This window comes from Schistocerca piceifrons, chromosome 2 (genome assembly GCF_021461385.2).
Source record: "Schistocerca piceifrons isolate TAMUIC-IGC-003096 chromosome 2, iqSchPice1.1, whole genome shotgun sequence".
NCBI classification, from domain to species: Eukaryota; Metazoa; Arthropoda; class Insecta; order Orthoptera; family Acrididae; genus Schistocerca; species Schistocerca piceifrons.
In genome coordinates, this window is record NC_060139.1 from 739,364,710 (window position 1) to 739,653,067 (window position 288,358).

At 42.2% G+C, this 288,358-nt stretch overlaps 1 protein-coding gene, 1 non-coding gene and 2 pseudogenes across 2 annotated transcripts; 2 read left to right on the top strand and 2 right to left on the bottom strand.

Annotated features, from left to right (window-relative positions):
• Positions 1-72,750: 72,750 nt before the first annotated feature.
• LOC124775812 (regulating synaptic membrane exocytosis protein 2-like) lies at positions 72,751-209,845 on the top strand. The gene is made up of 4 exons (XM_047250642.1): positions 72,751-73,729; positions 201,747-201,951; positions 209,310-209,508; positions 209,817-209,845. Exons 1-4 carry the CDS (start codon positions 73,620-73,622, stop codon positions 209,843-209,845), a joined length of 543 nt encoding a protein of 180 aa, XP_047106598.1. The 5' UTR covers positions 72,751-73,619.
• LOC124778291 lies at positions 206,344-206,461 on the bottom strand (annotated as a pseudogene).
• Trnat-ugu lies at positions 207,012-207,086 on the bottom strand. The gene has a single exon. It is a non-coding gene; the product is annotated as a tRNA-Thr (tRNA).
• A 19,395-nt stretch (positions 209,846-229,240) lies between the features above and the next one.
• Positions 229,241-229,999, top strand: LOC124776404 (annotated as a pseudogene).
• The last annotated feature ends 58,359 nt before the right edge of the window (positions 230,000-288,358 follow it).

The following is a 288,358-nucleotide window of genomic DNA, read 5'->3' on the forward strand; positions in this document are numbered from 1 at the left end:
ATACAAGGCCTGCAAGGCAGATCAGATCTGCAACAAGTTTCTTGCCATTGCGCAAATAGATATTGGACCAACCTTTGTAAAACTATTCAGATCTGCTGAGACAAAGGAGACTATAGTGGCATGTGTCAAGGCATCAAAAATGCCATTGGACCAACAAGCAGGAAGTTCGCTGCAATAAAAGATCTAAATGGAGACCCAATCAACAATAAAAACCAGCAGCTAGATAGATGGGTGCAGCTCTATGCAAAACTATATTCAGAAGAGGTCAACATTTCTTCAGAAGCTTTGGGTACTTTACTGACTAACCCAGTTATGTCTGAGTTTGATGATCCTCCCACTGTTGACGAATTAAAACTCACACTTAAAAGGCTAAAGCTAGGCAAGAGTACAGGCCATGATAACTTACCAGCAGAAATCATCAAACTTGACTGTGTTTTGCCATTCTTTTATCAAATCCTACTGCAGTACTGGGAAGAAGGCACAGTACCTCAAGACATGTGAGATGCAAATATAGTAACAATCTATAAGGGAGAAGGAGACAGAGTTAATTGTAACAACTATAGAGGAATATCTCTCTTGAGCATTGCTGGAAAGGTGTATGCAAGGATAATCCTGAAGAGACTGGAAACCTTGGCTGCTCAAATCTACCCTGAGTCACAGTGTGAATTTCGAACTGGCAGATCCACAAGTGACATGATATTCACCTTGCGCCAACTACAAGAGAAGTGTTGCAAACACAGAGTGCCATTATATGTGGCTTTTGCTGACCTCAACAAAGCCTTTGACACCATCAGTAGGGAGGGACTCTACAGCATATTGGAAAAAATTGGATGTCCCCCAACTTTGCTGTCTTTAATAAGATCTTTTCATGACAATATGTATCGCTCTGTAATCTTCGATGGCAGTACATCTAAACCGTTCAGCATGAACTGTGGCATAAGACAAGGCTGTGTGTTGGCACCTACACTTTTTGGAATTTTCCTCTTGGGTTTGCTCCAAGTGGCTTTCGAGAATTGCAATGTTGGAGTACATCTGCATACTAGGAAATATGGAAGGCTTTTCAATGTCAGTCTTCTGAAGAGTAAGACAAATAGCTACGAGATAGTCACTCATGAACTCCTGTATGCTGATGATGCTGCAATTGTTGCGAACTCCACAGAAGAGCTGCAAGAGCTAGTATCACGATTTAGTCACACATGCCAACTATTCTCAATGAGTGTAAACAGCAGTAACACTGTAATTATGGTTCAGGGTGCTAACACAAAGCCAAATATCACACTAGATGGCACTACTCTGCAAGTTGTAGATAACTTCTGCTATCTTGGATCTACTATAGAATCAAACATATCTGTTGACAAGGAAATTGATGCTCGCATTGGAAGAGCTGCAACAACTATTGGCAAACTCTCTACACATGTTTGGAAAAACAACAAACTCTCTTTGACCACCAAAATTCTTGTATATCAAACTTGCATCCTCAGCATCCTTTTGTATGCACTGGAAACATGGATACCTATGTCAAACAAGAACGTCGCCTTAATGCTTTCCACATGTGGTGCCTGAGATCCATCCTCGGCGTAATGTGGAAGGACTGAGTGACCAACGAAGCAGTGCTGTCTAAAACTAACTGCAACAATATTTCAGCTATCTTGAAGCATAGACGACTTCGCTGGCTGGGACACGTCCACCATATGGATCCTGACAGATTACCACATGAGGTGATGCTTGGAGAGTTCTCTATAGCCAAAAGACCTGTAGGACAGTCTGTATTGAGGTTCAAGGACTCCTGTAAATGAGATATGGAGAGCTTTGGAATCAACACAAACAGATGGGAGGCACGGGCTAGCGTGAGACCAGAGTGGCATGATGATAAATCATCTGGAATGTCGAAGCACGATGAAGGATTCTTAGACAGGTTAAGGCAGAAAAAGCTTTGCAATGCTACCACTGCTCCTGTCTCAGCAGCCAGATACACTTGTGGCAATTGCGGCAAGAGATGCCATGCTGCCATTGGCTTGACAAGTCATATGAAAAAATGCACCCATAAAGACACAGACACTGTAACAATCATCTACCAAGATGTTGTGGCCAATATATATAGCAGTATTAGTAGTAGCAGTAGCAGTAAGGACAAACAAGGTTGGACAGTACCCTACACAATCTTACATTAAAAACTGTACACAATACTTTGATTAATTACATAAAAGGTATTTTTCATGGATCAATTAGTTAAAAAAAATAAAAAATAAATAAAAAAAATAAAAAAATACCTTTTAGTTGTAACATAGTCTCATAAACTGACTTACGGACAGGAGAGTGGTGTGCTGGCCACATGCCCAGCCAAATCAGCATCCAGTAATGCCTGTGGGCTGAGGATGACAAGGCAGCCGGTCAGTACAATTGGGCCTTCATGGCCTGTTCGAGTGCAGTTCAGTAGAAGTTGTAACACTTCTGTTCAAAATATTGATTCGGATCATGGCAAACATTTGACTGTAGGTACTATTGGCATTGACTATGGCATATAATACCAACATAGTACATGATTATAATTATAAATGCAGACAATTTTTTCATTTCTTTTACTTGCACAAGAAGTTTGTTACACAATTTTGTACCTTGAACAGTTGTTTATTTCTGTGCAATAGCCTTATTTACTCTTTTTACATTGATACTATGGCATATTCTTGTATTATATTACTGCAGATCTGAATTAGTTTTGAAATTTTCAATGCACCTTTTTGTATTAGTTACACTTCTTTGCATGTAGTGGCATGTTTTTAAAGGTAAAATATATATCTGTTGAAATAGCTGCTTCAAGGTTGTTAGCCTTGAACTGTTAGTAATTTTTCTAACAGCTTGTTTTTGTAGCGTGAAGATGGTTGTTAGATTGGTCATTTGTAATATTATGACTCCACAAAGTGAGGCCACAGGTAACAGCTGTGTGAATGTAAGCAAAGTAAACAGTTCTGCTCACTGTTTACTAGACAGATTACTAATTACACATAGTGCAAAGCAAGCAGAACATAACTTGCTAGCAAGCTAGTGGAAGTGGACTTTCTTGTCTAAATTTTTATCTATGTGGACACCAAAAAATTTTTTGAGAGCTACTCCCTTAACTTCTTTATTTTGTATCCTGAGGTCCAGATCATTTTGTGAATTTGTTTTCCTGTAACAGATGTAATTAGTTTTTTAAATATTTAAAGTTAACTTGTTCATTTCAAACCAATTTTGTAAATATTCCAAAACTTTGGTTGCAGATGTTGGCAATACATGGTTTCCATCAGTTACAGCAAAATTTGTATCATCTGCGAGCAGGGTTATATGAGTACCACTGATTGAAATTTTGGCATCATTTATATAAATTAGAAATAAGAGAGGTCCTAAAACACTTCCCTGTAGTACCCCAATTGGTGCAGTCCTAAAATCAGATCTGTATGCAATACTTTGGTTTTTAACATTGGCTGATGTAATTTCCACTATCTGTCTTCTATTATGGAGATAAGACTGCAATCATTTCTTTTGCAACCCCTCATGTACCAATAGCTTCTAATTTGTCTATCAAGATATCCTGTTGAACAGTATGAAATGCCTTGATAAGTGCAAGTTTATTCCTTTTATAATGTTGTGTCTGATATTTTCAATGAAAATATTTATGATGTACGAGAGCAGTTCTGATATAACACTGTTGTTGTTGTGGTCTCCAGTCCACAACAACAACAGTGTTATATCAGAACTGCTCTCATACATCATAAATATTTTCATTGAAAATATCAGACACAACATTATAAAAGGAATAAACTTGCACTTATCAAGGCATTTCATACTGTTCAACAGGATATCTTGGTAGACAAATTAGAAGCTATTGGTACATGAAGGGTTGCAAAAGAAATGATTGCAGTTCTGATATAACACTAGCACATTTTATTATGACTTTAGGTACTTTGTCAATCCCCAAAGCAGAGAATCCCCTATTCCTAAGGCAATTTTCACTCAGGTTGACTGCAGTATTTGTGAAGTACCAGTATACCAGTAGTTATTTATGTAATTTTCAAAGGTAGGTTTTCTGAGTAACACACCATGATCATCTTCTAAAACAATATCATTTTGACTTTTAACATTTCTGCTTTTTTTTTTTCTTTTTTTCTTTTTTTTTTTTTAAAAAAACTGTGTTTCATATAACTTTTTATGTGTTTGCTGTTCCTAAGATGACTTTGTTGATAGCAGGTGATATCCGCTGTATGTTGTTCCTTGGCATAATATTAATTTTTGTAAGCTTTTTGGAAAACACATCTCAAATAGGGACGTGGAAGTACTAGAAAAAGCTGTTGAGACACGTTTTTATGGAATGTAGTCAGATGGTTCGGAATAAGAATATTAGTAGTGATTGGATGGGAAAAGAGGAAGATGAATGTGATGTTAATAACAGGACCTTATGATAAGATCCATAAAATTCCCAAGGAATGGGATAATTTAAAATTTAAAGTGGGAATGAAGATTGAGGATTTAGGAATCAACAAGATATACAGTGAAGGTTAAGGATTTGTTTCAGGAAGATACAGACAGAGAATATGGGGAAATGTATAAGAGTGTTCACATAATGGATAGCAGACCTGTTGGAAGAGAATTAAAGATATTAATTACTGGAAAATTTCAACCAATTATTAATGTGAAAGTGATCAATGTAGAAAGTAATGCATTACTAGATTCTGGATCTATTGTGTCAGCTGTATCTGAATCATCTGGAAACAGACGAGAAGTAGAGATTTGGTGGAGCTGACTGAAACTAGGGTTAAAGTAAAGACTGCAACTGTGGGATATAGCAACCAAACAAAGATGGAGATTCTATTAGATTTTAAGATTGAGGATCAGTATTTTAATATAGAGTACTTTGTGGTGCCTGGCTTTGCTATTAATATTATTCTTGGGATGAATTTTCTTAGTAACTCTGGTTGCAGTATTATTGTAACAGACAGGTTTCTGGAATTTAATGATGGAGGTAGCAGAAAACGAGTTAAATTTAGAAATAAATGGACAAGAGGTAAAGTGATGGCTCACCTAAAAAAGGAGAATGAGCATAGTGAGGAGGCATGTCTCTAGAACAAATAAATGATAACATAGAAGAGATCAAACATTTGTCAAAGGATCAAAGCTCAGAGCTCAAGGAACTACTGAGTGAACATAAAGATGTGGTTTCAGTTAAGCCTGGGGAAGTTATTGATTTTAAACATCATTTAAAGATAATGCCCCATGAAGTAATTAGAGACAAAACTTTCACAATTGCTGCAGCAGACAAGGAATCAGGAAATGCTAGATTTGACGGTTATTGAGTTGGGCAGAAGTGAGTATAGTAACCCAGTTTTTATAGTCAAGAAGAAAGATCGCTCTGTGAGGACTGCATTAGATGGAAGGAGACTGAATAAAATAATTGTAAAAGAGATTGACCAACCAGAAAACATGAATGAATTTTTGCAAAATTTAACAAAATACAGCTCATGTCGAGTGTTGATTTAACTTATGGTTGCTGGCAGGTGAGGTTAACCAGAGATAGTAAGAAGTTTACTTTCTTCTTATTTGAAGGGAGTATATATATGTTTAGAGTGGTTCCATTTGGATTACGTATATGAGTCGCTGTGTTTGTCAGTGCATTTAATCATATTATTGGATATGAGTTGTTGAGAAAACTTACTGTACATGATGATGATTTATTGATAACCAGCAGCTCATGGTAGGAGGTGTTCACAGCTATACATAAAGGAGGGATGACTCTTCAACTGAATAAATGTGAATTTGTACAGGCTGAATTGCCATTCTTAGATCAACTGTTAACTTCTGAGGGCAAGAGACCAAGGACTAGGAAGCAACTGAAGTCATTTATTGGGATGTGTACATTTTACTGAAAATTCATCAGTGATGACAGTATGAATTCACTAAATCTACGTAGGTTGTTAAAAAAAAGAGTGTTACCTGGAGTGGTCTGCTGAGTGTGATAAGTAATTTGAAGCTATCAAGAGTAGCTTAATTAATAGTGAAGTATTTCACAAGCTGTATGCTATCTATGCATGAACTAATGTATGGGATATCAGAAAAGGATAGTTTGGCTGTGGTATTTGGCTTCCAAAACTTTAAAATTTGCCTGGAAGTCATGTGCACAAACCTTTGAGCTACCTCCTAGAATGTAAACTGTTGAACAGTCAGTTAATGAGAGAGGTCATGTTTCTGCAGCAATTTAGATATTGTATTAAGTGTATAAAAGTGACAGAGAACAATGTGGCAGATGCCTTGTCCCAGCTACCAATCATTGAGGAAGAGTGTGAGGAAGAAATGGAGTCTAAGAAAGAGTCACAAATAATGTATATAAAAGGTGTAGAGGAAGAGAAGGGGAGGAAAGCAATACGCAAATATACGCACAGGCCCCAAACTGAGGATCCAACATTGAAATATCACATGTAAATATGGAAGTAAGACCAAGCTGGTACAGCAATTGACAAAGAAAATAAGAAACATTAAAATACAGGAATTAGTAATGAAGTAAAACAAAACAGTTAACATATCAGTGAGGGTTTATTATAATCTACAATAAAAATATAAACACATAAACTAGCAGCAGTAAGGGTTGATATGTTCTTAGCTTCTAAAGCACAGACTTTCAAGTTCATTTGCATTGCAAGCTGATATTTTTCCATTTTTGGTTTTCACCACTATCATGCCATCATTCGCCCATGTTTTGTACAACAGATCTCGAAACTGTTTTTTCTTTCAAAATGTTTAATGATTCAGAAGTGACATCCTCTTATTTTATTAGCCCTGACTCCTTGAGTTTCTTCCTTGTTCAGAAGATTTCAGATCTTTTCCTGTATGAGATGTTTTCACTATTACTGGTCTAGGTTTTGTAGATCCTGGCAGCCTATGTCCCACTCTATGCCTTCTGTCAATGATATTCACAGTCATTCAACATCACACAGGCCTGGCTCCCTGTGGACAAGATTCACAAGTAATTCATCTCTATTCTCTCTGTTTTTCTTCAGAATTCTGAACAGTCTGAGACTATCATTTTGCATCTCTGATATTGTTCAAGTTTGACAGATTTGTCTCTCAGTTTCTGTTCAAGCAGTTGTGCCCTATCCTCAGTTTCTTTTAATGATTTGTTGACAGTACAGACCTCACTCACATTCATTTCTAAGGTCTGCTGTATTTTGCCCATAACTACTGCAGTGACTGCACTGGTGGTGGCCTGGGCAACAAGCCCAAGCATGTTCTGTGCTTGTAATGTGGCACCGACCTCAGCCTTTATGAATGCAGCAACATCAGTGATGCTGGGTGATGAGTGTTGGCTCAACCATAGCATTATCAGCAGTGTGGTCATTGGTGATGATTTGATGTTCAGTAAGTATCCATTTTAAGAGCAAATTTACGTGGCACATATTCAAATGAAATGGTAATGTGACACTAGGCACTCATCACATGAATCTTGACTGTATAGAAGTGCCAGACTGCTTAATAATGCCTCCAAAGAATGGAAATATGAACTTACGACCAAAACGACCTTCAAGAATGAACCAGGATTTTTTCTACCCCAGAACAGGAAAAGTTGCAGTATAGAACTTTCAACAAATGTGCAGACAACCAACTTCTCTATGATCAGTTCGATAAAACAAACTGTAAGTGTAACTAAATCTAGGCTCCCATCAAATTATTTTCAAGTTATGAATCTAAATATTCAGTCTCTAAGAAATAAATACACTACTGACCATTAAAATTGCTACACCATGAAGATGACGTGCTACAGATGCGAAATTTAACCGACAGGAATAAGATGCTGTGATATGCAAATGATTAGCTTTTCAGAGCATTCACACAAGGTTGGCGCTGGTGGCGACACCTTCAACATGCTGACATGAGGAAAGTTTCCAACCGATTTCTCAAACACAAACAGTAATTGACCGGTGTTGCCTGGTGAAACATTGTTGTGATGCCTCTTGTAAGGAGGAAAAATGCGTACCATCACATTTCCGACTTTGATAAAGGTTGGATTGTAGCCTATCGTGATTGCGGTTTATCGTATCGCGACATTGCTGCTTGCGTTGGTCGAGATCCAATGACTGTTAGCAGAATATGGAATCAGTGGGTTCAGGAGGGTAATACGAAATGCTGTGCTGGATCCCAACGGCCTCGTATCACTAGCAGTTGAGATGACAGGCATCTTATCCACATGGCTGTAACAGATCGTGCAGCCACGTCTCAATCGCTAAGTCAACAGATGGGGACGTTTGCAAGACAACAACCATCTGCACAAACAGTTCGATGACATTTGCAGCAGCATGGACTATCAGCTCGGAGACCATGGCTGCAGTTAGCCTTGATGCTAAATCACACACAGGAGCGCATTGCGATGGTATACTCAACAACGAATCTGGGTGCTCGAATGGCAAAACGTCATTTCTTCCAATGAATCCAGGTTCTGTTTACAGCATCATGATGGTCGTAATTGTGTTTGGCGACATTGTGGTGAATGCACATTGTAAGCGTGTATTCGTCATCACCATACTGGCATATCACCTGGGGTGATGGTATGGGGTGCCATTGGTTTCATGGCTTGGTCACCTCTTGTTCGCATTGACAGCACTTCGAACAGTGGACATTACATTTCAGATGTGTTATGACCCGTGCCTCTATCCTTCATTCGATCCCTGCGAAACCCTACATTTCCACAGGATAATGCACTACCGCATGTTATAGGTCCTGTACGGGCCTTTCTGGATACAGAAAATGTTCAATTGCTGCCCTGGCCAGCATATTCTCCAGATCTCTCACCAATTGAAAACGTCTGGTCAATGGTGGCCAAGCAACTGGCTCATCACAATATGCCAGTCACTACTCTTGATGAACTGTGGAATTGTGTTGAAGCTGCATGGGCAGTTGTACCTGTACATGCCATCCAAGCTCTGTTTGATTCAATGCCCAGGCATATCAAGGCCATTATTACAGCCAGAGGTGGTTGTTCTGGGTATTAATTTCTCAGGATCTATGCACCCATATAGCGTGAAAATGTAATCACATGTCAGTTCAAGTATAATATATTTGTCCAATGAATACCCATGTATCATCTGCATTTCTTCTTGATGTAGCAATTTTAATGGCCAGTAGTGTACCTTGAACTGGATGTTGCTTTAGATGAGTTTAACATTGAGTTCTGGTGTCTTTCAGAACATTGCTGTAGGGAATATGAGTTAAACAACATCATTATACACCCTTTTAGACTAGCTAGCTCTTACTGTAGGGAAAATGTCACAAGTGGTGGTGTCTGTATTTATACAAAAACAGGGATAAAATTCAAAAGGAGATGTGATATTGAAAAGTTAATTGTATAAAATCATTTTGAAGCAGCTGCTATTGAGTTGTATGGTAAGCAAAGCAAAATGAAAGTAATGATTGTGTACAGGTCACCATGTGGAGATGAAGATAAATTTTTTTCAAAACTAGAAATTATGTTAAACACTGGGTACAATGAAAAAGCTACTGTGCTTCTTTGTGGGGATTTTAACATAAATCTTATGTGCAATAATACGGTTAAAGATAAATTTCTGAATGTTTTACAGTGTTTTAACATGTTACCCCATGTAATAGGTCCTACCTGAATAAAACACACATCACAGACCCTCATAGATAATCTATTCTCAAATATAGATTCCAATGAAGTGGAGGTAAATAACACTGACCTTGGGTTATCTGATCACAATGCTCTTGTGCTTACCATTCCTCCAATGGATGTGAAAAAAACATCTTGCCACACTTATAAAAGAATTTTTTCTAAAGAAAACTGCACACATTTTGTTAACTGTCTAACCAATGAAAGCTGGACAGATGTGAGATCAGAATCAATAATGCATATAATACCTTTTCTTCTATATTCATGTCACTATTTGAAATGTGTTTCCCTAAGAAGTTAGTGAGGTCCAAGTCTTCAGAACAAAAAGCACACAAACCTTAGATAACTACAGGCATTAGGATTTCTAATGTAACCATGAAAAGACTGAACCAAGAAATTAAAACTTGCTCAGATCCACAGTTTGTAGAATATGTAAAAACATACAGAAAAGTATACCGAAAGGCAATAGCAAAGGCAAAGTTGCTATATAACGACAATTTAATCAGTCACTCAGACAACAAACCACAAACTATATGGGACATTGTGAGGAATGAAACAACTACCTAGGGAGAAGAGGAAGAAATAATACTCAAAACCACTGAAAATTGCAATATAGAAAAGAAGGGGATGGCAAACTATATTAATAACTATTTTTTAAATGTACCACATTCACTAAACTTAAACTTCACAACAAAAAATAATACATGCTCCAAGGGTTGCCTGCAGCACGAATATTCCTTCAACAAATGAACAGGAAGTAATTAGAGTGATTACAAGCTTAAAACCAAAAATGGCAGAAGGTGTTGATGAAGTACCAGTTTCAATCATAATAAGGACTACAGTGCAGATTACAAAACCTTTAGCACATATTGCAAATTTATCCTTTAGTGCAGATGTGTTTCCTCAGCGACTGAAGATCTCAAAAGTGAAGCCACTATTTAAAAATGGAGATGGACATAAAATAGAAAACTACTGTCCCATATCGCTTCTTCCTGCTTCCTCCAAAATATTAGAGAAACTGATGAAATTGAGTCACTAGTTACCTAGACAATAATAAACAATAATAAACTCTACATGTTTTTTTGTGCGAAACAAAGCACAGAAACTGCAGTCATAGACTACACCCAAGAAATAATTAAAAATTTGGAGAAAACAAATGTGCAGTAGGAATCAATTTAGGTCTACCTAAAGCCTTCTATAGGGTCTGCCATGAAATCCTCCTTGATAAGATGGAAGCAGTAGCTATTAGAGGAAGAGTTAAAATGTGGTTTGAGTCATATCTCAAAAACAGATCTCAGAGTGTAGAGCTTACCACTGTAAATTCAAATCAAAAAATAAGGTTAGTTTCAGGAGCAAAATAAGTTCCTTTAGGAGTTCCCCAGGGCAGCATCTTAGGGCCACTACTCTTTCTCATATATGTCAATGATTTACAGTTACAATATGATACAGCCAAAACTGTACTATATCAGATGACACTAGTCTGATAGTGAGCGACTTTAAAAACTCATAACAGTCAACTACCAACAAAATCCTAAAAAGTATTGAGACTTGGTTCAGTGCGAGTAAACTAACACTCAAATCAAGGATAACAAATTACATACAGTTTGCTAAAATGATTCAGGATAAAACCTTAATCTAGAACTGGTTGACAGACCAATAGAGAGAGTGCATTTTGAAAAAGTGTTAGGAATGCATATAGATGAAGCTATGAATTGGAAACACCATGTAAAATTTCTCACACACAGACTTAACTCAGCCTGCTTTGCACTGAGAGTTATTGCAAATGTTTGCACTTATAATATAATAAAGTAATGGAATAGATGATAATAAAATGCTGAAATGCGTGGCTTTTTAAAATGTATTGAATTAATGAGATTAATTTTTCAGCATGAATGACAAGCACAATAAGCTGAGCTATGGCTGGAAATAAGTTCGTATTAGTTCATATTATTTTGCAGGGCGAAGTAATTTCTTTCTCCGCCGTAGATTTGTGCTTACCATTCTTTATAATGCTACGTTTGGTCGCCGTGTTCACCTTTGAAGTCTTGACCGTGTTCCCATTAAGCTTATCGGATCTTCGTAATTTTCCAAAGTACACAGGTGTGCTTCAGTTCTTGTAATTATTGTACTATTTGAAATAACAACTCACACGACCTTTCTGTTAATAAAACAATACTGTATTTTTCTAAACGGTGCACATAGGAAATACATACTCCTCACTTATTCATAGCGACCCCAAAATGGCGGTCTACAATTACTAGCTAAAAGTGGCGTGCTTCTCACTCATTCATTAGCTGAGCGCGAATCCTTTCTTCCTCCTACTGATACCAGAAAAAATCCTGTTTTTTAACAACTGAAAGTCAAAAATACATGACGGTAGGCGTAGGCTGTATGATGGACTACCGCTTCATATTCTCTCTTTGCCTTTAAAGAAGACGAAAACATAAAGGAAATGCAAAAGGTTTGTCACACACTCTAGAAGGCATCAGAATGGCATACTTTGCATACTTTCATTTTGTTGCCTCATTTGGAATAGTGGTCTGGACCAGCTCAAAATCTATTTTGAAAGACATTTTTATTTCCAAAAACGGACTGTTTGAATAATTACCAACAGTCTGACACAAGCTCACTGCAGACCTCTTTTCAAAAAGTTAGGAATACTTACTATGCCATCAGTCTATATACCTAAATGTGTACTCTTAAGCAAAGCTAATCTAAGCAATCTCCACACAAATGCAGACTGTCACAACAATAACACAAGGAACAAGAATGATCTCCACATAGAACAAGTAAGAAGAACACAAACTCTGAAGCTTGTAAGCCACATGGGCATTAAGCTCTATAATGCACTGCCTCACTACATTAAACATTTAAAGGAAAACACAAATTTTAAATTGGAACTTAGAAAATTCTTAATTGATAAGGGTTGCTACTCAATAAATGAATATCTTGAAAACCAAGAAAATGACTTTACAAACTAACCTCCAAAATTTTCTATCTTCATTTGTTTGAGCTTTTGTTATGCTCTACCATCTATAGTACTAGTCAGATGTTGTTACTGATGAACAAATTACTATAAACCATTTATGTGGAAAGAAACTGTAAGTTTGCTGTCATTTATTATAGACAATTTCATTTTGAACATTCTTTATTTTAATTTCTTTGTATGACAAATTCAGTTGTATAAAATTTCATTTTGTATATTCTATATCATTTGTACGATGACACCGATGCTAAATAAATAAATAAAATAAATAAATAAGCTGAGCTAGTGCACATCACTCACTCACCTCCATCTTGTCTCAACTGTTTCTCTTGATGACTGAGGATGGTGTACTTAACAACATTACATCATTATTTGCTACATTTGCAAACGAATAATTATAACTGTTACTAGTAGTATGTTTCTGAGTTATTTACTACCTGTAACACAAGCAAGCTATTAGTGTTCAGTTTTCCATGGGCAGCAGGTGAGATACTGAACTGTGGACACGTTGAGGCTAAACAGATAGTCTATATTGACAGGCATAGTCCACTTAATGCTGCAGTTACAATTCTGCAGAAAATGTCAGGTAGTAAAATATGTGATGTTTCTGCAGGAAGACTGTTAGATGCATAAAAAAATAACACACTGTACAGGGAACCTATTAAAGTAACAGTTATCAAAATATCTGTACCTATACTCATAACATCCTGTATATTTCTAACTCCTTTTCTATTTTGTTCAGGTGAAACAGAACCATCACAGCTACCTAAAGTGAAAATTATGCTGTGTAATTTGAGCTGTAGTTTAAATAGCAGTGACCACAACAGCATCAGTGTGGGAATGTCATCAAATCGTGTGTTCTACCTGAAAGTGACTTTCAAATATCATTGATATAGTGACACACAAGTCACATTATACTTGGATGACTGGTTATGACTATGTGGAACTCCAGCGAAAATTGCTGCTATATTCCATGGAAGTGCTCAAGCTGCCTCAGTGATATTAGGTAACCATACAATCTTCACAGTGGACTTCCCCTAAATTTTTAAACTTTTTAATGAGAGTGAAAGAGCACTCATCTACAGCAGCAAACAAAGGATGTTGCTGACAGTCAAGAACAGGAAGCTAAATTGGATAGAAGAGGCAACTCAAGGTTTTATTCTGGGGAAAATAGGAAAGGACAGAAGAAGTACTAGAAGTTGGATGCCGTCAGAAGACTGCAGAGAGGATACCACACAATGAAGATCAAAGCACAGGGCAGAGAAGAAAGGAGGCTACAAAGCCTAAACTTGCTGCAAGCCAGATAACCAAATGATTATGTGTCCTTCTATATGTAAGAATTTGTAAACGTGTAAGAACCACATGTATGTGTTATTTTTTTCTCCATAAAATGCTCTGCCTGCTAATGTAGACATATAGTCATCACCATGGCTCAGTGGAAAAACTAGTAGAAGCTAACCTCGGGGAAGATCAGTTTGGATTCCGTAGAAACACTGGAACAAGTGAGGCAATACTGACCTTACGACTTATCTTAGAAGAAAGATTAAGGAAAGGCAAACCTACGTTTCTAGCATTTGTAGGCTTAGAGAAAGCTTTTGACAATGTTGACTGGAATACTCTCTTTCAAATTCTAAAGGTGGCAGGGGTAAAATACAGGGAGCGAAAGGCTATTTACAATTTGTACAGAAACCAGATGGCAGTTATAAGAGTCGAGGGACATGAAAGGGAATCAGTGGTTGGGAAGGGAGTAAGACAGGGTTGTAGCCTCTCCCCGATGTTGTTCAATCTGTGTATTGAGCAAGCAGTAAAGGAAACAAAAGAAAAATTCGGGGTAGGTATTAAAATTCATGGAGAAGAAATAACTTTGAGGTTCGCCGATGACATTGTAATTCTGTCAGAGACAGCAAAGGACTTGGAAGAGCAGTTGAATGGAATCGACAGTGTCTTGAAAGGGGGATATAAGATGAACATCAACAAAAGCAAAACAAGGATAATGGAATGTAGTCTAATTAAGTCGGGTGATGCTGAGGGAATTAGATTAGGAAATGAGGCACTTAAAGTAGTAAAGGAGTTTTGCTATTTGGGGAGCAAAATAACTGATGATGGTCGAAGTAGAGAGGATATAAAATGTAGGCTGGCAATGGCAAGGAAAGCGTTTCTGAAGAAGAGAAATTTGTTAACATCCAGTATTGATTTAAGTGTCAGGAAGTCATTTCTGAAAGTATTCGTATGGAGTGTAGCCATGTATGGAAGTGAAACATGGACGATAAATAGTTTGGACAAGAAGAGAATAGAAGCTTTCGAAATGTGGTGCTACAGAAGAATGCTGAAGATTAGATGGGTAGATCACATAACTAATGAGGAGGTATCAAATAGGATTGGGGAGGAGAGAAGTTTGTGGCACAACTTGACCAGAAGAAGGGATCGGTTGGTAGGACATGTTCTGAGGCATCAAGGGATCACCAATTTAGTATTGGAGGGCAGCGTGGAGGGTAAAAATCGTAGAGGGAGACCAAGAGATGAATACACTAAGCAGATTCAGAAGGATGTAGGTTGCAGTAGGTACTGGGAGATGAAAAAGCTTGCACAGGATAGAGTAGCATGGAGAGCTGCATCAAACCAGTCTCAGGACTGAAGACCACAACAACAACAACAATGGCTCAGTGCACAAAATACTCTCATCACAAGGACTTCATATTAATTGACTAGTTCTGTAATGATATTGAAAACCAGAAGAAGAGTGCATCACACCCTCCCAACAATATATGAGTGATAATCATTCGCTCATTAGACTGTGGCAAGATGAATGACATTTTGTCATTGGTAACACATCCTGATGGAATTCACTTAGAGCATGTGCACATTTTCTCAGAAATCTTATTTCAGCCCAAATGTCAAGTATTACAGGAGATATTGTCTAGTGGTGTATCATGCAGAATATTCAGAGAATGCAGAGATAGCCCACCACTGGAAAGAGTAAAGCTGTGCACCATGTTTATAGTTGATGATGCTGCTGTGGAAAACCATGATCAAATGTGGAAATATTTCTATTTTGTTCATGATATGCAGTTGATGCCTTTTATTTGAGCCAAACATAGTTCATAATTTTGAACCAGTGGATACAGGATAATGCAAGCCTTATTATAGCTTGCAGTTTAAAAAACATTTATCAAGCACACGTAGAAATGACACAACATTCAATGAATTTATAACCATATGCAGGTATTGCTGGAATCTTACACAGTATGAGTTTCTGGTTATTGATAAAACATGAAAACTGAATGACTGATGATATAACTGAAATTTTCAGAAGTTTCCCTTAAGCCACATCTGGTGCACATGTACATAGTGGGAAGGAGTGGAGACTGCCTCTGAGGAAGGCGTCAAGCGAATTTTCATCTGCTTTTTAAATACATATGTTCCTGCTTGCTCTACCTGCTCAGGATTATTTGTTTGTCAGAGGTCAAGTATTTTTTCGAAACAGTTTACACATTAAGTGGACTCCTGAACTAATTGCTCAACATAATTTTCAAAGAAAGCATTCAGTACGATTTCTGACACTGTTTTATACTTACCAGAAACTCTGAACCTGTATTTTTGCCAGCGTATCAAGAATAGAATGAAGTCCCCACTAACTATAATTGAATGAGTAGCGTACCTGTTTGGTATGATACTCAAGTTTTCTTTGCACTGTCCAGCAACTGAATCACTGACTCAGAGAGTCCATAAAAGGAACCAATTATTAATTTATTCTGCTTGTCAAGTATAAAATCTACACATTATAGCTCACAGGAACTACAGTATCTACTTCAATTTCGCCACAAGATAAACTAGTTCTAACAGCAACAAACACACCAACACTAAATGTAGGCTATTTAATCTATCCTTTATGACCAGTGTTAGGTTCTTTATAAAAATTTCGGCCTAACTTGCCACCAGCTTTAGGCAGCTTTCAGTGTTGACGTTTGGAACACTTGCTCTTTCACAACACAGCTAAGACCATTTACAACTGTACTAGTGGCTGTTACCATGTCTACCATCTTCATGTGTTCATCCTGCACCATTTGCGACAGAAACCCTTTGTGTGCTTTTCTGAGACCTTCTAATTTAAAAAATCACCTGCTCCATTCCACACAACCCCTGCTACCCATGTAGCTGCCTGCTGTGTATGGTGACCCAAAACTTCACTACCCCACTATGGAAGTCGCGAAATCTGCTACCTACATGCCCACAGAACCATCTGAGCCTCCGGTTACTGCAGATTGTGAGCTCTGCCTTCTTCCGACAATTAAGACTGGCAGTCTTTATCATTTCATGTAGACATGCGAAATCAGATAGAATCTCTTCTGATCCAAATGCAGTACAGAACCCTATTAAAATGGTGTATTCATTCAAGCAGAAATTTAATGTAGGCGATTTAGTACGTGTGTCAAAATAAAAGACAGATTTGAGAAATCCTATCTATCAATTTGGTCTAGAGAGATAATTACAGTTTATGAACTGTAACAAACAGACCCACGAACTTGCGTTGTAAAGGGTGACAGTGATAGTGAAATAGAAACCAGTTTTTCACAGAAGAATTACAGGGAAGCAGTGTACCAAACCAGTTGCTGATAAAGCATATCATTAGGTAACAGGAGAATAAGGTATTGCTTAAATGACTTGGATTCCCTTCATTACACAACACCTGAGTGGGTCCTAAAGAAGTTGTGATAATGTGGCATGAACATTCTCCAACCAGTCAGTAGCATAATGTGTATGTCCGAAAGCTCTCATACATACATACAAGGGAACCTCCCAATCGCACCCCCCTCAGATTTAGTTATAAGTTGGCACAGTGGATAGGCCTTGAAAAACTGAACACAAATCAATCGAGAAAACAGGAAGAAGTTGTGTGGAACTATGAAAAAAATAAGCAAAATATACACACTGTGTAGTCCATACGCAACATATACCATATCCAGGCCTCTAGAAGCTGAGGATTGTTATGGTCCCGTGGTTAGCGTGAGTAGCTGCCGAGCGAGAGATCCATGGTTCGAGTCTTCACTGAAACGATAATTTTAATTTTTTATTTTAAGACTGTTATCAAAGTTCAGGCACTCACACATAATCAACTTCGCTCTCAAAAATTCCAGGACATGTTCAGATTTGCTTGGACATATGCCGGATTTGGCGGTCTACACACGGAAAAATTTGAAAACGTTAAAAACATATGTTTTGACAGAGCACAGGGAAAACTGTGCGACTGTGAAACTGTTGCATTCATTTGTTGCAGTTTACGTGACAAACTCTTATGTTTTCATCACTTTTTTGGGAGTCATTATCACATCCACAATAAAACCTAAATTGGGCAAGGTAGAAGAATCTTTTTGCCCATTCGACAACTGTACAAGTTAGGTGGGTCGACAACATATTCCTGTCATGTGACGCACATGCCGTCACCAGTGTCGTATAGAATATAACAGACGTGTTTTCCTGTGGAGGAATCGGTTGACCTATGACCTTGAGATCAAATGTTTTCGGTTCCCATTGGAGAGGCACGTCCCTTTGTCCACTAATCGCACGGTTTTGCGGTGCGGTCGCAAAACACAGACACTAAACTTATTACAGTGAACAGAGACGTCAATGAACGAACGGACAGATCATAACTTTGCGAAAATAAAGAATGAAAACTTTTCACTCGCGGGAAGACTTGAACCAAGGACCTGCCGTTCCGCAGCTGCTCACGCTAACCACGGGACCACGGCGCTCCTGCGCTCGCATTTTCCTTGTTGTTACCTATGTTGCACATGGACTACTCAGTTTGTAAATGTTGCTTATTTTTTCATAGTTCCACACAACTTCTTCCTGTTTTCTCGACTGATCTGTGTTCAGTTTTTCAAGGCTTATCCACTGTGCCAACTTATAACTAAATCTGAGGGGGGTGCGATGGGTAGGTTCCCTTGTTAGCAGTGGGGCAAAGCCAGTTGTAGCACTGCTTGTAAGTACATGTTGCATACATTCAGGGACAGACTTCATTGATTTAGGATCCTCTTCCACACCACTTAAGCTATTGTTCTGTTAATTGGTTTATGACCCATTGGGAGTTGATCCTTCTGAGACAACCCCTCCCCCACAACATCTCCCACCCATCTGTAAACCTCCAACACTCCTCCATCCTCCTCACCGATTCAAGCACACTTTCACGTCTGAGTTATTTGAATAGCTGCCTCACAGTCTATCAATTTGATTGACTAATTAATTAAATTGATCAATTAATAAACCCTGCCTCTCCCCAACTTCTTCTCACTTTCCCCAACTGGAAATTTGCGGGAGGAAGATTGAGTTGATTGGCTATTTGGTGAGAAATTGACTGTAGTGTATGAAATATTGTTTAAAAAATTTTTGGTACACAAGGCACTGTCTGAAATATTGTTTATTTAAACAATTTATTGGATATAAGGCAGTGTGTGGAATATAGTTTATTTAGTATACAATTTATGAGATCCATGTCAGTGTTTGGAACATAGTTTACGTACTTCTTTGAAGAATTAGTCAGGAAATTGACTACAGTGTATCGAATACTGCTTATTTAAGTAATTTGTGGATGACAAGACAGTATGGAATATCTAGACAGTTCATGTGCTTTTTTTTTAATCGAACAGGGAATACCATCACGAAATCGACGTCAACATAACTCATAGTGCATAATTACACCCTTAAAAATGTTTCACACTGACCAAAGGGCATCGTGTGCCCACACCCCGACCACTTCACAGGGCTGTCACTTTGCATATTCCTGCTTATGCCCGCTCAGGTCCTGAAAATGCTGTAGGCCGCACCACACACAAGCTGCCTTGTGCAGACCAGAAGTAGTACTAATCCAGAAACAAAGTGACAACCCTTTGTTATTGATAACTGATAAATTATTGTTAAAACACATGCTCTCCCTCTCTCTCAAGTGAGTATGTCCAGTCCACATGCCATTGCTGGGCCTGCACGCCTTGTCGGTAGCAGTTGGAACGAACCACACACAAAGCGGCGTTTACATGGGAAACCGGCAAGCCCTCTCATGTGGGATTCCGGCCCATGCAAGAACTCCTTCCAACGCAAAAGTCTGACTAGGAAATGATCCAGAAATACTTCTGAAGTCAATAAATTCATTGACTAATTAATTAAATCGTCACCCTTCATGTGCAAACAGTTTTTCCTTGCATTATATTGGAGGATACAAGGACTCGTATATTTGGCAGGATTTGATCCCAATACTGACTAGTTTCCAAACCTTTGTGGTCTTTTTCCCCTTGCTTCCCACTGGTGGACACTGGCACAGTTAGGACATGTTGGTAGGAAATTTCAACTCATTTACATACAATGCCCTTAAAAAATTTGCGGGAGAGTCTGGACAGGTGCGTATCGCAATTCCACAATCGAAAACAATAAATGATCACTCAGGAATTTCACAATGCAACTGGGTTTTTAAACCGCTATGTAATGATATGTTGGTTCTCTCAGCTACACCAAGATGAAGAATGAGTAGCAGAAGGAGGAGGAGAAGCAGGAGGAGGAGGTTCTAACAAGTGATAGGACAGTAACAATAACAAATACCAACTGCAAGCCAGAGTCCACTGAACTGGATTGAGAAGCAATAAACACCACACTCTTGAACCAATATACAATCTGTAGTAGTAAGAATTGTCGTGGCTAGATGTCAGAGATAGCTGAAACATGTGTATATCCCAGACACTCAAGTCCTGCCATCAACACACAGTTCCCCAGGCCGAGTAAGTGACGCCAGAAACCATTTCCAGAAAGTTAAGTGATTTAGACAGGAATATAATTTAGTTTAACGCCGACAACAAATTAAATACGTGCATTAGTGTATCGTTTAGTCTTGCCGTTAAAGGTTTGACTTCTCTTTGCGTATTTTTTCAGAAAACACGAAAAGATCGTAACTTCGCGGAGTCGCGCTTAGGCTTAAATTTTGTAAACGTGTTTGTTTCTTGTTTCACGGTAATTTAACTAGTTTCTCGGTAACAAATAAGTAAACTACCGTAAATAGCGTATAACTTCATTGTTTTAATACAGATTTCAGAAAAACAGCGTAACTTTATATCAGAAACTTGCTTATATACATTTGTTTATAGGCCTAATTCTCGTAACGTTTTTGGAGAATCAAAGTTAAAGTATCTCGTTTAATTGTCCTTTTTTTCATTCCATCGAGTGAAATATATAATAAATAGCGTATACCTTCGTTGTTTTAATACAGATCTCAGAAAAACAGCGGAATTTTAAATCAGAAACTTGCTTATATACATTTGTGAATAGGCTTAATTCTTGTAACGTCTTTTTTGATTTTCGGTAATTTAATTGATTTATTCTAGCTAAAGTATTATTTTTGCCATGAGTGAGAAGTGCCTGACTTGCCGTAGAATTGTTAGTTCCGGGGTTTGGTGTGATGGATGCAGTAGTTTTTTTCACTGGGGGGACTGCAGTGGCGTGGGTGTTTGGAAAGTGGATCAGGCTCATCAGTGGTTATGTAGGATTTGCAGCAGAGATAGGAAGATAGTGGAACAGGAGGGGAAAATTGCTGCCCTTCAGGCTGAGCTAGATCAGGCTAGGGAAGATCTGGACAGGTTAAGGAGGGAGAAGGGCAAAGAGAGGTGGGAAGTGGCAACAGGTAGCAGAAGGAACAGGCCTAGAACTAAGTCTGACAGTTTTGTGGTGAATGTCAAAAATAAGTTTGACCTGTTGCTTCAGTTAGAAACTGATGAGCCTCAAGCAGAGGTAGGTGTAGACAGGACACAACAAACTTTCAATAGGAAATTGAAAAAGAATGTAGGAAAGTCATCGAAAAGGAAGAAAGTTTTGTTGTTAGGCAGTTCTCATGCCAGAGGTGTAGGCCAACTTCTGCGGCCTCATTTGAACTCTTCTGTTGGGAGAGTTAATTTGGAGTTGGAACGGCTGCTTGGGTCGGGTGCGGGGGCTCATATTGGTGTGGTTCCTGTTGATTATCTCAGTAGGTGGGACTATACCAGGCACGGCCTACATCTCAACGGGAAAGGGAAGGGGAAACTGGCTGGGGTAATAGCAGGAAATTTAAGGGGGGAGGCACTGCCATGAATGGTAAAATACCAGTGGTTACAGGTGTTGGAGCAGCACCTTTTTTAGGATAGGTAAGACAGAAAGATGTCAAGTTCTACGAGATGTCAGGATTGAAACAAATCTTCAGTTTAGGAAAGAAATTGAACAGCACAATTCTAGCACATTGGATCACCAATCACAGCTACCAATTATAAATTTTCACCAATCACCAGAAATTTTATCTCCACCAAGTTGTATCTCAGTCCTAGGTCATTGCATTGATGAATTAAAGTCACCCAACCCAGTCGACATAATCTGCCTCTCTGAACACCATGTGACCACTGGTATAGGAACTAGGCCTAAGCACAATGAGAAACTCAGACAGGAGAGTACTGCAAATGTTAGAATAAGGAAAGGTTCTCATAAAAGTATAATTAAAAATAATGTAAGTATATTCCATCAAAATATTGGGAGTTTAAAGAATAAAGTAGATGAGCTTCTGGTTTGTTTAGAAGCTGAGAATGAAATAGATATACTATGCCTGTCTGAGCATCACATTGTTACTGATATGGATAAGGTAAATGTAAGTGGTTATAAGCTCTCTGCACATGTAATGAGAGAAAATATGGAGAAAGGAGGAGTTGCCATATATGTCAAAAGTTATCATTGTGCAAAAAGTATAGAAACAAAAAAGTTTTGTGTAGAGAAACATATAGAAGCATGTGCCTGTGAGCTTAAATTAAATAAAGGCACATTTATAATTGTAACTGTATATAGGTCCCCATCAGGAAATTTTCATCTATTTCTGAAAAATTTGGACTCCTTGTTGTGCTATCTGTCAGACAAGGAGAAGCAAATTATTATTTGTGGGGACTTCAATGTAGATTCTTTGAAAGAGGGTAATAGGAATAATGACCTTGAAGTATTACTCGGTTCTTTCAATTTGACACCCGTTATTGATTTTCCTACTCGGGTGGTAAAGGATAGCAGCTCACTGATAGATAACTTCTTTATAGACCAAGATAAGTTTAACCAGATAAATGCTCAGCCTGTTGAGAATGGTCTTTCTGATCATGGTGCACAGCTAGTTACAATATATGACATAGCTCCATTCAGCAATACTAAACAGTCCTCCAAAGTAGTACGTTCAGTCAACGATTTAACAATTGCAAATTTCAGGGAAAGCCTACAGCAGTTAGACTGGGGTGAGGTGTACCGTGAACCTGATGCCAATTTAAAATATAATTTATTTCATGACATTTTTGTAAATGCATTTGAAAACTGCTTCCCCAAGAAAATAGTTAAATATACTCGTAAGAAACCTTGTAACAAACCATGGCTTACTAAGGGTATAAAAATATCTTGTAACCGGAAAAGGGAAATGTATCTGACAGCAAGAAAGAGTAGTGACCCAGAAACTATCAAAAATTATAAAAACTACTGTGTTATATTAAGAAAAGTTATTAAAAAATCCAGGAGTATGTGTATCATGTCTGAAATCAGCAACTCTGATAATAAAATTAAAACAATTTGGAATATTATTAAAAGAGAAACAGGTCAACGAAGAGCAGAGGAAGACAGTATTACCATCAAATTGAATGAAAGCTTTACGAACAAAAAGTCAGAAGTAGAAAATATTTTTAATAATCATTTTCTAAATGTTGTGGATATAGTAGGATCCAGGTGTTCATTAGAAGATGCTGGGCTGTTAATGGAAGAGGCCATACCTATGCAATTTGATACAATTGAAATCTCACCCACTTCTCCCTCTGAAATTAGGAAAATAATAAACTTGCTTAAAAGCAAAAACTCACATGAAATTGATGGCATTTCCAGCAAAATACTAAAAGCTTGTTCTCAACAGATAAGTAAGATTCTCAGCCACCTGTGTAATAGCTCTCTGGAACAGGGCATTTTCCCTGATAGACTGAAATATGCTATTATTATACCTTTGCATAAAAAGGGGGATAGATCTGATGTCAACAATTACCGTCCAATCTCCCTTCTAACAGCTTTATCCAAAATTTTTGAGAAAGTAATGTATTCAAGAGTAGCTTCACATATCTGTAAAAATGAAGTACTAACAAAATGTCAGTTTGGTTTCCAGAAAGGTTTTTCAACAGAAAATGCCATATATGCTTTCACCAGTCAAATTTTGAATGATCTGAATAACCGAACACCACCCATTGGGATTTTTTGTGATCTCTCAAAGGCTTTTGATTGTGTAAATCATGAAATTCTGCTAGACAAGCTCAAGTATTGTGGCATGAGTGGGACAGTGCACCAATGGTTTAATTCATACCTAACTAGAAGAGCGCAGAAAGTTGAAATAAGCAGTTCTCATAATATGCAAAGACCAGCATATTCCTTAAACTGGGGAACTATCAAGAATGGGGTTCCACAAGGGTCGGTCTTGGGTCCTTTGTTGTTCTTAATATTAATTGACTTGCCATTCTATATTCATGAAGAGGCAAAGTTAGTTCTCTTTGCTGATGATACAAGTATAGTAATCACACCTGACAAACAAGAATTAACTGATGAAATTGTCAATAATGTCTTTCAGAAAATTACTAAGTGGTTCCTTGTAAGCGGACTCTCACTGAATTTTGATAAGACACAGTACATACAGTTCCGTACAGTGAATGGTATGACGCCATTAATAAATATAGACCTCAATCAGAAGCATATAGCTAAGGTAGAATATTCCAAATTTTTAGGTATGTCCATTGATGAGAGATTAAATTGGAAGAAACACATTGATGATCTGCTGAAACGTTTGAGTTCAGCTACTTATGCAATAAGGGTCATTGCAAATTTTGGTGATAAACAACTTAGTAAATTAGCTTACTACGCCTATTTTCACTCATTGCTTTCATATGGCATCATATTTTGGGGTAATTCATCACTGAGGAATAAAGTATTTATTGCACAAAAGCGTGTAATCAGAATAATAGCTAGAGTCCACCCAAGATCATCCTGCAGACATTTATTTAAGGATCTAGGGATATTCACAGTAGCTTCTCAGTATATCTACTCTCTTATGAAATTTGTTATGAACAACCAAACCCAATTCAAAAGTAATAGCAGTGTGCATAACTACAATACTAGGAGAAAGGACGATCTTCACTGTTGTTGTTGTGGTCTTCAGTCCTGAGACTGGTTTGATGCAGCTCTCCATGCTACTCTATCCTGTGCAAGCTTTTTCATCTCGATCTTCACTATTCAAGATTAAATCTAACTTTGGCACAGAAAGGGGTGAATTATACTGGCACTAAAGTCTTTGGTCACTTACCAAATAGTATCAAAAGTCTGACAGATAACCAACAAGTATTTAAGAAGAAATTAAAAGAATTTCTGAATGACAACTCCTTCTACTCCATAGAGGAATTTTTAGATATAAATTAAGAAAAAAAAGAAAAAAACAAAACAAAAATATTAAAAAAATAAAAAAAATAAAAATAAAAAATAAAGAAAAACAAAAAACACACAAAAAAATAAAGTTGTTATATTAACTTAAGTATGTTGTTAAATTAACCTAATTATGTCATGTATTGGAAAATTCGACTCGTTCCACATCATTACGAAACATCGTATTCATGATCCATGGAACTAGTATTAATCTAATCTAATCTAATCTAATCTGTCATCATGGACATGCAGATCAGTGATTGCACCCAGTCTGGTGCTGTACTCAGCCCAGTGGACAGGACTGTCCAGATGTGGAGGGTGTCCAGAATGATTGAAGTAGTATGAATTCAGATGTTATGACTACATCCCACACCAACACTTGTCCACCTATTGATACTGAATCTTCTCAAATATTCACATAACAATAAGAGAATAATCACAACACGTTTGATCGTGTAGACAGCTCAACACACACTGAGTATTAAATCGCTATGCACCGGACCACAGGGTGACACGATTGCATCCCATCTGCCCGGCTGGGGAAGCTCAGGGACATCTCCCGCCTTAGGCCAGAAATGGCAATTCGTTCCAGTCACCAGCTGCCTCTGCCATGCACCAAGATGCCACGCAGAATCGTCCTAGGAAACCAGGTATATATTTATTTGTGTAATAACAAATGAATGTTACGATCATAGCTTAAATCTGGTGACAATAAGCAAAGTATCAGAAATACCTCTTCCTAATAACTGTGGCTCTGTAAATATCAATATCTATACCATTCCGAAAATTTGACATAATTTCCCACGTTCCTCTTATGATATCGATCCACTGAAATCACAATTCTCCATGTCAAATCTGTACCTCTCTTATGAGCAGATATATTCACATTCTTTTCACTTATTGTAACACTGACCACATTAACTTCACACTGCAAGTTATACCCATGTGAGACATGCACAGCAATTATCGTTTACATGTGTATAGCACCCAAAATTATTTGGTATGTTCACACTCATACTGGCTAAGTGTCTCGATTCTCCATAATTCTAGGAAATTATTTGACATTTAAGTAATCACGTCAGCACTTCTGGAAGGTGCTCCAGCCCACCAAGACTTCCTAAAACAAGAGTTGTAAAGCACAGGCGTCCGGCACTGTGTGATAATAAACAGCGCTGACAAAAGGGTTGGAAAGACATCACCAGTATGGGTTGGTGTACTGTAATAAACTCGCAGTCGATAGCGCTACAAAGCACACATGAGGATCTGCTTAGGGGATCCAGTGAGAGGACATTCTGTATAACCATTTTGTTACAGTTGTAAAGCCCATCCTGTTTGTACACTATAGTAGATCCAGTTGAACTCTTGCATTTACAGACTGAATCTATCACCCCTTACGTTTGGATATACTTCTCAATGTGTTGAAATAGCAATTACGCATGTCTCTCCTTCCCTTATGACTGGATATACGTAACTTTTTTAAATGAGTAGTTGTCTCATCACTTCCCTCAAACGTCTGATAATATGGCGGAACGTAAGCCATGCTTTTATGTTCAAGCAGCATAACATTTATGACTATCATTTGTAGGTGTATAGCGTCCAAAACAATTATGATATGTCCACACTCGCACCACTTAGGTGTCATTTCGCATTGCCCACTTGCAATTCCTCCACCCCCCCCCCCCCCCCCTTCCCCACTCACTCACATACACACACACACACACACACACACACACACACACACACACACACACACACCGTCGTTATCACATATTTGTCGAGGAATAAAGGGTGTAATTACAATTTAAAAAACCCTTGCGGTTTCTTTGTCCATTTCGCCACTTCCACAAAGCCCTTTCGTAGTTTTGATATTTGTAAATGCAGCCAACAGTGTGGTGTCTTATATATTTGAACCTCGAAGTTGGAGTTTGTGTTAGTGCATTTGAGCCTTATACCGGTACCATGTTTAAACATGTAACACTCAGATCACGCAAATTTCTCGCCTAAGACATCACTGCGAGTGCAACATACTGGAGTTTATCCACTGGGGGTTAATTTTCAAGGCCAAAGCAAACGGGCAGAGAAATGTTTGCATACCATATTGTTACCGCAAAACTGTTCTGTATCGAGTATAAGCGCATTTTAAGTTCTTCTTGCTAAGCACCACACACGTTTAACACTTTGGAGGAGGAATATCCCAAGACAGATTTGGTGCAGCTGTAAAAAATGAACTTTCTACGAAAAAAAGGGAACCACCTGTTACAGAACCGTAGAATATTTTTTTGTGACAAGTGCGAGAACAGGATGACTTCGATCAATAGTGAAATTAAATGATGCATACTAGACACCCAGAGAATTCCACGGCCTGCGACAGCGGACGCAAGCTACATTTTTTTGCGATTGTCTGGCAGCGGCGGTATGCTTTGTTCGCGAGTGTCCTTTGCCATCATAGGAAGCAACTTCCTGGCAAGTGCCACTGTTTGGGCGAATATCGACCTACCTGTCCAAACCAGCAGACCAAAATGTCCCAAAATACTACACTCCTATCGGCTAATGGTGAGTCAGGTGTTCCATAATACTGTGTTTCTGATCGCTGACGCTGAACCAGTGAAGATACACTCCTGGAAATTGAAATAAGAACACCGTGAATTCATTGTCCCAGGAAGGGGAAACTTTATTGACACATTCCTGGGGTCAGATACATCACATGATCACACTGACAGAACCACAGGCACATAGACACAGGCAACAGAGCATGCACAATGTCGGCACTAGTACAGTGTATATCCACCTTTCGCAGCAATGCAGGCTGCTATTCTCCCATGGAGACGATCGTAGAGATGCTGGATGTAGTCCTGTGGAACGGCTTGCCATGCCATTTCCACCTGGCGCCTCAGTTGGACCAGCGTTCGTGCTGGACGTGCAGACCGCGTGAGACGACGCTTCATCCAGTCCCAAACATGCTCAATGGGGGACAGATCCGGGGATCTTGCTGGCCAGGGTAGTTGACTTACACCTTCTAGAGCACGTTGGGTGGCACGGGATACAAGCGGACGTGCATTGTCCTGTTGGAACAGCAAGTTCCCTTGCCGGTCTAGGAATGGTAGAACGATGGGTTCTATGACGGTTTGGATGTACCGTGCACTATTCAGTGTCCCCTCGACGATCACCAGTGGTGTACGGCCAGTGTAGGAGATCGCTCCCCACACCATGATGCCGGGTGTTGGCCCTGTGTGCCTCGGTCGTATGCAGTCCTGATTGTGGCGCTCACCTGCACGGCGCCAAACACGCATACGACCATCATTGGCACCAAGGCAGAAGCGACTCTCATCGCTGAAGACGACACGTCTCCATTCGTCCCTCCATTCACGCCTGTCGCGACACCACTGGAGGCGGGCTGCACGATGTTGGGGCGTGAGCGGACGACGGCCTAACGGTGTGCGGGACCGTAGCCCAGCTTCATGGAGACGTTGCGAATGGTCCTCGCCGATACCCGAGGAGCAACAGTGTCCCTAATTTGCTGGGAAGTGGCGGTGCGGTCCCCTACGGCACTGCGTAGGATCCTACGGTCTTGGCGTGCATCCGTGCGTCGCTGCGGTCCGGTCCCAGGTCGACGGGCACGTGCACCTTCCGCCGACCACTGGCGACAACATCGATGTACTGTGGAGACCTCACGCCCCACGTGTTGAGCAATTCGGCGGTACGTCCACCCGGCCTCCCGCATGCCCACTATACGCCCTCGCTCAAAGTCCGTCAACTGCACATACGGTTCACGTCCACGCTGTCGCGGCATGCTACCAGTGTTAAAGACTGCGATGGAGCTCCGTATGCCACGGCAAACTGGCTGACACTGACGGCGGCGGTGCACAAATGCTGCGCAGCTAGCGCCATTCGACGGCCAACACCGCGGTTCCTGGTGTGTCCGCTGTGCCGTGCGTGTGATCATTGCTTGTACAGCCCTCTCGCAGTGTCCGGAGCAAGTATGGTGGGTCTGACACACCGGTGTCAATGTGTTCTTTTTTCCATTTCCAGGAGTGTATATAAACCCTTCCCCTTCCACTCCCAGTCTCATTCTGACTTCATTCGTCGCCGTTGTGTGAGGTCGATTGCTTTGGTCTTGCTCATGTACAGGGAATCATTAATTTGGTCTGTCCCTGATCCAATATGAAGTGTTCAGTGGCATCAGGTAGCAGCACTGTCAGTTGTGGCTAGTGGCAGAGAACGTTAGAGGAGAATGGAGGATAACCTGGTAAGTACAGATTCAAATCGAAAACTGCAACTTTTTTTCACTAAGAATTTCGTAGTATTGAATACGTGCCGTTTTATTGTTTCAAAGTGTATCCACATAATCGCCCATGAACATAGTACTGAGCTGCATTAGCGCCAGCATCAGCGGCGGCAGATGCATCAGAGGCAGCAACAGTGGCAACTGGCACTAAACAAAGAAAAGTGCGAGGTCATCCACATGGGTACTAAAAGAAATCCGATAAATTTTGGGTACACGATAAATTGCACAAATCTAAGGGCTGTCAATTCGACTAAATACCTAGGAATTAAAATTACGAGCAACTTAAATTGCAAAGACCACATAGATAATATCGTCGGGAAGGCGAAACAAACAATGTGTTTTGTTGGCAGAAGACTTAGAAGATGCGACAAACCCACTAAAGAGACAGCCTACATTACACTTGTCCGTCCTCTGCTGGAATATTGCTGCGCGGTATGGGATCCTTACCAGGTAGGATTGACGGAGGACATTGAAAAAGTGCAAAGAAGGGCAGCTCGTATCGTGTTATTGCGCAATAGGGGTGAGAATGTGACTGATATGATACGCGAGTTGGGGTGGCAGTCACTGAAACAAAGGCGGTTTTCTTTGCGGCGAGATCTATTTACGAAATTTCAATCAACAAATTTCTCTTGCGAATGCGAAAAATTTTGTTGACACCCACTTACGCAGGGAGAAATGATCATCATAATAAAATAAGAGAAATCAGAGTTCGAACGGAAAGATTTAGATGTTCCCTTTTCCCACGCGCCATTCGAGAGTGGAATGGTAGAGAAGTAGTACGAAAATGGTTCGATTAACCCTCTGCCAGGCACTTAGGCGTGAACTGCAGAATAACCATGTAGATGTAGATGTAGAAGCACTTATATTGTCGCAAGTATATATTTTCTTTTTCCTCTTCGTATTATACGTAATATCTTGTGACCAACGGATCTGAGCTTGCTGTAGGTGATTTCGAAGGACCAAAATCGATAAATGTAACATTTGTCCAGCGGATAACTGACGGTCTGGGTGCAAAGAAGCAACTGTAGCAATATCGTCGTAACAATACATACAATTTTTCTTTCTCTTCATAATACATCTAATTACTTTCTAAAAAAATATCGTCATATACATAATATGCTGCATATTTTTGCTCTTGTAGATACTTCCAAGGGGCCAAAATCGATAACTGTAACTTCTCGTTCCACTAAGAATTTTGTAGTAGTATTGAATATATATCGTCTTATCGCTTCAACATTTGTCCAGCGAATATCTGATGAGCTGGATGCTGAAAAACAGTAGCAGCAACAGTGTCGTAAATAATATATATTTTTCTTCGTAACGTAACAAGCTTGTGTTATTTAGTGGTTAGTCAGTGAGTCTTTGCTGTTATACGTGATTTCGAAAATCAAAATCGATAACTGTAACTTTTTTCACTAAAAATTTCGTAGCATTGAATGTATGTCATCTTATCTTTTTAGTATTTGTCCAGCCGATAATTTTTTTTCTTCTTTGTATTACTGTGTATACATAGTATGCTGCTGTCTGACAAAAATTTCATCGTGTATGTAATATGTAGCATATTCTTTCTTGTTGTCATAGACGATTTCCTGGTAGATAAAAATAAATAGGGAGGGGTATGTTTTGGGGATAAGCAGGAGCCATTGCAGATCTCCCGTAAGTGCATATTAAAAAAAAAATCCCATAGTATTTTGCGTGTCTATATGTGTTTATTATTAAAAGAATAATATGTGGTCTTTGGTGATATCAGTGAGATGGACAGATGGCTCTTCCCCAGTTCCAGAAAGGACGAAATGACACAGTGGGTGGGGGAGACGTAGAAAGACTTTCATCGGTGTGAGAAGGTGTTGGATGACGTGAGGGGTATGCCAAGGAGGCAGAGTGAAATAGGTAATACATACTCATTCTACTTACAAATAACCAGTATTCCTTCCTTCGTTGCGACAGTAGCAGCAGCTGGCGACGTCTGGAACATTGTACTTAATTGTGTTCATTAGTGTTTCTCTACAGCACCACCATCCATGCACTACACCATGGTGCAGGTACCGGGGGTGCCTAAGCCTGCTTCCCCAAAGTGGAGGAGCCCGGTGAGGCATGCCTCGCTGGCAAGGGCACTGCTAGTCACCAGGCGAGAAGCCATTGCAGCCGCCACTGCAGCTCTGGTACCACTCCTGCCACTGCCCCCACACCAGCTCCTCTCTGGCATCCAAGGACCACCCTCCTTCTGGTAAGCGGGTTAGGGCTGCAGCAACCAGGCTGCTAGCACTGGCCTCATACCGCAGCATCTCCTCGTCCTCCTCCACCATCTCACAAGGTACGGCACACACCCCTCAACACTTCGCTACAAGCAGCTTCGTTGTCTAATTGTAGTTATAGTATTAGTAATAGAGATAATCCTGTGGATAGCGGCAGTTCCCTCTCCCATCCTTTTAGTGAATGACATCAGGTCAGTGACACCATACTGCAGTTAGAATACTTGGTCATTGACCGAGCGAGGTGGCGCAGTGGTTAGCACAATTTATTCGCATTCGGGAGGACGGCGGTTCAACCCCGCGTCCGGCCATATTGATTTAGATTTTCCGTGATTTCCCTAAATGACTCCAGGCAAATGCCGGGATTGTTCCTTTGAAAGGGCACGGCCGACTTCCCTCTCCTTCCTTCCCTAATCCGATGAGACCGACGACTTCGCTGTCTCGTCTCCTCCCCCAAAACAACCCAACCCATCTTGGTGATTGCAGACGCTTTTGAGAAGCGAATCTCATTCACTAGAATCGAGAAGCCGGTAGCAGGGTACCCCAGCCCTGTTGGGTTTTTAAGAGCATGCCTTCCTGTCGGGGAAACGGAGCTCCTCAAGGTCGTTAATGATCCGCAGTTTCCCGCCATTAAATGCGATGCAGTGCTGTGTATTTAACTTTCCCCCCCCCCCCCCCCTCCAAAATTGCCTCCGGCGATGAAGAGACAAGTCTTCGTTATCTTTGGGAGACAATGGCGTGATAACGTGGAGGACATTAGTCACCGAGTGGTTTCGTGATTCCACGTTGATTACTATAATAGACTGGTTTTCTCAGATGGAAGTTAAGGGTCAGCTGAGGTACTCAGCTGAGTGGTAAACCTGGACATTCATACACATGTCAGTGATACAGTAGATGAAGGGTTCAGCTATATCAAGCTTCTGTAGGATACAGCAGATAAAAAGGCATGTGTTAATGTCGAAAATAAAACCGTCTAAGCTTCTTTTGCATGGTCAATACTTGCTCGTGAAAGAAATTGTGAGAAAAATCCGCAGCATACGTCTCGATATACATTCGTAAGTGTTATAACATTGATGGTATCCAATTCCCCATTACGATTCAGGGCATACCTAAATTTGAGGCGCAGGATATTAGAATATCAGTTCATGTTTATGACCAGGGGAAGAAATGCAATTCAGATAAGCAGAACAAGCATATAGCCGTCAGCCCCCTCCAGTTCTCAAAATTTTCTGGTGAGCGTAAGGAGATGTCAACATGCTCTTATTACCTGATCAGAAAAATAAGGAGAAAGGCAGTTATCATTATGTTTGAATCAAAGACATGTCCTGCCTTCTCCCCTCCCAGATGAGTAAACATGAACACAAACAGTATGTTTGCTTAGGGTGCCTCAAAGCCTTTTCCTCAGGCAAGTTACTAGCAAACCATCTAGTACATTGTACTTCCAAGGAACCAGTACGTGTTATTAAGTCTACTGAAGAAAAGAAGTTCGTAAAATTTAAAAATGCTCACCATCAGGACCAATGTCCCTTCGTGTTATATGCCGACTTTGAATGCCTCCTCGCTCCCCTGATGTATAGCCTCACTTTTACAGGAAAACACGTCCCATATGTGACAGTATACCCAACTGTATCATCCTATGATTCAAGTATTAACTGCTACGAATCTTATGTCGGGGAAAATCCTACGGTTTGGCTACTCACTGAGCTATGTATTATTCTTGGTGCTCGCATCCACATTGAGGTGGCAAAGTAAAGTACTCCCACTCATCACATTATAAGCACCAAGTGCAGTAGTCTGATTAATAACATGTGCATGAACAATACAGGATGTAAATTTTAAGTTGACAAACCAGAATAACTCGAAAAATAAGCTTCACACGAAAAAATGTGTAAAATCCAAAGTTGATTATTTTCGAGGCGGACATCTGCTGGTGCTAAAATTAGCCTACATCTGCGGAAAAAATTAATATGTGGGTCAACATTTGTAAAACTCTAATTCTTCTCTCTCAAACCCCATCCTATGGGGAGAGAGGGAGGGTTTTAATTTTAGCGAATCAAAATTTACGAAGTAAATAAGTATTTTTTATTTATCCATAACCAATTTCCACGCAAAAATGAGAACATAGATTTTCTTGAATTACAGTGCCAACTACCAAGAATCAAAACAAATGTTAAAGACAAAATGTACGTAATTTTTATGTAGAATCTGATTCTGCAATAAAAAATGGGTGTTCCCGTTTGAAATTTTGAAGTTGCCTGCCGCCCCACCCGAGGGGGCTGGGCTGGTGGGCTAATTTTAGCACCAGCAGATGTCCCCCTCGAAAATAATCAACTTTGGATTATACACATTTTTTCGTGGAAGCATATTGTTCGAGTTATTCTGGTTTGTCAACTTAAAATTGACATTCTGCATGTAATTACAGTGGTTTCGTTCGATAGATAAAATAAGTCGGGTAACTTTATTAGCTCCTATAGAGTGATGCACACTATTAACCCCCAGACTGTGTATTAATTCAATATGTTAAGCCAGATGTGGGCGACATCTTTATAAACATGTTGGTTCCATACAGTACTCTAAAAATATTTGATTTATGGGTCCATTGTAGAGATAAAAGAAATGTGATAAATCTATTACTTCCTATGGAGTGATGTGCTCTATCAGTTCTCCAAGACATTGCATTCATGCAATACATTAAGGCAGAAGTGTAAAATGGTTCAAATGGTTCTGAGCACTATGGGACTTAACATCTGAGGTCATCAGACCCCTAGATGACTTAAACTTACTTAAACCTGGCTAACCTAAGGACATCTCACATACCCATGCCCGAGGCAGGATTCGAACCCGCGACCGTAGCAGCAACGCGGTTCCGAACTGAAGCGCCTAGAACCACTCGGCCACAACGGCCGGCGCAGAAGTGTACCACACTTTTATGAATAGACCACATGTACATAATGGACTGTATAACAATAGTTGCTCGAAAGTGTGGTGGGAAATTACTCCATTGGCTGGATGGATTTGATGTACACAAATACACACAGAAGCTAGTTCGTCCAGCCTCCCCCGCCCCCACGACACCACTTGACTATAAACAAGACACATTGAGGGGCCACAATGTCTTATTTAAATTTCCAACAGCAGCAGCAGGAGTTGTGAAGTGCCAGCCCGCCAGATATGCTAATGAAGAGGCGAGCTACGCCCTCACTTGGGTTGTGACAAGACTGCAGGTACATGTATATGGAAAACAATTTGTGTGTCAGCGCTTGTTGGATGTTTCGCCACAATCTGATGACTTTTTTCCTTTAATGTTACAGATAGCATTGTACCATCAGCATCAATGGGAAGTGATACATAGTATCTTCTAATCTTTGGTTCTCTGGAGGAGGGAGTCGGCTGGTTCAAAATTACAGAACCAACACAGTTACAAACCGAATATTGTGAATGTGAGTACAAATCTTTGTGTGTGTGTGTGTGTGTGTGTGTGTGTGTGTGAATAATATGGTTATCTAATGTAACGCTTTTTTCCCTCACAGGAATTTTCAGCACTGTTGTGAAACAGGTATGGATGCAGTCGAGCACAGTCCTCTGATTGCGTGGTTTCACATAGATTCCTGTGCAGAACTAACGAAATGCTAAGAACCATTATACTAATGTATGCCCGAATGAAATATGTATTTAGCAGTATGGACAATAACGAATTTATATGCAAATACTAACGAAATTATTGTAGTTTTCATATGACTGTTGTTTCAGGATCTTCACAAACACTCACGATAATTATCACTGTGGGGAAATTGGGAAGTCTGGAGGTGGGGTTGTAGCAACATCATTGACACTACATCCCACTCTTTCAACAATGCTGTTATATATTGTGTATTACCAACAAAACACTGGATATATTTTCTCACAGCTTTATTTTGACGTCTCAAGTGAAAGATATTATACACACTTCAAAAAAGTTTTGCATCACCTCGGTTCCGATAGTTCCGGAACCTGCACATTTCTACCCTTTTTATTGCTCATGAAAACCACACATTGCATGTTGTACCACCATATAGCGAGACCTTCAGAGTTGGTGGTCCACGTTGCTGTACACACCGGCACCTCTAATACGCAGTAACACGTCCTCTTGCATTGATGCATGCCTGTATTCGTCGTGGCATACTGCCCACAAGTTCACCAAGGCACTGTTGGTCCATATTGTCCCACTCCTCAACGGCGATTCGTCGTAGATCCCTCAGAGTGGTTGGTGGATCAAGTCGTCCATAAACAGCACTTTTCAATCTATCACAGGCATGTTCGACAGGATTCATGTCTTGAGAACATGCTGGCCACTAGCCGAGCGATGTCGTTATTCTGAAAGAAGTCATTCACAAAATGTGCACGATGGGGGCGTGAATTGTCGTCCATGAAGACGAATGCCTCGTCAATATGCTGCTGATATGGTTGCACTATTGGTCGGACGATGGCATTCAGGTATTGTACAGCCGTAACGGCGCCTTCCAAGATCACCAGCGGCGCACGTCGGCCGCACATCATGCTACCCCAAAACAGCAGGGAACCTCCACCTTCCTGCACTGCTGGACAGCGTGTCTAAGGCGTTCAGCCTGACCGGGTTGCCTCTAAACATGTTTCCGACGATTGTATGATTGAAGGCATATGCGACACTCATTGGTGAAGAGAACGTGATGCCAATTCTGAGCGGTCCATTCGGCATGTTGTTCTGTACCGCGCTGCATGGTGTCGCGGTTGCAAAGATGGACCTCGCCATGGACGTCGGGAGTGAAGTTACGCATCATGCAGCCTATTACTTACAGTTTGAGTTGTAACACGACGTCCTGTGGCTGCACTAAAATCATTACTGGACATGGTGGCGTTGCTGTCAGGGTTCCTCCGAGCCATAATCCGTAGGTAGCGGTCATCCACTGCAGTAGTAGCCCTTGAGCGGCCTGACCGAAGCATGTCATGGGCAGTTCCTGTTTATCTTTATCTCTTCCACGTCCGCACAACATCGCTTTGGTTCACTCCGAGACGCCTGGACACTTCCCTTGTAGAGAGCCCTTCCTGACACAAAGTAACAATGCGGACGCAATCGAACGGCGATATTGACCGTCTAGGCATGGTAGAGCTATAGACAACACGAGCTGCGTACTTCCTTCCTGGTGGAATGACTGGAACTGATCGGCTGTCGGACCCCTCCGTCTCATAGGTTCAAATCGTTCAAATGGCTCTGAGTACTATGGGACTCAACATCTGAGGTCATCAGTGCTCTAGAACTTAAAACTACTTAAACCTAACTAACCTAAGGACATCACACACACCCATGCCCGAGGCAGGATTCGATCCTGCGACCGTAGGGGTCGCGCGGTTCCAGACTGAAGCGCCTAGAACCGCTCGGTCACACTGGCCGGCCGTCTAATAGGCGCTGCTCACGCGTGGTTGTTTACATCTTTGGGCGGGTTTAGTGACATCTCTGAACAATTCAAATGGTTCAAATGGCTCTGAGCACTATGGGACTTAACATCTGAGGTCATCAGTCCCCTAGAACTTAGAACTACTTAAACCTAACTAACCTAAGGACATCACACACGTCCATGCCCGAGGCAGGATTCGACCCTGCGACCGTAGCAGTCGCGCGGATCCAGACTGAAGCGCCTAGAACCGCTCTGCCACAACGGCCGGCCGCTGAACAGTCAAATGGACTCTGTCTGTGATACAATATCCACAGTCAACGTCTTCCTCTAGGAGTTCTGGGAACTGGGGTGACGCAAAACTTGATTTGATGTGTGTATATTACACTGATGACTAGCAAACGGAGTATTCATTTAATCTTCAGCATCCTTTCTACTCTAGTCAGTCCCAAGTGGGATGAACAGTTGCACTCGCCAAGTAATGTTTTTTTTTTTCATAAAGTGTTTGTAGAATTAAGACTTGCACTATTCCATCTCTTCCTGTTATCCTTTCAATGATGCAGGCTCTTTTCCACATGTGCCTCGGCTGCGTATCTTCCTGTGAGAGGATAATATCTCCCGCTCAACACTTCATAAGTTTACTGTTAGAACACTGAACTTCATAGTAGTTTGTAAGATCACGTCGATATTTTTCTTCCATCTCTTTATGAAGTCAATTTCTAGCTTTTCTCTTTGTTTCGCCTCTCTTTGAACATTCTTCAGTATACAAATCACGGCTCGTGGGTAATGTAATCTGACGTTCTCCATGTAAGAAATGGCTTGGTGTTAGTATTTCCGAGTCACCCTGTGCGACTGATCGTGGTTACATGGCGACTTCTATTTCCACGAATGCAATGCTAAGAGCTTCCTCATCTGCTAACGATTTTCGCAAAACCGTTCTTATCGAGCGTTTTATTGTTCCTACTATATGCTGCCAACAGCCTCCATACCAAGCCATCTGTAGTACAATGAAGTTACATCAAAACCTTGGTGAGCCATGTACTGGCTGATATTTGTGCCCTCAAAGAAATTACAGAGAACTTTATGTTCCGTGTTCACAGCTAGAGATGTTTTGGCCGTGCTGTAGCAGTAGGTCTTCTGAATGCCGTCACAGATTTGTCTGTGCTCAAAGTTCACATGAGTTTGAGATGAAGAACTCTTGTTGAAGGACATGTCAGACCTCCATCTACTCAAAACCCACCCAAATCTCGAAGGAATGAGAACAACAGAATCAGCAAAGCTTATTGGTGTGTCATCCTTTATTTCTTCCACTACTGGTCTCCACGCCGCGCGGGATTAGCCGAGGCGCTGCAGTCATGGACTGTGCGGCTGATCCCGGCGGAGGTTCGAGTCCTCCCTTGGGCATGGGTGTGTGTGTGTGTGTGTGTGTGTGTGTGTGTGTGTGTGTTTGTCCTTAGGATGATTTAGGTTAAGTAGTGTGTAAGTTTGGGACTGATGACCTTAGCAGTTAAGTCCCATAAGATTTCACACACATTTGAACATTTTTTGAACTGGTCTCCACCTACAACAATCTCAATCCTTGGAATCAACTAGTCGTAGCGTCCGGATGGCTCGCGGGACTGTTCCCACTTTCAGAGACAGAGAAAGTCAGAATGTGATTTGTCCAAACTGCTATTAATCTGAAGTGAACAACTCTGCGATTTATGAACGTGGCACATGGTGACACAAATCCTGTAACAACTAACGGTCGATGGATGATGACCTGCAATTTTAAACTGTTAACTAATTTCGATTTGACGAAGCTACATTGGCTTCCAGCATCGAACAAACAGTATATGAGTTTCTTTAGCCCTGACAGACCTGTGATCCAAACGGAAGCATTCTGAAGATGCTTGAAGACAGGCGGTTGAACAGCAATCTTTCCCACTGAGATTGCTGTTCTTCATTGCAGACAGACACACCATGTGATCTAAAGTATCCTGGACACCTGGCTGGAAATGACTTGCAAGTTCGTGGCGCCCTCCATCGGTAATGCTGGAATTCAGTATGGTGTTGGCCCATCCTTAGCCTTTATGACAGATTCCGCTCTCGCAGGCATACTTTCAATCAGGTGCTGGAAGGTTTCTTGGGGAATGGCAGCCCATTCTTCACGGAGTGCTGCACTGAGGAGAGGTATCGTTGTCGGTCGGTGAGGCCTGGCACGAAGTCGGCGTTCCAAAACATCCCAAAGTTGTTCTATTTGATTCAGGTCAGGACTCTGTGCAGGCCAGTCCATTACAGGGATGTTATTGTCGTGTAACCACTCCGTCACAGCCGTGCATTGTGAACAGTTATTCGATCGTGTTGAAAGATGCAGTCGCCATCCCCGTATTGCCGTTCAACAATGGGAAGCAAGAAGGTGCTTAAAACATCAATGTAGGCCTGTGCTGTGACAGTGCCACGCAAAACAGCAAGGGGTGCAAGCCCCCTCCACGAAAAACACCACCACACCATAACACCACCGCCTTCGAATTTTACTGTTGGCACTACACACTCTGGCAGATGACGTTCATCGGGCATTCGCTATACCCACACCCTGCCATCGTCTCGCTACATTGTGTACCGTGATTTGTCACTCCACACAACGTTTTTCCAATGTTCAATCGACCAATGTTTACGCTTCTTACACAAAGCGAGGCGTCGTTTGGCGTTTACCAGCGTGATGTGTGGCTTTTGAGCAGCCGCTCGACCATGAAATCCAAGTTTTCTCACCTTCTGCCTAACTGCCATAGTACTTGGAATGGATCCTGATGCAGTTTGGAACTCCTGTGTGATGATCTGGAAACATGTCTGCCTATTACACATTATGACACTCTTCAACTGTTGGCGGTCTCCGTCAGTGAATAGACGAGGTCGGCCTGTACGCTTTTGTGCTATACATTTCCCTTCATGTTTCCACTTCACTATCACATCGGAAACAGCGAACATAGGGATGCTTAGGAATGTGGAAATCTCACGTACAGACGTATGACACAAGTGACAATCACATGACCACTTTCTAAGTCCGTGAGTTCGGTGGAGCGCCCCATTCTGCTCTCTAACGATGTCTAATGACTACTGAGGTCACTGATATGGAGTACCTGGCAGTAGGTGGCAGCACAATGCACCTGATACGAAAAACGTATGTTTTGGTGGTGTCCAGATACTTTTGATCACATAGAGTATGTTATGGGATTTCTTACATTTAGAACAGGTTATTACTGTTCTTGCAGCATTCCATGATGTTGTGACCCCTTTTTAAACAAAAAGAAACGCCGGCATGAGTCTTTCAACTTCTCGATTCCATCTCTGATGTTCCATATCTTCATACAATCTTGTGCCCAATGAAGACATGAGTCACAAACCACGCAATGCTGTTATTACTCTCTTTTCACTTCTCTGCCGCATATCTCCCCCATTGCATTCAGTTTTAGTGTGGCAGCTGTGGATGCGAATATGTCTGAAACGTTAGTACCACTAACTTTGTGGATGATAATGGCTCCCTCAACATCATCATCAAAATATTCTCTTAGCTTTGTGGCTTGGCTTTCAGCGATCCTTTCTCTTCTGCGTAAATAATCCAGCATCGAATTATATCGTAGGAGACGCACGCATAATTTTGGGTACCAGCATTCGGTAGTAATCGTTCACATTTTCCCTTATGCAACGTAAGGCCTGTATTCGTTTATTACATTTGATATAAAGGCGTCGAAAAAACAGAAGGAAGCTCCGAAAGAAATGCATGCCAGAACATAAATGCAGATTATAGCCAAGCCAGGAGGTTGTGGTACTGTATTTATCTAGGAACGCCAGATGTGCAATGTCCTCAATATGTTGCAAGTGTTGGTCGTGGTCAGAACAGAGTTCTGTGTAGTTGCGAGTTCATTGTATGAGAGCTAAGTGAAATCGAACATGGGAAAGTTGTTAGTGGCCAATTGATGGATGTTTCCGTAACCAAGGGAGCCGAAGCGTTTGGTGTTACGAAAGGCGTAATATCGAAGATAAATATCACGTACAGGGTAAGCGGAAAAACATTATCCGCTAAGCCACAACGTCAACGAAAGTGTGTGTTGAGTGATAGTGACGAGTAGTCATTGAAGAGGATTATGACGTAAAACAAGAGGACGACTGCTGTAAAAGTTACTGCAGAACTGAATGTCGCACTCGCGAACCTTTTCAGCACCGTAACAACACAATGAGAATTTCATAAGCAGGGAATTGCACAGGGTGCTGGAACTGCAAAATCACTCATTAGTGGTGCAAATGCCTGTAAACAGTAAAACGTGGTGCCGGGGCCATAAAATCTGGATTATGGATGAGTCTTGTTTCACATTATTACCACCCTCCGGCCGAGCGTACGTCCCAAGAGAGAAACATGCAGATTTTTTAACCTCAGTGACATCGATTTCCCAATAAACTTCAGGACGTACGTAACTTTGTGAGGCAGAATCCTTATGTATGGTTCACGTTTACAGCCTGTAAAAGGAAAATAAGTCAGAAGAAGAGCATAATGTGCAGAAAAAAGACGTAAAATATAAAGTTGTCATGCCACCCTACTTTTCCACACTAGGCAGTAAGCGTAAGAAACCTGTAGATTTGCTGCTTTCTGACAGAAGGACAAACAACACTATGTATGGGTCAAGAATATGTACCGCCCCTACTTTCCTCCCAATTAGGTAAAAACGGACATAAGTGGCATATTTTCCTAGGTGTCTCTACTCGTTTACTTCTAGCGAGCAATTAGCAAAGGATGTCATAGCTGCCAGGAACCAGTCAATGAGGAATTCCCCAAAAAGGAAAAAAAGTTCTTGGTATTTCAGAATACCCATTACCAGGAGCGTCGCCCTTTTGTAGAATATTCTGACTTCGAGTTCTCCTTTCTCCTGTGAGGATGATCCCGATGCCTCCCATACAACCTTCACAGAACGACACATACCAGATTGTATGCGCATATGATTCAAACCGTAATCGTTTTTAATCTTACATTGATTGCTATCTGAACAAGTCGCAAGAGATGGCCGGCCGAGGTGGCCGAGCGGTTCTAGGCGCTACTGTCTGAAATCGCGCGACCGTTACGGTCGCAGGTTCGAATCCTGCCTCGGGCATGGATGTGTGTGATGTCCTTAGGTTAGTTAGGTTTAAGTAATTCTAAGTTCTAGGGGACTGATGACCTCAGAAGTTAATTCCCATAGTGCTCAGAACCATTTGAACCATTTACAAGAGATGTTGATGAGATTTAGCATACCAAAATTGCCACAAACAAGTCGCAGGAAAATGATGGATTATACGATAATCCAATTGATTGTCATATTTGTCGGTTGCCATTAGATAAAAAGTGGAAATTCCAAGTAGAGACCACTGCCATCTAACGAGGAAGTTCTATAGAGCAGCAAACAACGCAATGAAATACCAGCTATCACGACACATACCAGTTTCCTTCCATCGTGAGCGGGCATATTGCTCATTTCATCGTTGAGCACTTCGCTGATTTTGGCTTCTACAATGATAAGGTTAACATCCTCCCTCATACCACCGAAAAATACATTTCATTCTCCAAGAAAATGACCATGTACACTACCCGCAGTTCCAGGACTCACTTCGATTTATACGTGCACCACTCCAGAAACTTGCTGAAACCGTGGACAAAGACATATTCTTACTTGCGGATATTTTCTAGATATTCCAAGTTGCATGTATGACCAGATACACACTGGATTCTACTTTCTATTGGACCATGCCAGGGCTTTCGATGGATGCAGTGTTGAAGAAGGCAGGTGGCAACATCGAAATATAGACCGATGTCGACATGTTGTTCTTTTCCGAATACGGGATTGTGGGTGGACTTTGGCAATGTGTCCACAGGGACACCATCGCAAAAAACCTATGAATGGGTGAAGCCTTCAACGCATCTGATGACCTAAATTACATGCACTACCAGGGTGTATACAACTTATATGTGCACACCATGCACCAATCTCTACCAATTAGAGACTTCAGATGGCTGTCCGATCTAGAAATCGTCGTATTAGGTAAAATGAGGAATGTGGCAGTGGACTCTGATGTAAGATATGTCGTCGACACAGAGTTAGCGTAGGCTAATAGTTTGCATGATGCACACAATGAGTTGCCCCTTCGTCCAGAGCGACTAGTTCCACACAATGGTTCTCTCCCCAAGCTGATGACGATGATGGGGAGGTGGCGGGGGGTATAGAAAGAACCCCCAGCAGTGTCTCAGTCTGGGAATGGACCTGATAATAATCACCTGTGCTATCTCCTTCAAGCAGTAACGCTGGTTGGGGATTATATTGATTTTAAGTACCGAAAAATGTGCTCTCGTGACATAAGACTTTGAAAAACTTTTTTAAACTAATCAGTGATGCAATTTTCAGAAAAAACATTGAAGAATCTAGAAACTACCGCAAAATTCAATTATTTAAGCGCTGGGAGAGGCGTTATGGCACACTGAAGTATATCGCTAGGCCAAATTTTATACAGGCTACTAGTTTCAATCAAGAAATCGTTTTTCTGGAAATGGCTAAATATGTTTATGTCAGTAAGTGTGTAAGGACATTTCCCAACACCATATGTACCAGTTCCATGTTGGGTTTACGAAAATATTTTTTAGATTTAAAGTTGCTTTATATGGATACTGACAGCTTTACCTATTTGATGAAGGATTCTGATCCATATGAAGTAATAAGATGCCATCCTGATGTATTCAACATATCAGGATATGCGACCGATAATCCTTATGATGTAACACTTGCAAATAAAAAGGTTATCAACCTAATGAGAGACGGGAATGGATCTGCATGCAAAAGCACAACACACATTGAAATTAGTAGCTGAAAGCTTCTCTGAAAAGTTCTGGTGGATGAACTTTGTAAGCACATATCACACAAATCCATAAAATCCATACACATATTTCCATCAGAGACGGTGATTCACAGCACACTTAATGGCTGAACCAGAACACATCATGTTTCCGAATGTTTCATCCCGAAAATGAGTACACTGTGCGGTATTCTCGTTGTGTAGTTTAATTTTTCTTAGATAGTCCCAAATACATACTGTACGGCAGACCAATAACACATGAGCCGTTTGAGCGTTAAACAGTGCAGTTCTCTTACCAAATTCTGACATAATTCATATCATTCATAGTATGGATGCACCATTTTAATGTTGTTAAATTGGAGATTTTCAAAGATTATTGTCACATTGAAATCAGCATTAGAGTGAATTCCCAAAACCACACATTTTATCCACCTCACGTTTAGATTGTATGTTTCAGAGAATAGATAATAGACGAAGTATGTTATCATAACCATCAGACAAGTGGTGCCAATGATGATGATATCAAGAGCTCAGTCGAGGAAGAAGAGTTCTTGTATGTCGTGCTGCAATATATTGCCGGTGCACTGGTGCTGTTGCTGCTGCTAATGCTATGTGCAGACTCAAATTTGGATGATAAATCAGGTGGGTGCTCCTACTGCAGTAGTGGAATCCCAAAGTCTGGGAAAGATTGATAGAATGTATCAGGTACGGTGTTGGTGTATTGCTGCTGTTTTGGTGCAAACATCAGAAGCTCAAATGGCTGCGTCTCCTGATCCCATATATCTGGTAGGCCAACTGCGAGGTGCTGCCATGGTGGTGTAGACAATGATAATTCAAATGGCTGTGTGTCCTGATCCATTAAGTCTGGTAGGTGGACTGTGTCGTGCTACTGCTGCTCCAATGCATCATAGGGGCCCGTTCCACAATAATAAATGAAAGTGTGCATAAAATGAATAGGGATGAGTGAGAAGGAAGGATTAATAATGATTATATTCTAATGAGACTGACTTCTTCTTTTTATCCTGCCTGGAGGCAGTGACTGATCTTTACTCCTGATGCTGCTGCTGCTGTTGCTGCTGATGCTTTATGCTGATCGACCAATGTATGGAGCACGGATGATGAGACCATCCCATGATGGTGGCTACCATACCCTAACGAGTGGTGGTGGGGGAGGAGGGAGGCTGATAATGGGGTAAAATCCCACAAACAGGATAAAGCAACTTCTGTTTGCTGCAGAATCCTTGAACATATTCTCAGTTCGAATATAATAAACTTTCTCGAGACGGTGAAGCTTATGTCAACGAATCAGCATAGTTTTAAAAAGCATCGCTAGTGCAAAACTCAGATTGCCCTTTTCTCACATGACATATTGAGAACTACGGCTGAAGGGCAACAGGCAGACCCCATATTTCTAGATTTATGGATAGCATTTGACACGATGTCCCACTGCAGGCTGTTAACGAAGGTACAAGTAAATGGAATAATTTCACAGATGTGTGAGTGGTTCGAAGACTTCTTAAATAATAGAACGCAGTATGTTCTCCTCGACGGCGAATGTTCATTAGAGGCAATGGGATCGTCAGAAATGCCCCAGGGAAGTGTAATGGGACCGCTGCCTTTCTCTACACACATGGTGGGCAATAATATGCAGTTGTTTGCTGATGATGTCGTGGTGTACAGTAAGGTGTCGAAGTTGAGTGAACGTACGAAGATACAGGACGATTTAGACAGAATTTCCGGTTGGTATGATGAATGGCAGCTAGCCCTAAATGTGGAAAAATGTAAGTTAATGTGGATGAATAGAAAGATCAGATCTACAGTATGATGTTCGGAAACAGTGTTAGCAATGTCCTGCTCGACACAGTCAAGTCGTTTAAATATCTGGGCGTAAAGTTGCAAAACGATATGAGGTGGAACAAGCATGTGAGAGCTGTGATAGCCAACGCGAATGGTCGACTTCAGTTTATTGCGAGAATTTTAGAAAAATAGTAGTTCACCTGTAAAGGAGACCGCATATATGGTGCTGGTGCGATACATTCTTGAGTACTACTCGAGTATTTGGGATCCGTACCGGATCGGACTGAAGGAAGACATCGAAATTCAGAGGTGGGCTGCTAGATTTGTTACCGTTAAGTTCGAACAATACGTAAGTATTTCGGAGATGCTACGGGACCTCAAACGGGAATCCCTTGACGGAAGGTGACGTTCTTTTCGAGAAATGCTACTGAGAAAATTTAGAGAACCAGCATCTGAAGCTGACTGCCGAACGATTCTACTGCCGCTAACATACGTTGCGTGTAAGGACCATGAAGATAAGACACAGAAATTAGGGCTCATACGGATGTAAGTAGACAATTCTTTTTCCTTCGCTCTATTTGCGAGTGGGACAGGAAGGGAACTAACAGGTAATGGTAAATGGTAACCTCGGCCACGCACCGCACGCTGGCTTGCGGAGTATCTATGTAGATGTAGATTTTGATGTAGAAGTCCCCCTCTCCTGAATTAGAGGAGCAAGACAGGGGAGGCGGCCAGAATGGAAAACAACAAGATGGAAATGGCTAGAACCATTTGTTTATGAGTAGGCGCATGGGTTGTTAGAAATCCATACGGACCAGCAGTTGTCAAAATTGTAGCGACCGAGTTGGAGGAATATAAAGTTGATCTCACAGCGGTTCAAGAAACTTCGAGTAGATCATGTGAAGGACGGATTTCACGTGAAAATTAATCACTAATCGTTTATAGAGGGCGTGAAGAAAACAGAAGGCATGAACAAGGAACAGGATTTGTGGTGAATGGCCGCTTCGTAATGCAAGCGAAGAATTTCAGTGCAGACAACAAGATGACGTCTTCTAACCTTCATCTTATATAACCTCTTTTCAAGACACTGTCTGTTCCAATCAACTGCTCTTCCAAAACGTTTGCTGTCTCTGATAGAGTTAGGCTACAATGTCACTCGCAAATCTCTTTTTTATTTGTTCTTCTTGAACTTTAATTCCCTGTGAGTATCACGTAAAGTCTAGTTCCGTATGTCTTCAGTGCAGTAATGTGATTTTTCCCTTTGATGATGCTTGGCTATAGTAGCCTAAAAATTATCATATTGACGTTAGTATATTCCACATTTACACGTTTTGTGATAACTTTCTTATTTCCTTTCGAATGAAAATATATTTAAGATGTTTTGACTTATTGTTCATCCATAAGTACCGTGTCACTCAGGTAGAATGTGTGAGAGGTACATAAGCATGCTGTATTTCTTTCCTAATCTAATCCAGGGCCAATAAGGTTGGACTGTGGATTAATGTGAAGATGACAGAAATGGCAGAAAAATCCAGAGAAGGCAGGAATGTGGGACATAGCTAGAGTGGGAAATTTTAATTACCTTGGCACTGGGTTCAACAGGCGGAATAACTTAAAACACGGGATTAATCAACGTATTGCCAATGGTTCTGAAACTTATTTCAATCTGAAGCAGAAAATGTTATCAAAAGTTTGATAAGTAAAACCAAACTTGAAACCTGTAATGTAGTGGCAATACCAGTGTTGTTGTATGGGACAGAAACCTTCAGCACTACAGAAAAAGATGAAGAAAATTTGTTGATCTTTGAACGGAAAATCGTGAAAGAGATCTTTGTACAGTTCTGCAAAGTGAACGGCTGGAGTCGTAGAAAGAACCAAGAACTGTATGTTCTAATGATACAACCGAACATGATGCAGAAAATGAAAGCGAGGAGACGAAGCCTAGCAGGACATCTAGCCAGGAGGGCGGATACTAGGCGGCCAAAACTGCGCTTACGCGAAAAACAGATGGTATCCATCATTGGAAGACCAAGGAAGTAATGAGAGCATAAACAGCGGAAGGACTTTCAGGAACTGGATCTCCATGAGAACTGGATTCAAAGTGCATGCGATTGCTTTCTATGGAAGCACGCTGTATATCGGTGCATGATATCCAGGGTCTGATATCGCCGACATATATGTACATACCAACCTACTTACATGAGTAAAACCACACGGAGTGGCCGCGCGGTTTGAGTCGTCATGTCACGGATTGCGCGGCCCTCTCGCCGGTGATTCTAATCTTCCCTCGGGCAGGGATGTCTGTGTTGTTCTTATCATAAGTTAGTTTAAGTAGTGTGTAAGTCTAGGGACCGATGACCTCAGCAGTTTTGACATTTGAACACGATTAAGGCATCCAAAATTCCACAATCTGTCTAGTAGTAAGGCAGAGTTATTTTTTCTAATGAAAACATCTTTCTGATTACTCTCCGTCTAAAGATGCGTATGGTATTTTCCACTGAAATGTGGCATCGTCATGAAACTGTGCAATAAAGTCAACGCGTCTCTTTTTGGAAACTATGTCATTTTCTCCCACTGTGACGCTAAAATTCTAAATTTGGCCCGAAGCTGCTTACAACCTTTCTCAATAATGATGCAAAAGCGTGGTGGCACCCTGCGACGTCACCGTAGGGCTCGGCGACACTTCAAATAGTAAGGCGTCGACGTGTACAAAAAAAAAAAAAAAAAAAAAGGAGAAAGAAAACCCAGAGCTCAGAAGTTCATGTGAGGTGGGTATTCCAACGGTATGTGATACCCTCTGGAAAACTCGACTGTACTGAAATACTATGAGGTTGCCGGCGTTGGTGTCGCCACAGTACGACAGGTGGTGATAAACACTGGATTGCCGGAAGACTGCGCGTCACCTGCCGGTAAACGCAATTATTCACCGTCAGATCTACAGGGAGCACCGCGCCACCCCAGGCGGTGCCACAAGCACAGAACTGCTTTCCTACATCAGTCACGTGCCGCTTGGAATCCGATCGTGTAAGCCTCCGCCAAGTGTATATAACCAGCAACCCGGCGAGTAATCGGGACTTCTGCAGGGGGGTTCCACCAGGAGCCATGGCTCACCACATCCAGCGAAGTCCGAGCGCACATCAGGAAGTTACGTAACTACAAAAAATGATTCAAATGGCTCTATGCACTATGGGACTTAACATCTGAAGCCATCAGTCCCCTAGACTTGGAACTACTTAAACCTAACTAACCTAAGTTCATCACACACACATCCATGCCCGAGGCAGAATTCGAACCTGCGACCGCAGCAGCAGCGCGGTTCCGGACTGAAGCGCCCAGAACCGCTCGGTCACGGCGGCGGGCTACGTAGCAACAGTAAAGTACCAGGTCCTGACAAGATTACCAGTGAGCAACTGAAACGAATGCACCGTAATGCCATTGTCCTGTTCACACGGATTTACAACGTCTGTTACTGACTTGCTTATTTTCCCTACAAACGGAAAGAAGCGCAAGTGCTGCCCATCCCCTAACCAAGAAAGGATCTGACTGTACCGGAAAATCACCACCCGATAAATCTTCTTAGCCTATGACAAGGTCTGGAAGGCAAATCTTCTGCGCAAAATATGAGAAGATACCACGATCCACGATTGTTATGTCAAGCTGATAGTGAGCTTTTTGGATAACAGACGAATGAAGGGGTTAGGTCGGATGTGGTACCAGCCACGGCGGGAATACCATACTCTCGCCCTTATTGTTTACCATATGCGTTAATGACATGCCAACTGTAGCTCCAGTACAATTTGCCAACGCTACAGCGTTTTTCACGAGCGGACGGCACCATGACACAAATATTCGGAGGCTGCAGGCACAACTTGATGCCACCGTAGAATGGTTCATAAGAAATAAGGTCAAAATCAACCCAGCCAAGACTGAAGCAATATATTTTAGCAAAAATCGTCCCCAGTTACGACAGTCACTTACCTAAAGGAGGAACACAATTAGAAACCAGTAGTCAAATATTTGATGGTAACTTTCGACACAGTTTTACGTCCATCGATAAGTATACCATCTCTGGCAATAGTAGGTTTATGGTACGTCCTGGGAACTGATGCAGTTCTGCCTTATTATCTCGCCAAAAGTCAGAGTCTACAAAGCTACTGTCCTTGCAAAAGTCCTCTATGGTATCACGTCCTGGGGCCTTGCCAGCAAGACTCAACTGCACAATCTAATCATCCAGAACAGAGTCTCGAGTTAGATACTTTGCGCATCATGATATAAGCGTGTTACTACATTGCATGAAGAAGAAAATGTCCATTCGCTAGCCAGACTCATCAAACTGGATCAACTGCACCCAACAATTAGGCACATGTGCGAAATAGGCATCACTAAAGTAGAACGCTGGCGTCTGTTTAAAGTCCCTAAGGCCATACTACAATAGGGACCCAATGCGCACACAAGTGAACAAATAAATGACCTACATATCCACGGAGAGTCTTATGGGCTGTAATCTGGATCTTACAAGTCCTCTCCACCTGAATTAACACTGAGATGCACCTTCAAACATTTACCTGTTATCGAGAAGCGGGGTTCAAGAGCACTGATGGATCTTCTTTGAAGAAAACAAGAAAATAAAAAAGTATCAGCTGTCTCAACAAGCAGTCAAGCCATCACTGGACTCAGTCAGCGCCGCCGACCACAGCCTCGTAGAACTTGGGATGCAGTGCTAGTGTTAGTGTTAAAGTGAACTTGTCAAGCACTGATTTTTATTTTCTTGTGTGGCCAGATTTCCACTGTACCTGTTGTTCACTGTTATGATCAGTGCATTGTTCATAGTTACAGGAGGATTCTCATTTAAGTGTCTTGTTTCCTTGCAGTCGCAGATAGTGGTTTAATTACGTCACATTGACACCACATATCACCACAAGTATTCCCAACGCCACCGTGGACATGTCACACCACGTGAAGGTTATCACCCACATCTCACCCCTTCTCCTGACGCCTCTGAAATGGCTCGGAGCACTATGAGACTTAACTGCTGAGGTCATCAGTCCCCTAGAACTTAGAACTACTTAAACCTAACTAACCTAAGGACATCACACACATCCATGCCCGAGGCAGGATTCGAACCTGCGACCGTAGCGGTTGCGCGGTTCCAGATTGTAGCGTCTAGAACCGCTCGGCCACTCCGGCCGGCGACGCCTCTGAGGCGAAGGTCAGAACCACGATGCCCAATGTTGAAATCACGTGCTTTTCTTAGGTGTGTCCAAGGGAAAAATTTCGGACACACCGTTGCTCAGAATCGATATGGAGAAGACTCAGGAGGCTTGAATGAAACAACCCATTTGCTTGGAACTTTCATTTACAAGCATTTTACACTCTAAAACGACAGTTTTCGGTGCACATTTACCAGGCCGGGGTTCTCTGCAACCTTTGTCCCCGATGACACCTCTGAACGATTCTTCCTTTCTCCAAGGACATCGTGGGGCTGCAACCCCAGTGTACGTGATCTCACCACTTTGCAGCAACCATTCAAAACCATTCAACGAAAACTTAGTTCAAATGAAGAAAGGATTTTTATGCTTTTCGTCTCTCCTACTTCACGTTCTCCTGTGGCGCGTGCACAGAGGAGGTTGGGGGTGACATTGACACACACGTGAATAAAATGGCAAAGGGTGCCTCTAACACTGCCAGTTCAGTAACACCCTCAGTGTCAACCACTGACCTTTGTTGGACACTTTAAAAGTCTTAAAAAGACACACATGTTCACAAACTCCTAGGCGCCAACAGATAGGCAACCCTTTCGACACACCTCACATTTTGCACGTGGTCCCAAGAGATAATGCAGTAGCACAGCACGATTCAGCTGTTTTGTTTCGATGCACAGTCAAATAATTCTGCAGGCAGCTCTCACATGGTGTGATTTTTTTCTCATGTTATCGTCATTTTAACGGCGCATAATAAGGATTCTGTGGACAATGACATGTGCTAAAAGCTCTGGCTCATTCAGCAAAGAAAAATTAGAATGTTAGTTTTGTTTTACAGTATTATCATACAGAGAGACGATTCTTCTCCTGAGTCAAGTCACTGCTCTGCCTATGGATGGCAGGTCACAGCGATAATTTTCGAATGTGCTAGGCACCACGCAGAGTGCGATAAAAAAGGTGCTGTAACAACGTCGCGAGGCAGGCCTTACTATATGATTTAAATCTCCCTGGTGGACACCACCTCGAAGTAGCACTGTCCCTGTGCGTGGGGAGGCTTGTGTGTTCACGTGAAGCTGAGAGCTGTGCCGGATGTGGGAACCTATGGTCAGTAAGATCTTGGCCGATGGACCAGACTAAGTGTGTCACACAACGATCTGTCATCCCACATCCATTCCTTGTCCTTTCCCAATCCTCAATACCCAACCCAAGGTGCGATGTGATTTGTGCTGAGGGGTGCGTTGCATATGGGAAGATGTGTCGTGAACGGAGCCTCAAGGATACTGGGCGACCTCCCTGAGTAATTAGCCTTGCCCCACATGGAGTTTCCCCTCTTCTAGGCCCAAAAATGGAAAGGAAAGAAAATAGCAATATTGAGGGGCAAGTTGAGAAATCAAACACCCAAACATCGGTGCTGGAACCGATGGAAAACGTTCCCTCAGCTGAACAGGGGGACAGACCTGTTCAAGACGTGGGAATGGTTACTAAGAAGTTGGACCAGATCCAGATTAAAACCTTTTCTGGGGTTCAGAGCAGGAAACTTCCCAGAGAACAAAAGCTAAAGGAATGAAAAGAGTGGCTTCCTAAACAAAACTGAGGGTATCTAAAAGGGCTAGAGCCCAAGACCTCCAAGAACAGACTGTCCCAGGGTGAATGGTGTGTATGAACCCCTTTTACATCCAGAGCAGGCAGTAAGAGAATAAGGGAGGAAGCTAAGACTCCCACTTCTCAGGATAAGCGTATCCAGAAAAATCTGAGGCAAGAAATACATAATACTGCAGTCTCAGTTTTTAGGATGGCAGTTATTCAGCAAGGCTATCCACTGGTCAAGATCACCTCACAGCAGGAGGAGCTCATGCAGATGGCCTTCTTTGAGAAGATTGGGAGTGGGGAGGGGAATGCTGGTCCAGGACCCAAATTCAGGAGGGTCTATCTGTATCATGATGCTCTTACCTTTGTCTGTCAGGGATGAGTATAGTGGACTGGCTTAATGAAAAGTGCCCCTAATATCACCATGGGAGGATGCGAAGCTGCTGGTAAAAACAGCAGCTAGGCTCTTCAACACCGCAGAGATATTAATCTGGGTGCCAAAACTCCTTAAGGATACCTCTTCAGAGACTGAGAAAATATTGTCTCAAAACCTGAAAGTCTCGACAGAGAATTGTAAGATGATCAACTGGAAGGTTGCACCAAATGGCCAAACCCTTGTGGTGGAAGTCGGAGAGAAGTCCCTGAAGGCAATGCGGGAACAGGATCTCAGACTATTCTTGGGGTTCTTGGAGGTTGCCACCAGGGTAATCAAAGACATCAGAAGCGACACCGACGGCGAGATTGAGACTGAATGTGCGGCAGGTAAATCTGCAACACAGTAAACGGGCCACTGCTGCCCTGTGTCGTCTTCTGGGGAGACGAGAAGTGGACATTGTCCAGAATCAGGTACACTATCTATATAAAAGGGGTCTACCGGGCATTGGTGGCAATGGAGGTAAGCTGGTTTATGCTAGAAATATAAGAAACCCCAGAGTGTGCATTTACATAAAAAGTGGAATCCCTTTCATGCTGATGGCGGACTTTTGTTCTAGGGACTTAGTGACCATCAGGATGCGGCAACGTGAGGAAGGTATCACGAGGGAGTTTGTAATGGCCTCGGCATACCTTCCTTAAGAGGACTGTGCTCCTCCTTTCTCAGGAGGCGAGGAGACTGACGGAAGCCTGTGCACAACAGGGCGACCAACTATTGGTTGGATGCGATGCTAAAGCCCACAACTTAGTGTGGACAGCACTGACACCAACAGTAGAGGTGAGAATCTTCTAGAATTTCTTCTAGTTAATAATTTAAAGAGCCTCAATAGTGACAAGGAATCTACATTTAGGAACACAAAAAGGGAAGAGGTAATTGACATAATCTCCAGTTCCATTTTGATGGGTAGGTATGTCAAGCAATGGCATGTGGGTTTAGAGCCATCCTCATCAGACCACTTGTATATGAAGTTCGAGGTTGAAATGGGCATTAGACAGACCAAGTCCTAAAGGAATCCCAGGTAAATGGACTGGAAGGCATATAGGAGGAACGTCGACTCAAGCCGATCGGAAGTCAGTACTTCAGTAATCCAGTAGAGTTTCAGGAGGTAGCAGAGGCTGTGACCTCTGCCGTCATGACCTCATCCCATGACAACGGCCCAATCACCAAAAATTGCACGAATAGTGGAAGAACAACCTGAGATCACAGAGGAAACAGGTACAAAGACTGTTTAACCTTGCGAGAAGGAAAGGACAATGGGCGGAATATCGGGATGCCATTGTTAAATACAATCTTGCAGTTAAGCAAGCAAAGCAGGTGTCGTGGAAGGTATTCAGTGAGGAGGTACAGCGTAGACTTCACAAAGTCCTCACTAGGATACCAACTAATCCAGGAGGAACTTTAAGGAAAGAGGATGGGGATTATACAAGGATGGTACATGTAACTCTGGAACTACTCTTCAAGACTCATTTTCCTCAATTTTCTCTCACAGACAACATAGACCAGCACGATATCCCTGTGAGATATCGGTTTTCAGGTATTCGGAGGGAGGACTGGGAATCTGCTAGAGAATGTGTTGACTGTAGTAAAATCCAATGGGCAGTAGGAACATTCCAACCGTTCAAGACACCTGGCCCAGATGGAATTTTTCTAGCGCTCCTGTAACAAGCAGGGGTGAACTTAATAAGATTCCTATGCAGGTTATTTAGGGTTAACCTAGCAGCAGGAATCATTCCTAACGTCTGGAGGGCAGTGAAGGTTGTCTTCATTCCAACGCCAGAGGGTGGAGAAAGCACTACACTTTCAGGAAATAGCCATCTGCATCTTCTTGGACATCGAAGGGGCTTTTAGCAACACGACCTCCGAATCCATGGTTAAGGCAACAGAGGTGCATGGCTTGGAACCACCATTTTCAGGTATATTAGAGCCATGCTTAGTGGTAGAAAGGTAGAACCCACCATGATGCAAGAAAAAATGGTAATCAACACCACAAGAGACTTCCACAAGGAGGGGTCCTTTCCCCTCTACTGTGGGACCTTATGGTGAATGAACTCATTGTAGAATTAAACTCTAGACAGTACTTTTGTCAGAGATATGCAGACGACCTTGTCATACTAGTACTTGGCAAATTATCAAGTACAGTCAGAGCTATGACACAAGGGGAATTGAACATTGTGCAAAATTGGTGCAGGAAACAGGACCTAAGGGTTAGTCCTAAAGAGTCAGTTGTAGTACCATTTACAAAGTAGCAGATCCAAAACACATATTGGAATCCCAAGCTTCTCTATGAAACTCTACCAGTGAAGGGGATAGTGAAATATCTAGGGGTAGCCATGGATGAGAAACTATCATGGACCCCTCACATAAGGAGCACCTGTGCCAAGGCGAAAGGTGCTCTAATGAGTACCAGGAGAGCTTGTGGTAAAAAAATGAGGCCAAGAGCATGTACTGGATGTACACCACGGTAGCAATACCTATGACCATTTATGGGGCTACAGTGTGGTGGATAAAGGTAGAAAAGCAGGTGGCTGCTAAGGAGCTTGCTAAGGTGCAGAGATTGGCTTACTTAGCCATTAGAGGCGGAATTAGCTACACATCCACTTCTGGGATGAGAACCATGCTGGACATGACCCCATTACACCTGTGGGTACAGATGGAGGCAGCAGCTGGAGCACACAGTTTAAAGACTGGCAAAAAATAGAACTCACTGGAGTATCCAGGCTCTCACACTAAAATACTGAGTGAGGTAGACATAGGTATGGTTGAGGAAATGCGGGCCGACTATATACTAACTCCCAGCTGTTTCAGCAAACCTTTCAATGTATGCAGAGTGCAGCCAAGGCTGGAGAGTGCAATCTCTCTAAGCGAAGATGGTCACTGTGTTTCAAGCAAAAATATCTGCTATCAGGGTATGCATGGAAGAGAATTTACAGAGGTGCTACAAAGTTTGTAGCATTTTCATTTATTGAGACAGCCAAGCAGCCCTGAAAGCACTGGCAGACGTTGCAAAAAGATCAAAGATCGTGGTAGAATGCCACAAAGTTCTTGTGAAGCTAGGGGAAAGCAACAGGTTAAACCTATTGTGGGTCCCAGGTCGCTCAGAGATTAGTGGTAATTAGCAAGCCGATAGGTTGGCTAGGATAGGGGCGATGATACCATTTACTGGCCCGAAACTTGTCCTGACAATCACCAAGACGATGATCAAAATAAAACTACGAGACTGGACAAGGAGACAGCATGTAGAATATTGGGCTAAGGTCCAAAAGCAAAAACATGGCAAAGTACTGATGCCGAAGCCATGTTCTAAGAGAAGTCTCTCAATCCTGGGCTTGAACAGGTGAGAAATGAAACTTATGGTTGGACTATTGACGGGCCATGGGAATTTCAAAAAACACCTTCATACAATGGGGATAACAGTAGAAGACCTCAAATCTAGGACGTGTGGTGTGGGCGAGAAACCGCATCACGTTTGATCTTCGAATGCGAGGCATTGGAGATTAAAAGACAAGAATATTCGGATCATCCAGAACTGAAGAATCTGTTTCTAGCAAAACACTGATAAAGGGTGTTATTGCACTGTTCAAGGCCATTGGTTGGCGTTATTAGAGACACAGGGAACGATATCGAGCAATAAACTCTGTTTCGGTGCGGCCAGCAGCGGGTTTGACAATTGTTGTTTTTGCTTTCCTGATAAAATCAAATAAATCAATGTGATTTACAGGTCAGGGCCATCGCTATTGCAGTACAGCACATAGAGATCTCATAATTTGGTGGCGGGCCGTCCGGTACTGATGAGTGACAATAGTGACTAGCTGATTTTCATACTGCTGCTACTGGTCAGGTGGTGTCAGCGAAAACAGTTTAACGGTGGCCGCTGGAACTCTGCAGTCATTCCCGAAGCCAATGTAGGTGCCCAACTTCACATATGCACATGCTGTGACCAGTCTGCAGTTTTCCAGACATCAAATGCAATGAGATATGGAGCGTTCGTGTTGTGTTCACTTCACAGATGAGTCATGCTTCTCCAAGGAGGACGAATCTACACTCCTGGAAATGGAAAAAAGAACACATTGACACCGGTGTGTCAGACCCACCATACTTGCTCCGGACACTGCGAGAGGGCTGTACAAGCAATGATCACACGCACGGCACAGCGGACACACCAGGAACCGCGGTGTTGGCCGTCGAATGGCGCTAGCTGCGCAGCATTTGTGCACCGCCGCCGTCAGTGTCAGCCAGTTTGCCGTGGCATACGGAGCTCCATCGCAGTCTTTAACACTGGTAGCATGCCGCGACAGCGTGGACGTGAACCGTATGTGCAGTTGACGGACTTTGAGCGAGGGCATATAGTGGGCATGCGGGAGGCCGGGTGGACGTACCGCCGAATTGCTCAACACGTGGGGCGTGAGGTCTCCACAGTACATCGATGTTGTCGCCAGTGGTCGGCGGAAGGTGCACGTGCCCGTCGACCTGGGACCGGACCGCAGCGACGCACGGATGCACGCCAAGACCGTAGGATCCTACGCAGTGCCGTAGGGGACCGCACCGCCACTTCCCAGCAAATTAGGGACACTGTTGCTCCGGGGGTATCGGCGAGGACCATACGCAACCGTCTCCATGAGGCTGGGCTACGGTCCCGCACACCGTTAGGCCGTCTTCCGCTCACGCCCCAACATCGTGCAACCCGCCTCCAGTGGTGTCGCGACAGGCGTGAATGGAGGGACGAATGGAGACGTGTCGTCTTCAGCGATGAGAGTCGCTTCTGCCTTGGTGCCAATGATGGTCGTATGCGTGTTTGGCGCCGTGCAGGTGAGCGCCACAATCAGGACTGCATACGACCGAGGCACACAGGGCCAACACCCGGCATCATGGTGTGGTGAGCGATCTCCTACACTGGCCGTACACCACTGGTGATCGTCGAGGGGACACTGAATAGTGCACGGTACATCAAACCGTCATCGAACCCATCGTTCTACCATTCCTAGACCGGCAAGGGAACTTGCTGTTCCAACAGGACAATGCACGTCCGCATGTATCCCGTGCCACCCAACGTGCTCTAGAAGGTGTAAGTCAACTACCCTGGCCAGCAAGATCTCCGGATCTGTCCCCCATTGAGCATGTTTGGGACTGGATGAAGCGTCGTCTCACGCGGTCTGCACGTCCAGCACGAACGCTGGTCCAACTGAGGCGCCAGGTGGAAATGGCATCTCTACGATCGTCTCCATGGGAGAATAGCAGCCTGCATTGCTGCGAAAGGTGGATATACACTGTACTAGTGCCGACATTGTGCATGCTCTGTTGCCTGTGTCTATGTGCCTGTGGTTCTGTCAGTGTGATCATGTGATGTATCTGACCCCAGGAATGTGTCAATAAAGTTTCCCCTTCCTGGGACAATGAATTCACGGTGTTCTTATTTCAATTTCCAGGAGTGTATGTTTGACATCAGGATGTGGATGTGAGGATTCATCCAGATGTTATTTCTCCACAGATCACATTCGGTAGTGGATCTGTAGTGTTTCGGGGATCCATCAGGTTCAACAAGAAAACATCCCTTGTCATTGTGTCACCATCAGCACTGAACACCCAGCACTACTGGGATGACACGGTGTAGACACGTCATTCCACAATTGGTAGTATTTGGGTCGCACTTCACACTTACGCTAGACAACACTTGGACTCACATTACCCAGATCATCTCAATACAGTGGACATCCCAGTGATGATTAGGCTGCCAACAGCCCTGAATATGTGTGGGATTTTAGGGGTCGAAGGCTAAGGTGCATAAATCCCCAGCCAGGAGCAGTCGAGGAATTGGCCGACGCATTACAAAATATATGAAACAACATCCCCAGGGCCAACATAATTCCTTGTGCACAGCTGTAGTTACCGATGTTAGGCTGTCATTAACGCTAGAGTTAGTGGCATATATCATTGAAAATTCATTTTAATCATTAACAAACTATTAAAAACCAGGATCTCTACCCCTGTTTGCCCTGAAAATGATTTGATTGTGCATCAAAACAAAAAGTTAGGTTGCTGCGCCACTACACTAACGCTCGCTGGTTGCATGCTGCATGGGGTGTCTGAAGATTGGCAAAAGGGTTGCCTATCCTGTTGGCGCTAAAGAATTGGTGAATGGGTGTGCCTATACACAGACAGTTTTAAAGTACGGTTCTGATCTCCTTAAGCTTGCTCAAAAGAGAACAGGTGAGATGGGGGTAACGGAAGGTAAGATGACCTCTCCGTGGTGTGACACGTCCACAGCGGCCTTGGGCAGAATTGTGAATTGTGGTGAAATGTAGTGGCAACGTGACAAAATTAATTTTCTTTTTACATGTCCTCAGGAAACATAGAAACTGTAGTTTCCCATTGCTTTCAGTCTGCAGTACCAACATAGGCCGGTTGACTAATGCTACGAGAGGACTTCAAAAAGTTGATTACACATTAGTATGCGGACTAAGTAACTGTTATTGAATGCAGTTACACAGAAGCATGACACTATTTCCAAAGTAGTCAGCAAGTCTCTGTAAAAAAAAAAATTAAAAAAACGGTCGGAGATTTCTACCAGTTGTTCGTTTTTTTGACGATAGAGACCCAGCACTAGGTCACGGAGCTATTGGAGAACCACTGTGTGAACACCCTTATATTTGGAAAATCTTTTTCCCTCCAAATGTTCTTTCGGCCTGCCTAAAAGATGGAAAATGAATGTTGCAAAAACTGAACTTCCCGATTAACGTCACCTTCGTCTGCGTGACCTTGATCGAACTGTTTCAGTACAGCTGGACGCGACACTGCGCTTCATCCACATATCGCATGAATTCCACGGTGAATCTGTGTGCACTTTAGATGTTTTTCCCACAAGAATCGTACTGTCCTGAGTACTTCAGCTTTGGAGTACGTTTCCATTTCACTCCTAAATTGTAATGCATCTGTTATCCTTACCACAGCAGAACATTGTTTTGCAGAAAAGCCGTGTGAAATGCACTTTCTGAAGTCCCTACATACAAGGCCTTATCAGCCATTCACCCAGATTTCTTTCCCTTCAACCACCGAAAAGTCTCCCGTTACATGTCTGTCAGACCTCTCCGGTGAAACCTCTCTGCACCTAAGGCATTGCTTTCTCTGTCATTGACACATGCAAGCCATCCCACTGCGACAAGTTCCATGCTTTTCGGGAGGCTGTGATATATATTATCAAGATATTAGAGGTGATCTCGTTTCGATAAATGTTCAACTAATATCAATTCTAACTGCGATAGCCTCTCATGTCAGTGAAATCCATACTCCTATAAAATGCCAGAAAATATAATCCTACTGCGCTACTGAAGTAGATGAACGAAAGGATTATGAAAATACATTAGATAAAATTACATCTAAAAGAAATCAAGCATTTTATGTTGTACCATCCTTACGAATGTTTCTGACAGTGTTATGAAACAGGAATTATTTGCATTAAAACGCTCGAGCTGTTCCTGAATGACAGCACGGCAGGCCGAATCACACCAGGTTGACGTGGAGATTTGCAGTCAGGGTGCTTGAGGTAACCACGAGAGTGCTACTGTGTCATCCACAATCGCACCCGAACACTGTAACTTCAGGTGTAGCTGCGGCGTATCTAGCACACAGGCATGTTCGTTACAGGCCCTCAACTGGTCTTCTTCTAACAAGCACACAGCCATTACTGGCACAGAGGAGGAACTAGCTTTCATCATGAAACACAACAGACCTCCACCCTGCCCTCCAATGAACTCTCGCTTGACACGATTAAAGTCGCAAATCGTGGTGGCTTCGGGTCAGCGGAATGCACGCTACAGGGCGTCTGACTCGGAGCTGTATTGGAAGTTACCGATTTGTAACGGTCCGTTGTGTCACTATCTTGACAACTGCAGCTTTAATTGTTGCTGCAGATGCAGTGCGATGCGCTATAGCCATACGCCAAACACGACGGTCTTCCCTTTCGGTAGCGCCACATGACGATCCAATCCCGGTCGTCCTGCGAGCGTACATTGTCGTGACCACCACTGCCAGCAATCGTGTACAGTGGTTACATTCCTGCAAAGTCTTCCCGCTGTATCGCAAAAGAAACATTCAACTTCTCGTAGCACTATTACACGACCTCCTTCAAACTCAGTGACGTGTTGATTATGGCGTCTTTGTCGCGTTAAAGACATTCTTAACTAACATCAACTCAGCACGTCCAGTCTCAAGGGTAACTAATGCTCACAACAGTTACAGCGAGTATTTAAAGTAAACTTGATTTGCATAGTGCCGCTGCTAGAGCCGCTGTTACGTGACTGTATAGATTTCATCTTTCAGAAGTAGAAACAGGCCTACCAACTTTTGTTCACGTCACGCAACTCCTTGGTGCTGCGATTTTTTCCCTTCAGTGTATTGTGGAAGGTTCGGCTACACAAACAAAGTATTAATAATTATCTGATCACTCTGATACTTGATCTTTATTATTGTGCAATGTGTACAAATGTAACAAAAATTAATTTTCATTGAAAGCAAAGCGATTTATCAGTCAAGGTGAAAAGAATTTCTCTTTATTTTAATATTTTGGAAAAAAGGAACTCATCTGTTCAGTTTCTCATAACTAAATGCATATTCTGAAATACCAACAGTCTACATTCCATGTTTCTGCACGTCTAAACAAAATATGCAAGTTGTTTTACGGATAAGGCACTACAGAAAAAACACAAAACTGATGGTTACGAAGAACTTGGTTTTTTTTTTTTTACACAGCTAAATACCAGTACCCATCATCAAACCCAGTACCATCGTGCGAAGATACTTATAAACAGTTTTAGAGGCAAGCTTTGAGATACGCCAGTGGTTTAAAACGGTTCAATAAGATCGATTTAAAGCAAAATTTGGCTTGAAACCGTTTGATAATAGGTTTAAGTGGTCCACCTGGATGAGATGGCGCAATTTCAATATCGCAAAAGAAAAATATTTCCAGAGCTTATATTCCATATTTTACTCTCTGAGTGTGCTATACAGGGTGTATCAAAAATAATCATCCGATTTTTTAAAAAAACATAACTATTATGTGCGAGGACAACATACCGTTGAAAAGAGAAAACTCTCGAGTTTTACATGGTTCCTGCTAGGTAGCAGCAGTGTGCGCCCACTTAGGTTCTATCATAAATGGTGTCGGGCAGCAGAAAGCGTTTTGTGTTTTGCGCAGTGCGGGTCAGTAATAACTGTTCAGCGTGACTTTCGTACTAGGTATGGTGTGGATCCTCCTACAGCACAGAGCATTGGACGATGGCATGAACAATTCCGAGAAACAGGTTGTTTGTGTAAAGGCAAATCGCCGGGCCGTCCCCGAATGTCTGACACAGACGTCGAACGCATCCGCCATACTTTCACAAGGAGTCCGTAGAAATCCATTCGCCGTAAAGCTCTATAGCTCAACGTGCCCCCGATGTCCGTCTGGCCTGTGATGCGTCGACGTTTACAAATGAAGCCATACAAAATTCAGCTACTGCAAGCTTTTCGTGAAGGTGACAAATAACAAAAAGTGGAGTTCTGTAATTTTGTTCTTGGCAAGATAGAGGATGACCATTTTCTTCCACGCTTTATGTTTAGTGACGAGGCAAAATTCTATTTAAATGGAAAGGTGAACTGTCATAATGTAAGAACATGGGGCACGAAAGAAACACATGAAGTTGTATAACATGAGAGGGACTCTTCAAAATTTAATGTGTTTTGTTCAGTTTCATGGGAAAAGATGTACGGTCCGTTTTTCTTTGCCGAGAACACTGTTGCAGGAAGCACATGCCTCAAGATGCTTGAGAACTGTCTTTTTCCACAGTTGGAGACTGATTCGAACGATTTCATTTACCAACAGGATGGGGCACCGCCACACTGGCATCTGGAAGTGCGGGTATTTTTAAATCAAAAAATTGCTGAACGGTGGATTGGTCGCACTGGACCAAAGGATTCAACCTTACATTAGTGGCACTGGACCTGACTGTTTGTGATTATTTCTTGTGGGGGTTTATAAGATTCTGTTTATGTTCCTCCGTTACCAACAACAATGAATGAACTGAGACATCGTATAACAGCAGCTGTGGAAGCTGTAACTCAAGATGTGGTGTCACCGCCAGACAACACACTTGCTAGGTGGTAGGTTTAAATCGGCCGCGGTCCATTAGTACATGTCGGACCCGCGTGTCGCCACTTTCAGTGATAGCAGACCGAGCGCCACCACACGGCAGGTCTAGAGAGACGTACCAGCACTCGCCCCAGTTGTACGGACGACTTTGCTAGCGACTACTCTGACGAAGCCTCGCTCCTTTGCAGAGCAGATAGTTAGAATAGCCTTCAGCTAAGTCAATGGCTACGACCTAGCAAGGCGCCATTAGCAGTATATTGTCTGAAACTATAGAGTCTAACTTGTATCGTCAATAGCGATGTACCAAGGATGGATTAAAGTTAAGTATTCCAGAAGCTACGTACTTTTCTTTATAGCATTCATTACGTATCCTGTTTCAGACCTCACGCCATCCTGCGTGAGCTTATAGCGTGTATTTCGGTCTCCTCAAACCACACTGTGTCGGCACTTCTGTCGACACATCACAAGACATGCTCGCTGCAGTGTGGGAACAATTGTAATACCCCACTGACATATGCCGTGTATCTTAAGTGGAGCATAATGAACACCCCTGAAAAGGTATGAAAAAAAAACTTTTTGAGTTTCTTGTTTGTCAAAAAACAAAATTCTTTGTATATGTTTATTGGTTTCAGAAATGTAGAGGTGCCAAATCGGATGATTGTTTTTGATACACGCTGTGTTTTACCGTCCTTTGACAGTGCCTCTGCGTTAGCTGAGGTGACATTGAAAAGCTCATCTACTTCCGATCAAACAGTATTGTCTGCTTCTCCTCGCGCTATGGCGTCACGCATAGGTAACAGTAACCAAGCACACTCTTCCAGTGGCAGGCGTTTCTTATCTTCCAACGCGGTGGCTTTAATGGGCTTGCAGAATGAGTCACCGGGAAAAACAACTGCTTCCAGTACAAAAAATGGTTCAAATGGCTCTGAGCACTATGGGACTCAACTTCTGAGGTCATTAGTCCCATAGAACTTAGAACTAGTTAAACCTAACTAACCTAAGGACATCACACACATCCATGCCCGAGGCTTGATTCGAACCAGCGACCGTAGCGGTCTCACGGTTCCAGACTGCAGCGCCTAGAACCGCACGGCCACTTCGGCCGGCGTTTCCAATACAGCTTCTCTGTTTTTAACAAGCTATCAAAACACATTGCTACAGCAACCCATCATGTTGGAGTTGGAAGTTAAAGTGTGACAGATGAAGTACTGTATTTCTCTTTGCTCTTAGTCTCCTATATTGCATTTGGAACATGGCTGTACTTTGAAGATTTAATTATCGTTTTGGACACATGCGTAAGTTCGTGAAGTACGTCTAGAGACATGACTTTTATCAGCAGGGTGGGGTATGCAACGCGGTGCGCAGCGCATGCTGGCGGCATGCGGATACCATTGGCATAAAATGTTGGCTGCAGCCAGCATATTTCGAACATTGTCAGTTATTACAACAGCGAACTTCTCTTTGTCTGTCTCATCGATAACGTAGCTGATAGTATCCATGCAGTATTTGGCAGTTTCGTGCCGCTCTGGAGTATGAATTCTTATGTAAAATACTGGATCTGAGTAGTTGTTATAAAATTAACCGCAATGACGCCCACAATCTCCGTCCAGCCATCCACAATTAACGCGAGCGAATGTGACTTGCGAGTTGAACACTACCTCTTTCAACTTCTGTAGAACTTTTCATAACTACGATGGCTACTTTTTTCTTTGTTGTTATTTCACCCCCCAAGTCCCATATTCGTAGAGGGTGGGCCATAAACCGCCAACAATCTTGCTCTTCCACCGAAAGATTTCAGAAATATAATCAAAGACGAAACAAATATTGCTATAAGCAGAACAGCTTAAAAACACTTTTAAGAACTATAAACTGAATGAATTTGCGTGGCGTTTACATAAAACAATAAAAAATGTTGATTTTCTTTGTTGCTCAAAATCGAAGAGCTAAAGGAATATATAAAGACCCAAAGAAACAAGTCTGTTAATTCCCGTCGTACGGACGTAATGATGCCGGAAACCCTTTCGCATGAATCATCCGGGTACAAATGACAGCTCCCCCAATGCACTGCCTTTTTATACTTTGTGTACGCGATACTGCCACCATCTGTACATGTGGATATCGCTGTCCCATGACTTTTATCACCTTAGTGTAATAGACGTGTGTCATACTCGTTACACTAATGACCCCAAAACAGTACGACCACCTACTTTATAGCATACTAGCCCACTTTTGGAACGCAAAGCAGCAGCGATTCGACGACTCCTTGTTGGATTTCTGGAGACATGTGGCATAAGACATCTACACACATGGCACGCAGTTCCCGTGAATTACGAGCCGCTGATTGGTGGGCATGGAGTTTTCATTCAATATCGTCCCAGGTAGGTTTCACAGGATTCAGATAAGACAAATTTCGTGGCCAAGATGTCGCCGTGAGTTTCCTATCACGCTCCTACAATCACTGTAGGACGATTGTGGCCTTGTGAGATGGACAGTAACCCTTCTGGAAGATACCATCGCCACCGGGTAAGAGAGCAAGCGTGAAGGGATGCAGATGGTCCGTAGAAACGGTCATGTAGTCCACAGCTGTCGTGGTGCCTTTGATTCCTACCGCAGATCCCTTGGAAGTCCAGTTGAATGTCCCCAATAGTACAATACTTCCCCGACCGGCCTGCATCCCATACGGGGAGCATATTTCGAGGAACCGTTTTTCTGTATGACGTTGTAGGGGACACGATTTTCTACATGGTGTAAAAAGTAACGTTTTTTATTTGAGCAGGCGATAACCTTCCGTAGTTCCACCGTCCAATCTCGATAACACTCCTACCCTCTGAAATGGAAACATGATATCGTTGGGCCAACGTGGGATCGCGTAGGCGTCGTTTGTTCGGAGGCCCATGTTCAGAAGTGCGTGCCGAAAGACAAACTACGAAAAAGGTATGCCTGCACCTGTGTTGCATTCTGTCGTCAGATCTGCCGCAGAGGGCCGTCTGTCCCACTTTACAGAGCAGGTGAGTTTCCGACCTCCACCTTCTCTGATGAGCGTGGCCGTCCAAAGAGGACGTCACCTGCTCATAGTTTCATCGTCCTTCAGCCGCTTTTTGTTATGCCGGAGCCGAGGTGGCCCCTGAGAGCCGGCAGCCCACATTACACCAGAGAGGACGGGTTTGTCTACGTCCAAGGTGTACCAAAAGCAGCATGGTAAACACTATCTATTTACATACAAGATAATGGAAACAGACATTCCGAGCACTACTTCCTGCAGGGGGAGCTCGAGCCACGGCCTGCAGGAAGTATCACTACCCCAAAACCTGACTGGTTGGAGACAGCTATTCAGGGGCTAGAATCAGCCCCGAAGTTCAGTGCTCTCCTGATCCTGACCTCGTGGACTTCGACCGCTGAAGATTGCGTCTTCGTCTCTGAATTGGACTTTTACAAGTGTGTGTGTCTTACCACGAACCTTTGTGGAAAATTAGAAGTGAACTTTTGTTTGCCTCAACTAGAAGACTTTTACTGGCATCGTTATGGTTACCTTTCTCTTGTTGTTCAGTCATCAACCTTGTAAACGTACATATCTAAAAGTTGTGTTTGTGAAAAATTGCGAATTGTCAGTCACTACACTTTCCATAGATGCTCACGACAACAGCACCGAACATCCGATCAGCAGCACCGTTTCCGAAATGCTGGTTCTCAGGCGCCCTTTGACAAAGCCTCTTATGTCAGCACCCATCTGCGGGCCGTGTTGCACACTAAGGTAAAAACCTTAGTGTATTGTGTATAGCGCTGCAGACAATTAGTGAAGTTTTCACAGTTCATTTGAAACTCTGTGTAAAACGTGTTAAATGTATTTAATGCTCGTTGTATGGATGAAGCAACGTAATGTCCTATAAAATGGCTCTGAGCACTATGGGACTTAACAGCTGAGGTCATCAGTCCCCTAGAACTTAGAACTACTTAAACCTAACTAACCTACGGACATCACACACTTCCCCGAGGCAGGATTCGAACCTGCGACCGTAGCGGTCGCGCGGTTCCAGACTGAAGCGCCTGAACCGCTCGGTCACTGTGGCCGGCTGTCCTATAAACAAAATGAAGAGACATATCTACGTAATTTACAACAAAGTAACAAATATAGGGTTAAAATGTATCATATGCTAATAGGAAATCAGAAAAATTAACCCAAAAGTAGCTATTTTAGAAGTGCAACATAAAGAGACTAACAAGAGACTGGACAGATTCGAACAAAAGAAGACAAACGAGAGAAGTCACGAAAGATGCTGAAGAATTAAATCTGTCGGAAAACTTTGTGTTAGAGGAGAGTCTGCAATTATTTTGGAGTGTTGGCCTCTCTCAAATAGTGTACAGATCTTCACTTAACTCCAGAGCAGCGTTTGCCTTATTGAGAACCCTTTGTCCCGAGAAACATTCATGTTTTCTGCGGTGCATGAGCAATTTTCCTAAATCCATAAACGGAGCTGAACTAAAATCCTCTAAAAGAACATTATTACTCGCAAACTCATGTTTTCCACCCTAAGGTACCGTAACCAAACAAATCGCTATTTCGAATTCAGTCTTTTACACTAATCTGAGCCACGATTAAGGAAAAATCTGCGAGCTACTTAATTTAATCTACCTAATCACTTGAAGTACCAAAATTGGCCATTGTGTATCTGTTCCCTAAGCTGAAAGCTGTTACTCACCTATTGGTGCAACGTTTCTCGTACCTGAATTATTTAGTATCTTTCTTATTGGATCTGCTAATGTAAATATGATCCAAATGAGACTAGGTAATATTTGTTAGCTCCCAGACCACAGATATGCAGACAGTAGACAGTATTTAGAACCAGTCCCAAACGATGCTGAAAGGTCTTTGAGAGAGGAAATCATCTGGTCTGAAGCTTTTAATGAGTAACACGATTGCCTGCAGCATTGAATTCGGTAACACCTCATCCGGGAAAAGAAAAGTAGGAAATGCTGAGACTACTCAGATGTCTCTCCGTTGCAAGGGTGAGTGACGCAGTGGTCAGAGCTAACACCACTGAGAAGCACATGAAGGTGCTAAGACTCAGCAGGGGTCCAGGGCCCGACGGTGTCTGTGTCAGATTCTACACCAAATTTACGAGTAAATTATTTGCACTCAATCTATCGAAGATACCTTGGGCATTGACCGGTAAACAGCAACGGCCACAAGCATACTTACTCGCATATATTACTCATATCTATTTCTAGCATAATTCTATGAAATATTCGGAGTACACACATGGTAACATACCGAGGAAAGTCAGGAGTTTATTATGGGAACAACATTTATTCCGAAAGAATTATTAATATGAAACCGACCTCACTTTCTTCATACACGAATTTGCAAATGTGATACTTAAAAATATCAAGCTGATTGCATGTTCCTGGATTTTCAGAGAATATTTAATTCAGTACCGCATTGACGGATGGTAAAGAAACTACGTTTCTAAAGAATATCTAATACGTGTATGGTTACATTCAAAATATCTCGCTAGATAGAGCGTTACCGAGTAATCCTAGAAGGAGAGTCATGTAGGGTGGATAAATAATATCTTTTGTGCCTCAGGAAAGGGACCATTGCCGTTTTCGTTATACTTCGTTTCACCCGTGGAAAATGAAGTATTATCCAGCCAGATATTGATAGTCTCGAAGACTATCGACTACCTCTATATGGCCGGCCGGAATGGCCGAGCAGTTCTAGGCGCTACAATCTGGAATCGCGCGACCGCTTCGGTCGCAGGTTCGAATCCTGCCTCGGGCATGGCTGTGTGTGATGTCCTTGGGTTAGTTAGGTTTAAGTAGTTCTAAGTCTAAGGGACTGATGACCTCAGCAGTTAAGTCCCATAGTGCTCAGAACCATTTGAACCATTTTTGAACCTCTATATGCAGAGTAATGTAAAGTCGTACGCACCACGAAATGAAATATGTTGTAGCCTTTGGCTACGGGACTCACTTGTGAATTATTACTTTAGTCAGATCTCTCATCCAAACTGTCTACTTGGAAAAAAGAAAGGAAAGTAAGTGTTTAATGTCGCATCGACGAGGTTATTAGACACGAAACACAAACTCGGACTGGACTGTGATGGAGAAAGAAGTTGGCTGTGTCCTCTTCAAAGGATCGTTTTAAAGAAACCACGAAAAATCTAAAACCAATAGCACTGCAAATACCATGAACTAACAATTTTTGAAGAAAAGAATTGGTATATCTCATCAACCCTGTTTTATGTGAAGCAAATGGTAGATTCAGATTCATATTGGATATTGTGAAAATCAATTTACCAATGAAAAGGAATTGCACATAAAATATTCGTACACACTGCGCTGAAATACTGCGAGAGTATGTAGAATGTGTACCATATTGAACTAACACGGAATATATGTTACATTCTAGAAGCCTACCACGAATGAACACAGGCTCAGTGACTGGCTACAGCGCGTAACAGAGAAGAAAGTTAACTAATAGACACTAAGAAAACTGCGTACATTTCACGAAAAACTGAAAATTTCACTAATCACCTTCGAGGACGACACGTTCATCTACGACGATAGTGAAGATAAAATTATAGTCTAATATCGACTCGCACAGATGCGCAAAGGCAATTATTTTCCCTATGCATTGTCGGTGAATGGGGGAGGGATATCTTAATAAAGCGAATTCCCGATTAGTCGCGTTAAAGGGGCCCCGAGGCTGCAAGTATAACCGAAAAAACTCGGATAGTCCAAAATACACCTATTTACCGAAAATTGCCGAACCATCAGTTATAGATGTCTGTATCCAAACTTCTTCCTTATGAAGGCTTGAATTCTGCAGGGGACGCATCCTTTGTGTCTCCGTTTGTCTATCAGGGGACAGCAGACGTCTGCAGGTTAAGTAATTGTCAATGTCAATAAAATTCACCAACAGCCGTGTAACTTAAGGTACTATTTTTATTGTGAAGGCTACCAGTTTCAGCGTTTCATTATGACATCTTAGGGGTCCCGTACGCATCTATCCAAATAAACGAACATGTCGTATAGCTCCATAAATCTCTGGATATGGTGAATTCAATCATCACACTACTGTTTCGAGCCTGAAGATGGCATAATGAAATGCTGGTAGCCTTCACAATAAAATAAAATAATATCTTAAGTTACACGGCTGTTGCTGAATTTCATTGACATCGACAGCTGAGTATCTGTTGAGGAATGCCAACCCAATCTTTCTCAGGAACGGGAACCGCTGAAGATAGCGATATTGGGAGCTGAGTCCAAAACGAAGTCGACGTTCTGACTCATCTCAGATGTATCCTATTGAGTTTGGTTGGGAATCTGAGCAGGCCACCCCATTTCAGGAATGTTGTTATCCACAACCCACTGCCTCACAGATGCTGCTTTATGACAAGGTGCATTGCAATGCTGATACAAACAATCACTCTCTCCGAACTGTTCCTGTACTGTACACAGAACACATTTCTGTAAAATGCCTTCATATCCTTCCCTATTTAGCGCTTTCCTATGCGTAATAAGGGGACCACACCCTAACCACGGAAAACACCCCCCCCCCCCATACCGTAATACCACCTCCTCCATACTTCACTGTTGGCACGACACATGGCCAAACCCACACCCATCCATCGGACTGCCACAGGGTATATTGTGATGACCACTCCAAATCATAGGTTTCTAGTCCTCCAATGTGCAGCGGAGTCACTCTTTCCACCACCTCAAACCCTGTTCGTCACTGACTGTAGGAATGTGTGGTTTATGAGGAGCTGCTCGAGCACTGTCCCTCACTCTTTTTTAAGTCCCTGTTCAAGGTCATTGTGCTACCCGACCTCTGGTAGCACTTTGGAACTGACGAATGACTTCCTCCGCTGATTTCATGTAATTTTTTTCTTCGTCTTCCGCAGTGCTCGGCGTACCCTGTCCGTCAGTACATTAAGTCTTCGTTTAACTGTGATTGTTCCTTCGTATTTTCACTTCACATTCACATCACCAACAGTGTACCTGGGCAGCTTCAGAAGGGTGAAGTTTCCCTGGTGTATTTTTTACCCAGGAGGCATCAAGTGAGTAAACAAAGTTCGAAGTCACTGAGCTCTCCTGAAGGACCTCTTCCGCTACTATCTATATTGCCAACTTAATATTTCCCATCTTTTCTTTATACTGACATTGTGCAGTGATATGTAACAAACGAAATGGGAAACTACATAAAAATATTTCAGGGTTGTCCGGCAGTGGGACTGGGACCCCATAGCTGTGTTTGCAACATTCTGTTGTCACCTGAAGATGGTCTGAGAAGCCGAAAGCCGGTTCGTGATCAAACAGATATAATTTTGCAGAAAATTAGGAAGTGTTTTCTTTGTAACATTATTATCATGTTCTTACAAGCGACGACAGAAAATTCAGTTAATGATTCTTACAGACTTTGTTTATTATTTTCTCAAAAATTGCCGAATTACGCACGGATAATCCGCCAACTGAATACTCTGCCCGATAAATGGAAGCTTGCTGTATATGAAACAATTGACGGTGTCTTCTGTGACATTACGAGTATGCGTAGTGATTCGAAGAAAATTGTGTCTGTTGACATAGAATACGAGAAACCGGTTTTAATGGTTCAAATGGCTCTGAGCACTATGCGACTTAACTTCTGAGGTCATCAGTCACGTAGAACTTAGAACTAATTAAACCTAACTAACCTAAGGACATCACACGCATCCATGCCCGAGGCAGGATTCGACCTGCGATCGTCAAAGAAGAATAGTAGTCCCTTCCCTGGTTAGGATCAGATAGTGAAAACTGGTACCCAAAAGTTCAATATAAAAGCTAAAGAATAACGAAAACTGAATATTTTAAATGTTCTAGTGGCCGTGCTGGTTTTTGCTCCCCAGGAACGGCGGTATAACGGCTCGATGCGCTACTCCAGCAAAGGAGGCCACGTATCACAGATCGCTGGCACCGTCCCCAGGACAATGGGCCCCAGAAGCGCTCTGTACGGTTTCCAAATCAATAGAAAAATCTTTATCCGGAGCGTAGGGCACTGCGGGCGTGCAAGCCAGTACGTGAGCGGCGCCGACAGGGCCTGTCGAGTCGCGCACACACAGCCAGCACCGGCAGCAGTTACACCTGTGCGGCCTTGAATGATTCCCGTATATGAGAGTGTACGTGTGTGAGCGCACCTGGTCGCAGGCCGGGCGCAGGCGGTTCCGCCCTCCCACGCACCGGTCACGTGAGCGACGGCGCATGCGCACTGCGCCCGCCCGATGCCTTCATTCAAAACCGACCCCCGTTGCACGGCGCGGAGGGGATCAATACCGCCGCCATGACGTCATCGCTGTTCCACACACCATTGGTTTAGATTTAACGCACCTAGTTACTTATTAACCGTGCATGAATGAGCGATTTTAGCAGTGATCCTCTGCGCCTCGAGCTTTTTCGAAAAAGTTTGTTCGGCGGACGTCTGCGCGTTCGTTATCAGTGCTCTACCCCTCCGTTACCCCCTCCACCGAATTTCCCCGGTCTTATCTGGCGCTGTGTCTCTTTTAGCATTTTGATGATGATAATGGAGAGGGCGGGAGGGTCGTGGGCGCGGGGAGGGGAGGCGAGCGAGTAGGAGGGGAGGGGGAAGGAGGGAGGGAGGGGCGCGCTCCCCACCAGCGCCCAGAATAGCGAGCGGCTGCCTCGGTCAGACTGCGTATGTGTTGCGGCTCGCTCATCGCCGAAACTGGTACGCTGGTGAACGACTCACGTGCGGAGGGCTACCAGGGCGACTCGGCAGCACTGACCGGCAGCTAGCAGCAGCGCGCTTCAGCCAGGGTGAAGGCGGACACTTGCACCGCGCCTGCTGGTCCTTCCGAGAACCATGGCCGCAGAACCGCGATCGGGGGCGTACGGCGGAGGCTGCAGCGGAGGCGGCGAGCCCGTGGCCTAGTGCGTCGCGCCGGCCGGCGATGTAACACAGTATGGGGCGGCAGCGACTGCGCTCCGAGGAATGCTGGTGCCCCCTTCGTGGCTACTCTTCGGACACCAACCCCACGTAACGTCCGACCAAGATGCCGTAGCTCTTGCTCTGTTCCATGGGACAGACTTTATGTGAAAATCAAGTGACTCTTAGGTATTAACGAACGTTACGAACTTCATTTACGAAAAAGAAACGAACCGAAAGTTTCTTAGAAAAGCTTAGAAAATACGCTATAGGATGATACTACAATACCACTTAGGAAATTGATAATTTTTTTTTTTTTCAAACGATCTCTCGCTTTAGAATTTTCTAGTGTGCACTGCTTTCCCTGTGCCATTCGCAACCGGCGCAGAGCCGCAGGGCTAAAGTTTAAATATATTATAATCCCGCAATTGCTCGAGTGAAAACTGAAATTGAGGTGCTTCTGCACGATTTATGAGACTCGGGGGTATGTTCGGCGGAGATTTCTGATCGGTGCCGAGTCGGATTAGTTGTGGCGCTCGCCGCTAGGAGGTCGGCTCGGGCTGGTCAAGATGGCGGCCGGCGGGTGTACCGGCAGAGGCGACTGGCGAAATGGTGAGCTGGCATGGTGGCTGCTCTGAACCGCCTGCAGCAGCAACACCATGGCCGACCTGCCCGACCTCTCGCACCTCACGCCCGAGGAGCGGCGCATCATCGAGTCGGTGATGATGCGCCAGAAGCAAGAGGAGGAGCGCGAGAACGAGATCATGAGGTGAGCCACCGTGTCTCTCACTGCCCCTCTTTGTTAGCCTTACTCGCCATTACGAGCGAAGATTCCTTGACAAACGCAGTTCTCTGCCAAGATTCAGCATTAACATGCCTTGATATGTGCCTTATTTGATTTTCAAATATCTGTTTGGTCTGCAAACAAAAATTCTATATTTAAAACATATCACCATACAGATGACGTACTGTGTGTTTCATTTCTGTAATCACAATGCTGTCTGCTATAATGAGAATTATTTGTACAATTTCACTAGAAAAATTATGTTCTATAGCACTGGTGCGAGAGACCTGGTTCCAAATATTGTGACCCATGATCCACTTTCCTGGTAAGTCGATACAGACTACGAAAAAATTAGTGAGTAAATAAATCCCCTTCCCTAGCACAAATGTCTCTCCTGATGCAGAAGTCCAAGGTAATCTTATTGATGTGAGTCTTCTCTGTCGCATAAGTACTACTCAGCAGTGAACGAGGTAAGAAACTACTTTTCCTGCTTGTGGTTACCGTACCCCTTACTGGCTCTCACAGTTAAAACTACTGGATGTGAGAAGTACCACCAATTTCTGTTCGGAATTGAATGTGAGGCCTGCAAGTTCCACAGCAGTTTATTCAATTAAGGAATCAGTTGACGTAACAAACAGAACCGAAACTCAACCTAGAGAACTTACTTTTGTATCTACAGTGGTTCTTTCACATCTCTGACTGTTACTTTATCCATTTTTTAAGATAACCTCTCAAACAGTTCTCATTAACTTGGTATTTGGTTGATATATGGCATTAATTGGCGCTAAAGATAACGCAGTATTGTGTCGAATCTCCCGCCAGGCATGTACCACAGATAAAGGGCCTCCAACAGTTACTTGTATAACTGCTTTTCCTTATACATAGCGGTAACGTACCAATGACATCGATCGTTGTGAAATTCTGATCATCGGTGATGTGATTTCATTGTCAATTTTGATAAATTAACTAATTATTTAAAAGTGTATGATGACTTGAAATTTCGGTCCTAGAGATTTCTAAATGGTAGTTTATAAAATATTAATGCTAAAGAACAATGTACTTAATCACTGTAGGACAGAGAACCAACTGATAGGCTGAAATCTGTCAACAAAGCTACAGCAAAATATTAGTTTTCTTACTGTGAAGAATCGTTAGGATTATCAGTTACCTATTTATTTTTCCTTCTCTCTTGCATTTATTAGGAACAAACAACTCAACTTGCTATAAATTATTATATTGCATTAGTAAGATTATTTGTTACTGATGAGCGTGACACATGAATGACTATATTAATTCTGATGTTAGTCGGTACAGTTGTATCAGACGGAAGTACAGTATTCTTTACAATTTATTTCTACTTTGTACTGCTTACATCTATTTACAGCTACCGATAACTTACTAAAAAGTGCTTCATGCTTTCAATATACTATATTCATTCAGACATATAAGAGAGAAAATGCTGCAATGCCATTGCATAAGGTTTAAGTCCTAGGCAAGAAGCCAAACAATTAATTGTCGCAGGGACGTCGAATCGTGGAGACAGGTATGTATTCGCAACACTATCTTATAAATAAATACAAATCGTGTACGGAAATATGTACCAGACATTGTAACAGCTCCGAATGTGAACCTGGTCATCGAAGCCGTACGTTAATTTAGTTTTATTTTCTTACATTTGCTCCAAATACTTCCGTAGCAGGAAGAGCACACATACAACTGGAATGACACTAGAATCCTGCCTGAAGATTTTATGTTCGTGCATTATTATACTCACTGTACCATAATGCACATAGTGATCCGAGCATGTAGGCCTATGCTTTCGGCCACCATCTGCGAAAACAACGCTGGCCGAACACCAGTTTTTGATGAAAACGTTAGAAACTTAGTATGTGAGTGTTCTTAGGATATGTTTCAAAATATAGCGGGGTAATTATACCTTAACAATTCTCGTTCCGGCGGCATACAGATTTATTAAAAACGTAGCCTTGTATTGTAGCAACTAAAAGAAGGGGACAATATTTGAAAACATGTGGTCAGTTACATCAACAGGCAGATTGTCAACAAAAGTCAGTCAGAACACTAATTCTTGCCTAAAAATTTTTATACTGAGCGCCTCGACATAGTAAATGTAGAATAAACTTTCATATGGCTCATAAATTTGATTTGTTGCAGAACATCTTCAAGCTAACTGTTACAAGTTTTTATGAAACATTTATAGAATATCATTTCAGTCAGGTATATTTCCGTCTTCCACGACAGAACACTACAGATAGTTACTGAAAGAATTAATCTTTGGAATTAGTGGCGGTAAAAGTAATTCAGGGAAAGCAAGTAAAAGTTATTATATTACCATCAAAGGCTTATCCATGATTATTTTTACTGATGTTTACCTTTCAAGTAATAAAAGGATAAGGTGCCGTTATACCAATAGTAAAACAAATATATGCTGAAATTAAATAAACTTTTGTACGAAAAATTAAAAAATGGCTAAAAAGAAACTCCTTTTTTCTGTGCTGTTTTTTAACTCTGCTCACAGGGAGCCATTCGTCAAGGAACAAGGCACTATTAATAAGAAACAACTCGAAAATTAGACTCAGCTCTGTGTTTAATACTGGAAAAGGGGACAGTCTAAGGCACAACGCACTTTTTTTTTATCTTCTCAAGCAGTTAGGAATGGGTGATGTGAGGAAAGGGCAGGCAAGGTAAATGAAGAGCTCAAACTTACCACAGCGAGCAAAGTGACACTGTGAATATTTTTGCATTCGAGAAGAGGGGGACTCGAATCCACGGCGACCATCTCATTTTAGTTTTCCTGTGGTTCACCTGCACCAAGTATGACGAATACCGGAATGGTTCCCTTGAAAGCATACTGCCTCTTTCCTTCTCCACCGCTGCCCAACGCGGGCGTACGAGTGTAATGACCTCGAAGTCAACATTACGTTAAACCCCAATCACCCTGCATCTGACTTCTCACAGGATGCGTCTGACGGTGTTGGCAGGGATTACAACCATCTCATTAAATTAATGCTCGTAGTCTTATTATCTTTTGTGCATGTATGCCATTTCGCATATCAAAGTTAGAGCAATTTTTCTCTGTTCCCAAAAGCAGATCACATCTCTACAGACGCTGCTCTGAACCAGATAAGAGGGCGAAAACTAATACTGGCAAAACTGACCTGACATCTCAGTATGTAGCTCCTTTCGAGAGTTATTTTTAGGGACAATGCTGACAGCTACTAAAAGATATTTTGTGAGTATTACTTGTTTCTTGCTGCTAGCAATTCTGCTGCAAACTTATACACATCAGCGTCACAGAAAATGCTTCAAGATTTCGTAGATAAATTTATAAATTAGAAACGGTGTGAGGCTATATACGGTAATGAATAGTAGACAACAATTTTCTGGTTTTATAGTATACGACACACCATGTATGTTGGAACAGAGAAATCGAATCAAGCGAAAGTGGTGATTATTGGAGAGATAGAAAGAGAACATGGGTAAAAAGACGACTCAGACCAAGACTGTTTTCCATTACAGGAGAGGTAATTACCAAGCTTGCATCATGACCGCCATGTTGAAACGTAACTCCGATAAAAGTTCCGTATATGACTCCTTAGACATATCGTCCTGTTTTATTCTCTGAGATCGGCGGAAATCAAGATAGTACGATAGACAAAATAATATATTATAAAATATGAGCATAGAGACTATTTATTATGAGGACGACACATGACACTGACGTAATAAAATATACGAGTTATCAATGTCAACGTAATTCATTGAACATTGTCCCTGTTTGTGGCCTGGGTGAGTTGAAGCGTGTTATTCGGATTCTGCGGAACACAATTAGCTGTGACTATGAAGTTCAGTTTTCATTATTGTCCTCTAAGCAGAATTGTGAAACGAGTGACACACAAAATATCAAAGAAAAGTCGAGTAACCCTTTAGCTCGGAAGATTAGGATTCTATTATAGCTGAGCAGCCATAATTATTTTTCTTAGAATTAGTTCCACAATTTCATCTCCGTGTTATGGTTAATTACGAAGAAACGATGTAATGACGTAATTGGGAATGACGCAGGCAGAGTTTTCGCTTAAAATCTCAGTTCTACGCACATATTTTATCCGTTTAAAATGTCGATTTTGGCATTAATTCTGCTCACAACAAGAACTCCATTATGCATTCTGAGATTCCGAATACAGATTGCGATTTTATCTGCAAACTCAGTGATTGTCATCGACCGGCATGATTACGCCACACGTCACGTGCACAAATGGTGCCATCCAGTGTGAAACTTCGACTTTCTTTTATGGGCTACCAAATACGGAAACGATTTCAGTAGTATATGCGTCAAAAGTGCTGTTATTGACTACAGAATTTGTACAAACAGCTTGCTTTGCTACGTTTCAGAGCGCTGATACAGGAACAGCATCCGCATAGGTGTTCCCTACATTGTTATAATTAACGACTGAGATCATGAATTTTTTACCATTTTCAGTTTCTGATTGACTATGTAGCCCACTTTTTAGTTGACTTTTTCCCTTTCTTCATGGAGAAAACTGGAATTTTTAGAGTTTTGTTTTCCGCTGGTATCAAGATCATTAGAGGAGATGAAGCAGTTGCTCGTTTTCTAACGAATCGTGCAGACAGTCTGCAGCGTCCCTGTAGAAAGCAGCATCAGGATAATCGCCTGGAACGATTTACAAAACCTACATATGTATAGGTGGGCCAGGACTCGCCTCTCGTTCCTCTACAATAAAAGTCCGTTGGTTTCGCCACTGTGCCATCTCGCGGGTATTTTTAAGCAAAATCAGAGATAAATTCAGTGACCAGCGCGTCGTATACCCAGTTTCCCACATTTCATTCTATCATCGTCTGGTCTTTTCTTACCGCTAGGAACGCAGTGAAGATTGGAATCCCCTACACTGAGGTACATAGTTGTCAGTACAGTAACATGGGTTAACAGGAGGAAGTAAGAGCCGAGGTACAGGCGGAAGTGTAGTTGTGAGGACGGCTGTGAGTCGTGTTCGGATAGGTCAGTCGGTGCCGGAACGGTAGCTCGGAGTGTACGCTTTCGGACAGAGGGTCAACTGCCCTCTGAAATAAAAATAATAAAAAAAACTTAATTGGTCGATCAACGATGAACTTGAACAAGCGTCATCATCGGTAGAGTTCCTTTCCTCGAAAGGCAAAGGTCGAGTCTCGGTCTGGCACACACTTTTAATCTGCCAGGAAGTTTCATAGGTTAGTACTTTCTCAGAGTCTATAAATAGTCCAGTAAGAGGTATCGCTCACGACTCTTTTCCATAATTTCGTTAACGGGCTGTAAATGGTCCTTTGTACTGCACCCACTTTTACAACCAGATTATTCCTTCGTTTGCTGTAAGTACGGTGATTCTTTCTGTTTGGTTGACGACAAAAAGTTAAAACATTAAGTGAGCTGCAAGAAGTATTGAACGAGGCGTAGTGAAAAAAACTTTTCGCTCTCACTTACCGCCACAGACCTACAGCTTAAAATTCGTCTAAAGAAGGAAAAGTAAAATTTAGGGACATGTATTACTAATTTTTTATGACATGGATGTTCTACTAATAGAGACATAAGAACAGTCCTGTTAGCTTTACGAGAGTTATATCACTCACAAATCCATTGCCTGCATGTCCATTAACAGTCAGCATGCGCTGGACGACGCGTTGATTCCTCAGTTCGCACCGAACGTGGTCAGAAAGTTAAAGGCGTTATTATACAGATAACATAATCTCACTTTAATTTTTATGACGTGATTTAATGTCGACTCTGCCAAGTATTCCAGCTCCATCCTCTACCAGGCAACGGTGTAATATCACAACATTTCTGCCAGTATCTGCTCTTAGCACGTTTCCATTTTTATGAATCTGGAATCTGTACCAAGATCTTGTAATTTATGCTCCTACTTAATCACTTTGGTTTCACGTGTATGAAATCAGCTTGCTCAAATCGCATAAAATTTCAGCCTTCAATTGCCGTTTAGTATGGATTTGAGCTTGTAAGTTTACAAGTTTTAGAACATATACTGTATTTGAAAATTATGAAGTACCTCGAAGAAAGCGATTTATTGACATATAGTCGGCACGGATTCAGAAAATATCGTTCTTGTGAAACACAAATAGCTTTTTATACTCATGAAGTAATAAGTGCTATCGACAGGGGATGTCAAATTGATTCCATATTTTTAGATTTCCAGAAGGCTTTCGACACCCGTTCCTCACAAGCGTCTTCTAACAAAACTGCGTACCTACGAAGCATCGCCCCAGGTGTGCGACTGGATTCGTGATTTCCTCTCAGAAAGGTCATAGTTCGTAGTAATAGACGGAAAGTCATCGAGTAAAACAGAAGTAATATCCGGCGTTCCCCAAGGAAGTGTTATAGGCCCTCTATTGTTCCTGGTCTATATTAACGACATGGGAGACAATCTGAGTAGCCGTCTTAGATTGTTTGCAGATGATGCTGTCATTTACCGTCTTGTAAAGTCATCACATGATCAAAACGACTTCAAAAATGATTTAGATAAGATATCTGTATGGTGCGAAAAATGACAATTGATCCTGAATAAAGAAAAGTGTGAATTTATTCACATGATTTCTAAAACAAATCAGCTAAATTTTGATTACGCGATAAGTCACACAAATCTGAGGGCTGTAAATTCAACTAAATACTTAGGGATTACAATTACAAATAACATGAATTGGAACGATCACATAGATAATATTGTGGGTAGAGCAAACCAAAGACTGCTATTCATTGGCAGAACACTTAGAAGGTTCAACAGGTCTACCAAAGAGACTGCTTACACTACGCTTGTCCGCCCTATTCTGGAATATTTCTGTGCTGTGTGGGATCCGCATCAAGTGGGAGTGACGGATGACATCGAAAAAGTACAAAGAAGGGAAGCTCGTTTTGTATTATCGCGAAACAGGGGAGATACTGTCACAGACATGATACGTGAATTGGAGTGACAATCGTTAAAACAAAGGCGTTTTTCGTTGCGATGGAATCTTCTCATGAAATTTCAATCGCCAATTTTCTCCTCCGACTGCGAAAACATTTTGTTGGCACTCACCTACATAGGGAGAAATGATCATCACGATAAAATAAGAGAAATCAGGGTTCTCACAGAGAAATTTAAGTGCTCGTTTTTCCCGCGTTCCGTTCGAGAGTGGAACGGTAGAGAGACAGCATGAAGGTGGTTCATTGAACCTCTGCCAGGCACTTTATTGTGAATAGGAGAGTAATCACATAGATGTAGATGTAGATGAAGCATTAATTTGCTGTCAACTCCACATCTGCATTACTAATCCGCTAACCTGGGGCACTGTTTCATTGAGGGTTGCCTATGTAATAGCTTCCAGGGGCAACAATAATTTTATTTTCAATATCTCATTCATTTATTGATCAAATTTAAAAATTTAAATTGCTGTCATAATCCATTCATTAAGAGATATAGTCTTATGTTGAAGGTTCAACACAACAAGTTAAGTACTACAGTCAGCAACTGTGTGTCTGTCTTGGGACAGCATAAGTCACGGCTCGCGAATTACCCAGACTAAGTTCATCCAGTATTTGAGAATAAGAGCACATGGTGACTCCCAGCGAACTTTTCAAACCATTGCAACATTTCTTGTCGTTGATATGCTCCTCCATCCTCACAAAATGATGAAAGGAAAAACGTTTATCGCTTACCACATTTTAGCTGTTCTTGCAGTAAAGGTAGAGCATCAGGCATGACGTTTTAGTTTATTACTTCTTTCCTAATAACTCTATTCGCAACACGTTTTCAAACCGTATCCACATATACCACTGAATGCACCTGCAAAATTATATCACTGGGTGACACAGTTTTAAACATAGGTGATCGATTCCTTAACGAATCGGCGGTGGGGTTTACTGGTCTTTTACTGAAGTCACAATGACAAACTGTCAGCCTCGTACAGAGAGTAGCAATTATTTGTTACTGTAGACAGATCTGAAACTCTGTGCACGACCAAATGTGACAATATAGAACCCGCTTTTAGCCGTAAGATAAATGACAAACTCGTGATATACCTCGTGTAGCACGAATACGTGGAACGAATATATTGCGTCAACTACAGGTAAATCAGAAGGCAGGCTTTGATTTACTGGTGCAATAGCGGAAAACGTAATTTTCCTACCAAAGACATTGATTACACATCATTTGTAAGACGTGTACCGATTTTCTGTTTCTGTGTGGACCCGACATAAGGTTGTGGTTACTGCAAACATCAAGTGTATACAAAGAATTACAATTCGAACGGTAGAAGGCTTTTTTGACTATAGAGAGAATTTATAAGAAATGCCACAAAATCTGAAGTGAGGTACACATTAAGAAAGGCTGTTGGTGTAATTGTACTCAAACAGAAAATTACAAGCACACGTTCTCAGGGAGCAATCTGTGCATATTCTGCAGTCCCCTATATGCAGGATAGTACAAAACGATACCGACAGACTTCGATGGGTTGTAGGAGATGTCTTGAGAAACAAATTGAGTATAGGAACCAGAATCCGGAAACGTCATTCAACGACACTACAGAGCGTCGAAGGTACAAACTCCGGCGCCTTGAGCCAGGCCACCCCTTTGGCAGCAAACGTGACTTTGTGGGCTGACGGAGGGTAGGAGGCACGTGTCGTAATCTTGCTTGTTACCCAGTGATGACGACTATTGCCACAATCGCCAGTGCAGAAGTGGAGCTAGCCGCTGTGTAGATTGGTCTTGTCGCCTATGAATGTGATGCTCTATTGTCTTGGTGGAAAACAGTTTTGGACATGAGTTTCTACCTGCAGTTCATTTTTTTCCCTGTGTACCGAAAAAAATTGGAGACTTTAGGGGGTGCCAGGAGAAAGATAAACTGTGGATATAAACCCATGCTAGAAACTGTCATGTATTGAGACATTGGAGCATCACATTCATAGGAGACAAGACCAATCTACACAGCGGCTAGCTCCACTTCTGCACTGGCGATTGTGGCAATAGTCGCGATCACTGAGTAACAAACAAGATTGCGACACGTTCCGCCTACGCTCCGTCAGCCCACAAAGTTTGCTGCCAAAGGGGTGGCCTAATGGCAGGTGCCAGCATCTTTAACTTCGACGCTCTGTAGCGTCACTGGATGAAATTTCTGGACACAAGTTCCTATCCTCCGTTGATTTCTCAAGACACCCAGCTTCTCGAATTTTGTTGGTATCGTTTAGCAACACCCTGTATATTGTGGCTATAGAAACAAAATTAGATTAACAGCACTTGCAATATCGCATGTCTTATGATCCAGACGAACGTTTTACATTCCAAAGAGCATCAGTATAGTTATTATAGTCAGTATTTTCATCTCCTGCTATGGACAAAGCTGCATGGGTGCCTCGGTAGTGAGGCCTGAACTGTGGGGCCCAGACTACACTTCACTTCCTACTTATTCATACCGTCAAAAGGCTATGCCTTCTGTATAGAAACTAGAAAACTCCCAGCCAGCAGTGCTGGGGTTCGCACTGTCTTGTTCTCGGCGTCAGAGGGCTACTTAGCGGGCACAGCTCTGCCTCGCTTTCTCTGCTGCCCTGGCAATCACCTTAAACTATACCTGCACATCAAATACGATAAGAAGTGGAGCCATTACGCTTTCTTACGTTGCAGCAAATAGAGAAAACAGTGATGATTAATTTCACGACTGGAACTGAAAAATAATTTAAATGGCGGTCAAAATTAACACACTATAGCTGTTGAGTAAGCAGCAAAGGAAACTCATTAGAAATTTGAAATTCGGAGAGGGCACTGAAGTTCAGATATAAGAAATAAAAGTTTTGAGGTTTGTCGACACATCGTAATTCTGTCAGAGACGCCAAGCAGCTGAACGGAATGAGCAGTGACTTGAAAGTAGAATATAAGATGAACATCAACAAAAGCAAAACAAGGGTAATGGAATGCAGTCTATTTAAATCAGGCAACGTCGAGGAAATTAGTAGGAAATTACGCTCCGAAGGTAATAGATAAGTTTTGCCATTTGGACAGCAAAAAACCGGTGATGCCTGAAATGAAGGGGGTGTAAAATGAAGATTGGCTATAGTACGGAAAGCATTTTTGAAAAAAGGAACTAGTTAATACCTAATATAAATTTAAGTTTCTTTATTGTGAGAGCTACAGGTTTTATTGTGTCACAGTAGGAAATTATGCAGAGAATTGAAGGACAGGAGACTGATATTTTGTTACTATATAACCTTATTCATGTTTTATTGCCTTCATGAATACATGTCCTGACGTTGTAGATGGACATGTGTCTACTGTGAGTTAACCATTATTTCTGTCAATAGTTGTCAGATGTAATATATTTTTCAGCAACGTTTTAAGGTTGTTCGATAATTTGCTTTTCCCCGTATATTATAACACGTCTTTCATTACCTGACGGATGTAGAAATTGAAGTTTGACAGCTAGATGTTTATTAAAAGATTTTTTTTCTTTGAGTAAACAGCTAGCTGTCAAACTCGAATTTCTACACCTGTCAGATAGTAAAAAATGTATAATATATCTGCAAAAGCAAATTATCGAGCAACTTTAAAATGTTGCTGAAAAATATATTGCGTCAACAACTACAAACAGAAGTAATAGTTTACTCAAAGTCCATCTATAACGTCAGGACATGTACTGATGAAGGCAATAAAACCGAAATAATCTTATATACGAAAATAAAATACCAAGCAGTATATTGACTTCGGATTCTCTACATAAATTTGAGTGTTAGGAAGTCTTTACACATAAGTGAAACGAGAAGGATAGACAGTTTAGACAATGAGAAAATAGAAGCTTTTGAATTGTGATGCTACAGAATAATGGTAAAGATGAGATTGGCAGATCACTTAACTAATGAGTAGGTACTGGAAAGAATTACGGAGAAAAGAAATGTGTTGCTTGGCTTGGCTAAAAGAAGGGATCGGTGGGTAGGACACATTCCATGAAGGAATCGTCCGTTTAGTATTGGCGGGCAATGTGTGTATTTGGGACGGGGGGGGGGGGGGGGGGAGTGAAGGGGGAGGGGGGTAAAAATTGTAGAGGAAGACCAACAGATGAATAAAGTAAACAGTTTCAAATTCATGTAGGTTGCAGTAGTTATTCGGAGATGAAGAGGCTTGAACAGGATAGAGTAGCGTGGAGAGCTGCATCAAATCAGCCTTCGCACAGAAGAAAACATCGATATTCATTCAGTTTTTTAACGGGAAATTTAGTTGAATCTACTGTTTGTCCAAAAGACGTAACATTTGCTGAAATTAGTTTTTGAAGAATAATTAAGATCCCTTAGTAATAGAGTAATAAACTAGCCCATGCAACATCAGAATTAAGCACGTTACATTTTCCGAATGAATTCTAGTATGTGTAAACATCGCTCGAAAGATATCGATGAGGCACACAACTAATGCTTACTTAATTAGTAAATGTGTTTGGACATCAAGTTGACATTTATCCTGTATAAAGTGTGTGGACGGGAAAGATAAACTCTTGATACAAACAAGCGTCTGCACATAATATCAGAGATATTGTATGGCAGAAATGTTGCAGTTGTGGAATCTCCTGAGGATAATTTCACTTGATACCTGTAAATTTTAATAACATTGGTTTCGGGATATTTTTTCGTAGCAGCTGTTGTATGAACACTAAGACGAGCTCAGTTTTGATAAAATTATGGCCGAGCGGTTCTAGGCGCTACAGTCTGGAACCGCGCGACCGCTATGGTAGCAGGTTCGAATCCAGCCTCGGGCATGGATGTGTGTGATGTCCTTAGGTTAGTTAGGTTTAAGTAGTTCTAAGTTCTAGGGGACTGATGACCTCAGATGTTAAGTCCCATAGTGCTCAGAGCCATTTGAACCATTTTGATAAAATTAATTGTACCGCTTTTGAATATTTGTTCTCTCATATAAGAACTGTCTGTTAATATTTATGACCACGTAAATGTTAATTTTTCTTTTCTTTTCGTAACAGTTTTAATTTTGTGTCATGTAATCTGACTGTAAAAGGAAAATGTTAATGGAAGAGTCTGTCACATGCAATATTTGTACTTGAGCACTGACTCCTACAGTCCTTATGTTAAAGGTCTGGCGTACTCGGTCTTCTACGCTTGAAAATATGGTTCCTGGGGCACGACAATAATGTGCTCTGTTTTACTTTTACTACAGCACCGAATCCTTGTTGAGTGTATCGCTCCTTGCATGGTGACGTTTCGTGGGAAAATTATTAAATGAAAGAAGAAGCCCAGAGTTATGCGTTTAGAGTTTTAAATTATTATCTTCCAGCAACTTTTAATATGCAAAATGAGTACCTACTGAACCACTTTGGTTAAGCATCTCAGACACTTTGCCAAATATAATTATTATTTTACTTACAATACTCGCTTCTTTCTTGCACCCTCGATATCCCGTCCAAAATCTTACTTTCATCAGTTTTTTTTGCATACTTTCACGTCATCCGTCGTCATTTCCTTTACTGCTATCGTCCGACCCACAGTGAGCTGACGCAGCTTCTCTCGGGCTCGTGCAGCTGCAAGGGTTGACTACAACAGAGCAACAAAATAAGTGCTCTTCACGGGATCGTCAGAGGAGTGCAATGCTTTTCTGCGCAATTTCTTTCCTTTACAGTCATTTTATAATCAAATAGCTCCATCAAATGGGGGGTGAGTACAGGGGCCAATTTAGATATTATTTTACATATAAAAAATTTCAGTCATATGTGCATAAATAAAAATGTGAGATGACATCTGATATCTGATATCTTGAAGATATAGCCACCCCACGAATTCCTCCCGGCGCCCCCCCCCCCCCCCCTCCGCCCCTCTTACAACAAAAGGAAATTTTCTTTAAATCTGTATATTCGTTACAACTATTTCTGATAACTGTAATTTAAAGAAAAGGAAATTTTGTGTTCTGGACTTCATGCAGTATGACAAAAGAATGTGAAATCTGAATCAAATTAACTGGAAAAAATACGTAAAACATAAATATTACACACGCAAACACACATGTCACTGACTCAAACCAAACAGAGGCAGCTCCAAGAACCCTAACTGACCTAAACAGTTGGTGCCCAAACAAATAATACCTTTACAGCTGCAAACACAAAGTATAATATTTGAGGCTGGCTGACTTAACAAGTATCAAAAATAAAAGTTTTAATATAAAGTTAACATTTAGAAAAGCTTTATGTAAATGCAGTTGGCTGATGAGGTGTTGATACTTTTGAATTACCCAACCTGGTAGTAATGTTAAGATTTCAAGACATTTCGTTCAGTAACTCCTCATATTAGATGTTTATATGTGCACGAATGGCCTTTGCCGGTGCATCCATTGCATTTAAAGCAAAAAAAAAAAAAAAAAAAAAAAATGGAATTAGCGAACACTCAACTTTGCAAAGTGGAATATATACTATAACACGACTCTAAATTGTTATAAAGATTCAAATATGACTAACATATAAATCACATGTAGTGACAGTTTTTAATAAAAGAAATCATTCCTACAAATAGTGTTAAAAACTCTTAGAACAATCGCAAACACGGTAAGATTTCCACCAAAAAGCAAACACCAAAATTTAATGTTCATAATTATATATATACGAGGATTGGAACTTAAATAGTGGCAACTATTTATTCACAACCGATAGAAAAGAGATAAATGTTTGCACCTGTTACTGTCCTTCAAAGTAGTCACCAGCGTTGTGTAGAACCCGTTGCCAGCGATGTGGAAGGCGTAGTATACCGTTGGCAGAGTCTGTTCTGTCGATGGCGCGAATGGAGCGGTCTCAAGTTATGGTGATTCTCGTGTACTACTGTGATGGTGTTATCCTAACGCATTACGTTCCTCCACGGCAGACCGTCAATGCACAGTATTACTGTTCGTTTTTGGAGCATCACCTGCGACCAGCTTTGCGAAAGAAGCGGTGACACTTTCTGCGCAAACAATCCATCATTTTGCACAACAATGTGCGGGCACATACTACAGCGCAAGCTGTGGCTGCTCTGTTCGGTCGATGGGACTGGGAAGTACTCTACCATCCACCATCCTCTCCGGACTTAAGTCCTCGTGACTTTTATTTGATTCCGAAGATGTAGGAATCACTTTGTAGCATTTGCTTCAGAACTCTTCCAGTGATTCGACAGGCAGTAGACAGTTCCATTCGCACCATCAACAAAACATGCTCTGCCAACGGTATACTATGCCTTCCACATCACTGGTGATTACTTTGAAGGACAGTAACAGGTGCAAACACGTAACTCTTTTGTATCGGTTGTTAATAAATAGTTGCCACTATTTAAGTTCCAAAACCCTCGTATATATATAAATTTGCGTGTGTGTGTGTGTGTGTGTGTGTGTGTGTGTGTGTGTGTGTGTGTGCGCGCGCGCGCAGTTCCAAGTTCCGAGATAACTGCGTCTTTAGGTCGTAGTCATTAACGAACAAAACTTATACTCACAGGGAGGTCCTTTCAATTACTTCCTGAAATGGAATGACATGAGAACTATGTTATTTTCATTGTGTCTTACATGTAGGTACGTTCCTACTTCCACAACATTTGTAGAGAGAATACTTCGTATTCGTAAAGGATCTCAAAATACTCTAGAGAACTCCTTACATTAATTCTTCAGCGTTTTGGAAAGGTAGTGCGTTCCCACTAAAACATTTCCTTTCTCCTCTTGATAACTCTTGTACGTCCAGTCACAGTGTCAACATAGGGGTAATATTCCCCGAAGTAGCCTCGCAACGCTGTTTTAGCAAGTTTCAAGTATGAACATTTCCTTTCTTCCAATCCTCTATCGTCATCCTAGTAGTTCACAGTTCCCATTCCAGGGCAAAAAATTTCAAGCATTAATTTCCTTTATTTAAGTTTTCACATTCCACCCTTTCCCTTTCGGACTTCTCCAGCATAAAACGTATATCCTGAAGTTTTGAGACTTCTTTTGGATCACTGTAGACGCATAGCCCATTTTCTGTTACTACTGCTTTGATTTCCACTTTCTCTCAGTTACGTGCAACTGATGCCCTCTTCAAACATATCGATGATTTCCAAATTAACTTCTTGCCCATGTAATTTTTTTTTCTGAATCCAAAATACCTCTTTTTTGCGTAAAACTTCAAGGTTTTCTCCCAGAAATCTCATAAATGACGATTTCAGTTTTCTTTTCCGGTTTTCTTCAAACCATAATATTATTTTTTGACCGTCGAACTATAACTCCACACTTCCATTGCTCGAATCTACTCTTCCTTTAATCCGCTTTAACTAACAACGCCTAATATTATATCAGCGTTAACGTCTTCACTCATTAATAACATTAATTCCAGTTCTTTCCGTGATACCTAACGGCTGCTTCGACATGATCAGTTACTTCACCTTCGTAATGAGTACTATCTTACATCACTTGATAGCTTTACATTTCTTCAAAGCACCTCTTGAAATCACCGTGGCGTCACTTGTAGTGTCTACAATCATTACCATTGTAATATTCCCGAAGTTTGCAAATATTTCAGGACAAATTGCAGATTTCATTGAAGGCTGATTTTCTGTCAACAAGTCTTCTGTAAGACTATCACTATCCAGTATAATTATAAAGAGGTATCCTTCTCTTTCAACTATATTAATCGAAACTCCATGAGTGCTGAGTAAACGCTTTTCGTTTGGTCCAAGATTTTCTTTCTATCTATTATTTTTAGAAGTTGTTATTAGTCAGCTCTTGACACAAGACATCAGCGTCAAGGGCTCCAAGTCAGAGGGAATTAATTACAACACTTTTCTGTGACTGACCGTCTACACTCTCATTTTCGTGTCTCTGTAAATTTTTAATCCTTTTTAATATTTCTATTACAAGGACGATTCGAAGTGGCTCGACTACAAGGGTTGCTGTTCACGTGCTTGAATCGATTACAGAAATTTGATCATTCGACTTTATCTGAGCTTGGGGCAGGAGGCCACATTTCTTTATTACTGCTGTGACGATCTCTTCTTGTCCACTATTGAGGCCTATTGTCGTGGTAAGATAGCCGATAACCATTTCCACTGCTCGTCCAATCGTTCTTAAATCTGTTCCGCTCGTTGAATGACCCTGTTACGTTGATTCAGTAGCTGGAAATTCTGTTGTGACAGTTCAGAACGTGTCTCTGGCTGAAAGCGGTCCCTGTTACCATTATAATTAGTACCAGTTCGGCTATGATTATCCAAATCCTCCAATATAGAAATGAACTGTTCCATGCTATCATTTCTGCTTGTGACAGCAGTAGCGTGTTCGTGCTGTGCCAACTTAGGAATCAATATACGAATAAAATCCTCGAGTAGCAGTGGCTGGGCAGAAATCAAAACGTTTCGGTAGCAATAGTTAAAAATTCAGCCATTATTTTATATTTGCCACCATCCGGATGATTACGACCCCTGAATATTTCAGCCTTCTCTTTAGATTCTCGGCTTTGTGATAAGACTCTTTCTATAAAATTCAGCTCGAATTTTTCTGCAGTATAGCAATTTAGAGCCATGCACATCGTGTGGATCTTCGTGTGCCCATATAGATAATTGCGGATAAACTCAGTCTTCCAGTCTTCTACCAACTTTGATGTAAGAACACTGGTGAATTGATTTGCTGACATTACTGAATGAACTCTTTCATCACTTCTTTGTATGAGAAATCATGAATGTTTTCGACATTTGTACCCGTCATAGTGCCTATCACCTACCACTGGATTGTCGCATTAGAGTATATATTTTTCCAGTGATAGTTTGTAGAAGACTCCCTGTTCTGCGCTCATAGGTAGCACACTGCGCCTAGCACACGTCCACCGCGGCGCTCGGGGGCCACAGCACAGTTGCGACACCCGAGGACGGGCTTATGAGAGCCCGAAACCGCTCGTGATAATAAAAGATATTTACAACTGAAGCAGTATTTTCAACCTCTGGTATAATGCTCAGTTGCGGATGTTCTTCCAACAGGGTTGTTTGTAGTATTTAAAAGATTACTTTCTCTGCGAACGGCATCCATGTCAGGGTCTTGTCTCAACGCCATATCTCAAATCACCGGTCCCATTTCCACTACATAATTCGGTCTCGATTTTTCCAAACCATGTTCCATTTGTTGAGTCTGCGGCACACTCACATTGGTACTAGGTGGCATTCTCTTCATTGTTGTTGTAGACTCACTCTGGCCATGGGCAACATTACTGCCTTCTTGAGTGTGGAACCGATCGAGGTTGGGCAGTGGTTAGCACCATCGACTCGTATTCTGGAGGAAGACGATTCAAATCAGCGTCTGACCACCTTAATTCAGGTTTTATGTAATTTCCCTAACCCACTCAAGGCAAATGCCGGGATGGTTCCTTGGAAAAGGGCACTGCCGATTTCCTCCCACATACTTGAAACAATCCGAGCTTCAGCTCCGTTTCTAATGACCTGGATGTCGACGAGACACTAAACCCTTATCTTCCTTTCATGAGTGTGGAGCTAAAATACTGTACTGCCTGCTGTGTTCGCAGTGAGTTTTCAACAACGACAATCTATACGGTCAAACATGTTTTTCCTTCTAGTGGGCGTACATATATGAAGTCTAAGGAATCATTTCCTGCAATTTGTCCCCATTTAGCAAAATCACCCTGTATTCTTTTTCCTACCGCTGCTGTTCTTAATTCACGCGTTAACGTGGCCACGAGATGGCGCCATAACATGTGGTGTGCACGTTTGCGCAAAGACTCAGTTCTCTTTCCTCATGCTACTGCTAGAGCGTCATTGTTACCATTGTGATTTCATTCAATAGTAAGTGTATTACCTGCGCACCAATAGCAATGACATCTAGCACAATTTGTTCAGCTTTTAAACGCGAAATTACAGAGCTCAGAAAACCCACATGGCGGTACCTTTTCCCCAGTTGTCTGTCTCTACATCTACGTGGGTACTCTGCAAATCACATTTAAGTGCCTGGCAGAGGGTTCATCGAACCACCTTGACAGTTCTCTATTATTCCAATCTCGTTTAGCGCGCGGAAAGAACGAACACCTATATCTTTCCGTACGAGCCCTGATTTTCCTTATTTTATCATGGTGATCGTTTCTCTCTATGTCGGTCGGCTTCAACAAAATATTTTCGCATTTTTGAGGAGAAAGTACGTGATTAGAAATTTCGTTAGAAGATTCCGCCGCAACGAAAAACGCTTTGTCCACCCCAAATCCTATACCATTTCAGACACCGTCTCCCCTACTCCGTGATAAAACAAAACGTGCTGCCCTTCTTTGAACTTTTTCGATTCCACACCGGGCAGCAGTATTCTAAAAGAGGACGGACAAGCGTAGTGCAGGCAGTCTCTTTAGTACATCTGTTACATTTTCTTAGCGTCCTGCCAATAAAACTCAGTGTTTGGTTAGCCTTGCCCACATTTTCTATGTGTTCCTTTTAGTTTAAGTTGTTCGTAATTGTAATTCCTAGGTATTTAGTCGAATTTACGGCCTATATATTTGACTGAAGTTTAACAGATTCCTTTTAGCATTCATGTGGATGACTTCGTTATTTATTGTCAATTGCCAATTTTCGCACCATACAGATATCTTTCCTAAATCGTTTTGCAAATTTTTGATCTTATGCTGATTTTATTAGTCGAGAAATGACACAATCATTTGCAAATAACCTAAGAGGGCTGCTCAGATTGTCTCCCAAATCGTTTGTATAGGTAAGGAACAGCAAAGGGCCTATAACACTACCTTGGGGAACACCAGAAATCACTTCTGTTTTACTTGGTGACTTTCCGTCAATTACTACGAAATGTGAACTCTCTGACAGGAACTCACAAATCCAGTCACATAACTCAGATAACATTCCATAAGCACGCAATTTCACTACAAGCCGATTGTGTCCTATGCATAGCTAGAACGCACCATTAGACCCAGAAGAAAGCCGCTGCAATCGTGGCCGAAACGTTGGCTTTTCTATAGCAGCAGTAGTTTTTACATTATGACGCGGTACCAAACCCAGAAAACTTTTATGTCAATGTTACATAAGTATTTACTTCATTTGAAAACTAATAATTACAGCTGTTAGGAGCAGTATTTTTTTGGTTGCTTAGAATCTTCAAGTACATGTGGCAAGAGCAACCCATCAATGGCTATTTTCCCCTGGGCAGCAGGTCAGGTGTTGATGTGTGGGCGAGTGAACACAAAACGGTTAGACCATAATGATAGGCGTAGCCCTCTTAATGGCGCAGTTACGACCGTGCAGAAAGTATCAGGTAGTAAACTATGTGACGTGTTTGCGGGAAGACTGTTAGCTACAGAGAGAAAGCAATTAATGCACTGAAGTGGGTACATATTAAGGTGCCGGGTGGCTATAATTAAAGCACAGCTACTTACAGACGTGCAGTGTGGGCTGTAATTATTGTAAGCGGAAGCGATTCACGGTGCAAAAAAAAAATAGTTCTAATTTTGACCATCAAGTGAAAGTCTGGCGCTGTGACTAGCACAGAACGATAGAAATGTTTCAACACAAGAAAAATTTTTTGCAGTCACATAACTGAGATAACATTCCACAAGCACGCAATTTCACTACAAGCCGATTGTGTCCTATGCATAGCTAGAACGCACCATTACACCCAGAAGAAAGCCGCTGCAATCGTGGCCGAAACGTTGGCTTTTCTATAGCAGCAGTAGTTTTTACATTATGACGCGGTACCAAACCCAGAAAACTTTTATGTCAACGTTACATAAGTATTTACTTCATTTGAAAACTAATAATTACAGCTGTTAGGAGCAGTATTTTTTTGGTTGCTTAGAATCTTCAAGCACATGTGGCAAGAGCAACCCATCAATGGCTATTTTCCTCTGGGCAGCAGGTCAGGTGTTGATGTGTGGGCGAGTGAACACAAAACGGTTAGACCATAACGATAGGCGTAGCCCTCTTAATGGTGCAGTTACGACCGCGCAGAAAGTATCAGTTAGTAAATTATGTGACGTGTTTGCGGGAAGACTGTTAGCTACAGAGAGAAAGCAATTAATGCACTGAAGTGGGTACATATTAAGGTGCCGGGTGGCTATAATTAAAGTACAGCTACTTACAGACGTGCAGTGTGGGCTGTAATTATTGTAAGCGGAAGCGATTCACGGTGCAAAAAAAATAGTTCTAATTTTGACCACCAAGTGAAAGTCTGGCGCTGTGACTAGCACAGAACGATAGAAATGTTTCAACACAAGAAAATTTTTTTGCAGAGAATAAATGGAAAAATTCATTTCGTTGTTTTCAGTGAATGCTGGGTTTTTTATATTTTTGAAGTAGTTAATATTCTTGATTAACCTCCTATGTTTGATGGCCGCGTTTGCTGGGGTGATAATACTTCAGTGCACAGTCGTAACGAGCAGCCGCGCATTTTGCGCCGACACCGGTGATTAACACATCGGTTCGTGCCAGTGATTGCACAGCTGCGCGTCGGAACAGACGCAGGTGGACCCCCTGCGCTTATCTGGCGGGCCTCGCGCCTAGCCAGCTGCCGCACCGCACACCGCCTGCCTCTCCCCGCTTCATGTTTTACGTGGCCATTATTACTTGCAGCCACACTGCAGCATTATTTTAGCTCTCTTCTTCTTGGTACAATTTTGCAGTTACTCAAAATCATGTGCCTCTGTGTCTAAATGGTTCAAATGGCTCTGAGCACTATGGGACTTAACATCTGCGGTCATCAGTCATCTAGAACTTAGAACTACTTAAACCTAACTAACCTAAGGACATTACACACATCCATGCTCGAGGCAGGATTCGAACCTGCTGCAGTAGCGGTGGCGCGGTTCCAGACTCAAGCGCCTAGAAGCACTCGGCCGCACCGGCCAGCCTCTGTGTCTACAAAAAGTTATTTCATCCTCGGACATGACTGTACTAACATCACTTTTAAAAAAATTCCCTCCTTACTTTTAACATTTTGATAAACAACAGCGAAATAAAAGAAAATAATTATGTCTACGGTCTTCAATTTTCACTCAGAGAAACGTACCCGTTTCTTTTAATTTGAGGCTCAGTACTTGCGTAACTTGTTAGGGTATAGGTTTTTGAAATTCTGGTTTTAATAACACTTGTACAGTCTCCTGTGAAGTCTAAAATTTACTACGCCCTCTCACTCTACGAATAACCAATGTAAAATTATGACAGTTCATCTTAAATTTTTCCTGTGTTCTCGCCTAGATTAATTATGCCATGTTACGTAATGAATAACTTGCTTGCTTGGAAAAGACACTGGTTTCCACTACGTCACCTAAAAAATTTACATTTTTTAAAAATTCGAATGAAATCTTCAAGGCCAAATATTTGTAAAATATATCCTTAACATCGCTGGAATAAACTTCTCTGTATTATCGATGTAAAACACGAACAGAAAGACTCTGCTCATCCAGCTCCAAACCATAACGTACATCATAAATGAAAATAGTATATCATGCACTGAAACAATTCAAAAATACTGTGTTTATTGCTTTCTACATTCGTCCTACTCTATCCGAGAAGTTTCATCACTGCTTACCGCCGTTAGACGGTGATAATTAGCAGTTATTCTAAAGAACCTGACCAAATGTGACATTGGAGAGGTCATGGCCCCTATCAGCTTAGGATCTCATTTGTCACCACATGCGCGGATTACATATATGTTAGATAAATAATTCCACTAGTGGGATCTAAAGTACATTTCTGTTCTCGTCTCTAACATGAAATATTCTCGAGACGATTTTCTGCTAAATATGTCACCTCTGCCTGTTAATGTGCAGGTGCCAGCTAGTTCCAAATAAAATAAAGCTAGCTCTATACGTTCCATTCTATCATTTCTTGTGCTTCTGCACTACTGTCATCAGTAGTCGGGATCGGTCACTGGTGCCATTGCGTCTACAGTCAACTGGGATGTAACTGGGACGAATTCATTCCATATAATGGGCAACAAAGCGAACAGAAGGAAACGTACAGAATCTTACTACCAGTCTGTGAACGTGTCCTCAATTAAATCCCAAATTTCTTCTCAGTGACTGATGGAGTGAGAGACCTACATCTACAACTATACTCTGCAAGCCACCTTACGGTGTATGGCGAAGAGCACTTGTAGTACAACTATATTTTCCCCATCCTCTGTCTCACTCATGAATGGTGTATGGGAAGAATGATTGCCAGTAAACGTCCATAGTTGCTCTAATTTCTCTGATTCTCTCGCAAAACATATTTGAGAGAAAGTAATATGTTGCCAGAGTCTTCCCGCAACATGCTCTCTCGGAATTTCAGTAGCAAACCTCTTCGTGATGCACTACCCCTCTCTTGTGACGTCTGCCACTGGACTTTGTTGAGCATTTCCGTAATTCTCTCACGCCGACTAAACAATCCAGTGACAAAATGCGCAACTGTTCGTGGGATATTGTCTTCTATCGGTCCAAGCTGGCTCACCAGCTCGTGCCCTTCTGCTTAGCGTTGATGACTCTTGATCACGGTACCCCGGGTTCGATTCCATGACGGGTTGGAGATTTTCTCTGCACGGAACTGGGGCGTATGTGTTGTCTTCATCATCACTTCATCATCAATGAAGTCGCCGAAGTAGCATCAAATAAAAAGACTTGTACTAGGTGGCCGAATATCCCATGTAGGGTCTCCTGACTAAAAATGACCCCCCACACAATACTATCTCGTTATGGTGCCCGACCGGAGAGCAATACTCAAGAATAGATCACACAACAGTTTTAGTAGAGGTGGCTTCTTTCGAGAATGAGTTATATTTTCTTAAGGTTCTTCCAATGAATCTCAGCCGGGCATCTGATCTTCCCACTATTAGACTGAAATGATTAGATCGTTCCAGATATTTATTCCTAAGCATTTTATGATAGTTACTGTTTACAGTGATTTGTCATCGATAGTGTAATCGTACAGTAGCGGATCTCTGCGCTTATTTATACACAATACCTTACACTGAAAGCCTTCATATTCATTTTGAAACTTAACCAGTGTGTTCCCTATGCAATTATGAATCCGGTTTCTGTCCTGAAATATATACCTGAACATTGAACGTGGCCCATTAATAACGTAGTCTGACAACTAACATGAAGTTCTGGAGATGGTAATACTTTAACGAAAAACAACGGAAAAAGGCGTATTACTCAGAAGTAGAGCAGCTGAGATTTGAGTTAAGATATTGACGGCAAACACCATACCACACTGCCAAAAGTGTAATAAATTTTGCATTATCGGTTCAATTTGACCTCTTAGCACGGTCAATGACCGGCTGAATAGATGATTTCGATCCACTAACTGACCTCTTACGGATTTTAGTCAGATCGGTTGCCAAAATTGTACTTTCACATTTCTCGAATGTTTCTCTCATTGTTCTCCGACGGTCATTTACGCTTCTTTCACCTTTTCTTTGTCAACTAGGCTTTTACTTCGTTTAAATCTTCGTCATAACTTTGCAACAATGCTATTGAAACATGGTGGGTATTTTCCTCCCCTAAAAACGTTGTAGGCACATATTTGTCTGAGGCATATTGAACGATGCTTTTGAATTTTATCCATTTTTGATCCACATTTTCGTCCTGAAACCGGAAAATTATGTTGGATGGTCAGATGTTCTGCACTGTGCATCCTCTCACTATTTTTAAGCAAAAAAGTTTTCTTTCCTTTCCTAACATACTTTCTGAAGTCACTGATGGTCTCCTCTACGTTGATTGATTCGAAAAATACATCCTGTTAATTGCTAAGAGATCTAAGATGTTATCATGGTGAGCTGGTTCTCTAACTTTGTGCTCTAAGTAAATTTCGGACAATATATTCCGAATAATCTAATTCTGCTCCAAGTAATTTTCGGGCAAGACATTCCGAATAATCTAACACGAATCCCTGTCTCCGAAACCAGTTTTTATCGCATGACTCTCCACTCTCCCATTCTATAGCTGAAGTGTCCCCCTGTTACAATAGCTTGATCAGGAAACTTATTCAACATATTCTGCTAGTTCCCCCGAAAGCACTCTGGCACTACAGCTCCTGAAGCAGGCGGCCTACAGAAAGTCATCCGATTGCCATTTTTGACAGACCTTTGATTCCCAATTTGACGCAGATTATTTGGCATTTGGTATCAGCGTTAACATCACTAGATAGCATCGAATTCTTTACAACAATAAACATACCACCACAACTAGCGTTTAACCAATCTTTGCAATATACACTCTAACACAAAGAAAAAACATCGTAGCACAAAAGATTTGTCTAAATGGGACGGAAATCGGCAGATGTGATGTACATGTAGAGAGAAGCAAATGATTACTATTTCAGAAAAAAACTAGATGATTTATTCAAAAGAAAGAGCTTCACCGGCAGATGTGATGTACATGTAGAGAGAAGCAAATGATTACTATTTCAGAAAAAAAAACTAGATGATTTATTCAAAAGAAAGAGCTTCACAAATCGAGCAAGTCAATAACGCGGTGGTCCACATCCGACACTTACGCAACCACTTAATCGGCTCGGCACTGATTGGTACAGTTATTGGATGTCCCCCTGAGGGATATCGTGCCAGACTCTGTCCGACTGGTGCGTTAAATCGTAATGCCCATAGTACTTCAACCGTTCACAGTAGGTGTGAGATCGAGTGACCTTGCTGGCGAAGGTAGGGTTTCGCAACCACGAAGACAAGCAGTAGAAACTCTAGCCGTGTGCGGGACGGCATTCCTTTGTTAAAATGTAAGCCCAGGGCGGCTTGCGATGAAGGACGACAAAACGGGGCGTGGAATATCGTCGACGTACTGCAGACCTTTACTCTTAGCTGTGGGGCCTTATGGCGGGTGACAACCAGGTTTGTATCCCACCGCTGCCAGGGGAGCCTCCAGACACGTCTTCTGCCTAGAATCTCATTGCCTGGAACAGAATTGTCTTCAGTAGTGTGTGCCGCTTCGAAATGAGATCCGACAACCAGCGAAGACGCGTCTCGATACGCCCTGGACAGTGGTGGGATATCAACCTCACTGTCGCCCGTCATATGAACCGACAACCAGGAGTCATGGTCTGGGGTGCCATGCCTTTTCATAGTGGGACACCTTTGGTTGTCATCCGCGGCACCATTACTGCACAGTGGTACGTCGACGACATTCTAGACCCCGTTTTGGTGCCCTTCATGGCAATCTTTCCTGGGCTTACACTTCAGCAAGTTAATGGCCACTCGCACACGGTGAGAGTTTCTATTGCTGGTCTTCGTTGTTGCCAAACCCTACCTTGGCCGACAGGGTCACTGGATCTCTTCCCAATTACGAACGTTTGAAACATTACGGACATTACGATTTAACGCGCCAATGGGACAGAATCTCAGGAGGATATCCAACAACTCTACTAATCAATGCCAAACCGATTAAATGCTTACATAAGGGCCAGAGGTTGTCCACCGCGTTACTGACTTGCTCAATTTTTGAAGCCCTTTCTCTCGAATAAATCATCCAATTTTTCTGAAACAGTAATCATTTTCTTGTGTTCTGTAAATGAACATGACATCGGCCTGCCCTACTGAGGGTGGTCCTACGACTCTCTATCCGACAGCGGTGGTGGAGAAATTCGCATCTGATATCGTTGCAGAGTCGTCTGAGCGTCTGGTGTATATCTTCCAACAGGTTCCTAATCAGACGACTGCGTTCCAACAGGTTCCTAATCAGACGACTGCGATAGTATCTGGGCACAATACTGCAACTGGAGAGTCGTGCTTGCACTCCATGTGCGATGATAGCAGCCAGCCAACCGTCTAAAGAAACAGAGGGTGTCCTCAGAACAAGGCGGCAAGCGCCATTAGTGCAGACATCGGCTAGTATTTGCTGTAGTTGCATCAGGTGCTTTTGTTAGTCCGTGTCTCGGACGAGAACTTCCAGCAAACGTACAGTGTGCTCACTGGCATTCTTTATCCGAACTTGCTTCCTATTCCCCTAACGGGTTCCATTAGCTGCATAACGTTGGAGCACCCAATGATCACGCGTGTGAAATCTTATGGGAGTTAACTGCTAAGGTCATCAGTCCACAAGCTTACACATTACCTAACCTAAATTATCAGAAGGACAAACACACACACCCATGCCCGAGGCAGGACTGGAACCTCCGCCGGGACCAGCTGCACAGTCCATGACTGCAGCTCCTAAGACCGCTCGGCTAATCCCGCGCGGCCCAATGATCACCACGCCCAACTTCCGCACTGGTCTGGGCTTGACAGGAAAGTCGTCCACGGACGACTAACAGACGAGGCACCCGGTGCTGGCTTAGACGTGTTATGAATGCTGGGCAGCATCTCGAGTCTTTTGCTAAAGCGTAAGCGGGCAGCCATACGGCCATTTCCCACTTTCGCCATACGCCCACAGATACCCGAATCCATAACTGTCCGCATGAAGACAGACAAATCAGATGTCGCGCATCGGAAGAAGCTGTGACAATCTGGTTTCCGGGGAATTCTATCGGCACCAATAGTGTTACAGCTTTCGCTACTGCTTCTCCAAGGTCACAACAGCTTAGAGGAGTAGCTTGAAGCGTGCCAACCACGACCAACGCAGCTTGTAGCTGTTTCCCAACAGCGGCTAACTCTCTTGTCCGTACACAACAAGAACAGTCCCTACCCACTTCGCACTGTGTAAAACCTACATACAATTAGAAAAAAAATAACAGAAAAAGCAGTGAGGAGAAACTGAGAAGGAACAAAGAGGCCGCAGCAAGAGTTAAAATTATCCAACTGTGGGGCTACTGAAGTTGCAATACACACAAAATATAAACAAGAATTAGGCCGAGGTGGCCGAGCGGTTATAGGCGCTTCAGTCCGGAACCGCGCGACTGCTACGGTCGCAGGTTCGAATCCTGCCGCGGGCATGGATGTGTGTGATGTCCTTAGGTTAGTTAGGTTTAAGTAGTTCTAAGTTCTAGGGGACTGATGACCTCAGATGTTAAGTCCCATAGTGCTCAGAGCCATTTGAACCATTTTTTTTTATAAACAAGAAAATAAAAACCAACCCAAAAAAGTAGGCTACAAAATGTTCACTATACACTACAGATTGCAAAATCCGCGAACTCTTAAAATAACAATAAATAACACTGCTGAAAACATATACACAAACAGTTACTGCTCCCTACAAAGTTAGATCACGCAAAAGCTAATGCTTTAAATGCGTAAGCACAGAGAAAATGTCATTAAACACTAGTCATCCCAAATAAATAGACAGCTGTCAGTCACTTCTTCACGGGAGCACGTGATAAAAATTCTAAACTATACTCTGTCTACAAACAGAAACTACTGCTGCTGCTGGCTGATCTCGCCCCGTCTGCTGGAATAACAGTGTTATTGATGATGCTAAGCTCGTAGGTCTTGTAGGTGCAATTCTGGAGAAAAAAGTGACACTATGGCTCCTGCTTCCTCTTGATTCTACAGGGTGTCACATAATGAATAGAAACTTCTGCATCTTCCTGAGTTCTTAATTAGAAAAAAAGTCTTAGAAATAAATAACGATGCTGCTACGGGTAGTCAATAAGTTTTAATCATCATCATGAAAAAATGAAGTTAGATAATTAGTTTTTTGTTTATTTGTAGTAACATGCCTGCAGTCCTGGTGACACTGCCACATTGATAAGGGCGGAGATGGACTGCGCGATTTTGTTTTGGACGCTCTGGCAGTACTTTCGGTATTGGCGCGCGAATTTCAGTGCAGACATGTACCTGCAGAGAAGCAAAGATTAATTATGTACTTTATTTTTTTCGAGGTGATAACTGAAACTTTGACAGCTCCTCGAATTTCGTGGAAGTGGTCGTAGGTGTAAAGGAAACATGTTATTTCCATGAGATCATCTTTTATTTTAGTCGTACGGAACATACGCCACTCGTCGCGGAATAAGTACTGCAACGGCGATGCGTTGACTACCTTACTCTCCCTAATATTCCAGGTGCATCACGAATCATATCAGGGCCATGAATAACCAGATGTCACAGATTGTTCGCACTGTTCACTTGAGTGGTATAAACACAACACTGGGCAAGCGCAGAAGAAATAGTTCAGTGAATCTAGGTCCGGCGAGCAGAGTTTCTATGCAAATACCCATCAGACATTGTAAACATGTGTTCCGATGAATATTACTGAAGAATTATCCCATAAAGCTATCACTCTGCCTCTGTCAGTACTATAATGACAAGCCTCTTTCTGCCTTAGGCTGGTGGAGTGGTAACGATAAAAATCTGCTCATAGCCATCAGTTTCCAAAACAGTAGTCGCTTGCCGGCCGCGGTGGTCTCGCGGTTAAGGCGCTCAGTCCGGAACCGCGCGACTGCTACGGTCGCAGGTTCGAATCCTGCCTCGGGCATGGATGTGTGTGCTGTCCTTAGGTTAGTTAGGTTTAAGTAGTTCTAAGTTCTAGGGGACTGATGACCACAGATGTTAAGTCCCATAGTGCTCAGAGCCATTTGAAGTAGTCGCTTCTTGGCTTCACATCTGGAAGCACCCATCTTGACAAAATACAGGGTGATTCAAAAAGTATACCACAACTTTAAAAATGTGTATTTAATGAAAGAAACATAATATAACCTTCTGTTATACATCATTACAAAGAGTATTTAAAAAGGTTTTTTTTCACTCAAAAATAAGTTCAGAGATGTTCAATATGGCCCCCTCCAGACACTCGAGCAATATCAACCCGATACTCCAACTCGTTCCACACTCTCTGGAGATGTTAGAGAATTGGCTGTTCCCTCAGCTCGAACAAGTAGCACAACAATTCATATTTCAGCAGGATGGAGCGCCACCACATTGGCACTTATCTGTCCGTAACTACCTGAACGTCAACTACTCGAGGCGATGGATCGGCCGCCAGGCACCCATTGACAGAGCACTTCATCACTGGCCTCCAAAAAGCCCTGATCTTATCCCCTGCGATTTTTTCTTATGGGGGTATGTTAAGGATATGGTGTTTCGGCCACCTCGCCCAGCCACCATTGATGATTTGAAACGAGAAATAACAGCAGCTATTCAAACTGTTACGCCTGATATGCTACAGAGAGTGTGGAACGAGTTGGAGTATCGGGTTGATATTGCTCGAGTGTCTGGAGGGGGCCACTTGTTTTTGAGTGAAAAAAAACCTTTTTAAATACTCTTTGTAATGATGTATAACAGAAGGTTATATTATGTTTCTTTCATTAAATACACATTTTTAAAGTTGTGGTATTCTTTTTGAATCACCCTGTATTTTTGTATGTCCATCTTTGTGATTGGAGGTTTGAGGGTCTTCGGTCGTTCACTTATATAATTAAATGTAACACCTACAACCGTCCTTACGATATTATTTATTATGTGGCTACTAGTTTCGGTGCTTCAGTGCACCATCTTCAGGCCTTAACGACGTCTAGGGGGTTAACTCCAATCGTATACACGATTAATCAGTGTCCAACATCTAAGAACTGGTTTTCGCAGACTACCTGTAACAACGATGTTGTGTCTCCAACCATCTGCTACCAACCCAAGTTTTCTAAGAGAAACGTTAAAGTATTGGGAGAAAAACTGGCAAGACATTTTAAAGGGGACAGACCAGCATTCTTCTCGAGTGGAATCACGGAAAGCCTAAATCATACTGCATTAGTGCAGTGTCTATATTTGACAGTGTCTGTATACCTCGATGCAATATTCCTTCGAACTGTACATACACAGTCAAATACAGACTCCGCACTAATGTATTTCGTGCCAAAGACTGGGCAACATAACGAGAAAAATAATAAGTCTCTCTCTGTGCAAGAATCACATAACTGTGCTATCACTGTTGGAAACATAGACTGGGACATTTGGAGATGTGGGTAGGTCCTGGAAGTGTGCTAGGATAGTCGGGGTTATTAAGGCGACCGCTCACGACACGCGGGATATCGGGATTCGAGTCAAGGTCCGACACAAATTTTAAAATTTTTAAAGTAAATTTATAGCTGTAGTGGTGCCGTATTCTCAATTTGCGAATAAATTTCATAAACCAAGATGACCGGAGAAGAATCGGAGGTCCACTCCACCCAACTGTCAGTACAGTGTCAATCCCACTGTGTCGCCAGCCACTTACAACTCTATCGGTTCTTTTACAGTATTAATCCTAATAACTCTTACTCCAGTCTAACGGGGCACTGATTCTAACCACGTGAGGAGCAGTCAAACAGAAATAAATTCACGCTTCTTTAAAGATGCCCTAAATTCAACAAAAATTCTCACAAAAAATCGAAGTCTTATATTCCTTCCCTTTAAAAATAATTTTATGTATTCTAACTACATGACCAGGTTTGTAGTATTACCATACTTCAGTATTTTCAGCGACACTAATTGAGTGCATAGTCTTTCACTGATGATTTAATCGCAAGCATCTGCATTTTTTTAAACCCTCGTGTTGTGGAGCTGTTCTATATTGTCTTGTTGTTGTTGTTGTTGTTGTTGTTGTGGTCTTCAGTCCTGAGACTGGTTTGATGCAGCTCTCCATGCTACTCTATCCTGTGCAAGCTTTTTCATCTCCCAGTACCTACTGCAACCTACATCCTTCTGAATCTGCTTAGTGTATTCATCTCTTGGTCTCCCTCTACGATTTTTACCCTCCACGCTGCCCTCCAATACTAAATTTGTGATCCCTTGATGCCTCAGAACATGTCCTACCAACCGATCCCTTCTTCTGGTCAAGTTGTGCCACAAACTTCTCTTCTCCCCAATCCTATTCAATACTTCCTCATTAGTTATGTGATCTACCCATCTAATCTTCAGCATTCTTCTGTAGCACCACATTTCAAAAGCTTCCATTCTCTTCTTGTCCGAACTATTTATCGTCCACGTTTCACTTCCATACATGGCTACACTCCATACGAATACTTTCAGAAATGACTTCCTGACACTTAAATCAATACTGGATGTTAACAAATTTCTCTTCTTCAGAAACGCTTTCCTTGCCATTGCCAGCCTACATTTTATATCCTCTCTACTTCGACCATCATCAGTTATTTTGCTCCCCAAATAGCAAAACTCCTTTACTACTTTAAGTGCCTCATTTCCTAATCTAATTTCCTCAGCATCACCCGACTTAATTAGACTACATTCCATTATCCTTGTTTTGCTTTTGTTGATGTTCATCTTATATCCTCCTTTCAAGACACTGTCCATTCCATTCAACTGCTCTTCCAAGTCCTTTGCTGTCTCTGACAGAATTACAATGTCATCGGCGAACCTCAAAGTTTTTATTTCTTCTCCATGAATTTTAATACCTACTCCGAATTTTTCTTTTGTTTCCTTTACTGCTTGCTCAATATACAGATTGAACAACATCGGGGAGAGGCTACAACCCTGTCTTACTCCCTTCCCAACCACTGCTTCCCTTTAATGTCCCTCGACTCTTATAACTGCCATCTGGTTTCTGTACAAATTGTAAATAGCCTTTCGCTCCCTGTATTTTACCCCTGCCACCTTTAGAATTTGAAAGAGAGTATTCCAGTCTACAAATGCTAGAAACGTAGGTTTGCCTTTCCTTAATCTTTCTTCTAAGATAAGTCGTAAGGTCAGTATTGCCTCACGTGTTCCAGTGTTTCTACGGAATCCAAACTGATCTTCCCCGAGGTTGGCTTCTACTAGTTTTTCCATTCGTCTGTAAAGAATTCGTGTTAGTATTTTGCAGCTGTGACTTATTAAGCTGATAGTTCGGTAATTTTCACATCTGTCAACACCTGCTTTCTTTGGGATTGGAATTATTATATTCTTCTTGAAGTCTGAGGGTATTTCGCCTGTTTCATACATCTTGCTCACCAGATGGTAGAGTTTTGTCAGGACTGGCTCTCCCACAGCCGTCAGTAGTTCCAATGGAATATTGTCTACTCCGGGGGCCTTGTTTCGACTCAGGTCTTTCAGTGCTCTGTCAAACTCTTCACGCAGTATCATATCTCCCACTTCATCTTCATCTACATCCTCTTCCATTTCCATAATATTGTCCTCAAGTGCATCGCCCTTGTATAGACCCTCTATATACTCCTTCCACCTTTCTGCTTTCCCTTCTTTGCTTAGAACTGGGTTTCCATCTGAGCTCTTGATATTCATACAAGTCGTTCTCTTATCTCCAAAGGTCTCTTTAATTTTCCTGTAGGCGATATCTATCTTACCCCTAGTGAGATAGGCCTCTACATCCTTACATTTGTCCTCTAGCCATCCCTGCTTAGCCATTTTGCACTTCCTGTCGATCTCATTTTTGAGACGTTTGTATTCCTTTTTGCCTGTTTCACTTACTGCATTTTTATATTTTCTCCTTTCATCAATTAAATTCAGTATTTCTTCTGTTACCCAAGGATTTCTACTAGCCCTCGTCTTTTTACCTGCTTGATCCTCTGCTGCCTTCACTACTTCATCCCTCAAAGCTACCCATTCTTCTTCTACTGTATTTCTCTCCCCCATTACTGTCAATTGCTCCCTTATGCTCTCCCTGAATCTCTGTACAACCTCTGGTTCTTTTAGTTTATCCAAGTCCCATCTCCTTAAATTCCCACCTTTTTGCAGTTTCTTCAGTTTTAATCTACAGGTCATAACCAATAGATTGTGGTCAGAGTGCACATCTGCCCCTGGAAATGTCTTACAATTTAAAACCTGGTTCCTAAATCTCTGTCTTACCATTATATAATCTATCTGATACCTTTTAGTATCTCCAGGGTTCTTCCATGTATACAACCTTCTTTCATGATTCTTAAACCAAGTGTTAGTTATGATTATGTTGTGCTCTGTGCAAAATTCTACAAGGCGGCTTCCTCTTTCATTTCTGTCCCCCAATCCATATTCACCTACTATGTTTCCTTCTCTCCCTTTTCCTACACTCGAATTCCAGTCACCCATGACTATTAAATTTTCGTCTCCCTTCACTATCTGAATAATTTCTTTTATTTCATCATACATTTCTTCAATTTCTTCGTCATATGCAGAGCTAGTTGGCATATAAACTTGTACTACTGTAGTAGGTGTGGGCTTCGTATCTATTTTGGCCACAATAATGCGTTCACTATGCTGTTTGTAGTGGCTTACCCGCATTCCTATTTTCCTATTCATTATTAAACCTACTCCTGCATTACCCCTATTTGATTTTGTGTTTATAACCCTGTAGTCACCTGACCAGAAGTCTTGTTCCTCCTGCCACCGAACTTCACTAATTCCCACTATATCTAACTTCAACCTATCCATTTCCCTTTTTAAATTTTCTAACCTACCTGCCCGATTAAGGGATCTGACATTCCACGCTCCGATCCGTAGAACGCCAGTTTTCTTTCTCCTGATAACGACATCCTCTTGAGTAGTCCCCGCCCGGGGATCCGAATGAGGGACTATTTTACCTCCGGAATATTTTACCCAAGAGGACGCCATCATCATGTAATCATACAGTAAAGCTGCATGCCCTCGGGAAAAATTACGGCTGTAGTTTCCCCTTGCTTTCAGCCGTTCGCAGTACCAGCACAGCAAGGCCGTTTTGGTTATTGTTACAAGGCCAGACCAGTCAATCATCCAGACTGTTGCCCTTGCAACTACTGAAAAGGCTGCTGCCCCTCTTCAGGAACCACACGTTTGTCTGGCCTCTCAACAGATACCCCTCCGTTGTGGTTGCACCTACGGTACGGCTATCTGTATCGCTGAGGCACGCAAGCCTCCCCACCAACGGCAAGGTCCATGGTTCATGGGGGGTCTTATCGACACTATATTCGTCAATGCACCCACTATAACTGGCACTCGCTTTTTATGACCATTCGTATTGTGGAGGTACATCCTGAGAGTCGTCAGCTGCCTTGTTTCAGGTGTTTCAGAAGATATTTTCAATTTCATACTGGTAATGTACATGAGCAACTGATAGTGACGCACTTGAGCTCTGGAGAAATGAATTCTTAAAAGATAACCTAAAGGAAGAGCTCATACATTTACACCATTAGTAAGCTGAGAAAACGGTTTTGTCTGTGTTGACTGAATAACATTGTTTCACATTCTGAAGTTATCATGCGGAAAGTAAAGGGAACGAAGCGTTATCTACAACGCGCCATACTGCCATTCTAGGAATCGAACGAAATGAACGGGAGACAATTTGAGAAAGCAACGAGACAGGACTGTAGCCTACACCCTCTATTATTCAGTCTGTACGTAGAGCAAGTAGTAACGTAAATCGGGAAAAAATTTGGAAAAATAACTTTAAGGGAAAAACTGAAAACGTGAAGGTTTGCCTTTGACATTGTAATTTTGTCTCAGTGGAGTGGGCAGCGTACTGAAGAGAAATTGTATGATGTATGTCGATATCGAAATCAGGTGATGCTGGAGGTGGAGGAATTTGGCTAGGAAATGAAATGCTAAAAGTTGTAGATGAGTTCTGCTATTTGTGCCGTAAGCTACAAATAACGGCAGAAGTATAGAGCAAATAAGATAATGTTGGGCAACAACAAGAGAATATTTTATTAAAAAGAGAAATATCTATTATAAATTTATGTGTCAATAATTCCTTTCTGAAAGTATTTAGCTGGAGTGTAAACTTACACACTGAAGTGCCAAAGAAACTGGTACAACTGCCTAATATCGTGTAGACCCGCCGCGAGCACGCAAAAGTGCCGCAACACGACGTGGCATGGACTCGAGTAATGTCTGAAGTAGTGTTGGAGTGAACAGACACCATGAATCCTGCAGGGCTGTCCATAAATCCGTAGGAGTATGAGGGGGGGGGGGGGGAGATCTCTTCTGAACGGCACGTTGCAAGGCATCCCAGATATGCTTAATAATGTTCATATCTCTGGGGTATGGTGGCCAGCGGATGTGTTTAAACCCAGAAGAGTGTTCCTCGGGCCACTCTGTGGCAATACTTGGCGTGTGGGGTGTCGCATTGTTCTGCTGGAATGTACAATAGACAAGAATGAATGAAGGTGATCAGACAGGATGCTTGCGTACGTGTCACTTGTTAGAGTCGTATCTAGGCGTATCAATGCTTCCATATTACTTCAACTGCACACACCCCACACCATTATAGAGCCTCCATCTGCTGACATGCAGTGTCTATGGATTCACGAGGTTGTCTCCATACCCGTACACGTCCATCCACTCGATACAATTTGAAACGAGACTCGTCCGACCAGGCAACATGTTTGAAGTCATCAACAATCTAATTTCCGTGTTGACGGGCCCAGACGAGACGTAAAGCTTTGTGTCGTGCAGTCATCAAGGGTACATGAGAGGGCCTTCGGCTCCGAAAGTCCATATCGATGATGTTTCGTTGAATGATTCACACGCTGACACTCATTGACACCCCATTATTGAAATCGGCAGCAATTTGAGAAAGGGTTTCACCCCTCTTACGCTGAACGATTCTCTTCAGTCGTCGTTTGTCGCGTTCTTGCAGGATATTTTTCCAGCGGCAGCGATGTCGCAGATTTTATGTTTTACCGGTTCTTTGATATTCACGGTACATTTGTGAAATGGTCGTAAGGGGAAAATTCCCACTTCATCGCTACCTCGGAGATGCTGTGTCCCATCACTCGTGCGCCGACTATAACGCCACGCTCAGATTCACATAAGTCTTTATAACCTGCCATTGTAGCAGCAGTAACCGATCTAACAACTGCACCAGACACTTGTTGTTTTATATATGCGTTGCCGACCTCAGCGCCGTATTCTGCCTGTTTACATATCTCTGTATTTGATTAGGCATGCCTATACCAGTTTCTTTGGCGCTTCGATGTATGTAGATAAACGTGAGCGATAAAGAGTAGCCGGCCGGGGTGGCCGAGCGGTTCTAGGCGATACAGTCTGGAACCGCGCGATCGCTACGGTCGCAGGTTCGAATCCTGCCTCGGGCATGGGTGTGTGTGATGGCCTTAGGTTAGTTAGGTTTATGTAGTTCTAAGTCCCATAGTGCTCAGAGCCATTTGAACCATTTGATAAAGAGTACAAACAACAAGACAATGAATGTTGTTGGTACCTTTTGTGATACAGAAGAAAGTTGAAGATTACACGAGTAGACAGCGTAACTAATGAAGAGGAATTGAGTCGAATCTGACATTGCATATCGTTATGGCAAAACTTGGCTAAAACAAATATGATGTTCCCAGAATAAATTTTCTTTCTGTAGCAGTGTGTGCGCTGATCTGCAACTTCCTGGTAGATGAAGACTGTGTACAGAACCGAGACTCGAACCTGATAAATGGTTCAAATGGCTCTGAGCACTATGGGACTCAACTGCTGTGGTCATCAGTCCCCTAGAACTTAGAACTACTTAAACCTAACTAACCTAAGGACATCACATACACCCATGCCCGAGGCAGGATTCGAACCTGCGACCGTAGCAACAGCGCGGCTCCGGACTGGAGCGCCTAGAACCGCAAGGCCACCGCGGCCGGCTCGAACCTGATACCTTGCCTTCAGTGGTTGTGGGTTCTGCCGAATGAGCTGTACAAGCGCGACCCACAACCGTCTCTCACAGCTTTGAGGGAGGGTTACGCATTGTCTTTGTATTGCTCAGTTGACAGAGCACAGCCGCAAAAGGTAAAGGTCACAGTTTTGAGAGCTGGTCCGGCATAAAGTTTAACTTTCCAGGAAGTTTCAGTGGAGACACTGATAAGAAATATCCTGAAACATCGAACAATAATTACTTTGATAATGAGGGAAATGTGGTTTTGGGAGACGGGGAGGGGAAGCTCTGAAGTAAAACACGTAGAAGCAGACGATAGCTTTAATACAGTATACAGAGCCAACTCAATGTTATCTTCGGTAGTTATGAATAGATAATGCTGGCACAGGATACACTAGTGTAAAGAGCAGCATCCAACTAGTTTTTCAACTGAAAACTATAATAGTGATGTCGGTCCAAACAAAGGATATCTTCGGACGTTTATGCGATGAATAGTGTTAGTGTACAATGTCGTTTTAATTCCGATACTAATAACTTATTTAAAAAAGAATGTAGTGTGTAATGTACCCAGCCGATTGAATGGCTTGGCATTAGCCTGATGTGGCACCCAGTTCAAGGGAACAACAAGACACGGAATAACACTCGGTATTTCCGATAGCGGTGGCGGCTGTGTAGCGTGATCCGCTCCGTACTGTCTGCAGTCACGCCACCCAACAGCCACACTCGGTCGCTGCTGGAAATACTGATTATTATTCATATTTTGCTGTCACTGTGAATATACGTCCTTGGCCTAAACTTCGTAACATACAAATTGTTACCAGTCAATCCATTCCGGTCTGAACCACATTTTCTTTGAATGGAGAATCGAAACAATGTTCTCCGATGACATTTGCAGTCGCATTAAACATCTGATAGACATCATCCTTTTGGACTGCCTCCATAAACAAACTAAACAAAAAAACTTGAAAATCTGTTTCGAATCAGCAGAGGAAAGACGCCTGAAGACTCTTAGAAGAGGGAATATTCTGAAAATATAAAGATCTATCACGTTTCCTCAACACGTTACCTTCATTTGTGATAACCACTGGTAACCCAAATTAACGTAGTGTGACTTGTACGACAATATTTCTTTGATTCGGTCTTGTACTTGTGAAGGTGTTCCGTGTGGTCACTAATATGCATCAGTCAAGTGGAAAAGGATCCCAAGAAGCGTGAAGAACTAAAGATGAGCCAAGTTACGTGCACTGTGTTCATCTGGGAAATTGGGGAGATGACATGTCTAGTCGACAAGAAATATCGTAATTAACGAGCTACTCGCCCAGGCCGAGAAGGCCTAAGGGATCTCTACCGACCGCCGTGTCATCCTCTGCCTTGCGGCGTCATGCGGATGCGGTGTGGAGAGACGTGTGGTCAGCACACCGCTCTCCCGGCCGTTTTGCAGGCTTTCCAGACCTTGGAGCCGCTACTACTGCATCGGTCTCTGTCTCTCACGTTGCAGTCACACATGGCCTGCCTTGACTACTGGATCAAGCTCCTCAGTCTGTATCACGAGGCTGAGTGCACCCCGTATCAGTCCTCTCACCACTGTAAAATCCTTGGCAGTGCCGGTAATCGAGCCAGGGTCCTCCGCAAGGCTCAGCTACGGAGCATTAATAATTACAATACAAAAATAATGCTCTGTTGTGAATTTACAAGACATCTCCGCCCGAGACGCTGACGGAGCGCGAAACGTGAGATAATTGTAAACAACCGGACACACCGATTGTTGTACCGATTGCCACTGCCTTTTGCGTGTCCTTGGTTTCCTTAGTCATTCAATGCAACGCTTATATGAAGCCCCTTACGAGACTGCGATCAGCTCCCACCACGATTCTCACCATTCTGCGCCAGTGTTCATTTACAATACTGAGCTATCAAAGTCGTGTCATACTACATCTAAACATCACATACGAGATAACGAGGTTTATTTTTGTTTGGATATAACGCCCGCCCTTCGTCGGCAATGTCAGCGTTGACAGTTCACTACATCATTCCTGAAAGGCCTGGGGAAGAGAGTTACAGTGTTAATGGAATCTGTTACATGTAGCTAAGGTGTACTTTTAAACCTTCAAAACAAAGTTTTCAGTGTGGACTCTACATATAATTTTCAGGTCTTCATACAGCACTGCCTGAGTACCCGGCGTTGCTCAGATATATATTCATACGAATTCTATTAGTACATCTCCTCCTTATCCTCTCTCATCATGTCTCCGTTCCTTCCCCCCTCTCTCTGTCCTTTTCTATTGTCTGTCCACATCCTCCACCCCCCATTCTCTGTCCACCTCCTCTTACGCCTCTCCCTATACATCTGCTCCTCCCATCTCTCTGTCCAACTCCCCCTCTATCTATCCATCTCCGCCCCTTCCATTTCTCTGTCCATTTCCTCGTTTCCTCTCCCTGTCCATCTCCTCCTCCAGCCTCTGTCATTCCATGTCCTCCACCCCATGTCTCTGTCCCTCTCCTCCTCTTTCCTTACTCTGTCCATTTTCTCTTAACCCCTATCTCTCTCCATATCATCTTCCCTTTCTCTATCCATTTCCTCCTCCTCCTGTCACTATGTCCTCCTCCCCACTATCTGTGTCCATCTCCTCTTCCCCCTTCTCTCTCCTCATTCTAATAGGAGGCTTCTGGTTCTTACCCTCACAGTATTTCTTTCCACATAGTAATTAATACGTGTACCAAGTTCGGTTGAAATCGATCTAGGCGCCTAAGACGAGCGTTTTACCTGCGGCTTTGCCAATGTCCACAAATGTCTCATATATCTAAGATTTTTACTCTTATTTGTGCTCATATTTCACCTGTATCTCTAGTGAATTTCGCCCTGCAGTCTCGTTTTCAGGCAGCTCATTGTTTATGGCGTCAAATCTCTTGAGCTATGTGTAGTACAAAGATACAATTTTGCAAGTACATCCAGTGGTATATTTGGATACTAACTGCGAAATGTGTTGGTAACTGAATTAGTAGTAAAGAAGTAATAAATTAAAATGTAATGTCGGATGCGGCAGTTTTACTAAATTAACTGCGAAAATGTAGTAAGTGAGAAATTTCTCGTCCTTCATCATTTTGTGGGGAGGAGAGGGTGCCAGAGAGCTAAAGTCTCGTAAAGGTTTGAAATTATGTGTAAAGTTTGAAAGTTTGTTGCAAGTGACTAAGTGCTCTCTTTCTCAAATACTGGCTCTTCGCACGTCGTGAACTACGCTCCTTTTTGTCCCCAATCCCACCCCTTTGACAGGTAGGTAGTTCTTACCCCCACAGTCGTGCTTTCCAGACAGCCAGTGGTATGTGCACCAAGTTCGGATGAAGTAGATCCAGTGGTTTACGAGGAGATGTTGAACATGAGTACATACATTTATTTTTATAATGTGTGTGGATTCTCGTAGAGATCAAGATTATAAAATATGCCTAATTACAGCACAGCTCAGCTCACAAAGAGGTAGACAGATATCTAGGTAAATTTAAAACAAAGGCTGCTGTAAGAAGCTTAAATATAGATCAATTTTGTCGTAAATACATTCACACTTTCCTCTCTTAAGGCGATTGACTTCCTCCAAACTGTCGTATGTCTTGATACTGCTATCAACAAAAGCTTCCCCGCTTGTCATTACCTTTATTCTTGACCTCCTGTCAGAAATGGAAATCAGCATCTTCTTCTTCTGCTGCTGCTGCTGCTGCTGTGGAAAAAAAGAACATTTACAGCAAAAGCTACACTTCAGATCTAGAATATACCTCCAAGAACTTCATTTCAGTACAGAACTTACAATGAAACCTCTGCATTTTGTAGAGTTCAGAATTGAATAATAAGTGTTCTAGCACTGGGCTGAAAGTGCCCACTTATCTCAACCCTCATCAAAAATCATCTTCGCCTCCATCGCACCTGGCATGGAAAATTGAAAATTCTTCTTTCTTCAGCTCACCACACAGGACACCTCGAGTGCTGCTTCAGAAGACGACGCTTTTTCGGGGAACGAATACCCAAACACAACTTCTACTGACACCATAAAATATTCTGTGATTGATATGTCCACGTGTCAACGCTTGTACGAGCCTTCAGGCCACTCAAGAGAAGAACACAGGCACATTAACGGCTGAGCAGTCCCGCTGTAAGAAACCACACACCCTGAGCTGATCAGCCCGCAGAAACAACGGAAAATTTCCTGCTATATGCAAACGATACATTTACGAGTATATGTCCTTCCAGCCAGTACTTCCGGTGCTCAGTGGGTCTGTAAAGTTTCTTCCTACAATTAATCCGTGAATGATATGGGAGAAACAATATGGTACAGTGAAAAGTCCGCTAAAAAATACACATTATTGATTCCAACATTCGATACACTGACTGAAGAAAGCCACAGTGAACGTAGTTTACCAACAATGTCAGCGTCCAATATGTCGAGATATGTGTCTGATGACATTTTGTCTTAACAAGTGCTTTTCCAGTCAGGAAATTCTAATCATGGGTCTACGGTTCGTATACACGGTTTAGGTGACAAGCATTGAAAAGCATAGTACGACGCGAGAATAAAACAGGAAGCAGAGCGTGAAGTTATTGCAGAAGTTGCCAGATTTCCCATAACTGTGGAAACTTTACGTTGTTACAGTTAAGACGATGTTATCCAACTTTGATTGTCAAGTTGCAACCAGCATAAAATTTGTAGAAACGTACAAAAAAAATTGCAGCGAAACTACGTGACTGGAAATTCAAGCATTGCTCTTTAACTGCAGGTTTTTCGAAGTTCTATGGTCCCGCGTGACGACTTATGTGTGGATTTGAATGATAGCTACATCGATACCTCACTGCTATGACGTATTTTTCTATTGAAAGACAACATCACCTACAGATAGAGGGACAGCTTTGTAGTTGGCATAACCCAGCGACATGTTCGTGAATTGCGTACATATATTGTGTGTTTATTGCGTGTATTAAGCCGGGGACCTAGAAAAGACGGAGAGGCTACGTCCCGCCGTAGCCCTCAGTGGTTCACAGCCCCACACCAGGCCACAGCAGTTCACCCACCCCATCGCCGCCCCACACCGGAAAAAATGGTTCAAATGGCTCTGAGCACTATGGGACTTAACAGCTATGGTCATCAGTCCCCTAGAACTTAGAACTACTTAAACCTAACTAACCTAAAGACATCACACACCACCCAGTTATCACGAGGCAGAGAAAATCCCTGACCCCGTCGGGAATCGAACCCGGGAACCTGGTTGCGGGAAGCGAGAACGCTACCGCACGACCAAGAGCTGCGGACGCCCCACACCGAACCCAGGGTTATTGTGCGGTTCGTTCCCCAGTGGACCCCCTCCCCCCCCTCAACCCCACCCCCCCCCCCCTCTCGGGAATGTCTCACAACAGATGAGTGTAACCACAAATATCTGCGCGGTAAAGTAATTGTTGTGTACGCGTACGTGGAGATAGTGTTTGCGAAGCAATCGCCGACAAAGTGTAAATGAGGCGGAATAAGGGGAACCAGTCCGCATTTGTCGACGTAGATGGAAAACCGCCTTAAAAACAATCCACAGGCTGGCCGGCATACCGGACCTCGACACTAATCCGCCGGGCGGATTCGTATCGGAACCGGCACGCCTTTCCGCTCCGGAAGCAGCGCGTTAGACCGCGCGGCTAGCCGGGCAGGCCTGCGTACATACACTCCTGGAAATTGAAATAAGAACACCGTGAATTCATTGTCGTAGGGAGGGGAAACTTTATTGACACATTCCTGGGGTCAGATACATCACATGATCACACTGACAGAACCACAGGCACATAGACACAGGCAACAGAGCATGCACAATGTCGGCACTAGTACAGTGTATATCCACCTTTCGCAGCAATGCAGGCTGCTATTCTCCCATGGAGACGATCGTAGAGATGCTGGATGTAGTCCTGTGGAACGGCTTGCCATGCCATTTCCACCTGGCGCCTCAGTTGGACCAGCGTTCGTGCTGGACGTGCAGACCGCGTGAGACGACGCTTCATCCAGTCCCAAACATGCTCAATGGGGGACATATCCGGAGATCTTGCTGATCAGGGTAGTTGACTTACACCTTCTAGAGCACGTTGGGTGGCACGGGATACATGCGGACGTGCATTGTCCTGTTGGAACAGCAAGTTCCCTTGCCGGTCTAGGAATGGTAGAACGATGGGTTCGATGACGGTTTGGATGTACCGTGCACTATTCAGTGTCCCCTCGACGATCACCAGTGGTGTACGGCCAGTGTAGGAGATCGCTCCCCACACCATGATGCCGGGTGTTGGCCCTATGTGCCTCGGTCGTATGCAGTCCTGATTGTGGCGCCCACCTGCACGGCGCCAAACACGCATACGACGATCATTGGCACCCAGGCAGAAGCGACTCTCATCGCTGAAGACGACACGTCTCCATTCGTCCCTCCATTCACGCCTGTCGCGACACCACTGGAGGCGGGCTGCACGATGTTGGGGCGTGAGCGGAAGACGGCCTAACGGTGTGCGGGACCGTAGCCCAGCTTCATGGAGACGGTTGCGAATGGTCGTCGCCGATACCCCAGGAGCAACAGTGTCCCTAATTTGCTGGGAAGTGGCGGTGCGGTCCCCTACGGCACTGCGTAGGATCCTACGGTCTTGGCGTGCATCCGTGCGTCGCTGCGGTCCGGTCCCAGGTCGACGGGCACGTGCACCTTCCGCCGACCACTGGCGACAACATCGATGTACTGTGGAGACCTCACGCCCCACGTGTTGAGCAATTCGGCGGTGCGTCCACCCGGCCTCCCGCATGCCCACTATACGCCCTCGCTCAAAGTCCGTCAGCTGCACATACGGTTCACGTCCACGCTGTCGCAGCGTGCTACCAGTGTTAAAGACTGCGATGGAGCTCCGTATGCCACGGCAAACTGGCTGACACTGACGGCGGCGGTGCACAAATGCTGCGCAGCTAGCGCCATTCGACGGCCAACACCGCGGTTCCTGGTGTGTCCGCTGTGCCGTGCGTGTGATCATTGCTTGTACAGCCCTCTCGCAGTGTCCGGAGCAAGTATGGTGGGTCTGACACGCCGGTGTCAATGTGTTCTTTTTTCCATTTCCAGGAGTGTATATACTTACCATATATATTCCGAATGTTTGAACAATAAACAACGGTAGAGCAGTTGCACATATGGATACAAAAATTAAAAGTAAAATGGAGGCTGAATTGCTATGTGTTTGCTTTATGAAATGCATATCTCGAGATGCTCTACAAAGATAAAAGAGCTCTCGGTATTAGCAGTATAATGAATGATTTCTCTTCCCCTCGATAGAACAAAGCGTACTAAGTTTTCTAGTTATCGGGGAAACGTCTTGTAACTATGTAGGATTGTGGCACAGCAATTAGCAGATATAATAAATGTCATTTGAAGGTGCTTACCACTAAGACAGTCAAGATAAGAAATGGCGTGTATTTTTGTAGATGCGGTGATGAAGAGATCAGTAAAGTAAAACTCATAGATAATTATGCTAAAAATAAGCTTCACAGATCTCTTGTTTTGGTGTGTGTGATATACTCATTATGCATCGTTATCGTTTTGCTATTTAGGGAGTAAAATAACTGATGATGGTCGAAGTAGAGAGGATATAAAATGTAGATTGGCAATGGCAAGGAAATCGTTTCTGAAGAAGAGAAATTTGTTAACATCGAGTATAGATTTAAGTGTGAGGAAGTCGTTTCTGAAAGTATTTGTATGGAGTGTAGCCATGTATGGAAGTGAAACATGGACGATAACCAGTTTGGACAAGAAGAGAATAGAAGCTTTCGAAATGTGGTGCTACAGAAGAATGCTGAAGATAAGGTGGGTAGATCACGTAACTAATGAGGAGGTATTGAATAGGATTGGGGAGAAGAGAAGTTTGTGGCACAACTTGACTAGAAGAAGGGGTCGGTTGGTAGGACATGTTTTGAGGCATCAAGGGATCACAAATTTAGCATTGGAGGGCAGCGTGGAGGGTAAAAATCGTAGAGGGAGACCAAGAGATCAATACACTAAGCAGATTCAGAAGGATGTAGGTTGCAGTAGGTACTGGGAGATGAAGAAGCTTGCACAGGATAGAGTAGCATGGAGAGCTGCATCAAACCAGTCTCAGGTCTGAAGACCACAACAACATGATCTTTCTGTCGATTCGTTATCGCTAAAAGCCTTTTGTTTCGTACTTTTGTACATACTGCAACGGAAGCTGACGTGGGATCTGGCCAGTATTCGCCCATACATACATATTTTGAGAATTTATGCATCCAGATAAATGAAAGCACAACTAATCTCTGAACGACATTCTGATGGAGCGCCACCATTACACGGAATCAGAGTTCCCGTCGTGTAACATATGAGCTACATCATGTGTGACAGTGAGAAAATCCTATGCGTTCCGATATGAGTCGTCCATGGAATGTGAATGTCATTGAGAATATCCGCTAAATGCCCTACGGTGTCATACTACTTAATTCTCATAGGCGTTCGAAAACAGGCACACTTCACTCACACAAAAAACAGCAATATTAATATAATGCTGTGAGCTGCCAATAATTTGGCATAGGCCTATGACGCAAGCATGTTAGTGGCTTAATGCTGTTATTTCTCTTCATTGAATGGCACCAGAAAACGTATCATAGACGTTCAGTAATACTCAGGTAAAATAACTGAGTTAGCGGAAGAAGGTGTCGAAGTCGAACTGCACAATGATCCAACTTCAAACAACTTTATTATGTTCGGGGTGACACGCGCGATAGAGAGTAAGTTCTCTAATATTATGCACTTCATTCATACAAAACTTTCACACAGTCCTTAGCCGTAATTTGCCCGTGAAAAATCACAATGTTATTCTTGTTGTGGTCTTCAGTCCGAAGACTGATCTGATGCGGCTCTCAACGCTACTCTAACCTGTACAAGTCTCTTCATCTCCGAATAACTACTGAAACCTACATTCTTCTGCTTACTGTATCCACCGCTTGGTCTCCCTCTACAATTTTTACGCCCCACACTTCCCAAAATACAAAATTGGTGATCACTTGATGTGTCAGAATGGGTCCTATCACCCGATCCCTTCTTCTAGTCAGGTTGTGCCACAAACTTATTTTCTCCCCAGTTCTGTTCAGTGCCTCCTCATCGGTTATGTGATCTACCCATCCGATCTTCAGCATTCTTCTGTAGCACCACGTTTCAAAAGCTTCTATTCTCTTCTTGTCTAAACTGTTTATTGTACATGCTTCACGTCCATACTTGGCTACACTCCTAACAAGTACTTACAGAAAAGACTTCCTGATACCTAAATCTATATTCGCTGTTAAAAAATTTCTCTTCTTCGGAGACACTTTTCTTACCATTACCAGTACATATTTTATATCCTCTTTACTTCGGTCATCGTCAGTTATTTTGCTGCCCAAATAGCAAATCTCATCTATTACTTTCAGTGTCTCGTTTCCTAATCCAACTCCCTCACTACCACCTGATTTAATCTGACTGCTTTCCATTATCCTTGTTTTGCTTTTGTTGATGTTCACGTTATTCGCTCCTTTCAAGACATTATCCATTCCGTTCAACTGCTGTTCCAAGTCCTTTACTGTCTCTGACAGAATCACAGTGTCATTGGCAAACCTCAACGTTTTTATTTCTTCTCACTGGACTTTAATACGTACTCCAAATTTTTCTTTGGTTTCCTTTACTGCTTGCTCAATGTACAGATTGAATAACATCGGGGATAGACTACAACCCTGTCTCACTCCCTCCTCAACAACTGCTTTCCTTTCATGCCCTTCAATTCTTACAACTGACATCTAGTTTCTGTACAATCAGTAAACAGCATTCGGCTCTCTGTATTTTACCTTCAGAATTTCAAAGACAGTATTCTAGTCAATACTGTTAAAAGCTTTCATGGAGAATCATAGTAGGAGCAACAAAATACCATAACACTATATCATAACACTCCTTTCCACACACCTCAGTGGCACCTACATGTTTGACAGTAGTCCGTATTGATCGTAGGCCGTGAAGAGTCTCAACTTGTTAATGAGAAATAGGCAACGACTGTCGCCTTGGTTCACAGTACTCCATCAAAAATATAGTGAATTTTTGTTGCTTGGTGATGGCTCTATTTCAGATTAAGACTCTTCGCATGACAGCTCTTTTGAGATTCCTACATGTGTTCGGCGAGTTTTCAGCGCTGAACATAGAGTGCCTCGGTGTTCGTTGACTTTCAAATGGAAATGTGGTTAGGGTCTACCTCCCGCCAAAGTCGAATCCATTAATTAGATACGGGTCGTAGAAATGGCTCGGTTTTTAGGCAGACAACCGCTGTGCAGATTGTTAGAAAAACTGTTGACTCTGATTGAAATATCTTTCTCGTGTGGTATACTTGTAAGTCACTAACACCAATGCGTTGTTCGACAATAATTATTAGTACAATAGAATGATGTATACACTCTTAGATCCTGAAATAAATGTTATTGATTTAACAGACATTAGTTCTAATTAGTCATACGGAAGCCTACCTGTCGTATATACAAAGTATAATAGCGTTGGTCAAAAAGGAATTCTCGCAGTCGCCTCACCCCCTCCCCCATATGCCACCCATCCTCTCACAGAAAATCTGCATTAGGCGTATCTGAGAATGTTCAATTTTCAGAACACGGACAGAACTGTTGCTGAGAAACAAATTTGCTGGAAATACCGATTGAATACTAACTTCACTAGTGATTTTATGAGACAATAATGTTCAATGTTTGCCGCTCCTGTTCATTCGGGACTACCTTTCACTAAAGATGGCATCAGACGGTTCAGGAACGCTAACCACACGACGAACAGCACTCACATATCATACTCAAAATCTTACATTATTTGATGGAACTCCGGGCGCTCCTGTAACTTGCCTCCGTTGCAAGTGAGAAGTCCCTTTCCTGTTCAGAACTTAGATCAGGCCGGTACGGCCAACTAACGAAAAACTGATCAACTTCTTAAATAAGGATAACGCCGCTTCCTAGCTGCCAATGTTCTAAATTCAACATTTTGCAGTCGAAGAGGTGTTTGCCCTCATCAGACATTAGAATTACGACTGGAACGTCCTCGAACTCTTCGTGTCACTGGCCAGTGTTTTCTTCTTTGCTAAATCGGTCTCTATTATATCTCCTACGTGTTTTAAACGTCATTAATTTCTAAAGCTTTTCACCTGCGCATATGCTTATGGGAGAAAACATTAGAAGCACTGCCCAGCGCAAGAATGAATGCCGCTTTCTGGCGCTGTAGGCGCATAATACGGTAAGGAAAACACGAGAGCATCAAATAGAAAACCAAAGACCCGCCACGACGGTGCCATGACACTGTTCCATTCAAAAGCAATCACGACACGCTTTACGACATGTATCCCGCTGTGAAGCCAGACGATCAATTCCTCCTTCGTAGTACACGGTCTGCCGTTGACGGATCCACAACCGTACCCACTCTTACACTTCCTTGTCCGACTGAAACCGACGTCCACGAATTTTTTTCTTCAGTAAATAAAATCAAATTAATAAATGTCTCATCCCTGTGAAACTGAAGTTGAGCCCATCATCAGAATTCAATGCGACGCATATAATCCGTACCGGTTAATCATTGGTGGAGATTGATATGCTAAGGATGATATTTCTGTTTGAAGCGAATTACACAAGAATCTCGAAACACAGTGGCAAGAGTACCGGTTATCTTTTCCTCGTTGTTAACTTTCCTTTGCCGTATGTCTTTCCGATACGTTAAAGATCCAGTTGTTCTCAGTTTATCATACACATATTTAAATGTACGACGTGTAGGGTGAGTATGTTGATATCTTTCACTGTATAAGTCTCTAGCTGTCACTGAATTTCGTTGGCATTCACAGTAAATGAGAAGCACATCGATTTGTTCTTCGAAGGAATACATCATTCACATTCGCTTCATTCGACGATACTAGGCTTACCGTTCCTATTAGTGTCGTATTGCGCAACCGTCGGATGGTGTTTACATGTCAATTGCACGTTAGATGGATACGCCGTATTCAACGAATATTTGCTATTTTCGCGACATACGAGAGACAATTGTCAGAGCATGCGCTTCGATAAGAGCCGAAGTGATAAGGAATGCCACTCAATCCATGATAAGAAGATTGCAGCACTGCATTGATACTAATGGTCATCACTTCGAACATCTTCAGTAAATGGATGTTCATACCACCTTTGTGACCTTCGTTGACCTTAAAAGACCTTACTGTTACACATCATTGGATTTGTCTAGATAGCTGCTATCAGAAAATAAGTACCAAACTATAGCATCCCATTTAAAAAAACAAAGTTGACCTTCACATCTCTGACGCGACTCCACATAGCAACAAAAAAAACCAACGTCATATTTTGGCCCCCGTTGTCCCATGCAATATTTGTCCCACAAACTTTTCAGCTACTATCATACTTTCGGAGTTATTCTAGGCGGCAATGGTTAGTGACTCACCCTGTATACTGATGGGCAAAGTTTAAAGGGATTGTAAATCATGTTCTGGAGATGTATGTGCCGAGTAAGTGGAGTTTGGATAGAAAAGACCTACCGTGGTTTAAAAACAAAATTCGGAAAATGCTGAGGAAGCAAAGACTGTTGCATTTTCGGTTCAAACGAGGAGGCGCAAATGGTATAAGATATATCTTAGTAGAAATTAGTGCGTCCGTCAAATGGTAGGTGCACGAAGCATACGTCAACTACTACCGTCGTACCATAGCAAAGGATCTAGCCAAGAACCCCAGAAACTTCTTGTCGTACGTAAAACTGCTAAGCAGGTCGAAGGCTTCTCTCCAGTAATTTGTTGATCAATCTGGTGTGGCAGTAGACGTTAGCAAAAGAAAACACGAGGTTTTAAATTTCGCTTTCAAGAAAGCGTTCACACAAGAGGATCGTAGAAACGTCTCGTCTTTGAACATAGCACAGACTCCCGTAAGGAGGACATAGTAATAGACATCCATGGCGTAAAGAAGCAACTGGAAGAAGGGTAAATAACTGACCCGCAAAATTCAGACCAATATTCTTAATATCGTTTTGCAGTAGAAGTCTTGAAAGGACTCTCAGTTCAAATGTAATAAATTTCTTTGACAGTGAAAAGTTTCTGTCCACAAATCAGCACGCTTTTAGTGCGAAACTCAGCTTTCCCTTTTCTGACATCATATCCCGAGAACTGTGGGTGAAGGGCAAGAGGCAGATTCCATATTCCCATATTCCTACAATTCCGAAAAGCGTTTGACACCGTGCTCATCCGCAGACTGTTAACGAAGGTACGATCATACGCAATAAGTTCCCATATAGTGGCTTGAAGACTTCTGAAGTAATAGGATGCAGTACGTAGTCCTCGATTGCAAGTGCTCAACAGAGACAAGGCCATCGTCAGGAGAGCCACAGGGAAGTTTGATACCGCCGCCATTATTCTCTATGTACATAAATGATTTGGCGAATACAGTGGACAGCAATTTGCGGCTGTTTTCTGACGATGCCGTGGTGTACGGGAACGTGCCTTCGTTGAGTGACCGAGCGAGGTGGCGCAGTGGTTAGCACACTGGACTCGCATTCGGGAGGACGACGGTTCAATCCCGTCTCCGGCCATCCTGATTTAGGTTTTCCGTGATTTCCCTAAATCGCTTCAGGCAAATGCCGGGATGGTTCCTTTGAAAGGGCACGGCCGATTTCCTTCCCCCTTCCTTCCCTCACCCGAGCTTGCGCTCCGTCTCTAATGACCTCGTTGTCGACGGGACGTTAAACACTAATCTCCTCCTCCTCCTCCGTTGAGTGACTGTAGCAGAACACAAGATGACTTATACAAAATTTCGAGTTGGTGCGATGAATGGGAGCTAGCTGTAAATGCACAAAACTGTGAGTTAACACAGACGAGCAGGAAAACAATGCCCTAATGTTGAAACACACCATTAGTACTGTGCTACTTGACACAGTCAAGTCGTTCAGATATCTAGGTGTAGCGTTGCAGCCGGCCGTTGTGGCCGAGCGGTTCTAGATGCTTCAGTCCGGAACCGGGCTGCTTCTACTGTCGCAGGTTCGAATCCTGCCTCAGGCATGGATGTGTATGATGTCCTTAGGTTAGTTAGGTTCAAGTAGTTCTAAGTCTAGGGAAATGATGACCTCAGATGTTAAGTCCCATAGTGCTTAGGGACATTTGAACCATTTTTCGTAACGTTGCAAGGCGACATGAAATGTAAGGAGCATGTAAGGATTGTAGTGGGGAAGGCGGACGGTCGACTTCGGTTTACTAAGAGCTTTTTAGTAACCGTGGTTCGTCTGCAGATCGGATATAGAACGCTAGTGCGACCCATTCCTGAGTATCGTTCGAGTTTTAGGATCCGCATCAGGTCAGATTAAAGGAAGACATCGAAGCAATTCAGAAGCGAGCTGCTAGATTTCTTAGCGTAAAGTTTGATCGACACGCAAATATTAGGTTGATGCTTCGGGAATTCAAATGGGAGACGTTCTTTTCGAGGAACGCTATTAAAAAAATTTAGAGAAGCAGCATTAGAAACTGACTGTAGAACGAACCAACTGCCACCAACGTACGTTTCGCTAAGCGCCAAGAAAATAAGAGAAGAGGATTTACGGGTTGTACCGAAGCTTATAGACAGTCGTTTCCCCTCGTTCTATTTGCGAGTGGAGCAGGAAGGGAAATTACTAGTAGTGGTATAACGTATGCTCTGCGACGCACCCTACGGTGGCTTGCGGAGTGTGTATGTAGATGTAGATGTAAGTGACTTTGACAGAGGGCAGATTGTTATGGCCCGGTGCCTGGGAACAAGCATCTCGGAAACGGGTCATTCCATATCAAATCACCCAATAAAAAATAAATTTTACACCCACCTCCTTAGATTTTCATGAAATTTGGCTCAAATGGTTCTAATACCATCCTGACAACATCTGCAATTTTTTTTGCTGTATCTCTTACTGGTTTTTTTATAAATTTTTAAAGTTTTTATGTTTTGCGTTTTCTGAACCTTCGGAAATGGTCAATTTAATTTGTATTCAAAACTTTAAATTTGCTTATCTTAATAACTCTTTTAGATAACATCATGAATTTTTGCAGCAAGTTTATTTATTATACATATTTGAAGATAAAATGATGCTATTAAAATATATTAATATTTTCTATGAAAAAATATGTATATGTATTTTTTCTTTTTTTTAACGGATGTTTTGTTTTATAAGAATTGCGATATATAGAGTCTCGGACCTGATAGAATGCTCAAATTTGTTTTAATTTACTCTTAAACATATAGGCTACTTGATAAAACAAAAATAATGATGGCTTTTTAACACGTTTATTAATTATAGTAGATTACATTAGAATTATGTACAAAGATAGTTTACTTACGACACTTATGTATAACCCAACTGATTGCTTGAAACATTGAATTTTTTGAGTAATTTTGTCTTTTTAATAAACATTGATGCTGATTCAAACTTTTTCCACTTCATCCAAGAGCTTTCAGTTCTTTTGATACAGTCTTTTTTGAAGTAATACATTCTCCCAGTGCCGCTTGATTGAGGTGCGTCTACTACACAGACTATGTGCTCCAAAGGCACTATGCAGGAATCTTCTCTTTCAGGCCAATAAAATGATGCAGCGGGTCCTGAAGGATGTAGAAACAGAATTTCTGCATCTTCTTCATCATTGAATATTGTTTTTACCAGTCCAAAGTACCAGTTACCATCATAATTTGCAGCAACATAGCTATTTATGGATGGTTCAACACGAACCCAATCAGAAGAAGAATGGAAAGAAAAGACTAAGGAGGGTTTTACATTATCTGTAGTCCTTCTAATTTCAAGATTGTTTGTTGGAAGTGGTTTGAAGTTATGAAAATTCTTGTTCCAGGAATGGTTCGGGTTGCTGAAAAACGTTTTTCTAGTTTTAACCGTAGCAAATCAGCTTCTTTTTTGTCAATAAAGTGAAAATGAATGTTTTCAATATTTTTTTCACAAAACTTATACACATCGATTGCTGTCATTATTTGTTCTTTGTCTGAAAGCTGTAGACTGGCTTTCCTTAAAATTCTTTTAATAGTTCCTCCTAGGCCATCACAAATTGACTTCCCATGACTTGTTGCAAAAAAAGAGTGTTGGGCCTTCAAATTAAAGTCTCTCAAGTGTTCAGTCAAATTTTTAAAACTGTTTCTATTTTTGTACTGCCCAGCACAACCATCTGTAAAAGTAGTAAACTGAGTCAATGTCAATATGATGTAATGACAGCCACTTTGTAATTTCTTTTTGTACAAAGTTAACAAAACCAGTGTCATGTTCTTGGTCATCACTAATAAAACAGTGGTTGGAAACAAAAACATTGTTTTCCTCATTTCTTAGATAAACTCCAACTGGGTGTAGAGTACAACCATCTCTATTCCAGTGGTAACTTTGGATCTCATTTTGTATAACAAAGGAATAATTTTCACTGAAATCCATCACAATAATTGCTGTTTTGGGTGGTGGGTCTTCTTTCAATCTTTTAAAGGCTGCTGATTGGGATTTTGCTATAAACGAGTGCGGGGTGAGCTTTTCCAATGACCTAACCAATAAAGAAATGTAGTCTTCAACACTGATAGACTGTTTGATCATTTCTGCCCTGTCTGTGTTAAACCACTGACTGATTACAATTTCTTCTTCTAAATCATAATATTCACTTAGTTTTTCAGTTAAGCACTCTGTTAGTGCAGTATTTGCAGGACAGCTGTTGCAATGATGTAGCATGCAGTTTTGGTTTTCTGTGTTGCACACAAGCATCTTAATTAGATCTTTATAAGATTCTTCAATTTTCACAGCATCCAGTAATAGTTTAACATTCTGGGGGATACTGCATACATATACAGTGTGTGTGCCTGCAGCACCAGCAAGGATACACCGTTTAGGTCTCAAGAAACAAAATTTTGAAAAACCTACTTCTACCTCGGGATTCTCCCATTTGAAAGAATAATAGAGTTCTCTCAAGTTACACAAAATGAGTCTTTTTTGCATGTACACATTTTTTTGAACACTTACTTTGTCTTTTGTTCCAGGTAACACTCTGGAACTTTCATCCTTTTCATAAAAATCTGTTACAAGTCTTACTGTATTTTCAGAAAGAGTTTTACCTTTTTTTGGACCAGAAGTTTCCAAAATACCTTTTTCAGATTTTAGCTTTCTAGCTTGTCGCACCATGTACTCACTTACATTAAATTCTTTCATCACTTTATTTCGACTCCAAGAATCTGGAGCCAAGGTCAGAATCTAGATTTTTATAGACCTCCCAACAGATGAAATCTTCTCTTTCATAAGAGAAATCATTACATCAAAATCCTTTGCTTTCTCAACCACACTTTTATCTTCTTCGTCATCATCAGAACTTGGTGCATCATATTTTAATGCTTTTGAAACCGCCTTTTTTGCAGTCTTTTCAATACTGCTAACCTTTCTTTTAAAATAAGACCCTTTACTTTGTCCTGACAAGCCATGAAGCTTTATTGGTGTTAAACCTAAATTATCAAGAGCAATGTTTGTTTGTACAAGGGATTCATTTCTGGATTCCAATGACTCTAATTCAACCATGACTTCATCATCTATTTCACTTTCATTGACTTCAACTCTTAATTTTTCCTCACAAAAGTTACGGCATGTTGAGCAAAGCTTTTGTTCAGGTTTTATGCTAATATTTTTTGTCAGTAATTGTTTAGAAAGATCCAAGCCTACACTTCTCAGTGATTTTTTGATGGGCTTTTTGTGTTTTTTTAGTGGGTCTACACATGTTTTTTGATACTTTTCAAAAACATTTAAAATGTAGTAGCTGTGGTGTGAACATATATTCTTAAATTCACAAGATTAATTCCTGATCGTAAGTGGATCAAATCTTTTTCTTCGTCACTCAATTCTGATACCGGTTGTAACTTTTTTGAAGGTGTGTAGGTTATTTGGAAACAGTCAGATTTTTTAAATAACCCTACACTACCGGTTTGAATATCTGACATACTGATTCCACTTTTGGTCTGATTACTGTTCTGGTTACTTTTGTAGGATATTGGAAAATAATTTCTGTAAACTAAGTAACAGTACTTACTGAGAGTTCGAATAAACTTAATAAAATACTATCCAAGCACTATTTAACACTGTAATAATTTTTTTACTTCAAAACACAGGAGTAACAAAACAAAATCCAAGTGTACATTGTTACTCCAAGAAGACAAAAACTTATTTTCGGTGTCTAAGTCACTTGGTAGTTTTTATTTTTAAAATATAATTAATATTATTTTAAAAATTAGATAACTATTAAACAGGTTAAAAAGCCAACATAATTTTTCTTTTATCTAATAGCCTATTCAATTAAGAGTATTTTAAAACAAATTTGAGCTTTCTATCAGGTCTGAGACTCTAGATATTGCAGTTTTTGTAAAACTAAACATCCGTTAGCTAAAAAGAAAAAGAAAAAACTTGTATTTTTTTTTCATTTGGAAGATTTTAATATATCTTTACGGTAATTTTTTTTAACATTTATATATAATACACAAACTTATTCAAAAATTTCATACTGATATCTTGAGTATTCTTTAATATACAAATTTTTTTAGTTGTGAGGACACGTTTAAGTTAAATTTCCGACTGCTGAAACAACGTCAAATCTAAAAACTTTAAAAATTTATAAAAAAAAACTATAAGAGATAGAGCAAAAAACTTTTACAAGTGCTTTCAGGATGATAAAAGAAGTAATTGTACCAAGTTTCATCAAAATCTGACATGGTTGGTGTCAAGGCCTGGGTGACTTGACATGGAATGACCCGAACAGCAGAGTTGGTCGGCTGCTCACGTGTTATTGTCTCGAGCATCTATGGAAAGTGTGTGAAGGACGATGAAACTATGACTAGGCGACAAGGTGTTTCACGTTCATGCACATCACAGAACATATAGGTAGGAGGTGAGCACGGTCTGTAAGTAGAATAGGGGGCGATATGTGGCAGATCTGACGATGCAGTACAATTATAGTGCAAACACAAGTGTTTCCGAGCACATGGCTCAACGCTCATTATATCCTATCGCTAGCCAGGAATACTGAAGCTTAGGCTGATACACCGGGACAGCTGGTTATGAATAACAGAATGAATTTTCATTGTAGAATTCCTATTTCCTAATATAGTATCGAAATCACTGCACGGAGGCCTTATAGACTGTTATCTCTCTTGCATATATTTTATATTTCTGCAAGAAATATACATCCAAAGATTGTACGTTTTTGTTGTTTTTGGCAGAATGATCATGCACTCGATGTATTTAACCGCAAATGAATAATTTACTATTGTTGTATCTTTGTGAGCACTCCAAGAATCATGAAGTAGTATATACTTCTGGTTACTCGTGACATTGTCATTTAACAACATTCATGCAAAAGGATTTGAAAATGTCTTTTGACATTTTTCCACTTGTGTTGGCCTCCAACTGTATGTTTGGTGAAATACTATCTTCAATATCCTTTTTAACTTTCGGGCCGAAATTTTTTTGCTGAAACTTTTTGTTCGGTGTCCACTCTTTGAAAGTCCAACATCTATAATATGTCTCTGAGTTGTATTGTGTGCAGAATGGACCAAGGAAACATGATTTTTCCACCTTTTTTAGACAGTGTCGCACCAGAAGTTAGTTCATAATTAAATCCATTTTGATGAGTGTTTGAAATGCAGTATGGCTGTATCTGGAAACTTGCAGTTTTCTGGTTTACTTCTTCAACAAAAAAGGCCCCAGACTGGTGAATAACTTGGTCTTCTTCTACACATCTGGCTGTCATGAAGACAGCGATTTGTCTGTGGCACATTCTACATCCTTTCTTGAGCGCCCAATTTCTCTTGCTTTTTGTAGTGCCCAAAATTTCAGGTGCCAACATTACACTTAGTTTCATTCATTCATTGTTGCGTCAAATTGGGATAGAGTGTGTTGTTTTGTCTCCACTTCTTTGATTGCAATGTTTCCTTGAAATGGATGTCCATTATGTCTTATTTCCTCCTCATAATCAAATATTACTTTGATGTTCAATGTACTTTTTAAAGACGAATGTCTCTTCAGTAACTAGCTCGAGGTCGCAACTTTACATATAGTTGTTGACAATCGCCATAAATACGCTGAAGACGTTCTTCCGAAAATTATGATAAAATACAGACAGCACTGGATTCATTTTGGGGTGAAGGCTGCAAGTCACCAGAACTGTTAGCTCCTCTTTGTGAAGTACTGTTGCCGCCACTGCCGTAGCACCACAATCATGGACACTATTAATCGTATTATCGTTTATAAAGCCGTGTTCTTCGTCCACTATCGTATCCAAAGTAACTTCATTTGAGCAACCAAACGAATATTCAGGGAAGTCTTTCGATTTGACGCCACTTCGGCAACTTGCGCGTCGATGGGGATGAAATGATGATGAATAGGGCAACACAACACCCAGTCCCTGAGCGGAGAAAATCTCCGACCCAGCATCCCGGCATTCCGGCATTAGGAGACAAATCCTTTTTCCCCAGAAAAATTCCTCAGACTATGGCGTAGGGCTCATGTAATAAAAAACAACAAGGATACAAATACCGATCGTAAAAACTGGTCTTGTATAATCACTATGAATTTCGAGATCTCAAGTTCCTTCTGTATCGCTTGGAGTCCAACCCACGACCCGTTGCCGTTTTCACCAGGGCGACAAAGGACGTTACACGCTAATAGTTAAGTGCCGCTCTAATTCATTCGTTGTAAACAATTACGTCGCCTGTCTAAGTACTCTTCTTTTTTACCCTCCTGAATGGCCTCATACATACAGTGACAAATGAAAATGATAATTTTGAACGTCCAACTTTTTTTCTCTTGGCAGGCTCCTAGTGAAAATGTACCTTTACATTTCACCTCCAGTCAGGAGCGGGAAAGGGGGAGGGGGGTGATGGTTCAAATGGCTCTGAGCACTATGGGACTTAACTGCTGAGATCATCAGTCCCCTAGAACTTAGAACTACTTAAACCTAACTAACCTAATTTTTTTTTTTTGGATAAGGTTCTTTATTAACAATGATAATATACAGTAATATCACCTTGTACTTTTATGTAATTGGTCAACACACCATTAATCTTAGACCAAATATTTACTCTCTCATTAGCATTAACACGTCTTCTGTTCCTCGTATATAGTGAAAACGGTTTATCTGTGTGAACAACAGCAGTGCCATAATTCTTATCTCCTTGCACACCAATGGCGAAAGTACGATAAGCAATAATATCTCTGTCATAATATGACTCTAGTCCTGGTAATGGTTTATCACTCCCTCGTACTATGGCTAAAGCCAACCATGAATTACCAGTTACAACCTCTGTAGTCGTGCAAGAAAAATTAACCTTGCATCCTACAAAAGTAATCGGACCAGTAAGAAGTTCTTCTTGGACAAACTTGTTTGGTGTAAAACTGAAGCTGTCAACTGTCTTGTATACTGCCAATCTGGGTCTCCTACTATATCTTCTCCTCCTGTAGGGCATGGCTGTGTGTATCGTGCGGCTGCCTCGTGTCGAATGAGTATGCTGTTGCCTCACGTCCCAGTCTAGAGTCCCAGCGGAAGTCGCCCTGATAAGCGCGGCTGACGGCGCGCGCCCGAGCAACCGGATGGGCGTAACCGGAAACGGGCTTTTTAGCAGCGGATCGCGCTTAGTTACAACTGAGCGCGATCCTCCCAGCTCTGGCGGCAGCCAGGCGAAGCTCGTTCAAGGTCACCCGCCTTATAAAGCGTTTAGCAACAGCTAAGCCCAGCCATGCAGTTAAACCCACCCACCTCCCCAGGAGGGCAGGATTCGAACCTGCGACCGTAGCGGTCGCGCGGTTCCAGACTGTAACGCCTAGAACCGCTCGGCCACTCGGCCGGTGGTGGGGGGGGGGGGGGGGGGAGGATTAAATTCCGCTCCGCACCATAGTCTGACGTGGAATAAAGACATGCGACACTGCTGATGGAGATGTTGAGTGCAGCAGGGCCTCTTGGTGCTCTTCGAGATGAGTAGGGCATGTGTCGACGCCGGGTTTCACCTTCCCCTCATTCTCTCATCGCCGTCACCAACAAAAGTATCACACTGAACTCTGCACGTACGGATCTCAGTCACCTACACTGGATAGATAAACTTGAGATGAAACGTTCTCACTTCGTGAAGAAAAGACGCCATTATGCGTGAGTAAAGAAAGCTTTTCCAATTACGCGCGACTCAGTTATTCCTCTGGTGCCTCTCAGCGATGAATGCTATAGGACCTCCCTTTTAGTAGAAAGAACCCTCAAAACTATTCCTTCTGCTCATTCCATGAAACAATGACTCGAGAGCAGGAATTTTAAACACGACATGGGTGTTGTGTTTAGGGACAAGACACTGTTCGCCACCCGTTCTCCTTCCCTTGTCTCTACGATGTAGTTCTTGAAACTTGATTCTACTACCAGGTTTTGAATATGGTACATTCGGGTTGATGACGACGCTAGTAGGTTATTTAGTATTCCCAATTTCAGAGGCGACCTATACTTTTCCATTACTCAAGAATAATTCGATTCTTCATAAACATGTGTACCATAAAGTACATACTTCTCAAAGCGAAATGAACTGGAAATCGTCTCCATTAAGACCTTCTAAAAGCAGCAGTGTTAGGACTCATATAGGTGTCAGATTCTTAAAGACTGATTATAAGGCCATGCCCAGACAGCATCAGTGTTCACGTGCAAAGAAATTTGATCGTAACTAATCCAGCTACTTCCCTACAGGCTTTTACGAAAGGGGCAATTTTAGGTAATAAATCGAAAATAGAAAGGATAGTATGGGTCTTAAGGAGGTCAAAAGCTTCTGATAAAAACTCCACCTTCATATTCCTGAAACAAACATGCGTATTTGGGAATCTTGTCGCGATTTATTCACGTTACGAATACGTTCGCAGCTAAAAGCCGCCAATAGGTAACGTTAATTAACAGTGTTTATCACACTTTGCCTCTCTGCGAGCTGGAAATCATACTGACACGTGAGTAAACTACAACATACCATCTTCAGATGTTATTTAGGAATACCAACAGAGGCTTGTAATGAAACCAAAGCGTTCTTTCCAAACTATTACTAAAAATAGGGAAACAATATAATTGTTTTGGCGATCCTATTTTGAAGTAAAATTTAAGCAAAAGGAAATAAAAAGAAGGAAGATTACAGTTTAGCGTCCCGTCGACAGAGACGTCATTAGAGAAACAGTAAAAGCTCAGATTACGAAAGGATGGAGAAAGAAATCGCCCTGCTCTTTTCAAAGGAACCATCCCGGCATTTGCCTGCAGCGATTAGAAACATTACGAACGAGGATTTGAACCATCGTACCGTGGAATGCGTGGCGAGTGTGCTGACCACTTGCGCCATCTCGCACGGTAAGAAAAATAAAAGCTTTCGTGGCACCATCTGCAATACTGACGGTTACAAAACCAGTATTTCAATATCACTAGGTTTATGATAGTTAAAATTCCTATAAATTGCCACTCGCATGTGTGTAAAGGTATGATGAACTTACATCTTAAGTATTTTACCTGTGTCAAAAGACAGACGGTCACGGATGCTTTTTGTTTTATAACCCGTAGTGAATTAGAAGCTCAACAATTTCAAATTTGTTGCAACTATCGTGTAAAGAAACGAACTGCCAGTTCGAAACCATTTGATAAAACGTAGTGGTCCTTTTAAACTGGTTATAGTGTAATTAAGTTCTGACAACACTTCTGACTAGTTGACACGATCGGTAAAGTTATTTTGGTTATACAGAAAAATCTAGAAGAATAAATCTTCAGGACTGACAGAAACATATTTTCACCGGACAAGTACGTGCCAACATACTGATGAATTTTCCAAAACGATCAGCAGATCAGACAAGAGAGAGAATATCAACTAAGGAGAAGAGCATAACAAGAATACAAATAAGCTATAGATCCATCACACTTTCCCAGGATTATTTTAGAAGTATTGTTAGCTCGGCGAGTGCTCGATCTGTTGTTCTAAGAATGGGCAGCCGCCTTCAGTTATTCGCCTCTCGTCTATAGCAAATATAGCGCTACCTCAAGACAATATACGATCGCTAGCCCATTCAAACGACTTTCAATGAAAGGACAGCCTCGACTTTCGTGTATCAGTAACGTCAGACGACATGCATTGTGTATCACATCACTAACAATGCAAATCGAAAGACGTGATTCATAAAGACAAGGCGGTTTGACGTCTCTGCTGATAAAATTCAAAGGAGCAAGGCCGACTGAAAACCGTGGCGGCCAACAGAACGTAAGCGACTGCGGAAAATTTGCAGTGTATGTAGAAGATATCAGACACAGTCGATTAATGATAGCCGACTATATCGAACAGAATTACCGGCTTCTGAGACTTTCCATATGTGATTAATTAGTCGAAATCTTGCTACTAACATACAACGCCAGAAATTCGCACATGGTAACTGTCAATATTTGTACCACCATATTTTGGAGTAGCTGCTCATAAAAGTGACATTAATGGTTTATTTCAAATTCCTAAAGTAGTATCAACCAAAACAATATTTAATACCACGAAAGGTATGTAAGAGATAAATGAACACTACCTGACAACAAAGTGAAGCACCCAGAAGGAATGGTCAGGAGTTAATGTAGCTTCGTACGCGCAGACACCATCGACGGATATATACGAGTAAATGATTAGAGCTGCAATTTTCTCTGACTGGTAAAACGGCCACCAGAGTGCATTAGCTTTGTTCATGTTTAGAGTTGTCACCGGGCCTGGTAGGATATACGAGTGCGCACCCAAAAACACCGGAATTATTTTTTAAAAGTTATATATTTTCAGACTTTTACAAAATAATCTTATCCCCTTCAAAATACTGCGTCCCACCGGTGCTTCCACCGTAGTCATCTCCACCCTCGTTTTTTTCTTTACTTCTTCAGTGTTGTCAAATAGATATCCTTTCATACCACTTCCCATGCGTAGAAATAGGAAAGAGTCGCACGGAAACAAGTCAGTCGAGTAAGGTGCGTAGGCAGCGGAAGCATGCCATTTTTAGCCAAAAACTGTCTAACAGAGATGGCTGTTTGTGCAGGTGCATTGTCGTTGTGTAAGAACCAGTCTTCTGTTTGACGATCACTATTGCGCAATATTCTTAAAACTTCCAAATGAAAGGTTTGATTAACGGTCTGACGTGGGAAAACAACGCCCTTGGCATCAAAAAAGCAAAGTAGCATTGTTCTGATGTTTGATTTGACTTGAAATTCTTGCCTGGTCGCAACCATCACCAGTAATCATTATCCTCGTACTTTGCATTATCTCAATTTGTAAAATAATATAAAATAAATCCTCATCACTTATCTATTCAAAATGTACTTAATACCTGTTATCAACATACAAGATGCTCGTGCTCATCGCAAAAATTTATGTTGGCGACCCATCCAGGCATAATCCGAGAAACTATATCAGACCAAGCGACATAAAACCAGGAGTGTACTAATTAGAGAAAGCGCACTAAATAATGACCTTGACTTTAATGCTCTGTTGTATTAAACGATGGTGCACTTGTTTCACAGTAGTTAGCAATATGATACAATCTCCGTTGTTTCCTCAGCCCGAAACCTGGTTTGAACAACACAGTGCTTCACTAGTTATTGACCCCACAGTGCTTTATTAGGTGTTGCCCTACTAGAAATGATATATACTTGCCCCCTTCCGATTTATTTGAAATAACTTTAAATGCGAACATTTTTAGGTTAGGCTTTACCGTGACTGTTACTGACATTAAATGAATCAACAAGTTTACTGTTACCAGTCACCGTTTTATTTTTTCCACGACGCGTTTCGAAGGTTTAAACCTCCATCATCGGGTGGATTTACATTAGTTAATCATTGCGACCTTTTCTGCACTGTTCTTATATTCGAAAATAGCCTTGATTGCCTGACTGGGCAGATTAACTTTAAATGCGAACATTTTTAGGTTAGGCTTTACCGTGACTGTTACTGACATTAAATGAAACAACAAGTTTACTGTTACCAGTCACCGTGATGGAGGTTTAAACCTTCGAAACGCGTCGTGGAAAAAATAAAACGGTGACTGGTAACAGTAAACTTGTTGTTTCATTTAATGTCAGTAACAGTCACGGTAAAGCCTAACCTAAAAATGTTCGCATTTAAAGTTAATCTGCCCAGTCAGGCAATCAAGGCTATTTTCGAATATAAGAACAGTATTTGAAATAACTTTTGTAAGAGGACATACAGTTTAACGTAGATTTCCAAGTACGGTGCCACTTTTCGTTTTACGCATTACCAAATCGCTGCCAGAGGTGAAAGAAGCCACTGAATCAGAAACAAAGCCTAAGACAGATTAGGATCAACCGCTGTACCACTGACTGTGTAATGCGGCAACCTCCCAGCCACCCAGAGACACTTGGTTCCCTATAGGTTAGTGCGAAATGATGCGCTTCACTCGTTCGTTTTCGTTTCCATAGTGCCTTCTCGACCGAACCGCTTCTGTTCCTACCGCTACTCCCCTATTTCGCTGCTATGGCCTGATTGTTCCATCCAACAGAGCAATCGTTCCACCAATCAACATGACATAAACTAATACCAGTGGAGCAGCTATTACAGCTACATGGAAAAAACAAAGGGCGCAAGTAAGTGGATCGTTTGATTTTGAAGACCTGGCAATGTTATCGGAAGGCTCAAATGGTTCAAATGGCTCTGAGTACTATGGGACTTAACTTCTGAGGTCATCAGTCCCCTAGAACTTAGAACTACTTAAACCGAACTAACCTAAGGACATCACACACATCCATGCCCGAGGCACGATTCGAACCTGCGACCGTAGCGGTCGCGCGGTTCCAGACTGAAGCGCCTAGAACCGCTCGGCCACTCCGGCCGGCGTTATCGGAAGGGAAGAAGCAATAGATGAAGATGAGATGAAAGGCATGATAACTAAGTTACGAGAGGCAATTGATCTTGTGCAGTATTCTGCTGCATCCGTTTTCAATAAGCTACTACAAGTTTTAAAATCTCTTAACAGTAATCCACGCAGATTGAAGTCGAAATTGAAAGGTTTCCACGTAACTTAGTGCTTAGATTCTGTCAGGAAGTTCCTGGAAAAATTAAGTTAATTCCTGTATTATATTATTGATTACGCTAATATTAACTTGTAGCATGTCGTCTGCATAGGATTCTCATACACTTCATTTCACGTATTATTACTTTTCCTATGTTAATTTCATGCACTGACTCGTTCCATGACTATGCAGATTTTCTCCTCAATTTTGTCCCATGGAACTAGACGTGAAAAAAATGAAAGTCTTTTAAAATTCCTGATGGTCGAAAAAAAAGACGAATCAAACTTTTGTGTTTGCTTTCCACTTATTATTTGGCGGAACATTGTCGTATGATCAGAATAACATCATCAGACATGTCGTTTGTGAGGTTGTCGGTTTCAAAAATCCACGCGAATAATATATAAGTCATTACTGCCGTAACGCTGTCAATTCCCCTCGTGCCTCTGGCTTCTTACTGAACGCTTTGCACCAGAAAATACAGAGTAAAGTACAGGGTGAGTAGAATAAAACCACCGTGGAAAATATTTATTGTACCTTAATATAGGCAATCCAACTTACAGCATCTGTCCTGGGTTCACAAATGTAAGTTGGATTGCCTATCTATTTATTTAAATTTGATCAATAGTTAAATAAGATATTGAAAATAAAATATTTGTTGCCCCTGGAAGCTATTACATAGGCAACCCTCAATCGCGGCCGTGTCCAGGTTAGCCGATTAGTAATTCAGATATTGAATTCCTTGCAAACTAATGCTTGTAGGCCCACAAAAGCAAGCACATACTAAACAGCAGTTTAAGAGCTGGGAATTTATGCGATTTTAGCAAGCAGAGTTAACACACAGTAACACCAAACTGATTAAGTAAGAACTGAAATTATGAAATGTTGGTACGGATTTCAGATTCATAAACACGCTAATTTGCTAGGAAGACATAGCGGCAGAAGTATTGAGATATGACACCTTTGCCTGATAGAGGGTGGAGCTGGAGTAGATGGCAGAGCCGACATGAACTGACGTAATAAAAACTAACCTCGTCTGTTGACTGTCAGAGACCACCGACAGTTAAAGAGGGTCGTAATGTGTACTAGGCAGACATCTATCCAGACCAACACACAGGAATTACAAACTGCATTAGGAGCCACTGCAAGTACTATGACAGTTGGGCGGTAGGTGGGAAAACTTGGATTTCATAGTCGAGCAGCTGCTCGCAAGCGACGCATCACACAGGTAAACGCCAAACGACGCCTCCTTTAGTGTAAGGAGCGCAAACATTGGTCGACTGCACAGTGGAAACACGTTGTGAGGAGTGACGAATCAGGGTACTCAATGTGGCGATCCGGTGGCAGGGTGTGGGTATAGCGAAATCCCGGTGAACGTCATCTGCCAGGGTGTGTAGTGCCAGCAGTAAAATTCGGAGACGGTGGTGTTATGGTGTAGTCGTGTCTTTCACCTAGGGGGCTTGCACCCCTTGTTGTTTTGCTTGACATTATCACGGCACAAGCCTACACTGATGTTTTAAGCACTTTCTTGCTTCACACTGTTGAAGAGCAGTTCGGGGATGGCGATTACATCTATCAACACGATCGAGCACCTGTTCATAATGGACGGCCTGTGGCGGAGTGTCCTGTAATGGACAGATATGCTCAGAGTCTTGACCTGAATCCTACAGAACACCTTTGGGATGTTTTGGAACTTCGACTTCGTGCCAGGCCTCACCGACCGACATCGATACCTCTCCTCGGCGCAACACACTGTGAAGATTGGGCTGCGATTCCCCAAGAAACCTTCCAGCACCTAATTGAACGTATGCCTTCGAGAGTGGAAGCTGTCATCAGTGCTAACAGTGGGCCAACACCATACTGAAGTCCAGCATTACCGATGGAGGGCTCCATGAACTTTTAAGTACTTTTAGCCAGGTATCCGGATACTTTTGATCACATAGTGTAGCTTTTGCGAATCATTTTAGGTGATTATCCTGATACTGCCTTCAACAAAGCCACAGCAGAATATCTGCACGATGCAAGGCCGAAGAACCAACTGCTTCACGACTAATAATCCTGATGTCAAAACGGAAAACAAAACTCCATAAATTACTATTTTCTCAATGTAAAAAGAAAAAATAAACTACAAAAAGTGGACTACATAGCCAGTCAGAAACAGAAAGTGAAATAAAAATTGGAGATACGAATCGCTAATACAAATCAATGTACGAAACTCATCTAATCCTGCATCAGCGCTCTGACACATCGCAAGGAGACGCTATTTATAAACATTCTATACTCAACATCAGCACCTTGGTGTATGTACGATGTACTGAAATCATTTCCATATTTGGTAGCTCATGTGTCATTATACATAAAGGAAAATCGAAGCTGCACACTGCATGGCCCCATTTCTGCACGTGACGTCTTCCCTCCAGGGATTCCCGTTTCACTTCACTAAGCACCTCCGTAATACTCGTGTGTTGATCGAAGCTGTCGGTAACAAACCTGGTGGATCACCCCTGAACTGCTTCGAGTCTTCCTTTAATCAGTCAGTACATCAGGTCTGCCTGGTCTCGGTTTAGCTGTGGCTGTTCCTCCGCGTTCCCACTTCACAATCGCATCACCAACAGTCACCTGGGTTGCTTTAAAAGGGTCGAAATGTCTCTGATAGTTTTATCACTCAGATGACATCCAATGACTAGTATGCATCTGAAGTCACTCAACTGTCCTGACCGCTCCACTATGCTGTTACTGCTTCTCTTCTGAAAACACAACACTCTCCGTCTCCTCTTACGCTGGCGAGTCCACCTCTCATCACAAATAGTGGTCAATTCCGAATTACATAGCGAGTCTTGATACTTTCGATACGGTAGTACAGACTAATAAAAACTAGACAGTTTATTCTTGATATTAAAACAGGGCATTTACGAACGTTTCAGATGGCAAGTATTATACAGCGTAAAACTTTTTTAATATGTATTCAGTGTATATTACGTAGATCATCTTATCAAACAGTACTACTGTATTTCAGCATACCATAGGAATAGCTCCGCAAATTTATGAAGATTCTGACAGCAAAAATTGACTGACTACATTATGTGGTTACAGTACTGTCTTCGGTGCTACAAATGGTAACCATTAAAGCTAAAAGCAACAATCTAAGTTTCTTTCTCTCTTTTTCTTACAATCCCAGCTACTTTTTTGATGAACTTTATTAAAGTCCTCTGCTTATTTTATGAGTTTAAATGAATACTCCAGCAGATTCTTATAATAACATAGTACTGTGAACTGGTTGCAGACTTGATAGAAAGAAGACTATAATATAACCGAAGCAAATCGCTCATTTAGCGTCACGAATGCTGTGCGGTTAACGAAGACAAATAGAAGCAACGTGCTAGATGTGCGGGTCGGATGAAGCGTGTAGAAAAAAAGGTAAAGTGGTGTGAATCAACTATATATTATGCAAAATACAGACATTCTGATACTATAGAGACATCTGCGCTGCTTCTGTTGCAGGAGAGTCCATAGTTTAACAATCTTCTTAAGTTGAGCGTAACTATTCTCATTTCTAACTATTGTATGCTATAACACTTGGCCCATCACTTCGTCTTTCATGATTGACATATGGACTTGTTGTCATTTTTGCACTTTTAAATGCTTATGATAATTTGTGAGTTTTCTGTGAAGGAATCCCATTGATTGTTGTAAAGGTCTAACCCTTCCATTTCTGATCACATCAATCTTCAGTACTGTGGAATTCATTTTTCCCGTCTCTTACTTCTCCCTCCCCCTCCGTTTGAATCTTTCATGACACTTTTTCATCTGTCCCACCGTTCCCGCATGTCTCTATTCCCCCCTCCCCTCTCACTCGTTCCCTTACATCACGTTCTACTGATAATTTCATGGCGAACATATACTTTGTATTATACTGGAGGTCTGGGTGATTACGTTATTGTATCATCTCATTTTATTATAGTCTGAATCATCCTTCTAATATGAGTTAGTCAGTTGCTATGCTTCATTCCAGTATCTGTAGTTCCATATACCAAACACACGACGTTTATTTGACGCTTGTAATCATTCAGCATCTTTCGTTTTATGATGTCACACCTATTTTTCTTCCGTTTCCCCACTTTCTTACACAGCCTACCCACCACCTATGTGAAAATATCTAGTTACACACCTCATTCAATTTGTCAGGTAAACATCTTGAATATTTCAGCGTCACCGCCAAAAAAATAGCAGTAATGTACATGACGTACTGTGTACTATGTTATAGGACATATTTCAGATACTGTCGTATTAACTGACAAACATGTCAGTGATATAGAACTGCAAAATGTAAGTAGACTCATATTACCGCTATAAACGTACGGTTATCATTTTGTAGAAATTGATGCACAAACAGCTGTTTGTTCTTCCGTATCAGATGCCACTGGTGTTGGGTTACAAACCCAAGAATTGATTTTGGCAAAACAAAACATTTCTAGAGCAGCTCATGGTGTATACAAGGTGTCTTTTAATGAATTTCTCAGGTGATTATGCATATCAGTGAAAACACTGATCAAAGTGATTCACGGTAGAAACTACTGCTTTGTATCGTTTAATATTAAATACTACACTGACGACAATGGGATGAGCCACGGCTTCAAAGTACAGCCGCAGCAGCGTTGGTTTCGACAGATGATAGACAAGGACTCGGGAGCTGATGATTGGTGCCAAGGCGAAAGGCAGCGCAGCACCTGCCGCTCGTAAAGCAACGGCGAGAGGCGGCGCATACGGGCACAGCCGTGCGGCGACGCCCTTCATGTTCACTCTGTGTACACGTGGCCACGTGTCTTCACTATCCGTAACTATAAGCGCTTCTGAAAACATTACGAGTACACATTTGGTCATTATCCCATGAAACGTACAAGGACATCACTGTTCTTTCTGTTATCGGATACAGGATTCCATCGACAGCTCAAGCCCTCTGCACACTCTCTGTTAAAATTTGCATGGTGTTACAACGATTCCCTCGAATAATCTGTGTTATTCCGATGTCGATATCCTTAGGACACGTACGATTCTAGTGTAACATCAGTTAGATTGTGTTAGGCATGTACTCCGTATCTAATTATAGCATTCCGAAGTATACTGTATATTCTGATTCGTATTGGGGAATGAGCAAGACTTTCAAGGACAGTTCCGAATCCTAGGCTGAAGCCCTGTTTCGTCATCATTTAAGCTAAAGACACACAGGCTCTATCAAGAGTAGCACGCGTTGATGAACGTAGACATAAGGCCGCAGTAAAAAAGAGCTATCATACACTAAATGAAAACTATGGGTCAATAGCTAAGCGCCAGCCCATATTTAAATGCGACCAGTGTAAGATACCACCCCTCTTCCCACCCAATCCCAAACAGCCGACATCTCTCCACCTTCCTTTTCGTTTAATGTTCATTGCCTCTTAGCACGTTTGTTCGTTTATTGGGATCAAAACGACTTTACAAAGAAGTATAAGCTACATATTTTAGTATTCTGTTTTGTATTAAACATTTCAGAGCACGAATAACGCATAGGCAAAACTCGCACTTCTTGCAACAGTTCTGCAGTTTGTTTTATATTGTTCCATTTCCAAAAAAAGCGAAGTCTTAACAAACAAACTAATAAACTCAATACACATTCTTTTTCTTTTGCCCTTCCTCTTTTGCTTTTCGCCTGTCACAAAACTACAACCCCATGGAGACGGGAACGACACACAGAGCACGCTGCTCCCCTGCTATACCCTAGTCCCGCCTGTCCGCAATGGACTGGTTCAAAAATGGTTCAAATGGCTTTGAGCACTATGGGACTTAACAGCTGAGGTCATCAGTCCCCTAGAACTTAGAACTACTTAAACCTAACTAACCTAAGGACATCACACACATCCATGCCCGAGGCACGATTCGAACCTGCGACCGTAGCAGTCGCGCGGTTCCGGACTGCGACCGGCCAATGGACTGGTCAGCAACCTAAAAAATCGTTTATAGGAGGACATCATATTTATTACGTTAAGTGTGAACCACACCACATGAATGCAGCACTAACATTTTGGTTATTTTTATAGCAAAATTTTGAGTAAGTCTTATTAAATAAAATCAAAAAGGAGAAACGCGAAGCAATGAGTACAGGAGCTTCATTCCTGAAACTCTATAAGCGGCCACTTTCGCACCAGAGCAATTCACCTCCTCTGCTACCCCGCAGCATCTTGTATTCCAAGCAACAATTTATGTCCTTACATTGTATTATTTATAATGCTAAAACCGCAAGCTACTAGAGCGGAATACTGCTGCTACCGATTTGTGACCAATTTCTGTATACATACTGATATGTTTCCGGAACTATTGGAAGATCCTCAAAATTTCAATCCAGAAACGAAAATAGCAATGCGTACTTCAGGTATCACGTCAGCTATCACAAAACACAGACAATGGCGTGTTGGTTTTTAAGACGGCGCTGTGTTTTGATGAGTTTTTGAATCACGTCGTGATTGAAGATGCTACAAGAGACTCCGCAAACAAACCGACAGTCCATGTAATAGAGGCACACGTTCTCGCTACAGAAGACAAAAACTAAGCCGAGTCTGGCTACTAGGACCATAGAACGGACATTAATGCGTGCAAACAAGTTGAATGAATTTTCCGAGAGCAGTACTTACAGCTATTGTAAAACAGTTTGCGAATTGTATCGCTCAATACAAAATTTGAAACATAACGTATTCAGGAGTCATAGTGTTTTCATCGACGGCCACATACTGTGGCTGCAGTACAGCTCCTCGTTAGAGATTACTGGGAAACATTTCGGACGTAAAACACTAATCTCACTTTTGGGAAAGATTTCTGCACTCTCTCTGCAGCCCCAAGCGCTACTCCTCAGATTTTCGTATCTTTTTTGGCTCCTGAAAGCTTACCTTGCAAGAGATTTAGGTGTCGTTTGGTATTTACCGGAGGGATATGTGGCTTGTGAGCAGCCGCTCGACCATGAAATCCAAGTTTTCTCACCTCCCGCCTAGCTGTCATAGTACTTGCAGTGGATCCTGGTGCAGTTTGGAATTCCTCTTCAACTGTTGGTGGTCTCTGTCAGTCAACCGACGAGGTCGGCCTGTACGCTTTTGTGCTGTACGTTTCACTGCACGTTTCTACAGGACCTAGGGATGTCTAGGAGTGTGGAAATCTCGTGTAAAGACGTATGACACAAGTGACACCCAATCACCTGACCACCTTCGAAGTCCGTGAGTTCCGCGGAGCGCCCCATTCTGCTCTCTCACGATGTCTAATAACTACTGGCGGCACAATGCACCGAATTTTAGGGGTGTCCACATACTTTTGACTACATAGTGTACGTTGGTGAATTTCATACAAAAATAGATGAAACCTATAGGTAAATGAGGTACTTGTTCGACTCTATTGTCCTGCTACTACACTCCTGGAAATGGAAAAAAGAACACATTGACACCGGTGTGTCAGACCCACCATACTTGCTCCGGACACTGCGAGAGGGCTGTACAAGCAATGATCACACGCACGGCACAGCGGACACACCAGGAACCGCGGAGTTGGCCATCGAATGGCGCTAGCTGCGCAGCATTTGTGCACCGCCGCCGTCAGTGTCAGCCAGTTTGCCGTGGCATACGGAGCTCCATCGCAGTCTTTAACACTGGTAGCATGCCACGACAGCGTGGACGTGAACCGTATGTGCAGTTGACGGACTTTGAGCGAGGGCGTATAGTGGGCATGCGGGAGGCCGGGTGGACGTACCGCCGAATTGCTCAACACGTGGGGCGTGAGGTCTCCACAGTACATCGATGTTGTCGCCAGTGGTCGGCGGAAGGTGCACGCGCCCGTCGACCTGGGACCGGACCACAGCGACGCACGGATGCACGCCAAGACCGTAGGATCCTACGCAGTGCCGTAGGGGACCGCACCGCCACTTCCCAGCAAATCAGGGACACTGTTGCTCCTGGGGTATCGGCGAGGACCATTCGCAACCGTCTCCATGAAGCTGGGCTACGGGCCCGCACACCGTTAGGCCGTCTTCCGCTCACGCCCCAACATCGTGCAGCCCGCCTCCAGTGGTGTCGCGACAGGCGTGAATGGAGGGACGAATGGAGACGTGTCGTCTTCAGCGATGAGAGTCGCTTCTGCCTTGGTGCCAATGATGGTCGTATGCGTGTTTGGCGCCGTGCAGGTGACCGCCACAATCAGGACTGCATACGACCGAGGCACACAGGGCCAACACCCGGCATCATGGTGTGGGGAGCGATCTCCTACATTGGCCGTACACCACTGGTGATCGTCGAGGGGACACCGAATAGTGCACGGTACATCCAAACCGTCATCGAACCCATCGTTCTACCATTCCTAGACCGGCAAGGGAACTTGCTGTTCCAACAGGACAATGCACGTCCGCATGTATCCCGTGCCACCCAACGTGCTCTAGAAGGTGTAAGTCAACTACCCTGGCCAGCAAGATCTCCGGATCTGTCCCCCATTGAGCATGTTTGGGACTGGATGAAGCGTCGTCTCACGCGGTCTGCACGTCCAGCACGAACGCTGGTCCAACTGAGGCGCCAGGTGGAAATGGCATGGCAAGCCGTTCCACAGGCCTACATCCAGCATCTCTACGATCGTCTCCATGGGAGAATAGAAGCCTGCATTGCTGCGAAAGGTGGATATACACTGTACTAGTGCCGACATTGTGCATGCTCTGTTGCCTGTGTCTATGTGCCTGTGGTTCTGTCAGTGTGATCATGTGATGTATCTGACCCCAGGAATGTATCAGTAAAGTTTCCCCTTCCTGGGGCAATGAATTCACGGTGTTCTTATTTCAATTTCGAGGAGAGTATTTAGTACTTATAAAAGTAATAAGGCCCGTTGGTTATCATCTTTCTACTATTAAGTATTTACAAAAGTAGTAAGGTCCATTGATTAGAACATGTAGCGACACAAATACGCCGTAACATTGGGTAGGCACTCGTTATAGCCACCCACACGATACAGTGCCACACCTGGAACATTATCCACGATTCGGCGGAAAGCGCAGGGGCACGACGTCCAATTTCAAACAGCCAAGAGAGCAATCTGTATCGTCTCGCGTTGTTATCACGCTCAGTAATGAGCTCAAAGATTCAATCAGCACGTGCTTTCGTGGCCCATGATTAGGCCCTTGAGCATCGTCGCAATTAAAATTACTAGGTTATTGGTCCCAGGAGGCCAAAAAAGTGGCGGTATTTGAACCATCCAATCACGCTGACAGGCGTAAAGAAACAAATGTTCGAGACTCGGAAAACAATAACAAGAGAGACCGAGACACCTGCAGCGCTGTTTCGCATGCACTACCGACTCATCCTTTATCCTTACAAGCTCCACCTTTCAAGATCCCGATTCGGTACACTGTTTCAGCACATCACAAATGATTAACACAATGTGTACTCCATCGCGGATTAATATTTTCATCCTCAAATAAATGTAAATTTTGATTACATTCTGAACATGGATTGCATAAAAGTGAGGAATTTAGATCTACAAAGTGACCAGTATGCCTTATTATCTCGTTCATTTTTTTCCCATTTTGTTTCCTTTCTAACGTTTTATGTCTTACAGTTGCTTCAGCTTTCCGTTTTATTTTTCTTTGTTAGCATCGCCGCTCGTTTCTTTAATTACCTTGACCATCTTTCCTTATTTCATTGTTATAAATCAGAGTAGAACGTCTTAGCATTCTCAAAGCAATAAACAGGCCTCCCGGTTACGCAATCTAAAATTTAGGGACATATTCGTGGTAGTATAAAGTATAAATTAGGTTAGTGGTTAGTGAAACATAGCGTTTCCTAACGTTTAGTCAATCGCTGTCGTGAACATCATCCGAGGCATCTGGCTGTCTTTAGACTGACGCCTCCAAATGCATATACGAAACTAAGTTGTCGCAACTTTGCTTGGGACTGTCCTTGCATTATCGCAGATTGTGACACTTAGCATATATTGTCAACTGGTCCAAGTCATCACCTTAGATGTGTTGTGTGAGTATGTTTCCCGGTATACGTTCCTACATTTTGTCGTTATTTATCCTTCTTTTCTGTTGAAACAACTACGATATTTGAAGATTTCTTTGTCTTCGTCCGAGGCAGCACAATAATGTGTAGCGTAAAAAAAAACTCTGCTCTGGAAAATTAATTCCTCTTGAAATTGTTAAGCGACTATTTGTCCACGGCTGACACAACTTTCACCTAAACAATAATGTAATTCGTATCATTGAGGCTTCTTTAACAGTTATTTTTAATGTTGTGCTTACATAGATTTTGCGCAAGTAAAACTATCCTGTGGGAAACGAAACAGTAGTGATGAACCAGCGAGCATCTTCAAAGTTCACATGAAACTCTCATAAATTCATTTGATTGTACATAAAACTCAAAATTGTTTTAAAATTTAACTCTTGGGTAACCAAATATCGCGATGAAGTGTGATACGTTGCCGAATGATTCGACTAATTAATAATTATAAAGATCCAGTTACGTACCGAATGAAGAAATAAATTTACGTTCAGTAGTCAATAGCAAGTTCTAGTAACTATTGTAAGTTCATGCCAATTCTCATTTTTATGAGTTTCACGCCAAAGATAAATGGTTAATGTTAGTTATTTAGTACCCAATAATATTTCTAGCTATTTTTGAAAGTCAAATCGATAGGTGCCACTTAGAAAAAGATAGAGCTCGCATCTGCCAGTCGCCATTCACAAATCAAGGAAGACAGCATTCGTCGACTCAGAATCTTGAAAACGCGTTCTGGAAGAGAGATTATCAGAGACTAAGTTAAGCTGATTTTCACGGGACTTTTGTGCAGTTAGACACGTCTCTCTAAGATCCCTCTCCATTTATGACGAACGACGTAAGTGCTTTATATTCTTAGAGTGATAGAAATATTTATACATTTTAACAATTTCAACCTACACGAGTCAGATATGTATGCGATCCTGTGAAAAGAAATGACAAAGCTTCCGAGCACCTTCTAATCAACAGACCCTATACAATACGCCGAAGCAGGAACAAAGAAACTGGCCAGTTGGATTGCTATCGACATTCACAGAACACGGAAGACAACGCTCATCGACTCCATATTCCGTGACAAAATTTGTCTAGAGGTTGCTAATGGAAAAACTCACAGACTTCTAGAAGAAGCAGACACTGACTTTGAATGTAAATTCAAACACAGCCTTTAAAGTTCTCAGTGTCGCAACAGTACCGTTACGCTGACGTCACTGCATGGGAATTACAACTATAAACTTGTGACAGCTCAGATTTTTTTCTAAGTGAGCTGCGAGTAGAAACGTTAGACAGACTACACAGTACCAATAGACTATCTGTTCCACATAAAGTCATTGCTGTTGCCACTAGTACGGCCAAACACCCGAAACATTCAGATCGAATGGACCACCAGGTCCTGAGATCAGACTTGTCTTTGACAGACTATGCCCTTGGTGCTGTGCTGTTGAGAAACGTCGTCCAGTCAGCCTCACAGATTATGGTTTAACGTCCAGTGAGAAAATAATATGTTGAAGCGTTGTAGCGTTTTAATACTCGTATAATCAAAACATCCTCGGTCCCGGGTTCGAATCCCAACACTGTTTAAATTTTCACCAATAATCAGCATTGGCACCCAAGACTGCCGGCATAAGAAGTCCCCCTCATTCTGCCAACGGACTTGTCAAAGAGGGCGGTGGAGCGGACGGAGGTTCAGGGCACTCTCTTGTTCTAGGGGTGGGAAAGTACCCCTAAAGACGGAAGAATCAGCAATGATCAAAGGCATGTGGATGCAGAAGGCAATGGAAACAACTGAATTAAAGACACGTAACGTGTATCCACAGGACATTTGGCCTGTGATTCAAAAAGTGTCATGATGATCTCTCCACTGGGAAAAGATTTCGGAATAGTCCCCCATTCGGATCTCCGGGTGTGTGTGTGTGTGTGTGTGTGTGGTGGGGGGGGGGGGGGGGGGGGACTGCCAAAGGGGGAGGTGACCAAGAGAAAAAGATTGAGTAATCAACGAAGGGATAGCGTTCTTAGAGGAGGAGGTGTGGTATGTCAAAAGCCTGAACGTGGTAGGGAAACTAGAAAATCTGAAAAGGAAATGCAAAGGCTCAATATAGATGCAGTTGGGGTCAGTGAGGTGAAATGGAAAGAAGACAAAGATTTCTGGTCAGATGAGTATAGGGTAATATTAACACCGGCAGAAAATGGTATAACGGGAGTAGGATTTGCTATGAATAGGAAGGTAGGGCAAAGGGTGTGTCAATGTGAACAGTACGTTGAAAAAGTTGTTCTTATCAGAATCGACAACCAACCAACACCGGCAACGATAGTTCAGGTGTACATACCGACGTCGCAAGCTGAAGACGAAGAGATGGAGAAAGTATATGAGGATATTGAAAGGGTAATACAGTACATAAAGGGAAATGAAAATTTAATAGTCATGGAGAACTGGAATGCAGTTGTAGAGGAAGGAGTAGAAGAAAAGGTTACAGGAGAATATGGGATTGGGACAAGGAACGATAGAGGAGAAAGACTAATTGAGTTCTGTAACAAAGTTCAGCTAGTAATAGCGAATACTTTGTTCAAGACTCACAAGAGGAGGAGGCATACTTGGAAAAGGCCGGGTGATACGGGAAGATTTCAGTTAGATGACATCTTGGTAAGACATGGATTCCGAAATCAGATACTGGATTGTCAGGCGTACCCAGGAGCAGGTGTAGACTCAGATCACAATATAGTAGTGATGAAGAATAGGCTGAAGTTTAAGACATTAGTCACGAAGAATCAATACGCAAAGAAGTGGGATACGAAGGTACCAAGGAATGACGACATACACTTGAAGTTCTCTAAGGCTATAGATACAGCAAATAAAAATAGCTCAACAGGCAGTACAGATGAAAAGCAATCGACATCTCTAAAAAGGGCCATCACAGAAGTTGGAAAGAAAAACATACGTACAAAGAAAGTAACTCCGAAGAAACCAAAGGTAACAGAAGAGATACTTCAATTGATCGATGAAAGACGGGAGTACAAAAATGTTCCGGAAACTCAGGAATACAGAAACACAAGTCGCTGACGAATGAAATAGATAGGAAGTGCAGGGACTCTAAGATGAAATGGCCGCATGAAAAATGTGAAGAAATCGAAAACGAAATTATGTCGGAAGTACAGACTCAGCATACAGGAAGGTCAAAACAATCTTCGGTGACAATAAAAGCAAGGGTGGTAACATTAAGAGTGCAACGGTAATTCCACTGCTACATGGAGAGGAGAGAGTGGATAGGTGTAAATAATAAACTGAAAGCCTCCATTAGGGGGAAGGTTTGTCTAATGTGGTAGAAGAAGAAACAGGAGTCGATTTGGCTGAAATAGGAGGTCCAGTATTAGAATCAGAATTTCGAAGGGCTTTGGAGGACTTAAGATCAAATGAGGCAGAAGCGATAGACAACATTCCATCATAATTTCTAAAATCTTTCAAGGAAGTGGCAACAAAACGTCTATTCACGTTGGTGTGTAAAATGTATGAGTTTGGTAACAAACAACCTGACTTTCGGAAAAATATCATCCGCACAATTCTGAATATTGCAAGAGCTGACAAGTGCGAGAATTATCGCACAATTAGCTTAACAGTTCATGCGTCAAAGTTGCTGACAAGAATAATATACAGAAGAATGGAAAAGAAAATTGAGGATGTGCTGGACGACGATCAGTTCGGCTTTAGAAAATGTAAAGGCACGAGAGAGGCAATTTTGACGTTGCGGTTGATAATGAAAGCAAGACTAAAGAAAAATCAAGACAAATTCCTAGAATTTGTCGACCTAGATAAAGCATTCAACAATGTAAATGGTACAAGATGTTCGAAATTCTGAGAAAAATAGGGTAAGCTATAGGGAGAGACGGGTAATATACAACATATACAGGAGCCAAAAGTGAATAATAAAAACGGACGACCAAGAACGAAGTGCTCGGTTTAAAAAGGGTGAAGTCAGGGATGTAGTCTTTCGCCCCTACTCTTCAGTCTGTACATCGAAGAAGCAATGATGGAAATAAAAGAAATGTTCAGTCCACAATTCAAGGTGAATGGATATCGATGATACGATTCGTCGATGACATTGATTTCCTGAGTGAAAGTGAAGAAGTCTTATATGACTTGCTGAATGGAATGAACAATCTAATGAGTACAGAATGTGGATTGAGAGTAAATCGAAGAAAGACGGAAGTATGAGAAATAGCAGAGATTGGAACTGCGAGAAACTTAACATCGGGATTGATGGTCACGAAGTAGATGTAGTTAAGGTATTCTGCTACCTAGGCAGTAAAATAATCATTGACAGATGGAGCAAGGAGGACATCAAAACCAGAGTAGCAATGGGAAAAGGGCATTCCTGGCCAAGAAAAGTCCACTAGCATCAAACGTAGGCCTTAATTTCAAATGGTTCAAATGGCTCTGAGCACTATGGGACTTAACATCTGTGGTCATCAGTCCCCTAGAACTTAGAAATACTTAAACCTAACTAACCTAAGGACATCACACACATCCATGCCAAAGGCAGGATTCGAACCTGCGACCGTAGCAGCCGTGCGGCTCCGGACTGAGCGCCTGGAACCGCTAGACCACCACGGCCGGCGGCCTTAATTTGTTAAAGAAATTGTTGAGAATATACGTCTGGAGTAAAGCATTGTATGGTAGTGAAACATGGACTTTGGGGAAATCGGAACAGAAGAGAATCGAAACATTTGATATGAGGTGCTACAGACGAATGTTGAAAATTAGGTGAACTGATAAGGTAAGGAATGAGGAGGTTCTGCGCAGAATCGAAGAGGAAAGAAATACGTGGAAAACACTGACAAGGATAAGGGACAGGATGATAGGACATCCGTTAAGACATGAGGGAATGGCTTCAGTGGTAGCAGAGGAGGATGTAGAGGGCAAAAACTGTAGAGGAAGACAGAGAATGGAACAAATCCAGCAAATAATTTAGGACGTCGGTTACAAGCGCTGATCTGAGGTGAAGAGGTTCGCACAAGAGAGGAATTCGTGGCGGGACGCATCAGACCAGTCAGAAGACTGATGACCCTCCAAAAAAAGTTAGCTAATCATCGGGTATGAGACCGAGAATAAGGATCCGGATTAATTTAAGGAAGACACGTGTAAGGGTGGCCCAACTTGATGCGCCATTTATCACTCACAAGCAAATATATTTATTTAATTACAGTTCTATCATGAGCCAACTAACAGTTACCAAGATTCTTTCGAACATACAAACAATTAAGATTTTTAAATTAAATTTACAATTTATAAGGACATTTGCGTTATACATAAAATTAAAAAATGGTATCCCGATTACAAAGAGCTAACTGGCTAAATAAACCTGCTGCAGCACTATGTCCCCGCAACTAAAACATGAAATAAAAGACTTTAAAATGCATACATATCCACTGGTTATTCCGATCTGATATAGATAAGATACGGCCAAGATGTCCAAAGGCCACCTACGTGTAAGACCGAAGCAACAGAAGAACTTCGCTAATTGGTCACAAGCCTGTCCCACATAATTCACGTTAAGTACTTCAACAAATTAAAGGGGGCCTAAAACACAATTAAAATGATTATGGCAATTAAACCCTTAATTTTTTTAAAAAATCAAGAAATTCAGTGCTCAGTTTGCCTAAGGACTTCCATGACACGCCCACAAGGGCCTTAGAATAACAGAAACACTGAGTCAATTACTTCCTAATCCAGCGACACCCCCGCCATGGCACGATACCAAAAGAATAACAACAGACTACTCAATTAGAGGCTGGAACGGGAGATGCGCAGAATCGCATGTGACCTGCAAACCCTCAGGCCTCGTGCGATGATGGGAAGGCCACCGAAGCAGAAGGGAAACTCATCCTTGCCCGGGACCGGAAGAACAGCAACGTACCAACCGCTACCGGTACAAGGTTGTCAACTTATACCAAACAGCATAACAAGTTTGATAAAAATTGGCATGCACAGTTTTACTTAAACGGGCAATCAAATATTCAACTATTAAAAGTTCAGTATGGGAGCGGCCGCTCATAACATTGCAATTAAACTTCTCAGCCATAACAAGAAGCACTGTACAAGGTCATGTAAAAGGATAATTACATAATAATGCAAACAAAGCTTAAAAGATCAAGACATACCTTTACTACGGCCTCTTAGGGACTGATAGACACAATAATTTGGAATACGCACCAAATGGCAGATGGTCAGTTAAATTGTACACCTATAACTCGAAGGGCTCCACAACACGGAGTAAGAGAGTGAGCAACTACAAGCACGCACATACACATGACCCACAAGTGTGTACCTCTAAGCTAAGCGCACACAACCTTAGTTATAGTCCAAACCCAATAACTCGTCCCCAGAAGAGCCATGAGGTCTACAACAAACAGAAATTACAATCAGTAATATCAAATACTCAATAATAACAAACTATGATTTCAGGCACGTAATTAAAATTGCAAAATACTAGCTTAGTGCATACAGAAAACCTCCAGATTAAGACACACAACCCAAAATGGGTCACCGAATGGCATAAGGAAACTGGATTTCTGGCGAGCTGACACGGGGCAGAATTAACAGTCTTTAAGTACAGTGATTAATAAACAGTCTTCACGGACAATTTAAAACAAATGCCAAAGAGGTCAAGAGCTTCAGGACTACATGTAGGCACAGGATAATACTCTCCTGCTGCTCGTAGCTGCTAACAAGTTGTTCAGTATGTCTTGGCGTATTTAGCACATCACAGCTGACGTCGTAACCAGGTTGCCCGCGACGGAGCCTCTCTACGCCCACTAAACTTGCTGGTAGCAACGGTCAACGCTGCAGAAAAAGTGGGCCCTCATAGCCCAACGGTCAACGGTGTTGTCACGCTGCAATCGCCAGAACGCCGAACACTCAGGCACACCCATCCAGCTCCGTGTCCGACACACCACTCACCACCACACAGCCCCAGAGGGAACACATATTGCAGCAAAGATGACAAGATGATGGCCAGTGAAGGCCAGAATCTACGGAAGAGTACACAAGTGGCTCCAGTAGGACCACGCGCGCTTCCTCACTGAAGCCGCCATGGCTCAACCTCGCCCGCTCAAACCAAAAGGCAAGAAAGGATAGTACATTGATTAATGAGCTTCACCTGACTAAGATGCACTCGGAAGGTCTTCCCAGTGGCTAACTCCTTGACTAGTAAATTAACCGGCCCCAAAACCTTGATGATAGAATACGGGCCCACAAAGCGGGGGTCAACTTACCAACACCAGCACCAGTCTGCGCTCGCCCCACGAAGTTTCTAACAAAAATATTATCTCCCACCTTACCCCGAAAGAGTTGTCTGCCACCGTTGTAGCACCTTTCCTAAAGACGGTGAACCCATTCAATATTCTGTCTAGCCCACTGCCAGTTCTGCTTGAGGAGTCACGGAGTGATCGATGTGAGTAAAACATCATCCAGAAGTTGGAGAGAGGATAATTAAGGGGATACGATAATATAAGAGCGGCATGAACAGCATTGTATGCCTCATGCTGGGCGGAATTGAGCGCGAAGTGCCATCCCATTTTCTCGGAGACTTAGCGTAGTACAAAATTAAAGTCGCCTTCAGATTACAACTGATCCTCTCCGCAATGGACGCCTGGAGATAATACGGCGTGATGGTAATATTACTCATTAACCAAACGGTGAATAAACCCGTACAACGAAGGCCACGTGACGTGATCACGTACTTTCACCAAGGTTTTGTAAAGGCCTAAATGACCACCCATCACAGAGTTATGAAAATAATTAAAGATGGAGGGAACTAACTCAACAGGGAGACAAATCCTTGGCTCACGGAGTTCACCTACTTGTTTACACAAAATCCCATCCTTTAACAAATACTTCGGGACATACCCTCTGGACAACAATTGCCTCCTAATTGGTCCCCGCACGGTTCCTGATCCTGCATGGCCTTAAGGCTGCCAAACAATTGCGGTACTTCGGCTAACACACAATATCATGAGACTGCCCAGTCTCACTTTTGGTTCCCGGATCCTCCTGATTAAACATGCGACTAAGCGCATCTGCTACCTAATTGTCGGAGCCTTTAATATGGCGTTCCTTGAAACGGAAGGCTGATATGCTGACAGCCCATCTTCCAAACCTACCATTTCTCCTGGGCCTAACCAGAACCCAACTCAACGCCTGACTGTCGGTTTACAAACGGTGTTTTTCGACAGACTAGCTGCTCCCCACAAATTTTTTTAATTAAAGAGGGTGGCCAATTCCCTAACCGAACACGCTAAGCTACCGAGCCGGCAACGACTGAACTATCCAAGCAGGACTCATAACAGGACGGACAGTCACAGCTTTTTCTACAGCCAGTACCTCTACTACCTTCCAGAATTCACAGAAGTTTTCCCGCACATCTTGCAGGACATGCGGCCCTAAGAGAAAGGATAATGTGCAGACTGGCTTACCTACAACCTGGAGGATTTTTCCAGGATGAATTTTCACTCCCATTTTTCCCGGAGACTGTGGCTAAGGCACGTCTCCGCAATATCCTTTGTTACAGGAATGGTCATCCCGTAAGGTATGGTGGGAAAATTCTGTGTAGTTTGGAAGGTAAGAGTTGATGAACTGACGGAAGTAAATCTATGAGGGCGGCTCCTCAGTCGTACTTCGACAGCTCAGCCGTTAGTGTACTTGCCCGCTAAATGAGGAGTTCCAAGTTGCGAATGGTTAGCTCGGCTCGCGGGAGAGTGTCGCGGATATTCTTCAAAACCTGAAATGGCAGTTGTAACTACCCGGTGGAAGCATACTTACATCTTTCAAGAAGCAGTATTGACTGAACTGTCTACATTCTTTACCTTCCTCCAGTAGGGGTCGTGGAAAAAAGATTAAATTAATTAAAGCCCGCACAGAGACAGCTGACAATCATTCATTCTTCCCACAATACGTAGGCGATTGGAACGGAAAGAAACATGTGGTATTTAAGAACCTTTAACATCGCAGCGTTTAAGCAATCGTTGGTTAATATATTAAAAAACTAAAAACCTGCCTCGATTGCGAAAAAAGCACCTAGTGTTAAGTGTTAACCCAGGTTTCGGCGTAGATAACTACACCTTCTTCAGAACAACAATAAAACCCACAAGTTCCTAAGAAGACCTTTGTCAATGATTGAAAGAACACCATAGATATACATTTATGAACGAAAAAGGAAAGGAAAACACATACAGTACATATGTACAAAGTCAAAACCACTACTTAACTTAATGGTGTACGCTCCACCTCACACCGGCCTATGTTCGATGGGCCATGACCCGCCATAAACTGTAGCTGCAAACGGTGGCTCACTTACAAGCGTAAGTTAATATAATAAACATGTGGTACCACGCTAAGTACCCTATGACATACACTTAACGGTAGATACGAGAGTACTTAAGTAGATGCAGCTCAGTGAAATCTGTACCTGTACCTACCTCAGTCAGGGGTCAGTAATGCAGGTCAGTGAATTTACTCCTCTCGGACGCCCAGCACTTTGAGGCCAACTGGTCGTAATGCTCGTCGCGTTGTGCTTTCGGGCGAATAGTAACGGTAAAAGGGAAACGGGTAGCCGCTTCGCGGTGTGCTCGGCAAAGTGGAAGTGGCAGCGGCTCGCTTTCAGAAATGGCGGGGCGGCCGCTAAGGTCAGCAGGGCCACGTGGCCGCGGACGCGCGGGGGCGGCCGGCGCCGCAAATAGAAGGGCTGCGGTGCGGCGTCGGCGGGCGCAGGCGGCGGGCGCGCTCTTGCGAGCCGATGCGTGCCTAAAGGCCACGCCACGCCGTACCCGCCTCGCCTCGCCTCACCTCGCCTCCTTCACCAGCCTCTCCAGCATCAAACAAGAGAGCCGCTGCTCAATAAACTCGGCCCCGCCGATTTAATCATAAAAGCTCTGTTATGTCAGTCTTCTGGCTCAAGACGTCAGGGCCGAATTGCTTGTGAGCCTTCCTATCACGAAAGAGGTATACCGATAGTGAATTCTCAACCATTATGAGTAATGCAGAGATTCATTAACTGAAATCCATATTTTACTTTGACGCTGTTGTCAGAGTGTACACTAACCTCTTCAACAAACAGCACGTCAAGCATATCCGACGTCCATTTGTATAATGCGTCACGATTTTTGCAGAGCAAATAACAATACGTTTTTGAAATAAAACTAGTCGCGGTTGCGGAGGTATTTATTTTCAAATTTCAATGACGCGTTTCGCCTGTGGTAGGCATCTTCAGATGATCTACAATGCATATACAGGGTGTTACAAAAAGGTACGGCCAAACTTTCAGGAAACATTCCTCACACACAAAGAAAGAAAATATGTTATGTGGACATGTGTCCGGAAACGCATACTTTCCATGTTAGAGCTCATTTTATTACTTCTCTTCAAATCACATTAATCATGGAATGGAAACACACAGCAACAGAACGTACCAGCGTGACTTCAAACACTTTGTTACAGGAAATGTTCAAAGTCTCCTCCGTTAGCGAGGATACATGCATCCACCCTCTGTCGCATGGAATCCCTGATGCGCTGATGCAGCCCTGGAGAATGGCGTATTGTATCGCAGCCGTCCACAATACGAGCACGAAGAGTCTCTACATTTGGTACCGGGGTTGCGTAGACAAGAGCTTTCAAATGCCCCCATAAATCAAGAGGGTTGAGGTCAGGAGAACGTGGAGGCCATGGAATTGGTCCGCCTCTACCAATCCATCGGTCACCGAATCTGTTGTTGAGAAGCGTACGAACTCTTCGACAGAAATGTGCAGAAGCTCCATCGTGCATGAACCACATGTTGTGTCGTACTTGTAAAGGCACATGTTCTAGCAGCACAGGTAGAGTATCCCGTATGAAATCATGATAACGTGCTCCATTGAGCATAGGTGGACGAAACTTAAATGAGCTCTAACATGGAAATTGAGGTGTCCTTTACGCATGGCAACGAGTAAGGTTAATAATAGGTTTTTCTGTATTTATTTTCACGGTCTCCTTAGCCACCCTTTTCAAATCTGATTATTTTTTTCGGGTTTATCAAAAAGATTTTTTTCGCTGCAATTTTTCATTGCTCCGATTTTTTTCGGGAACCCATTTGACAGGCATTGGGGATTTTCACGTTTTGATACCCCATCGCGTTTTGGCGATGTATTCGCATCGTGTAATTATTTTATGGACGTCGTGCGCCGTAACCAGTAGAGTACGTTTTTGCACAATATGGGATCAGAACGATTCCTTACACCTTCTGATCCCATATTGTGCAAAATGCGATGGGGTATCAAAACGTGAAAATCCCCAATGCCTGTCAAATGGGTTCCCGAAAAAAATCGGAGCAATGAAAAATTGCAGCGAAAACAATTTTTTTGATAAACCGGAAGAAATAACAGATTTGAAAAGGGTGGCTAAGGAGACCGTGAAAATAAATACAGAAAAACCCATTATTAACCTCACTCGTTGCCATGCGTAAAGGACGCCTCACGAGCTAGAAACAGACGCGCAACAGAGCTTCATGGAGCAGCCCTGTTGACAAACACAGAATGCGGAATAGATGGTAATCGGGCCTCGAGTGCAAGTAGTGCAGTGGAATTAGACAAATTCTATTCATTATCCATTGCTCAGGACCGTACTCATTCACAAACCATAAATAGCATTATAAAACATAATGTACATAATTTCTAAAATGACAGCCCTAAAAATAACAGTAAAGTTAACTGGCATCTATCATATAAGACAAGTATACCTTACGAAAAGGTCGTGATAAACATAAAAAACAAGAATTAAATTATGCCTTGAAGATAAGGCAGTTAAATAACAAACGAGATACCAGCGTACATCACAGCAGCAAGGCACATCATTATATGAATAAATGATTGACTTTCGCTGATCAGCTGATCATTGAGGAAGCTATAAACACCAAAATACGTGCGTTTAGCTATCTCAGATTCCTCAAGTAAACTGGGCTTCCGCCCCCCATGGGCAAAATACGAGATCTGCTTATTATTGGTAGTACGTGGGTTGTCCAGAAAGTAATGCACCGCATTTTTTCTTCAAAATGATTCAAATGGCTCTGAGCACTATGGGACTTAACTTCTGAGGTCATCAGTCCCCTAGAACTTAGAACTACTTAAACCGAACTAACCTAAGGACATCACACACATCCATGCCCGATGCAGGATTCGAACCTGCGACCGTAGCGGTCGCTCGGCCCCAGACTGCAGCGCCTAGAACCGCACGGCCACTCCGGCCGGCATTTTTTCTTCAACAATTCTTTATTGAACATAATGAGAATTACACAGACGAAAGAATAGTGCTTTATCTAGACACCCTACTTTTCCACGTAATATCCATCCCGTTCTATGGCCTTCCTCCAGCGCGAAACAAGAGCATGTATGCCCTGTCCACAGCAATCCTTGTCCTGGTGGCGAAGCCAAGGCTTCGCTTAGTGAATCACATTCACAGTCCCAGACCACGGTGATCATGACCTTATTGGCGGAAGCCGTTGCTTTGAATTTTTTCTTCTGTGGGGAATGGGAATGGCTCCATTCCATCGACTGTCGTTTTGTTTCGTGCTCAAAATGTCGAACCCAAGTTTCATCACCTGTCACAATCCGGGACAAGAAGACCTCTCCCCCAGCTTCAAAACGTTGCAACAAATCAAGAAAAATGTATTGTAATCCGCCGTTAGACACCGCGGGACCGATCTTGCACTCACTTTGAATATACAAGAGTGCGGATAACTGCATCCACGCCTCCTTTGCTGACTGACAGATACAGCACCAACCGTCGGGTCATAATGCGTCTATCCTCGCGAATGACAACATCAGCTCGTTGCAACATGTCAGGTGTGACAGCCATGAATGGTCTCCCAGACAGCCGAAAATCGTGAAGCTCCGCCGAACCGCCTTCTGATGACCTCACCCTCCGTGCCCAGCGACTAACTGTACTTCTGTCGATAGCAGATGCTCCATAGATTTTGAACAAGCGTTTGTGAATTTTCCCCACAGTTTCTTTCTCTGTAGTGAGAAATTCGCTGACGGCATGTTACTTTAACTTATATCAACTACAGACGCCATTTGGAAACTACCCTGCAGCTACGCTATCTGTCAAAAGTGATGGAAACTTGGCGCGCTCACTCAGGAAACTTCAAATAATACATACGTAAGGTTTCGCTTTCGTAGAAATGTTTTCGGCCGGGAAAAAATGCGGTGCATTATCTTCTGGGCAACCCTCGTTGGTGGGCTATTGCCAAATGCCTTTAGATGTTCTGCAGCTCGCGAGTATTGTTTTATCTGCCTTCTTTTTGTGAGCAACTGTTCCTGACACCTGGTAGTATACATTCTTCCTGTTTGTCCAACGTATTCAGAGCTACAAAGGATACATTCTAATCTGACAAGATTTACTTGTTATTTTCAACATACAGCTTGAAATGGCGTGTACCATCCCCACTTCACGACCACTATGTCTTCGTGAGTGTGATTGTTGAGTGGTCTTCAGAACATAGGTGTGCTGCAGTTCTCCCCACGTATACATACCTACATCTACACCTAAATTCATACTCTCCAAAAAACAGTGAAGCGAATGGCAGTGGGTACCTGTCGTAGGATTTGTTTCCGGTCCATTCGGGAACGGAGCAAGGGCAGAGTCATTGTTTAACAATTTCACGCTGGTGTTAACCACCGGTATGTCACGCTACATCATCCCATCCGGCAGCGTGTACTACCAGTAGCACATGCTCGGCTGCACCAATGTGCTCTTAGCACTACTCTAACGTATGATGTATTACCCTTGAGCCAAGTGTGACGAACAGCTGTGGCTACACTTCAGTGCGTAACTTTAACGAGAAACATTTCTGAATAAATGATATAGCTCGTAATTTGTGATTAATTTGACGCCGGCAGCGACACAAGCGTTATGCTCTGAGTACCAATGCTTTACCGCACGCTCATTATGACTGGCGTGTTGTTACTGTTCGCGGGAGCCGTCACTAGAATGTGCTGGACAATTTGCTGGCATTGAAATTGTCGGTTTGGTACGGGCTGTTGTCCTGAGGCCCTTATTTCACATTTTTTTATTATTAGTTGTAGGTTCTTTCTCGCTTTTACGGAGAATGGTGTACTTACCATTCAGCCCATTTTGTTGTTGTTGTTGTTGTGGTCTTCAGTCCTGAGACTGGTTTTATGCAGATCTCCATGCTACTCTATCCCGTGCAAGCTTCTTCATCTCCCAGTACCTACTGCAGCCTACATCCTTCTGTATCTGCTTAGTGTATTCATCTCTTGGTCTCCCCCTACGATTTTTACCCTCCACACTGCCCTCCAGTACTAAATTGGTGATCCCTTGATGCCTCAGAACATGTCCTACTAACCGATCCGTTCTTCTAGTCAAGTTGTGCCACAAGCTCCTCTTCTCCCCAATTCTATTCAATACCTCATCATTAGTCATGTGATCTACCCATCTAATCTTCAGCATTCTGCTGTAGCACCACATTTCGAAAGCTTCTATTCTCTTCTTGTCTAAACTATTTATCGTCCATGTTTCACTTCCATACAGCCCATAGTTTTACCAGAGAAGATTGGGTCTCCCTTTTTTCCTACATCGATGTCTTTAATAACTTAATGTATTATGAGTATGATTAGTGATTGTCATCATTAGGGTTCGTGATTGTAATGTAATGACTTGGGTCCGCTGGATCATATGGATGGTCATTCAGATTTTTTCTGTTTGAAAGTAGACATGAGGAAGTGGCTATAGGCCATGAAACCGGTCGTGTCCCATCGAGTCACATTAAAGACTATCGTACATCTGTGCGCGGTGTTGTTTTCGCGAGATATACAGCTGCGAACGCCCGGAGCACAGGGTTGTTTGTAGTGTACAACATTTTTAAGACAATAAACTTATGCCATTTTCAAAACGAAAGGTCAATATATTAAAATAGTAGCCTAGGGCGTTTGAATACGACCGCCACCTCACGGCGAGAAACAGAAAAGCAGCATAGTCAGATGAAGGAAAGCATGAATACGCGTGCCACCCCATAACGAGAAACACAATATTCAGCGAACGAATTGAACACCTCTGTGCATGTTGTAATTACTCTGATTTCGTCTTCATAAACCCAACGGGATTGATACGTAGCGCGTTGTAGGATATTCCCAGCTTTATCACTTACAACTTGTTGTAGAAATATTGTAAAGTACGCTTTCACGGGATAGTTTGCGTCGATTTTCAAACGTCCGCTATTTTAGTTTCTCAGCATCGTCTTAACGCTCTCTCTTGGGTCCAACAAATCTGTGCCCACAGATTAAGGAGAGCCGTAAATGAATGAATAAGCCTTATGAAAGTAAAAACATGATTTTAGCGTGCAATAAACGCATCAGTGACCAGAAGAGACAGTCTTTCGAAATCACCCATCTTTGCACATCTGTGAAATTAAAATCCGTCGCTGGGCAACATTTAACATCTCGATGCTCCACCCCACGAACTGTAACTTTCTTGAACACTACTTCCAATGTAAGCAACAGGAACTTATCGATGTTGCTGCAAAACTCGTCCCATTCTTCAACGGCCCCCTCCCCCTGAGGTCATTCAGTGTGCGACGGGAATTCCTGTGATTATGCAATCCAAGTGTTAAATGGATCCAAACACGCTCTATCCCGTTCAAGTCCGCAAATACCGAGAATCATTAATTCGTTTGAGTCCTGCCTTCTGGAGGAAGGTTTTTATGAGCTAGGTCCCTTGTACTCGTACGTTATCCTCTTGAAAGACGAGAGGTGACTGTAGGTCTGGACAAGTCGGATGATCCTCTCCCAATACTGCACAGTCGTCACATTAAACTCGATGACGACGAGAGGGGTTTCAAATTCGTGTATGATACCGGCCCAAAACGTGGCTGCCTCTCCATTCTAGAGAACCGGTGGGAGTGCGTGCTTGAGGTGCGCACGGGTACACGGCCGTCTCCGGGCTCTCCTACGACAATCCAGGACCTGTCGGGGAAGAGAACCCAATGGCATTAATTCAGAGTCAGTTTCAGGTGTTCCTTTGCCCACCTTCTTCGCGCTACTCGACGCTTCGAGGTTTCTACCATTCCTAATGGGCGCCTAGAGGTGCACACATTTGTATATTGTCTGGGTCGGTACAGACCTTCCCGTTGCCTAAAAAAATGCAGAGTGTAGTTGTCTCCAGTTTTACTAAGGGTACCGACTACTCATAATCTGTAGGTAACGCTCACTATCTGATGTTGCTGACCGGGGATGAACATAGCTCGTAACCATTCCTGACAATCCTTCCTGCATTAAAGTGATATTGCAGGCATTATCTAAGCTTTAAATGAGCCTTCGAAGCAAGTTTGACCAACTGAACACTGAAAACAAAATTTAATGTCCAGTTCACGATAGCAGAGGCAGCGAAATCTACTCAACTGCTTTGAGAACGAAAGTTTACTTTTACCTCCGTCACATACTGCAGGTAGCTGTTCTTCTGTGGTGAAAAGAATATTGAGAATGAGATTCCGATAAAAAAAAGAAGAGAAACAGAAGCACACGCACGAATGTGGAAATGACAATCTCACTTCCTATCGAATATGGTAGATGTAAGCTGTACCCACAAGCGATAGTGCCCATATTTCGTTAGTAAGAGACAACCCAGTGTAACGTGAAATCGAGATGAAATTCGTTCCCTCTTCTCAATGATATATGGGATTTGTGTTGCCGCTATAAAGTATATGCCCAGAGTAAAGTTAGATACTTGTTACTATATATGTCAGCGAATAGCTAAGAAAATTTCCTTGACCACACATTTTCAAGATTTCTGCAGCTATTACTCGGCAACTTGTGGTCTAAAACTTTTTTCTACATCGTGTATTTTTAATAATATTTTGGAATACCTGTAATAGTTTTGCACTTGTGAAAAATTTTTGGCTGCAACTGGAATACTATCACCAACATCAGTCAGTATACTCAGTATCATTTTTAGTATTCCAGTCTTAAAGGCATTTCAGTTGCCTGAACGTTCCTATATTGTCTAGAATCTTCACATATCTATACTAATAATAAAGCTGTAAAACCGTTGTGTCTGTCAATTTGTCTGCCTGAATGCACTAATCTGCTAAGCGAATTTTCATAGGGTTTTCACACGTAAATTGAGCGTATCTTGGCGCAACATTAGGCTTTATTTCATCAAAATTGGATCACGAAAAAAAAGATATGGTGATTTAAATTATTATCTAAAAGTGTCGTGTCTGTCTGGTTGTCTGTTTGAACATGCTAATCTCGAAAACTACTAGACGAATTTTTATGGGATTTTCACAGGTGGCTTGAGCGTAGCTTGGGCAAGATATACACTTTATTTCATCAAATTCTGATCATGAAAAGAAGATGTCGTAATATAATGTGACATAGGGAAACATATTTACTCTTTGAAAAAGCTGTTTACATTTTGACGTTCCAAGTGTATCATATTTGTGAAAATGCTTCTTTTGATTGATGTATTCTGCTTCATACGATTCAACGTGATCAATACAATGCTTAATCCATAGTTCCAGACTAATATTACGATGCGAAAGTAACTGACTGTTACATTTTCATGACTAAATTGTTAAATCAACTTGGATGAAATGTGGAATGGCGATAGCTTGAACCCTGATAAGGAACAGAGGTTACTTTGGGACGTAAAAAAAGGAACAATTGAGTAGGGGACAGAACTCTTTTTTACTTCAGAGAACATAAGTTAAGAAACCATTAAATTACTGAAATATGTACACGCTGTATGATTTAGAGTTGGGTCAGTAACAGTCGTGCATTACCAAAACAGGCAGACCAGGGGAGGAGGTGAAGTGACTGGAGGTACAACAGGTTACCTGCTCACCATTACTCATCATAACAAAACTACTGACGTGCGAGCGCAGTCGCCGGTAACAGCTACTTAATATCGTTTTGCTTAGGAAACGAGAATCTCGAGTATGTGCTTTGATGGAAAATTATGAACAGAAAGAAAAATATGAATAAGGTAATTCCGAGGTTCTGTGAGAGGAAAGTGACATTATCCCTCCAGAGAACAGCTCTTTTCAATGTGAAGGCCATCAGTAGGCTACTGTTTCTTTGACATGTATGTGTCTGGAAACATGATAAAAAGTATGGAATGAAAGCTGTTTTTTTTCGTAGCAGATGAATGTCTTTGTGATAGAGTAAGAAGAATAACTACTGCAATTTGCACTTGGATAACAGCTCCTTAACCATCGCATTGAGGAAATATAGCTGGCAGTTCTGGTTTAAATAGACTTCCTTCACAGCAGAAAAATATAAATGACAGATTTCAGACTTTTATGACGTGAGTTGAAAAGTCACCTCGTGAGATGCGAGTCCGTCTTCCACTCAATTCACGGGTTTTCTAGCGGCACGCCACATTACTGTGGTGAGTAAATTTCAGCGTGTGCCAGAACTGCAGACACGTACTTGCGAAGAAACAAAAAATTAATTACGTATCTTATCTTTTGGAAGTTGTAATTAAAACTTTATGACTACCCTTCATGCTGCAGTTATGCCCTATAAGCGCTCCTCGCCATTTCTAGTTAGTTATAGGTATGCATTATCACAGATTTCTTTTCCTATTACACTCTACAATTCGTACGTGGTTTGTGTGTGTGTGTGTGTGAGAGTGTGTGTGTGTGTGTGTGTGTGTACACGTGTGGGAGGGTGGGTGGTTGAGTGGGTGGGTGGGTGCTATCACCTTCCAAATCGTAGTAGCTTTGACACAGATGATACAGGGGGAAAAAGAAAAGACAACCAAGCGCATATCACAACAGTAAATAAAATACACAAGCAGATGGTAAACGGCGCACAAATTCCGTCTTTAGGACGAAGTGTGTGCTCCGACTCTTGTCTTTGGACCTGTGGCCGTAGCGAGGGCGTACCGGATGTAAGATTCCGCCCCGAGAATTCGCGAAGCGAGATAACGAGAAGGTGGAGACCCCACTAAGATTGATCGGGCGGCAGGAAAGCGGATTTGGCGGCAGCAGCCCGGCGGCCAATCAGGAGAGCGGACGCGCGCCCACGCCGAATCCGCGCAGAGGGAGGGGGCGGCGGCCGGTGGGCGCGCAAAATGATTTCCTCGGTTGGGCGGCAGTGCGCGCACCACTCGGCGGCCCACGTTGTCACCGCGGACACAGCCCGGAGCTGAGTGAGCGCAGACGCGGACTCGGCTGCTGCTGCTGCAATGTGGACGTGCTTCGCGGGCGGCCCCTTCACCGGTGGACCCGGCACGCTGCTGCTGAGCCTCACGCGCTGCCACGTGGCCCCTTCCAGGCGAGTATGCCAACGCCCACCGGACCGGCTCCAGTTTCTGTTACCACGCTGTTATCACTTATTTCGCCACGATGTCTTCTGTAGAGCTAAGGGCTATCGTACACTAGGTTATTTCGAACACTGAGCACCAAAAACCGTTTCCATATCTTCCGTATTCGATACCGTCCCAGCACGTATCTGCCCCTAATAACACTTATCACTGCACGAATTACGCCTATTTCTTCAAACTGAGCTGTTGTGGATTTTGTATCATGTGTTTATTTCCCTTTATCCCTTTTCTTCAGGTAACAGCTGTTGCAGTATAAGAATCTGAACGCTGTTACTTTTTCTTTCCACATTCACTTATTGGCAGCGGAATTTACTCGGTTATTGCAATGCATAGACCGGTTTACAATTCGAAATAAAATTTGAACAGTTACTTATTTCGGTATAAGTAACAGAATGCTACCGACTGCAAAAGGCGCAATACGTTCGTGCACGAAATGTTCGTTTCTATAAATTTTTTTCACTTTTTTTATTTTATGAGTACAGTAGTATAGTCTGTTGCAACCATATTTACTTTCTGAAATGCAAAGACAGTATTACAAACCAAAATTCAGTGTCAATAAACGTGTTATCGCTGTAAGCTACAAACACTTAACCAACTAAACAAGCAGCTACACGTCTGGGTTCACATTTAGTTTAATTTCCATTATTAAACTTGTGGAAACTGAAATATGGCCAACTATCGCCTTAAATTACGCTGGAGAAAACATGTAAATAATTTTGCTACAAATTACAAATACCCCTAAAAAGACATTAAATTTATTTTCATACTCAGGCTAGCATTTAAATAGTGTGATGCCACCGCCAGCCTGTATTACATATTCTAATATTTGTTCTACCTCTTCACCTCGTCGTATTTACAGCCACTATTGTTTCCAAGTTCGGATGCTCTAAGACTTTCCTGTTATTTCTTCTGATAACAGTATTTCTTTGTTTCCTCTCGTAGTCACCACTAGAACCTTCTAATTTACCTTTGTAATCTCCTCCTTATATTGTATCATCTACCTGCAATTCTCAAGCTTCAGCTGCCTACAGTTACTAATACAGCATTAGTATAACGCACTGTCTAAACATTGTAGCTGTATATCATGTAAAATATCGTCGCAACAATTTGTACTGCAAAACATTATGTCCAATATCTGAAGGGATGGCGCTTTCATCAAGGCAAATTTTGAGTTCGCCTCTTTTCTTATAGAGGATGGCACCCCCTAGAGAATTCTTTCACCACCTCTCTTAGAACATCCGTAGCATACACAACAACCATATGGTACACCCGCAAAGCCTTTCAACATATGGCACAATGTGCTTCAAAAGCTGAAATTAAATGTAGGTAAACAGTAACCCCGAATTAGACAAAATTTGTTTCTTTTACTTTCCTGAGCCCTTCGCCTTTAATAATTAGCACCACATCAAAATAAGAGAAAACTGAAGTGTAGAAGGCCTTACGCTTCATCTGCTGATGAACTGTACGAATGGGTTCCGACAGAGAAAAGATGTTTCATCATAAGAAAATGTTTATTTATAATTTTACAGAAAAAATAGTACGCAACACTTTCCAGATACTTTCAATCATACCTTCGAATAGACAACCTAAAAACTGAAATTGCATCGAATCTCGACACAGCTTTCAGCAGTCCATCTCAGGATCATGCTGTTGACTCAAGTTTCAACAGTATTTTCTCATTTCTGAGAATATGGTCGATGAATTGGTTGCAGTGAAAACAACACTGCGTCGAGACCGTCAACGCGTCTCCCTAAAGATCTGCAACCACCTGTAAGATTCCAGTGCATAGATATTCCACAAACGCCATTTCGAAAGTAGATGCACTAAAGGCTTCTGGTCGTTGATCGTACACTCCGACGATCGTAAAACGTTCGTTTTGTTTTATGATGCGGTCAGCTTTTTCTCTAATGTACTCATCACATCATATAACTGTAGCTCATTAACAGCTGCCAATCAATTCTTAAGCATTAATCGTCACTTATAATAATTTCTGGCACACAGAACGCTTTTCCCATAGACTGCAATAAATTTACAATGATTGTTCCTGCGGTTTTCAGTTTCCTTCTACAAATAAAAAGTCACACCTCTTTCCGAGTCAAAGAGAAGTGCTACGCCAGATTCGCAGTCATAGTTTGTTACTCCCTCCCTCCACAATGTTGAATACAAATAGAGAATCGCCATTTGCCACGAAACAACTGTGCAAGGTACATTCGCATGCGTTCCTTACTTTTCACATAACATCAATAATAGATTTGTGCCCTTTTATCTGAACGTATCATTCTCTTTCACTCCGCAGAGAAATGTAGAAACACGAAAAGTCTTTTACTTGCAAAGTGGATTCTAACATACATTCACGTCTTACCACTACTTTCGATTATTCTACTCTATATGGCCTACAGTGTTCCTTTCTACATTTCGCTTTCGAAGTTCCAGTTAAATACATGTTAAAGAACATTCTCATTTTTTTTTCCTGAGAGTATGTTCAACCAAGAATCTTATGCGCTGTTTCACTATGATGGCGACTGTCCTGCTGGGAATAACTTCCCGCTGGAATTGAGCAATAATAGGGTTTCTCCACCTCGTCCCGACGATGGAACAGAAACATCTGTTGAGGCGTCTACTGTTTTCTCGACAGATATTTGTCATCTACGAGCTACGGAGATGTGTGGAACCAGCACTACTCCGGAAGATCCTGACATTTTTTCTCCTTGCGCTATCGATCCCTATAGCCATCTACGAAGGCTGCCCATGCTTCCCTGCCTTTGAGTATCTTCATCGGCACACCCAGTCCGTTGTGGTGGCACTTTTATGGTTGTTTCTGTTTTCCATTCGTATTTTTTTGATCCTCTATATGCTGATCTTGATGGCGGCGTGCGCTTGTCTTATTATCTCTTGTAGCTATGTGCTATGTCTTTGAGTGCATCTGACAAGAGACAAATGTCATCCGCGTAGCCGCAGGTCTTTGAGGTGTATAGCGCTTCTCTTACGTCTGCGGTCTAGATCGTTACGACATGCTTTACGAGATGCGGGCATTAAAGAGATCCTGCAGTTCTGATTCAGCAATTTGTGGTTCTATTCATGCACAGCTTCGAGAAACAGAATTTTGTATATACAAAGTGGATTAAATGAATGAGAAATTCTCTGCATTCCCACTCAACTTTTCCTAACTCCGAATTCTTGATAATCTAGCAATTTCTATTTTTTCTTGTAAATTTTATTATCCTGCTCGTAAGGGTGGAATACTTTTCTCCGTCGCAAGGTAATCGCATTTCTCCATTAAGACATGACTTGCGCTTCCCACAAGGAGAGGGGAATGTCAAGGAGTTTCTACCAAAGTTGTACATTACGCAGCTAATACACTAAACTCTAAAGGAATAGCGACTGATCCCATTAACCTGTGAACGAGTACAGAACGCTGTGCTTCAGACTCTGAACCATCTACTTCGGATCCCTACTCAGATTAATGACCGAGTTCTGGTCTGGCACGATGGCCCGCTATGGTGCCATTTTCAAGTGATCATTGCACTGTTTTTACTCCTGGTACATCACTATTTACTTAAACACTATACACAGCTAAAAAAGTAGCAGTGTGCATAAAGATACATTATATTATCAAGTTAATGTATAGCATACAGTAATACAATTAAATAGACACAGTTTTTAACAGTACATACCATATCAGTGTTAAAAAGAAGCCACAGTATTTTACGAAGCTACTTTGAGGCGAGACGACGCTTTATTAGCGGGTAAAAATTAAGATAATCGTGTTTGCGACAACTTAAAAATGTGGACCGCATAGCAGGAGTGTCTCCGTGGCACTTGAAGGGTATGTAAATTACAAAATTCCATATTCTGATGAACGTCACTCACAACAATTGCTGAAACTTTGGTACATGATTTTACAGTATGGAAATTAATTCTAGGTATTAAAGGGTATGAACTTACATTGACACGAGTTTCTTGAATTATTAAAAATATTATTTTGATTCGTGACATTAAAAAATACCGTTGTTGACTTGTTTTCTCATTTATAATGCTATAAGATGTTTAAAAAGATGCACTCAACTGGCACTGTAATTGGATGAACCTGTACCTGCACTGGGGAAGCGCTGGGGGGGGGGGGGAGGGAGGGGGCAGAAATGCAATATCGAGCGGTGGGAAGGGGGTTGGGGTATGGCTAAGCTGTAGAATGATGAAGAATGGGTAAAGGTGAAGAGGGAGGAAGATGAGGAGCCCTGTTGTGAGCAAGAATACAGAGGGAAGTGTTAGAGCTGATAAAATGCATACATTTCGGGACTTCGGTTGAAAATTCGTTGACGGAGAGTATGAAGTGTGTGCGTGTAGTTTAGGTGGGATGTATCAGAATAGGAACGGTATCATACTAGAACTGAAGATCATGAAGAAATAGTGAAGTTGTTGGAGTAGAACTTGCGATAGTGTAGAATACGCAGAAATACTGAATGTGGAAGGGTCTTCCAATCTGGGCGAGGAGGTACGTGGTTGCAGAAAGCAAGGCAGAGTATATGGCGTCCAAGGATTGGAGGGAATGACAGAACTTTGCTCAAGTGAATATCCAAGCGGCAGTGGCGTAGTAGAGGAAATGTCGGATCAAATTTTTGTCTGTATGTAGAATATTGTTGATGGGTGTACATTCTGTAGGTTATTTGTTTTAGTCCATTTTGAGCTTTCTGTTGGATGTTTAGTAGGTGGGATTTCGCTAGTCGAGCGTTGGTCCGAAGATTTTCAGTGTGTTAATTAATTGGATAGGACAGTCGTAAACAGTAAGGAAAAAGTGATGGACGCGGTAGCTGTGGGTGCTTCATAACACAATTTTTGATTTCGTTTTGGAGCAACTGATCTGAAGGAGTCACTGGCTGCACCAGGAGACGAACTGAACAAATAGAGCTTGAAGGACCGTTGCGATTTCTCGAGAGAAGGGTAAAGGACCATCGGTTTACTGGAGGAGATGGTCAGGAAGAAATGACTTAGATATCAGCGGTGCAAACAGAACAGAGCCTTCCAGCCTGTCTGTGGTGAGATGAAAGAGGCAGGAATTTATGTTATTGGTGGCGACAAAGGATGGTCGATTAGGTGGGAAGGAGGATGTAACAAAGAAATAATTAAATGGAAACGTGTAGTTTTGCAGTTCGAAAGGGACATCTGAAAGTCGTGCAGAGTCGTAAGCATTTTCAAACTCTAAGGACACAAAAATGGCGGATTTTTGGCTGTGGTGCTGTTCTGATACGAGACGGGTGAGATAAACGAGTTGGTCATCCGAAGAGAACTTTGAGACTAATTAACAGGAAGGAATGAACGATCTTCCAGGTTTTTTTGGGTGCGTGGGTGCGTTACGAAGGAAATCAGCTGAGGCTGATAGGGTAGTAGGAGGAAGAAATAGTATAGCATATGTATAGTTGGTTAAAGAAAAGAGATTTTGGAGAATTTCCCTCGGCTGAAGGGATGATTGTGTTGTAAATGATTGCAAGATTTGTTAAGAACGACTGAGGGCATACTTTAAGGTGGCAATAAGTAATGCAGTCGTGACTGAGGACTTTGTTCAGGGAATTAAAGCAAGTTTTGATCGAGTACTTCTCTGCCACAGAAGCAGAGACATACTCTGTAGACGTTTGGAAACGTTGAGAGAGAGAAAGTAGTGACATAGAAGATATTCAACAAAGTTTCAAAATACCAGCGCATTTCGATACAATATTTGGGATTTACATCATATTCATGTTATCAAAATGTTTGGCAAAACCAGGATAATGGAATGTAGTAGAATTAAATCAAGTAATACTGTGGGAATTAGATTAGGAAATGAGACGCTTAAAGTAGAAAAGGAGTTTTACTATTTGGGGAGCAAAATAATTGATGATGGTCCAAGTAGAGAGGATATAAAATGTTGACTGGCAATGGCAAGGAAAGCGTTTCTAAAGAAAAGAAATTTGTTAACATCGAGTATAGATTTAAGTGCCAGGAAGTCGTTTCTGAAAGTATTCGTATGCAGTGTAACCATGTATGGAAGTGAAATATGGACGATAAATAGTTTGGACAAGAAGAGAATAGAAGCTTTTGAAATGTGGTGCTACAGAAGAATGCTAAAGATTAGATGGGTAGATCACATAACTAATGAGGAGGTATTGAATAGAATCGAGGAGAAGAGGAGTTTGTGGCACAACTTGACTAGAAGAAGGGATCGGTTGGTAGGACATGTTCTGAGACATCAAGGGATCACCAATTTAGAATTGGAGGGTAGCGTGGAGGGTAAAAGTCATAGAGGGAGACCAAGAGATGAATATACTAAGCAGATTCCGAAGGATGTAGGTTGCAGTAGGTACTGGGAGATGAAGAAGCTTGCACAGGATAGAGTAGCGTGGAGAGCTGCATCAAACCAGTCTCAGGACTGAAGACCACAACAACAACAATTGTCGTTATTTACTGCAGGGAGGTGGTGTTATCTGTATATCACATATGGTGTAATAGCTGACTTAGCAGCAATAGGAAACATAACGACAGCGCCGCTCGGTTGGTGAGCTGCAGACCCGCATGTCTGAGGAGTGTTGCGGGCCGCCGTCCAAGGCAGTGGCAGGCGCTGGCAGCCACACAACCTGCAGAATCGAACACAACGCAACATCCGATTCCACGTCGTATCCTCTTGGGTGCTCATGTTCCCGCTAATTAAGTTACTCGCGAATCGTATTTCCTTTGCTTCCACGACCACTGAAACCAAAAATCAGAAAATGGTCGCCTAGAACAGTAAATTGTCTTATTCTTTCGAAGCTCATTGGAACTGGAGAAATTATTTTTGTCCTATTAATAAGGTGCCGCACTGTTACGAAATTTTATGAACTCATATACGGAAAATGTGTTAAACCTGAATTTTACAGAAAACAAAAGAAGGTGAGATACTGACGTCAGCACTTCCTGCTGTTCTTCGTCTTCCTGTGACTGATCGTAGCTTCTTCTAGGTATTGCGTGAATAGTAAGCATTATTTTGTTTCCTCTACGTTCGTACAGATCACATGGCTTCAGTTTATAACCATCTGATCTTTAAGAAAGTTTCATTTTAATGTACTTTCGTATGTGATATATTTCGAGGAAACATTACCCACTGGCCCACATGGGGTTCACCTGAAAGTATTTGAAATCACAGCGTAATGTATGCCGATGAATGATATCGACAAATGCTAGGGAGCAGAAACGAGGCCCTTCCTCGTCCCAGCAATGCATCCCGTCCACAGCAGCTGAGTCGCACAAACAATTGGCTGCGCACAGGTGCGAAATAGAACAGAATGCTGCCGCTTGTTGGCATGCATCTAGTGCGTCTCATTTTCTCCGTGGAAATACTACTACTGAAACCGCGCTGCCAGTGGACTTTTTTGTTCTTTTCTGACACAAACAAAAGTTTTGGGGAACAATTGTTCTCATTAGGGGGCTGACAGTGTGCTGCAGTACACCTGCCGGTGACTGCCCAGACACTAGGAAGTTGCGAGAGGCCGTGTCTTGAAATAGTAGTCACAGAAACCCAGAAAGCACTTAGTGTTTTGTCGATTTTTGTTTACGTATAGCTGTGGAGGAGGGGGGGGGGGGGGGCAGAGCTAAGGCAGCGTGATGGAAACGGGGTAAACGTAGCAGTACATTGACGTTAGACACATTAGCAACATACACACAGTTTCGCAAGAGAATGATCATGTCATTTTCGAATCGTATTCAGAATTGCCCTAATTGCAATTTCGCAGACGCTGAGAGGGCATCGCAAATTGGTAACGATATATACGGAGTTAGCTGTAAGGAATTGACTGAATGTTAGTTGTGTAATCGCATACATAAAATCAGGGCGTAATCCACGCCCAACAAAATTCCGTCACCAGTTTAAACTCATCTAGTTCTTAGCAGTGACCAGCCTTAGCGTTAACAGAGCTTCTGCGCCAAAGCAGCAAATCAGTCAGCAGTGTGATTGTGGGCTGAAAGCGGAGCATTGTTTGATCTTGCCCTCCTGAAATGTTTAAACTTTATCGGATTACTGGCTAATGACAAATTTCGTGGTTTCAAACATTTTCAATTTATTTGGAAGTGACCACTAAACTCAGTGTCACTTTCCGGTTGACTCATAATATACAGATAGTGTTAAGGCACCCTTTGGATTCAGTAAACCGCACTACAGATACACGAAGGATTAATTAAATACGCAATATTTCTCGATGGACAAAGACCATTTTTGTTGCAATATGTGCGAATTAAATTTGGGAAACTTATTTAACATAATTATTATTATATGGACATTGTCTTTACATGGTCTTAATAAAATCTGCATTCGAAGTGAATCCGTTAAAACTATCTATATAAGTTAAACATGATCAAGACGCTTCAGCCACAACTGTTTGCACAGATGGTCAGACAACACTCTATTTTCGTCTTTTTGTCGAACATTTCGATTCAGAACAAAAATCGTCCAAATCACCAAGAACATGCTCTTATGAAGAACGACGAACCCAGGATGTTTATTTACTGATACAGAATATATTATTCTACTTGGTGCTACTTCTGGTGATTGGTACTGAGTGCATTTCTTTTTCGTACTGAAGCTAATACTCGATCATTTTCCGTTACAGTGAAGTGACGCAGCCGAGTTGACATCAATTTCACATTCGCATTGAGCAAGAATAACATTCGATTCGACCACATGGATTTGTGTTTTCTGGTGTTGCCCTTAATAGCCAAACGATATTGAACAGATTGTCGGTATAAGACTTTCAGAGTAGTCCAAGAAGCAGAGTGGCTTATGGTTGTAGAAAAAAAGAAAATGTAGTGCCCTGGAAATACTTGTGGGAACAGTTACGTTCTGAATACATTTTGGTAGACACAGAAGCGCAGTTAAACTGCTTGCCATTCCACGAGATCACCTGTAGTACTCCTGCCCCATTAAGTCTGTCGTTATGCATTGGACTCAACGTTTACGCACTTTTGTCAGTGTGTGAATGTTGCCTGTACAGGAATTTCTTGAGCTATAAATTTATGAGCATATGTAACGTGGGTGGACAAACTCCTCCTAGCGTAACGACTAACACAATATGCTCCGGTCCAACGCGGGTGGGCACTCGCGAGGTTCAGAATAATTCTCGCACTGAGCAAACCGTGCCTCGCCTTTTGGGTAGTAAGTTCTAATTTCCAGGAATGGAACATCTACAGGATACGGCTGCAATGTTCTGTGATTGTAAACAAACGATTCTTCTTATGAGTTGCCACACCTACTAGCAAAGGTTGTTATTCATTAGTTATTCACATTTTGATGATTTTTCGTTTCTGGTGTGATGAAAGCACATCTCATTAATAATAACATCTGCAGGAAAAATAGTTGAATTCTTTATAAAATCATCGAAAATTGGCTGAGAAATTCGTTTTCACGTATTTTCAGCACTCAAGACACGCGGTGCACATCTTACACAAAGCTATGAAATACTTAATTGTTGAAATAAAATGTGGTGCGATGTTTCTTCTGACATGCCTATAGAACCAGCTAATTCAGACTTCTTTCATTCTTCCAGTAGGGGTAGGGTCTGGCAGCGGCCATATTACCGCTGTTAATCGTTTGATTAAAATAATCAAAACAAATAAAACACACTGGTATGAACTAAACCCGCCCGGTTAAAAGCGCGCGTTAGCACTAAATTTTCTGGCGTCGGTGGAACCCACCAGGAGGATTAATGTCGAGGGCCGATGTGCCGGCAAACGTGGGTGTGGTTTTGAGGCGTTTTCTCACATTCGACTAGTTGAATATCGGGCTGGCACCCACGTACCGTCTCAGTTACACGATTCATAATCATTTCGAAAACGTTCTCACTAATGGCGTACACAATTTCTGTAACGGAGAGGCGAGGTGGCGGGGGGGGGGGGGGGGGCGTATGAAAGCTCTGGTGCCAACAAAGAGATCCGGCCACACTATACCACTAATAATGGACAATCCAGTTAACAATCCGGCCCCGTGATAATACGGTATAAAGCCAGGAAAAAGAAGAAACTGATTTATGTGCAGTCTTGAAACCAATAAGGATGAAGGTGCTATCGGCTACTGGTAATATTTTCCTACGACATCGATGGGATTGTAGAGAAAGTGAAATGAAAAAGGATGTACGATGAGTATTAAGAATGGACAGCAGGCGAGGTGTAACAGGCAGTCATGACTGTAGTCATGCAAAGATGTGGCAAGTTGAATTCTTGATTTGGAAAGGTTGTGGAAGCTACAGCTGATATCGTCTATAGGTCGCAGGAACAGCTACATTACCTAGGAGGGGGTCAAAGTTCATATTTTTCCGGGAAAGGACGAAGAGCTTGTGGAAATATAAGGACGTGGTACAAGAGACATGAAAACAGGCCAGGGTGCTCAGGGATGAGGGATCGAAAGAGTATTGTGATTCGATTTTGCAGAAGAAATGGGGTGAAGGTGTACCAACAGTATGAGAAAATGTGAGTTTTTTATCAGGTAACATACGATTTCCTGGGTGTTTGCAGCATTGAGGTCTCACCGATTACATTAGAAGATGATATTCTTGAGCTAGAGATTGGAAAGTCCGTTAGTGGGACGGAAAGGAAGGAAATCGGTATCGCCATCACGTTGGTTCACGGGAGGGGATGGTTTAGAAGTCTGGACTATACGCGGAGAACAAAGAAACAATGACATGGCGGACCTTGGACACGCCCCCAGTTGAGTGGAAAATGAGAGTATGAGTACTGTCTATGTTCACACAAAACTGATGGTTAATTACAATGAATGCTGCTATCCGGATATAATTGACTGGAAGCGCGTAGTAGTGAAGCTTATTCAGCAAAGCTAAATATCACATACGGTGTCCTATCGTCCGCAACCATATTGTGGACTTCCTAAATCTTTTAATTTTTCGTTGGAGACTCGGAACCTCTTAGAAAAATTAGTGAATTACTGTGCTGGTAAACCCCTTACGTTATTTGATTTTCAAACAGCTGAGCAAAACTGAACGTACTCTGACATTTCTCTCTTTACTTATTCTGATCATCACTAAACTGACACACAACATTTTTAGCGCAACGCAATCTGACTTTTAATAATCCCTACAAAAGAATGACCCTGACTAACAATAACCTATACCTTTCATGAATCACTTACCTCACAAAAATCTTCATTGCTCGAACTACTGCAATACAGCGAGCGCCAATACTGCCAGCTAAATAAAAACTTCTAACTACTGAAGGCACTAACTGCTGATAGGCATAGTTAGCAAATGAAAGATTTTGATAGAGAATAAACAATCTATTTACCTTAATAGTGTTCAAAAGTCATTATATATATATATATATATATATATATATATATATATATATATATATATATATATATCAGTTCATGACATCCAGTCTTACAAATTAACTGTCTCTGATGGACACACGTCCAGATCATCCGCTCTTATAACTCCGCTATCTCTCTCCCCACATCCACCACTGCTGGCGGCTCACCTCCAACTGCGCAACGCTACGCGCTGTTAACAGCCAACTGCCCAACACTACAATAGCGACTATTTCAACAATGCCCACCAGGCACAGACTTCACACAGCACAGTCAGTGATTTTCATATAGAGCGCTACGTGGCGTTACGAACATAAAAACCTAAACAGCCTACTTACACTCTTTATCTTAATGATTTTAAAGAACAGTATTGGTACGTTTGAATCCAGTCGTCCAATTTTTAAATTGTTGATCATTTTAAAATCCCGTGTAAATAAAAGTATTCAGCAGATGGCACTGAGTTGTATTATTGTGGAATATGTACCAACGTCACAGAATAAAATTTCATTGATATCAAGTCATTTCTACAGCAGAACGAAAATGTTTCTCCTCGATCTCGGAGTTAGAAAATAATAACAGTGGCAACAAATGACTGTTGTCCTGCTAGATGGCGAATCATCGTACGATCAGACAGAGGTTTCTAATATGACATATCGATTGTAATACATTCGAGATGCAGCAGTGTTGAGCGCCAGCGCCATGGGGTCGTAGGGCGAGTGCAAGAGATCGACTGGTCGATGCGGAGCGGAGCGGAGGCTGTCGACCGGACGCGGGTGGCGCGGCCGCTATCGCTGGAAACAAACTAATGAGGTGTTAATCCCGGAGCGGCGGGCCGCGCTCTTCCGCACCGGGGAGCGCGCTGACATTTACGCGCCCTTTCGCACTCACCGCGCGTGCGCCCTAAAATTCCCTTTGTCGTCGCCGCAAATACACCTCCGGCCTGGTTGCTCTTCTAATTTTTGAACGGCGCTTGTTCGCTTCTTCCACAGATCGTCAGAAAATTACATGTGGTAACAGAATTAAACGTCTATGGGAGGATAATTTGGGTAAACTCTGAAAATAACTAGGCATCTCCATTCGGTTTCATGAACGTCTTCCTTTGCGTAACCGTATTACGTAGTTGCGTCTTCCAAAGGAGAATGGATACACAGTCCTCGTAGGGCCCATCTTACAGCAGTATTCAAATGTGTAGAACCCATACCAACTGGTACCGGCACGCGAAGACTATCGTCCCCAACGACGGGCAGCACAACTGCTGACTGTTTTGTTTCACTTGGACGAGAACGTCGTGGAGATGCTGAAAAACTCGAAGTACCAGTCATCTTGAGTTAAGCGCCAAATGCCCTGACAATGCTTCCATACAAGGTGTCACGAACCCGTATTAAGTGAGAAATATAGCAGCATACTAAGCAACACACTATCGTTCGCGATCTTCCCGCGCTCCACCACGAATGGAAAGAAAGTAAACCTAGTATGGTTGGAGAATAGGAGGCGCCGTTCTCCATGAAATTGACAATGGTCTCCTAAGTTCAGAAGCAGATGTAGATGTAGAATCGTACGATCCAGAGACCAATCACTGCAACTGCAGTCGTAAGCAGACTGATTAAATTCATAATTTTTCACTAACAGTAAGTAACATCACCCCCCCCCCCCCCCAATGAACCATGGAACTTGCCGTTGGTGGGGAGGCTTGCGTGCCTCAACGATACAGATAGCCGTACAGTAGCTGCAACCACAACGGAGGGGTATCTTTTGAGAGGCCAGACAAACGTGTGGTTCCTGAAGAGGGGCAGCAGCCTTTTCAGTAGTTGCAGGGGCAACAGTCTGGATGATTGACTGTTCTGGCCCTGTAACACTAACCAAAACGGCCTTGCTGTTGTGGTACTGTGAACGGCTGAAAGCAAGGGGAAACTACGGCCGTAATTTTTCCCGATGGCATGCAGCTTAACTGTATGATTAAATGATGATGGCGTCCTCTTGGGTAAAATATTCCTGAGGTAAAATAGTCCCTCATTTGGATCTCCGGGCGGCGACTACTCAAGAGGACGTCGTTATCAGGAGAAAGGAAACTGGCATTCTACGGATCGAAGCGTGGAATGTCAGATCACTTAATCGGGCAGGTAGGTTAGAAAATTTAAAAAGGGAAATGGATAGGTTAGAGTTAGATATAGTGGGAATTAGGGAAGTTCGGTGGCAGGAGGAACAAGACTTTTGGTCAGGTGAATACAGGGTTATAAATACAAAATCAAATGGGGGTAATGCAGGAGTAGGTTTAATAATGAATAAAAAAATAGAAGTGCGGGTAAGCTACTACAAACAGCATAGTGAACGCATTATTAGTGCCAAGATACACGAAGCCCACGCCTACTATAGTAGTACAAGTTTATATGCCAACTAGCTCTGCAGATGATGAAGAAATTGATGAAATGTATGATGAGATAATAGAAATTATTCAGGTAGTGAAGGGAGACGAAAATTTAATAGTCATGGGTGACTGGAATTCGACGGTAGGAAAAGGAAGAGAAGGAAACGTAGTAGGGGCTAAGAACCGAAAGAGGAAGCCGGCTGGTAGAATTTTGCACAGAGCATAACTTAATCATAGCTAACACTTGGTTCAAGAATCATGAAAGAAGGTTGTATACATGGAAGAACCCTGGAGATACTAAAAGGTTTCAGATAGATTATATAATGGTAAGACAGAGATTTAGGAACCATATTTTAAATTGTAAGACATTTCCAGGGGCAGATGTGGACTCTGACCACAATCTATTGGTAAGGAACTGTAGACTAAAACTGAAGAAACTGCAAAAAGGTAGGAATTTAAGGGGATGGGACCTGGATAAACTGACTAAACCAGAGATTGTACAGAGTTTCAGGGAGAGTATAAGGGAACAATTGACAGAAATAGGGGAAAGAAATACAGTAACAGAAGAATGGGTAGGTTTGAGAGATGAAGTAGTGAAGACAGCAGAGGATCAAGTAGGTAAAAAGACGAGGGCTAGTAGAAATCCTTGGATAACAGAAGAGGTACTGAATTTAATTGATGAAAGGAGAAAATACAAATATGCAGTAAATGAAGTAGGCAAAAAGGAATACAAACGTGTCAAAAATGAGATCGACAGGAAGTGCAAAATGGCTAAGCAGGGATGGCTAGAGGACAAATGTAAGGATGTAGAGGCTTATCTCACTAGGGGTAAGATAGATACAGCCTACAGGAAAATTAAAGAGACCTTTGGAGAATAGAGAACCACTTCCATGAATATCAAGAGCTCAGATGGAAACCCAGTTCTAAGCAAAGAAGGGAAAGCAGAAAGGTGGAAGGAGTATACAGAGGGTCTATACAGGGGCGATGTTCTTGTCTTGTGGACAATATTATGGAAATGGAAGAGGAGGAAGATGAAGATGAAATGGGGCATATGATACTGCGTGAAGAGTTTGACAGAGCACTGAAAGACCTGAGTCGAAACAAGGCCCCGGGAGTAGACAACATTCCATTAGAACTACTGACAGCCTTGGTAGAGCCAGTCCTGACAAAACTCTACCATCTGGTAAACAAGATGTATGAGACAGGCGAAATTCCCTCAGACTTTAAGAAGAATATAATAATTCCAATTCCAAAGAAAGCAGGTGTTGACAAATGTGAAAATTACCGATCTATCAGTTTAATAAGTCACAGCTGCAATATACTAACGGGAATTCCTTAGAGACGAATGGAAAAACTGGTAGAAGCCGACCCTACGACTTATCTTAGAAGAAAGATTAAGGAAAGGCAAACCTACGTTTCTAGCATTTGTAGACTTAGAGAAAGCTTTTGACAATGTTGACTGGAATACTCTCTTTCAAATTATGAAGGTGGCAGGGGTAAAATACAGGGAGCGAAAAGCTATTTACAATTTGTACAGAAAGCAGATGGCAGTCATATGAATCGAGGGGCATGAAAGGGTAGCAGTGGTTGACAAGGGTGTGAGACAGGGTTGTAGCCTATCCCCGATGCTATTCAATCTGTATATTGAGCAAGCAATGAAGGAAACAACAGAAAAGTTCGGAGCAGGTATTAAAATCCATGGAGAAGAAATAAAAACTTTGAGGTTTGCCGATGACATTTTAATACTGTCAGAGACAGCAAAGGACTTGGAAGAGCAGTTGAACAGATTGGACAGTGTCTTGAAAGGAAGGTATAAGATGAACATAAACAAAAGCAAAACGAGGATAATGGAATGTAGTCGAATTAAATCGGGTGATGCTGAAGGAATTAGATTAGGAAATGAGACACTTAAAGTAGTAAAGGGGTTTTGCTATTGGTCGAAGTAGAGAAGATATAAAATTTAGACTGGCAATGGCAAGGAAAGCGTTTCTGAAGAAGAGAAATTTGTTAACATTGAGTATAGATTTAAGGGTCAGGGAGTCGTTTCTGAAAGTATTTGTATGGAGTGTAGCCATGTATGGAAGTGAAATATGGACGATAAATAGTTTGGACAAGAAGAGAATAGAAGCTTTCGAAATGTGGTGCTACAGAAAAATGCTGAAGATTAGATGGTTAGATCACATAACTAATGAGGTGGTATAGAATAGAATTGGGGAGAAGTGTTTGTGGCACAACTTGACTAGAAGAAGGGATCGGTTGGTAGGACATGTTCCGAGGCATCAAGGGATCACCAATTTGGTACTGGAGGGCAGCGTGGAGGGTAAAAATCGTAGAGGGAGACCAAGAGATGAATACACTAAGCAGATTCAGAAGGATGTAGGCTGCAGTAGGTACTGGGAGATGAAGAAACTTGCACAGGATAGAGTAGCATGGAGAGCTGCATCAAACCAGTCTGTGGACTGAAGACCACAACAACAACAAGTAATATCATTGGTATTTTCTTCACACTTACATTTCGTTAAGTTCGGTGTCCGGACATCAGTCTCCTAAAGCAGACAGACGCAATACTCCAAAAAGAAAAAAAAGTACCACGAAAACCACTTTTGAAAAATAGAAGATTTCCGAGCGATGTTAAGTAAGAAAACGTTTCTGATATAATAACGTTCCTATCGTTAGTTCATCACGTAGATTGGTAGGGTTGAAGAAAAAGATTGCTGGTTCGAATCTCGCTTGTGTCAACGAAATTCTTTCGCTTTTTAAGTTCCCATTTATTATCACCCGCAAATGTTAATTGGCAAATAAAGGGGTCGAAGGGATATAGTCATAACCCACATGGAACTAGTTTTGTGATACAGCAAATGTAAAGATTCACGGAAATCTAAAAATATTTAAAAGAAAATGGAAACCTTCTTTGTACCTTCAAACACTTGCTTAATACTTGCGAAGCATGTAGTGAAATTTTTGAGCCAGACTATCTAAGATGTTGGCAATAGTGACTTATGACTGATCTTAGAGGAAATAATTTAAAGCATAAAATATAAATTTGTAAGGATTTATTTCAAACTAGTCTTACACACTGACCATTGTTTATAATTTTTACACATTTATACATATAGTACAGGTAAAGGAGACTAAAAAATTATTTTACACAAGATAGTTACATCAAGTCATCATTGTTCGCGTTATTTCCAGGACATGACCGAAAGAAATCTTGATTTGCTGCAGGTATGTATGCCATAAGAGACAGTATATCATCAGTTTCTTTCTGGTTAATCATAAGTGGCTTTCTATACTTTACTGGCAGCTGACATGGATCTGGTTCAACGAGCCTTCCTTTCCTCTTGATAAGAATATCCACTGAAGTGAAGGCTTCTATGCCTGAATAACAGCGCTTTACACTCAGACTCAGGCTTAAATCACGTAGTTTCATTGAAACGAAGCGGATCTCCAGGCGTGAATAACGCACGTTTCGAGATCAATGTCTTCAAGGTTTCCAAACTCCGGAAGTCTAATCTTCCCATTTTACACATAATAATTTTTTTTGTATTTTATCGCTTCTGCCCATTCATCTGGCGTGTACACTACAGGAAGTCTGTCTCTTGCATAGGCTTTAATGCGATCAAAACCACGTTTGAAAGTAGATATGGTGTGACTTACCACAGGTAAGTAAGGCTGAACAGATTGAAATCTTGTGGTAGCAATAAGGGACCTTTCCAAAGCAATAATACTCCGATTCTTTGCCTGCCACCTGCAGTTGTCCCTGATTATGAGGAGATATTTTGGTTTTTTTATCTCAAAGTACTTTAACAAGCAGCTCTCAACCTTATCTGAATCCCTCCCTCCATCTTTCTCGCTCCACAGAAACATGTAACCCTTATTTGATCCGAAGCCGTGGACACCACAGTTATATGTCCATATTTCCGTCTTTCAAAATGCTAGACCCACTGGTGGTTTAGGTGTAGGAAACGTCTTCTGCACGTCCATTGCTATCACATGGTGCTTTTTGGAGTTATTTTTAGCCATTACAGTTAAAGACGCAATCACATTTTGCTCATTGTCAGCCTTTCTGAGTTGCAGTTCATACTGTTTCTTTTCTTTAAATTCTCCTGCACATAGTTCTGGGTTATTCTTTGCCATTATAAATGCATCACGTCTCGAACAGATTTCACTTTTTGGCAGTCTAAGCCCTATGTTAAATTCAGATACAGAGTTTCTCTGAATTTACTTTCAGATACTGTAGGAACATGCTTCTCTTTGCAATATTCCAAGTATTTATCACGAAATAAGATCGCAGTTGTGAGATCACATTGCCAATACACTTTACTGGGGTTCTGTTGCCTATTGTAATTACTGTTACACTTGGTATGGCATTGAGGAAATCTCTGACACTTTGTACTGCTTCATCTTGGAATTTATGTGGATAGTTTTCATGTTTTCCTGAAATAAAAAAATAATTGAGCTCAGGTTCTCTTCCTTATACAAGTATCTCTATAATATTCTATTTGAGCAAATGCCTAATATAATAGCAGTGTAACACACAAATTTCTTCAGTCTTATTTTGGAACTGCAAAACCCTGCTTCATTTACTGTTTTAAATTCCTCACTCTTCCCAAATGACTCTGTAAGCCAAGGACGCCTACTAAAGCTTCCTGCAGATCATGACTTCCACTCCACATACCTTCAAGTCACAGGAAAACGTAAGAGACCCACATGACGTTTTCTTACTAGTGTTTTCTGGATTGCTGTGAAAGAAATTATGATAAAACAGAACAAAGTAAACTAAATTTACAAGATATTAGAAAATTTGTATTTAAAAATTGAACAAACCTCCGTTTTTTCAGTACCATTTGTATACAGCTCATCAGGTAAGCATTCTGGGCACTCAAGTTTCCCATGTCCCAAAATGAATGTAAAATGTTTTCTTCTTTCCCAGGTAGATTTGAGTAGCACTTATTAGAACAAGTACATGAACTTACAGTCGAGGCTGCCTAAACAGTCTTGTTAGTTTTTGAAGACATATACAAGTGACCAGCATTTAGTTGACATTTTGCCTTAATTTTTTCCACTTATCAGTATTTCGTTTTCTTTTCTGTGAAGGCTTTGGTTTCTCAGGTGATTTTCCATTTACTCTACTTATTTCAAGCTTTAAATGAAGAGTAAAATAGTCTCAGAATTTGCGTGAGACATAGTCATAAGCTACACAAAAAAGAAAATATTGCCGAAATAGCTTTCACCAATTGCTCTCTATATCCAAAGGATGAAGACCTTCAGTTCCACTACAGTCCGTCACATATATTTGTTGAAGATGCAAAGACGATTCAGGTGTTCCTGGGCCATCTTCCATTTTGCTGTGTCTTGTAACTATGTATCTTTTAAAAATATAACCAGATGCAGGGCGTAGAATTGCGCTCCGTCATAGCCTGCCACCTGCTGCAGAAAGACAGAACTTTTTCAACAAAATAGAAAGAAAACATTATTAAGAATGTTGTAGCATGAAAAACTCAATTTCGAAAAGGTTGTGGCTTATGACTATTTCTCCGAGCCCTTCAAATATTAAATAACATTTTAATAAAAACAGCTTTTTATTTCAAAATGCAGTATTAAATATAAAATTCGGTACAAAAATTCGATACATAAAACTGAAAATGAAATGTTATTTTAGTCATAGAGACTGCAAAATTTCATTTAACAACAAGGCATTTTGCAAGTCTGTTCCAAATTTTAAATTGTGTTCATCTGACGAGTAATTACAAATAAAAAATTATGATAGAATGTTTGTTATTAAACACTCCGTTTTATAATAAATATAGAATTAAAAAGATTATGCCATTAGTGAGATTCAATCAACGACTATGTGACTTCAGTCCCATCATGCCACGTTAATTTACCGCAAATGTTTTGTAGCGTACCTAACCGCACTGGGAAATGTTTTAATTTCATTAATTGTGTCGCACTGCTTTAGGATACTGATGATTATGGGTTTAAAAAGACTAAACATTTACAGCCATCAGTCTTTTATTCACCCTCCAGGACGGAATGTATGCATCCCATCTACCTGTGAGTAGAGTAACCTCATGTATAAGTGTGAGAACTTTTCCTAAATGTTTTGGTAGCGTGTATTTGAGGTGGGTCGTGGGTACCAACCCGACGTTTACCTAGTTGGACGTTGCAAATCGGATAAAAGCCACATCCTGGCTGTCCGGCTTACTAGCCCTGGTCGTTTCTGCGAGGTGGATTCGGGTCAACTACCTCTCTCCGTGTCAGGAAGCGACACGTTAACGTGCGCCGCTATCGGGGGCGTGTACTGCTTCAGGTCGGAGAAGCACTTTAGTGGCAGGCCGGCATGGCGGTCGGTCCACTGGCCGCAGCTCATGTGTCAGTCGCGCGACGGAGGTTAAGGAGCCAGCTGCGGCTCTGTGTCTCTGGAATCGTGAGGCGAAACAAAGGAAGATGTTGAGTACATACTATTGTTGCAATCCCGCTCTATAAACGGAATGTCTGTTCTTTCTTGGGCCGCACGGGATAGCGGCGCGGTCTTAGGCGTCTTGTCACGGTTCGCGTGGCTCACCCCCCACATCCCCCCTCCCTCCCCCCCACCCCGTCGAAGGTCCGAGTCCTCCCTCGGGCATGCCTGTGTGTGTTGTCCATAGCGTAAGTTAGATTAAGTAGTGTGTGTGCTTAGGGACCGATGACCTAAGCAGCTTGGTCCCAGGAGATCTTACCATGTATATATATTATTTCTTGTGAAACGAAAAGTATTTACCTATCGTCATTCTTGAGCTAGACGTTGAGGATAATAGCAAACAAGTGGAGGATCTTTCATAGACCACTTCAATTTTCCCGTAAACATTGTTAACGTATGTAATGCTCTACTCAGTTACGTACGATTCTTTAGAATATGTCACGACGAATACAGTCATAGATCTAATTAACACCATGAACCTTATTTACCGATTACCTTGTATAGGAAAGCGTTCTGTTATTGCAGTTGGATTATTTTCCACGAATTATGAGTACATATTGTGTTAATAAAATATAAATAAAAGTAGAAGAGCTCACACAGAGTGTTTTGTTTCTGTGATGTACACTTACTGCCATCGAACATCGTAGTCATTTTATCTCACATTTTCTCATTCAGGTTTTTAACTGCATGTTTTTCGGGTGACAAGTCCCACAGAGAAAACCTCTCCTTAATTTTTATAATAAATTTCTACGTATGGAAGTCCTTGTTGTCGGAAACATCCTTTTGTACAGACGCCGCAACAACCAAATAATCAAGTGCAAAAAATCAACGCAGCTATAACGGCGTCGCTGGCTGCCCGCACACTGCCCCATGCGAAATCCACCCGCATTCAAATTACACTTCCAGTAATAATCTTCTCCTGTTGTTGATGAGCCTCTCGGACACTGAATATGGTGAAATCGTTAACCTCTGAAGTATTTTGACGAAGCAGTTATACATCACTTTCCCGTGACGATGTCACTATCAACACTTATTACGTCCTAAAAATCTTCAACAGCCTTAGATTTCTATCATCTGGTCCGCCGCAGCTAAGCCGCTAGGTGTCTTACCCGCCGCGCAGAGGACTCCGTGAAAATATGCCTATCTCTAATGTAGTTTACCATGAGGAAGGTCGTTTTTAATGTGGTCCAATATTTTTGTTAATCTTATCAGACACAGTGTTACTGTAATGTACCACTGCTGCAACCCTCTCTGCTACTTGCTCTCCCAGTACGTAACATGTTGTGATATTTCAGTAATTGCTTCTGCTTTACGTCAGACTATAATGCGCTGTACGGGAGACTCGCAAAATTCTCTCCAATGATAACTCACTGCGGTTAGGAAACCAGAATCCCTAGAGCACTGCAGGAAGGTAAACAGTGAGAGAAAGTCCAAGACTTGTCTGAAGGTTCGATGAGCGGAAATACTGAATTCTGTTAGAGAAACTCTGATTAGACTCTCACGATTTCTGAAAAATTCTGAAGTATTGATTGAAAGACATAGTTCTTCTCCTTTTTTTAATTCTGCAAAATAAATCGTATTGGCAGTATCGGGAATGACAAACATGTCGACAGTTTATAAACTTTGACTTATCTCATTAGTCCCACATAGCCACCTCCTTCCTCCCTAGCTCTGACAACTTTATTTACGTCTGTAGTCCACCATCCTCTGGAAAGCGGGTGACGTACGGTTCCTAGTGTACCAGAATCATTTTCCCGTTTCTGTTCCATTCAGTGTGCAGAAACAAAAATTGTTGGTAAATCCCCGTAAGTCAGAATTTTCTTAGTTATCAACACTGTGCTCATTGCCTGAGATGTACGTTGTGGGAAGAAATTTTTCTTAGCCCCGCATTTAAATGAGTATAAATTAATCATTTTCCTCCATCCTCTTCCATTCGATTCAAAGGAAGAAAGATTTTCGGTAAATCTGTTTAAGTCCGCAGTTTGCTAATTTCCGCCATTGTGGCCATTACTTGAAACGTATGTTGTAGAAAAAAAAATGGTTCTTAGCCCCGCATTTGGTTGTGTGTACCAAATCATTATACCATGTCCTGTTCCATTTGGTACACAGGACGAAAAATTGTCGATACATCCGTGTAAGTCCTAATTTAGCTAATTTTTTTTCTGCCATTGTGGTCATTATCCGAAATGTGTATTGTAGGAAGTAATGCTTCATAGCCTCATATTCGAATGTGTGCACCAGAATCATTCTTCTCCTTTCTGTTCATTCAGCACGCACGAAAAAAATTAAAAAATTATCGGTAAATCCGTGAAGTCCTATGTCGCAAATTTTTGCCATTGTGGTAATTTCTTGAAATGTACTTTGTAGTAAGATACGGTTCTTAACGATACGGTTCTTAACCCAACATTAGAAAGTGGTTTCTCAGAATTTCGCAATCCTCACTATCAAGTATTCTCTTTTTTCTTTACAATAATTTACCAGTGAAATCGATGCGCAGTGGCTTTCTTATTGGATCTCTCATTGGAGTTAGTATCTCAGTGATGCGATGACGCTAACCAACTAGAGGCAAAATTCAATCATACCATTTTCGAGTGTAAACTTTCTCACGACAGTCTTTCGTCCACGTTCTCATGAGTGGAAACCCTGGCATACTAACTTTACCTGGTTTCAATCTTCTAGACTTGACAGAAGCTGTTTGGGGTGTATTGCCCACCTTTTCACGTCGACGGTCGATGGTGAGTACATCTGAAATACGGAGACCATTATTCTCCGACACTTTTCTACTCATAAACTACATCATAGAAACGATGCAGGGCTCAATTGTACTCAGTACAATATAAAGATGTATGGCAAGCATATTGTTGTCGTACAGTAACAAACATTACCTGCCTCTACTTTACCGGTACCACATTCTGTCTTCAGCACATCAAAGCCTAGCCTTTGTGTACTCTGCTGGTAATATGAGCAACACTCACCATCAAGTATTCTCTTTATTCCTTAAAATAATTAATCAGTAAAATCGACAGGAGGTAAAGAACGATATACGATAGAGCGTTGTTCGGAATACGACGACAGAGGAACTGACAATATCACCTGACAGACATCGACCAGAACGGTGTAGAGTACCGAGGAGAAGTCATTTTGAGCATTACTTAATGTTGATCTCATATCGGCATGAACGGTCTTTACAACTGCGTTAACAATTATACGCATTCAAAAAATTTTGCAAATAATAACTATCACAAAGTACATTAACTAGGAAGTTGTGGTTTTCAGCATTAAAATAGAATATTACGTATTTTTAGGAACAATAGACACACAGTTATTCATGATACACAAATACTTGTGCACTCGGGCAAGTCCTGTGTTACATTTGCGGATATATATCAGACCTGACAATAAATCTGGAAATGTCTAAGTCACTCATGACAAAACAGAATAACATAACCGCTAAAAATTGCATTAACCAACAACTCTGTATCTTCAAATGTTGTTAACTACAGATTTTCTCTAAAGGAAAGAAACTTCATCCTCTTATTGCTCTCCTCGCTGGAGGCACGAGCTGCAATGAATGACTTTCGGAGTAATCATGAAACGATGTCCATCGTGGTGCTCAGTTTACGTGAAATAAAATCGCCGTACTTCACGTTGTGAATCGTCTTTTTATATTCTCTGCCGTTTCTCACGCAAATCATTTGAGCTATTTATAAAATACTATTTCATCACTCAAATAAATCACATTATAGTGACAACTATTACCAGCTTCGGTTATCTTTAGCAACGATCTTCCTGCCGGCCAGTGTGGCCGTGCGTTTTAAGCGCTTCAATTTGGAACCACGTGACCGCTACGGTCGCAGGTTCGAATCCTGCCTCGGGTATGGATGTGTGTGATGTCCTTAGGTTAGTTAGGTTTAAGTAGTTCTAAGTTCTAGGGGACTGATGACCTCAGATGTTAAGTCCCATAGTGCTCAGAGCCATTTGAACCATTTGAATCATTTTCCTGCCATGTTACTTCCTATCCCGGATGTGATACAAACCCAGTACTTGCATCACTTCCCGTGCAGCACGCACTAGTCTTTTAATATACTATTGAGGCAGTAACATACGTAAACGGTTGCTGATGCAAATTGAAACTGGTAATTGTGTTGATTACTATTTGAACTGATAGTGAAGCATTTTGGTTTATTTTAAAGTTTTCCTGTAGTGACGTAATGTGTGACTAAAGAATTTTGACATAGCACCAGCTGTACTTGGAATCGACGAGAAAAAAAGGAACTCAACAGAGTATGGGGAACGTTTTACAAAGAACTGCAGAAAATTAACAAGCAGTTAGTATGTCTTCGTTTGCTCCTGCAATTTCTAGAGAGAATTATCCTTGATATGAATCTGGTGTATGTGGAAAACTGAACATTGGCTGGTATAAATTATTAGCAGTTAGTCATCACCACATTCCTCACCTGAAATTTCCGAAATCAGAAATGTTTTAATTGCAGGTTAAATTGTAGCGCAGTGTTGACCTCTATGACAGATTGGAAGGCCCAAAACTTCATGCATTCCTAATGAGTTTATGTATACAGATCTTGAAATACGAAGACGGTAGTGTGATATTTATTACAGGGCTAGAGATATTGGCCTCCTATGTTTTACAATCCCCGTCCGCAATGCTCGAAGTCTGCCTGGTCTTGGATCAGCTGCGTCTCTTCTTCCGTGATTCCACTTCACGATCACATCATCTACGGTCGACTGGGCAGCTTCAGAAGGGATGAAATTTCTCTGATTGATCTGTTGCTCAGGTCACATCCGATGGCTAGTCCACGTTCAAAATCACGGGACTCTCCTGAATGACCCATTCTGCTGTTACCGCTTCTCTACTGACAGCAAAATACTCTCCACCACCTTTTATACAGGTGAGTCCGCTTCTCGTGACATCTAGCGGTTAATTCCGCATTACTTACGGGTGTTCGGATACTTTCGAACAGACAGTGTATGTGCGGAATGAGATTTTCACTCTGCAGCGGGGTGTACTCTGATATGAAACTTCCTGGAAGATTAAAACTGTGTGCCGGACCGAGACACGAACTCGGAACCTATGCCTTTCGCGGGTAAGTGCTCTACCAACTGAGCTACCAAACAACAACCCACGACCCATACTCACAATTTTACTTCCGCCAGTATCTTGTCTCCTATTCTTTCTTCCAGGAGTGCTAGTTCTGCAAGGTTCGCAGAAGAGCTTCTGTGAAGTTTGGAAGGTAGGAGACGAGGTGCTGGGGCAATTAGAGCTGTGGAGACAGGGCGTGAGTCGTGCTTGGGTAGCTCGGTTGGTAGAGTGCTTGCCCGCGAAAGGTAAAGTTCCCAAGTTCGAGTCTCGGTGCGGCACACAGTTTCAATCTGCGAGGAAGTTTCAGTGTATATGCGACCAGGCGAAGGATCTTCTGATGTTAAACGTTCTTACATGTCGTTTGGGAACAAAAAAGAAAGCCTTAACGTTTAATACGTGACGAATGCGAAGTAATTTAAGCAGATATATTGCTAGTTCGTAGCGAACAAAATCTGACGGTCGCACCAGAATCGGTTCTATAAGGAAGAGCAACAAGGGTAGAAGAGAGAGTCATTGTTGAGATTATCAGGTGATTACTCACTATACATTAGCTAAACTTCCTCCTGAAACGTCTGTAAGACTTTCTCACTCTTCTGAGTTGTGGGAGTTGAAATCGTCTCATAGCACCAGAGGTGGTCCCAGCTGGGATAAAAGTTCGTTCTATTGTATTCCACTTATCCTGCTTTTCGTGAAGCAATGTTTCGATAGCAGGGTGAATTATATAGTTCGTTTTCTAGTTCGCACTATTGGAGAACGCAACCTTGTGGAGGAAGGTTAAACCTCATTCTGAGAATATAAAATGTTTTCGCTACTGAATGGCGATGTTTCCTTTCCTCTCTGGCCTATCCCAGTGGATAAGATTGGGTCCTCAAAAATAGATATATCTCTTGTGTTTGAACCACGTTTCTGAAATTCATGCCGCAGAAATATTTCGCATTTAAAGTTCTCTGAGCTGCTTTCTTCACTTACTACAGATGACCCGGCGTTCCACTGGGGAAACCAGTAGACTGTTATGCGAAATAATACAATTGCGTTTCTTCAGTTTATGATGTCCAGTTCCGTACTGTTATGAATCTGTCCCACAATTGATATCAGTCTGCAGATGTAACATGTCATAATTGTAATACATTCATAGATAAAATGGTCAGATCAGTGGAATTACCTGTAGGTTGGAAGAGATTGATCTTCATATAACTTTCAACACATCCCCTTAGAGTCGAAAAACAGTGTTGGAACATCCTGAGGCTGTAACTGTTACGTATATAAAACTGTCTAGCACACCGGCTCCGGATGGAACGTTGAGAATTGTTGCCTCTAGAACCAAATAGCGATTTGAAAACTCGTGTATTAGTCATTTCCGACAGTTAGCTCATCAGGAAATATCTCTGTGTATACTGTGAGTAGTGTTGGCATTGGTGGTGGTTGGTGACGGAGGGAGGTAGAGCAAGTATCAAGGGAAGAATGGAAGCCTTCTTGCTGTCGAAGAGTGGACGATGTGTAATCCTATATATCAAACATATCGGCCTGGGCGTCACAACTGCACGCGTCTGTCGTCAATCAGAAGGACTGCTAGGAATATATTCTCAAGGAATTTTTAAGTTGACTACAGCATACTCGTTCTCTTCACGTTTCCTGATTAGAACGAAACGATCCTCATCTTCACTGAGACGGCTTTCTCCACTATGCAACCACTTTGAAAAGAGAGGCTACGCAGCTGACTGGCTGGGACATTGTCTTTATGGCTTTTGACTGCGACACCGGGTGTAGAGATGATCGGATCCTGGGCACACAGATGTATAGGTGGCATATAAGGTTGCATTTCACATCTATTATTATGCAGGTATCTGGTAATAATCTGTGAATCAAAATTATGCAACATTAATAACCGCCGATTGCTTTGTATGGTTATTTTCTTTGTGGCCCTCGTCACATTAATGACTTTAACAAATAATTTAATCTAGGATAATATTTCCAGCTGGTGAAATTCTAAAGAAAGAAAAGGCCCAATTTATTATTTTACGTACTCGCAATGAATGCATTTTGCTGCTTTAAACCAGATCAAATCTTGAAAGGGTGGTTGTACTAAAAGTGTTGGTATTTCAAACAGTTTATATAAAATTATTCTGAGTGGAAACATCAGCTGCTGCGCTAGTTGTGGGACTATCTTTTGTAAGAACTTTTATCTCGACGACAAGCTCATAATTTACCTTACTGTCTCGTTCTTTTCTCACAATTACCATTCACAGTGTAAAGCACCCCAGCGAATGCTGCAGTACTAGCACCCTGATCAGTGTTCACAGTCCGCGAGATAAGTGGACCATACTCTTCTCCGTACCAGTCTATGCTCACATTTCATCTCAGAGAGCAACTGTGAGTTGTTAACAGGCTGCCGAAATGCCAGTTGGGCCGCCCGATGTTACTACTAACGGACGGTAGCACAAACAAACAAAAATACTTGACTCCTGCTTAATAATCAACGCATAAAATGACTGCGTAATCAAGCAACTTTTCTCTAAGAGAACTCACAAGGTAACTGTCAGAAATAATCAGAGACATTATTTAAATTAATTGAAACAACTGCAGACGACAGTAGCAGCTGTGTATGTTTATGCTGCCAAAACAACAGTAATTTTCTTTAAACTCCCAATAGGGACATAATGTCACGATCTACAGCCTCTGGAGCAGTTCTGCTGTCGTTAAGCTCCGGATAACAACTACACAGATCAAACATGAACACCTCTCAATGGCCGTCCTAACATACATTTTTAAGATGCAATATCATCGTGTAACTAATGGTGGGCGTTGCTACAAAACATAATGGTCATAAAAAAAAATGGCTCTGAGCACTATGGGACTTAACTTCTGAGGCCATCAGTCCCCTAGAACTTAGAACTACTTAAACCTAATTAACCTAAGGACATCACACACACCCATGCCCGAGGCAGGATTCGAACCTGCGACCGTAGCTGTCGGACGGTTCCAGACTGTAGCGCCTAGAACCGCTCGGCCACCCAGGCCGGCATAATGGCCATCCTTTCAGACCGAAATGTGGGAGATCACACTTCTAACTCCAGACGTGCAAGTGTACACCACCCCTAGTCAAGGGAAACAACATGTAGGCATCCTTAGGTAGGGTTCAATTAGAAGTTTTTCACGGACCGTAAGGAAGTTTGTCCCTATACAAGTAACAGTTGGGTGCCCCCAGAATGGCTTTCAAAGCCACCAGCAAGCCATGGCGGATGCTTAGAAATGTAAATTTGCTCATTTAAGAACCAGGCGCGCAAAGTATTTAGCAAGGAGACACGGCATAGCTAAGTGGGTGCCACTGCAACAGAGAACAGGCGGCCTAAGGCTGACGGTGGCGGCCTGCAGTCAACACGCCATTCATCCCCCACGTTCCCTGTAGTCTGCACACAGGGGAGATTCGTTACCAGTTCAACGAAGCAAACAATTTGTGCAGAGGCAACGATGTTACTTGGGACGATCGCCCTAATGAACTGTTATCAAACAATATAACATATAAGAAAAATCCGAGATGATTGTTAGACTGGCTGGGCGACCTGTAAAGAATTTTGTAGACCTGTAAGACATCCGACATGATCAATAACATTTGTTGAAAAATTGACACACTGTAATACTATCAGAGATGGAGATGTGAAGAACTTGGAAGATCATTTGAACAGAATGGGTAGTGTATTAAAATAACAGGTAAAACATGGACAGTGGAGTGTAGTCGAATTAAATTAGACGAGCTTAATTTAATCAGATTAGCAAATGAGACTTTAAAATAGGCGAGTGTCTGCTACTTAGGTAGCGAAATAACTGACGATGCCTGAAATAGGCGCCGCACGGAGTGGCCGCTCGGTTAGAGGCGCCATGTCACGAATCGGGTGGTCACTCCCGCCGGAGGTTCGATTCCTCCCTCGGGCATGGGTGTGTGTGTGTTGTCTTTAGCGTAAGTTAAGTTTAAGTAGTGTGTAAGTCTAGAGACCGATGACCTCAGCAGTTTGGTCCCATAGGAATTCACACAAATATGAACATTTTCTGCAGAAACAAGCAGGATATAAAATGCAGTATGCCAAAAGCAAACTAGCTTTTCTGAAGAAGGGAAATGCGTTAACATCTGTCACAAATATAGCAAGGGAAACTCCCCATCGAACCCCCTTCAGATTTAGTGGTAAGATGGCCAATTGGATAGCCCGTCAAAAACTGTACACAGATCAAGCATGAAAACAGGAAGAAGATGTAAACGTGAAAAAAGAAAAAAAACTCGAAACATTGAACGATACAAGTCCAAGAGGTGCAAGATCGAGCGAGCGTGCGAAGCTGCGGCGTCATAGTTATATGATCACGTGCCGAGAGCTCCCGTGAGCCCAACCTTTTTTTTTTTTCTTTTTTCTTTTTCACAAAATTATGAACTGTCTGTCCGGCCATTGACATGTCTGTTCGCTATATTCAAATTTATGTTCGTGTAGTGGTGTAACGCCATTTCGCACCAGAGAGGTGTGAGAAAGTGACCTACAGACGTATGTACCTCCAGTTTGTTCTACACAAGTACTACATGTTATGACTCTTGCGTCCCGTTTTGGAAGTTTTGACTCTTGAATTGCTTTGTTGTAATATACTTCACATCCGATTATTTGTTGTTTTCATTTCTGTGAGAGGTCTATACGACATCTCTCACTATTCATCACTTTAAGTGCCGACGGTAATATACTCTTACCACATGACTCATATCCTATAACCAACGTACGGTATGACAACTGCCAAGACTGCAGCAGGAGAACAGACACGTCAGTGAAAGGACGGAAAGTTCATAATTTTGTGGAAAAAATGATACGAGGGATATTTGCTTCGCAGTCCAACATCATGACCACACAACTACGACGACGTGATGGTTGTAATGCGTGATAGTTGTAATGCGTGATAGTTGTGAAGCACATCTCGAGCTTAGATCGTCCACTGTTTCTCTTTTGCTTTTTTTTTCACAGTTCAGTACACCTTCTTCCTGTTTTCATGCTTGATCTGTGTTCAGTTTTTGAAGGGCTGTCCACTGACCAATATTACCACTAAATCTGAGAGGAGCGCGATGGCAGTTTCCCTTGTATTTTTTTTATGTCCTTCCTAAAAGTATTTGTCTACATCACAGCCTAATATGGTAGCCAAACGTGACCGATAACCAGTACAGACAACAAGAGAAAAGAACCTTTTAAATGTAGTGCTCCAGAAGAAAGCTGAATGTTATATAGGTAGACTGGTCAGCTAATGAAGACACACTTAACCTTCTAAGATGTTTAATTTGCACATGCACTGAAGATGTTTGGGTCAAAAAGACGCAGTTCTTTTCTGTTTCTGGTAGGTGTACTTTTACACAACAGTGTACTGAAATCAGATAGTTTAGCGCATTAATCATTCACACTGCATAATAGAATAGTGCAGCAATACAATAATCGAATTTTATAGTGATGTCTGTGTTGATTTTACTACCCTATGCCTAACTTTTACTGACAATTTTTACACGTGTATGTAAGTTGTTTCTTGCAAGTGCATATTTTACACTTAGCACACTTAACTTCAATTTTTCCACAGGGATGATATCTCCCTCTCATCGTACTCCTTGGATCATTTCCCTCCGATGTGGCGGATGCATATTCGAAGTGTGTACTTGTCTCTGCAGCTTCCCTTGCAGCATTCCCTCTTGGAAAATACCCTCGTCTCTTCATTCCACATCAATTAGCTTCTCGCCAACAGTTTCTATGAACAATCATATTCGCTGTAATGTGTTTGTTTTACACTGGGGGTAAATTGCCTTGAACACCACGTGAAGAGCTATACACAGGTATGTAAATGATTTCTGATAACACAAAAATAGGCCATTTGTCTTCTTCTTTACTGTATGATACAATACCATCTTGTCTTAGTGTGTCCAAGGCTCCTTTCGTAGCACTGTAGTCTAACATAATCGGAGGTTTTCTTTTGATGCCGTCACTGACTTTTGCATGGTGATACAGAATGCTTTCCAGAATAAAATTTGTTTTTCGTTGGTATGTATGATACAAGTATTGTGCCCTTTGTGAAATCTGGGGTTAATATGTAACTAGGAACCCCCTGGTCTGCAATAGTTTTGGTGGGAGGGAATGCCTATTTTTCACACAGTTTCGACCATGATATTTCTCTTCCTCGGCATTTGTCGTAGCTCACAGGAAGTGAAAAAATCGTCACAGGTAATGTTACGCCCTTTCAAGCTGTAAGACAGGTCAGTTACAAACTTTAAGCATTGGCTCTTTTCAGGGGTGCTCCTGGTCATTTCCAGGCATATGGCTGAATATTTCGTATGTGACTTGTTTCATTGTCACCAAGTACCGAAAACTTGATGCCATAATTTGCTGGTTTACTAGACATATACTGGTGGAAAGGGCAGTTTTCCCTGAATGCAAGTAACAAACGTGTTGGGATTGTATCACTTACATAATATCTCTACCCATTCATCTCATACATCCCTTACAGGTGTAAAGGTATCTTGTTCATGTCTTCGTAATCTTGTATCACGGTCAAAAAATTAAATAACCCTTGGTATCTTTCTGAACGTTTCTAGTGACTCTGTTGCTCCGAAAATTGGACGCTCGTTGTATTCGTCCCACAAACTTTCTGTAGACTTATTAAGTAACATTATACTCCAGCAAATAACAACAAATCTATGTAAGCATCTACGGCAGAACATTTAATGTTTTCGACTTATCTCCATTATCCACTATCCATCAGAATGGCCGAGTATATTGTTTTCAATGGCCGAGTATAATGTTTTCATGGAGGAAGGAACAGTTTGAAAGATGAGTATTCAGTTGCACTGCAGAAATTGGCAAACTTTGCTGGTCTTGAGTCAAGTGACCTATATTATATGCTACATCCCGCCTCGGTTGAAGCAGGGGTTCTGTCTTCCATTCGACTGATCTACCCTTTGAAATCAGAACTGCACTGCTTACCATTCGCTGTTCTGGTGTATCATCTGGTGAAGAGCTGCTTTCCGAAATATGATCTACATTCTCGGAAACTATTTCATCACTACATGATATGTTTAGCAGTGTGTTTGCAGTTTCATCATCTTTCAAAACGGCCATTATCTCAATTAAAAAAACACTTACGACACATATCAATTGTAAAGGTAGAAAAGAAGTGACCTGCGTAGCAATGAATCTCTTTATAAATTGATTTGATTACAACAGACAACAATGACCTTTCCTACTTTCTACGCAAATAGACACTCCACTGTTCAAAAGGACAATGTCTTTACACCCGCCTTACTGCATGCATACGCGTCCCTGACAAATTCCATACAGTCAGAACCTGTTGTAGCAGTGAAGGTGAAAATTTGCTGTAACAACGCAGAATAAAATACGGAGTGCTAAAAACAGACGAACAGCTTGAGGAGTACTACTTCTGTGAATAGTAAACTAAAAGCTCCAAAGTAGTTTTTTTTCTGCTAGAGTCGGTGGCAAATAAAGTCAGTGAAGGGAATTCATTAAAATCAAATATTTTCAGAATGATAGACCTTCAAGAGTCCTTGCAGTTCAAAATAGACCCGAATATCTTACGAAGTTTAATCGAATCGGGGGAAAAGAAATGTCTCTCATCAGCATGGATAGGTTGATAGGACAAATGCTGAGGTTGTTTTGTTGTTGTGGTCTTCAGTCCTGACACTGGTTTGATGCAGCTCTCCACGCTACTCTATCCTGTGCAAGCTTCTTCATCTCCCAGCACCTACTGCAACCTACATCCTTCCGAATCTGTTTAGTGTATTCATCTCTTGGTCTCCCTCTATGACTTTTACCCTCCACGCTACCCTCCAGTGCTAAATTTGTGATCCCCTGATGCCTCAGAACATGTCCTGACAACCGATCCCGTTTTCTAGTCAAATTGTGCCACAAACTCCGCTTCTCCCCAATTCTGTTCAATACCTCCTCATTAGTTATGTGATCTACCCATCTAATCTTCAGCATTCTTCTGTAGCACCACATTTCGAAAGCTTCTACTCTCTTCTTGTCCAAACTATTTATCGTCCATGTTTCACTTCCATACACGGCTACACTCCATACAAATACTTTCAGAAACGACTTCCTGACACTTAAATCTATACTCGGTGTTAACAAATCTCTCTTCTTCAGAAACGCTTTCCTTGCCATTGCCAGTCTACATTTTATATCCTCTCTACTTTGACCATAATCAGTTATTTTGCTCCCCAGACAGAAAAACTCCTTTACTACTATAAGTGTCTCATTTCCTAATGTAATTCCCTCAGCATCACCCGACTTACTTCGACTACATTCCATTATCCTCGTTTTGCTTTTGTTGATGTTCATCTTATATCCTCCTTTCAAGACACTATCCATTCCGTTCAACTGCTCTTCCAAGTCCTTTGCTGTCTCTGACAGAATTACAATGTCATCGGCGAACCTCAAAGTTTTTATTTCTTCTTCATGGATTTTAATACCTACTCCAAATTTTTCTTTTGTTTCCTTTACTGCTTGTTCAATATACAGATTGAGTAACATCGGGGAAAGGCTACAACCCTTTCTCACTCCCTTCCCAACCACTGACTGTATTATATGTTAATAAGACATGAGATCACTTGAAGCTGAGGTATCAAGTAGGTAAGCGTGGGAGGGTGTTGGGGTAAAGTAAGAGTCAGAGCCTGACTGCAGTGAGCAGGTACAAGAGGATGGAGGTTGCGGTAGTTATGTATAGATGAAGGGACGTGCACAGAACAGACTAGCCTGGAGAACTGAATCAAACCAGTCTCAGGAGTGAAGAGCGCCGACAATAGGAACAATGACAAAAAGTCATACAATGTGGGCTTTCACGGACGGTGTTGTCTTCAGTTGAAACTTCCGGGCTGAGAGGCCGTGGTCGGTGTATAAAATTTCCACCTGACGTTTCGTCTCCACTGCGGGAGACATCATCTGAGGTCGTCCGGTTACTGGCACTGAGGCTCCAGGTACTCTCGCATTTATAGAGCGCATAGAAGGCACCACCATTCGTCACGTGATGCCGACGGTATGCCTATCTTTGGAAGGTGTTATCATCCTTGATTAAGAGTAATCGATTGTCATTCTGCTGGCGCAACGTCGACATCCATATGTTGTCCAACTTTAAAACTTCCTCTTTTCTATTAAAATTGTTATGGTGTTTGTGAATTTATATTGCTTCTGTCTCATTAAATTTAATTTCGTGATTCCCATCTCGAAAAACATGCTCAGCTTCCAGATGGGAATCACGAAATTAAATTTAATGAGACAAGCATTCTAGCATGAAGATCCCATTATCATGCGCGCATGTATAGAGAAGCAATATAAATTCACAAACACCATAACAATTTTAATAGAAAAGAGGAAGTTTTAAAGTTGGACAACATATGGATGTCGACGTTGCGCCAGCAGAATGACAATGGATTACTCTTAATCGAGAATGATGACACCTTCCAAAGATAGGCATGCCGTCGGCATCACGTGACGAATGGTGGTGCCTTCTATGCGCTCTATAAATGCGAGAGTACCTGGAGCCTCAGTGGCAGTAGCCGGACGACCTCAGATGATGTCTCCCGCAGATGGAGACGAAACGTCAGGTGGAAATTTTATACATCGACCACGGCCTCTCAGCCCGGAAGTTTCAACTGAAGAATGACAAAAAGTTTCTTACGCGCTTGTAAGTGGGCAGTATGATGCGTTGGTTGACAACTGATTTGCGTTCACTGCGGCCAGGTGTGACTCCAGTGTGTTTGTGTGGAGCAGCCGGCTCCGGGCCCTCTGTCAGCCTCTCTCTGACCGCGCTGCGGGCGTGTGGTGTTGCAGGCGCAAGCAGGACGAGGTGCAGGTCCTGGAGGAGACGATCCGCGCGCGCAGCGAGCAGCAGAAGAAGGCGGGCGTCGAGCTGGACGCCACGTGCCACATCTGCCTCAAGACCAAGTTCGCCGACGGCGTGGGGCACATGTGCAACTACTGCAACATCCGCTGCTGCGCGCGCTGCGGTGGCAAGGTCACGCTGCGCTCCAACAAGGTGCGTCCTTCACTCTCACCTTCTGTCCACCACCTATTATATAGACGCTAGGCTGTTGTTATGGCCGCAAGATAATTAACGCTCGAAATATTCTCTCTCGAAATGTTTATTGTTTTTTTCTCCTGCAAAGATGAAAACCGGAGTGCTACAATACCCACTCCAGCAGGGTGCGTCTCTACTGCTCTCCCAGCTGACTGAGTTATTCAACTAATGTTTAACCCCCGTCTTTTTTCCACCTCCTATTACAGCTTTTGTGGTACAATTATTGCCTGAAGATAATTAATGCGCTAATTTTTCACTTTGATATTTCTATTGTTGTTTTCTTATTCTTGCAAAAGCGAAAACAAAGAGTTTCATTGACGTATGATCCTTAAATGTCAATCAGCCAATGTTTTCTCTGAAATACGTCCAGATAATGGTGCTGACTTCGTAAAATATATCTGACGCGATTTATACAAGTATACTAAGCGGGCACTGTTTTAGTATAACCCCGAACGGCTGGGACATTTTTATAGTATGTAAATATGTTACACGAAACTGCAACCAGTCACTTTCTTGAATAATTATTTTTCATTCCATGAACCGGTTTTCGAACCTTTCCAGGTTCATCTAAAGATTGTTTCTGGAGGTTACATAATTATTTATAGCATAAATCTGGGTGCTGTCTCTGTGACAAGAAGATGGAACACCCTTTTATGAATCGCCATGACTATGGTTTATCCGTCGATATGGATGTAAATTTAGTTTTTTACTTATTGCGACAGTATGGCCGGCTGTTTTCCGTCAGTGTCCATCTGCCTGCTTCTATTTTAATGGCCAGTTGGTATATCACTACACACACTTTTACACCACCTATATTATTTTACACTGACAGAGAAACTTTGCCCGCATTCAGCATGTGCTGTACAACTGTTGCTTGTAACAAAGATTTTGACAAAAGATGTGGCATAGGCCTACTTGACACAGAGATGTAATTTGTTCTTTTTTACATGAATTAAAGTCGATATAAGGGCAAATATTTTAATCAGACTTCCAATAAGTACAGAATAAAATAAATAAATAACTGGATTACTACAAGAACAAACTTCAAGTGATCTCATGTCTTATTTCTATTTGTATATTAACGTATAATACAGTCAGTTTATAGCAAACATTTTAATCAACATTGGCATTAACATGAGTTCCCAGGAGTTAATAACACAGAGTTATTGTACTTGCAATGAGATACAGTTGTTTGACTAAGACCTTCACATTTAAATTTTAAATAATAACAAATCTGTCAGAGTGTAAATTAATATAGCTAGCGTAAAAGTGTGTTAAGTGATATACCAACTGGCCATCAAAATGGAAGTGGACAGGTGGACACTGATGGAAAAAACCGCCCTAACTATCGCAGTAAGTAAAAAACTAAATTTACATCCATATCGAGAGATAAACAATAGTCATGGCGATGCATTAAAGCGTGCTCCATCCTCTTGTCACAGAGCCAGCACCAAGCATTATGCTGTAAATAAAGATGTAACCTCCACAAACCATCTGAAGATGAACCTGAAAAGGTTAGAAAACCGGTTCACGGAATAAAACATAATTATTCAGAAAAGCGACTGGTTGGAGTTTTATGTTACTTATTTACGTTCAATTAACAGTCACGTGTTCTAAAATATCAGTAATGGATAAGCTCAATTTTTTATAGTTGCCGTCAAAGTGCACTTGTGTGATATCAGACAGCCTGTGCTTGTAGGCGTAGAAGCCTAAGTAACCTTAGTAGACACAATTACATTAAACGTAAATGTTCATAGATTTCTGTACATTCGACAAGAAATATTTCTCACAAAGTGAATAGCTAGATGATATTTATTATAAATGGCTCTTTTGGAATGGTGTAGAAACGAGCCTGAAAGCTGTAGATCAAAGCCTCTCCTACTGGTCTCGCTTTAGAAGACTCCTTCCGGTCCTCTGCATGTTCCTTTCTGTATGTGTGTACTTGTTTCTATACCGCATGAAATGAGCGAATTGAGATAATAGCTAACTGCTTGTTTCCACTTTTAATATGAAAATGTGTTTAGCTGCAGTCCTATGAGGACCTTCCAGATGCCTTTCTATTGTGCCTTCATCTACAACGATGAACGTGGGGCAGTGTTAAAGACAATGAACTCAGCATAGAGAGCAGTAGATTTCAACTCTTGCTGCTCTACAACCCACACGAATGATGACATTCCGTACTCGCCGACGCTGCAGCCGATTCCTTGACAGGTTTTGCTCATCTGAGGTTTCTCGACGTTAAACGGTATCAGTATCGACAAAATAAAAGAAAAAGCCTGCTGAAAATATTTTTTCCGATAATGATAGGAGACCACCGCAGCCTTTAAGTGGCGCAGAAAAAAAAAGTTGTTTTAGTTGGTCAAAGCAACGAGATTCCGCACAGTGACTAGTATAGATGAAAAAAAGTTGTCAGTATGCTGATGCACTTGCCAGCCGTTTTCAGACGGGGCGGACGTCGCCGTAGCTTTAATGTTTCATTTAGAAGCGGTGAGAGTTTAACGCCCCGTCAACATTAATGTCAGAAGAGAATCAATTTATATCGAATTGCAATGATGAACAATGTCGGCAAGGTTATTTTAGGGACCAAGTCGGCATTCGACTTAAAATACTCAGAAAAAAAACACGGGAAACCTCTGCCTGGAAATTAGGACGGGAATTAAAACCTGGCTCCGCCAGAATTCTAACAACGTTTCTTAAGCGATCCTGAGGTCAGAATTCTGTAGTGCAAGTGTGTAATCCAAGAGCGTTCAGATTAGCATAGCAGAGCGCCAAGGCGATAATTACCAGGGTAGTTTGAATCTCCTTTTCAATAATACGAGTAAAGGAAGGCTGATTATGGTTTAATGTACCATTGAATTAAGAGTGGAAGCTTCGAGCTGATGGAATGAGAATGCGGGAAAGTACAGCCCGATACAGAAATCAGTGTGATATGCACATCACGCTTTTTCTTTCCTTTTTCTTTCTTTTGTATATTCTGTAAGTCTGAAGAATATTTTCGTCTTGTGAGGTCGGTGAGCTTATTTGAACGATAATTCTAATTGCGAGCTGTTTAGAATAACACATATTGATGTTCGTTTGTCAAGATCGAACTTTGAACTTCAGAATATTTTGTTTGTAGAAAAAACAAACTATTTGCCTCATTATCTTCATTATATGCACTAGCTAATACGAATAAGATTAACAGCAGAAATTGATTGTGGCATCGTTGAAGTAATTATCCAGCATCGACCTCACGTGAATTATGGTAACTATGGAAAACGTAAACTAGGATGATTGAACGGGGACTTGAATCCCGCTTCTCCCATTGCGTCACCTCACTCAATAACGGTGCAACGGAAGATAACATTGTTTTCCGTATAAAAGCTACTGGTGGGTTGGAAAAGCGGGTACCATAATATCACAATACTGAAATTCTCAAGCACTTCGGTCACAGAGAAATCTATTTTATTGAACCATAAGTTGGTTAGCAGAAACCAGTCTTATTATGATATTATGGTACCCACTATTCCAACTCACCATTAGCATTTACCGTGAATGTGACACTACCTTTTTTGTTTCATATCTTTTAACTGGTTTTATCGGTTTGACCAATGTTTTAGCGTCATTTTAAGTTTTACTGCTTGAGAGGTTTAAAAAATTTACACTTTATAAATTTCTTTTTAGCGGTACTAATTTTGTGTTTTTGGGCCTTTTTTTTATATTCCTGAACTAAATTCAATTTTATTTTAATAATTCACGGTTCCACCTAAATCGCTTTTTGTAAGCAGGTTGGTTAGCCAACGCCATCTGCCTTTAATGTCTGGTACTACGGCCGTTTAATCTTGCCTCCACGGCTCTGTTTTTGTGTGGCCGGCTTGGAGGGCTGTTCTCGATCGCATTATCTGCTATTTGTCAGATGTACGCAACGCTCTATGCTGTGTACACCCGAACACGACTGGCTCTGTGTTACGTTAGGTAGTGCTTTTATTCATCCCATGACCCTAGAATGATGGTTCCTTGTAAAATTTTATCTTAATATCATATGGGGTCATTAATGGACGAATGCTGGTTTTCCACATTAATTTTTACGCCAATCTGATGATGCCTGAAAAGGGCGAAATGAGTGATTTCCTAAAATGAAAAAGATTGTACAACAAAAAAAAAGAAAAAAGCACTCCGCCTTCAGGCCACGAGTGGCCTACCGGGACCATCCGACCGCCGTGTCATCCTCATAGAGGATGCGGATAGGAGGGACGTGGGGTCAGCACACCGCTCTCCCGGTCGTTATGATGGTATTCTCGACCGAAGCCGCTACTATTCGGTCGAGTAGCTCCTCAGTTGGCATCACGAGGCTGAGTGCACCCCGAAAAATAGCAACAGCGCATGGTGGCCTTGATGGTCGCCCATCCAAGTGCCGACCACGCCCGACAGCGCTTAACTTCGGTGATCTCACGGGAACCGGCGTAGCCACTGCGGCAAGGCCGTTGCCCATTGTACAACCAAGACTGTCTTATTTCAAGAAATTCATAACCCGTTGTTGTACCAGGCGCCCAGTATGGAATGGAATCACTTTACAAAAAAAATGACTAAAATATAAGCAGGCTGTTTACGCAACAATCAAAGTGACAGAGATACATGAGACTATTTTTATACAGTCATCAAATCTTTGCAAACAGTGGCCGGATTTTTCTACTAACTGTTGAATTGGACGACGATAGAAACCCGCCCGTTGTTCACGGGGCCATTCGAGAACCGCTGTGTGTACGTTCTCAACGCTGGAAAATCCCTTTCCCTCGAGGTATTCTTTCAGGTTGCCGAAAAGGATGGAGATCACATGGTGCACGGCTGGACTTCCCAATCAGCGTTAACCGCCTCTGTGCGGCCGCGGTCAAATTGCCAGCACCATTTCTCTGCGGCTGGACGCAACATTGCACTTGGTCTATATATCACCACAATTTCGCAGTGAAATTAGAATTCTACTAATACCTTCAGCTGCTAACGGGCGTTGATATGTATCAATGGGGACAGGTGCAAGTGTGTGCCCCGACCGGGACTCGAACCCTGGATCTCCTGCTTACATGGCAGACGCTCTATCCACCTGAGCCACCGAGGGCATAGGGGATAGCGCGACTGCAGGGACTATCTCGCGCACGCCTCCCGCGAGACCCACATTCTCTCTTGTATGTCCACACACTACATTCGTAGTGTCCCACCCCAGCACACTCATTACTCGTGGACATGTCCGAAAGAACAGACACCATATCCATATAAGTATATATTTCACAGTGATTCTGTGTGCTATTTAGACCTTTTGCCCACAGGAATCTTACTGTCCCGCGTATTCCAACTTTGGAATACTTACTCAGCTGCAGAGCCATTTCAAGCATACATGGCGACTCTCCTGTTATCCGTAACGCAGTACAACTGTGTCTGCAGGAAACCTCTTCCGGCAATGCCCCTCTTGTTGCGCAATGGTCTTAGCGTGGGATGACATGCGTCACTTACTTTCTTAAGTCCTTACGTTTCTGGCCGTCAGGCCAATCGCCACTAACCGGTAAAGAGAACCCGATGCCATTGATACAGGATCGACTCTCTGTGATTTCTTCTCCACCTTCGTACATCACCGATCTGCGACGAGATGGGGAGGCGACACTATATTGTTGCTCGTAATGACCGCCTAAACACCAGATTAATTGTTCTAATAGAGTTGCGCACCGATTGGATTTACACACTCTTCCTACATCTAGATCTACATCTACGACTTTAGTCTGGAACTCTCAATTAAGTGTCTGGCAGAGTGTTCATCGAACAATCTTCGAGCTATTTCCGAGCGGTTCTAGGCGCTTCAGTCCGGAACCGCGCTGCTGCTACGGTCGCAGGTTGGAATGGAACTCTGAGTCGGGCATGGATGTGTGTGCTGCCCTTAGATTAGTTAGGTTTAAGTAGTTCTAAGTCTAGGGGACTGATGACCTCAGATGTTAAGTCCCATGGTGCTCAGTGCCATTTCAGCTATTTCTCTACCGCTCTATTTCTCTACCGCTCCACTCTCGAACAGCGCGCGGGTAAAACGAACAATTAAACATTTCGGTGAGAGATGATCTTTCTCTTGTTTTATTATGATTATCATTTCTCTCTCATAGGTGGGAGCCAACATAATATTTTCGGGTTCGGAGGAGAAAGTTCATGATGCAAATTTAATGTGAAAATACTGTCGCAGCGAAATAGGCCTATGTTTCGATGACTGCCACCCCAATTCGCATATTAAATCTGTAGCACTCCCTACCCTATTTCCCTATCATTCAGAACGAACTGCCACTCTTTGAACTTTTTCGATGTCTTCCGTCAATGCTATGTATTGCGAATGCTATACCACGTAGCAGTAGTCCAGAAGAGGATGGATAATCGCATTGTAGGTACTGTCTTTAGTAGACTTTTTGCATTTTCTAAACGTCCTGCCAATAAATCGCAGTCTTTAGTTAGTTTTCTCAGTAACGTTATCATTGCGATTTTTCCAAGTTAATTTGATAGTCAAATTCGCAAGGCTTTAGATTCGTCTGGTTTATCGTGTAACCGAAATTTGAAGGATTCCTTTTAGTATGGATGTGGATTGCCTCACACTTTTCATTATTTAGGGTCAATTGCCACTTTTCGCACCATACTCTATATCTTGTCTAAATCAATTGGTTTCGATCACCGGGTGATTTTACATGACGTAAATGACAGTTTCATCTGCAAACAATGTAAGAGGGCAGCTCAGATTGCCTCCTAAATCGTTTACATAGGTTAGAAACAGAGGGCCTGCAACGTCTCCCTGACAAACGCCAGACATTACTTCTGTTTTACTCGATGACTTTCCGTCAATAACTACGAACCGTGACCTTTCTGAAAGGAAATCACGAACCCAGTAGCACACAGTTTTTCCTAGCTGACCCCAAATAATGTGGCGAGCAGCTCTATTGTATTCTTATCTAGATACCTGCGAGCCATAATGTGTTGAATGCCGGAGTCCACTATGAAACAGATTTCAATGTTTTATCTCTAACGACAGCGGCTGAGCATTGGATTGACATCGCTCTGCTATACGCCTCTGGTCGTAACGCGACACTGCGAGTACGGTGTAGGCTCGGAATAACTCTTCTGGGCCTATTGACAGGCTGAACACTCTGCAGATGCCGCATCGTCCCTTTCACAACTGGAGACACGGCGTACTCTCCTGAACTGCTCTGGGAATGCAGATTTACTTCTAGTTCCACCACACAGTTCCGAGTACCAGTATTGACAAAATGGTTTCAGATTTTAAGAAATCCAAACTGTGAAATTGTGAGAGTGTTGCATAGCCTTTCGGATGGGCTGCTTTGGGACTGCAGCAGAGGCGCCTGCTGGGAGAGGAGCGAGAGGGTGCGAGGAGGCGGCTGGCCATGCGGCTGTCTGCCGGGTCGATAGCCGGCCTGCCTCCGCCGCCCCGCGCCCAGCGCCCGCCCGGTTCCGGCTTACCGGCCCCACTCGCCGGATACTTCCTCCCTGCCCGTTCCCACCGTAAACAGTACACTTCCACGTCTCTGCCGGACGCCTCCCCCTACTTGCTGCGATCCGCAGCAGTATTCTGTTTAGCTAATTATCCGTCTGATGACGTGGCAGTCGCTTATTGTCATTTCTCAACCGGCTCAAATGCCTGGATCCACATTCTGATAAATAGGTTATACACAGAGCTGCAACAAATTTGTAGATTCATGTGTACCAGTCTCGAGAGAAGCAAAAATACAGGAAAGAGCAAAATTTGTAACTTTTTCATTATTCGTCTACTTATTTGCAATTTTCGGATTTCATATGACTCTGTCTTACAGTTTGGAGTGATACAGGTAATAATGAATAAACCCAAGCGAGCGATCGAGGTAGTGCAGTGGTTAGCACGCTGCACTCGAATACGGGAGGACGACGGTTCAAAAATGGCTCTGAGCACTATAGGACTTAATTTCTGAGGTCATCAGTCCCCTAGAACTTAGAACTACTCAAACCTAACTAACCTAAGGACATCACACACATCCATGCCCGAGGCAGGATTCGAACCTGCGACCGTAGTGGTCGAGCTGTTCCACACTGTAGTGCCAAGAACCGCTCGGTCACCCGGGCCGGCGACGACGGTTCAAACTCCCCGTCCAGCCATCCGTATTTACGTTTTCCCTGATTTCCCTAAATCGCTTAAGGCAAATAGCGGCAGGGTTCTTCTGAAAGGCAAGGACGATTCCCTTCCCCATCCTTCCGTAATCTGTGCTTGTACCCCGTCTGTAATGACCTCTTGGTCGACGGGACGTTAAACATAACCTTCTCTCCTTTTTGAATACCAGCGCATCTGACGAAACGGTAGCCGCACGAGGATTAATGTCTTTAAACATATTTCGTGAACTATCTTGGCCCGCTTTTTGAATGACGTTCAATCTTCACTTATAAAAATACTCAATAGAAACTAAAGAATAACGTAAATGCATCTATGTCCCGTGTGAAACCAGTTCATGTATGAACAATCTATGTAAGCCTATCAAACACTTCAGAATACGATAATATTTTCAGCGTGCATTTAACTTTAGTAATAAAGCTTATCTTACTAAAATAGTTTTGAAACTTTTCTAGATTGTTTGGCTTCTAACAAACATGCTTTTGCTGTTTCGAGGCATCCAGCTTCGGGATGGTACGTCTGCAGCTGTACATTATTGAGGAAGACTTCATAGATTTTTGTTTTGTGAATTTACAATTTATCGCTGCAGTGGTTACCGGTTTCGCGCTGAGAATGGGGGAGTCAGCCCGAAGCCGGTAATCACTGTAGCGATAAAGTCTATATTCACGCAAATGACACGGATAAAATAAAAATTTCTGTAATCTGCTTTTCCCTTTTTCTCACAATGTCTAACTTGAAAAGGTCTTGAGTTTAATGTAATTTTCCAAAGATCTATGCAAAAGCGAAGAATCATCTGATTTCCTATTCTTCTACAAAGTTACCCCACAAAAGACATTTTATTCACAGTACTGTACACGGGAAACAACAATACGTGGAATTCGTGGGTAGTTGTATCTTGTGGATGGTGTAATTTATGGTCTATAAAATAAAATGCTCTTGGTAATTGAAACCTGCAACACTTTTTGCTTCTTCAAATTTAAAGGTACCTGCAGCGGTTGAGCATTTTATTTATCCTTCTATTTTATTTTACTTGGACCAGTTCATATTTACATGTAAGGTTAAGCGTCATGATCAGATTGTAACATCTCTGCGAAAGCAAGTTCGTTAGAGATGAACCAGTAGGGTTAACTTGGAGAAGGAATTATTCCAGCACTAACGTCAAGTGATTTACGAAAACTCGAAAACCTAAACGAGTGTGGCCAATCACGTACTTGGACTTCAATGCTCCTGAATCCTGTACCGTCACTTCGCTAGCTGCGGGTGCTCGAATCGTTTCCTGCCAAGCGCTCAGCTAACGAAGTACATGAAACTATAGTGTTGAGATTAATCAGTTCTTTTCACGTTCCTTACTCACATCATGCAAGCTTCCAAAACTACACTAAGTTTCTTGCAAACAGATAAGATAAACAGACCATCAGCAGTAATATTTAATAAATATTCAGGTGACAAAACTTACTGCGGTTACGGGATCTAGCGCTTGATTTTGTATCACCATGCACCATGAACAAGGAGTTTAGTTATATCTAATTTATCTAATAATCTTTTTCGCTAGAATTCCTTGTTATAATGACAAAGTTCAAGTATGTTCATTATAACTAGAACACTCACTTAGGTCTGGCAGCAATGGGGTAATGAATCGATCACATACAATGTATTCACAGATATGCGACTGGCTCGAAGATAACTGACTAGCAGATCACAGTACACGATGAATGTTCCAGGTAAACGAAAGTAATATGGGATATGCTCCAAGGAAGCATCTGATGCATAAATGAGGAGAACAGGTATTCGAGTAAACGTTCAAGAGACTAAGACAGGAGAACTTAAGGCACTTAGCTAGTCATATACAAGGTCATTTTCCCTCCCTCAACATGCGAATGTACTAGACAAAAATGCATAAGGACCGCTGATATTCTCAATACGGTACAAGTAAGCGATTTACAAGCTAGGGCCAGCAACACTACCAGAGTCCTCGCAAAGGATTCTGCTGTCTACACGGAAGTATTGTCATAATATGGTAGTAAAAGGGTTCAGAAAGATTTTCAGAAAATTTTGACTTGCTCTAAATGTACCAACTCTCTTTAAATGTGAATACACATCTGATCAACATCATCCCGACACCCATAAGTAACGCAGGATTGACCACTATAAGCCACGAGAGGCGAAGCTGCTAGTACAAAAGAGGGCGGGGGATACTGTGTTGTCATTGGAGAAGCGGTAACAGCAGTGTGAGTCTGTCTGAAGTGGTCAGTGACTTCGAACGTGGGCTACCCATTGGATGTGACCTGAGTAACAGAGCCGTTAGATACATTACAACCCTTCTAAAGCTGCCATGTCGGCTGTTGGTGACGCGATTGTGAAGTGAAAACCCCAAGGTACAACCACGGCAAAAGCAAGACCAGGCCGACCTCATGTTGCGTATTGAGGGAACGCCGATCATTGCAGAGGGCGACTGTGAAGAGTCGTATGACGTCAGCGGAAGGAATGAATCGTGAGTTCCAAAGCGCTACCAACAGTCCAGCTACCATAATGACTGTGTGTAGAAAGTTAAGACAATGGTGTAGCAGCTCTGTAGTCATTGGTATGTGATGTTTAATGTGGCGTAAATAGCGATGTCAGTGAGCAGTGAACGACTGGGAACGAGTTATTTCAAACGATGAATCACGTTATACCCTGTGGCGATCCAATGGAAGGGTTTGGGTTCGGCGAATGCCTGGGGAACGTTACCTGCCGTTACGTATGGAGCCAACTGTGACATACAGAGGAGATGGCGTTACGGGTTTTTCGTGGTCAGGGTTTGGTCCCCTTATTGTCCTTAGAAAGCGCTAAATGTGGAAAGATATGAACACATTTTACAACATTGTGTGCTGCGTACATTAGTAGGCAAGTTAGGAGACGTTGATGGTTTGTGTCAGCGTGACAGTGCACCCTGTCATAAAACAGCATCTGTGAGGCAACGCTTTATGAAGTAACATTCGCGAAATGACTTGCCTGTCCGCAGTCCCGACGTGGACGCAATGGAACGCCTCTGGAGCGAGCTATAACGTCGAATTTGCTGCAGTCCCCACCGTCCAACATCATTACCTTGTTCGGTTTTGCGCTCCTGAGGAACAACTGGCTGCCACTCCTCCACAGACATTCCGACACCTGACTGAAACTATTTTGCGGCAGAGTTCAAGCCGACACAAAGGATAAGGATGGACATATCACATATTAACCTCCAATAATATATGTCCGGTTACTTTTCATCTGACAGAGTAAATGCAAGATAGTTCACACATCGAGGAGAAAGCGTACGATAGTATCCGATTAAAAAATAAGCAGTGAACATCTGGAGCATCTCACATTTCTAAGACCTGGTATGAAGTCACACGAACACGTAGTATTAGTATTAGTGAGGGCAAACGGATAATTTAAATTTGTTAGAAGGGATCTAGAAAAATGTACTGCAGTTGTAAAGTAAATCACATATAAGATGCCGGTGTTATCAATTTGAGACTACTGTTCCAGAATTTGAACTATGTGTTAAACAGCTATAACAATACGCACCTTGCTAGGATGGTATCAGGTCGGTATAGCCCAAATGATAGTTTAATACTCGTAGATTACTCAGATACTGTAGACAAAGCTTTTCGAAGAAACCTTGTTGGATGAATTCAGAGAAACAAACTCGACGAAGACTGTGTGACAATTATGCTGCCATCATCGTATGTCTCGCGTTGTGTTCTCGAGACTAAGATAAAAGAGATTAGAGCATGTACTGAGGCGCATGCATGGTTATTTTTCCCTCTCTGGTTAGTTAGTTAGGTTCACGTTCCATCGATCATTTTACACGATAAATCGTGATGATATGAAACGAATCATTATACATTCACATCGCAAATTAATTTGTAAATATGGCTACATGCTGAATACCTACAAGGTTTTTTTTAATATACAGATATAATTTAGTAAATCCTACCCACCATCTTTTACACAGACAATAATAGAAATTATCTCAGTAATAGAAGGAGTTGTAAAGGAGAAACTTTTTCAGGTGTTTTCAAATTTTACTATTGTATTGCGAAATGTTAACTTTCACAGCTGGAATTGTCACAATTAATAAAATATTCCGGGCTATTATGCAGTGATATAAGGGATTTCACTTCAAAACCCGACGTTTCGTCCCATCTGCGGAGGACAGGGTGTGAATCGGACGTTCGGACAGGGTGTGAATCGGACGTTCAACAAAGCTACGATCCCCCTTGAAAATGTCCTCCACAGATGGGTACGAAACGTCGGGTTTTGAAGTAAAATCCCTTAAACCACGGTATAATAGCCCGGAATATTTTACCAACTGTGACTTTATTGTCTGTCACACATTTTATATCACTGGGGAAGTGACGAAAAATTTTTGTTGTAGCGTTATGCGCCTCATATTGTGCTGTAGACAACCCTAATGTGGAGTAATAAATGTAATTCTTCCTTCCCATATTTTACATCATTTTTCCTTGTGCACTGTAGTGTATTATTTACAACAAACTTCATGAGGAAATAAATATATCGTGAAGCAGTAACCAGAACGCCCAGCTCCTTAAATAGATGATTATGGTTCGGCACCACATATTGTCCTTATAGTACGTTTCTGAGCAGCAAAGACTTTATTTCCTAAAATTCAATTACCCCAAACATTACTCCAAATGACAGTACTGAATGGAAATGTGCAAAATATGCCATCTTACTGCTTTGTCTGTCTCCAATATTTGCAATAATTCTAAGTGCAAATGTGGCTGAATTAATTTGTTTTAGGAATTCCAAAATGTGGTTTTTCCAGTTTAAATTCACGTCAGTACGCATCAGCATGGACACCTAAGAAGTTTTAAGTTTCCACCCTCCTTATTATTTCCTCGCCATGTTCTGTTCCTGTATGTATGCTTACTAGGGTGATGTGCAGGAAGAACTAATTCTGTTTATTGTATATTAGACGGAAGGTCATTTACATATATGAGGAACAACAGCGAACCTAGGATTGGGCATAGGGAGCCCCATACATATTTCTTCTCAGTCAGAATTACGTACCTGGCCTATATTGGACGGATTACTAAGTAGGGCCTACAACTTGCTGCATTTTTTTTTGTTAGATATGATATTATCCATTGGTTAGCTATACGCTAAACCCCATGTTACTTCAGTTTATCTAAACGCCTCAGATAGGTCACAGAAAATATGAACTCATACTATTTTATTATTTAACGCTTGTAAAATTTTTCACTATGAAAAGGGAAAAGAGCATAAAATCGCTAAGCTCGTCTGAAACTCTCTCCGCCGAGTACCGTACACTGAATTGTAGGAGGAGGGTGTGCAGCGAGATGCAGTCTTTGTTGAAGAAACTATCGTCTAGACGAGCAGACTATTTTTTTTCTTTTTTTTAGGGAGAATAACTACCTTTAATCCCCTCTGCTGTATTCATTGTTTTAATTTAAATGCTATCGATTTTAGCACTGTTATCGATGTGATAAACCACCCCACGAACATCCTGTTGGTGTACACCAGCGACCTCTAGTGTGGTAACTATAAGACTGTGAAGATCATCTCAAAAATGCATTTTGTACCTGAATATGAAGCGAAAGTCACTTAGAAATCAGTTATAAATAAATGGAAACAATAAACACGACTGTGCGGAAGAAAAAGAGTAAGATAAAACCTTCGTCCTCCGTAACAAAATGTTCCTAACCTACCGTCTCAAATTTACAGCTCCATGGAAGTAACAAGACCAGACAGTAATATGAACACAGCTTATAAAATTACTGCATAGAGTTTTCGTCACTATATATGACTGAGATAAAAATCATGCTATTTAGTTCGGTAATTAATTTTATTCGCTTTTTCATAAATTCACTTGTGAAAGAGGTCAGTTATTCAGTCTCCTGCGGAGTGAGTAGTGATAAGTGTGCAGGTACTCAGAAGTAAAACTTCGATTAAAAAGTCATCTAAGCACTATGGAACTTAACATCTGAGGTCATCAGTCTCCCAGACTTATAACTACTTAAACCTAACTAACCTAAAGACATCACACACAGCCATGCCCGAGGCAGGATTCGAACCTGCGACCGTAGCAGCGGCGCGGTTCCCGCCTAGAACCGCTCAGCCACAGCAGCCAGCACGACAACCTAAGTCATTTCGAAAACTCAATAAAGCCTCTTTCGAGTTTGGAATGTAAGAGAAGGCATCTGGGAGACAGAAACTTTGATTTGATCATAGGCCGTGTCTCTAAACCTTAGTCAGTAATAGCGTGCGGTTAAAGGCGCTGCAGTCTGGAACCGCAAGACCGCTACGGTCGCAGGTTCGAATCCTGCCTCGGGCATGGATGTTTGTGATGTCCTTAGGTTAGTTAGGTTTAACTAGTTCTAAGTTCTAGGGGACTAATGACTTCAGCAGTTGAGTCCCATAGTGCTCAGAGCCATTTGAACCAGTAATAGCGTCGTTCGTGAACGGAAAACGTGCGATTTGAATCACTGCCAGGAATAAAATTTTGATCTCTCCGTAAGTTTCGGTGGACCTTACACTGACATTTAGAATTAATGGTTCTATAGCAAATTGCCTCTTGCTCGACGTTGCACTTCAGTTCGAGCTGACAAACGTTGTTTAGATTATGAGACAATGGCATATCGGTACTGACATGATGAACTACTCAGCGGAGAGCAAGAATATAATTCTTCACTCACTTAATCGATATCTGTCAAATAAGTGCATGTACTGGACCAAGTGTTCCAGCCTTTAATAAGTGAAGGAATGTAGCAAGCTCTTCCAAAAATGAACACAGTGTTTTCTTAATGTAACGAGTCTTTCGGCTGTTTAGTGATTCATGATTTCCAAAATTAAATTTTGTATTAAACATCAAAGTGTGTGATTATCGTAATGTCTACCCGTTTCTACATCACTTGTTTGACGCTTACACGTCTCTACACAAGGTTTTACTAAGTCTTCGTTATGAGATATCATATTACACGCTGAATTTAAATAATCAAAATCTGATAAGAAGAAATCGTGATAGTAACAGCTGAATCCTGCACGATTGTCCTACACACTACTGAAAATTGGTTTAGTTCACTCGTTTCTGGCGCGTCTGCGACAAAAATCTGTTCTTTATTTCCTCCTTCCAAGTACACGCAGAAGAATACGTTCTTGATAACATTTGCTGCCGTTGGTCTGTCGTCAAAAGTATCTGTAAATTGTTCCCAGAAGCTCGGCCACGTTTGTAAATCTCCAGAAAAATGGATGCAATTTGAAAGTGGGTAGCTTGATGCTGAATAAGCGGTTAAAAGAAGTGTAAAATGTTGTCGCAGGTATATCAGTGTTATTTCAACCTCTTTAATATTCTCTTCCATAAAATCACTCAGCCCTCTTGCGGTTGTCTGCATGACCTCCACACCTCGCTGAGCTGCCCTCATTCATCGTCATGGAGTAAATCCTGGACTGAATTATTTCACATGTTTAAACCCTCCGATATTTTCTTCTGTTGGTACTGAAAATATTTTGCTTCCTCAATTCTTGTGGAGGCGGCAAACGTATCAATGTGGCTTACAAATCTTGTCACATTTGAGGGTAATGAGGTGCGTTTAAGTTTTATCTTGGAAAGAATCTCTGCAATTCTACCAATTGCTGCGCTCTGATTATTTGCTATCGACTAAGTTCGCAAACGCTCTATTATTCCCCAGAATCATCGCTGCAATTCTATACGTGTACAGGTAAATGTTGGAAAATAATCAATTAAACTACACGAAAAGTGGCATAGCGACTGCTGCTACTTATATGTTTTCCAAGCGTAGACGGACGTATTCATAATATCTTAGCCTGAAGTCCGTCGAAAATTTCAGTCGACTGAAAACCTTTTCCCTTTTCTCTTTTCTTCCCGCGTTTCGTCATCAAATTTGAACGTTACGGGTTATTATACTCCGTTGTAGCACTCTTAAAACAAAAGACTAACACTTTTATCTCAGAATTCAATCTACTGAATCCTGCAAAGAATTTACATACACATATCGTCGTCTCCCTGACACTGCAAATACATTTTCTGACAACCGCCTACAAATCGGCCAGCTGATCGCTGCTCACGTTGCCTCCTCTCTCATCATGACCCCGACATCCACAGTCAAGTGAAGCAGAAGTGACACTGCCGTTCATACATTTCGAGCCAATGAAAGAACACGATTAAGTTTCGTTTGCTGTCTCCTCTCACATGTATGAATGGCTAGAACAGCTCAGACTGTGCTAAAGCAATGTCGTGATTTTTCCTATTAGACTCGTCGTCGTCATTAATATAAACACAACAAACTACGATCAATATCTGAGCGAATAAGTAAATAAATGTTGTATTGTTGCCAACGTGCCTTTCAATTTCACGCTACTTCGGCGGTATGCATGTTATTTTTGTAGTTTATTTAATCACGCTGTTTCACATTGGCTTAATGAGGTTGAACGGTTCCCGTTCGAGACCATTGCCCGACGGAAAATCGAGAGGTGGTTACGGGGAATCCAACTAGCAAACCCGCATCCGTACTCAGTAACGATAACAACTATACCATGTAGGTGGGCAACTTTCGAGCGAAAGCTATTGAAATTAACGAGACTGTAATAGTAAATGATGTGGACTGACAATGCAGCCAGTCCACAGTGACGGGTAGCCGAAAGAAAGGCACGCGTACACACACGCCGACTGGCGTGAAGTCTGGAACCGGATAACTATTGAATGCTAATAAGAAAAGTATGCAGCTCCTCGAATACTTAACTTTATTCTTTGTTGGTTTACAACGTTCTTCTTGAGACATTTATACGATAACTATCAAACTATGTAAGGCTAATGGCGCCTTGCTAGGTCGTAGCCATGGACTTAGCAGAAGGCTATTCTAACTGTCTCTCGGCAAATGAGAGGAAAGGCTTCGTCCGTATAGTCGCTAGCAATGTCGTCCGTACAACTGGGGCGAGTGCTATATCGTATCTCGAGACCTGCCTTGTGGTGGCGCTCGGTCTGCGATCACACAGTGGCGACACGCGGGTCCGACATGTACTAAATGGACCGCGGCCGATTTAAGCTACCACCTAGCAGGTGTGGTGTCTGGCGGTGACACCACAGTATAACAAACGAAAACTTAACGGCTCGTAGCAAACTGGTTAACCTGTCTGACCAATTATTTTATTTAACGAAATAATTTATGGCAATGACAAACCACGTAAAGGGACTTATTATTCATAGAAATCACATTTACATTTACATTTACTGGAAATCAGAGCCAGATTTTTTAAGTAATTTGAGTAGAGAAGGAAAGTAGTAAAGAATATGACACAGGCCGTCAGCCGAGACCAATGACGGTATCAACAACACAACTATTCGTCAGCATTATAGAACCATTATGGCAAATATGATGTCGTAGAAACAGGTATATTTTAACCAGAGGACAACCGCGGAAAATTTGGGGGTTTGATAAGGGATGTTCTTCACGTTGACGCCCTTAAACATTTTAAAAAGTTGGAAATATCGGACCACGTTGAGAAGATAGTGGTCGTCATCGACCACGCAAACATAACTACGGAATGCACAGTATACAATGAATCCACAATTCACGAAAAATTATTTTATGAGCAATATTGAAAAATAGTGGCGTGTTCTGCATCAAACCTAGAGAAACGCTTAGATGTGAAGTACTGATACATAATTATTTTAATATTTCTTATTTGCTTCTTATTAAGCTTGTTCTTAGTAATGACACTGGATTAAGTGGAAGCTATTTCCGACTTTTTTTAGCACAGTAAAAGTTCGTAAACCCTTCGAAGAGTAAATCAATGTATTAAGTAACTGTAGAGAACGACAGCATTGAGTGTTCTGTGGAACTTTCACACTCGGCAAACGTTTCATTGGGTTATACCAAGAGCCTAGAAACACATTTAAAATAATAATTCTTCTAGATAGGCGGATTCATTTTTTTGAATAGCTGTTTAGGATTGGAAAACAATTTTTATATTAATTTGTTACCGTATTAGGCTGACTTTTCACACTCACAGTGTCATCAGAATTGCCACTGAAGTACCCACTGAAAAGGTCAGTAACTATATCAAGAGCTTTCCTCACCTATACGGCGTGGGAAGTGGGAAGAGTATTTGCAAACTTGTGTGATTACGTACGTGTTCCCCTTCCCCCGAAGGGTAACACAATCGTGAGCATACTGCATCTATTCTGATTCGAGAAGTGAATGATGCTCGATGGGACTCTAAGATGCGCTGCTACTGTATTGAAAACGTGATTCTTCATCTTACGAAAGACTAAACGTAAAACTGCTGCTGAGATAAACTGTTTTGCAAATAAATGTACGTAAAACGCGAGCAAGTTTTCTAGATTTCCGAAACACGCACACCACTATTCCACATTCTCACCCGATAACGATGATACTTTCGTATGGTCTATCTATTCAAGTAGCCTATGTAGTAGTAGTCCTATTCACGTGATTCGCTCACAAAATAAGTATCTTACAGAACGCAGTACGTTATAGCACCTTTTTGAAGCAACGAAAGTACTGCAAGGAACCGTAACTGAGGTACTCATTTTCGACCCTCTACAGAGCATGTTGCGTTAGCGACCATTATCCTGTCGGCAAACACCATCTGGAATGTTGTTCATGAATGACAGCACAACAGGTCGAATCACCAGACTGACGTACAATGTTGCTGTCAGAATGCGTGGGATAACCACGAGACTGCTCCTGTTGTCATGTGAGATCGCACCGCAGACCATAACTCCAGGAGTACGTCTGGAGTGTCTAAGCGTGTCTAGCACGCAGATAAGTTGGACGCAGGTCCCACCTGGCCTCCTTAGCCATCACTGTCACCGAGGCAGAACCAGCTTTAATCAGAAAACACAACAGACTTCCACTCCACCCTTCTTCTAACCAACACACAGCCATGACTGGCAGCGAGGCAGAACCAGCTTTTAATCAGAAAACACGTCTTCCACTCCGCCCTCCAATGACAGCACTGAAGTCACAAATGACGGTGATTTGAAGTCAGTGGGACATACGCTGCAGAGCGAGTGGCTCACATCTGCCCTTGAAGAAACCGATTTGTAACAGTTCGTTGTCTCACTGTGGTACCAACTTCTGATCGACATGTTGCTGCAGACGCAGTACGATGTGACAGACCCATACGGCGAACACGATGGATTGCCTCTCAGTAGTGCCACATGGCCCTCTGGAGCCCGGTCCTCTTGCGACCGTACAGTCTCGTGACTACTGCTCCCACTAATCATGTACAGTGCCTACATTCCTGCCAAGTCTTTATGAAATATTGTAGCACGAACATCCAGCTTCTCGTAGCTCTGTTGCACGACCTCGTCCAACTCAGTGAAGTGTTGATAGTGTCGTCTTTGTCTCCTTAAAGACATTGATGACTAACATCAACTCATCGCGTCCAGTCTCAAAGGTAACTAACCCTCAGACCGTTACAGTGTGTATTTAAAGCAAACGTGATTAGCATCCTCACAGTGGCGCTACACCGTCTTTCAGATGTAAGAAAACGTCTGCCAATTTTCGTTTATGTCTTGATGTTGCAATATTTTACCATCACTGTATATACACCATAAAGAATTTGTAAAGTACAACACCACCACACTCATGCTGTTGGCTATCGTCAGTTTCGTCGCTAGATGATGTAACTAGTTGCAGAACGGCGGCGAAAATATTTTTATTGGAACAGTGAGTAAATGCGACAAGCCGTACCATAAGTACAAATGTCCAGGGACTATTTCCAGTGGGGTGATTTGTTAATGTGAAAAATATCGAGTTGCACCATGGTTCCAAGTTCACATTGAACTGTAGGTCCCCATATAACTGGCTGGGTAAGTCAGCCCAGAGGTCGGAGAAAGCCAACGACATACTACCTGCAACAGGACCACGTCTACTGAAACAGTGTGGTATTCAAAGCAACCTTCTGCTCAATAACGAGCTCTATCTCTTACAATGCTTAATGGATTTCCTTAAATGTAAATAGACTAATTAAAGGAAAGAAATGACAGGCTAGTATGAGATATTGCTAAAAAGTCACATATTTTAAATGTATAGTGGTAGCCCTAAGAAGGATTATGAGATGCAAAAAAACTGTGTAATCAGTAGCAGGGAAGCAAAATTGCAGGCTCAAATCTGTTAACAAAAGCTGAGAAATATAAGTGAAATTCGTCACAGAAATCACGCACAGGAACAGCTGTTATCTATTCTAGGGGACTGGTCCAGCGTTAGTGTTTTGCAGCTGGCTTGTCGCAAGACGTGCGTAAATCAGTGACGCGCTATTAAAACGTAGCCCACGCGGAAGTTTAACGGAGACTCTCAGGGAACCTGGATGGGAATAGCCGGGTGAGAGGCGACTCTTGCGACATCCTGTTCTGTGTAAATTTAAATATCTGTAGCGGGCACATGTGACTTTTACTGGTGACAGCGGCCTCCTGCCAATGACTATGCTTAAACGCGGAATATATTAGACGCACATGTACACATATCTCTTATCCAAAATGAATTTTTGTTTGTTCCCAAGGCACTGTAAGTTCGACATTTAATGAAGAGAGTTGAATATATCTGTTTGTTAGCACTCGCTTGCTAATTAGCTCATTCAAACTCAATTGCCGAACAGCCGGAGATGGAAATAGCGCTGTGATTGATAGTTAATCAAATAATGCGTACACATACGCGAAGCACACCTCACAGACGACAGAATTTTACTGCGTGCTAAATTTAAACACTCCAAGCGCGTATAACTGTTACATGAGATTGTCTAGTGTCATACTAATTACCACGCACGCACATGTACTTTCGGCTGTCTTTCGCTGCGAATTATTCTTCAACGTAGCAGCAAAAAACGCTTTCTTTTATTAATAGTTAATGGGATTTTTTAGATATGCTGTAAAATTAATAAGAGGTTGCTAGAATCGATAGTTGCTGTTAGACGGAACGATGGCTGCACTCTTGTACTGAAATAGTTCTTTATTCATATCACACTGTTAACGCTGTGACAGACTAGACGTATTTGACGTGGTACGTTGGTTGCAAAAGCAGTTTTGTTCGTAGATAGACCTCTAAGTACAATCCAGCAGGTATCCATAGCGGCAGAAATGTATAGGCTGAATCACAATAGAGCCTAGACCTATATCTATATTTTCTGCAAGCTATCTTACGGTGTGTGCCGGAGGATACTTGTACCGCTGTCGTCTTCCCCCTTCCCTATTCCGCTCACCAACTGTACGACTGTCGATGAAGCTCCGTATGAACTCTAATTTCTCTAATTTTACGTCGTTGGTCATTTCGAGAACCGTATGTCGTAGGGAGCATTTATAATTTTCCCGTCTTTTCTTGGATTGTAATCTCTAGAAATTACAACCGTAAACCTCTTCGTGATGCACAACGCCTCTCTTGTAGCGTCTGCCGCTGGAGTTTGACAAGCACCTCCGTAACACTCCCGCGCCGTGTACTCCATCCTGTGACGAAACGTGCCGCTCTTCGCTGGGTCTTCCCAGTTTCTTCTTTTAAGCAAACTTGGCAAGGGTCTCAGAATGATGAACAATACTCACGAATCGATCTATAGATAATTAAAAACTACTGGAAAGCAGCTCACTTCATGTGCAAAATTGTTCATACATACAAATAACAATGGTCGTTACTTTCTTTCTGTTTAGCATTTGCAGTACAGAGAAACATTCAGAACTCCGTCCGTAAATAAATACCTAGTAATATTTCATTTTATCTGTAAGTCGACGGTGTCGGATGCCTTTCAGGAAAATAGGATTCAAAGCGTACCTCTCTCCATGAGAAAGTTATTTTGTTCCGAGATAATGAGCAATACTGCACCCGAATAATATGCCTACTAACTTAAATATCTGCTCGTATGGGGAGTAGTTTTTATTACAGTTCAAGGGAAGTTATTATATTTGAGCTCTGAATGTGTCAAAGAATCCTTCCCATATCGACATCAAACATATTGTCCACAATAAATTATGAGTAGTGCTCTTTGATGTTTCGTACAGAAAGGAACCATCCGTACTCCTTCCCATTCACTTGCGGTATCTGTACTCCTTCCCATTCATTTGCGACTGTAGGCTCCCAAGAAATCTATAATTAGTTTCATTTTTTAAAGAGGTTAATTCTAAAGGTCACACAGTGTTAGCAAACGAAACACGTACCGGGAAGTACCCGCACTGACGTATTGGATTTGCAGCTCTCGATATGCGCAGCTCTGCGCGTTTCATGTGCCGGCGAAATTCTCGTGCGTCAGTGCTTATCCCCGCCCACCCGGCCAGTTGACAGATAATGCGTTGACGCAAATGAGCTAAGCAAAATTTATGAAGCCGGGACAGCTTCATATTAGATTGCGTACTGTTCACAGAAACTTTGGCAGTTTATATTCCATCCCGCATGTGGAATATTCATGCCAAATGTTCGTCCTACTTTATTATGATATTTAGTGTCCAAGAACTTACTTTAGTTCCTCCTGCATTAATTTAAAAACCAAGATTATAACGCACGTGAAAATTAAGACGTATTTATATATCAAGAAGGGCTTGAAAAATTTTGTACAATTTCTGACACAAATTAACAAGTATCTTCATCTTTTTGTATCTCCCAATCTATATCTTGGCAAAAAAAGGTAAACCTAAACACACTTCATAGTTCTTGGATTTGACATTTTAAGCACGAGTTGGTAAGATTATTGGCAATCACGAGGCTCCAGTATTAAATGCAAAGGCGTTTACCACAAATTTGCGCTTGTTCCTTTCATAAAATCAACGTTATTGGCAGAAATCGCGTAGTTCAGCTCACACAAGTGTGACAGTATTTGTGGAAATTTGCGTTTATTGCTTATAGTGCACAGCAGAAACTGTCCCTCACATATTCCTGTTTTATGCTAGTTGTTTTCTTTGTATGTACTGCCTACATCTAAAACCTTCCAGAATTTATTTTGCATTTTCTAGGCTTGTTTCATCCCTACAATTTTTCTCCTTTGACTGCTCCTTCCAGTGCCAAGTTAGATACTCCTGGTTACCGACGCAGATGTAACGCCAGTACACTTCTATTCTTTCCAGCAGATTTTTATTTTTTGCTTTACCAGTTCAGTTAACTTTTAACAATCTTCTGTAGCTCCACATTTCATAAGCCGTTTCTTTTCCTCCAGTGTTTCAGGTTTTTCTATGCGACACTGGGTTCCACGTGTATATTTTCAGGAACTTTACCCTCGGTTCCATTTCAGAATTTGATACCGGTAAAAATCATTTTGTTGAAGAAGACTTTCTTTATGCGTGTCTATCTCGTATTTATGGCCCTTTTCTTGATTTCGCCACCTTCTGTACTCTTCCTTCCTATGGAAGAGAATCCGTTGAGTTCTGTTATTACTTAAGCAAATCGTTGCCTTCCTATCACTTTTCTAAGCTTTAGTCTTAGCATAGTTAATTCTTAATCTACAATTTACCGTAAATATTTTGTCTGTCCCATTCAGAATTACTTCTAAATTAACTTAACTTTCTTCTCGAACAACTAAGTCCCCCGTGAACCTTAGCAATCACATATAATCACCTTGTAGTTCTATTCTTTTGCTGAAATTACTTTTTGTTGCCTCTTCAACTTAAAATTTCCACAACCGGGACAGTAAAATGAATCCTTGCCTTACAAATTCTTACCATAAACTTGTGTTAGTCGTTTTCTATGTTCATTAATGCTCATCTGTTGTCGGTGGATATTTTAGCTTAGTTGTGTATATGCAAATGTAGATCTTCAAGCGAAGATATTAGGAAGTATAATAGTCAGCAAAAAGCTCCAGCTGCAGTCTTAAAACGTAGACCATGCGAAAACACTTTTATAGTTGGTGAATCACATAATGTGGAGTCAGGTTAGTGAAACAAAAAGAGACGGCGCTGCACGTACACTTGTAATCCAGCAGTCACGTACTTATAGGAGGTACGCTCCGTCCAGGACGCCGAACAGGTTCACACTAAATCAGGAAAAAAATAGATGCCAGACTGAGCCGAGAAAACGGACCCTTCGCCCCCTGTTTACCAATAGTGTCTGCCTACCACCTACGAAATTGTAAGCATATCTCGTATCTTCAGTTTGCTGGATATATCTGCAGTGCACTGGACGAGTTACACACCCACAGATTACTGACATAATTTCGATTTACGAAACCATTATACAGACGCAAAACGAAGTCGTACTTCGGGGAGTTAAACAGAACCAAGGAAGGAGTCGTATATCGGAGAACGTTCACAGGACAGATAATAGTTCTGATGGGCTCGAAAGCTTTTCAGTCAGAGGAGAGGACCATATCTCTTCAAGGCGTACAACCGCATCGAAAACACACAGTCAAGAAAAATGCTTTATGGTGTAGTTATCCGCATTAGGTGAGTGTGAGTTACTCTTAGGTTGAGAGAGAGCGTTCCTTCCGCCAAGGTGAATGGAATGCGGCGGCGAGTCACGTGCGAGCCTCACGAGAAAGGCAGAACGTCACGTGTACGTCACAGCACGTGACACTGCAGGACTTACGAGTGCTAGAAGTCATATCCGGTGGGATGCGAGTAACAATTTCAAACGAGTTTAATAATTCTTGACTGCGTGTATAAATGCGTGCAAGCTCTCGATAGCACACCAGAAAGTTAAGACGTTTAGTGGGCACCTTTACAATTGCGTATTGACTTCCGTTGGGCTCTGCACGGAGCGAAGCGTGTCGGACAAGGCGATTAGTGTGACGTCACAATTTCGTTGCGCGGTGGGGGGAGGGGGAGGCGACCACGTGATGGTGCCGTCAACGCGCCACCTTGTACCTGGTCGTCATAGTAACAGTCGGGCACAGGATGGAGAAGAAGGGCGATGCTGCACTTAATCATGGTCTTATGGTGGGTGTCCAATGCACTGAACACTCCATCCACAAGCACATCAAACCACTAGGACTTTTCCTGGGACAAACGAGTAAAAAATCTTTCAGAAGATATTAGGCAACAAAAAAATGGAATGTTCAAATTCAAAGGAAGCATTCAAATATAGAAACATGTAGGAAAAATTAGATAAAAAATTAATATTGCACATTCACCTACATCATATATGCACAAGCCACCGTACGGCATGTAGAGGAGGGTATTTCTCGAATCACTTTCATATTCCTCCATTCCCCTTTCATTTGCGAATGATACGTGGGAAGAATGATTGACGATCAACCTCCTAATTTATCTGGTTTTCTCGTTGGTCATTTCGAGAAACGTATGCGAGCGGAAAAAAAAGAAGGAAAATTACAGATTGGCCCATCGACAACGCGATCATTAGACACGTAGTTCGTAATAGGTAAGGAAATTGGACATGCCCTTTCGAAGGGACCATCCCAACACTTGCCTAAAGCGATCACGGAAAACCTGAAGCAGGATGGCTGGACGGGGATTTGAAACATCATCCTCTTGGATGCGAGTCCAATGTGCTAACCACTGAGCCATCTCGCTCTATGAAGGGGAGAGAGGAAGTAATATGCTACCCAACTCTTCGAGGAATTTCAGTAACAAACCTGTCGGTGATGCACAACGGCTTTCTTGTGGCGTCTATCACTCGAGCTTGTCGCGTATGATTACAGGGTGTAAAAGAAAGCTGTTTACGATGTGTTACAACTGATGTAGAGGACGTCAACAAGAACAATTTGATATAGGATACCCGTGGTCTCTAAAGTCGGGAAGCTACCTCAGATTGGCCTACGACGCCCACCTAAGTTACAGACGATGCCGCAGCGCTATTGTCTAAATACCCGCTTGTCCTCTTGTGCCACCGGCTTAGTCGGTCAGATTTTTTAATTTGTCTTTTATTTCACTAACATTAAGAACTTAAATTTTCGTGTGAAAGATATAAGACTTTTGTAAACGTTATGCAGAAACTTATTGCGTTTAAAATTCGGTCTAAACTTAACCCTTACAAGAACAGTAGCCACATAACAATAATCAATAAACCAATGATTCTTTACAGAGTAGAATTTCCATGTGTAAAGCAGTTCCAAAGGACGGATTATTTTACAAATTAGTTAATGCGATAAATATTTGACGTTAAGCATATAAGCGAGAAAAAGTTTGAAAGAGTCTTGAAATTATGTTAAAAAGTTTGTTGGGCGTAGCTAAGCGCTCTCACTCACAAATACTGGATGAACGTAGTCTGTATCTTTGTATGCAGTGAATTAGGCTACCACAAGACATATACAGGGTGTCCTACCCAACTTTGCCACCTCATACGTTTCCAGAATGAAAGAAAATGTGAAAAATGCAATTTTCCAGAGATGTATCTATGTCAGGGGCTCACACAATGGGCAGGAATGCACAAATCACTAGAAGTAAACAAACATCATTTTCAACACGAAGTTACGTTTTCTTAAACGGCACATGTCTGTTCTTTCTACTAAAATGAAAACTAGAGGTACAATTAGTGATGACAGATTTGGTTTCACTGCTCTAAACCTTATACCTTCTGGGTTACTTAGACTTAAAATAGTGGAAACGGTGCCACAGTTTCTGCCGTAATGCTGTAACGCCGTAATGCGGGTTGCGTATACTGTCCTGAAGCCTGCTGTAGTCAACCCTTGCTCTTGGAATTACGGCAGAAACTGCAGCGCCGTTGCCCTCCTTTAAAGTCTACGTATTCCAGAAGGTATGAGGTTTAGAACAGTGAAAACAATTTTTCCGTCTCTAATTGTACCTCTACTTTTCATTTCCGTAGAAGAAACATACACGCACCGTTTGAAAAGCAAAAGTTTGTGTTGAAAGTTGAGTTTGTTTACATTTATGGATTGTGCATTTCTGCCCGTTCTGTGAGCACCTGACATAGGTTGGCCAGTTGCATTTATCACGTTTTATTTCGTTTGGCTGAACGATGGTGCGGCTAGCAGCTCTGACAGTCTCGGTAAATCTCAGCTTTCTCGGTCCGTCTCGAAACTACTCACCACAGCGCGACATTTGATTTAGCAGTATAGTATGACACTATTTCGTCCGGCATTTGGTGCGGCACTTTGTAGTTCGTGCGACTTCCCTCAGTTCGCCAAAATCGTATCAGTTGACAGAAGAGTATACCAAACATGGCGGACGCTGCTCCAGCCTGTGGACGAGAGGGTTTTTGTGGTGGTTTTGGTTTCAGAGGTGGTCGTGGAGGCCCAAGGCGCTGTGGTCATGGTAAAGGTCACGTCATAGGCCATGGAGGCAAAGAAACCGAGAAGAAATAGGTTCCTGTTACGAAACTGGGTCCATTGGTGATAAATGAGAAAATACGCACACTTGAGCAAATATCTTGTTTTCTCACTGTCAGTTAAGGAGTTTGAAATAACTGATTTATTCCTTGGCACCTCTTTGAAAGATGACGCTCTTAAAATCATTCCAGCACAGAAACAAACCCGTGCTGGCCAGAGGACAAGATTCAAAGCATTTGTTGTTATTGGTGGCTCAAATGGGCACATTGGCGTGAAGTGTTCCAAGGAAGTTTCTACAACTATTCGTGGAGCAATTGTTCTTGAAAAGCTGTCTTCTGTGCCGGTTCGAAGAGGTTACGGTGGTAACAAGATCAGAAAACCACACACAGTGCCTTGCACGGCAACTGGAAAATGCGGCTCTCTTCATGTGCGCCTCATTACAGCACCTCGTGGTACACGTATTGTGTCAACACCAGAACCGAAGAAGCTCTTGCAGATGATAGGTATTGAAGAGTGCTATACATCAGCTCGTGGCTCGACTGGAACCTCACAAAACTTTGTTAAGGCAACACACGCGCTACTGCAAAAACTTACACATTTCTCGCTTCAGATTTGTGTAAAGAGCAGCCTCTCACGAAGACACCTTACTAGGAATTTGCAGATTACTTAAGGAAGAATAATCAGCACAGTTTATCCTTCACTATTTGTTCGTGACATAAAGGAAGTTCAGAAGTCCTGTGAGTGTTTGCGTAAAGAAAAGGCAGTCCAGTGATCTGTCGTCGTAATTGTTTAAAAGTGAATAGCAATCACAGAGAAGAAGGATGAGAACTCTAAGTACCTATTATCTACTCGCATGATTGACGACTACGTAAATCTGCTATGAAACAGAATTACAACGTGATGCAGAAAGAATTTAAAAATTTAGTTGACAAGCTAAAACTTATAACTATTGACAGACGAGTTGTACGGGATTCATTGTCATGTTCATCAAGAAGTACATTATGTTAAATATGAAGGCATGAAACACGTAATGGAATTTTTGGTGCGAATAGTAAATTTTCTGAATGCGCACGCATTATTACATCGTCAGCTGCAACAATTTTTGATGGTACTGGAGGAGGACTACGGAGACGTTATATGCAGGTTCATCAGAAACAGTCTAAGAAGCTTGTAAGGATGTTTCAGGGTAGGTCGTGCTGAGAAATAATCGTTAAGGAAAAAGTTCCATACGTAGCGCCGTTTCCCAGATAATTAGCATTGAAGTTAGTCAATCAGGCGGTTGCATGCGCAAATTCAAGCTTCGCGGCTGCTACAATTAGTTTCAGTTGTTCTCATAGCGTATTTGATAGCGCACAATACTGCTCAGCCTTTGGCTCGGTGTCGACTTTTACTGCCGCCTCATACCCAACTTTTGTATCGATGTATTGTTCGGTTTAAGAAAACCAAACGAAAAACACGTTTGGAGAATCTGTCTCTAGCGCACCGCTTGAATTTGCGCGCGCAACGGCCTGATTGACTAACTTCAATGTTAATTTAATCGGAAACGGCACGAAGTATCGAATTTTTTCTCAACAACTATTTCTCAGCACAATCTACCCCGCAACATCCTTACAAGCATTGCAGATGTTCCTGACCACTCTGTATTATCGCGAAGTACACTGCTTAAGTGAAGCGACATGACTGGAACAATTTTAGATTTAAGACTCGCTATTGTTGATTTTCTCCGGTCACGAAAGCCGATAACGGCCAGGAGTGTGGTTTGCTGAACACATGCTCCTGCATATCCGCACCCAGTGACGCCTACGGGATGATGATGACACAGCAGTCAGTAGGTAGCACCGGGTCTTCAAGGCCCCTTCGGACGGAGTTACTGTTGTATTCCTGAAGAAAAAAGGAAAGCAAGAACAAAAATTAGAAGATCTGGAATGGATTTCAGACCTTCCATTTTGAATACAGTGCACTGCAGACTGCACTCAGTAAGACGTTGCAAGGCGAGAAGCAAGTTATTTCTGACTTCATGGCGAAAGTAAATGCATTTAAAAAGGAAATCACGTTGTGGAAGGGACATGTTCTGACAAGGAACAATGTCCATTTCCATAAGCTCACTGTTATTAAAGAAAACGCAAATTTTGGACAATCAGTTTCGGCGTTGAAGAAATTGCACGAATTCCTTTCTGAAAGTATGAGGACACGGCTAACCGTACATCCGTCTCTAACTTGTTTTCGAGACCGTCTACCATTTCAGCTGAAAGGGCCCTTGTGCATCTGCATAGGAATTAGTCGATTTGCAATGTAATTCCCGATTAAAACACAAATTCAATTATGCTCAAACTGTCCAACAGTTCTACGTTGTTTTCCTTAGGAAAAGTTTCCACATCTCCATACTGAGATTTGAAGCTAAATAAGTCACGATTACATGACAATCTGTGCGACGAAAATCTGCGCAACTGTCTGTTTGCAAACAGTTTGGTCGAGGTATGAATTTTATTATGTCTTCAGCGCGTCAAAAATAAATAAATAATTCTAAATATTAGTTTTGTTTGTGAGCTGTGTGGCTGAAAAATACGATATATGAAACTAGCTGTATGCTGCATCCGGCACTCTTGCATTTCCTCCCCCCTCCACCCGCCCCGCTTCGCCCTTTTCCTGATCAGACAGGCTGGTGTGGTAGAGGGGGGAGTGTGCACTCAAACGAGGGAGATTCGCATGTATGCATGAGCACCTCACAAGAGTCGAGCTCTTGGCTGTCCTTGATATACACAAATTATAGCTGTAGCACATGTCTTCCAGTGTTAAACGTTTAACCTAAAACTATACCGCTTAATGAGTAGATTATGACAGCATTTCAAAATTTTTACATTCAGCCAATAATTATATGAATTAAAATCATATTTTTGTTGCTCCTGGAAGCCGTTAGATACCTAGGTAATCTACAACTAGGACCATGAACCGCTTTAGCTGTTTAGTAATATAGGTGCCAGAGAAACCGAACGTTCTATTTGTAAAATTTACTTTGCTAAAATTCACAAAATATTGAGTTAACGTTTACGCATACGTCAATCGTACAGTCTGTAAATGCAAGAACAAGACAATTTATTGTCATACCTTGGGTCCTAATAGAGCTCCGCAAGCTCTTGACAATGACATCCGAATCGGTGTCCTAGCTAAAAGCTTTTCCGTGCTACACCAGTTTATAATTTTACACAAACCTAATTCGTAATAATCACGCGCAGGCGCATGCGCCTTCACTGGTACGACGACGTCACGGGGAAAACAAATACTGCGCGACAAGCACGTAATCAGAGATTCAAATCTGACGGTATTTCTGTCACGCAAGAAAGTTCTACCGACGAACGAATAGATGTTTTCGTGTCAAACCCAGCAAGTACAGCTGAAGATGTCATCCTTACTACACACACGGAAGTGACAAAAATCGTGGGATACTTCCTAAATATCACGTCGCACCTACTTTTGCTTCTATAGCCGTCCATTATTACGAAAGTGTTGCCGGTAGATGTTTTTGTGCACGAATTGACCTCTCGATTATGTCTCATTAATGTTCGATGAGATTCAAGTTAGAAGATCTGCGTTCCGAAATCATTCTCTCGAGTTGTCCAGAATGTTCTTCAAACCAATCGCAAACAACTGTAGCCCAGTGTCATGGTGCATTGTCATCTGTAAAATTTACATCGTTGTTGAAAGACTTCAAATATTTTCCAAGTAGTTGAACATAACCATTTGACCAGAAGACCCTGTCGATTCCGCGTAAACACAGCCCACACCATTATAGAGCCACCACTAGCTTGCACAGTGCCTTGTTGATAACTTGGGTCCATGGCTTCATGGTGTCTGCGCCACATTCAAACCGTACCATGAGATCTTACCAACTGAAATCGGGACTCATCTGACTAGGCTACGGTTTTCCAATCGTCAAGGGTCCAACTGATATGGTCACGAGAACAGGAGAGGCGCTGCAGGCGATTTCGTGCTGTTAGAGAAGGAACTCGCGTCTGTCGTCTGCTGTCATAGGCCAGTAAAGCCAAATTTCGCCGCACTGTCCTAAGGGATACGTTCGTCGTACGTTCCTCATTACATTCACACATTGGTGAACTGATCCAGCCCATTTGTACCTGAAGTAGCTACAACAACCATGTCCAGTCCTTAACCTGTTGAGGCGGCACCAGAGGTTCCTCGGTAGGTCAAAACCTTTTGGCTTGTTTGTGGGATCAAGGTGATGGGCTCTTTGTTCCCAGTGTTTTTGTTGTCCTTCATGCTTCCAGCTTTCATTTAGATCAAAACCCTCCGCGATGAGTTGTCCTGCAGTAACACTTGCTGGTCTTGATCGCAATCGTTGCTGTGGCGGATGACAGAATTCCTGGTGCAGTGGTACAGAGGGTGAAGCAGAGATTTTCTGGGCCTCCCTCAGTGGAGTTTGTTTCCGCCTTAAGTGAGGTGGAGGGATGTGACTCAGTACAGGTACCCAGTGGCATGGGGTTGATTTGGTTCAAATGGCTCTGAGCACTGTGAGACTTAACTTCTGAGGTCATCAGTCCCCTAGAACTTAGAACTACTTAAACCTAACCAACCTAAGGACATCACACAGATCCATGACCGAGGCAGGATTCGAACCTGCGCCCGTAGCAGTCGCGCGGTTCCAGACTGTAGCGCCTAGAAGCGCTCGGCCACCCCGGCCGGCGGGGTTGATTTGATGGAACCAGTAATACAGCGCATTGTGTCGTTAAGTTTTGTGTCTACCTTCTTCACATGGACACTTTGCAACCAGACAGGTGCACAGTAGTCAGCAGCAGAGTACACAAGACTGATGCCAGTTAAACGCAGACAGTCAGCAGAGGTTCCCCAGGTTGTACCACTGAGCTTATGTAGTATGTTGTTCCTTGCAGCAACTTTATGAGAAAGCTTGGTGATGTGCTCTTTGTAGCTCAGGGTACTATCTAGAGTGATTCCGAGATATTTTGGGAAAGGCTTGTACCTCAATGTTTGTCCATTGAGCAGAGCTCTTGGTTTGTAGTTCGAAGCACGATTCGCTAGATGGAAAGAAGAGATTTAGTTTTTGATGGGATCAATCTCCAGGTCTTAAAGAAAGTTGACATCTTCTCCAGATCCTCCGTAAGATTTTGTTCACCATCTTCGAAATTACTGCTCTTTGCTACCAGTGCTATGTCATCAGTATAGATGAATTTAGTTGATATAGTGGTTGGTAAATCATTAATGTATATGTGAATATCGCTATCCAATAACCTCAGTGTATGAGACCTTCACTGTCTTCCATCATGCCGCGTGGAGTAGGTTACGTGATATAGCAGAATCATCTTCCCCACCCCCTGAGGGCTCCACAGTGGAGAAGACGAGTGGCTGCCGGTGAGTGGGAGAGGCGGCAGCCGTGACGCCCCCTCTGCGGCAGCGCGTGGTCGCGGCCCGCTGCCGCTCGCAGTATGTGGGTCAGCGCGGTGCAGCCGAGTGCAGCCGCAGCGGGGGCGTCACGGCTACAACGCCTCATTACGCCGCCTGCACTGCCCTGCTGTCTCCCTCCCTCGTCTTCGTCAGACCGCTTTCCCTTCCAAGCTTTGTGCTTGCACACTGTACGAGCATTACTCCTAAATAACTCACACAACCTAATACGAGACTATTATAATTGATGTTCGATGTGGTGTCAGTTCTTTCGGACATTCCGCCCGACCCAGATTCCCGGACTGTCACTTTCTACTGACTTAGCAACACCTTCCTACGAACCCCTTACTCTCAGTCACTGATACAGGTAAGGGATCGGGCATGGTGTGCATCCGCACTGAAAGAATGGATCACTACGAGTAAGAGGTCCACGGCTATGTGACGATACCGTAATTGTAACAGGCTGGAAATTAAATGATCGTATGGCATTTATTGTCTGGGATGTCCCTTTCTGGATTCGGCCGCCGTATTTAGTCTATTTAGTTGACGCCACGTCGGCGACTTGCGTGTCAATTATGATGAAAATGATGATGAAGGACACACAACACACAGTCCCCTGTCGGGAATCGAACCCGGGCCCCCTTGCGTGGTGGACGGTAAAGCTACCGCTACGCTACGGGGGCGGACAACAGGCTGGAAATTTGGGGGGAAGGGGAAGCGTGCTCGGATGGCCGAAGCAGTTACGGCGCCCGTTCGCGCAAAGCGGAAAATCCGGGTCCGTTTGCCGGTTCGACACAAATTTTCACCTGTTACCACTGATAACCCAAATGCGGTTATGACCATTAAAACCTTTGAACGTTCGGTAAAGTTTTATCGGTACAGTCTTACAGTCTTCATTCTGCTGAACTTTGTATTAAATTGCCGATATGGTTCAAATGGCTCTGAGCACTATGGGACTCAACATCTTAGGTCATAAGTCCCCTAGAACTTAGAACTACTTAAACCTAACTAACCTAAGGACATCACACACACCCATGCCCGAGGCAGGATTCGAACCTGCGACCGTAGCAGTCCCGCGGTTCCGGACTGCAGCGCCAGAACCGCACGGCCACCGCGGCCGGCAAATTGCCGATATCCCTTAAACTAGTTCCATTCAGTTCTCCTTTTTCTGTGCTGTATCTATCGTTATACCTCTTACCTGAATCCCTCTTACTCTTATTACGGTTGGTCCCGGCGGAGGTTCGAGTCCTCCCTCTGGCATGGGTGTGTGTGTTTGTCCTTAGGATAATTTAGGTTAAGTAGTGTGTAAGCTTAGGGACTGATGACCTTAGCAGTTAAGTCCCATAAGATTTCACACATATTTGAACATTTTTGACCTCTTAATAACGTGTTCTACAAAGTCTAATCTCTCTCTATAGTCCGCCTCGTTAACTGAACTCTCAGCTCAGTTTACTGTCCTCCAAACAGACTTAATAATCTTTGATGCAGAGTTATGTGCTATCTTGATATATGGGTTGATCTACATAATAAACAAATCTTATGCTCCGAGTATGAGAAGGCCGAACCCAGCAAAAACACTTTATGAAAATTTTGCCTCCATTCAACCACCATAAAGAAAAGAAGGCTGGTTTCCTAACCACACATTTTAATACTATACTGACTTAACAGAGTAACAGAAAAACGAAAGTCTGATGAATGAACCACGGATATAAGGCTCTAGATAAGTGTGATCAATAAAGGAAATATAGATCTAGAGAAGTTTAGAGAAAAAAATCTAGAATGGTAGGTCAGTCAGAACGAGAGAATAAGAAGAAAAGGAAAATTATTTTGCATCGAAATGTGCAAGTCAGATTCACAAAATGAAGGAATACTTAGCAAGAGAAAAAGATTTAACACGAAAAGTCATTTATATACTTGTAACCCATAGGCGTCTCCAAATAAATTGTGCAGTCCAGACAAGATATCGTTCTGTTTTTATAGCGACAGGTGAAGGAAATGGTCTTCTTCAGGGAACATAGGAATCCAAGACAACAAGCAAGTCAAAAGTTTTCATAAGTTAGAAAGTTTTAGTAGCCATCTCGTTCTGAAGAAAGCTATCTTGCCGAGACCAACATGCTTCTCGTGCCTGTCTTATTATTGCCTCTATGTCTAGACCTGTTTGTAGTACCAAACAAGCATTTCATTCCTTCAATTGTGGCTTTCTCCAGCTTTGAATTTTAGTCCCTTTTTACATTGGAAAGATATATGTGGCCATTTTGATAAGTCTTGAAAGCCTTATACACCTTGAACATTTGTAGTAGAAAGTCTACGATTTTGTCTGCGTTTATGTCAAATGAAATGCAAAAAAAATATCAACTATGGAATTCTTTTGTTTATTATTCACCTGGTTGTAGGTTTTAGACGAACTGTTGGTGTGACTGGAAAAATTGACGATTTCTTTCAATTCTAGGTTATTAACTACGCCAAAGACAATATCCAGCAATTCTGTACTTTTTTAATCGTTTTCTTTTGCTGACTTTCAACGATTGTACAAAAATATGAGCACTTTCCACATAACTATTAAAATAAGTTGCCTATGGGAGGATGAATGTTTTTTGTTTATTACAGGCCGACTGATCAGTGTAGGTTCAATATCATGCAAATATAACACACTTCTATAATCGAGTTTTCCTTTATATCGTTTTACTAAACGAACAGTATAAGTGCTGCTTAATCCAAGTAGACAGAAATATATTGTGGACATGACAGACGAGTGTAAGTTGGACATTTTGAAAATGATACGTCCACACTAGCTGCAATAAGTTTTATATTCTTTACGAAAGCTGTTTCGGCTTTATTGCCATTCTCAAGTGCCCTGCGAATACAACATAGGTGACACTATCTATATATGTGGCGGTTGCCCATGTCAGTAATTATACATTGTAATTTTACATTGGTACTTGCGTCTAGTTTGATTTGACGTCTATAGTAAACTGCCACTACGTAACTCGTAGTGATTACGTAACATACAGTAATTATCAATCTATGGAATATGTTTCGACATATATTTGACTGATAGTTTACTATAAAGTATGATCTGACATTTATTTGACACTTCGTTTACACAGAGCATCATAGTAAACGAGCTATTCCATACGTTGATAATTACTATATGTCACGTAATCACTACAAATTTGACAATAACAGTCTACTATAGATGCAATATGGACACCAAATCAAACTAAACGTAAGTATCAATGTAAAATAACAATGAACATTTATTCACACGGACATTCGTCATATATGTAGTTAGTGTCATCAACGTTGTACTCGCAGGTCACATGAGAATGGCAATAAAACCGAAACAGCTGTCATAAAGAACTTATTGCAGGTAGTGTTGACATACCATTTTCAAAATATCATACTGTGACATGTACTATGCTGCGAGCCCAGTCAAACGTAAGAAAGCAAGTTGGACAGTTTATTTCTAGATTTCGTAAATGAACAATTTCTGCTTCATACATTGTAATTACGGCTGTATTACTGTAAATATAATCAGTATTGGTAAATTGCTGCAGCAAGACAGCTCTTAAAAGTTCCAGCGGTTCTGCTGGGTAAATCACTCGGCAGCGTTTCGAAAAGCAGAAATCTCCGGCAAGAATGTAGAGATGATTATACCACATAAAGATATGATACATATCAAACTTCTATTAGCCTATGGGTCGGTTCCTAATCTGCGTCTTCTTTAATCTTTACGTTAAGGGAGGCGCCACATAATGAGAACAGTTGAAACTCCCGTTCGAGGCAACGGACAGAATCCAAGCTCTCTTAGCGATGTGCGGGCTGCGAGACAAATCACGCGGCTTATTGTCCCACTGGTGAACAAGGAAACCTTTGTGGGTTGACTCAGATCATTTCACGGTAGTGGTAAACTTTTGAAACTTTCCTAATAAGGTTTGCCAGACTGGCTTTTAACCTTGGGAGACGTCCGAAGTTGTCACTTCTCCAACATCAAAGATAAATACCCCGTAACAATCTAACTACATTTAGAAAGATTCCAACATCCGATCACTGGACTGGCCAAGGCACACCACCAACAATCGCCAAATGGTCCCTTGCTAGTTCTGCAAAATTCTTCACAGAGACCAAACGGCATACCATTTCGATGCTATGTAGGTAGCGTCAAAATCAAAGCACTTTAAACTTCCACCAAAAAGTTGCAGAATTTTAATCGTCTCCAAGTCTGTATATTCCAACTGTATCCGCATGGCTAATCTGCAGTGCACACTTAACCATTTAAGTGTAATTTTTTTTTCCTTCTAGCATAACACTGAAACAGATCACAGCAGTACTCTTGGGGAACAGTGATGAATAAACCAGTTCCATTTATTATTTATTTCTAAGTGCACCAAGAGCTACAGTGTGGTAAGTATTCAGACCAATGAATCAGGGGAAAAATTATGCAAGATAGATACGTGGTACTTCCAGTGGTACATATATTTTCCATTGTCATTTAAAATATTAAGTGTTTGACACTGCGTTAGTAGAAACTGTTTCAGACTATTTCTCGACATTTCCTTTTCCGAATAGCAAGTGGGAAAAATGAGCGCCTGAATCAGTCCGTGGGAGCTGTGATTTCTCCAGTTTTATTATGTTAGCCATTTCTCCCTGTGTAGATGGGGATTCATAAAATAGTTTGGCAATCGGAAGGAGAAAGCTGATGATTGATATTTCCTGAAAAGATCGCGGCGCAATGTAAAACGCCTTTGCTTTAATGACTGCCACCCCAACTAGCTTATCATATCGGTGGCACCTATTTTACGATAATACGAAACCAGCTACTTTCTTTGGAACTTTCGATGTGCTCTGTCAACTTTACCTGGTAAAGACTCTCCCGTTTTGCCATTGTTATAAAGTAGAGTCTTTATTACAATTTCATCTGCCGATACTAGGAGGAAATAAGAGGATTTAGCAATCGTCGCATGTGCAGAATTTATTTTACTGCAAGAAGCTAATCATAAGAAAAATAAGAAGAAGACGCTGGTGAGCAACCTATCTTTTAAAAAATAGGGAGCAGTGTGGCGGGACAAAATTAATGTCTGATTTTAAACCTTAACTGGAATACGAGCTATTTCATAGCTATTTCCGAATGAAAATCACAAATTCGAATGGTTATTGAATTGTGTAGGCTCTATAATCTCCAAAGATTACTGTCTATTATGCACCACCCCCAGTTATGTTTGCTTCTCTTTTCCGTTCACGACGAAAAGATGTCAATAAAAATTCCATTTTCATTTTTGCATCATATACATTAATTTCTAACGGCTCACTTGTTTCCCTCCAAGTGACTAATAACCTCAGTTTGTTCTTATAATCGTAGTTCGTAGGTTTCCATAAACATACCGCTCATGATGAAACTATATCAACTTTAATGCTGTCTCCGTATTCCACTCCATACTCCAGTATTTTTAAATACAATAAATATACACCTGTTGTACAAACGGAGCAAATCGTTAAGTAGCATTCGACTCGGCTTTCACACTAGGTAAGGAGTCCGAAGCCCTACGCACCGCCAACGCTTTTATGTTACTGCCAGAAGAGCGAACCGCAACCAAGCCCAGTCGCTTCCTTGGCTCCGATTCGTCGCCCTTATGTTCTGAAACAAACCCAGTTAAAGAAGCGGTTGTCTGTCGTTCATTGTTGACCTTCGCTGGCTTAGTGGGCATTCACCTTAAAAGGGCTGCTCAGAGTTTCTCCTAAATCGTTCATACAGGGTGTCCCAGGAGAGACGACAAATATTCAGGAATATGACAAAAACGATCATTCGAAGCACAAAAGACTAGTAAACATGGATTCTAAAATGCACGTCTTAAGATTTATGAGCACTTCTCCATCTTAGAGACTGTGAAACAAAACTCTTCTTTTGCAAGCTCGTTGCATTCCATATTTTGAGAGGTGGTCGTACGTTCCAAAAAAAGAAAAAAAATGTCCAGTAAACGCGGGTCCTGTAGTGCGCACCGTAAGGGCTATGAACATTTGTTCATCTTAGCTATTGTGAAACAGAGATCTTAACTACAGAATATTTTCTTGGTTTGGTCCATACTACTTTCTACCAAAAAATGGAAAGCAGAGAACTTCCAGTAGAAGAGATTTGTTTCACACTATCAGAGATGAAGAAGTGCTCATAGCTTTTAAGACACGCATTTCAGATCCCCTGTTAACTATCTCAGTCCATGCTACTCCGTCTTCAGGCCACGAGTGGCCTACCAGGACCATCCGACTGCCGTGTCATCCTCAGGAAGGATGCGGATAAGAGGGGTTTGGAGTCAGCACACCGCTCTCCCGCTAGTTATGATGGTATTCTTGATCGAAGCCGCTACTATTCGGTCGAGTAGCTCCTCAATTGCCATCACGAAGCAGAGTGCACCCCGAAAAATGGCAACAGCGCATGGCGGCCTGGATGGTCACCCATCCAAGTGCCGACCACGCCCGACAGCGCTTAACTTCGGTGATATCACGGGAACCGGCGTAGTCACTGCGGCAAGGCCGTTGCTTCAGTCCATGCAATGGAATGCAAAGAGCTTGCAGTATGCGACATTTGCTTCACACTATCGAGGCTGAAGAAATGCTCATAGCTCTTTAGGAGTGTATTTCGGAACACATGTTTATTGGTCATTATTGCTTCGAATGATCAATCCCGTCGAATCCGTGAATATTGACTATTCTTCCTGGAACATCCCGTATGAAGAAGTGCAGAGTGCAGTCACTAGGGAACCTTAGATATCACTGCGGTTTCACTGGATGACTTTCCGTCCCACGAACTGTGAACTCTCTGACAACAAATTAAAAATCCAGTCGAACAACTGAGAGCATACTCCTTAGCATGCAATTTGATTAAAAGCCACTTGTGAGGAATGGTGTCAAAATGTCTAGAAATACGGAATTACTTTGAGATCTTTTGTCAATAGCACTCATTACTTCGGCTGAATAAAGGCACACTTGTGTTCTAAATGAACAATATTTTCTGAATCAGTGTTGGCTATGTGTCAAACACCATCTCCAGCCATCGAATAGCTCCGCGATCTAATTCGAGGTCACTTGCGAACAATCATTTGTCCTTAAGTAAGCCGCACATACTAGTCTATAAAAACGGAAAACTTGATCAGAATTCCACCCCTGAGGAAATTCTTTCCATAAGTACTCTTTCAATCACCGTGAATCACTAACTTCTGAAACAGAAAACCAGTAACAGTATCGAAAATAGAAGCGGATACCCAAAGTCTGTCTCTTACACCCCCCGTGGCTGCCAGCCGAGCTCCAAGGAACACCCCAATAGTTTACAAATTTGGTCCTTTCAGCCAGTCGGCCTCAGGAGAAGAAACTGGCATTAACAATCCTCATCATTTCTGCCGCCAGCAGCACTCCTCTAGAAAAGTGGTGCTCCTGTTCAGGATTTCTCACAACATTATTTTAGGGCACCGTGGGATAACATGAAGACATTGGGAAATTCCTGTATATAATCAGTATATAGTCGAGCAGGCTCCGATCCTTTCACTTACATGTGTGCCTTTATACCGCGGTTTCGCAGGGTCGGCATGGTTAGAATCGGATTTGGCAAGGTTAAAGTTAAGGGGTGTGGATGCTCTTCCTACTGCAACCCGTACTCCCTCCCCCCCCCCCCCCCCGTCTTGGATGGAATTAGTGTACCCCAGCTGTCTGCGTCTAGTGGAATCCATGGAAGAGTATAAATATGTGGGGACCAGCCCGGTATTCACCTAGTGGGATGTGGAAAACTGCCTAAAAACACGTCCAGGCTGGCCGGCACAGCGGTCCTCGTTAACGATACGTCGGATTAGGGTAACACCAAGTCATAAGCTAGAGACTTGGAGAAACAGGAAAATTCCGCCGGATGGCGGACACTGGCTCTAGGACTGTAACAGTCAAAGCACGTAGCCGTATTGGGGCCATCTGTCGGGTCAGACTCAAGAGGAAAGGAAATACCTGCCCCTGTTAAAATTCGAACCGAATAACTGTTCCCTTATACTCAAAAACGATAAGTTGCGGATTATATAATTAGTGTTGTTATAATATTCCTTACCTTTCTTCCCTTAATGATCTGTCGCTAATTTAAGTAACATTAAGTGAATTCATAATCGGCGAATTTCTTTTTTAATTTGAACAAATATTAAGTGGATTAATCAACTACAGCATAGCTCATGATAGTCAAAGATGTTAATCTTGGTTGTGGCAATGTACCTGTGGATGGAAAGCGAGGAACAGTTCTCAGTTTTACAGGATGTAGCAGTGGATTTATAACTTCTGAATAAACAGAACTCACGAAAAAATCACAATCTTGATCCGAGCACGGGAGTAAATGAATCTTTTTTCACCTTATTTTGACAGAGTATAGGGACTTCATTGCTGAACTCATCATTCGCAGAGATCACGTTAATTCTAGAGACATTCCGCTACATCTTTTTTACGGTGATTATCAAACGCTGCGAGTGTAGAGTCCTTGTAGTCCTTGTCATGCGTACCTCATCCGCTTATGCAAAACCTCGGTAGTTTAAAAAATAAAGTAAAAATTGTTTTTTATATAACTTTTCAGATTACATCCCAATCAGTTTTCATTTTTTATTACTCAAGCATAATATAGGGGGCAGTCTTTCTCGACTGCTTCGAGTATCTACCTGCGCGCAACAAGCACCGCGGGCGCGTTCGCACCTGTGTGTGTGTGTGTGTGTGTGTGTGTGTGTGTGTGTGTGTGTGTTGACGGGGGATAAGAGGGCTTGATAAGTTGTAAAGTTACTCGTTGGTTCGTTCTTGGTAAGCCTTCCTGTGACCTATAGAACATCAAACATTTTGAAGATTCAGAGCTCTTGTAATTTCTTTGATAGATTTTATTTACAAATATGGAAGTTGTGGAGAGCCTACCAATGTAATGTTCCAACAGTTGTTTGGCCTTATACTAATGTGCTTCTCTTAAAGGACGCTGGAGTGTTACAGAATACAGTCCATGGTAACTGAATACTCTCTTCAGATACATTTTTTCATATGCCTCGTCTCTAGATATACCGTGGGCGCTTATACCTGATTATTATTTACGAAATATAGATCAAATGTTTTTATTGTAGCTTAGCACTTCACCATTTTTAGTTGTTGTGTCAGATATTTTTATTGAGGAATATTTTTAAGCTATTAGGTAGCTTCATCACTTCCTATAAGTATTAACGTACTCTCTGTGGCTGAAATGATCCCTTTTTAAGTAATTTTAGAGTTTGTACAATATTCCTGAGGTCCGAGCATATTGAGGCATTCGAGAGAGCTTTCAATGACGTTGAACGCTCCACTGCAGTTTCAGGGCTGTCTCTTACACACGCAGTATTCAGTGGTGTTACGGAAACCTTTATGTTCTTCACTGTACCAAAATTCGGTTATGAGTGATTCTGCCAGGCGGCTGTGATTACTGGCTGTAGAGAGCGTTGAAGCAATGAGAAGGCTCGTGGACGAGACATGAGCCAGTCACAAGCTTCCACAGTCGCGATTGCTTAAGCCAAATAGTTTAAGGCGTTTGGAGAGTTTCTCGAATCTAAGGGATCAGTGTGTTACTTATGAGGAAATAACTCAAGTTCTCCTCTAACAGGACGCAGAGTGTTACCAGCGGAATCAAGTTACAAAGATTAACTTTGTCATTTTAGTTTGTGTGTAACGATTTAACTTGTTGTTCATTCTCGTCACGTGCTCAAATCTTTACCACACAATCGCACTACAGTTGGCGGTTTAATATTCTGTGCGATACGTTGCACCCTTTACTCCCCCTACGACTTTTTCCAACTCTTTCTACCGTAGCGAATTAAATCATCGTGGATCTCTCTCTCTCTCTCTCTCTCTCTCTCTCTCTCTCTCTTTCTCTTCGTCACCTTCTGAAGTCTCCCTTATGTCATTCTCTTTCGCATGCTTTCTTCCTGTAACAGACAAAGTTTAAATTTCAAGTTTTGACTTTGATTTTGTTTGCTTCCTTCACCTCACCTTTTAAGTAACTAGGATATGTCCACAGCCTATGTCATTATCTCTAAACACACGAATATTTCGAATTTCAAAGCTTATTTCTTATTAGTTATTACATGATTATTGGGTCTGAACCTCTTGATGCTCAGGTGTACTTATTTATGTCTTTCTTTTTAAAAGAAGTTTGTAATTTTTACTTGATAAAATTTAGCAAAGTCTCTTAATTTGTTACCATTTTCATTTAAAGTTACATCACCAAATGGAACTACTGTTGTTACTTTCCCTATTCTTGCAATTAAGTCTCCTCATAGTGACAAATGAACAGTTTCATTATATTTATTTACTTGTTTTTGTAGTTCTTCATAAGCTATTTCGGAATCTCCGTGTTTTCCTTTGTCTCTTCTAGTGGAAATCCCCTTGATTCTGTCTCAAAAACATGTCCTTTCCGTTCTGTGCCTCAACTTTATTACCCTGTAATATTATCTTCAAAATTTCTTTTACATAATTTTCGATGCTTTCTGCCAACCTTAGTTTCACTGAAATGTATTACTGCTACTGTAGATTTCTCTTTGTGTGAATCAGTGTAGTTCTCGAAAGTGAACAAGTTTCCTATCCTGACCTCACGTCGTGTTCATCCAATGGTTAATGCTCCATTGTAGAGTGGATTACCATTTTACTGCAAATATACTTGTTTGGAATAAATTTTGTTCAACCGGAAAAGCAATTCTCAATACTCGCAAAAGTTTGTGTGGGCCTTTTGGAATCCCCTCATTACATTTACAAAGAGCAATGAAGACAAATTTGCTTCAACTCGTGGGCACGCATAAACAATGATTCGGTATTTGGTCCTCATCTGCTGTCTCTCCTCTTAACTGCGCAAATACACAATGCACGCTGTATTTCTGAGAGACATTCTCATCACGTTCACGGAAGATATCTCTCCTAGTTTTCAAGAACGTATTTGGTGCTAACATGGTTGAGGCCCAGCTCGTTTTGCACACCTATTCGTTAACGCCTGCGTCTGACTTTGCTGAAATTTGGATAGGAGTATTTTCTGTTTCACTTGTTGACTTTAGATGGCATCACTAGATTTCTTTTGGCGGGTGCACATTAGTATCAATTTTAAAAAAAGTAACATCACTTTTATTTGATTTTGGTGTAACAACATTTTCCGGTCACTGCGTGCTGTAATTTGTAATGTCTCAATATTTTAATTCTTACTTCAGAAGGCCTTACATTCAGCTGTTCACTTAATTTTTTGTGCGAACTATGACCACAATACATCATCTGTAGTTCTCCTGTTCCTGACTGAATGTAGCCCCGCTGCCCATAATTACCTTTTATTGTCTACCTTTAGATGTTTTAATCGCCTTTTCTTCATCCCATATGCAGGCTTTAAAGCGTATGCCGCGTTCACGTACTCTGCCTTGCAACCGTCTTTCATGGCATGATTAGCAATGTCTGTATTCACTCCACTTCTAACATTACCGTATTGTAAAAAGGCTTTGTGTTATCTTCCTATCTCCGGTATTTTTTTATACATCTTCAATTAACATTGGTACTTTGCTGCTTCGTATCGTGCATTCTCATCCACCTCAGAGATTATAACCGTGAGAGTAACTACTTTAATCAAGTTTTCCTTTATTATTATGAACAGTCTATTGCATATTCCGTAGGTGCTGTTGTAATACGTGTAGGTATATTATTTCAGATTGGTACATTCCCTAATTTTTTCTTTATTTCTCATTTTCAAATACTAATTATATTTTCATACAGTATCGACGAAGCTATGTTTTAGATGTTCGTAATTTAGCCACAGACGACGTAATACTGAGATTTTCCCATAACTAGTTGCTTTCTTAAATTTTGGCAATTTGACGTAATACACTACTGGCCATTTAAATTGCTATACCACGAAGATCACGTGCTAGAGACGCGAAATTTAACCGACAGGAATAAGATGTTGTGATATGCAAATGATTAGCTTTTCAGAGCATTCATACAGGGTGGGCGCCAGTGGCGACACCTACAACTTGCTGACATGAGGAAAGTTTCCAACCGATTTCTCATACACAAACAGCAGTTGACCGGCGTTGCCTGGTGAAACGTTGTTGTGATGGCTCGTGTAAGGAGGAAAAATGAGTACCATAACGTTTCCGACGTTGATTCGGATTGTAGCCTATCGCGATTGCGGTTTATCGTATCGCGACATTGCTGCTCGCGTTGGTCGAGCTCCAATGACTGTCAGCAGAATATGGAATCGGTGGGTTCAGGAGGGTAATACGGAACGCCGTGCTGGATCCCAACTGCCTCATATCACTAGCAGACGAGATGACAGACATCGTATCCGCATGGCTGTACGGATCGTGCAGCCACGTCTCGATCCCTGAGTCACAGATGGGTACATCTGCAAAACAACAACCATCTGCACGAACAGTTCGACGACGTTTGCAGCAGCATGGACTATCAGCCCGGAGATCATGGCTGCTGATACCCTTGACGCTGCATCACAGACAGGAGCGTCTGCGATGGTGTACTCAACGACGCTCCTGGGTGCACGAATGAAAAATCCTCATTTTTTCGGATGAATCAAGGCTCTGTTTACAGCATCATCATGGTCGCATCCGTGTTTGGCGACATCACAGTGAGCGCACATCGGAAGCGTGTGTTCGTCATCGCCATACTGGCGTATCACCCGACTTGATGGTATGGGGTGCCATTGGTTACACGTCTCGGTCACCTCTTGTTCACATTGACGGCACTTTGAACAGTGGATGTTACATTTCAGACGTGTTACGACCCGTGGCTCTACCCTGCATTCGATCCCTGCGAAACCCTATGTTTCAGCAGGATAATGCACGACCGCCTGTTGCAGGTCCTGTACGGGCCTTTCTGAATACAGAAAATGTTCGACTGTTGCCCTGGCCAGCACATTCTCCAGATCTCTCCCCAATTGAAACGTCCGGTCAATGGTGACCGAGGAACTGATTCGTCACAATACGCCAGTCACTACTCTTGATGAACTGTGGTATCGTGTTGAAGCTGCATGGGCAGCTGTACCTGTACGCGCCATCCAAGCTCTGTTTGACTCAATGCGCAGGCGTATCAAGGCCGTTATAATGGCCAGAGGTGGTTGTTCTGGGTACTGATTTCTCAGGATCTATGCACTCAAATTGCGTGAAAATTTAATCACATGTCAATTGTAGTATAATATATTTGTCCAATGAATACCCGTTTATCATTTGCATTTCGTCTTGGTGTAGCAATTTTAATGGCCAACAGTGTAGTTGATGGCTACAACTACCTTCGCGACAGAGTCCGTGGATAATAAACCCTAAGTAAACATGACGTGTCAAGTTCCGATAAAATTCCAAGCTTTCGATGACTACCTCCATCGTCGTCAGGGACTACGACTCACTATCGTGAAACTGACGAGGCTCCTACAAATTGGTTGGATTACATCTTGATGTAATAACGGAAACTGTGCATACTGAGGTGGTGCCCTCTATGTCCACAGGTTATGTCTGCGCACTCTGTCGAGTGTCACTTGCAGCACCATAGTTCGCGTCATGAGAAATTGTCCTCTCTGCTCTTTTTTGTGAAATGAAGGCCTCCATGCATTGCTAAGTGCATAACCGGTATCTCCATTGAAGTTTTTGTCACAGTGTCTAATTTCCACTGCTTCTGTAATCACGGAGTCGAATAGTTCGAAGCGTGGGCCAGAACTGTCCTGTGTTTAAGCACAATCGTGTGTTTATTTAACGGGCTGTGCTCACCGCCGCTGACGACACAGAAGGGTTGACGTCCCTTAACTGTCAATAACTGAAGTGTTAGAAGCTACTCTTCTAGATTAGAAATCTGTTAGCTAACAATGCTCTGTCATCCCGTCGAACTACCATCGCCACCATTACATTCATTGCCAGCTTTCTTCACCGTACCGACGGTGAGAAGTCAGCTTCTGCCGCCGCTGACAAATGCTACTTCCGTCGCCAGACCGCACTATGGCGACTAAGTCATCAGAATGAGTACATTGTCCGAACAGCTACTACAACAGCCGCAATCGACATGACACCGCTCACTACATGGAAACAAAATGGGCACCTGTCGCAGGACCGTTCCACAACACTCCAGCACCAACAAGGGTCCCATCGACCTCCTTGGTAACAGCGCCGTCACCGTTAGCAATCGTAAAATCAGCTGCAACAACGCCACTAACGACAGCAGTCATACCATCATCAGAAACAGCCACAACGCCGCTAGCTACGACGCTTAAACCAGTACCTGCAGGTAATCATTTTCTACCCCGTTTCAAACTCAACCTAAGCCTATCACAAAAGCTCACAAATGAGCCCGTACAACTGAGCGTCGGGGTGAAATCAAATGGACTCAGTTAACTGTATCAGACACTGTTGACATGCAGGTCAAAATTATTCCGGAACTACACACCCAGCACTTTCCTCTTCCTTTTCGTCAAGCAGATCCGACCCAAAATTTCTAAACCCCTAGACATTGTTCAGTTATGTACAACAACACATACCAACCCTGCAAATCCAGCAACTCATCCCCAGGAGAGACTCCGTCGTCGCCAAAAATGAACTTCCCACCTTCCCGTTCATCCCTACTCCGAATTATCTCATCTTCTGGAGGAAATGCAACCACAACAGTCCGCACATCTGTCCACCGTACAACCACAGCCTCCACGCCGACCCCCCAACATTTGCAACAGTAATAAAAAGGTTAGCTTACAGTAAGCGGACGAAGAAATTGAATGTGAACTGAACTGGTATTCAGAATGATAATGGACCTCACTTCTTAGTAAGAGTTTTCTCGGAATTAACCAACACCACAGAACAAGTGATAAACAATGAGGCCATGATTTACTGTAGGAAGCGTAATGTAGAGCATGTCAAACAACTACACAAACGTATCGATGTCAGCGATGCCTCCATTATAACGACCAACCCACCGAAAATTGCAAGAACCCTCGCACCTGTCCTCACTGAAGGCAACGCCACCTTCACAAACAATGCCCGAAGCTAAAGCCACACCTACCTGCAATACTGCGACCAGTCTCTCTCTACGTGGTCCCATAAGTACAAATCAAAACCTCCTCCACATAAATTTGAGCTCACTGTCCCCACACGCACAGCTGATGTATCAGTCCATACAAACAACTCCCACGCTCCGTTTCGTAACCTTAGCCTTGCAAACTATACACTCTTTTGAAGGACCACACGTCCTACAGCAAATAATCATCGCCACCTACAGCGTCTTCCATCTCAATACGTAAGTCATCTATTCACAAAATCAAACCCCTTTCAGTTTTTACCGCTACTAAATATTTATTTAAACCTACCCATCAAACATCTCCCTGTTTGACTAAAAACAGCGCAGCAGACATAAAACATACTATACCAAAATATCCGTTCCCTCCGCTCCAACAAAATCTTCTTATGCACACCCTCTGATAAGAAATACACGTTCTCCTTCTCAACGATACATCCCTCCAACCCCACCGTCGCCATACACATGTCTCCTTACATTCTACATCGCACTAATAATCCCAATCCTACCCCCCGTGGCGGCGTAGCCATTGCCCATCTCAGAAACACCCCTTCTACTACCTAACCACTCTTAAGTGATCCAACTGAGCACAACATCCTCACCACCTTCCTCCCAAAATTTACATTAACCCTTGCCGCTATCTAAATCCGCCCTAACCATCCCATCCTTTGTGATTTCCTAACACACATAAACCGAACCCTTGCCATATACATAATCTCTACCGACATTAACGTACACTAAACCACACCAGTCAAAACACAGTGGTGGTGTCAGTTTATCAACAACCTCAATTGTCACGATAGCCACATCCATACCCACACATAGCCTGATCAAATACTAACGCCAATGCCGTTATTGCCTCCACTACCTCTTGGGGCGTACCACAGTTGAAGTCCCAGACCAACTGGGAGTTATCACCGATCTGTCCATCTCCAGATCTCAAACCGTGTATCAGTCGCCGGCCGGAGTGGCCGAGCGGTTCTAGGCGCTACAGTCTGGAAACGCACGACCGCTACGGTCGCAGGTTCGAATCCTGCCTCGGGCATGGATGTGTGTGATGTCCTCAGGTTAGTTAGGTTTAAGTAGTTCTAAGTTCTATTGGACTGATGACCTCAGAAGTTAAGTCCCACAGTGCTCAGAGCCATTTGAACTATTTTTTTGTATCAGTCACACTCCGACCCACTCCTGATCATCTACTCCGACAGTTCCAATTCCTGTGGGAACTGGAATGATTACTGCACCCAGTCCATACCCTAATCGAAAACCATGACTTCAAACTTCAAATTTCTGGCAATATCCAGCAGGAGGCTGATTTCCTACAGCAAACCAATTCAGATGCAATTTCCAATCATATGCCACTCCGAACTATCTACAACGACCGTCCCACTCCCCTTCCAAGCTCTTTCTTGCCCTGCTCCAAGAATCCTGCTGTATCTGCATAGAATTCCTTCATACTCGTGAGCAGGACCACTTACACGGTACCAACAGCTCTAGCAACAAGCTCACATTTACTTAAAAGCTAAACGACACTGGGGCCGGGACATTACACGTCATAGACTAAGCGAAAGACTCACAAACTCCAGAAAGTATTCGCAAGTATTCCATAGGTTCTCATGGGACAACCCCACTCTCACTTATCCCAACTCGCATAACAGAAGCCAACTACTTCGCATTCTACCTCGAAGACACATACACCATTCCGCACTACTCGAACATTTTCAATTACTTCACGGATGAACTTACAAAAACAGCCATCCCACCTCTCGCACCAAACTTCCAATACTTGCACAGCACTAAACTAACACGACTAAGCGCATCAATAACAGGTGTAGACATTACACAACACTCGTTAAAAAGCGAAACTCTGATCTTGGTTACGATGCTATTACCTACTGCCGCGTCAAGGAACGTCCCAGAGCCCCAAAACCTTTGTCATCATTTACAATACAATCCTCTACAAAGGCTGCTAACCAGAACAGTGAGAAAGATACAATCTTCCTCTTCCTGAAACCTTATAAACCATCTTCACAGAACTCACCCTATCGATCTACCAGCCTCACACCAGTTTTTAGCAAAATCCCTGAAACCATCCTTACGCAACAAATACACCAGCACCTTGCAATCCACCAACACACCCTATAGACTCGATGTTAATTTCGTTCCACCTCATTAACCATCAACTTAATAAATTGAAATCCGCACTGTTTGCCTCTATTCGTACCCAAAAAGCCTTTGCCTCGATATGGTGTACTGTACTGCTCCTCAACCTACAAATCTATGCAGTCCCAGTTAACTATGCCCATCTTCGTTCACCACTATTCTACGTATGTCACAATCAGCCACTCCTGCTCCTGTATATATCATCCTCCTGCAGGTGTGCCTCAAACCGCGTCCTGGCCACCGTCCTCTGCATCCTGTACACTGCAGACATTTCCAAACCACCCCTCACCTACCATGTGCAATTTGCTGACGACACCGTCTACCTAGCCACTCTTCACATCAAATCTCCAATGCTTCCTTCCCGTACCATTGGTCAAGTGGTGCAACACGTGGAAGCATCAAGCAAACATAGAGAAAAGCCAAGGTACCATCTTTGGTAGCGCCACTCGGCGTTTCAGTAGTCCATCTTTCCATCTACAAATGGTTCAAATGGCTCTGAGCACTATGGGACTTAACATCTATGGTCATCAGTCCCCTAGAACTTATTACAACCGACCCATTTCTCTGACTAACACAGTAGAGTATTTAGGACTAACCCTCGTCAGAAAACTAACATTGAATATACACCTCTTTATCATGAAGCACATAGCCCGAAACCGATGAAAATTTTGAAACTACTAATAGGCGGCACCTGGGGCCTACATCCTTCCACTATTATCCTCACCCAAATCCCACATTCACTCCATCGTATGCCATGCTATGCCAGTGTTGCCTGGCTCTCAGCCCCTCCCAAATTTTACAAGTCCCTTGAAATCCTGAAAAGACAAGGACGTTTCGCCTTCCGCAACCGCCTGCATGCTCTAACTAGCATCTAGTACCAACTCATTCAATTCCCACACATTCTCCTCACAGAGCAGCTTGATATCCATTACATTAATCGCAAACTCAGTCCCAGCACCTTATATCCCACCCACTAATAACCAATCCGGGTGTCCTTCTGCGCCAATACAACCATATTCCTCCTTCCACGACCTAAATGCCCCACCCATCCTCTCTCGGTGGGATTTCAACCAACTACCACTCCACAATGATGAAATCCGTATCTAGATATACCCCTTTTTCCAACCCTAGTCACAACATTTCACTTTACACCATCCTTCCATTTTTCTCCCTCCTTTTTCCCCCATCTTGTTGATTTTTAGTCCCTACCTGCGGTTCCACTGGGCGCCATAACCATACTCATCATACCACCTCCATCATGACCATTACCATTTACACATATCATCAGCATCACTATTACACCATGGCATCATTCAAATTATCATCAACGATTATATTTTAATTGTAATACAAAATCGTCATTACACATTTGTGTTTTACATAAAAATCGTGAATACTATGCACCAATGGGTTTTTAAAAAATCGTTTTTGTCATTGGTTTTTATGTATTTTAATCATCTTTTCCATACATGAGACATTCGACTGAAGAGCGATTTCTTATCCGCTGCCAGTCCACACCCTCTGTGGGGAACTAAAATAACAATAAAGCAAAGAAAGATGATTTTTGGTTGTTTACCGCATGATGTGAGCGAAGGCACTGCAAGCGACGCTGGATAGACTGCGCAAACATAAACTACGAACATAGAGGGCGCCACCTCAGTACGCGCCGTTCCCGTGATGTCATCATGATTGATCCAGCCAATCAGATGCCGTCCTTTTGGCATAAAAGTGGTAGCCTTTTCAGTCGCACAAGGTGATGGAGGTAGCCTTCGAAAGAATGGGATTTTATCCGAATTTGGCGTGGCAAGTTTACTGAGAACATTTTACTCGTTATAACTGCTGTCTTTGAGCGATCGAATAATATCATAAGATTCGTCAGGCAGCCGATTTTGTAGCGGCCGCTACACATTCATTTTTATATACACTTTGTTCCCCGACCTTGTGAGACGCAAGAATTAGTTCTTTTATCTGTAAAAAGAGGTTGAACGAACTGACTTTCTTTGACGAATTGTTGCGGAAAATCTTCGGAGTAATATGTTCGGTTGATTCCCCGAAAAGAATTCATCAGTGCAGTTAGCTGTACAAGTCTGCATTCAGATATACTCCTCTCTTCTTCATCAGTTTCGTACTTCCAAAACCAATGGATATTTCTCATATACCACAATTCTGCTCTTGAATGACATCGTCAACTAGAACTACTCGGGGTTAGAAAGCTATTTCCCAGAGAGGTGTCATTCACGTTTCAATGTAAACAAGTTTATCGTGTTCACCTATCAATTAAATTATAATAACCACATGTTTTATTTTCTTTTCGCTTGAGAACATCATGCTGCATGTGCAGTGACATGATGGATTTATCAGTGGGTGCATATTACTTGAAGGGACACCAGGCCACCAGGAGAGAGAGAAAGACGCTGGACAAAGCCATTCCAGGAGGGTTCTCAGATGTTCAGACGGTCCAGGCAGACAACTACCGCTTGCTTTCGTTTATAGGTCAAGACAGTAGGGCAAAACATCGAATCTCTGACATCACTGTGGCCGGAAAAATATCCTGCAAGAACGGGAGCAACGACGACTGAAGAGAATTGTTCAGAGTGACAGAAATGCAACCCATCCGCAAACTGCTGCACATTTCAATGCTGGACCGTCAGCGGGAGTCAGCGTGCGATCCATTCAACGATACGTCATTGATAGGGACTTTCGGAGCCGAAGGCCCACTCGTGTGCCCTTGGTGACTGGACGACACAAAGCTGTACGCCTCGCCTGGACCAGTCAGCACCAATTACTGGAAACATGCTGCCTGATCGGACGAGTTTTGTTTCAAATTGTATCGAGCGGTTGGATGTGTACGGGTATGGAGACAACCTCATGAATCCATGGACCCTGCATGTCAGCACGGGACTGTTCAAGCTGGTGGAGGCTCTGTAATGGAGTGGGGAGTGTACAGTTGGAGTGATATGAGACCCCTGACACGTCTAGATACGACTCTGACAGGTGTCACGTACGTAAACATCATATCTGATTACCTGCATCCATTCATGTCTATTGTGCATTCCGACGGAATTGGGCAATGCCAGTAGGACAATGCGACAGCCCATTCGTCCATAATTACTACAGAGTGGCTCCAGGAATACTCTTCTGAGTTTAAACACTTCCGCTGCCACCATTCTCCCCAGACATGAACATTATTGAGCATATCTGGGATACCTTGCAACGTACTGTTCACAAGAGATATCCACCCCGTGGTACTCTTATAGACTTATGGACAGTCGTGCGGGATTCATGGTGTCAGTTTCCTTCAGCAGTACTTCAGACATCAGTCAAGTCCATGCCACATCGTGTTGTGGCACTTCTGCGTGTTCATGGAGGCCCTACACGATATTAGACAGGTGTTCCAGTTTCTTTGGCTAATCAGTGAATGTTGCAAGTTTCATCGACCTATGTTAAATTATGTTACTTGACAGTGCCACATCAAGCGAAAGTTACATTTGTCCTTATGGTTTGCTAATCAATGGAGATGGTTGTTTTAGTGCTCGACTGACCTCTTTTGTGACTTTTGATTCTGGGGAAGACTTCTTGATCTGTGCTTCAGATGTTTGAGTGGGAATGATATGAGATGTTCAGTTGTGATTTGGAGTATTAGTCTGTCCATCCTACCGATGGAAAAGCCTACTTTATCTATGGGGTCCTCAGCACATTTAGTAGTGTATGCAATGGCACTTACTATCAAGTAATTGAACCAGGTAGGAAATTGGAAGTTCCTGCGATCAGGTGCTGCAAGCCTTTTGCGTTGTTACTCTGGTAGTTGTCTCACGTTGGCAAGATATTCGTTAAGTGGAAAAAGAAATTTTTTATGCGTCACTTTCAGGACGAGCTTCACCGAAGTACAATCTTAGCGGCTTCCAAGATTCATTCTGGATTTTTAAGTATTTCTTCTCTTTCTTCTGAAGGACAACTAAGACTTAGGTCTTAGATCAAACTCACGTCGACGACGTTATTGGAGATGAAGCTGTAGCATGTATTGGGTGATCTGGGTGCAGGGAATTTGCTGCAGCATTCTAAAGGAATCGCACTGAAACTTGTCTTAATCGTCGTAGGGAAATGACGAAAAACCCAAATTCGGACGGCAAAACATGCAAATGAACCGCTATTCTCCCGAATGCGAGTCCAGTTTCTGAACAGTTGCGCCATGTGGCTCCGTAACGTTTGACTTCCTGAAGTATCACTGGAACGTTGTCGATCCTCAGCTAATAACACTGTACGAGGTATCTTCGCCTCGACTGGAAGAGTTTTCTCTCGAGAGGTTTTGGCCTTACATTTCGTTTGGACGTAGGCAGCTATAACGTTGGAAGGTAGACTGATACGTGGCCTAGGTGAGAGAGGAGGGGAAGCGGACGGCTGGCCGGCGGACGCAGAGAGGGCGGCGATCGGCCGGTGGGCGCCGTGACGCGCCACGGTCGTGGGCGTCGGATGTCGGCGTCGGCATCGGCGTCGAGTGGCGGCGGCGGCTGGCTGCCGGACGCGGTCGATACTCGGCTGCCGCTGCCGCAGTGCCGGGCCCGCTCGGCGCGCTTTCTTCATTTCGGCTGCTGGCGGTCGCGATGCGGCCTCTGCTACCAGTCGCTCTAGCTTACAGTCCACAGGATTCTGTCTTGGGCTGCCGTCGCACGGCCGGGGGCGTACTCGCAGCATCCTCAGTACCCAAACTTTAGGCTGCATCAGGACGATAGGAAAAGCGAACAATCACTGTAAATGACGATCGACATCCCCCAAAATACTAAAATCGTGCATTAACTTTCTGCACACCAATCTAAAAAAATAACACTGTGTACCAGCGGGACATAGTACATGTACAGAATCAAAAGTAATCACATACACTGACACAATAATCGAAAAAGAATAGTTCTGTACAGTAACAAAGTAATGAAAAACATCTTACTTCAAGTGTGTTGGTAACAAATTACTTAAATTATTATTAAGGTTTTATGGGTTATCTGCGTCAATCGGTAGGAACCGAACCCTTATAGGATCGCTTTGCTTTCTCTCTCTCTCTCTCTCTCTCTCTCTCTCTCTCTCTGTGTGTGTGTGTGTGTGTGTGTGTGTGTGTGTGTGTGTGTGTGGCCGTATGCTAAAACTCGTTTTTCTCAGGAACGGCTAGACACATCAACTTGAAATTTATGTCACATACTGAGGTCTATAGTCCCGTGGCGGTGTAAATCGTTCATGTAGCTCTGAGCACTATGGGACTTAACATCTGAGGTCATCAGTCCCCTAGACTTAGCTAATTATTCAAAAACAGTCTTAATTGCATTTATTATTATTATTATTATACCGCCAACCGGTTGCAACCCGACGTAGGGGTCGTCTTATGGGCGTCTACACCATTGGTCGACTGCTGAGGGTGTCACTCCTGTCTACATAACGGCAGGAAACTACGCCAGATCCTGCCGTTATGTAGACATGAGTGACACCACCAGCAGTCGACCAATGGTGTAAACGCCCAGAAGATGACCCCTACGTCGGGTTGAAACCGGTTGGCGGTATAATAATAATAAATGCGATTAAGGATAATTGATTAATCATACTAATCGCTGCTTCATCTCCACAACCATGTTGTCCAAAAACCCTAGACTTAGAACTACCTAAACCTAACCAAAGGACATCACACACATCCATGCCCAAGCCAGGATTCGAACCTGCGACCTTAGCAGCAGCGCGGTTCCGGACTGAAGCGCCTAGAACCGCTCGGCCTACAACGGCTGACTGGCGGTCTAAAAAACTGAAGTTTATAAATCATTGTAACAAAAAGATACTTCCATTTATGTCCCATAATTTAATACTCAAGAACTCACTCATCAAAGCCAATAGATTCATGAAATTTGGCAAGAAGCAAAGTTTCACAATACAACCAAAGGATAAAATCCGAATACCGTAAATTTGTAATCACATCAAAGGCAAAAAAAATTTTTGTCATTTGTTATCCGACTTCAGACTGGAAATTAAAACAATCAGCAGTCCTGCATTCAGACTCACTGGATCGCAATAGCAAAAGTCAAACATCTGACAAGGAATGAGTTTATTGCGCATAAGACGCGTTCCGGAATTTATTCGTCACCAGAGATCCAGGAGCGATTACTGCACTTAGATGTGGCGCTTCACACACAACCTGAAATGCCATGCCGGCCGCGGTAGTCTAGCGGTTCTAGGCGCTCAGTCCGGAGCCGCGCGACTGCCACGGTCGCAGGTTCGAATCCTGCCTCGGGCATGGATGTGTGTGATGTTCTTAGGTTAGTTAGGTTTAAGTAGTTCTAAGTTCTAGGGGACTGATGACCATAGATGTTAAGTCCCATAGTGCTCAGAGCCATTTGAACCATTTTTGAAATGCCATATCTACGTGCAGTAATCGCTTTTGGATATCTGATGAGGAATAAATTTCGAAACGCGTCATGACCAATAAAATTATTCCTAGCCTGATAGGACCATTGCGACCCAACCAGCCTGTATGGAGAACTGTTGATTACTGTAATAATGGACTCCTGCCTCCTGTATGACTTTATGTCACATTTATATTATTAAAGTTAAAACATTTTCCAAAATCTTGAAACACCGGGGTCGCATATATTGCCAGTATCAATGCGATATCACTCAAAAATGGTCGAGATTCTTGATTTCCGGAATGGAGAACTATCCATACACATAATTAAGTTTGTTTGGATCCATCAGTGCGTGAATCCTACTTGCAAATGGCTCCGAGCACTATGGGACTCAACTGCTGAGGTCATTAGTCCCCTAGAACTCAGAACTAGTTAAACCTAACTAACCTAAGGACATCACAAACATCCATGCCCGAGGCACGATTCGAACCTGCGACCGTAGCGGTCTTGCGGTTCCAGACTGCAGCGCCTTTAACCGCACGGCCACTTCGGCCGGCCAATCCTACTCGCATCTGGCCAATGTTTTCCCAAATGTAATCTCCATTGGCAATTACACTCGTTTCAGTTCGAATCAATGCAATTTTTGGATACTTCTCCCGTTTCCATACATGTATGTTCACTTCTCGCAAAGGAATAGTATTTCCCACATTTTGTTTTAGAAAACTGGAGATTTGTGGAAAGGTCTTATAGGACTAAACTGATGAGGTCATCGTCCCTAACCCTACACACTACTTCATCTAACCTAAACTAACATATGTCATGGAACACACACACACTCATGACCGAGGGAGGACTCGAACTTCCGACGGGGGCAGCTGCACGGATTTTGTTTTACACCTCTAGTCTTTATCCCACGACACAGTTTGTAACGTCCAACACTGGCAGACCGTTTCAGAGGTTCAACTGAACTTGACTGCTGCGTCACCAGGTTTTCATCTTCGTCAAACATAAATTCCTACGTTGCAATAAATGTCCTCAATTATTTGCTGGATGTATTCCAATCTCTGTCTTCCTCTACAGTTTTTACCCTCTACAGCTCCCTCTAGTACCGCGGAAGTCATTCCCTGATTTCTTAACAGATGTCGTATTCCTCATTCCTTACCTTATCAGTCAACCTAATTTTCAACATTCGTTTGTAGCACCACAGTTCAAATGCTTCCATTCTCTTCTGTTCCGCTTTTGCCACAGTCCATATTTCACTACCATACAATGAATGGTATGCTACAAATGTACATTCTGAAAAATTCCTTCCTCGAATTAAGGCCTGCATTTGACACTAGTAGATTTCTTTCGGCCAGGAATGCCATTTTGCCAGTGCTAGTCTGCTTTTGATGTTTTCCTTGCTGCGTCCGTCATTGGCTGTATTACTAACTAGGTAGCAGAATCCTTAACTTCATCTACTTCTTGACCATCAGTCTTGATGTTAAGTTTCTCGCTCTTCTCATTTCTTCTACTTCTCATTACTTTCATCTTTCTTCGATTTACTCTCAGTCCATATTCTGTATTCATTAGACTTCATTTCATACAGAAGCTCATGTAATTCTTCTTCACTTCCACTCAGTATAGCAATGTCATCAGCAAATCGTATCACTGACATCCTTTCACCTTGAATTTTAATTCCATTCCTGAACCTTTCTTTTATTTCCGTCATTCCTTCTTCGATATACATATTGAATAGTAAGGGCGAAAGACTGCATCCCTGTCTTACACCCTTTTTAATCCTAGCACTTCGTTCGTGGTCGTCCATTCTTATTGTTCCTTCTTGTAGATATTGTATATTAACCGTCTCTCCCTATAGGTTACCCCTATTTTTCTCGTATTTTCTAACATCTTGCACCATTTTACATTGCCGAACACTTTTTCCAGGTCGACCAATCCTATGAACGTGTCTTGATTTTTCTTTCGACTTGCTTCCGTTATCAACCGCACCATCAGAATCGCTTCCGATGCCTTTATCTATCCTATACCCAAACTCATCATCACCTGATACATCCGTAGTTTTCTTTCCCATTCTTCTGTATATTATTCTTGTTAGCAACTTTGATGCATGAGGTGTTAAGCTGATTGTGAGATAATTCTCGCACTTGCTGTTGCAGTCTTCGGAATTACGTATATGATATTTTTCCTAAAGTCTGATGGTATACCGCCAGACACATACGTTCTACACACCAACGTGAATAGTGGTTTTGTTGCGACTTCTCCCAATGATATTAGAAATTCTGATGGAATGTTGTCTATCCCTTCTTCCTTATTTGATGTTAAGTCCTCCAAAGCTGTCTTAAATTCTTTCTAATACTGGATCCTCTATCTCTTCCAAGTCGACTCCTGTTTCTTCTTCTATCACATTAGACAAATCTTCCCTCTCATAGAGGCCTTCAATGTACTCTTCCCATTCCCATCTACCCGCTCTCTCCTCTGCATTTAACAGTGGAATCCGCGTTGCAGTTTTAATGTTACCACACTTGCTTTTTATTTCATCAAATGTTGTTTTGACTTTCGTATATTTTGATTCAGTCTTTCCGACAATCACTTTTTTCGATTTCTTATCATTTTTCATGCAACCGAAAGTCTTAGCTTCCCTGCACTTCCTATTTATTTCATGACTCACCGACTTGTATCTCTGTATTCCTGAATTTCCCTAAACGTTTTTGTACTTTCTACTTTCATAGATCAGCTGAAGTATTTACTGTGTTACCCATGGATTTTTCGTAGTTACCTTCTTTGTACCTATGTTTCTGTTTCCAATTTCCGTGATTTCTTTTTTTAGTGTTGTCCATTCCTCTTCAAATGTACTGCCAATTGAACTATTCTCTATTGCTGTATCTGTAGCCTTAAAGAACTTTAAGCGTATCTCATCATTCCTTAGTACTTCCGTATCCCAGTTCTTTGCGTATTGATTCTTCCTGACTATTCTCTTAAACTAAAACCTACTCTTTACCACTATTAAATTGTGATCTGGATCTGCTCCTGGGTACGTCTTACAGCCCAATACCTGATTTAGGAATTTCAGCCTGACCCTGATGTCATCTAACTGCCCGGCCTCTTCGAAGTATACCTCCTCCTCTTGTGATTCTTGAACCGAGTATTCGCTATTACTAGTTGAAATTTATTACAGAAGTCAATTAGTTTTTCTCCTCTCTCATTCATTGTCCCAATCCCATATTCTCCTGTAATGTTTTCTTTTACTCCTTCCCCCATGACTATGAGATTTTCATCTCCCTTTACGTACTGTATCCTCATACACTTCTTCTGCCTCGTCATCTTCAGCTTGCGACGTCGGCATGTGTACTGAACTATCGTGGTCGGTGTTGGTTTGCTGTCGATTCTGATGAGAACAACCCTATCACTGAACTGTTCACAGTAACACACTCTCTGCCCTGCCTTCCTATTCATAACGAATCCTACTCCCGTTATACCATTTTCTGCTGCTGTCTATACTCATTTGACCATTTCACTTCACTGACCCCTACTATATCTAGACTGAGCCTCTGCATTTCCCTTTTCAAATTTTCTAGTTTCCCTACCTCGTCCGAGCTTCTGACATTCGACGCTACGACTCTTAGAAGGTTATCTTTTTGTTGGTTATTCAATCTTTTTCGCATGGTCACGCCCTATTTGGCAGTCCCCTCCCGGATATTGGCGACTACTCGGGAATCTTTTGCCAATGGAGATATCATCATGACACTTTTTTTTTAATTACAAACCACATATCCTGTGAATACACGTTATGTGTCTTCAGTGCAATGGTTTCGATTGTCTTCTGCATACTCATGCCGTTGATTTTTGCTGATTCTTCCACCTATGGGGGCAGTTTCCCACCACAAGGACGAGAGAGTGCCCTGAACCTCTTTCCGCTCCTTCACCCTCTTTGATAAGGCCGTTGGCAGAATGAGGGTGACTTCTTACGCCGGAAAACTGTCATATCGTTCAGTTTTTGTTGGTGTATGTAGCTCCCTCCGGCATTTGAATCTCATCAATCACTTATTCTTTGTCCGTTTCTTCAATAACGTCTTTAACCACGACCATTTCTTCCACATTGTCTTCTATTTCTGAATGCACAGGCACCACATCACTATCTCCCGGTTCCGAGTTTACTTCTGTTATTTCCATTACTCCTTCTAGATCTCATTCATTGCATGAACTACATTTCTTCTATAATTTTAGTTTTTTCGACATATTCGTTTCGCAACAGAACCGAAGAAAATGACTAACAGAGCAAAATATTTAATGAACATTGGTACACACAATAATACAGTCAAATTTAAAACGTATATTTCACTTTTGTACCAACATAACTTTCTATAATGCGTATTTATAAACGTGTGTTTTCTTGTCACGAAATTCCAAGTGGGTACCAAAGGACCCCAGCAAACATTTCAAATATTATTATTTATTATACAGATAAATTTATTTCAAAAAATTCCGCAGTGGTAGTGTTAAGTAGGGACAGTTTAACAGGGTAACATATTTGCAAAACATGAACTATATCAAAAAGCTGCAAATAATAAAAGTAGTTAAGTTGGGGTGAAGAGCGGCCACTTCCGGGGGGAAAGCGGGGACTGTGACGTCCACACTCCAGTTCTCAGGGGGGGGGGGGGGGGGGGGATAAAGTGTAGTCAGGTGTTTTTTATTTCAAAAAAATTATTTAAAAGTCGGTATTACGCAGGTTTTTACCAGGTTTTTAATAGCTACTTGCAAGTCATCACTCGTTTTCCAAACACTAAAAATACTCCATATCCCTAGGCCAAGTCCCTCACCCCCTACACATCATAGTATGGGCGCCTTCGTACCTCACTTGGTTTGCAGAAGGTTAAATAGGTACGTAATTCAAAGGGTGTGGAAAAGATGCTAACACAGTCTCATCCATATTTACCCCATACAGAGCTCAGTCTTGCGATGAATTTTAAAATGCAGTACCACGAAGAAGCCGTCTGAAACCTCTTTAACGTTTCACAACCTTCGACAGCCTTGAAGCAAGTATCATACAGATCGCAGCATTCAATATGCCTTCAAAAGTCAATTTACTGACCGCTTTAACATTTCTTACAAGAAACGGGGATTTTTTTGGAACAGGTTTATACAAATTTGACCAATTCCACAAGAGGATTTGGCCTTAAAAAAGAATAGATTTGACGGCCCCTCGGAAACATGGTCATTAGAGACGAAGCACAATCTCGGATTCGAAAGAAATAGGTCGTGGCTGATACTTCCCCGGCATCCGTCTTAAGTGACTTAGAGAAATCGCAGCAAACTTAAATCTCGGTTGCTGGACAGGGATTTGAGCCGCTGTCCTCTCGAGTACGAGTCAATAGAGCTAACCACTCCGCCAACTCGCTCGATCGTCCGGCGTTAACAGCACGGCGAAATGCGACCGACGTCTCTCGCACAACTGCCTGCAGAACTTCCGGATGCGCCAAGTGTATCTTTCCGGAGAAATGTATATTGATGGCTCACAATAATTGACCCGTAGGCCAGTAGTACTGCATTGTGTGTTCTGCTTTCAGCAATGTAGGGAAAGGTCCATTTTTTGTAGAGCTAGAAAATGGAGATTAGACCATGAAAAAATGGCGAAATGAGATTTCCACTGGCGACTCTCACTGCTGTCTACAATATTGTTGCCCACTCCTCTGGCAGGAATGTAGTCGCTACTCCAGTCACAGAGGCTGGTTGAGTGAGGGCAGGGACCTGCCATTGTAGAGGATGGGTGCATATAGGTCTTCATCCTTGTTAGGGATGGGAGAAAAGGCATTGAGATGAGGACTACAATGACATATACGAGTGACCTACCAGATGCGCTGGTTGATAAGACTTGATTTTCATGAATAACAGAGCCCGTCTGCATAGAGCTGTTCTGTGGATGAAGTAGCGACAAGGTCTTCGAATCTGAATGATACAGGGAGACGAACTGCAGCCCGTCACTCAGCACAAATAATTTCAGTAACGCTTCAAGACCTGCTGATTACTGTCTCTCAGGAAAAGAATCAACCACCATTTCATAAAATGTCAAGTCGCTGCCCAAAATATGTGGTACCTATTAACTGTTTTGTTGTTATGCAAGAGATTTTCTAGGTTTCCCCTATATCGATTTTGGAACCAATCTTTTTTATCACATGTTTTGTAGACTGCATGTGCGAAATATTTTAAAGATTAACCATCTTCCGTAACCCTTTCATCATCGATACAGGTAATACCCCTTCATTTGTTTTACGGACACAAGTGTAGCATACACTGTTGAACCACATTTCTCTAGCCAACTTCTATAAGCCAGAGTCATAGCCGTCCTCTGCAGACAGACAGACACACACACACACACACACACACACACACACATAGCGGTCCCACTGATCCCACAGATTTTTTCTATGGTTAATATCCGGTGAATTTTAAGAGCCATCGAAGTAAAATATACTTTGGCGTCCTAATTCTTTTTTACTAACCATTTACCAAATGAGAAAGACTCTTTCTCATTGAAAGGTATTATGAGATTTAGAAAAAACGACTAGTCTGTAAGGATGAGCATGATCTAACGGGATCGATTCGTAACGTAACTACCAAGAGTATGTATAAGAGTCCTAAGTGCAACATGAAAACACTACTGGGCTTGTGAAGCTACCCCAAGGCCTTTTATTCTTCCAGAAACTGTTTTAGGATGTTTGTTCACTTATGATTTTGGCTAGACACATAGATTCCCATCCGCCCTATAAAGGTAAAAACTTGATCTCCGAGAAGCCGTCGCCAGCATGCAGCAATCAAGCTTCGATTCTGCCGAGAAAAATAAATTTTCTATCGATCCATTGTCGTTAGTATGGATTAAGACTCGATTCTTACGTTTCCGAGCCTCATTTTCAATAGAGTTCCTTGAATTGCTGTGATACATATGCGTCTGGTTTTGTCCTCTGGTTTACTTTGAAGACTATCTTGCTGTGGCACATCGATTAGCTTTCACGCACCGCTATCGTCGATGTCAACAGCACCTGACTACCGTTACGTTACACTTCTATTACTCACAATTTCACCATTAGACCAGTTGCTACCAATAAAGATTTACTTGAGGTTCTGAAGAAAAGTCATCTTCCTTATTTGAAAGAGGCGCTGTTCTGTGGATGAAGTAGCGACAAGGTCTTCGAATCTGAATGATACAGGGAGACGAACTGCAGCCCGTCACTCAGCACAAATAACTTCAGTAACGCTTCCAGACCTGCTGATTACTGTCTCTTGTTATTTTTGAAAAATTACGATTTGCATAAAACACTGTATCTTGCTTTATTATAGACAAAGGGATTCGACAGCCAACAAACCACCCTCGGGTATAGAACGACGTGAATTACAGGGCATGTGTCATATCACGACAACTTGTATCTAGATCATTGCTAACGACCATCTGCGTCGTAACAACAGCTTGCAGGATAGCATTCGCGACGCATTGGTAGTAAGTTAAAGGGGCGAATAATATGGGCTCCGCACCAGGGTATAGTTCAGCAGTTACGGTTAATGTGGTGGAATTGTAGGTGACTACCTGAAGGTCTACTTAACTCGTACGGCGGTGAAACGGGTGATTTGGAAACCCTGTAGAAAGCACCTTAAGTTAGGGATCGGATAATGGGAGCGGTGCCATCTGGACAACAAACCGTTGCCATTGACCCTGAGATCGATGTTCAATCGAGATGGCGTCATGGACCGATGAGCAACTCGCTCTTGCCGTGAAGGGTTCTTACAGAAGCAACGACAGTTACATGGCCTCGTAGCGTGTATTTCGTGCTCATTACAGTCTCATATTTCGTGCCCCAGTCCCGTCGGCATATGTTATCACAGGGTAGATTCATAACTTTGAGGAAACGGGTGATGCAGTACGAAGAAGGGGTGGAAGTGCAAAATCCGTGTGCATTCCAGAGAATGTTGAAAGAGTGGAGGAACCCTTCAGTGGAGTCCGCCGGCCGGAGTGGCCGTGCGGTTCTAGGCGCTACAGTCTGGAACCGAGCGACCGCTACGGTCGCAGGTTCGAATCCTGCCTCGGGCATGGATGTGTGTGATGTCCTTAGGTTAGTTAGGTTTAATTAGTTCTAAGTTCTAGGCGAATGATGACCTGAGAAGTTAAGTCGCATAGTGCACAGAGCCATTTGAACCATTTGAACCAGTGGAGTCCCGGGTGCTCTGTGCGCAAGCATGAGCTGCAACTTGACATATCGGTTTGCATTGTAAGGCGAATATTACATAAGGAACTGAAATACCACCAATAAAAATTTCTAAAGAAAAGCCATCCTCATTATTTGAAAGAGGCGGTAATTACAGCTTCTTGTTATTTTTGAAAAATTACGAGTTGCATAAGAAACTGTATGTCGCTTTATTATAAACAAACAGATTCAAATGGTTCAAATGGCTCTGAGCACTATGGGACTTAACTGCTGTGGTCATCAGTCCCCTAGAACTTAGAACTACTTAAACCTAACTAACCTAAGGACATCACACACATCCATGCCCGAGGCAGGATTCGAACCTGCGACCGTAGCGGTCACGCGGCTCCAGACTGTAGCGCCTAGAACCGCACGGCCACTCCGACCGGCCAAACAGATTCCATCAGAAAACAAACCACAGTAAAAGATTTGAAATGTGTATGAAGGAAAATGCCGACCACCTACGTGATGTCATTTTCAGGTGCTATGTGTTTTAAATTGCAAGCACTGTAAATTCATACACCGCTCTGAATAAATTTGTATCCCTGGTCGAGGTTTCAAAATCGCCCAGTTTCCCGCCGCACCTGTTATTAACCCAGCACGTCTAACAGGTGATGTCTACAAGGACTCTATTCATGACAGTCTTCCAGTCTTGTTGCAGGATTAGCTGCTGAAAATAAGAGCAAACCTGTGGTTTACGCTTGATAGTGCTCTAGAAAATTACAGTTGCGTTCTTAGCAGTGCACTGAAAGACATTTACGATCCCACTTGTGTAGGTAGATGAGCATCAATTCGTCCCCTGCACGTTCCACCTGACTTCAATCATCTGGAGTATCGTATGTGAGGCAACCTAAGACAATTGGATTATGCAGTAGGCGGTCATAATGCATCAAAGTTTCATGGTAGTTCGTGATATCATTTGGCGTACCTCACGTTTATTTATAAAAGTACCACAGTCCTATCTACGACGAATGCATGCATGTGCAGGGGCCATAGGTTAATATTTTCGACATTTCCTACCCGTTTGTGAACCGAACTTGGCAAAAATGTATCTCATAAATAACTGGAAAATACAAAATTTTCGAAAATTGTATTGAATTTTTTTTTTCTTTCTTTGGCATGAGAAACCCACACCGAAATTTTTAAAAGTACTTCACTCACATCTCGTTCAGAACTTGTTTGCTTATAGGTATCCAAATACCAACCTCTTAAGGGATGTATTGTATCCACGCCACCATTTTTAAATCTCAGTTCAGATAATTAAAATGAAATAAATTCGTTGAAAACCACACATTTTGTTTGGTATTTTGTTGAAAGCTACATGATTGTGTAATGTGTAACTGAGGTACAGTCTTCTTGAATGTGGTAAAACCCTAAACCTCCATAAACACTGGCCGGTAGAAACAACAATGGACCGAGGTGGCGCACTGGTACGACACTGGAGTCGCATTCTGGTGACGACTGCTCAAATCTCCGTCAAGCCGTCCACATTTAGGTTTTGCGTGATTTCAGTAAACCCCCTAAGGGTAAACACCGGGACGGTTTCTCTTCCCCAGTCCGAGCTTGTGTTCCGAATCAAGACAGCTCTCGTATCCCCAATTTGGCTCGGTTTTGTGCATAAGATGAGTGTACGAGGTATTGATGACCACAGTAACTCGGCATGCTCGATGTTGTTTTCGTTAACGAAGTTTACGAGGAATCGACAGGGGCCGGCCTAAGTGACCGAGCGGTTCTAGGCGCTACAGTCTGGAACCGCGTGACCGCGACGGTCGCAGGTTCGAATCCTGCCTCGGGCATGGATGTGTGTGATGTCCTTAGGTTAGTTAGGTTTAAATAGTTCTAAGTTCTAGGGGACTGATGACCTCAGAAGTTAAGTCCCATAGTGCTCAGAGCCATTTGAACCATTTTTTGAATCGACAGAGAAAAACTTGGCGACTTTATTTTGAATGTTTCTGTAAAATTTTACTTGCGTCTACATTCTACGGCCACGAAACTCCGCCGTGCCAAAGGAAAAAGCATAATTTAAGACGAACAGAACGACAACCAAACAAATCTAAGTTACGTAGCGACTGGGAAAAACTTCATTATTCCCAATCAATTTCGGCACCGTAAAGCTAGAATATACCCAACCTGCGATCAGTAGAATAACAGACAATCATTTCTAGAAACGCACAGGATTCTGTAAGGAATGAAAAATACCAAAACTAAGGTATGCCAGTTCAAGAGAAGAGTGGGAGACAGCGAAGGGACAGCAAAGAAAAACGTTTGGCGTCTAAAAGGTGCATACGAATTTAACAGACGAAATAACAAATATTATCATCGCCTGTCCTGTCTGAAGGCATACGGCGAATACGGAAAATAATTTTTGGTATATTGTTACAAACAAAAAATAATCTCTAGATTGAATAATGAGGCTGTAGGTTCATCATTCTACTGTGATTAATTTGAGCATGCGTCATATTATGCAACTGCCCTTTCAGATAAGGCACAATCCATTGCACGCTGTAAATTATTAAAAGGCTTTACAATTATTTAATACTCGAACTCTTTTAATTTGTTTGACAAATATTACGAAGCGCGAAGGAACGTAATGAGAAAGCAGTACGCGCATGTAACCTTTAATACAATTGTTATTTATTGCTTTCAACGTCGATGAACCTTTTTTCATCAATAAGAACTATACTATGGACCCGATAAACAATTATTTCGGAAGCTTCAGCAACGTCCATGTACCTTTTTTCATCAATAAGAACTGTACTATGGACCCGATAAATAATTATTTCGGAAGCTTCAGCAACTGAGGTTTAGAATGAACACAGAGCTTTTTGTTTCTACCCAAATGTTTTCGGAATTTGTATGATACTGAAATGGAGAATTCTGAATGAAATCAGTTGGTTTCAAAAGTCATCTAATTAACAACTTTTACACTTCTTCAGACAATTACTTTTAGTTAACGGCAAAACTGAAATATCATTTCAATCTCAACGTGCAAAGTATTTATTAAATATTTTTATTTATTCGGGAAGAAGTATTCATTCGGTACTTGTTCACCTGTCTGCAAATAAACGGTTTGATTGGAACATGCATTTTTGTTTCTTTAATTCAATGTAAAAAACGGACCTCTCATTTTATTTGTTAAATGTAAAACAGATTTCCCTCGACGGCGCAATGTACTTGGCCTACGCTTTTGAGCTGAGAGGAACGAATAGGACAGAGTAGTACAGCTGATGCCCTCACAAAAAAGATCAAGGGTGTAGGCAACAGCGTACACCTTTGATGGAGACTGCTATCCTACATTACTAGTATGGCTCCTGGAAGTTTTGATGCCATTGGTACTCTGCATGAATTTGAGTAACGGGACATATCAAGTGAGTGAGTGCTAGGTCTTCCCCACATGTTCCGTAGCTACAGCAGTGCGCTGGTAGACAAATAGGAGGAAGTCGCTGTAATAGCAACGTTCTTTGTAATGTTCCATGACGTTAAAACTAACCTTATAGTGACTGATCACTCTTCAGTAACGAATGGTATCGGGGCAAATAGTACCCCTGGACGAAAATCATTCTGTTCGGCACACTCGAATTACAAAATGATTTTCGCAGTAGACTTGCAATCCAAACTCGACACATTTCTAATTGCAGTTGTCGATTTTCGATTTTATAAGTCTCTAATTACTGAGCTGTTTGTTTCTTGTTCGCAGAGCGCAGGTAAAACATCAGCAATCCGCAGTCGTTTCCACGCCGCGTTACTTGGTCTAGAATAGAGAAGTTGCTTTCCTACATGAACTTCATTGTGTTGACTCTTGGTCTAGCCGTCCAATACACATATATCTTGAGGTTTTGCTAAACAATTCTGCATGAATACCATCACCGATTCTTTGCAATTACAGTTTCATTCGTTCTATCGTGGTCAGACTTGCAGCAAATTAACTGTTCATCATCCACAAAAATAAATATCCAAACAGTTTTAAAACAGTAACAGTCTTGAAAAAATGAATTGTCGTTGCAGCTAATTGTGGATGGCCACCCTACTCCTAATGGCTTTGTGAAGCTGAATTAGAGGTAGCAAACGACGAAGGTATTGAGACCAAGGAGAAAGGGATGAGGGCTGGAGTGTTTGAGTGAAAGGTGAATCTCGGGTTACATAGAAAAATGGTTTGAAGTATAGGAGTTAGCAAAGTGTGGAGAGAAAGGAAATGTGCTTGCTTACGAGAGCAGGTTCTTGTACATTGGAATGGAAGATGGAGTGAGCGACAAGGCTTGTTTGGAATAGCGTGTGGGGCCTTGGGAAAGATTATGGCGCGAAGGAGGATGGTGTTTCCTTTAGTGGATGTGTAATGGAAGCAGTTTCTTTGCAAAAACAGACATAATGTCTTATGGGATAACAGCAATCAGTGATTTTATAATGTTACTTTAAATCCGTCTTGATTGCAAATTTTTTTTATTATTCATATGACCGGTTTCGGTTCATTCAGAACCATCTTCAGATCTGTAAAAATAATTATACTAATTTACTATTTCACGAAAGCAAATCTTTTTCATCCTATCTTATCAACATCAAATGTACCAGAACGTACCTGATATTTAAGTTACAGGAGTAACCCGTCCAATTCAGCAACTTTCACATGCTACGTCACATAAAATTGGTTGACAGAGTGCACGTCATTTATATTAATTATGACACTATTACCGACAGGTGGCGTCTGGTACATTTGTTACATTCCATTTGCACATACTGTATTCAGTAGATCTTTTTTATATTAAAAATATGTAATTAAAATATGTAGATGTCAAAGCTAAAATCTGTACTTGTCAGGATTAAAAAACAGTAAAATTATCATTTTTATACGATCTAACAGGCATAGGGCGATTTATATATCTATGGTGCTGGTGTGAACTTGTTTTCTTCTACGGTCTGCTTCCGTGGTTCCCGCCACTTTGGTGTTGTGCCGCGGTCCGCTCAGTCGTCTGCTGTCCATCGCCGCGGGCAAGAGGGCCGCACAGGAGGGCCCCGTCAACGACGCCAGGCGTTGCACGCGTCTTCCGGCTTCTGGGACGCTGGCTGACATTTTTGTAAATCACTTAGAAAACAAATTCTTTGATGAAAATCCTAATATCGCTGAGAAAATTGTATATTACAGGAGATATGTGGACGACTCCATTTTATTATACAAAGGAGATAAAAATGATATCGAAAACTTAGCACAAAAAATGAGCTCTCAACACCCGAAAATTAGATTCAACATGGAATTTGAAGAAAACAACCGTATAGATTACTTAGATTTAACACTAATAAAGAAAAATGGGAAGCATGAATTTAGCATATTCAGAAAACCTACGTGTACAGATCTAGTTATCAACGAGCGCTCTTGTCACCCACCGCGATACAAATGGGCATATTTTACTTCGATGGTATACAGGCTACTAAGATTGTCACTAAGCCAACACGAAGTAGAAAAGGAGTTAAGTATTTTAAAACAAGTGGCCGTAGCGAACGGATATACGTGTAAGCAGGTGATGAATATTTATAGGAAGATAAAGAAGAGGCAAATGGAACAGACAGAAGGAAGGCAAGTAGCAGTTAAGAGGAACAACAAGAAAAAATATGTAGCTCTCACTTACAATGGAAGAATTGCAGACAAAATTGAAAGATGCTTTCGTAAAACCGACGTTAAAATAGGGTTCCGAACAAATAACACGTTAAAATTGAAGCTCCGGCATAGAATATGTAATAGTAGGAATAAATTTCAGGATTCAGGTGTATATAAAATCAAATGTAATGACTGCTGTAAACAATATATAGGGCAGACTGGTAGGAACTTTGAAACCAGATTCAGGGAGCACACCTACTCTCAAAACAAAACAGCTTTTGGGGCGCATATGGCTGCGACAAAGCACTCAGTCACGAATACTGAAAACAACTTAGACATCCTGCATAGAGCTCACAAGGGACGGTTCCTTAACATTTTAGAAGAGATCGAAATATACACCCATAAAAATAAAGATCCGGATTTAATCCTCAACGAACAAAGCGAATTCAATCATAACGCCTATTTTAGCATTTATGACGACCTACTAAGATGACAACTGTTGCGTATGGAGATCCAGGCCAGGGGATGAGAGATGGTGCGCGGTGGAGAAGCCGGAAGACGCGTGCAACGCCTGGCGTCGTTGACGGGGCCCTCCTGTGCGGCCCTCTTGCCCGCGGCGATGGACAGCAGACGACTGAGCGGACCGCGGCACAACACCAAAGTGGCGGGAACCACGGAAGCAGACCGTAGAAGAAAACAAGTTCACACCAGCACCATAGATATATAAATCGCCCTATGCCTGTTAGATCGTATAAAAATGATAATTTTACTGTTTTTTAATCCTGACAAGTACAGATTTTAGCTTTGACATCTACATATTTTAATTACATATTTTTAATATAAAAAAGATCTACTGAATACAGTATGTGCAAATGGAATGTAACAAATGTACCAGACGCCACCTGTTGGTAATAGTGTCATAATTAATATAAATGACGTGCACTCTGCCAACCAATTTTATGTGACGTAGCATGTGAAAGTTGCTGAATTGGACGGGTTACTCCTGTAACTTAAATATCAGGTACGTTCTGGTACATTTGATGTTGATAAGATAGGATGAAAAAGATTTGCTTTCGTGAAATAGTAAATTAGTATAATTATTTTTACAGATCTGAAGATGGTTCTGAATGAACCGAAACCGGTCATATGAATAATAAAAAAAAAAAAAAATTTGCAATCAAGACGGATTTAAAGTAACATTATGGAAGCAGTTTCTTACATACAGGCATCGAAAGGTCATTTAGGTGCACAGAGTTCATGGTCAGCTGGAGGAGGTTTACGCGTTGATTGTGTGAGTAGGTAATTCGCACCCAGGTTGAGAGGGGTAAATGGGACCCCTTTGTAAGCTGTGAGATGTCCGTTGTATAATTGTCAGTATTGACGATGATTCTGCAATATAAGGTGCAGTCAAATGAAAGCGAGATACTTGGAAAAAAGTAAGTAAACTGTATATTATTTCAAAAGCAATCGCCGTAACTGTTATTACATGGAAAAATGTTTCCCTTTGCCTACGGGACCATGTTTGTACGCAGACCTGCACCTCTCCATCCGAAGCAAGTTGACGGCCACGAATGTCTTTCTTTAGCGCTCCAGAGATATGAAAATCGCATGGGGAGAGATAGGGGCTAGATGGAAGATATGTAAGGACCTCACTGTATTGACGGGCGGTATGGTTTTGTTCCAGAGTAATGCCCCCCCCCCCCCCGCCCTCCCCCCCCCCCTCCCACATGTTGTCAAGGTTGTTTCGATTAGGCTTCAGAAGTTTCGCTGGGAAGCCCTTACTCATCCTCCACACAGTCCCGATCTCTCACCATGCGATTTCCATATTTTTGTTCTCTAAGCCCTGAAGAAAGACATTCCTGGCCGTCGATACGCTGAGGACGAAGTTCACGCGTGGGTACAATCATTTTCCGTAGCAACAGCAAAAATTTTTCCGTGAAAGCATCGACCATCATACCTCACAGTTTTCTTACTTTTTCTCCACATTTCTGGCTTTCATTTGACTGTCCCAAATCGTAGGACCCGGACTTCTGCGAGAACAAGGTGTCTGGATTACCGTTAGTTTTCTGATCATTTTGGGATCGATCTCTTTAACTACTGATCATGGAGTATATAAGGGGGAAGTATAATACAGTTCTGCACTGTCGTTTAGTGAATAAAATACTGGCTTTCAGACCACATTTGTGACTACATTCGGGACTTCCTTGCAGATAGAACACAACACATCGCTCTTAACACAACGAAATCGACAAATCTCATGGTAATTTCAGAACGTTAAAGTTAAGAGTATATGGCGTGAATCAGTTAAATAGTTCACCTCAGGTATTTCATGAACCGTTTGAGATATCGTAATTGTGTTCTTACCCAAATGAGAAAAAGTCCTCACTAAATTGTGTATAGTCTCCTTTCATAGCTATGTTAATTACAGAGATATCGTTATCAACTATGCTTTTCCAACAGAACGGCGTAATTTCTTGAAGAAAAGACTTCTTAACACCAAAGCTGCTTTTTATTTACTGATTGACTAGTTTCTGGATTTGCCAATTTTCACAAGCCACGTTTTCGTATTTAAGATACGGTTGGTGTGAACAGTTAAATGTATCTCATATCTTCATTATCCTTCTTGATGTGATCCATATGGCAACAAAATTGCATACACAATGGAGAATTTGTTCTTATTGGATTATCGACATCTGTTGAACTTACGATAACAACTACGGTAAAGAAGTCAGAGTGACACACAGTGTAATCCAATACGGATATATTCTTTTCACAGAGATCACATCATGCCGGTAATGAAGATACGACATACATTTATGTGTAATGACATAAACAGAACTCTCCACGCCAGCCATATCCTAAATACAAATGCGCAGTTTTTGAAAATGAGCAAAGCCCGAAACGAGTCATTCGGTAAGAAATCAGCAGCTTTGGTTTTAAAATGTCTTTTCATAAATATTCGAGAGCTGCAGTACGCGACGTACTGAAGACGTTTACAGTAATTTCTGCTACTATAATCGCAATTCCAAACGAAATAAATGCAGCGGCTCTTAACTCTTCAAACTCCAGTTAGTAGTTTCGGAGAAATTACAGTATTTAGAATGTAGCTCGTTTGTACATGAAAGAGATAATTGTCTGATGCAGAATGTCGATATACGAGACAGTCGTGTCACGCTGCAGGGCGTTGCCTACTTACAAAAGCAGAGTAATGGAGAAAAGTTTCAAATTAAACTAATACCCATCGCTCCTGGCTACAAGTTGTTGGATAGACACACTAACTCGAAGGCAAAGGATGTTAAATCCGAGGATGATTTAACAGATGACTATGATAACATTTCTGCTCTTGTTTTTGTGCCAGAGTCTTGAAAGGGAGGCACACGTCGAAAACTGAAATAAGATATAAAACTGGGAACTGAAGTATAAAGAATGTTTCATAATAACTTCGCATTATGCGTTTAATGTCAAGATACACGTTTAGTGCTAAATTTCATTAGAAACAGCAACAAAAGAAAACTACAAAAGAATGTGCTCATAAATATGGCCTCAAAATACCGTTTATGTCAACGAGCATTGTAAATGCCCACCGTCTGGTGCAGTACATGTTTGCAGTCGCTGGTGCAAGAAATTGTGAACAGACTGAAGAGATGCCTTCGATGTCAATTCATATGGTGCAATAAAGCTGTGTTTCAAATCATCTTGGGTCGTTGAAACTTGTGCATAAACTTGATCTAGACGTGGTGTCAAATCCGTCGAACATGCAGGCCAATTGATAACACCTTTATGCCCTATCCAGCAACCAGAACAGAGCTTTCCCAGTCATAAGCAAGAAGTGAGCTGGGCACCACATATATCTACGTATTTCAAGTGCTACATCCTCTAGGAGAGCCGGTAACACTTCGTTATGAAATTGTTCGTATTTTGCAACCGTTAAAGTTCCTTCATTTAACCGAGGACCAGTCTTGTAGTGTCCAGTAACCCGCAGCACATCACTGCCTTTTATGTTCAACCTGCCGCAACCAGTGCGTATTTTCCATGATTTGTAGAGATAGTATCATCCGTAAAGAGAATTTATTGATTAGTATTGTATTGATGTTGCATCAGAAAAACGGTTCAAATGGCTCTGAGCACTATGGGACTTAACTTCTGAGGTCATCAGTCCCCTAGAACTTAGAACTACTTAAACCTAACTAACCTAAGGACATCACACATATCCATGCCGAGGCAGGATGCGAACCTGCAACCGTAGCGGTCGCGCAGTTCCAGACTGTAGCGCCTAGAACCACTCGGCCACAGCGGCCGGCATTGCATCAGAACTGTGTGACATAATTCCATGCATCTTCTGCGATACCACTGGTTATTCTGCTGGTGAAGTGTCACACCATACGAATGAAAGCTGCATGAGGGGAAAACGCGAACAACAGTAGGTCCAGTTATTCGAGACGCACTCGCAATTTCTCTAGCGGCAACACGTGGATTCCGAGCAACAGCTGCCAGATCACTATGTCGGTCGCTCCGCTGGTTGCAGGCTTGTTCCTTATTCTCTGCATAGTATTCCAGTGTTCTTGCAATAATAATTTTTTGCACATTCGCTGAATTGCGAATTCTTGTGGGCACTGTCGATCGGGATACCTACATCTACATCCACGTGACTATTCTGCAATTCACACTTACCTGCCTGTCGAACGATTCATCGAACCTTTTACATAAAACTCAACTGTACTCATTGCGTTCCAATACATCCCCCGTCATGAATTAGCATATACGTTTTCGTTTGGTTTGTCAGAGACATTTATTTTTGCAAACTAACCTACATCCGACGCACGTGAAGGACAGAATTAAAGCAACATTCCCTCTGTGCCCCTTTTCTGCCGGTATTACTTTGCTGCAACACTCTTGTTTCCGCCTTATGCGACGTGACATATTTTCCTACGAAATTACCAACTGCCGCATAAGAGCATAAAACAAGAGTGGGTTTCATGTTCCCACGTTTTAAATATTGCAATTTCTCCGAACAACGATTCTAACTGCATAAATTTCTAAGTAACCATTTTAAAAAGAGAAGTTGATACCGATATCTCTGTAACTATAGAGGTATGAAAAGATATTATACCTCGTTTAGTGAGCATATTCCCACAATTTATCTGATAGAAAATAGAATTACTGTATCTTAAACAGTTGCGGAAAAATTTAGGTAAACAGCTTAGATTGATCACCCCTCGTATAAAAGATTTAGAAACTGTTCGCCGTGATGCAGTTGTCTGTAGGAAGGCAGCAGTCAGAAGACTATAGGGAATTGTAGGAAGATCTGCCGAGGAATGATGATTTTCGCACGGGCTATCAGCTGACCCTGAACGTGGATAAATGTAAAATTTTGCTCTAAAGAAAGGAATAAATGGACTCCCGTTCGATCAAAATATTGGTGACTGGACCATAACAGCCACAACATTCTTTGGAATAACCAACCATGGCTGGAATGATCGCATGTAAAGAATTGTAAGAAAAGCAGATACCAGGTTGAAATTCATTGGAATAATCTTAAGAAAATGTATTACACCTATGAAAAAGAAACTGAAAAGAAGTGACTTACAAAACGCTTGTTCGACCGATTGTTAAGTATAGCTCATCAATCTGAGACCATTAGCAGATCAGATTAATAGGAAATAAAGGAGATCCATAGAACAGCGGTATTTCATCACGGGATCCTTTGGACGGCTCGAGAGCGTTTCGTAGATGCTGAGGAAGTTCGAGTGGCAGACACTACAAGAGTGGCGTTGTGTGTCACAGAGGGGCTTGCTTTTGAATTTCAGTGAATACCTTTCGGTTTGTTATAGCAAAGTAATACCGGCAGAAAAGGGGCACAGAGGGAATGTAGCTTTAATTCTGTCCTTGCTCCACAGACATTCAGACACATTGAAAGTATTCCCAGAACATTTCAAGGCGTCATAAAAAGGAAGGCTGGACAAATCCCATTTTAATGTCCAATAATAGGTGTCCGATTTGAAACTTCCTGGCAGATTAAAACTGTGTGCCGGACCGAGACTCGAACTCGGGACCTTTGCCTTTCGCGGGCAAGTGCTCTACAAACCTCAGTTTGACTCACGCCCCGTCCTCACAGCTTTACTTCTGCCAGTACCTCGTCTCCTACCTTCCAAACTTTACAGAAGCCCTCCTGCGAAACTTGCAGAACTAGCACTCCTGAAAGAAAGGATATCGCGGAGACATGGCTTATCCAAGTTTCACATCAGCGCACACTCCGCTGTAGAGTGAAAATCTCATTCAGGTGTCCGATTTACTTTAGATCTGGTAGTGTGGACGCAGATGCAGCTGTTACGAGACTGTCCTGGCCAAAGACGAGGTTCGTCATGACCCGCGTTACCAAGTATCGTGGAATCATCTCTTGTGGACTGCGTGACTAGACGCACGTGTGGACAAGGCGCAGACGGGCACGAGGCAGCTGGAACTGTGCTGCGACGCAAGCGTGATGACCCCGGAAAGTGTGCCGTGCCGGCGGACGCGGGGCGCTGCTCGGCTGCTATTGTCCGTGGCGCAGGCGTGCGGCGTGCGGCGTGCGGCGCGGCCTTTTTTTAGCCGGCGGGTAATGTTTGCGCTATTGATTCGGCGACGGCGACAGCGACAGCGACAATCTGGCGACCAACGCCGGCTGCCGCACGTGACCGGCCGCGCGCCTTCAGGGCCATCCGGAACACCTGCCAAACTATCAGCGAGTACGCCTTGTTAATAAACCGCCTAATATCTCACATGCCCTGCAAATGTCCTCGTCACCGTCCGGAACATGCAGTAGGCCTATCTCGAGCTTTTCTTCTTTTCATGAAAAAAATCCGGATCACGTTTTTCGAGTCACGATTGGTTTCGGAACCCTCTACCCGCTACCGTTAAAAGTTTGACATAATAAGACAAGTACTCCAGTTACAAATTGAGAGTTTTGTTTTCAGGCAGAGTACTTGACTGCGCGCAAACACTAGGATATTATTCATCCAGTATTTGAAAATGAGAGCACTTAGCAACTTGCAACAAATTTACATATATTTTCAAACGTTTAAGGAACTTTTCTCGCTCTCATCTTCCATAAAATTATGAAAGGAAAAAAGTTTATAGTTTACTACATTTTGGCTGTTCATGCAGTAAACCTCCAGCATCAGACATGTTTTAATTTATTGCTTCTTCACTGCCAACTATTCGCAATACACCTTGCAGACAGTATCCAACTGTACCATTGAGTATACATGCAAAATTATATCACTGTACCACACTTCGGTCACGAGACATGTCGTCATAGATATTTAGATGCTTTGGTTTGCAGTGAAACTTCAATATCAGACATGACATTTTGATTTATTACTCATTTGCTACTACCTCAGTTCGCAACACACACTGCGGGCAGAAACTACATACAGGGTGTTACAAAAAGGTACGGCCAAACTTTCAGGAAACATTCCTCACACACAAATAAAGAAAAGATATTATGTGTACATGTGTCCGGAAATGTTTAATTTCCATGTTATAGCTCATTTTAGTTTCGTCAGTATGTACTGTATTTCCTCGATTCACCGCCAGTTGGCCCAATTGAAGGAAGGTAATGTTGACTTCGGTGCTCGTGTTGACATGCCACTCATTGCTCTACAGTACTACCATCAAGCACATTAGTACGTAGCATCAACAGGTTAGTGTTCATCACGAACGTGGTTTTGCAGTCAGTGCAATGTTTACAAATGCGGAGTTGGCAGATGCCCATTTGATGTATGGATTAGCACGGGGCAATAGCCGTGGCGCGGTACGTTTGTATCGAGACAGATTTCCAGAACGAAGGTGTCCCGACAGGAAGACGTTCGAAGCAATTCATAGGCGTCTTAGGGAGCACGGAGCATTCCAGCCTATGACTCGCGAGTGGGGAAGACCTAGCACGACAAGGACACCTGCAATGGACGAGACAATTCTTCGTGCAGTTGACGATAACCCTATTGTCAGCGTCAGAGGAGTTGCTGCTGTACAAGGTAACGTTGACCACGTCACTGTACGGAGAGTGCTACGGGAGAACCAGTTGTTTCCGTACCATGTACAGCGTGTGCAGACACTATCAGCAGCTGATTGGCCTCCACGGGTACACTTCTGCGAATGGTTCATCCAACAATGTGTCAGTCCTCATTCCAGTGCAAATGTTCTCTTTACGGATGAGGCTTCGTTCCAACGTGATCAAATTGTAAATTTTCACAATCAACATGTGTGGGCTGACGAGAAACCGCACGCAATTGTGCAATCACGTCATCAACACAGATTTTCTGTGAACGTTTGGGCAGGCATTGTTGGTGATGTCTTGATTGGGCCCCATGTTCTTCCACCTACGCTCAATGGAGTACGTTATCATGATTTCATACGGGATACTCTACCTGTGCTGCTAGAACATATGCCTTTACAAGTACGACACAACATGTGGTTCATGCACGATGGAGCTCCTGCACATTTCAGTCGAAGTGTTCGTACGCTTCTCAACAACAGATACGGTGACTGATGGATTGGTAGAGGCGGACCAATTCCATGGGCTCCACGCTCTCCTGACCTCAACCCTCTTGACTTTCATTTACGGGGGCATTTGAAAGCTCTTGTCTACGCAACCCCGGTACCAAATGTAGAGACTCTTCGTGCTGGTATTGTGGACGGCTGTGATACAATACGCCATTCTCTAGGGCTGCATCAGCGCATCAGGGATTCCATGCGACGGAGGGTGGATGCATGTATCCTCGCTAACGGAGGACATTTTGAACATTTCCTGTAACAAAGTGTTTGAAGTCACGCTGGTACGTTCTGTTGCTTTGTGTTTCCATTCCATGATTAATGTGATTTGAAGAGAAGTAATAAAATGAGCTCTAACATGGAAAGTAAGAGTTTCCAGACACATGTCCACATAACATATTTTCTTTCTTTGTGTGTGAGGAATGTTTCCGGAAAATTTGGCCGTACCTTTTTGTAACACCCTGTATATCACTGAATGTACCTGAAGAATTATTTCATCGTACGACACACAGTACACTGTGCGACGACATAAAGATTGATACGTGTGAAGCACTCGATTTTGCTTAAAATGCAACGCTATCTACGCAGACTGTACTCATCAAGTGTTTCATAATAGTGGAGACTGGTGAACTGTTTGCACTGGAAAAGCTCTTTTCCATTTCAAACACGTCACCAATCTCATGTCTGCTTCGTATCGCGGTTGCGCTTGGGTCTTGTGCGGCTTCAATACTCATGGTTAATATTTACTATTATACAGTTTTCCAATTTGTGTTCCCAGTCGCGCAGCAAGGGGCAATGTTTTTTATGGAATTTATGTAAGCAATTCCACGAAGTATGTGATTTCTCCCCCCCCCCCCCCAATTTTTATTGCATTTTAAGTGTTTCATTATTTTGATAACGTTTGGCGTCAGATAACGACGTCCGTTTTTAGGAATTTTTAGGTCCCTCTTACCCTTTTCACCCGGAACCTGTCGTTTCATGACAACGTTGGGGTGAGGATAACCTCAGGTGATTAAGTGATTATAACGTCTTGTTCTCTCTTTTAATTTATTTTAATTTAGAAATGTTAGCCGCATAGTTCCTTATATGATATTTCAGACTTACGGATGCTCTCCTATTCGTGTGCAAGGAAATATTTTCATTATTACTATTTACAACAGATGATGGAACTGTGGTTCGAAACCGCTCGTGTACACAATAAAAGATTGTGGATGAAAGAAGTGTTGCGTGGTTTCTTCATTGTACTAAATGGATTTACAGAATTGCGACTGCCCCGTAAGAAGAACCCTTTGTATTTCAAAGTGAGCTGCTGCCTTGGCGTTGAGTTACTGTCTCACGGTAAACATAAATTCGGTTTAATGCAGCTAACATGATAAAATGTACGTGAATATTAAGTTATTTTAACAGTTGGAAGCTTAGATATTTAACTACATTGCACAAGATTTATTCTTTGGTACATTAGTGGCACAGACACAAACGTGAATCATTCTCGTACCTAACCGGTGGGAAAGAGCGGAGTGGGGGAGGGGGAGGGTCGGTTTTCTGATTAGCTGTTTCGAGCTAGTAATTCCTAAGGAAAAATTTGTTTCGGTCTGGTCACTGAGAAGGTGGTCTGATTCTATATTTGAGTTGGTGATGTCACTTTTCTCAAAAAGGTCAACATTTATGACTTGCTGTACCTGAAGATTCTGTTGTCTGCTGTTTGGTGAATAACTGTGTTGGGCAAGATGTATCACAAAGCTGAATTTTTTCAGGTCATTAAGAATAGGTGCATCCATGTGCTCTTTGAATCTTGCGAAGCTTCTAGAAGTTTGTTAACTTGAGAACATTGGACATGTGTTAAAAATGAATTTATACACAGCTGACCTTTAATACTGTTGCATAGCATTTTTGGTACTGTGGATGGTTTTATTTTGTATTTTGTTATTGGTAAAGAAGTTTATTCTCATGTCGTAGGCCTTAAAGAGTTTGACATTTTGGTAAGAGATCTTCCCCAGCAAAGGCAGGTTTACCAATGTGGTTTCTTGTTTACGGGGGGTTGTTCAGCTGTTCATTGGTTTAATTTTGTTGTATGGATTAGTTTATCTATTACAGCAGGATTGTACCCATCACTGGAGGTAATCAGTTTTATAATTTGTGTTTCTTTAGACCTTTCCCTTGCATTCACAGGGAAGAATGTGTTTTTAAGTCATGATGGCAAAAGGAGTTATGAATGGCAATGTCGGCATTCTGAAAATTTCAAAATTTTGCTTTTGAATTTTATTAGAGGTTTTAAGTCAACGTAGTTAATGCCATCTAGTGTTGTATGATGTACAATGAATTGAATTTTGTGGTTAATTAATTAAGTTCTTCGGCTAAGCTTTTTGCTAGTTCTTGCTACTACACAGAATAAGAGTGTCATCAACACAGCGCTTGTAGTAAACCAGCTTATCTCTCAATTGGGTTTAGGCTTCACATCTGCTGGCTTACTCTTCCAGAATAGAAATGAAGAACACGAAAAGGGAAAACAATGCGGAATATGTTACTATGATCACTCTATTTCACTCTAAATGTACACATGCAACAAATAAATGTACAATAAAATATATAGAATAAGAAACTGTGTTCAGAAATGAAACGAAGCTGATTTTGAGTTCCTCTTGTGGGTTACCGAAATTGCATATTTGTGTTTTATTGTGTTAGTGCTAATTTTGAACTTCTGGTGTCCATGTGGAAATAGAGAAGTAATAGCACTGACGTAGTGCCGTTCAACTGACGAATATGCATCGCGACAGAAGATGGAAGAGGATTGCTACGGATAGAATAGGGTACATACTGCGAATAGGGAAATGAGCTGGCGCCTACAGGAAGAGAAGTATTCGTGAAATAAACCTCTTCTACTTCAAGCTCTTTGTTTTCTATTCCATATTTTAAGAGGTGGTAGGACGGACCAAAACAAGAATAAAATGACAGTAAACATGCGCTCTAAGACGCATATAAGAAAAAATGCCAGGAAACATGGGCTCTAAACGGCATTACTTACGAGCTATGAGCACTAGCTCATCTTCGCTACTGTGAAACACATCTCTTTTGCTGAACAAGAGTGCATATCTCATTTTACAGCCCATGTTTACTGGATTTTTTTTTTCGTTTTCTGGTCCACACTACCACCCTTCAAAATGCGGAATACTCGTATTAAAACCAGCTTGGGCTACAACCTCGTACACCATATTTTGAAAGAGGCAACTGACGAACCGTTGTTACTACAGCAAAGCTGCTGCCTTAAAACCACGCGCACCCTCGATAAAACTATAAAAGTCCGTCTACGAAATTAGGAAATGTGTTTGCGTCCAGATCCTTCTGGAACCTCGGCGAACAGTTTCCGCTGGAACAGCTTTCTTCACGAGTGGCTGTGAGCTATCTTTACATTTCTCGACCATCCTCCGTAGTCGATGTTGCTAAAGGACTTCTTTGTGGAGACGCGTGACTCGGTCAGAATCCTGACGGTTTCCATGCGAAAACTTCGCACCAGTGTCCTGCATTTAATTTCAGACCGCTTTCCGGTGTCTCACCGATTGGAATAGGTGACAATTTCAATGGTGATTCCTCTGTCGTGTGGGGACGTTAATTTCAGCTGATCCCTTGGTGCTATTCAAGAGTGGTAGACTAACTGCCGGTACCGGGTTTCATCCTCTCTCCCTCCTCAGATCATCATACAACAAAACTACGACACCACGCTAAACAGACATACATTACAGCCAGCCAGCACCTACGCTCAAGAGATACATTTCAGAAACAAACAAGGACAGAAGCCACTGCGCGCGGAGGAAGGAAACCCTCTCCGATTAGAAGGCTAACCCTCGCTATTTACTTGCCAACAATGCGATACGACATTTTCTCTCTTTCATAGATTTCTCGAACTGAAAACAACTCCTGAAATTTACTTAACATTTGCTCTTCTTAGCTCGTATAAGCACCACCGTTCTCGCCACAGACGGGCCAGTCGGCCCCGACCGACCGCCGTATCGTCCGTCAAGCAATGGCGTCATGTGGATGCGGTATGGATGCGTGAGGGTCAGCACAGCGCGCTCCCGCCTGCTGTCGGCTTAGCAGACCTGGTCCCGCTACTCTTTAGATGGCAGTGCTAATACTCGCTCAAGTAGTTCCTCATTGGCACAGCCGGCCGCTGTGACCGAGCGGTTCTAGGCGCTTCAGTACGGAACCGCGCTGCTGCTACGGTCGCAGGTTCGAATCCTGCCTCGGGCATGGATGTGTGTGATGTCCTTAGGTTAGTTAGGATCAAGTAGTTCTAAGTTCTAGGGGACTGATGACCTCCGATGTTAAGTTCCATAGTGCTTAGAGCCATTTGAACCATTCAGTCGGCATAACTGGACTCAGTGCACCTCGTTCCAGTCCTCCTGCAAAGAAAACAATCCTTGACGGTACCGAGAATAGACCACGAGTCCTCTGCACAGTAGTCAGCCACGCTGACCACAAAGCTAACCTGGTTTTAGTAAGTATGTAGTTTAGTACAATTGGAGTGGTCTGTGATAAAAATTCAAATAACTGAGACAGAACAGAAAAGCAGAGATAAAGAAGCCACGGATGAGTCAAGGTATGGATCGAAAAGGAAAATATAAGAATCTGAAGAATGAGATAGGAAGGTAGCACAATAGAACACTTATGGATAGCCGGCCGGGGCGGCCGAGCGGTTCTAGGCTCTACAGTCTGATACCGCGCGACCGCTACGGTCGCAGGTTCGAATCCTGCCGCGGGCATGGATGTGTGTGCTGTCCTTAGGTTAGTTAGGTTTAAGTAGTTCTAAGTTCTAGGGGACTGATGACCTCAGAAGTTAAGTCCCATAGTGCTCAGAGCCATTTGAACCATGTTGAACTTATGGATAAAATTAACAGGAAGTGTAAACAAACTAGCTGATAATGAATGACAGAAATATACAGGGTGGTCAGAAACAGTCTGAAAAGCTTGCAAGGGGAGGTTGTGCTGAGAAACAACCGTTCAAAAAGAATCGATACAAGCAACCCGTCAGAGGTGGTGTCGCCAAACATGTGCTTCGTTTGGTTTCCTCAAACAGTGCAAACGTAGGTTTTGCTCACCTAGCTTCAATTTAACAAATCCGAAGAAGCCACATTTTAACTGGCAATGAGTATTTGAATAAATGGTGACTGACGAAGCCACGGATGTCTGTGCATTACCGTATTTTAGCGTGTGCAAGTGCTTGAATTTGCGCGCGCAACGACCTGATTGGCTACCTTTAATGTTAAATTACTCAGAAACAAAGCAACGTATTAAATTAAAAAAAAAATTATTTCTCCGGTCAGCATCCCCTACAACGACCTTGCCAGCTTTTCAGACTGTTTCTGATTACCCTGTATAAAGGTACGATTTTAGGAAAGACCAACTCGGGGCACAGGAACATAAGTGTAACTTCCGGGAAATTGAATATAAAATTGTTGATCTACAAGGCGGACATATAAAAATGTTATTAATTACGGAAGAAAGGGCAGACAGATGGCGGAAATAATGGAATACCTGTACAAAGGAGAGGAAGCGTTCCTAAATGTGAAACAAGAGGAGGAAGACGTTGTTGTGGAAGAAACAGATGATGTAGAAATTCAGAGTTTACCTGACCGCTGTAGATCTCAGCTCAAACAAGTCACCAGAAGTCAATGATATATACCTCCAGAGCTCCTGAAATTTGTGACAAGTGCAGAAGTAGCAGTTATTTTAGTTAATGTCCGCCTGCTTCGCTGGGTGATTACGTGCTTGCCTCCCTTGCAGCAGGCACTGGTTCGATTCCTGGCCGGGTTGGCGATTATCTCCGCTCGTGGACTGGATGTTTTGTTTTCCTCATCACCATTTCATCCTCATCAACGGCACACAACCCGCCCAATGTGGCGTTGACTGAAATAAGACTTGCACTTGGCGGCCGAATTTCCCCGGATGGGACCTCCCGGCCAACAATGTCATATGCTCATTTCATTTTTTCTCAGTTAAAGTTACAACCGTATGAAACGGGTGAGTTAAGGTCATATTTGCAGAAGCCCATTATCATATGATTACCAAAAACGGCGATAGTGGATAAAACTATTGTACGATTAGTCTGGCAAGTAGCCGACCGCTGTGGTCGAGCGGTTCCAGGCTCTTCAGTCCAGAACCACGCGGCTGCTACGGTCGCAGGTTTGAATCCTGCCTCGGATGTGTGTGATGTCCTTAGGTTAGTTAGGTTTAAGTAGTTCTAAGTCTAGGGGACTGATGACCTCAGCAGTTAAGTCCCATAGTGCTCAGAGCCATTTGAACCATTTTTGAGTCTGACGAGTCATGCTTGCAAACTGCTGATTAGTCTAATATACAGACGAGAAGAAACAAAAATTGAATGCGTACATGATGAAAAACAGTTTTTCAGGAAGGGAGATGTTCATAAACCTTAGAAGATCATAAACATCCACAAACACAAGTTGTAAGAATAAAAGTAGTGGGTTCAAAACGGCAAATTCGTGTTGGGAAGGTTGTAGGTCAGGTTCGCAGTTCATCACCAACTTGCTTAAATTATACGTAAAAAGAGCCCTGAAGGAAAAGAACGGAAGTTCCAGTAGACTAATGAAAGTTGAAGGGGAACTGATACGAATTCTACGGTTCGCAGAAAACGTAATCCTTACGGCCGTTTGTAAGGGAAAGGGATAATGAGCATAGAATATAGTTTAAGGGTAAATGAAGCAAAGATGAAGCAAAGAGGACAAGTAGAGAGAAGAAGAGCGACTTATGCTAGCTTGTAGGCTTTCGTAGCCGGTGTTTACTGATGATAAAATCCACTAGGTTGTTGGACCGCGTCATGTTCTTCTTCAGTTTCTTCTATATGATAGATGCTTTAACTCCCCTGTGGGATCTTCTTCAGGATAGTCTGGTGTTCACGCTTAACTGAACACGGTCAGTGTCGCGTTCACTTGTAACGACATCAAAATTGGGAACTACACAGTAGAAAGAAATTGAAGACCACTCCTATCGAGGGTGTTACATTACATACGATGGTCGAAGCAAGAAAGGTACCGGATGTATAAGTGGCGATCATTCAGTTTTTGTTCGAAGGCCAGTCTAACCCCTCGCCTACATGTCGGTGCTTATATGCCCACATCTGGGCTGGGTTGCATGTGCGATACAGCAACGACGGCAAATTGAAACTTTTTGAGCGACTGTTACAGACCTAGGCAGGAGAAGAAAGCTGCCTTCAATAACAGAGCTACTGGTATCTACTGGTATAGATATCCTTCTTTCTCCTAGCCTTGTCGCGCATCTTTACGGGGTCGGCATGTTATTCTGGATTTGGCAGTGTTAGTGTTAAATGGAAGCCAGGCGCTCTTCCTGTCGCCATCTCTTGCACCGCGAGAAGATATCACGTGTATCCCATCGGTCTGCGTCCAGCGTGATCCCAGGTGAGAGCGTGAGTACGTTTTAGCCGTGTTTGCGAGATCGTGTAACAGAGGCGGGACGTGGGAACCCGTTCGTTTTTCACCCAGTCGGATGTGGGGAAACTGCCTAAAAACCACAACCTGGCTAGCCGTCATAGATGGCTCAAGTGGCACATCGTACCGCAATTGAAATACGTGAAATCACTATCGGGACTCATATCGGACCGAATAACTGCTCCAATAACCTGTCCTTAGTGACTTCGAGC

Coding starts and splice junctions, on each gene's coding strand:
- LOC124775812 (XM_047250642.1), top strand. CDS start 73,620: ATGGCCGACCTGCCCGACCTCTCGCACCTCACGCCCGAGGAGCGGCGC. Junction 73,730..201,746: donor CGCGAGAACGAGATCATGAG/GTGAGCCACCGT, acceptor GTGGTGTTGCAG/GCGCAAGCAGGACGAGGTGC. Junction 201,952..209,309: donor TCACGCTGCGCTCCAACAAG/GTGCGTCCTTCA, acceptor AGTGTTGCATAG/CCTTTCGGATGGGCTGCTTT.